The 280,164-nt window shown below is 43.5% G+C and overlaps 2 protein-coding genes across 2 annotated transcripts; one reads left to right on the top strand and one right to left on the bottom strand.

Annotated features, from left to right (window-relative positions):
• The first annotated feature begins 69,193 nt into the window (after positions 1-69,193).
• On the top strand, positions 69,194-236,302 carry avl9 (AVL9 homolog (S. cerevisiase)). The gene is made up of 16 exons (XM_080194003.1): positions 69,194-69,343; positions 77,450-77,570; positions 82,044-82,129; positions 87,132-87,203; positions 93,141-93,230; positions 112,488-112,554; positions 135,806-135,846; positions 147,858-147,896; positions 165,387-165,456; positions 166,852-167,396; positions 169,062-169,196; positions 194,768-194,987; positions 197,948-198,065; positions 220,978-221,031; positions 233,920-234,008; positions 235,285-236,302. Exons 1-16 carry the CDS (start codon positions 69,197-69,199, stop codon positions 235,398-235,400), a joined length of 2,010 nt encoding a protein of 669 aa, XP_080050129.1. The 5' UTR covers positions 69,194-69,196; the 3' UTR covers positions 235,401-236,302.
• Positions 236,303-239,629: 3,327 nt separating this feature from the next.
• On the bottom strand, positions 239,630-276,268 carry kbtbd2 (kelch repeat and BTB (POZ) domain containing 2). Its single transcript, XM_080194002.1, has 4 exons — positions 276,104-276,268; positions 265,051-265,553; positions 250,567-250,732; positions 239,630-242,140 (listed from the first exon to the last, which is right to left on the bottom strand). The coding sequence occupies exons 2-4, from the start codon at positions 265,218-265,220 to the stop codon at positions 240,602-240,604; spliced, it is 1,875 nt and encodes a 624-aa protein (XP_080050128.1). The 5' UTR covers positions 265,221-265,553; positions 276,104-276,268; the 3' UTR covers positions 239,630-240,601.
• Positions 276,269-280,164: the final 3,896 nt, after the last annotated feature.

Raw genomic sequence — 280,164 nt, 5'->3', positions numbered from 1 at the left:
TGCTCTCCCCTTTGGTGGGGGGAGGGGGGCACTGGTAGCGATTTAACTAGAGGATCATCACACCTCAGACGAGGGTAATGTTGGCTAGGCGGGCCTTCATGAACAACCACAGCCGGTATGAGAATTGAACCAATGCTGTTGGCATTGTTCATGGTATGTGATAATTGTGATACATGATGTTACATGATATTTGTGGTACACAATGGTACATGATAGTTGTGATATGATGTACATGATAGTTGTGATATATGATGTTACATGATATTTGTAGCACATAGTAATTGCAGCACATGATGATATATGATAGTTGTGGTACATGATAGTTGCGGCACATGATGGTACATGATTGTTGTGATACACGATGTTATATGATACTTGTATCAATTGCTTCCTGCAAGCAGGTCGGAGGAAGCCCATGTTACAGAGGGCAAAGAATACCACAGAGTGAACTGGTTTAAATCAAACAGAAAAAGATTCCAACTTTTGCTAGCCCTTTTTGCTCCAATCCCTTTCCATTCCTTCTAGCCTCTGCCTTTTTTTCATTTAATTTGATTGTTTTTCTATTTTCTATTTTGAGTATGTTTGTAACTGTTTTTAATGAACTGTATTTTCCTACTTTAACAAGTGAGTGCACTGTAAAAACTACTAAATTAGCTTTAATACATTTTGGGAAGCGCCAAGATTGTGAAAGGTGTTATATAAATGCAGGACTTCTTTATACTTTTTTTTCCCTTTTTCCTAACTTTAAAACCCTTTCAGTATCTTTTCTCTCTAGCTTTCTACTCTCACAATGGAAATGGAAGAAAAGTTTTCTTTTAGACTCTAAGGAATAAATTAGCATGAAAGGTTAAACAAATTTAAATTAGATTTCCTTGTGCAATAAAGGTTAAGAGTGATTTAGTCAAAGTGTTCAAAGGGGGAACATATGGGATACTCAGAGGGTAGTTATTGGCACTGGTTGGGTGATCTAGAACTGGGGACGTAAGTAGAAATTGGTGCTTCACCAGGAGTGAAGTGAGGAAACACCTGTACATAAAAAGGAGTATAATTTGGAACTTTCTTCTGCACATGAAAATTGATGCTAGATTAATAATTTTAAATATGAGATTGCTAGATTTTTGTTAAACAAAGGTATTAATAGTTATGTGGCATAATTAAGTTTATGAAGTTAGGTTACAGATAAATGGAGAACAAGCTTAAGAGGATAAATCTCCTATTCCTTTTCCAATTGGCTGTACTTTCCACTGAGTTTTGGCACTTTAACTTCAGGGCTACACGAAGTCCCATTTCAGTTACAATGGTCTCATCTTGCAGGCTGCAGCCTCCTCACTGGTTGTCTTCATGCTCATCACCCTGTTAAAGCTGATGAGTGGGTTCGAAGGCTGGAGGCACAATCAGAGGGCTGGCATCTTTGGAGCCTCAGCTGGCCATTGGGAAAAGTGGATGCTGTGGATGCAGGATAAGGATAGTCCACATCGAGAGGCTGCATTGAAGACTCCTGAAGCCAGCAGGGGCGTCAGGATGGAGGGAAAACCCCTCTGCGGGACTGGACTGGACGCAGCTGCAAATGTGCCCTTTCATCACTGGGGCATTTTGATGCCCATAACAGGGAGGCTGCCTTGCTTGTCTGGCAGTCTCACCTGCACGTGGTGGAGGGCTGCTCAGCTGGCGGGGGAGGTTTTGGTGATGCTGAAAAATTGCCCCTCATTGAGACCTTAAGCACCCTGACTGGCTACTCATCTCCATTTGAGGTGAATTTACAATGAAATACAGCATGCCTAGACACAAGACCCTGACCAATGGGAGGCCCTGTGCCAGCTAGTGTGTTGGACATCCAATCAGAGACTGATGGCAACACAGAGCAAAATCAGATTTGGATTGGTGAGTCTAAAGAGCGGGAAAACACTGGACTGAACTGTACTAATGGATTGACTTGAAACGTACGTGAACGAGGAATGAAGGGAAGGAATAGGCGAGGAAGGAAAGACTGAAGCTGCTGAGGTTTTACTGTTTTTGCAAAAGGCAAACAGATTTGTGACTCGATCCAGGGCAGGTGAACAACAGTGATGCACGAGGCACTAAAAGCCCTCCTGGACAGCCAGTAAGTGAGGGGAGCAAGTGAGGCAAGTGGGCAGGGTAAGGCATGAAGCGCCAAAAGCCAATACGAGGTGAGGTGATCCTCCGAGCAGGTGAGGTGAGCAGGTTCAAGACTCGACCCAGCGCAGGCCAGCAACAGGGGGGCATGAGGCATGAGCCCTGAATCAAACCTCAGCCATGACGAAATGGAGACAGGGTTAGAGGGCTGTCCTGAAGACTCCAGGCAATCAGGGTACGAGGTTTGGGAGTGTGGGGGAAAGAGTGTGATTGTGTGGAAGGAGGGGAGTGTGTGAGGGGGTTAGCTTGGGTTGCTGACTTGCAGGGAAGGAGAACATGTGAGAGCTGGGTTTTATTTTGGAGGGAGGGATAGATTGTGATGGGGTTGGCGATCCATAGGGAGGGAGAGTTTGTGAGAGAGGGAATGTACAGGAGAAGAGTAGAGTGAGGGTTGTTTGAAATCAGAATCACAGCTTCATAGTTAAAAGATCAAAATTCAAAATTTATTTATTACTGTCACAAGTAAGCTTACATTAACACTACAATGAAGTTACTGTGAAAATCCTCTAGTCACCACACTCCAGCACCTATTTGGGTTCACTGAGGGAGAGTTTAGTATGGCAAATGCTCCTAACCAGCGCGTCATTTGGACTGTGGGAGGAAACCGGAGCACCCTTGCAGACACAAGGAGAATGGGGTAACACAGACAGTGACCTGAGCCAGGAATTGAACCTGGATCCCTGGCACTGTGAGGCAGCAGTGCTAACCACTGTGCCACCCCTTGTATCCTATTTTTGCCAAACTGATTGAAACTGATAGGCATTGGATTAACTGTGCAAACGCCTGCTCTTTCAGACATTTCATTAAAATCCAAATCAGTTTCTTTAACAATATGAAGCGACATTATCAACCTGGCAGAGAAAAATGCAGAAAGTTGAAGACAAGGCAAGAGGATGAAGCTGGGCAAAAAGACAGTTTGTCATTTTACTTTAAAAAGTTCAAAGTATTGAACAGTGTGCAAACTACACATTCATTCTCATCCAAATGTATCGGTGAACTATCTGACAATGTAGATTTGCTGGTTTCCAGAGATACCACAGCTCCTGAAAAAGTTGAACAAGAAGTGGACTCTGATATGACATGCGTGTTTTTACAAGTTAAAAAGCAGCGATCAATTTGCATATTTTTGCGGCTTTGCGGCCTTTGTGCATGTGGTGGATGGGGCTGGGAAGGGCATGAAGTTGCGGGGAGAAGAGCAGCAGTGAAGGTGAGTGTGGTGTCCCATGAACTGTAAGTCATCTCTGCCTCCATGGTAACAGGAAGCTAATTCTATTACCAACCTGACCCTCATCGAGTTCCATGTTGGCAGTAATGTATTGTTCCAACATGACTCATCCTTATTTTCCAACCTCCCATCCCTTCAAATTCCATCTCCACAGTGTCTGGGAAAATCCAATCCTGTCTCCCAATAACTGAAAACTGACTTTAATGGCTGAAAGCAACTCAAAAGCTTACATTTACAGGTTCAATCATGGTGGTCCTTGATGTGAAAAGACACTTTGATATGGTGAGCTTGCCACACTTGAGATGCACATTTACTGACTGATTCAAAACTGGACCATTTTCAGATGAGTAATTTCATCTGTGAAGGGAATTTAAAAGGGTAAAGATGCAGCACCATTGTTAACCTTGTTGGAACTATTTCTGGGAGATATTTAATATTTTCTCTGCATCTTTTGTGCTCTGTGTACGGTGCCATTGCCTGCCAGGGATTTATTGGAAGTTCTGCCCTCAGGTTTGTTATCCCCATTGGAATGGGTTCATCTCTGGTTGCATCAATATACAAGCGATAGTGGGAAGACCTTTTCTGGTAAATAAACTCACCCAGCTTATGAATTAAGAAATATCAGGACTGAGGATTGAATACTTCTACCAAGCCGATGTCAACGTCAATTAAACCCAGGTTAATACAGCATTGGTCACATTCAAAACAGCTTCCAGATAATGCACCTTAATGTTAGCTTCAGGAAAGTAATCCCTAATGAACCTCGGAGTGAGAGATTTTCTTCCCCACTCATCTGAATGGCTATTCCTGTGACCTCTCTGAGGGCTGATGAATACCAAATCCTGAGGAATATTGTATTGCGTTTTTACAATCACTACAAATTAAGTTAAAATTGATCATATTCATTGTAAGTTTGTAATGTTTTTACAAATGCCATCAAATTGTGCTGCAGTAAAGCCTGGATCCCAGAAGCAGGGCTTTGTGTTTGACCATTCAGCCACCAAATTATCAGAGATTCATGCAGTAGCTTACATAAGAACATAAGAACATAAGAAATAGGAGCAGGAGTAGGCCATCCAGCCCTTCGAGCCTGCCCCGCCATTCAATAAGATCATGGCTGATCTGTCGCTGCTCAGTTCCACTTTCCCGCCCTCTCCCCATAACCCTTAATCCCCTCTCCTATCAAAAACCCATCAACCCGTGTCTTAAAAATATTTAGCGAGGCAGCCTCCACCACTTCAACGGGCAGAGAATTCCAGAGATTCACCACCCTTTGAGTGAAGAAGTTCCTCCTCAACTCCGTTCTAAACCGCCCCCCTTTTATCTTGAGGCTGTGCCCCCTAGTCCTATTGTCTTTTTTGAGCGGGAAGAGTCTTTCCACCTCTATCCTATCCATCCCATTCATCATCTTATACGTCTCAATGAGATCTCCTCTCATTCTTCTAAACTCTAACGAGTACAAGCCCAGTTTATTCAGCCTCTCCTCATAGCTCAATCCCCTCAACTCCGGTATCAGCCTAGTAAACCTCCTCTGCACTCCCTCCAAGGCCAAAATATCTTTGCGCAGGTGCGGCACCCAAAAATGCACACAGTACTCCAGTTGCGGCCTCACCAATGCCCTATACAGCTGCAGCAAGACCTCCCTACTTTTATATTCAATCCCCTTCGCTATGAAGGCCAGCATCCCATTCGCCTTCCTGACCACCTGCTGCACCTACAAGCTGGGTTTTTGCGACTCATGCACAAGGACCCCGAGGTCCCTCTGCACCGTCGCCTGCTGCAGTTTTTCACCTCGTAAGTAATAGTCCTTCCTACCATTTTTCCTACCAAAGTGGACCACCTCACACTTGCCAACATTAAATTCCATTTGCCATTTCCTGGCCCATTCGCCCAGCCTATCTAGATCCTTCTGCAGACTCTCCACACCCTCCGCACAATTTGCCGTTCCCCCAATCTTGGTGTCATCAGCAAATTTCGACACTCTACACTCGGTTCCCTCCTCCAGATCATCTATATAAATGGTAAAAAGCTGAGGCCCCAGCACCGACCCCTGGGGCACTCCACTAGTCACCATCCGCCAATCCGAATAGCACCCGTTGACCCCCACTCTCTGCCTCCTATTTGACAACCAATCCTCTATCCACGCTAACACCCTACCCCCAACTCCATGTCCCTCGACCTTCTGCAATAACCTCTTGTGAGGCACTTTGTCAAACGCTTTCTGAAAATCTAGAAAGACCACATCCACCGGCTCTCCTCTATCCACCGCCCTAGACACATCCTCATAGAACTCCAGTAAATTTGTCAGACACGACTTCCCTTTAATGAAACCGTGCTGCGTCTGCTCTATCAAGCAATTCCCTTCAAGATGCCTCGCAATTTCCTCCTTAATGACAGATTCTAACATTTTACCTACCACAGATGTTAAACTAACCGGCCTATAATTCCCCGCCTTTTGCCTGGCACCCTTCTTAAACAACGGCGTAACATTAGCCGTTTTCCAATCATCCGGCACTTCCCCAGAATCCAGCGACGTTTGGAAAATAACCACCAAGGCATCCACTATCACCTCCGCCATTTCTTTCAGAACCCTCGGATGCATTCCATCCGGTCCTGGGGACTTGTCCACAATCAGCCCCTCCAGTCTGTCGAGCACCGCCTTTCTAGTAACAGTAATGTCATTAAGACCCTCCAGTCCTACCACCTTTCCATCGCTAACACCCGGCAAATTATTCACGTCCTCCTCCGTGAAGACAGAAACAAAAAAGTTATTCAATACCTTAGCCATATCCCCATCCCCTACCACTAGGTCCCCTTTCTCATCCTCTAAAGGACCAACATTCACCCTAGCCAGCCTCTTCCTTTTTATATATTTATAAAAACTCTTGCTATCCTTTTTTATATTAAGCACTAGCCCAGCTTCATAGTTTCTCCTACCCTTCCTTATCAACTTCTTTGTCAATCTTTGTTGACATTTAAACCTCTCCCAATCCTCTTCTCGCCCACTACTCTTAGCTACTCTAAATTCCTCCGCTTTTAGTTTAACACTTTCCTTCACCTCCTTTGTTATCCACGGCTTATTACCTCTCTTCCTACTATCCTTTTTGACCATCGGAATAAATTTCTGCTGAGCACCAAGAAAGATCTCCTTAAAGATCCTCCACTGCTCCTTACCGTGTGGGGAATTGATGCAGGGGGCTAATTACTTTCTTACTCCATCATACAGTAGAACTTCAAATGCTTCACTGATATATTTACCAAAAAGATGATCATATTTTAACCCATACAGCAGGTAATGTGTGAAATTTGAAAGGAGCTGGTGGTTATAGGTTTGGAGGTGAGGGGCCTGGTAAATTGGTTGGAGAATATGTCAAAGCAGATTCTGGACCTTTCCCTGCTGCCGGTCATAATTCCCACGGATGGTTGAGAGCAGGATTGGGGCGTTGCAGGCCAGTGTTGGGCATCCAGTTGAACATGTTAAGCAATTGAATGACCACAACTTTCGACTTAGTAAACTCTGAGGGTACAAAGTTCCCGAGGAGTGTCTATGACTCATCTGCTCAGAGGAGTCGAGATCTCAGAAGCGTGTGAATGGTCAGCTGAAATCAGCAGCAATTTTTAAGCTGGCAGAATCAAGTCAGTGAGAATTGATGGGTGGCACGGTGGCACAGCGTTTAGCACTGAACCCTCACAGCGCGAAGGACATGGGTTTGATTCTAGCCTTGGGTGATTGCCTGGGTGGAATTTGCATGTTCTCCTGTATTTGCGCAGGTTTCCTCTGCGGGCTTTGGTTGCCTCCCACAGTCCAAAGATGCTCAGGTTAGATGGATTGGCCATGGTAAATGCATGGGGTTATGGGGATGGGGGTTGGTCTGGGTAAGGTGATCTTTTGGAGAGTTGGTGCAGACTCGATGGGCTGAATAGCTTCTTTTTGCCCTGTCAGGTTTCTACGGAAGGCTAAGAGGGATTGCTATGTGGAAGGCCAGTATGGATGGCTGTGAGTGGAAAAGTTTCTTCCAGGTCTTCTGCACTGAGTACAACCAAAGCAAAGGGCTAAGAGCCATTGCTGTGTGAAGGCTCCAAAGTTAAAAGGCTGTTCTACATTCAGAGTTTTATTTCCTTAGTGAAGGAGAGAGATACTACATCAGCCATGTGGAGATGGGCAACAGCAGTAGAGGGGCAGCAGTGACATAAATCTGCAATGGCACATGGAAAAGGGAGCGAGCATGGGGCAGTAATGTAGATACACATTTGAAGAAGGCAATACTGAGTTAAGAGGGTGGATAGGTAAAGGCTAATCATCATGGAGTTGTCAGAAGACTTCTGTCAAGGTAGATTTTTGCTGGCCTGTGTACCATGCTGGAGGAAGAGTTGGGGTCACTGGAATGCAGTGGAGTCATTGCCTGTGACAGTAAGGTGAGTCACCTAAGTGGACTCCCTTGTGCAACTAAAATGTGTTCTCCTTTTTCCATTACTTCTACCCTGGTGGAAGGTGAATCTGGAGCTCAGCATTGTCACTTCAGGCTTATTCCAGAGATTGTCTAAAGACTTTCATTGGATCTCTTAGCCAACACTGCATTATAGCAGCTATGAATGCCTTGTCCCAGATGCCTTTTCAGATGAGTAAATTCATCTGTGAAGGGAATTTAAAGGGGTAAAGATACAGCAGTATTGTTATCCTTGGCGCTAATTCTGGGAGATACTTAGTATTTTCTCTGCATCTTTTGTGCTCTGTGTACAGTGCCGTTGCCTGCCAGGGATACACCAGCTTTCATACCGATCAGTCAGGCTGAGAGGGTGACTGTATTCATTACCATGGCAGCGTTCCCTCAGGTCTGGAGGCTTATGGACTGCTTACATGTGTCCACCATCACTCCCTTAGAGTAGAGCGGTGCATTTATTAAATGGAAGGGGTTCTACTTACCCCATGTTTAAATTTCCTGTGACCACCACAAAAAGATCTCCCAAGATTGTATAAGATGGTCAGAAAGCTGGAATGGCTTATTCATCCTGATGGAGCCGCAGCTGTTCTCTCCAATGAAACATGCATGGCCCTGGGATGACAAGAAGTATTCACTTAAAACATGACTGTTCACATCAGTCCAGAACCCTGACACTGAGACTATTGGCATGTGTTTACATGGGTGACTTTCAAACAGGCAATTGAGTTGTAAAAATATGGTTCAGATGCTTCCTTTGGGAAATGCTGCAGCATGCCCCATCAGGGATCTCCCGTGCCATGGTGGTGTGCTATGCTCTGAACAACATAGCACAGCAGATAGAAGTTAAATTGGAGACCGAGGAATATATTGAGTGAGATATGGATGCCCATCTCCAGGCAGGGAAAACAGAGACTGACTGGGATTTTCTAGTTGGCCTCCATTACATGAACTTAACAAGATTATTTGTGAATCTAATTGTCTGCTTCAAGTGGGCAGTTGGCCTTGCTGGGCCCTGAACCGCCTTGGCCAAAGTGGTTGACACTAGGAATGGGATTAGAAAACCAGCGCACCAGCCAATGCCAGTATTTTTGAGTCACCTTTCTTTCCATTCCTGACTGGTTTTTGATTCTGGGATAAATGTAGAAACAGAAGCTGAATCTTAGGATGTGCTAAAGGTCAACAATGGCAGATGTTCAGGGAGATATTGAATATGTCTCAATTAAAGTATTTTCATGAGATGAAGAGGAATCGTAAAAGGAAGGAAAATGTTACAAGGTTAGACAAGGAAGTCAAAGAGGACATAAAGGCAAAAACTAGGCCATACAAAACTGCAAAAAGCTTGCAGTAAACTGGAGGACTGGGAGAACTTTAAGGTTCAGCAAAAGGCTATTAAAAATAGAATCAAAAGAGCTGAGATGAACTACAAAAAGAAACTAGCAGAAAACATAAACACAGATACCAAAAGTTTCTGTAAGTATATAAAGAGGAAGAGAATAGCTAAAGTAAATATTGGCCCTTTAGAGGACAATGCTAGTGAGGTAATTATGGGGAACACAGAGATGGCAATGGCACTAAGCCAAGATTTTGCCTCTGTCTTCATGATAGAGAATAATGAAGATTTTCCAGAAACTGTTGTTAATGCAGAGGAACTTGGTGCAATAACCATCACTAGCGAATAAATGAATAGGATTAAAGGCAGATAAGTCTCTGGGATCTGATGGTCTATACCCTAGGGTATTAAAGGAAATAGTGGATGCATTGGTTGTGATACTTCAAAATTCCTTTCATTCTAGTAAGATCCTGATAGATTGGAAACACTCTAATGTGACACCCTTATTCAAAAAGGGAGAGAGACAAAAAGTAGGAAACTATAGCCAGTTAGCTTGACCCCTGTGATCAGAAAGTTGCTGGAATCAATGACTAAGGAAGAAATGAATGAGCGTTTAGAAAGGCAAAGCTCAGTCCATCATTGTCAACATGATTTTATGAAGGGTAAGTCATGCTTGACAAACTTACTTCAGTTCTTTGAGGATTGTGGGGAACCTGTGGACATGATATATCTGGACAGGGTGCCATATAAAAGACTGATCCAGAAGGTGAGATCACAGGGGACTGGGGATAGAGTACTGGATTAGAATGAGGATTGGTTGTCTGATAGAAAGCAGAGGATCGGAAAAAATGGATTCTTCTCTGGCTGGTGAGATGTAACTAGTGGGGCACCGCAGGGTGAATCTTCGGACCTCAACCGTTCATAACCTATATAAATTATCTGCAGACAGAGGCAGAGTGTAACATAGCAAAATTTGTAGATGATACTAAAATAAGTGGGGAAAGTAGGCAGTGGAGAGGATATAAAGATAGTATAGATAGGCGATAAGAAAGCAGGCCAAAACTTGGCAGATGGAGTTTAATGTAGATAAATGTGAGGTTATCCATTTTGGCAGAAAAAATAGAAAGCAAATTCAAAATGTTTCCAGACAGAGGCATCTGGGCATGTATGTTTATGAATAGCAGAAAATGAGTATGCAGATGCAGCATTTAATAAAAAAGGCAAATGGAATGTTAGCATTTATTGTGAAGGGAGTGGAGTATAAAAGTAGAGAAGTGTTGTTGCAGCTGTATAGGCTGTTGGTGAGACCACATCTGGAGTACTGTGTCCAATTTTGGTCTCCTTATTTGAGGAAGGATGTAGTGACATTGGAGGTGCTTCAGCGGAAGTCACCAGATTGATTCCAGGGATGAAGGGTTGGTATATGAGGGGAGATTAAACAGTTTGGGCTTGTAATCACTGGAATTCAGAAGGATGAGAGGGGATCTGATCAAGGTATCTAAAATTTTAAAAGGGGTTGATAAAGTAAATGTTGACCAAATGTTTCCTCTTTATGGGGCAATCTAGAACAAGAGGTTACAGGTATAGATTGAGTGGTGGTTTGATAGATTTAAAACTGAGATGAGGAGAAACTACTTCTTGCAGAGGATGGTGAATTTGTGGAACTCACTACCCCATACCGTGATGGAGCCTGAATTGTTGAAGGAGATAGACACACTTCTAATAAAAAAGGGATAAGGGAAAATGGGGAACAGGTGGCGAGGTGGATTTGAGATGAGGCAGAGATCCACCACGATTTGTTTGAATGGCAGAGCAGGCTCGAAGGGCTGAATTTGCCTCCTTCTGCTCCGAATTCCTGTGTTTCTAAAAACGATGCGCTGTTAGAACCATGGACAAGTTGTGGGTAGAACAAGGCCGTTTAGCACATTGTGTCTGCACTGGCCAAAAGAACAGAAAAAGGAAACTAGCTGTTTATTTCAACCCCACTTTCCAGCACCTGGTAGCCTTGCAGTAACAGCACTTTCGAATGAGTTGAACATTTCAGACACCAACTTAGGCAGTGAATTCAAGACATCCACCACCCTCGGGGTGTCCCCTCCAATGTCAGCTGGTAATTGACCCCTCTCTTCCTCAAGCTTCTGTTGAGCTTCATTGTAGAAGTATACGAAGTAGAAGCTGGTGAGGTCAGAGTAGAAGTGGAACGGGGAATTAAAATGGCAAATGGCTGGAAGCTCCTTGACATTGTTTGCAGATTGACCTTAAAAATAAAGCCAGGCCATTCAGAGTACTGTCAGGAACAACATCTTTACATGAAAGGCGGTGGAAATTTGCAACTCTCTTCCCAAAAAGCTTTTGAGGCTAGTTCAACTGAAATTTTGAACCCGGATGATAAATTTTTGCTAGTTAAACGTACTCAGAGTTACACACCCAAGCTGGATACATGGGGTTACGTATCAACTATGACTTAATTTAGTGGTGGAATTGGCTCAAGAGGTTACAGAGGAACTTGAAAAGGTAGAAATATAGGAAATAGAAGCTGGAATAAGCCATTTGGTCCCTCGAGCCTGCTTCGCAATTCAGCTATACCTCATCAATGCTATTGTCCTGCATTATCTCCGTATCCCTTTAATATCGAGAGTCTATCCATCTGTGTCTTAATGCTGAATGCTTTCCATCTGTTCCTATGGTACTATTTTCACATGCTGCTATTAAAACCCAGATGAATGAATGTTTTAGAGTAAGTTAAGCACTTGTCTGCTAATGTTGCAAACAGCGATTTCAAATCAATTATTACCTAAGTAGCTAAGTACAGGTGACATTCAAACAGCTCACGGTTGCCATCTACAGTATAAACATTAACACATGTCTCTTTTGATCCTTTGTAATATTACATTTATTTTCAAACTGGCTGGACTGAAATTTTGCAGTGATCCTTATGGGTGACTTCAGCAAGAGATTGGTAGAACCACCATACAAACACACATTTTCTGACATTTCTAATTTATGCCCCATTGTTTTGTTGATCTCCCACTGGTGACCTTGCCTTGGGTGGTACGGTGGCACGGTGATTAGCTCTGCTGCCTCAGCATCAGAGACCCAGGTTCAATTTCAGCCTCAGGTCCCTGTCTGTGTGGAGTTTGCACGTTGTCCCTGTATCTGCATGGGTTTCCTCCCACACTCCAAAGTTGTGTGGGTTAGGTTAATTGGCATTGCTAAATTGTCCCTTAGTGTCAGGGGACTTGCAGTGTAAATATGTGGGGTTATGAGGATAGGACGTGGGTGAGATTTTGGTCAGTGAAGACTCAATGAGTCGAATGGCCTCCTTCCTCACTATAGGGATTCTACGATACTTGGAGGACCTGCTTGTGTTGGAAGATACATGTTCATTTTTTAGGCTGACATAGCTAATTTTTTCCTTATCTCAGAGGCAGATGCTGTTAGAGTAACTGTTGTTTTAATAACCATCACTTACTGAGGTCACGAATATTTCAAGATTGGGTATTCTGTAATCATTAGTACAACATCCCAGAGATTTGTGAGATTCCTTATCAATTAGGCCAACCGCAATAAAAAAAACAATTGTGAATACACAAATCCTAATATGAAATCCATTCATTCCACTACTGCCATGCTTTCTGCTTCAGAGGGCTTCTAAATGACATCAGGTAAAAATATTAAAAAAAAGGTAAAACAAAAGGCACCATATCAGAATCAGCAAAATCTTTGGAACAAATAGATGAATTATTAATACGGAGAGAAATTAAGGGGTTTGATCTAATTGTCATTAAAGGAACAGGGTTACAAAGTGACAAAGTTGGCAAGTAAATATTTCAGGATACTTGACTTTTAGAAGAGAATGGAGAAGTAGTGGTGGACTATGGGTTAGAACTGCTAATGAAAGGTAGAATAAAGGCAAACGCAAAAGATTATCTCAGATAATCAAGATGTCAGGTAGTTTGCGTGGAGCTAATAAAAAATGAAGAGCAAACAATGCTGGTAAAGGGAGATTATAAACTCCCTAACAATAGTTGCAGTATCAGGTAGAGTATGAATCTGAAAGTTAGAGGTGCCAGTAACAAGAGTAATGCAGAAATCATGGAGCACTTTAATTTTGACATAGGCTGTGCAAACCAAATTTTCGGTAATACTGTGGAGGAGACAATGTGCCCAAGGTAGTTTTCTACCTCAATATGTTGAGGAACAACCTATTTTGGATCTAGTATTGTATAATGAGAAAGTATTAATTAATAAATGTGTAGTAAAGGAGCCTCTTGGCAATAATAATCATAATATGATAGAATTTTGTGTTACATTTGATGGTGATCCCACAAAGACCAAAACTAAGGAATTGAACCTTAACAAAAAATTTTGGTTGTGACATGCAGTTGGCAAATGTAGGTTAAGAAAATAAATTAAAAGATATGATACTCAGTAAGAATGACAAAAGTATAAAGAATTAGTTTACAATTTGCAACAAAAGTGTATTCCCTTAAAAATAAAAATCTGTGGGAAAAGTGGACTGTCAGGTTTAGATAGGGTAGATGCTCCCTGTGGTGGGGATGTCCAGAACTGGGAGTCATAGTTTGAGGATAAGGGGTAAACCTTTTAGAACTGAGGTGAGGAGAAGTTTTATCATCCAGAGGGTGGTGAATGTGTGGAATTCACTTCCACAGAATGTAATTGAGGCCAAAACATTGTCTGATTTCAAGAAGGAATTAGATAAAGTTCTTGGGGCTAAAGGGATCAAGGGATATGGGGGATGGTGGGATCAGGACATTGAACTTGATGATCAGCCATAATCAAAATAAATCATGGAGCAGGCTCGAAGGGCTGAATCGCCAACTCCTGCTTCTAGTTTTTATGTTTCTGTGTTTAACAAGAGAAGTTAAAGGTAGTGTAAGATTAAACGAAGAAGTTGTGGTGTTGTCAAAGCGAATAGCAAGCTTGAAAATGAAAGGATTTTAGGATTCAGGAAAGGATAAGAAGAAATTGACAAAGAGAAAAGAGAACATGGTTAGATATTCAAGCGACTTAAAAACAGATTGTAAAATCTTCTATAGGTAAGTAAATATGAAGAGATTAGCAAAAGTAAGTATGTGCCTTTTTAGTGGTAGAGCTAGGAGAAATTATATTGTAATATCTGGAACTAAGAATCTATTAATGACCATGAAATCATTGTCGATTGTCAGAAAAACCCATCTGGTTCACTAACGTCCTTTAGGGAAGGAAATCTGCCGTCATTACCTGGTCTGACCTACATGTGACTCCAGAACCACAGCAGTGTGGTTGACTCTTAACTGCCCTTGGGCAACTAGGGATGGGCAATAAATGCTGGCCAGCCAGCAACACTCCTGTCCCACAAATAAATAATATAAAATGAAATGGCAGAGACATTAAACAAATCAATCACGTGAGAAGAAACATAAAATATTTCAGAAATAATAGCAAGACAGCACCCAAGGAGAGGTCTTTCTGTTAGTTGGGGTATCTGGATGTTAGGTCTGAGTCCTGAGTGCCAGGGTGTGATGGTGCTGTGGTGCAGTGAGCAGAGTGAGGGAGAGTGTGAGATGCATTCAGTCATTTTGACCATCTGTGTGAGATGATTATGATTTTTTTCTGCATTGCTGCCACGTCCATGAGACCCGACACTGGATATTAATGTCCCTGGTGAAATTACCCAAATCTCTTCAAGCTGAGCCTTGTAAGCTTCTTTTTCATTCTGGGGAAATATTGCTTCCGTCCTGGAGCCCACCTCAGTGACCAGTGCCTCATATGTCTTATCTCAAATCAGGAAACACTCTTTCTGTCACTGCTGAGACATCCTTCCATTCTAAAAAAAAGATTTTTATCAGGCATAAATGCAGTTCCACCTTAGTAGAATAGAAGCATAGAATCCTTACTGTGCACAAGGAGGCCTTTCGGCCCATCGGTGAGTCTGCACCCACCACAATCACAATCTCCCTATTCCCGTAACCCCACAAATTTACTTTGCTAATCTCCCTGACACAAGGGTCAATTTATCATGGCCAATCAACCTAGCCCACACATCTTTGGACTGTGGGGGAAAACCCACACAGGCAGTGTGGGTTTGAATGTTCAAACTCCACACAGACAGTGACCTGAGGCCAGAATTGAACCCGGGACCCTGGTGCTGTGAGGCAAGGGCAGTAATCACTACCTTTTGAGATCCTACTTCAACTTACTTCCTAATTCCCCATATTCAACTCCTAGGGCCCCATCCCTTTTTTTAACTATGTTGTACCAATGTGTACCATGATCACTGGCTGCTCACCCTCCCCTGCCAGAATGCCCTGTAGTCATTCTGACTCTAGCACCAGGGAGGAAACATCTTCCTGGATCTTTTTGTGGCCACAGAAATGTCTATCTATTCTCTTTACAACTGAATCCCCAATAACTATTGCACTTCCACAGACTTTCTGTGCAGCAGAATCAACCCTGGTGCAACAAATTTGGCTGTTACTGCTTTCCCCTGAGAGGCTATTCCCTCCCAAACGGTATCCAAATGGTATATCTGTTCTCCAGGAGAATGGCCACATTGGTTTCCTGCTGTGTCTGCCTAGTCCTCTTGCTCAGCCTAGTGATCACCCATTCTTTCCCTGGGAAATCTTAGCCTGTGGTATGAGCACTTCTCTATGTGTGCTATCTACGATGCTCTCAGCTTTGCAGATGTTCCAGGAAGATGTTTCCTCCTTGGTGCTAGAGTTCCCACTCATTGTTCTAGCTCCAAAACCCTTGGTTTCAGGAGCTGTAGCTGGAGACACTTGCTGCACACACGCTGGTCCCAGGAACTGGAAATGTTCGTGACTTCCCACATGGAGCCTGAGGAGCACACCATTGTTTTGAACACTCCTGCCCCTTTAAATTAAACTTTTAAATCAATTACTCCAGGGCCCTTCTTTCCTGAACCTCTACTGGAGGGTGCTGCACCTTGAGTTGTACTCAACCTAGCACATAAGCTGAGCATCGAGGATCAGTGGCCAAGAGGAATTCTGAAGCAGCAGCAGAAAATGTGTAAGTTTTGCCAGCCTTTCCATGGGGCACTGTGTGCCCTTGGAGAGAGATTAGAAAACCCGTCTCCTGCATATTTTGGGCAGCACGGTGTAACAGTGATTAGCACAGCTGCCTCACAGCATCAGGGACCAGGATTCAATTCCAGCCTCAGGTGACTGTCCATGTGGAGTTTGCACATTCTTCCTGTGCCTTCGGTTTCGTCTCACATTCCAAAGATGTGCGGGTTAGGTTGATTCACCATGCTAAATTGTGCCTAAGTGCCAAGGGATTATTAGGGTAAATACATGGGGTTACGGGGATAGGGCCTGGCTGGTGTCAGCACAGGCCCAGTGGGCCGAATGGTCCTATGATTCATATGTCTCACTGTGTCTTTGTGTTGTCACCCACCTCCATGGAAGAAGTGGCCACCTATGTGGGACATTAGATATGGCAGGTAACTGAGTGCATGGTGGCCCTCAGCAAGGACCTGCATATTCAGTGTGTCAGTTTAACTGGAATGGAAAGCCTTGTTTTGTCTCCTCAGTATCCCACTGAAATGCAGTGAAGTGAAGTGCTCTCCAGCTCTTGGCTATCAGGAAAGTGCGGGTGTCCCATGAGTGAGAAGGTGGAGACTCTGCTTAAAGTGCTTCCACTTTCCCTCCTTTCTACCTTCCCCTCCTCAAAGGTTGCACATCTTGCTTCCTGTCCTGACCCTCTGCGTCTGCACAAGTGAAGATGCGGCAATCTTTGGAGATGATCTTAAGGACTCCAGAATGGAGAGAAATTGGCCACAATCATATTGGCAGTCAGGGCTGGGGAACAAGCAGACTGCCCAGAGTTCTGCTGAAGCCACAGGTGCAGCAACATGTCAAAGTCATAGAAAAATCAAAAGAAAGTTTTGGAGTAGGATCGAGGAGCTAAGTAGTTTGTTCATTTTCCTATGTTCATGCAGGAACTTGCTTGGGTTTCAAAATAATCATGAATGTTTATTCACTATAAACCTTACTTCAGCTTTTCATTGACCAAAATCTTCATCCTGCCTCTCAGCTGCCAAGTGAGCTTCAAGATGAAATGTAGTTGTCAGTAAAATGGAAGGATTATTGACTGTGGGAATTCTTTGGGGTGAATTTTCTTGGCCCCACTGAGGTGGATTTAGTGTGTGGGGAGTGGTTAACAGAGGGCAGTAGAAATTAGTTTCTTAGAAATTTCTTCCACAGCAGTGAAAGTTCGCTGTCAGAACAAGCTCTTTGAGCAGGAATCATTCGCCTAGGCAAAGAAGCAGCTAGCCTGGTTCATTACTTAAAGACTTTTCAGCTATCAATTTTACTGTGGCAGCATGCCCCTTTAACGGGGTGTTCATTCCATGAAAGCCACATGATCAGGCTGGACCCAATGGAGTGTCGAGGCATGAAGCAGAGCCAAATGGGTACAAGGGCATCTATCCTGGTTTGGGGACAACCTTCAGTTGGAGTCAGGGAGGAGTATTGTGTAGTCACATAGTCAATTCTGACCCTTTGTTATAAATAACTATTTATCAATGACAGTAAATCCTTTGTTACTTTGAGTGATGCCAAGTCATCCTTGATTTATTATATCTACAGTCCTGCTGTTGACACCAAAAAGTTTTAAGGAGCCTGGGAAACCCATGCACTGGCAGTTAAGGCCGGATGCAAGGTTAAAGTTTTGGATAAGAACAAAGAACAAAGAAAATTACAGCACAGGAACAGGCTCTTTGGCCCTCCAAGCCAGCATTGACCATGCTGTCGACTTAACTAAAATCCCATATGCCTCAAATACCATCTCATTCATGTACTTGTCAAGACGCTCCTTGAAAGTCACTACCGTATCCGATTCCACTGCCTCTGCCGGCAACGAGTTCCAGACACCCACTACTCTCTGTGTAAAATATCTGCCTCGTACATCTCCTTTAAACCTTGCCCCTCGCACCTCAAACCAATAAGCCCTAGTAATTGACTCTTCCACCCTGGGAAAAAGCTTCTGACTATCTACTCTGTCCATGCCTCTCATAATCTTGTAGACTTATATCAAGTCTCCCCTCAACCTCTGTCGCTCCAGTGAGAACAAACCAAGTTTCTCCAACCCCTCCTCATAGCTAATGCCCTCCATATCTGGCAACATCCTGGTAAATCTTTTCTGTACCCTCTCTAAAGCCTCCACATCCTTCTGGTAGTGTGGCGACCAGAATTGAACACTATATTGTGGCCTAACTAAGGTTCTATAAAGCTGCAACCTGACTTGCCAAATTTTACACTCAGTAACCTGACCGATGAAGGCAAGCATGCCATATGCCTTCTTGACTACCTTGTTCACCTGCATTGCCACTTTCAGTGACCTGTGTACCTGTGCATCCAGATCCCTTTGCCTATCAATACTCTTAAGAGTTCTGCCATTTACTGTATATTTCCTATCTATATTAGAGATCCAAAATGCATTATCTCACATTTGTCCGGATTAAAGTCCATCTGCCATCTCTCTGCCCCAAGTCTCCAATTGATCTATATCTTCCTGTGTCCTCTGATAGGTCCTAGAGTCATAGAGGTTTACAGCATGGAAACAGGCCCTTTGGCCTAATTTGTCCATGTTGCCCTTTTTTTTCCTAAACCCCTAAGCTAATCCCAATTACCCGTATTTGGCCCATATCCTTCTAAATCCATTTTACCCATGTAACTATCTAAATGCTTTTTAAAAGATAAAATTGCACCTGCCTCTACTACTATCTCTGGCAGCTTGTTCCAGACAGTCACCACCCTCTGTGTGAAAAAATTGCCCCTCTGGACACTTTTTGTCTCCCTCCTCTCACCTTAAACCTATGCCCTCTAGTTTTATAATCTCCTACCTTTGGGAAAAGATATTGACTATCTACCTTGCCAATGCCCCTCATTATTTTATAGACCTCTATAAGGTCACTCCTCAGCCTCTTACGCTCCAGAGAGAAAAGTCCCAGTCTATTCAGTGTCTCCTTATAACTCAATCCATCAAGTGCCTGTTAGCATCCTAGTAAATCACTTCTGCGTTCTTTCTGGTTTAATAATATCCTTTCTATAATAGGGTGACCAGAATTGCAGACAGCATTCCAACTCTGGCCTTACCAATGTCTTGTCCAACTTCAAGAAGACGTCCCAACTTCTGTATTCAATGTTCTGACCGATGAAACCAAGCATGCCGAATGCCTTCTTCATCACTCTGTCCACCTGTGACTCCACTTTCAAGGAGCTATGAACATGTACCCCTAAATCTCTCTGTTCTGTAACTCTCCCCAACACCCTACCATTAACTGAGTAAGTCCTGCCCTGGTTCAATCTACCAAAATGCATCACCTCGCATTTGTCCAAATTAAACTTCAACTGCCATTCATCAGCCCACTGGCCCAATTGATCAAAATCCCATTGCAGTTGGAGATAACTTTCTTCACTGTCCACTGTGCCACCAATCTTGGTCTCATCTGCAAACTGACTAACCATGACTCCTATATTCTCATCCAAATCATTAATATAAATGACAGATAACAGTGGGCCCAGCAATGATCCCTGAGGCACACCGCTGATCACAAGTCCTCATTGCTATCTGCAAATCCACCAACCTTTATGTCATCCGCAAACTTACTAATCAATCCAGTTACATTTTCCTCCAAATCATTTATATATTATAAACAGCAAAAGTCCCACCTCTGATCCCTGAGGAACACCACTTATCACAGTCCTCCATTCAGAAACGCACCCTCCCACTGCTACCCTCTGTCTTCTTTGACCAAAACGGTTTTGTATCCATCTTGCCAGCTCACCTCTGATCGTATGCAACTTCACCTTGAGGGATCTTGTCAAAGGCCTTACTGAAGTCCATGTAGACAACATCCACTGCCCTACCCTCATCAATCATCTTCGTCACTTCCTCGAAAAAATCAAATTCGTGAGACATGACCTCCCCTTCACAAAACCATGTTGCCTCTCGCTAATACATCCACTTATTTCCAAGTGGGAACAAAGCCTGTCTCAAAGAATCCCCTCCAATAATTTCCCTACCACTGGCCTGTAATTACCTGGATTATTCTTGCTATGGTTCTTAAAGAAAGGAAGAACATTGGCTATTCTCCAATCCTCTGGGACTTTCCCTGGAGCCAGTGAGGATACAACAATTTCTCTCAAGGCCCAGCAAATTCCTCCCTTGCCTCTCTCAGTATTCTGGGGTATATCCCATCAGGCCCTGGTGACTTGTCTACCTTGATGTTTCTCAAGAACCCCAATAACTCCTTTTTGACAACATGTCTCAAACTATCTACACATCCTTTCCCAGACTCATCATCCACCAAGTCCTTCTCTTTGGTGAATACTGACGCATAGTACTCATTTAATACCTTGCCCATGTCCTCTGGCTCCATGCATAGCTTCCCTCCCTTGTCCTTGAGTGGGCCAACCCTCTCCCTGGCTACCCTCTTGCTCTTTATAGATGTGTAATAAGCCTTGGGATTTTCCTTAATCCTGCTGGCCATTGCTTTTTCATGACCCGTTTTAGCCCTTCTTACTCCTTGCTTAAGTTTCTTTCTACTTTCCCTGTATTCCACATTGACTTCGTGCATTCCCAGCCTCGTAGCTTTGACAAATGCTTTTTTTTTCTCTTTGACTAGGCTCACAATATCTCTCGTCATCTAAGGTTCCCAAAACTTGCCATACTTATCCTTCATCCTTACAGGACTGTGAAGGTTCTGAATCCCTATCAACTTAGATTTGAAAGCCTCCCACATGCTAGATGTTGATTTGCCCTCAGACATCAGCCCTGAAACAACATTCTTCATTTTCTGCCTGATATTGTTGTGATTAGCCTTCCCCCAATTTAGCACCTTAACTTGAGAACTACACTTATCTTTATCCATCAGAACCTTAAAGCTTACTGAATTGTGGTCACTGTTCCCGAACTGCTCCCCTACTGAAACATCGACCAGCTGGCCATGCTCATTCCCCAATACCAGGTCCAGTATGGCCCCTTCCCTAGTTGGACTGTCTACATATTGTTTCAGGAAGCCATCCTAGGTGTTCCTTACAAACTCTGCCCCATCCACACCCCCAGCACTAAGTGAGTCCCAGTCAAAGCAGGGAAAATTAAAATCTCCCAGTGCAACAATCCTGTTACTTTTACACTTTGCCAAAATCTGACTACATATCTGTTCCTCAATCTCCCATTGGCAGTTTGGTGACCTATAGTAAACCCCCAACATTGTGACAACAACTTTCCCATTCCTGAACCCTAACCATATTGCCTCACTGTATGAGCCCTCCGAGGTGTACTCCCGGAGTACAGCTGTGATATTCTCCTTAACCAGTAGTGCAACTCCCCCAACACTTTTATGTCCCCCTCTACCCTGCCTGAAACATCTGTATCCTGGAATGTTAAGCTGCCGATCCTGTCCTTCCCTTAACCAAGTCTCTGTAATGGCAACAACATCATAGTTCCTAGTATTAATCCGAGCTCTAAGTTCATCTGCCTTACCTGTTACACTTCTTGCATTGAAACAAATGTACTTCAGTTCACTACACCCTCTCTGATTAGCAACCCCACCCTGCCTGCTGTTTCTCCGAGTCTTACTGGCCCTACTCTCTGGTTCCCCTTCTGCTAATTCACCTTTGCTTTGGTTCCCACCCCCTGCCAAACTAGTTTAAATCCTCCCGTGTGACACGAGCACACCTCCTGACCAGAATATTTGTGCCTTTCCAGTTTACATGCAACCCGTCCTTCTTGTACAGGTTCCATCTGCTCCAGAAGAGAACCCAATGGTCCAGCTATCTGAAACCCTCCCTCCTACACGAATTGTTTAGCCATCTGTTGAACTGCACTATCTTCCTATTCCAGCCTCACTAGCACATGGCACAGGGTGTAATCCTGAAATTACAAACCTAGAGGTCCTCCTGCTTTTTAACTTTTTAACTAACTCCCTAAACTGCTGCTGCAGGATCTCATCACTCTTCCTGCCTATGTCGTTAGTACCAATATGTACCATGATCTCTGGCTGTTCACCCTCTCCCTTCAGAATGCTTTCTGTCCATTCATAGATATCTTGGACTCTGGCATCAGGGAGGTAACATACCATCCTGGAGTCTTTTTCACATCCACAGAACTGCCTATCTGCACTCCTAACTATAGAATCCCCTATAACTATTGCTCTCGTCCTCTTTGTCCCTCCCTGCTTAACAACAGAGCCAGCCGTGGTACCACTGCTTTGGTTGCTGCTGCTGGTATCCCCTGATAGCTCATCTCCCCCAACATTAACCAACACAGTATACTTGTTAGAGAGGGGGATGACCATAGGGGATTCCTGCACTGACTGCCTGCCCCTTCTGGTGGCCACCCATCTATTTGCCTGCACCTTCAGCGTGACCACGTCTCTGAATCTCCTATCCATGAAGCCTTCTGCCTCCTTTATGCTCCTAAGTGCATCCAGCTACTGCTCCAGCCTATCCATGCAGTTTGTAAGGAGCTGCAATTGGGTGTACTTCCTGCAGACATAGTCATGCGAGACGCTGGAAGTGTCACAGATCTCCCACATCTCACAAGTGCAGCACTTAAGCGCACTGACTGACATTTTGAGCACCAATTAAATTATTTGAGAAAATTTATAAAACTCTTACCTTCGCTTTTTACTGTCTCACAGTGGCCTGTAATTTCCATTTTACATACTTTGCAGAACTTTTTCTCTGATATGGGTTTTCAACAGACCATGAAATATGCTTTGATTTGATTTGATTTATTATTGTCACATGTATTGGTATACAGTGAAAAATATTCTTTCTTGCATGCTATACAGACAAAGCATACTACTCATAGAGCACATAGGGGAGAAGGAAATGAGGAGGCACAGAATGTAGTTTTACAGTCACAGCTAGGGTGAGGAGAAAGATCAACTTAAAATAAGATAGATTCATTCAAAGTCTGTCGGTAGCAGGGAAGAAGCTGTTCTTGAGTCAGTTGGAATGTGACCTCAAACTTTTGTATCTTTTACCTGATGGAAGAAGGTTGAAGAGGGTATGTCCAGGGTGTGTGGAGTCCTTGATTATGCTGACTGCTTTTCCACGCAGTGGGAATCTAGACAGAGTCAGTGGATGAGAGGCTAGTTTGCATGATGGTCTGGACTACGTTCACAACCCTTTGTAGTTTCTTGTAATAAGTTGACAGGCTCATATTGGATTCCTGATACACTGGCATTTTTTTCATTTTTTATGTGCCCTCATCACACCCTGCAGGTTAAAATTCCACCCAGTTGTTAGTTATAACTTTCACGTTTTTTAAAAGTAGATTTTATAGTAAACTGTATTAAAAACATACCCATAAATAAATTGCAATAAAACATGGGACTGAATTATCATAAGAAGACTAATTGCCTGTGGTCAACTACAAACAGAAAAATATAGGATACGTAGAAGTATCAGTCCCTTACGGTATTAATATTTTCAAAAGACTTTATTCATTGACAATGATATTAGCCAGAAATATTCTAATAATAACTGGTTCTTGCTCTTGTGAAACATTTATGGTTTTTAATGACAATAAATAAACCATAAAGTAACAGTGGTGAGTGCTGGCACATTCGTGAATCGTGAAACACAGTAAATAATTGTGAAAGTGCTAATTTGGCCAATTAATCTTTCTGGCCATCTGGATGATATCAGTTAAATGTTTCTCTTCATTACAGTCATGGTAGTTTGATCCAAAGTGGTAATTTGTTAGGATGGGTGAGTGAACAAATTAAAACTGTAGCTATAACACTAACAGATATTTCAATTCTTCAGCATTTAGTTTTATGTAAATATTACACAGAAGTTACAGCACAGAAACAGGCCACCCAACAAGACTATGCCAACAGTTTCACTTCCAGAAAGGCCTTCTTTCACTCTATCTCACCCATCCAGACTTGCTTTCAGGTTTATCTTCTGTTCTGTCCAATCCGCACATACATAATAAAGATGGAGGGCGCAATCTTACTAGTCAATCACGCCATGCTCTCGCTGCAGCGAGATTGGAGAATTTGGCAGCCAGCAGGATGGGAAAATCCTGCCAGCGAACGGCTATAACATTACAGCCAGTGTATCAATGCAAACATAAATGTAACTGATGGAAAAGATTGAATTTATCACATAAGGGTGATCTGGTTAATAGAAATGTGTAAAAAAAACACATTGATCGCTATATGTCCTTCAATTACTCTCAGGAGGTTATTTCAAATTCTTAAATGGATGGGACAAGCTTCCTGTCAGTAAAACAAAGCACTTATAGATTTTAAAAGAACTGAAAATACGAATCCTCAGCAACAGAAATTATATAATGCACACTCAGAAAACAAATAATAAAGGGGCCAATTTCACTGTCCAGCTCGACATGGGAATCAGAGCAAGCAAAGGGTAGACTATGTACAAGTCCATTGAACTCGGGTGGGATTTTCCAGTTCCGAGGCAAGTGAAGCTGGAAGATCAGTTGGGAAGTGAGATCCAGTTCATTGTAATTGTCATATTTAATAAATCTCCACCACCTCAGCCAGTCGGAATCATATCAAGGCTGTTGTATGAGATTGGGAAATGAGAACAAGGAACAAACAAATAACAAAGAAAATTACAGCACAGGAACAGGCCCTTTGGCTCTCCAAGTCTGCACTGACCATGCTGCCTGACTGAACTAAAACTAAATCCCCTACCCTTTTGAGGACCATATCCCTCTATTCCCATCCTATTCATGTATTTTCCCAGGCGCCGCTTAAAAGTCACTGTCATATCCAATTCTACTACCTCCCTCAGCAACAAGTTCCAGACACCTACCACCCTCTGTGTAAAACTTGTCTCAGAGATGTCCTTTAAAACTTGCCCCTCGCACCTTAAACCTATGCCCCATAGTAATTAATTCTTCAACCCTGGGAAAAAGCTTTGACGATCCACTCTGTCCATGCCTTCCATAATCTTGTAGACTTCTATCAGATCGCCCCTCAATCTCCATCATTCCAGTGAGAACAAACTAAGTTTCTGCAATCTCTCCTCATAGCTAATGCCCTCCATACCAGGTAACATCATGATAAATCTTTTGTGTACTTTCTCCAAAGCCTCCACATCCTTCTGGTAGTATAGCGACCAGAATTGAACACTATATTCCAAGTGTGGCCTAACTAAGGTTCTGTAAAGCTGCAACATGACTTGTCAATTTTTAAACTCAGTGCCCTGGCCAATGAAGGCAAGCATGCTGTATGCCTTCTTGACTACCTTCTCCACCTGTGTTGCCACTTTGTACTTGTACATCCTCTGCCTATCAATACTCTTAAGGGTCCTGCCATTTACTGTATATTTCCTATCTTTATTAGACTTTCCAAAATGCATAACCTTACATTTGTCCGGATGAAACTCCATCCACCCAAGTCTCCAACTATCTGTATCCTGCTGCATCCTCTGACGGTCCTCATCACTATCCACAAATCCACCAACCTTTATGTCATCTGCAAACTTACTAATCAAACCAGTTACATTTTCCTTCAAATCATTTATATATATTACAAACAGCAAAGGTCCCAGCACTGATTCCTGAGGAATGCCATTTGTCATAGCCCTCCATTCAGAAGTGCACTCATTCATTGCTATCCTCTGTCTTTTATGACTGAGTAAGAAGTCTCACAACACTAGGTTAAAGTCCAACAGGTTTGTTTGATAGTAAACCCACAAGCTTTCGGAACACTGTTCCTTCGTCAGGTGTGTGGAAGGTTCTGATCAGAGAAGGGCATATAAAGGCACACACAGTTTACGGAATACTGATTAGAATGTGAGTCTTTACAGCTAATCTGCTATTCAAGTCTTAAAGGTGCAGACAATGTGAGTGGAGATAGCATTAAGCGTAGGTTAAAGAGATGTGTATTGTCTCCAGACAGGACAGTTAAGTGAGATGTTGCAAGTTCAGGCAAGTCATGGGGGTTACAGATAGTGTGACATGAACCCAAGATCCCAGTTGAGGCCATCCTCATGTGTGCAGAACTTGGCTATCAGTCTCTGCTCAGCGACTCTGCGCTGTCGTGTGTCGTGAAAGCCACCTTGGAGAATGTTTACCCGAAGATCAGAGGCCGAATGCCCGTGACCACTGAAGTGTTCGCCAACAGGAAGGGAACAGTCTTGCCTGGTGATTGTCGAGCAGTGTTCATTCATCCATTGTTGTAGCGTCTGCATGGTCTTCCCAATGTACCATGCTTAGGGACATCCTTTCCTGCAGCGTATTAGGTAGACAGCGTTGGCCGAGTTGCAACAGTATTTACCGTGTACCTGGTGGATGGTGTTCTCACGTGAGATGATGTCATCCATGTCGATGATCCGGCATGTCTTGCAGAGGTTGCTGTGGCAGGGTTGTGTGGTATTGTGGTCACTGTTCTCCTGAAGGCTGGGTAGTTTGCTGTGAACAATGGTCTGTTTGAGGTTGTGCGGTTGTCTGAAGGCAAGATGTGAGGGTGTGGGGATGGCCCTGGCGAGATGTTCGTCATCATCAATGACATGTTGAAGACTCCGGAGAAGATGTTGTAGCCTCTCCGCTCCGGGGAAGTACTGGATGACGAAGAGTACTCTGTCCACTGTGTCCTGTGCTTGTCTTCTGAGGAGGTCGGTGCGGTTTTTCACTGTGGTGCATCGGAACTGTTGATCGATGAATCGAGCGCCACATCCAGTTCTTATGAGGGCATCTTTCAGCGTCTGGAGGTGTCTGTCACGATCATCCTCATCTGAGCAGATCCTGTGTATACAGAGGGCTTGTCCATAGGGAATGGCTTCTTTAACATGTTTCAAGTGGAAGCTGGAGAAGTGGAGTATCTTGAGGTTATCCACAGGCTTGTGGTACAGTAAAGTGCTGAGGTGACGGCCCATGGTGAGTCTGATGGTGTGATGGAACTTGTTGATATCATCATATAGCTGTTTCAGTGATTGTTCACCATGAGTCCAAAGGAAGAAAATGTCATCGATGTATCTAGTGTATAGCATTGGTTGAAGGTCCTGTGCAGTGAAGAAGTCTTGTTCGAGCCTGTGCATGAAGATGTTGGCATATTGAGGTGTGAATTTGGTCCTCATGGCTGTTCCGTGTGTCTGGATGAAGAACTGATTGTTGAAGGTGAAGACATTGTGATCCAGGATGAAGCAGATGAGTTGTAAAATTGCATCTGGAAACTGGCAGTTGTCGGTGTTGAGTACCGAAGCAGTTGCAGCAATGCCATCGTCGTGGGAGATGCTGGTGTAGAGTGCCGAGACATCTATTGTGATGAGGAATGCTCCCGGTTCAACTGCTCCATGTGTGCTGAGTTTCTGTAGGAAGTCCATAGTGTCATGTCAAAAGCTGGGGGTTCTTTGTACAATGGGTTTCAGGATGCTGTTGATGTTGCCGGAGAGTTTTCACACAGGGTCCCATTGCCCGACACAATGGGATGGCCAGGTGTGTTTGCCTTGTGTATCTTTGGGACGCAGTAGAGATCTCCAACGCAGGGACTATGTGGGATGAGAGCACGGAGGGTGCTCTGAAAGTCCGGATCAAAGGTCTTGATCAGAATGTTGAGTTGACAGGTGTGTTCTTTGGTCGGATCTGCGGGTAACTATAGTGTTCCTCGTTGTTCAGTTGTTGGTACACTTCTTTGCAGTAATCCATTCTGTTTGGTATGACGATGGCCCCTCCTTTGTCTGCTGGTTTGGTGACAATGCATTTGGTCTTGAGAGCGTGGATGGCGTTGTGTTGTGCTTGCGTGATGTTCGGGGCTGTCTTGTGAGTGCGATTGATGAATCTGGTGTTGACGCACCTCCTGATGGCTTGGGCATACATGTCCAGTCGAGGGCAGCGGCCTTCCGGAGGAGTCCAATTGGACTCTTACCTCTTCGGTTGCTGCACTGCGGATCTCTCTGTTCTGGTTCATTGGCTGCTTCATTGTGTTCACAGTTGGTCTCTTGGGGTTTGTGGAAGAACTCCTGCAGCCTCATCCACCTGATGAATTACTCTGTGTCCGCTGTGAGACTGATGGGGTCCATTTTGGTGGTGGGGCAGAAATTGAGCCCTCGGCTGAGAATTTCAACTTCATCTGGTTGAAGTGTGTAGTCCGACAAGTTGACAGTAGGCTTCCCTGCAGTGGCACTGTTTTCTACTGGGGTGCCGGGAGAGGCTTGCTTGTTGCTGGTGGTGATGCCAAGTTTCTCAAGTTTCCTGTTCTTGGTGTGCATGTAGATGGTGTAGAATCTTTGTCGCATCTGCTTGGCAGAGTTTCGCAACTGGTCTGCATCCTGAGTGCAAGTTAAGAATATGAATTCTACCTTGGTTTCCAGGATGCGGCGTTTGCTGTGGAGCTGGTGTATGAGGTGGTTGAGGAGTGTGAGAGAGGTGCAACGGTAAAGTCTCTCAGCATAGTTTGTGTTATAGGTTGACCTGAGTGGGTTTGTGATCTGTAGTCCTTTTGGTATCTTGTCTGCTTTCTTGCATCTTTGTAGGAACTTGATGTCTATGTCAATATGTACCATCTTCTTGGAGATCCTCTCCACTTGGAGCTGGCCATTTGCAGTGTCTATGGTAGTCATGATGTGAAGATGACGGCGTTGGACTGGGGTAAACACAGCAAGAAGTCTCACAACACCAGGTTGAAGTCCAACAAGTTTATTTAATAGTAAACCCACAAGTTTTCAGAACACGCTGTTCCTTCGTCAGGTAAGCGGAAAGTGGAAGTAAGACCTCTAACTGTGTTTACCCCTGTCCAACATCGGCATCTCCACATCACTTTTATGACTGAGCCAGTTCTGTATCCATCTTGCCAGCTGACCTCTGATCACATGTGACTTCATTTTCTGTACCAGTCTGTCATGAGGAACCTTGTCAATGGCCTTATTGAAATCCATGTAGACAACATCCACTGCCCTACATTCATCAATCATCTTTGTCACTGCCTCGAAAAGTTCTCAAAACCATGTTGCCTCTCACTAATATGTTCATTTATTTCCAAATGGGAATAAACTCTGTCCTGTAGAACCTCCTCCAATAATTTCCCTACCGCTAACGTTAGGCTCACTGGCCTGTAATTACCTGGATTATTCTTGCTACCCTTCTTAAACAAAGGAATAGCATTGGCTATTCTCCAATTCTCTGGGACCTCCCCTGTAGCCAGTGAGGATACAAAGATTTCTGTTAAGGCCCTAGCAATTTCCTCCCTCGCCTCTCTCAGTATTCTGGGGCATATCCCATCAGGCCCTGGGGACTTGTCTATCTTAATGTTTCTCATGAGTTTGGTGTTCATACCACCAGAGACCTGACATAAGTTATCCGCTGCTGTGGAGCAATGCAGCATTCGTGTCAGTAGGAGGAGAACAAGAGATAACAGCAGGGAAGTGTTGGGAGGTATGAAATGTAATGGTATAATAATAGAATATAAGGTGATTCATCTTTGCTGTTATCATAATGGAATGGAATAGACCTGCTGCTTTTATTGGAACTGTCGTAACTGACATGGCTTGGTTGTATCACTTGTGCTGCTTGAAACAGAAGTTTGCGATTTCAAATCCCACGTCAGAGACCTAGACTGATGTTCCTGTGCAGCACTAAAGGACTACTACAGTCAGTGATGCTGGTTTTAAAATGAAATAATAGTGACTGCACTTCAAAAGAAACATAATTGCCTAGAAAGTGCATTTGAACATCCTGAGGTTGTGAAAGGTGTTGGATAATTTTCCTTTAAATTTGTTCTTAAGATATGGGTTTTGCTAGCTTGGCCAGCATTAATTGCCCTTCTGTAATTGCCCTTGAGAAGGTGGTGGTGAGCTTCAAGTCTTTTAATTTGTTTGATATTTTTCTGTTTAGGTGAATTTTATTGTGATTATATTGTATGAACAATATGCTAGGCAATCTTACATCTGTATTACATTGGCTTTTAAAATGCACTTTGTGGTCTGGAATAAGATCAAAAACAAACTAGAAATATATCAGCCTCCAAATCCACACCTTTGTAAGTGTTATTCATGATCATGTCTGCTTATAATTACACTATGGCAAACAAAATTATCTACAAATATTCATTAATGATGGGTGTGACTTTCACCCTCAAGTCAGACAGAGACAGTACATGGGAGAGGTTAACATTGTCAGAGTCACTCCATTCATGGCATTTTATCTTTTCCAACTTTTAAGTTGGTTAAGACTCCTGGTAGAGGCAGGGGGAATGCAATTAAAATGTAAGATCATTGAAAAAAGCTGTGATTCATTGATGCCATTAGAGTTGCAGTGGTATTTCTGCTGGAACTCAGCGGGAGATGAGTCAGCTTTCATTATTTATTGCTAGACAAAATGAGTCACAGCCCCTGGTAAACACTCTCAGCCAGAGGTCATCTCTCACCAGGACAGGGGAGTTTGAAAGCAGCTGGTACGAAGACCCATCAGAACAAAAAGGCAAGCTGTTGAAATGAAAACAAACTCCAAAAGCCTGCTGTGGTTCTCTTCACACTTTATAGTTGAAAAGCAGTACTTTGTCATCTCTTTAAACAAAAATTGCTGAGCTGCCAATTGCCATACTATTATCATGTCACATTGTGGAGGAAGCCTGTTCCACAACAAGATAAGCAGGAAATAATGGGCAACAGATGGATGTGAGTATTTCTTTAACAATAAAAAAAGTGGGCAGAGTCAGGTTTTAAATGAAGCTACCTAGCTTCCCATCTTTTTAAATGTCATTTATTTGCATGTTACAGGAGCATCATATTACAGTGGTTTGCTTTGAGTTGATTTATTATTGTCATATGTATTAGTATACAGTGAAAAGTATTGTTTCTTGCGCACTACACAGACAAAGCACAACGTTCATAGAGAAGGAAATGACAGAGTGCAGAATGTAGCGTTACAATCATTGCTAGGGTGTAGCGAAAGATCAACTTAATGCAAGGTAAGTCCATTTAAATGTCTGACAGCAGCAGGGAAGAAGCTGTTCTGAGCCGGTTAGTACTTTTGTATCTTTTTCCTGATGTAAGAAGATGGAAGAGAGAATGTCCGGGTTACGTGGGGTTCTTAATTATGCTGGCTACTTTGCCAAGGCAGCAGGAAGTGCAGACAGAGTCAATGGATGGGAGACTGGTTTGCGTGATGGATTGGGCTATATTCACGACCTTTTGAAGTTCCTTACGGTCTTGGTCAGAGCAGGAGCCATACCAAGCTGTGATACAACCAGAAAGAATGCTTTCCTATGGTACATCTGTAAAAGTTGGTGAGAGTCGTAGCTGACATGCCAAATTTTCTTAGTCTTCTGAGAAAGTAGAGGTGTTGGTGGACTTCCTTAATTATGGTATCGGCATGGGGGGACCAGGATAAGTTGGTGATCTGGACACCTAAAAACTTGAAGCTCTCGACCCTTTCTAGTGGTGACTAGTCTTTTGTGCTCCTGGAACAGGAGAAAGCTTTGGACTTTCATCGAAGAAAAGTAATCTTTTAGTTGCCAAATTTAAAACCTCACAGTGTAAACCTCAATGTTTGAATCCAAGCAAACTACATAGAGAGAAACAAAATCTGTTATTTAAAACCCTGACATAAGTAGAAGCACAGTAATTCAAATACAGTTTAAAGACAAGACATTGCCATCTATCTCCTTGTACAAAGGTGAATATCTTACATAACCACACAAGCGTTTAAATGGTGGCATCCTTCTGCGTATAGTGTAATGGGACTGGAAAATGAACTTGGATTTATATAGCTTCTGTTCAATTTCTCAGGATGCTCCCAAGAGGTTCAGAAACAATGGCATTGGAAATATTGGAAACGTAGCAAAATGTGGCAAGCAATTAGTTCACATCAAAAGTTGATGTAAATAACTAGTAATTAACATTTTTATGGCTATTTTAACATGAAGACAGAGTTTGAGATCCCATCTGAAAGAGTATTCCCTTTGTAGCACTCAGTTATGGCAACGGCTTCTGTGTTTAAGTTTATTTATTAGTGTCACAAGTAGGCTTACATTAACACTGCAATGAAGTTACTCTGGCACTAGTTTGGGTACACTGACCGAGAATTTAGCACGGCCAAAGCACCAAACAGCATCTCTTTCAGACTGTGGGAGAAAACCGGAGCACCCAGAGGGCACCCACGCAAGCACAGGTAGAATGTTGAAACTCCACACAGACAGTGATCCAACGCTGGAATTGAATCCTGGCGCTGTGAGGCAGCAATGCTAGCCACTGTGCCACCATGCCACCCCGGTAACAACATAACTCAATACATCCACTGACAAAATGCAATGATGACTCAATGCCCATAATTTAGATGTCAAAACATTTTAATGGAAAATACTTCTGACTGATCAAAAATCAATTTTATCTTAAGACAGAAGAATTGGAATTATTCTGATCACTGTGCACAACAATCACTTACATGTGCTTTTTAAATATTGTATTGAATCTGTTGCAATTTTTATTATTCATATTTATATTCTTTATGCACACATACATTATGCATTTTATTTGGGCATTTATGGAAATCTAAAATAGTTAACATCTATGTCTAAAATTGTTATCACATATAAATGGGGGCAATAAATCCCAGTATTCCATTTGCCTTCTGTGGTAATGTGGCCTCTTGAAGGGACCATTCTTTGCGGGCCACGTGATCGAGCCAGACCCTATGGAACGGATGTGTGGGAAGTCGGGTCAATCTGGAGTGAGGGTGCGCATGCCGAGACTGGACGGAGCTCAGTTGGAACCGGGAGGAGAAGAGAGCCGACCTGTGCAATGTTTCTGTCAGACTCCATAGTGTAAATAGTTATCATAATTAAATAAACCTGTTTACTGTTGGCAGCACATCAACTTGCCTTCAGTTATTATGCCTCCCTAATCACTTGCTGAACCTGCATACTAACTATTTGTGATTCACGTACCAGGGCACCCAAATCCTTCTGTACGACGATTTCTGCAATCTCTCGCCATTTAACTCTCTTTCCTATTTTTGCTACCAAAATGGTCAAGTTCACATTATACGCCATCTGCCAAAGTTTCTGCCAACAGGAGAGCTGAAATTAATTGAGTGTGGAGGATAGGCAGTTTAAAAAATTCTTTCATGGGATGTGGGCACTGCTGGTGAAGCCAGCATTTGTTGCCTATGCCAAATTGCCCTTGAACTGAATGGCTTGCTAGGCCATTTCAGAAGACAGCTAAGAGTCAACCAGTTACTATTGATATGGAATTCCATGTAGGCCAGGTAAGGTATGGACAGTGAATTTCCTTCCCTAAAGGCAACTAATGAATCAGATGGGGCCTTTTTTATGACAATTGTCACCACTTTTAGTTTCAGATTTTAATTTAATTCTAATTTCACATCTGCCACAGTGTGATTCAAACCTGGGTCATCAGAGCATTATATTGAGTCTCTGGATTACTAGTTCACTGACAACACCACTCCACCACATCTCCCCTAGATGGGAAGAGCATTGGATTTGGTGGCAAGTGAAGTTTTTGACAGCAGCTGGGCTGAGGCAAAGACAGAGGTTGGGAGTGTGACAGAGCTGGAAGAAGGTAGTCTTTGTAACAGAGTGGATATGGAATTAGGAGCTGAATCTGAGCTCAAAAAGAATACTCAAGTTACAAACTGTTATGTTTGAATGTGGGGCAGTGATGTGGGAGGAGGATGGAATCAGTGACGATAGATTGGCAATTCTGGGGCAAAGAGGGACCAAAATAATGCCGTTCATCTTCCTAATTTTACATGAAGGAAATTGCAACTCATCTGGAACTAGATATCAGACTAGCTGGCTGACTAGATAATGACATTGGAAGATTCACAGGAGATGTAGGAGAGGAATAGGTAAATGTTGTACAGCATTCATGCAGAATCTGGCACATGGGCTGTGATTGTCCAGTCCCACCCCAGGAGAGACGGAGACCTGGCAAAATGCCCCTCGACTTTCAATGGGAATGGGGCCAGAAACTTCCAGCCATGATGTCTTTGGAAAAGGCCATCATTGGGCAATATGTAAACAAAAATAAGTGGGGGTCAAGAATCTACCTTTGAGGAACTCCAGAGTAATGGTGCTTGGGTGGGAAGAGAAATCTTTGTTGGAGATGTCCTGGCTACAATTGGGTAAGAGTGGAACCTGGTAGTGTTCCTTCTAACTGACAAGACTGTGCAACAACCCAGATATTCTCAAGCACTAGTTATCTTTAAGTTATCCTGAATGCTGAACAAAATAAAGGGATCCCATACTTAAACTAATCAGTTGCACTGTTAAAAATGAATTAGAAAACAAAGGGGAACCAACTGGTAGCAGCATCACCAAGCAGACCACAGAGAAGAGCTATTGGAGGAAGATGTTGTAAGCGACCATTTTGAAAACGGCATAAAATTGAGAAGGACAAAGATTAGCAGTGCAATACATTGAAAATGTCATTTGTGACTTTGACTAGGGCTCTGACAGGGGTGGAAACCTGATTTGAGAGAGTCAAACATAGAGCTATATCAAAGATAGACACAACACATTCTAGATCTGTGGAGGAGAAAGTGAGGTCAAAAATGTGGGGCAATTTACAAGATGAGAGGGTTTGAGGATGGGCTATTTGAGAAGGGGTAATGATGGCCATTTGAAAAAGGAGAGGGACCTGTTGAAGGGGAACAATTTATAAAGTGAGTTACTGGTCAGGAAGGGAAGTTGCAGAATGGGGCTGAGAGTTTTATGAAGATGATTTGATGTACAGCTAGACTGTTATGCAATCATAGCTCTCAAATGATTTAGTGCAGTCCAACCAGTTTAATAATATTTTGGTACATTTAAACATGTTTAAAAGTGCCTATGTGTCTGTCAATCAAAATATAGAAGATTGGAACAATATTTTTAATGTAAAGACCCAGGCCAGAGAGTCCAAAGTGTTTTGTTAAATTAGCCTAGACCCTGAGTTTTACATTTGATTTTGGCATTGGTGAGCATAAGGTGTTTCACTCCAGGTATGATTCAAGTGACCCACTTTTATCAAACAAAATTTATTTAAGAATACAATTAGAATATAACAAAAGGAATTAGCATAACTTTTACCAGTTATAAGACTTAAACATGACACAGTATAACTCTTAGCAGCTAAATATGTCTGTTGTTCCAATTTAAAACAATATCCCATAGATATACATCCATCTTCAGAATTAATTAGCACAAACACAAGTACACTTGTGATGCTGGATTTCCAGCTTTGTAACACCTATAGATGGAAATCCAACCCAGCAGTTTTCACAAAAGGATATATCCTCAAAACAGCAAAGCCTCAGCGGGGCAAACAGTCTCTGGCAGCTTCCAGACTCCAGACTTCAGAGAGGGGAAAAGAGGGAGACTGCTCTCCCTTAACTTAAAAGCAGCATCTAAAACAACAACACAGATAGCAAAACTCCAATTCCAAAGAGAGGGAAAAACACTGCTGTTTCTCTCAGTTCCAAGCAGCTTCTAAAAAATGAAACTAAAACCTACCCTTCTGAGAAAGTAGCTGTCCATAGTCATATGATCTGACTTGTTAATCACCCCCCAATCAAACTCTATTCTGCCAGTTCTTGCAGGCTGAACCAAGTAAACAAACTTAAATTACATTCGGACAAAGAAAAAGGGGGCGGCTCCCCAAAAGGAGGGGGAATGGCCCAAACAGAAACAAAAAGTACAAAGGAAACTTAAGACAAGTCAAATCAAAATGTGATTATCGGGGTCTATAAGGCACCTCAGCCCCTGCGGTGCCCAACGGGCACGGAAGGCAACTCTATTCTGCCATCCCAGGGGAACACTGAAACGACAGAACACTTCATTAGTTTAGATTAAACCAACATGATGTCAATTGTACAGCTTCAGTAACAATAAAGGAATCTGGCTACAGACAACCATCTCTGACAAGATCTCAGGGATGTTAAAACATCCTTTAAAGAAACACAATTGAAGTACACTTCTTAAAGGCAGAATATTGTCACATTAGACAGACTGCAGCAATGTTGCTCCCTGGTGGTATACTGTAGAACTTCATGGATTCATGTAACACATGAACTGAACAATGGTCTGAATTCTACACCTGTTGGGCATGTACAGTTGGTAGGCCTGGAAGTGGGCACAAACCCTGCTTCTAGCTGCAATTGGCCCCAGAATGTGATTTCACACTGGCTAGCCGATTTATCAGACAGCCAGTGTGAAACATACACTGAGAAATGCTCACTGCTGCTGGTGAGAGTGGGCACCAAGGAAAGGGAGGGTGCAGACTGGCACTTCTAATGGGCTCGCTCAAGAGGGCAGCCAGTGTGGAGCTGTCTTAGAAAACCACCAGTTATCAATGGTAAAACGCCGCAAAGAGTATCTGGGCAGCACATTTAAAAAAAAGCCTCATTCCTTTTACAAATTTTCTTTCAACCCTCAACCTTGGCTTTTCAGCCCACTGTGGATTGAGGTTGCAGCTAAAATGTAAAGGCTGCTATTGTTTCAATCAGCCCCTTAACGGGCAGAATTGTCTGCTTGACTGTTGGTGGATGCGCTAATGACTCTTGCATGCACCCACTGATTGAAATATCATGCAAATGAATGATGATGTCAGGGCTCACGCCCAAAGTCTTCTTGAGCAATTTCATGTGCTTCCAGGTTGGGCGTGAGTCCGTCCCAGCAACATAAAATTTTGAGGCATGCTTTAGTTCCTCAATAAAAAGCATTCAAATCTGTAGATGTATTTACCCATAAGTGAGGTGCACTGAGTAATTGATAAGTACAATTTACTTTGGTACACTGTAATCTTAGAAAATATTAGAAATCTATAGAAGATCAGTCAAAAGTTTAAAGAAAAATATAGCTGACCAATTCGAATGGACTTTTAATTAGATTTTCATTAGAGTTATGGATCCATGCTGCATTCTATATCCCAAATTTCAGTTTATTAACTTTGTTTTGATATGTTCATAAGTAATTTAGTTTTTTTAGAATATGTTGTCATAATGATTGAGTCAGCATGTCCTGAAGAACAGGAAGTAGTTGGTGTGGGACTTGTATACTAGTTGAGTAGCATATCAAAAGAGATTGGAGTATAAAAAGAGACAATTGTTGTGAATGTGAAGGTGGTACGTGTAAATTGTGAAGTAACAAATCCTAATAATGGCAAAATGCTCTGTGATCCCTGAAATCAGTAAAAAGTCTGACAACACCAGGTTTTAGTCCAACCGATTTATTTGATAGTAAACTCACAAGCTTTCGAGGGGACTCCCCTTGAAAGCTTGTGAGTTTACTATCAAATAAATCGGTTGGACTAAAACCTGGTGTTGTCAGACTTTTTACTTGTTTACCCCAGTCCAACGCTGGCACATCCACATCATCCCTGAAATCTGCAGGCCCCAACATTCCTGTTATGACCGTACCTGTTGCTGACTAGAGTGAACTTCCCGAGGCCTGGGGCGGTTCACTGTTTAGTCTGCAACTGGAAAGTGTCCGAAACATAAGCATATCTGAGGCATTTATTAAATGCTGGAACATGCTGTCCCTATAAATAAGAAGTATTGTTACTCCCATGCTTTACAATCCCAGTAACTGTAATTTAGCAGTCACTTGATTGAACTAGTAAGTTACTGCTGTGGGTTGATAATCCATTGACAATGTGTTCAATTTCAACCACTGAAAGTTTAAATCCACTTTTAAAAAGCTTTAAAATGTATCACTAAGTGACCATAAAGTTGTTGTGAAGACTGAACTTTCATGACCTTTAGGAAAACCTTTAAACAATCAAGCATTTTTGCGACTCCAATCAAATATTAATGTGGAGGAAGTGAAATTGGCCTCAGTAGGAACTGTTTTCTGGTCCCTTGGAGTTCCAAAATGACATCCAGAGCCATGTGCACATTTGTATCATGAAATGTACTGGACATCATTTTGGTAAAAGGAGTTAGTGTGTGTATACCTAATAACCACTGGATCCAAACAGGGCAGACAGATCATAGTCAATTAGCATGCAGTTGATTTCATGCCAACATTGCCATTTGGACTTCAGTGCATCAATTTGTGTCCCCTCTTGTCTTTTCAGAATGGAACTTGGCATTAAGCAATGTGAATGACTCCCCATCAGTGTTATTTAAATGATAATCAATTGACCATAAGTAATTGCCTGTTGGTTTATTTTGGCTGTCGTAACATTTCTGTACACTTTTGGCACTTTCCATAGTTCCAAATCTCAGGGATCTACACAGGATGGTGGGGCAGGTCGGCCCGGGTGATATTTTTCTGTAACCATTCCGAGAAGCAGCGTTTTCAGAAGGAAAATTATGTAAACTAAACAATGCTTCTCTGGCCTAAATATTACTTACAGGATATAATATTTTTCAGTGAGATCTGTTTTGCTGAAAATATATTCATGCAAACATAGCCAACTAAAAATAGATCTGGGAATGTTTCACTGAATATCTAGAGGAAAATGTTTCGGCATCTTTGTGAAGCATGTTGATCATTTGTTATGGACTGGTACTGAGAATTGTGCCATTAATAAGATTAGAGTATTTGTGAGTGGAAGATCATGTCTTACGAATTTGGTTGAGTTGTCTGAAGAGGTAACCAAGAAAATAGGTGAGAGTAGTGTAGTCAAGTTATCTACATGGACTTTAGCAAGGCCGTTGACAAGGTACTGATGGTGGGTTGTTGCATAACATTAAATATCATGGGATCCAGGGTGAGGTAGCCAATTGGATACAAAACTGGCTTGATGACAGAAGATAGAGGGTGGTTATGGAGGGTTGTTTTTCAAACTGGAGGCTTGTGACCAGTGGTGTGCCTTGGGGATCGGTGTTGGGTTCACTGTTATTTTTCATTTATATTAATGATTTGGATGAGAATTTAGGAGGCACGGTTAGTAAGTTTGCAGATGACACTAAGATTGATGGCAGGCCCCTCAACCTCCGCTATAGATCCTGGGGAGACACCTAGACATAGTGGTGGATAAGGAAAGGGTAAGAACTCTCACAATACCAGATTAAAACCCAAAAGGATTTATTTGGAATTTCAGAGCACTGCGCTTTCATCAGGTGACTGGAGAGTTGGGTTCACAAACAGGGCAAATATACACAGAGACTCCACTGTAAAGTAATGGTTAGAATGCGAGTCTTTACAGGTACAGAGTTAGTAGGACTTCGCGAGCCTGGGCCAAATGGGGGGTTCTTGATTAGTAAGAGGATCATGGGTTATGGGGAAAAGACAGAAGAATGGGGATGAGAAAAAAAATCAGCCATGATTGAATGGCAGAGCAGACTCGATGGGCTGAGTGGCCTAATTCTGTTCCTATATCTTAAGGTCTACATGTAGTGTGACATGACCCCAAGATCCCGATTGAGACTATCATGTGTGTGGTGCTTGGCTATCAGTTTCTGTTCGGCGATTCTGTGTTGTTGTGTATCTTGAAGGCTGCCTTGGAGAACAATTACCCGATGATCAGAGGCTTAATGCCGTTGACTGCTGAAGTGTTCCCCAACAGGGTGGGAACACTCTTGCCTAGTGATTATCAAGCAGTGTCCATTCATCCATTGCCGTACTGTCTGCATGGTCTAGCTGATGTACCATGCCTTGGGACATCCGTTCCTGCAGATTATCAGGTAAACAACATTGGCCGAGTTGCGTGAATGTGTACCTGGTGGATGGTGTTCTCATGTATGATGATGATATCCATGTCGATGTTCCAGCACATCTTGCAGGGGTTGCCTTGGCAGGGTTGTGTGGTATCGTGGTCACTGTTCTCCTGAAGGCTGGGTAGCTTGCTGTGAACAATGGTCTGTTTGAGGTTGCGCGGTTGTTTGAAGGTAAGTCGTGGGATTTTGGGGATGGCTTTGGTGCGATGTTCATCTTCATCGTGTGAGAGAATTTGCTCTGAAACTTGTAATTAAAATTTGTACGATGAGATGGGGTTAAAATGTGAGATGTGATGAGACCAGCATGATTAATCAAATCAATGTATGCTACCTAATGTAATTAGTATAGTAATCAGACCAGCATGATCAATCAAATCAATGTTTGTTACCTAATGTAATCAGCTATACAATGATTGTTGTTTAGTAACTACAACTCCATGTGATTATGGCTGAAAGGAAAGAGTAAAGTAAATATGTTCTCTTTACTATTCGGTCTAAGCCAGTTAAGCCATGATTATTGCATAAGCAGAACTGTCTGGGTGACTAAAAAGATCAACCTTGAAAGTAAGATAAGGATCTCAGGGTATGGAGTTGTAGTGAGCATAAAAAGACTGTAAGCGAACAGTTCGTCGGATTGTTCTGGACATCCCGGCTTTATTGTCTTGTGCTGGAAAATAAAGTCTACTGCTTGGAGGATTAAGACTCAGACTCTCTGTTCCAATCGGCTAAAATCAGTTGTCGTCCTGGGGAACCACAACAATCGATGACATATTGAAGGTTCCAAAGGAGATGTCGTAGTATCTCCGCTCCAGGAAAGTACTGGACGATGAATGGTACTCTGTCGATCACGTCCCGTATGTCTTGAAAGCCGCCTTGGATACCGAATAAATCTGTTGAACTTTAACCTCATGTTGTGAGACTTTTTACTGTCCCCACCCCAGTCCAATGCCGACATCTTCACATCTTAAGATATTATATCACAGCGTAGATGCAGGTGAGTTTAAGCATGAGTGGAGATTAGTCACCAATGTTAGCACCATTATGTGTATTAAAAATCAGGTTGTACACCCTAAAAATGACTCCCTGTTCTCATTTCATTGAAGCATGCAGAGTCAACGCCAACATTTAGGCTGGAAGCATATCACTGGTACATACTCAATCACCTTCCAGAGAGACTGGCAGCTCAATGGTCGTTCCCCACTCCCACTGTAACAACACAATCATGCTGATAAAATCCTGGTCATGCGACCATCCACCACTGTTCCCTCTGCAGCGAGGATCTCGCTTCCAGACTCTTGAGAGATTTTGGGCCCATGTGGCCATTCATACTGATGGCTGATGTGGACTCTAAACTCCACCCATTAAATCTACAGAAGAGATAGAGCAATTGCAAAGCTTGATTGGTTAGTTGATTGTTGGGCAATCAGACTAGACCAGATGCTGATTAACTCTATTTGCTAAATGTGAGAATGTTTTAAGGACAAATACATCATTTTTAAAAATGGAAGAAATGTATGCTTAACTTCCTATCCATATGTGACCCAAAGAACATGAAACTAGTCATTTTCAGTGAAGTTTCACATACTAATATCCCTAATGGATATTTGAGTGCAGTTTGTTAGCCAATATTTCTTATGGGTAAGAATGGGAAATATTGTCTGAAAGCTTGGAGAGCTAAAATGAGCAGCACAGTGATTAGCACTGTTGCCTCACAGTGCCAGGGACCCAAGTTTAATTCCTGGCTTGGATCACTGTCTGTGTGGAGTTTGCACGTTCTCCCTGTGTCAGCACGGGTTTCCTGCAGGTGCTCTGGCTTCCTTCCACAATTTGAAAGAAGCTAGGTACATTGACCCAAACAGGCACTGCACTGTGGTGACCAGGGGAATTTCACAGTAATTTCAGTGCAGTGTTGATGTAAGCCTTACTTTTGATTAATAAAGAAACTTTACTTTAACTTTAAACATAAAAAAGACTTGTTAAAAGTACTTTAGTTGCTGAAACTCACTCTCTGAAGACAGTGGATCTGAGATTCTACTTGACATAAATTTTAACTGAGATTCTGTATGGTGGGTTTACTAACAATTGTTTATCCATTGAATTTTATGTGGATAATCATTCATTGTAGAGTAATTTGCACTCTATAGATTTACTTTGCTGTCTTGAAGCAAATACTGCCCACAAAGGAAATTACTAAAATTGAATGGGTGGACCCAAGTCATCAATCTCCTACATGGGTTTGGCAATGCAATACATTGCATAGAATAGGGAGCATTTAGTTTGGTTTGAAATTCTTATTCTAAATTCTAATCTTTATTTGCGAGAGAAGAGAATATGTTAATTTGATATTAATTGTGTTTAATTGTGTGCAGATGGTTGGAATTAACTAGGAATTTACATTAGTGTCATAAATAGTTACAGATTGAAACGATAGTTATTGGGTTTGGAGGTGTGTGCTAGTAATGTGTCTGTATATATTTAAATACTTAAGAGAAGTGTGCAAAGATTGGCTCCTGTTCTATCTTCACCAGCTGGCTTGCTAGAGTATAACAGCAAGGTTGGGAATTGCCTTTCTGGGACCTGGTTACCTGCTTGGGTAGCATGGAGGAGTAAATTTGGCTCTCTTCTGGTGAAGAAAGTTCAGAAGTATAGGAACTCACATCTCTGCACTGCATTGAGCTCAGCTGGTGTCATAAGCAGCGTGCAATGGCAACCCAAATATGGAATGCCTTCAGGATGGATGGGTTGAGAATTCTCAGGTGTCCATCTGCCATGCCCACCTCCTAGAGTGCTTTTCTTCTCTTGCACATTGTGAGCGCACTTGCCCTGCAAATACAAGAATAAATGTACGTGAGGTTTACAGTTCACAGAATTACTGTGTGAGAGATGCCAGAGTCAGTTTGGCAGCTTGTTTGAGGGTTGCGATATTTGCAGGTAATATTTGCAATACAATTGATTTGGGTGGTTGATGTTCTCTGAGACTGTTTTCTCTCTTTTGCCTGCTGCTACTTGACTGTCTTTATTATGTCATCTCCTCATCTTTAAAACCTCTCTCTACCTGTCCAATGGAGATTAAAAGGGTTGTCCACCACTGTGGTGCCAGTTAAAAGTTGTCTTGACATGATGAGATAAAGTGAAGCTGAGTAAACACATATAGTGATACACACCTTCCAACCATTATTTGGGGCCTGCATGGAAAACAACTGTCCACTTTGCATATTAAATACCTGTCCCTGTCGGTACAGTTCAGCAGAAAACACTTTAATACAGAGGTGGCTCAGAGTACATTTTCATTGTTTAAATTTACTCTCTGGATAAAGGAACAATGCTGAATTTGCCAACTCCAGGCAAGTCATTTAATTACTATTCAGAGGGTCCAAGGGTTCTTGGTGTCTGCACTGCTTCAGTGATGGTGTTTCTAAGATTATTATATTTTAGGACCATAGCTTTTAGTGAAGGCAAATGTGATTTGTTTCGCAGTATGCCTGATAGCAAACCTGGGTGGCTTAATTGTTAGAGATCAAATGAAGATTCAGATGGTTTTCTGGGTAGAATGTGCAAGGTATTTCCACTTAGAGCCAATGGCAGCAGTTTCTGATTCATCGTGAGTAGTCTTTGAGGGCGGAATCTTCCTGTCCCACCTGCCATGGGAATCGTAGTGGGTAGGATACTGACCATGCAGTTGATCTCGAATGGGACTTACCGGTCTTGGAGTGAGTGTGGCCGCAAAATCTTGCGTTGGGTCTCTCAAAGCCCCAGAAAGGTAATGTGTCTATCAGCTGCTGCTGGCAGCTGTGCTGTAAATTATCCATTTACTTCCAAAGTGCAGGAACCTCTGAGCAACTGTGGATTGTTTGCTTAGAGGACTGTAATTCTAAGGAGAGTGCAATGGATGATCAGTATACAAGAAGAATATTCATTTCTGCTGTTAAAGTATAAGTTACAGATGAGAAAGAAAATAATGTTTAGTCAACAGAGTTTTTTGAAATATTTTACAGTAAACATTTTAAAATATGAAATCTTGTTGAGTCCTTCTTTCAGCTATTAATTGGAAGCTCAAACTTCTTTTTAAACTTTATCGGACAGAACTTGAAGCAATTGAGAGGCAGTGCTACCTTCCTCCAGGTAACTTACCTAAATTAATAGGATGCGTAGCCTTACAGCACCCTTCCCTACTTGATCTTTTCCAAGATGCCCCGATAACCTCCCTCCAAGAAATTTCTGGCCCTCTTCTTGTCTTCTTTCTCCTCAGTGTACCTTTTTGTGAAAAGCCTTTTAGGTACATAAGAACATAAGAAATAGAAGCAGGAGTAGGCCATCTAGCCCTTCGAGCCTGCCCCGCCATTCAATAAGATCATGGCTGATCTGAAGTGGATCAGTTCCACTTTGCCGGTACTGCAAAAAACAAGTATTTTTCTTAAAGAGAAAGAGATTCAGTAGGGTAAATTGCATTGCATATTCCTACAACACCCAAGCAGCACTTTGAGGAATCACTTTTATCCTGACCCTTCTGCACATCTGGCGACATGTCCTGAGAGCTGCCTGGGTTTGTGATTTTAAACCGGTTTATGCTGATATATGTAAATGAACCTTTTCAGGAAATGGTAGCAAAATCATTGGCGAGATCAGCGTGGAAACTATTTTAATATTAATTGCCGATTGTGTCAATCCAGGTATTTCCGAACATTTAGAATAATGCTGACTGAATATTATGCTATTCTGCTAAATTTGCACCAGGGGACATGTTTCTTCATTATAGTTTCAAATTTCAAAGTTTAATAAGGAGTAAGACGGTAAGTACATTACTGCTAATTATCGGACAATTATTGAAATTGTCTTGAGCTCTTAGCTCTTATTTTTCTGTGTTTGATATCTGAGTCTTCTGCACTGCCTCCTCTTGCTTTTTCACCTCCATCATCAGTAGTTCCATTCTGCAGAGGGGAACATGATAATCAACCAAAAATTACAATGTGCAAGATCAAAGCAATGTTTGCTACTTATTACAAACATAAAGAGTTGGCACTTCGCCTTTTTTTAAAAGTGATTTTAAATTTGAGCTTCAAGGGTTTGGTTTGACATAGAGTCAAGGCCTTCACCTCAAACAGTAGAGGTATGTCAACAGTGTGGGCACAGTAAGAAGTCTGACAACACCAGGTTTAAGTCCAACTGATTTATTTGACAGTAAACTCACAAGCTTTCAAGGTTTCCCTCTTCGTCAGGTGAGTTTACTGTCAAATAAATCAGTTGGACTTAAACCTGGTGTTGTCAGACTTCTTACTGTGTTTACCACAGTCAAACGCCGGCATCTCCACAGTGTGGGCCTGCAGGGTGCTGGCTGTGCTCAGAATGCTTCACTGCTTTGTAATTTAGATAAGAAACAGGAGAAACCCAGCCAGTTCCAGGCAAGTGAACTCAAATGTTAATTAAGTCTGCAATTTGAACTTGTGTTCCTCTGGCCTTGGGAGATGTGCTTCGTTGCTGGAGCTTGTATTGATCAGGAATTGTAATTACACTAACGACTGCAGTTTTCTATAGACAAGTGCAGGTTGATTTAAAAGAATCACAAGAATTCACTATCATTATGAAGAAATATTCCGATTTCAGAGCAGTTTTAAAGATACAAATCACATCTTCGAGAATAGCGAGAGTTCATCTACGCTTTGTAGAATTTGCAGGTTCATTTCCAATGTCTGTTCTCACTGTCTAATTATCCGAGTAAAAGGGTAGCAGTGTTCATATGACATGGTGAATTCCTGGACCAGGAAAAACACTTTCAACTTCTGCATTAAACCTGCAGAATAAAAAATATAAATGACAAGTACATAACAATTATATATATGGAGTAATTTATCCAATCAAGCAGTGATAAACAGGTAATATGTCATGCAGAGTTTTAGATATCAAAATGAACAGACTGATTTTATGAAGGAACTCTCCAAGTTGCAAGTTTGACTTGAAATTTTGTGGATGAGGTCAACACACAGGTTCTGCTGCAGAGGGCTCAGATTAGGGACAAAGTTTTCTAGCTGTCCCTGCCAGTGGGATCATCTGTTCCCACAGATGGTGATCTGCTGCGCTGGATACTCCAGCAGCGGAAGGTTCGAACAGTGTGAAGACCCTTTGACAGTGGCAAGATCAAAAAATCCCACTGCCTCAAATGGTGGGTGGTATCCTCCACCACAAAACACGCCACGGTGAGAGTGGGCGGAGGGGCAGGGGCAGATATACACAGTGAAATATTGATGCATTTGATAGACCGGGTCGAAAGCCTGCAATCAAGGTCAAGCAGCAAGGAGTGGTCCAACACCAACCTGACATAACCTGGCACAAAGCTTTTCACAGAACCTGGAGCACATTCTTTCCAATTTGCAAGCTGTGGCAGGAGTGTACTTGCAAACCCAAACATTATGCAGTGCTTGCTGGCCAATGTGGTAGCTTCCATTGACAATCAGCCAGTCCTTGTGCTGGTTATTGTCAGGTATTCTGCTTTATTAGTGCCTGAATGCTGCAGTCTGAAACCTGACTTTCTAGGGTCAGAGCTGCTTAAAGCCAGCCTACACGGCTACCACCAGTCACATTCACTGGTATTGCAGGCCGATGAGTCCATTATTGACTGTCCAGCTAGAAAGGGACTGTGTTGGTTGCTTCCCTCCTTCCTCCTCTTCCAGTTAAGCTGGTCACCACGTGGCTGGTGGGAAGGATGGTGCTACCATGTACAGAATGTAGCAGGCCATTACCAATCTTGGCATGTGCACTGTCAAGTTTTTTGCAGAGCTACTGCACAGCAATCCAGGTGGTAGAAGTGCTGTTTAAGAACCACATTGTGTGCAAGCATGGCTTTTGTTATATTTTCTGTTAGGATGCTAGACCCAAACTCCATTTTATGAAGCCAGACTAGACCCCAACAATTTTTCTATTTTGGCATTAATGTGAAAAAAGAATGCTTTACTTTAGGACTAATTTCACTGACAAATTCTAGAATCCCTACAGTGCAGGAGAAAGCATCTGGACCACTGAGACTGCACTGACTCTCTTACAGCATCTTATCCAGGCTCACCCCTTTCCCTATCCCCATAATCCCATCCATTTACCCCGCTAATCCCCCTAACCTATACATCTTGAGATACTAATGGGCTATTTAACATGGCCAATCCACTTAATCTGCACATCTTTGGACAGTGGGAGAAAACAGGAGCACCCAGAGCAAACCCATGCAGACACATGGAGAAAGTGCAAACTCTATGCAGTCACTGAAGACCAGATTTGAACCTGGGTCCCTGGCACTGTAAGGCACCAGTAGTAACCACTGTGTTGCCCTTTTATCAAAACAATCTTCATTTATAACACAGTTTAAGTATAACTCTAACAAAATGAAACAGTTTAACTCTTAAACATTGAACAGATGTTAAACATGAAAATAAACTATTTTTAACTTTTAACTTATCACTATTTCAGTTCCAAGTAAGCATCAGTCTTTTCATGGACTTAAACCCCACTTTAAATAGTTACCAAATTCGGGATACTTGCTTTAAATTATGTTAACAACCGCGATGGTTCCAGAGAGACTTTTCAGAGAGAGAGAAAGAGCACTTTGTAGGCTTCTATCTTTGAATACAGAAAAAATGTTTTTTTCCTGCTACAAATCTAGCTTCTGCCATTTCTGTTAACACATGACTCTATGTCCCTGAATACCTAACTCACCTTCAATTATTTTAATTAAAAAGAAACAGGGATCCTTTCCTTATAAACAAAAAACAATTAGCTTCATTCTAATAAAACACAATTGGGTTAAAATGAGAGTAATTTTCTGTTTTACAGCATTTGCTGCATTCTACTCAGACACATCAACTGCTTTGCAAAATAGAAACACAACTTTAAACATGCAACAGAAATATAAAATATATCACTATCACAGTATCATCAGTCTGTATGCTGTCCTTGTGTGCACTGATTGAGCGCCAATGTCACAAGCCACGTCAGTGAATAGACCTTGGCAGCAAGAAGCAACGTTGTAGTTTTTGTGGTGGCTCAAATACAGACGACACAGTGGGTAGCTGCAGAATGAACAAATACATCAGGACCATTACTGTGATACCAGACATTGACTAGCAGAGTGTACTGCCCACAGCACTGGATTTTCAGTTGTGGTACATCGTAGACTGAACGTGCAATGCCCATAAGGCAATGTGCATGCGGTCAATGTTGCCTTGCATTATTCGGATCCCTGCAATCCTATCAAGTCGTGTGTACTTGCTCTGCTTACTTCTCTGGAGGTTTCATGATCCCCTTCCTCCCATTCTCCTCTCCTCTGGTAATTCAATATGTTCATCCTTATGGCACACCACTTTCCCACAACTGGAAAACAAACAGGCTCTTCCTGACTCCACTGGATGATTCAGAACTTTCAAACAGCTCGTTTTCTCAATTCTTATGTTGTTATCAGTAACAGACAAAAGTGTTCAGAGACAACAAAAAAAAGGCATAATGTATTTTAAAAATAATCCTATGACTCCTCCTGGGTTGCTTGCAGTGGTATTCTGGAAACTCTGTGGGAAAATCTAGTGGAGCTAGCAACCTCACTTGACTGGAGTAGTCAAATTGGCATGGATAGCCATTGAGTGTGTTCGAGATTGTTTTTTGGAGCAATATGTTGTGGACCCAATGAGGGGGCAGACAATTCTGGTTTTGGTATTGTGTAACCAACAGGGATTAATGACTTAACTCATAATTAAGGATCTTCTAGGGAAGAGTGATCATTGTATGATAGAATTCAAATTTCGGTTTGAGGGAGAGAAACTGAAGTCCCACACTGGCATCCTGGAATGAAATAAAGGTACGAGGATGTTAGCGCAAGTGGGCGAAACGACTACTACGGACTCAGGGTGAAGTTCAATAATGGCACAGCTTTATTTTCTTTACGTCGACAGAGAAGCACAGTCAGGACCTACAATCGACTGTCCCAAAAGTGCTCTGCCCATCCCTCGCAGCAAGCTATAGTTATACCTGAACTTCGGTGCAGTATGCGATTCAAATGCTAATACTTTATTTACAGTATTTGACCTTAGCCATCCTGTCTCGATGTTGCCAAGTGTTGAGGAAATTGTTTTAGGTGTGTGTTAATTGTTTTGTCTGATTGGTTATTTAATAGTCTAGAATCTCCGGGGTTTGAACCATAGGTGTGTCATTGATCTCAAAAGAGGTTTTGAGGGGCCAGGAATGTTTCCATAACTATGCTAATTTTAGGTGTCTCCATGGGTTGTTTGACTGTTTTAAGGGTGCTGATTTTGATGGGGTGGAGAATTAGTTCCTGTAGGTGCCATCCTGTCCAGCTTCCCTTATGTGCTAGCCCTCATTTGCATTCTAAAAGCATGCTCTTGCCTACTGATTGGTGTCTGTTACTTTGAGATTCTTAGTGGAGAGCTCTGAGGGTAACTTTAGTCTGCTTCCATTTTGTGTGCCTAATTTCATAAAATTTGATGTCCGATAACAAGGGCATACCTGGCCCAGGTAGGACAGTTGATGATCACTTGCAGTTGTTTAGTTGGGAGGAATTGAATATCTCCTTAAAGTAGATTCCACAGAGGAAGAAAGATTGTAAGAGGGGTAAAGAATCCGTGGTTCTGCAAGGAAGTTAAGGAGAACATAGAGAAAAAACTATGGCATCCAAATTGCAAAGGCCAATGGCAGGCTTTTTATAATTTTATTAACCCTTTGATTTTTAAAAGAGCAAAAGTGAATTATGAAATAAAACTAGCACAAAATATAAAAAGGGTAGCACTTAAAATTCTTCTAAACTTTCTAGATGAGATCTAATTCATGTGTACAAAATGATCAGGGAGATTGACAAAGTAGACTTGAACAAAGAACAAAGAAAATTACAGCACAGGAACATGCCCTTTGGCCCTCCAAGCCTGCACCGACCATACTGCCTGATTGAACTAAAACTCCCTACCCTTCCGGTGACCATATCCCTCTATTCCCATATTTGTCCTGATGCCCCTTAAAAGTCACTACCGTATCCACTTCCACTATCTCCCCTGGCAACGAGTTCCAGGCACCCAGCAGAATTGAACACTATATTCCAAGTGCGGCCTAACTAAGGTTCTATAAAGCTGCAACGTGACTTGCCAATTTTTAAACTCAATGCCCCATCTGATAAGGCAAGCATGCGTATGCCTTCTTGACTACCTTCTCCATCTGCATTGCCACTTTCAGTGACCTGTGTACCTGTTCACCCAGATCCCTTTGCCTATCAATACTCTTAAGGGTTCTGCTATTTACTGTTTATTTCCTATCTGTATTAGACCTTCCAAAATGCATTACCTCACGTTTGTCCACAGAATGTTTCCTCTTGTAGAGCAATCTAGAGCAAGAAACCTGTGGAAACCAGATTATTGAGCAGATTACAAAAGCAGGGAGGTCATGATGGAGTTGTATAGAACTTTTGTGAGGCCACAGCTGGAGTACTGTGTGCTGTTCTGGTCACCACATTATAGGAAGGATGTGATTACGCTTGAGAGGCTGCAGAGGAGATTCACCAGAATGCTGCCTGGGATGAAACTTTTAAATTATGAAGAGAGATTGGGTAGACATGGGTTGTTTTCATTGGAGCAGAGAAGACTGAAGGGCAACCTGTTTGAGATGTACAAGATTATGAGGGACATTTACAGAGTGGGTAAGGTGCAGCTATTCCCCTTAGCTGAAGTGCCAGTCACAAAGGGGACACGGTCAAGGTGAGGCGCAGGAGGCTTAGGGGGGATTTGAGGAAAAATGTTTTTACTGAGGGTGGTGACGGTCTGGAATGTGCTGCCTGGGAGGGTGGTGGAGGCGGGATGCCTCAGATCCTTTAAAAAGTACCTGGATGAGTACTTGGCACATCATAACATTCAGTGCTATGGGCCAGGTGCTGGCAAGTGGGATTTTAGGTGTTTCAAATGTTTGGGTGCAGACTGGATGAGCCGAAGGGCCTCTTATACACGGTATGATTCAATGATTATTAGAATATTTTATGGATTAAAAATCCGTAAGAACTGTCATCATCAAAAGAGGGTTTAGCCCTGATTTGAATGAAGCCAAACTCTTTCAGGGAGGCTGGGTGACCACTTTGCAGTACACCTTGGCTCAGTCTTCAAGTGTGACCCCCCAACCTTCCTGTCACTTGCTGGTTCAATACAGCTCCTTGTTCTTGGTCCACCTTTGGCCTGCTACAATGTTAATGTGAAGCCCAGCACAATCTTCCAGTTGGGTGCATTGCAGCCCTGGCAGCTTGACGTTGAGTTAGCCAACTTTCGATTCTAATTTTCGCCTCCAATATAGACCCTTAGGAGCAGAATTAGGACATTTGGCCCATCGAGTCTGCTCCACCATTTAATCATGGCTGATACATTTCTAAACCCCATCCTCCTTATCTTTCCCGATATCCCCTTGATCCCCTTACCAAAAGCATGAACTCTCTCTGATGAAGCCATGCTGACTATCCCTGTTCAAGCTTTGTCTCTCCAAATGGAGAAAGATACTGTCCTTCAGAAGTTTCTCCAATAGCTTCCCTACCACTGACATGAGACTCACTGGTCTGGGAAAATCTCACACGACTTCCCCTCTTTTAGGGCGACAGTGGAGTTTAGAAATCTTGGCTACAGCACACAGTGCCTTTGCCAAGCTCCCTCAGACACACCCTTCACTCTCACTTTACCGAATTTTTTCTATCGACCTTTTACTCTATTGTTTCAATAGCCCTTTAAAAGTTCCTCTTCCCAGAATGGATTAACTTTTTAATAATTACTTTATGGCTACTACATTTATAAAGTAAACTTACCAAATTTACGATGTCCTGATTATATATCTAACAGTAAGCTTTTAAATCACTTTGCTTATCTGCCTAATCCACTTCCTATTCAAGCTGTATCCCTGACCCTCTGTTCATTACCACTGTCACCACTAACAATGCATGGGAACACACAATGAATGGTAAGAGGGGTCTTGGGGAGGCATGACCAAAGGTACTTGAAGGCAACAACGCAGGTAGACAAGGTGGTCAATGGGATCATCTGGATGGAATTTAACCCTGAAACATGTTAGGTGATAAACTTTGGAAGGAATAATTTGACAATGAAGTGTTTAATGAATGGTAGGAGACTAAGAAGTTTGGTGGAACAAAGGGACCTTGGCATATTTGCCCCCTGATCTCTGAAGGCAGAAGGGCATGTTCGTAGGGTGGTCAAAAAGGCACATGGCACACTTACCTTTATCAATTGAGGCATAAATGACAAAAGTAGGGAAGTTATGAAGCAGTTTAATAGAACTTTAGTGAGGCCACAGCTAGAATACTGTGTGCAGATCTGGTGGCTGCATTACAAGAAGAATGTTTTTTCACTGAAGGCAGCGCAGACAAGATTCACCAGAATGCTCCCTGGGCTCCTTGGGCTGAAGGGTCTTTTCTGAACTGTATGATTCTATGAGCTGCCTGTATTAGCTGAGGCATAGAGGAGGAAGGATCAGATGGATCTGTATAAGATGCTGGTTGGGCCACCGCAAGAGTACTGTGTGTTGTTCTGGTCACCACACTGCAGGAAGGAGTGATTGTACTAGAGGGGGCGAAGGAGATTCACCAGGATGTTGCCTGGGCTGGAGTGTTTCAGTTATGAAGAGAGGCTGGTTAGGCTGGGGTTGTTTTCCTTAGAGCAGAGAAGGGACCTGATAAAGAACCTGGATTGGGTAGAATGGAAGGAGCATTTCCCTTTAGCAGAGAGGCTAGAAGTTTGGAGAGGATTTGAGGAAAAAACCTTTCCACTCACAGGGAAATGGGAGTCTGGACACACTGCCTAGAGTCATAGAAGTTTATAGCATGGAAACATACCCTTTTTTTTTAAACCGCTAAGTTAATCCCAATTGTCTGCATTTGGCCCCTATCCCTCTGTACCCATCTTGCCCATGTAACTGTCTAAATGTTTTTTAAAAGATAAAATTGTACCCACCTCTACTACTACCTCTAGCAGCTTGTTCCAGACTCCACCCTCTGTGTGAAAAAATTGCCCCTCTGGACTTCTGTATATCTCCCCTCTCACCTTAAACCTAAGCCCTCTAGTTTTAGACTCCCTTTGGGAAAAGATATTGACTATCAACTGATCTGTGCCCTTCATTATTTTATAGACCTCTGTAAGATCACCCCTAAGCTGCAGAGAAAAAAAGTCCCAGCCTATCCAGTCTCTCCTTATAACTCAAACCATCAAGTCCTGGTGGCATCCTTGTAAGTCTCTTCTGCATTCTTTCTAGTTTAATAATATCCTTTCTATAAAAGGGTGACCAGAATTGCACACAGTATTCCAAATGGCCTTACCAATGTCTTGTACAACTTCAATAAGATGTCCCAACTCCTGTATTCAATGTTCTGGCCGATGGAACCAAGCACGTTGAATGCCTTCTTCATCACTCTGTCCACCTGTGACTCCACTTTCAAGGAGCTATGAACATGTACTCCTAGATCTCTTTGTTGTGTAACTCTCCCCAAAGCCCTACCGTTAACCGTCTGAAAGGGTGTTAGAGGCAGGAACCCTCATAACATTGAACTATCATTTAGATGAATTGAAACAGTGGAGTATACAAGGCTACAGATCAAACGTTGGAAAATGGGATTTGAATTGATAGATGTTTGATGGCTGGCGCAGACATGATGGGCCAAAGGGCCTCATTCTGTGCTGTCAGTTTCTATGACTATGAAATCTCTTATTAATGCATTGCTCCACGCTTCTAACTGTGTTCAGTTCAGTGCAAGCAGTCATCGTTGTACTCACACAGATAAGCTTGTTTCCCAATCACAGAATCCTACAGTGCAGAATGAGGCCATTTGGCCCATTAAGTCTGCACCAACCAGAAACCCACCCAGGCCCTATTCCCATTACTCCATGCGCCCAACCTAGCTAGTCTCCCTGACATTAAGGGGCAATGTAGTATGGCCAATCCACCTAACCCGCACATCTTTGTATGATGGGAGGAAACCGGAGCACCCGGAGGAAACCCGCGCAGACATGGGGAGAATGTGCAAATTCCACACAAACAGTGACCCAAGCCAGGAATTGAACCTAGGTCCCTGGCGCTATGAGGTAACAGTGCTAATCAAGGATAGTAATATTGCCCAAAACATTAAGAGCTCTCATTTTCCTTATGGGGCATTGAACTTGCTATTTGTTCGGGCTAAATTTCTCCTGAAAGACAAGCAGATGTTGCTGGTTCCCAGGATCCCTAAAATGTAGGAAGTTCCAGGCATGATTCCCAAGGTCTGGAGTTAAAAGGTTAAATCTCACACATAGTGGTGTCGATGTTGGAGCCAGTCCTCAGAACAGCAACCCAAAGACTTGGAGAGAAATTGATTTTGATTTGAGTTATTATTGCCACGTGTATTAGTATCAATGAAAAGTATTGTTTCTTGTGCACAATTGAGACAGAGCATATCGTTCATAGAGAAGGAAAGGAGAGGGTACAGAATGTAGTATTACAGTCAGACCTAGGATGTAGATAATGATCAACTTAATATAGGGTAGGTCGATTCAAAAGTCAAAAGGAAGCAGTGAAGAAACTGTTCTTGAGTCGGTTGGTACGTGACCTCAGAATTTTGTCTCTTTTTCCCAAAGGAGAAAAGTAGAAGCGAGAACGTCCAGGGTGTATGGGGTCCTTAATTATGCTAGCTGCTTTGCTGAGGCAGCAGTAAGTATAGACAGAGTCAATGGATGGGAGGCTGGTTTGTGTGATGGATTGGGTTACATTCACGACCCTTTGTAGTTTCTTATGAACTTGCACAGGGCAGGAGCTATAGCAAGCTGAGATACAGCCAGAAAGAATGCTTTGTACAGAACATCTGTAAAAGTCGGTGAGAGTCGGAATAGACATGCCGAATTTCCTTAGTCTCCTGAGAAAGTAGAGGCATTGGTGAGCTTTCTTAACTATAGTGTCAGCGCAGAGGGGCCAGGACAGGTTGTTGGTGATCTGGACACCTAGAAGCTTGAAGGTCTCGACTATTTCAACTTCATCCCCATTGACATGGACAGGGGCGTGTCCTCCACTACGCTTCCTGAAGTCGATGACTATCTCCTTTGTTTTACTGACATTGCGAGGGGGATTATTGTCATTGCACCAGTTCACCAGATTCTCTATCTGATCACTGCTTGTCTTTTATTCAGAATGGGATAAAAGCCCAGAACGTCACTAAAATGCAGACACAGAAAAAAATGAGCAAAATTCAAAGCGTTTGGGCCTGAAAGGAAAAGTTAACTCAGCGCAGGAGGCCATTTGGCCTATCATGTTTGTATGAGCAACAAGCATGTTGCAGATGAGTCAAAATGGGACACTGAGTGAATTCTGCAGCAAGGATAGTCACAATGCAAAAGCTTGTTGGGCTAGACCAGCTTCCCCATAGAAGAATATTCAAAAAAAGAATTTCACTACCTTCAAGACGGACAAGTTTTACAAAAATAATTTACAACATGGAAGAAAATGTCCAGAAAAATAATGAAGAGCTTCAGTTGAACATCTTATCCATACAGAGTAAATCACAGATCCTAGGAGATTCTGAAGTTAGGTGGACAACATATTAGGAGGCAGGTTGATACTGGTGCTGTTATATCTTTTAATTTCTGAGACTAAATACCAACAAAAGCTGAAGCATCTTCCTTAAAACCCAGCTGATGTGACTTTGAGCACATTCACAAAAAAGATTGTGCCATTAAAAGGGAACATCATAATCAACGTAGAGTTGAGTGGACAAACAGTGGAGTTGTCTCCGAGTGGTGCATGGTCATTGTCAGCTCTATCATGGAGATCATGGTTGGAGAAGATAAAGCTCAAATGGAGTGCTGGCAACACATTGGTCAATGTCAAAACAGACCCTACAGCCCCTTCTGGATAAATACAAAAGTATATTCAGAGACACTTGGCTCAAGTGAAACTCAAGCTAAAGCCTAATAGTCAATCAAAAAGTCTCAAAGCAAGAGCTGTGCCATGTGTAATTTGTCCCAAGGTTGAAGAAGAATGAGTATGACACTAATGCGTTAGAGCCAGTTGCAATGACTGTCTGGGCTATTCTCATCAAATGCATCATGAAACTCGATAGAAGTCAGCATAGAATCCCAACAGTGCAGGGGAAGCCATTCGGCCCATCAAGTCTGCAACAACTCTGACAGACCATCGTACCCAGGACCTTTCCTCATCCTATCCACGATACTAAGGAACACCTGCACATTTTTAGACTGTGGGAGGAAACCAGATCTGGGAACCAGAATCAGTTCAGTTCATATTTGTGATGATTTTAAAACAACTATAGAATCATAGAATCTCTGCATTGCAGAAGGTGGCCATTTGGTCAACTGAGTCTGCACTGATTCTCCAACAGAGCATCCCACTATCCCTGTAGCCCCACGTATTTACCCCATTAATCTCCTTCACCTGCACATCTTGGGACACTAAGGGACAATTTAGCATGGCCAATCCACCTAACCAGCACATCTTTGGACTGTGGGAGGAAACCGGAGCACCCAGAGAAAACCCATGCAGACATAACAACGTAAGAACTAGGAGGAGTAGGCCATCTCGCCCCTCAAACCTGCTCCATCATTCGAGAAGATCATGGCTGATGCATTATCATGCTTATCTTTACCTAGTGAGCAGATGCCACCAAATAGTTTTGCCGATATTCTTTATTGTTTCATTTGCCTGTGACGGTTTCTCAAGTTTGGAAACATACCAGAAATGATCCTGTGACGGGGAAGCTGATGGATATGGTGTTGAAAGGAACAAGAGCTTGAATGCATCATACAAATCCTGACTTAAAACTCATGTATGTCAAGAAAGTTTGAGTTGACCATCCAGGATGGCTGTCTGTTGCGGGGAATCCAAGTGCATCATACCTCCCAGTTTGTGGGGAAGAGTTATTGAACAACTACTTGGAGGACATCCTGGTATAGTCCAATGAAGGAATGAGTAATTTTTGGTGGCCTGGATGCTCAGATTGGAAAAAAAGGGACAATGTCAATCTTGTGCATGAATTGAGAAATATGCCACCATTGTCTCCTTCAGAGTGGTCTAAAATGCTACAACAAACATGACGTAATGCATTTTAGAAGGTCTAATATGGATAGGAAATATACAGTAAATGGCAAAACCCTTAAGTGTATTTATAGGCAGAGGGATCTGGCTGTACAGGTACACAGATCACTGAAAGTGACAACGCAGGTGGAGAAGGTAGTCAAGAAGGCATACGGCATGCTTGCCTTCATCGGTTGGGGTATTGAAAATAAGCAGGTCATGTTACAGCTTTACAGAATCTTAGTTAGGCTGCACTTGGCATATAGTGTTTAATTTTAGTCGCCACACTATCAGAAGGATGTGGAGGCTTTGGAGAGGGCACAGAAAAGATCTACCAGGATGTTGCCTGGTATGGAGGGCATTAGCTATGAGGAGAGGTCAGAGAAACTTGGTTTGTTCTCATTGGAGCGACAGAGGTGGAGGGGTGACCTTATAGAAATCTACAAGATTATGAGAGGCATGGACAGAGTGGATAGGCAGAAGCTTTTTCCCAGGGTGGAAGAGGCAATTATGTAGGTTTAAGGTGCGAGGTTTAAAGGAGATGTATGAGGCAGATTTTTTTTTAAACACAGAGTGGTGGGTGCCTGGAACTTGTTGCTGGGGGAGGTAGTGGAAGCGGATATAGTAGTGACTTTTAAGGAGCGTCTTGACAAATACATGAATGGGATGGAAATAGAGGATACGTTCCCCAGAAGGGTAGGGGGTTTTAGTTAAGTCAGGTAGATGGTCGGTTCAGGCTTAGAGGGCCGAAGGGCCTGTTCCGATGTTGTAATTTTCTTTGTTCTTTTGACAACAATTGCACGGAGATTTTGCTGGTCAACTTGACGGTTACATGTTCTTAGTCATGATTAATGTACACTCAAAACGGCCAAATGATCTACTACATTTGAACAAAGCATTGAGAAGCTTGAGAAATTTGTTGCAAAATTTGGTAAACCAGAACATATCGTTCACGAAAATGGTTCACAGTTGACTTCACAAGAGTTTGAGGACTATCTCAAAGTAAATGGCACTCAGCGTACAAATTCCACATCTTATCTATCAACCAATGGACTAGCTGAAAGATTCATAATCCTTGAAGCATAAGAACATAAGAAATAGGAGCAGGAGTAGCCCTTCGAGCCTGCCCCGCCATTCAATAAGATCATGGCTGATCTGTCGTGGCTCAGTTCCACTTTCCCGCCCTCTCCCCATAACCCTTAATCCCCTCTCTTATCAAGAACCCATCAACCCGCTTCTTAAAAATATTTAGCGAGGCAGCCTCCACCACTTCAACGGGCAGAGAATTCCAGAGATTCACCACCCTTTGAGTGAAGAAGTTCCTCCTCAACTCCGTTCTAAACCGCCTCCCCTTTATCTTGAGGCTGTGCCCCCTAGTCCTACTGTCTTTTTTGAGCGGGAAGAGTCTCTCCACCTCTATCCTATCCATCCCATTCATCATCTTATACGTCTCAAAGAGATCTCCCCTCATTCTTCTAAACTCTAACGAGTACAAGCCTAGTTTATTCAGCCTCTCCTCATAGCTCAATCCCCTCAACTCCGGTATCAGCCTAGTAAACCTCCTCTGCACTCCCTCCAGGGCCAAAATATCCTTGCGCAGGTGCGGCGCCCAAAACTGCACACAGTACTCCAGCTGCGGCCTCACCAATGCCCTATACAGCTGCAGCAAGACCTCCCTACTTTTATATTCAATCCCCCTCGCTATGAAGGCCAGCATCCCATTCGCCTTCCTGACCACCTGCTGCACCTGCAAGCTGGGTTTTTGCGACTCATGCACAAGGACCCCGAGGTCCCTCTGCACCGTCGCCTGCTGCAGTTTTTCGCCACGTAAGTAATAGTCCTTCCTACCATTCTTCCTACCAAAGTGGACCACCTCACACTTGCCAACATTAAATTCCATTTGCCATTTCCTGGCCCATTCGCCCAGCCTATCTAGATCCTTCTGCAGACTCTCCACACCCTCCGCACAATTTGCCTTTCCCCCAATCTTGGTGTCATCAGCAAATTTCGACACCCTGCACTCGGTTCCCTCCTCCAGATCATCTATATAAATGGTAAATAGCTGAGGCCCCAGCACCGACCCCTGGGGCACCCCATTAGTCACCAACCGCCAATCCGAATAGCACCCATTGACCCCCACTCTCTGCCTCCTATTTGACAACCAATCCTCTATCCACGCTAACACCCTACCCCCAACTCCATGTCCCCTGACCTTCTGCAATAACCTCTTGTGAGGTACCTTGTCAAACGCCTTCTGAAAATCCAGAAAGACCACATCCACCGGCTCTCCTCTATCCACTGCCCTAGACACATCCTCATAGAACTCCAGTAAATTTGTCAGACACGACTTCCCTTTAATGAAACCGTGTTGCGTCCGCCCTATCAAGCAATTCCCTTCAAGATGCCTCGCAATTTCCTCCTTAATGACGGATTCTAACATTTTACCTACCACAGACGTTAAACTAACCGGCCTATAATTCCCCGCCTTTTGCCTGGCACCCTTCTTAAACAACGGCGTAACATTAGCCGTTTTCCAATCTTCCGGCACTTCCCCGGAATCCAGCGACGTCTGGAAAATAACCACCAAGGCATCCACTATCACCTCCGCCATTTCTTTCAGAACCCTCGGATGCATTCCATCCGGTCCTGGGGACTTGTCCACAATCAGCCCCTCCAGTCTGTCGAGCACCACCTCTCTAGTAACAGTAATGTCATTAAGACCCTCCATTCCTACCACCTTTCCATCGCTAACACCCGGCAAATTATTCACGTCCTCCTCCGTGAAGACAGAAACAAAAAAGTTATTCAAGACCTTAGCCATATCCCCATCCCCTACCACTAGCTCCCCTTTCTCATCCTCTAAAGGACCAACGTTCACCCTAGCCAGCCTCTTCCTTTTTATATATTTATAAAAACTCTTGCTATCCTTTTTTATATTAAGTGCTAGCCCAGCCTCATAGCTTCTCCTACCCTCCTTTATCAACTTCTTTGTCAATCTTTGTTGACATTTAAACCTTTCCCAATCCTCTTCTCGCCCACTGCTCTTAGCTACTCTAAATTCCTCCGCTTTTAATTTAACACTTTCCTTCACCTCCTTCGTTATCCACGGCTTATTACCTCTCTTCCTACTGTCCTTTTTAACCATCGGAATAAATTTCTGCTGAGCACCAAGAAAGATCTCCTTAAAGATCCTCCACTGCTCCTCAGCAGACCTACCTTCCAACGCACTCCCCCAGTCCACATTCGCCAATTCTTCTCTCATCCTACCATACTCCCCTCTATTCAAACAAAGGACGCGTGTCCGGGAACCCACTTTCTCCTCCTCCATCTGCACCAGAAACTCCACCATACAATGATCACTCTCTCCAAGAGGATCCTTCACCGCAAGGTCCCTAATTCTACCCGCCTCATTACATAGCACCAGATCCAAGATAGCTCGCTCCCTCGTCGGCTCCAACACACACTGTTCAAGGAAATTATCCCGGCAGCATTCCAAGAACTCCTCCTCGAGCCCACACTTTAAAAGCTTCATGACAGTAAGGTTCGTTATCAGGTCATGTGAATAACTTTTTGGTATCTTATAGAAGCACGACTACTCATGCAACTATCCAATGTTCACCTGTATCACCACTCAGAGAGAAAGTTGCAAAGTACACTTGATTTATTACCTCCACAAGCTTCAGAGACAGTAGGGCATCGACAAGAGGCAAGGCCGGGGGAAGTAAAACCAGAAAGTGTTCAGATTTGAAACACAACGTTCAAGGTTGAAAATGTACAGGAAAGTCTTTAATGAAGCAAACTCTTTGAGATCTGAATAAATCTCTCAGACGTTGCTATGATACCAGGAGTAAATTGCAACTCTCAATTCCATAGTCGGCAAATCGAAGCGGGAGTTGGGAAAACACAGCCAGGCAAAGCAGCAGAAAAAGTACAGAAAGTTGTGGCCTTGAAAGACATTACCCTGGAAAAACATGAGTAATTTTTTAAAAATTTGATGTTACTTGAGAAAAAGCTGTGTTGGAACGGTCAGCAATGACGTGTAATACAAATGGGTTCTGATTTATGGGGCACTGGCACCATAGAATCAGACAGTGCAGCAGAGGCCCTATAGTCCACTGAGTCTGCTCTGACAACTGTACACATCTGACCCCGCACCTAATCCCATTTATCAGCATTCAGCCCATAGCTTTCAATTTTATGATATGCCAAGTCCTCATCCAGGTTCTTTTCAAAGGATGTGAGGCAACTCAACGCTGTATCTCTTGTACAGTATCGTACAAGAGATCAACTCCCTGTTTCCGCGGTTTGCCTTAGGGCTGTGGAACCATCTGGTGGATGTTGCTCTGATTACTTTCAGAAGTGCACAACACTGTCGATGAGCAACATTAAAACTTATCACTCCCTAACCCGAACACCAACCCTAACCCGAACACCAACCCTAACCCGAACACCAACCCTAACCCGAACACCAACCCTAACCCGAACACCAACCCTAACCCGAACACCAACCCTAACCCCGAACACTAACCCAAACTCTAACCCTAAATCCTAACACTAACACTAACTTTAACCCTAAACCCTAACCGTAACCCCTAACCCTAACCATAACCTACCCCAACCCCAACCCCAACCCTAACCTGACCCCTAACCCTATCCCAACCCTAATCCTAACATTAACCCAACCCTAACCCTAAACCCTAACTCTAAATTAGCCCAACCTCAACCCTAACTCCTAACCCTATCCCAACACTAACCCTAACCCTAGCCCTAACTAACCCTAACCCTAACTAACCCTAACCCTAATTAACCCTAACACATATACCTAACCCTAAACTTAGCCCTTACCCTAAACCTAACGCAACCCTAACCCTAATCCTAACGCCTAAACCCTAATCCTAACCCTCACCCTCAACCACACACACACCCTCATCGTCACCCTAACCCTCACCCTAATTCTAACCCTAACCCTAAACATAGCCCTAGCACTAACCCTAACACTAACCCTAACTGCTAACCCCTAAACATAAGCCTAACCCTAACTCTAGCCCCCAACCCTTACCCTAACCCTAACTCCAACCACAACCATAACCCCAACCCCAAAGCAAACCCTAACCTTAATCCAGCCCTAAACCAAACCATAACTCCTAAACCTAACCCTACCCCAAAGCTAAAACTAACCCGAATCCGAACCCTGTCATCAACCCTTACACTTAAACCTACCCCTATCCCCAACCCCAACTCCAACCCTAACCCTAAGCCCTAACCCAACAAGAAACATACCTCTATCCCTAACCCCAACCCCAACACAAACCCTAACCCAAATCCCTATCACTATTGCTAAGCATAACCCTAACCCCAATTACACTAGCCCTAATGACCCTAACCATAGCCCTCACCACCACACTCATGCTCACCCTAACCCTAACGCCAGCCCTAACACTAACCCCAACCCTAACCCTAAACCCGAACACGAACCCAAACTCTAACCCTAAATCCTAACACTAACTCTAACCCTAAACTCTAACCATAACCCCAGTCCTAACCCCAACCCCGAACCCAATCCCAACCCGATCCCCAACCCTAACCCTTATACTTAACCTTAAACCTAGCCCTAACCCAACCTTAACCCTAATCCTAACACCTAAGTCCTAACCTTAAATCTCACACACATCCTCATTGTCACCCTAATCCTCACCCTCAACTTAACCCTACACGTAACACTAACCCTAATCCTAACCCTTGCCCTCACTCTCAACCTTACTCTAACCCTGACCCTAACCCGAACCCTAACCCCTCACCCTAACCCTAAACGTAGCCCTAAACAAAACCCCAACCCTAACCCCAACTCTAACCGTAACCTCACTGTCACTCTCAACCTCACCCTAACACTAACCCTAACCTACCCTAACCCTATCCCCTAACCGTAACGCTAAACCAAGTCCTAAACCAAACCCCCAAACCTAATGCTAACCCTAACCCAACCCTAACCCTAAATCCGAACCCTAACCCTAAATCCGAACCCTAACCCTAAGCCTAACCCTCACCCTCACTCTCAACCTCACCCTAACCCTAAACAGAACCCTAATCCTAAACCTAGCCCGAAACCAAACCCCAATCCTAACCCTAACCCCAACTCTAGCCCTAAAACTCACTCTCAACCTCACCCTAACACTAATCCTAACCTACCCTAACCCTAACACTAATCGTAACCCTAAACCGAACCCTAACCCCTAACCCTAAACCCAACCCTAATGCTAACTCCAATCCCTAACCCAATCCTAACCTGAAATCTAACCCTAAATCCTAACACTAACCCAAATCCGAACCGTAATACAAACCCTAACTTCTAACCATAACCCTAACCCTAACCTTAACCGTAACCCTAATCCTAACCCTAATCTTAACTTTAACCCTCACCCAAACCCTAACACCTTAACCCTAATCCAAACCTAACACTAACCCAACTCTAACCCTAACACCAACCCCAACCCCAACCCTAATCCTAGCCCTAACCCAAATCTCAATCCCTAACTCTAACCATCACACTCACGCTCGCCCTAACCCTAGCCCTAATACTAACCCGAACCCCTAACCATATCTGTAACCCCAACACCAACCCGAACTACAACCCCAATCATAACCCTTAATCCCTAACCCCAATCATAACCCTTAATCCCTAACCCCAATCATAACCCTTAATCCCTAACCCCAATCATAACCCTAACCCTTACTCGAACACTTACCCTAACCCTAAACCGAACCCCTAACCCTAACCCCAACTCTAACCCTAAACCTCACCCTCATTCTCAACCTCACCCTAACACTAACCCTAATCTACCCTAACCCTAACCCGAACCCTAACCCTAACCTTAGCCCTAAACCAACCCCTAACTCTAATGCTAACCCTAATCCCTAACCCTAAATCCAAACCCTAACCCTAACACTAATCCAAACCCTAACCCCTAACCCTAGCCCTAACCCTAATGCAAAGCTGAGCCCTAACCCTCATCCTAAATGTTTCCCTAACTCCAACCCAAACCTCAACCGCATCCCCATCCCTAACCCTAACCTTAATTCTAACCATTAACCCTAAACTATCCCTAAAACTAACCCTAACCCTAACACTGCCTAACCCAACCCCAACCCTAACTCCAATCCTAGAGGCAGAAAAGAATCTTTAACAGCTAAAGTAAGTTTACAAAAAGCCTTTCCAGATTTTTTAAAATCTACAGAAAGTTAACAGCATTGAACCTTGTGTCACAAGATAGAACTACATTTGGACAGATCCAAACAGGTTCCACCACCAAAACTGATTTTTATATTTTTACATGACTCAGAACAAATCGTTTTAGCATGAGAATTAACCAGTAGAGACAAATTTATGACAGACAGAAGCATGGAATAAAATGAGCCTAGACTCAGTGGCTAAAATCAGCAGTATAATACACAGGAATACTATTAGGCAGATGCACATTAATAAAATCAAACTGAAGGAGGACATTTACACAGCTGAAGGTGTTTAACTCTGAGCAACTCATTTTACCAATAGAAACAACCCAGAGATCTACAGCTGCTGTTATTCAAGTGAAGAAGTCCCGAGCAGTGCTTGAAAAATCATACAGTCCAATAGGTTAGGAAAAACTATCCCAGTGCCAAGCAGCGGAATACTAGCTTTATGTTTCACTTTCTTTGCAAGGTTGCAACACCAGGGTTATGGTTAGGGTTCAAGTTAGGGTTAGGGTTCTAGTTCGGGTTAGGGTTAGGGTTCTGGTTCGGGTTAGGGTAAGTGTTAGACTAAGGGTTAGGGTTACGATTGGGGTTAGGGATTAGGGGTTAGGTTGGGAAATCACAAACTTTTGGAGCGCTGCACCTTTATCAGTTTATTCTCTTCACAATTAACTGGAAATGATTTTGCCTCCACCAAAAACTCTGGCTGTAGATTTCAAACCCTAATGAATTGAGTTATTTAGTTTGATAGACGCTCAAACACAAAGAAAGCGTGATGTGAAGATGCTGATTTAACTGGGGTGAATAAGATCAGGTCACCCTGCTAACACTCAGGGTTAGAATGACCACAAAGATATAATGTCTAAACATTTAGATAATCTCCAACTAACATTTCTATCACATCGATAGCCAAATAATTTTAAATAATCTTCATTTAATTTCTTGACAACATTTTCTGATCAATTGTCTGATATGTGGAGAGACAGACTGTACCCACCCCTACTTACTGCTTAAAGGGACCATTCCTTTGTACTGCCCTTCATCTCTGAGGCTTTATACTGTCCCATACCTCCTGAGGCTTTTACAGCACCGTCCTGTACTGCCCCATATCTCTGAGGCTTTTACAGCACCATCCTGTACCATTTACTTCCGAGATTTTTACAGCACCATCCTGTACTGTCCCTTACTCCAAGGTTTTTACAGCACCGTCTTGTACCTGTTCGCTCTTTATGGGGATATTTAATGCCCGACTGCCAGTTCTGTTATGGCGTAATTACATCTTTAGTTACATTGCCCTGAAACCCATCAAGACATTTTGAACCAAGCCTGTGCAGCCTATACAGTTTTATAAATCCATTGTGTGTTGAATCACTCCAGATAGGGGTACATCCCTGCACTGCCCCTAATCCTAACCCTGCCTTACACTCCACTCTCTAACCCTATGGGATGCATCACTCTTTTAGTACTGAAACAATTTACAAATACAAAAATACATTACACTTTCAAAATGCCATCTCACAGTACCAAATTATAAAGATAACACCTGATAATGATATCAAAAATAAACATGCCATTTCAAACACAATAGTACAGACAACATAGCACAGTACCAGATAGCTAGTATACATTGCAAGTTATTCACAACCAGCCTTCCAAGGTTGCAAACAAATCACAACAGCGGTAAACCAGCATGTTGTGTTATATAAGCAGCACCGACAGCTAACTCTGACCCCCAACAAATAATAATCAACTTCCTTACAACAAGAAAGGGTTCACTATAAGATATCTATAACTTTCCAGAGCGTGCCCTCCGTAGTTTCCCCTTCCGAGAGTTCTGCTCTTGGGTCTGCTCTTCCGAGGCTGACCCTACAGGAGTTACATCATACAATAACAAACATCTCTTTCATAATAAAATGACCATTGTGAATCATCTGCAACCTTCTTGGGAATTACCCTCCATATTTTCTCACTTCCCGGATTTTCACCTGCCTAATTACCTTCCTCACTGCTAACCGGGGGTTGATCTGTCCGGGGGTTACTTTATCCGAGGGACACACCGTCCGGACTACAGGCAATCCACAATGATAGATTATAAAGTAACAACTAACATTAACACAATAATATTACAAACAACTCTATTATACTGGAAATCAACATTATAATTAACCTCGCCTCCTGAATTTTTCCCCTAATGGGGAGGGGACAACCCTCTGGAGGTACTTTTGATCAGGGATTACACTTTACGGATTTTTGACTTGAGGGGGGAACGGAATACTGCGAGTTTTATCTTACAATGGACTCTATTGTTAATTACAATGGACTCTTGTTGTAAATGGATAATCTGTTATTGTATTATTAGACCTTGATATGGTATTAGCATGTTGGTTTATTATTTTTCCATTTTATGCACTATTTGTGGTCTAGAGGGTGCTTCGCCCATCCCCACCCCCCTCCCCCTAGATAGATTAACCCCGGGGGGGGGGGGGGGGTAACCTCCTCCAGTAAGGGAGAGATCCGGAAGGTGATGCCATGGAGGGTCCCCATTATCTGAGGGAAATTCCGCAAGGGTGTGTCTTGACAGAGCACCCCAGGGAGCCCCCGCCCACCCCCCATCTCCCTCACCCCCTATCTCCCTCACCCCCTATCTCCCTTCTCCCTTCTCCCTCACCCCCCATCTCCCTTCTCCCTCACCCCCCATCTCCCTGGCCCCAGCTGACCTCAATGGCCTGAATAAAATTATTACACCGTCCGACCACAAAAAAAACCACAATGCTGAATATCAGTTCGAGACTGTTATATTTCCAGAGGATTTCTGCACTGTCTATCTCTTTTAACATGCCAAATGACCACTTACTTTCTATATGTAAAAAAGTAGTGCAGGAGTAGGCCATCTGACCCCTTGCACCTGCTCCACTATTCAATAAGATCATGGCTGATCTTTTCATGGACACAGCTCCACTTACCTGCCCGCTCACTATAACCCTTAATTCCTTTACTGTTCAGAAGTTTATCTATCCTTGCCTTAAAAACATTCAGTGAGAAAGCCTCAACTGCTTCTCTAAGCAGGGAATTCCACAGATTTACAATCCTTTGAGTGAAGCCATTTCTTTTAGTACCGTGGGACTAGTACCATGATTCCATCAGGGCCAGGAGACTTGTCTATCTTTAGCCCCATTAATTTGCCCACCACTACCTCTTTAGCAATAATGATCGTTTCTAGGTCCTCACCTGCTATAGCCTCCTTGTCAATTTCTGGCATGTTATTACCTATTCTGAACTCTGGAGGAGTGAATTCCTCAACCAGTAAAGCTGCATACCTGCAGAGAATCCAGATATAACCAAAATTTTTGGCTGATGTTTTGTGATCTAATCCAGCTCTTCCTCTGGTCCTGACTTCCTGTAAAAAGCCTCGGCCTGTTTGGCTGATTGGGTTACATGACCCAGTGTCTCACCTTTGTGGCATTATGATCAGGAAGTCAGGATGTGGGTATGCTGGCGTTGGACTTGCGTAAACACAGTAAAAAGTCTGACAACACCAGGTTTTAGTCCAACCGATTTATTTGATAATACTCACAAGCTTTCGGGGTTAGTCCCTTCGTCAGGTGAATGGAGAGTTCTAGCCTCAGACAGAGCATATAAAGCACAGTTTAGAGATTACTGATTAGAATGCGAATCCTTACACCTAATCTGCTGTTCAAGACCTGAAGTGGCTGACAACGTGAGTGGAAGGAGCACTAATCACAGGTTAAAGAGATGTGTATTGTCTCCAGACAGTACAGTAAGTGAGGTTTTGCAAACCCAGGCAAGTCACGGGGGTTACAGATAGTGCGACATGAACCCAAGATCCCTGTTGAGACCGTCCTCATGTGTGCGGAACTTGGCTATCAGTCTCTGTTCAGCGACTCTGCGCTGTCGTGTGTCGTGAAAGAATGACACACGACAGCGCAGAGTCGCTGAACAGAGACTGATAGCCAAGTTCCGCACACATGAGGACGGTCTCAACAGGGATCTTGGGTTCATGTCGCACTATCTGTAACCCCCGTGACTTGCCTGGGTTTGCAAAACCTCACTTACTGTACTGTCTGGAGACAATACACATCTCTTTAACCTGTGATTAGTGCTCCTTCCACTCCCATTGTCAGCCACTTCAGGTCTTGAACAGCAGATTAGGTGTAAGGATTCGCATTCTAATCAGTAATCTCTAAACTGTCTGTGCTTTATATGCTCTGTCTGAGGCCAGAACTCTCCATTCACCTGACGAAGGGACTAACCCCGAAAGCTTGTGAGTCTATTATCAAATAAATCGATTGGACTAAAACCTGGTGTTGTCAGACTTTTTACTGTGTTTACGCCAGTCCAACGCCGGCATACCCACATCCTGACTTCCTGATCATAATGCCACAAAGGTGAGACACTGTTTGGGTCATGTAACCCAATCAGCCAACCAGGCCGAGGCGCAGGATACCTGTTAGTCTGAGACTGGAGTTGAAGTAATTCCATAAAATGGAGGAGCACAATTAGGCAATTCGTCCCATCGACTCTGCTCCATCATTTGATCATAACCCCACTCTCCCCCTTTTTCCTATAACCTTTGATCCCATTACCAATTAAGATCCTAGTCAGTAGCACATTCTTTGCACTCTATACATAATTTAACAATAAATAGATTGTCTAGGTACTAAACTCAATGTTTTGATACCACCCTCCCCAATCCAAAGCAGCATGGTGGCACACTGGTTGGCACTAATGCCTCACTGTGCCAGGGACCCTGGTTCAATTCCCTACTTGGGTCACTGTACATGTGGAGTTTGCACATTCTCCTCGTTTCTGCATGGGTTTCCCCGTTTCCTCACACAGTCTGAAAGACGCGCTGGTTAGGTAGATTGGCCATGCTAAATTCTCCCTCAGCATCAGGGGGTTTGCAGGGTGAATATCTGGGTCAGGGGGGGTAGGGCCTGGGTGGGATTGCTTTCGGTGCAAGTTCCATTGGCTGAATGGCCTCCTGCACTGCGCAGTTTCTGTGAGCACACGCCAGCCAAACTCGCTCGGCGCATGCGCCATCTGCCGGCGGTATTAACGTCAATGCGCGATGACATAACCGCGCAGTCGCTGTTTGGGCTTGAGGCGGAAATGCACGCGTGCGCAGCCGCTCGAGCCGCGGATCTGAGTCACTCCCGGGGGTCGCTTCCGATGGAGGCGGGGGCTCGGATGGAGCCGGAGGCCGGGGTAGTGCTGCACATCGTGGTGGTCGGCTTCCACCACAAGAAGGGCTGTCAGGTGAGTGCGGCCTGTCAGGATCGCATAGGAGGCAATTGCTAGGGTGGCGTCAGTCTGGGAGAGCTGTGAGGAGGGGGTTAGGTCAGTCCCTCTGGGGTCGGGCCCTGTGGAGAGGAAGGTGTATGGTGAGTTAGGGGGTGGGGTCAGGCCTTGGGGGGGCTCTGGGGTGGTGGTCAGGCCCTGAGTCGTTGGGCATGGGGTGGGGGTTGATCAGGCCCTGGGGTGTGGGTTGGGGTAGGGGAAATGTCAGGCCTTGGGGGACTGTGGTGGGGGTCAGGTCGTGGGTGGTTGGGCATGGGGTGGGGGTCAGGCCCGAGGGGCTTGGGGTGGGGGTCAGGCCCGAGGGGCATGGGGTGGGGGTCAGGCCCGAGGGGCATGGGGTGGGGGTCAGGCCCGAGGGGCATGGGGTGGGGGTCAGGCCCGAGGGGCATGGGGTGGGGGTCAGGCCCGAGGGGCATGGGGTGGGGGTCAGGCCCGGTCTGGGAGGAGGGGAGTTTGGGTGGGGATGGAGGAGTGGCATTCCATCCCTGGGGATGGGGGGGTATTGGGGATCAGGCCCTGAGGTGGAGAGGGGAGGGGGAATTGGGGTTCAGGCCCTGCAGAGGAGGGTGGGGAGTGGAGAATGGTTGCGGGGGGGGGGGGGGGGTCAGGCCCCGGGATAGGGTGGAGAATGGTTGCGGGGGGGGGGGGGGGGGGGTCAGGCCCCGGGATAGGGTGGAGAATGGTTGCGGGGGGGGGGGTCAGGCCCCTGGATAGGGTGGAGAATGGTTGCGGGGGGGGGGGGGGTCAGGCCCCGGGATAGGGTGGAGAATGGTTGCGGGGGGGGGGGGGGGTCAGGCCCCGGGATAGGGTGGAGAATGGTTGCGGGGGGGGGGGGGTCAGGCCCCGGGATAGGGTGGAGAATGGTTGCGGGGGGGGGGTCAGGCCCCGGGATAGGGTGGAGAATGGTTGCGGGGGGGGCGGGGGGGGTGCAGGTCAGGCCTTGGGGGAGAGGGTAGAGGGGTGTCAGGGTGTGGGAGGGTGGGGGTGCAGGTCAGGCCTTGGGGGAGAGGGTAGAGGGTGGTAGTCAGGCCCCAGATTTGGTGGGGGGTGGGGTGGTTGCCAGGAGATGGGGTGGTGGGGGTGGTTGGTCAGGCCCTTGGAGTGGGGGGCGGGGGGGCGGTGGTGGTGGTTGGTCAGGCCCTTGGGGGGGGTGGCGGTGGTCAGGCCCTTGGAGGGGGGGTCGGAAGTGGGTGGTCAGGCCCTTGGAGGGGGGGTTGGTAGTGGGAGTTATGTTCAGGCCCTTTTTTGGGAGGGGGCAGGGGGTGGGTGTTGGTCAGGCCCTGGGATGGGGGTTGGGTGGGGGGAGGTGTCAGAGTCTTGGAGGGGGTCAGGGCCTTGGATGGGAGAGAGGAGGAGGTGGGTCAGGCCCTGGATGGGAGTTCGGAGGGTGCTGAGGGCCTTGGATGTGGGGGGAGGAGGAGGGGTGTCAGGCCCTGGGATGGGGGTGGGACTGGTGCAGGCTTTGGGATGGGGAAGTGTGTTCAGTATGGGGGGTGGTGGTCAGTCTCTGGAATGGGGGGAAGGTGACATTTTGAGCTTTGCAATATCTTCATTTTAGTTGTGAGATGTCAGTAATTATCACCTGTTGTGTTCACATTATCAATTTGATCCTGAGATGTGCTTTCAATCTCTCATTTTTTCCAACTGTAACTTGCTTGACTTTGCCTCTGTCTCAGTTCATCTGCGACTCAAACCCTGATAATTTTCTCTGGACTTGGCTATTCCAATGCATTCCTGTCTGGTCATTTACATTTTATATAAATTTGAGGTTACCCTAAACTCTGCTGCTTGTGTAGTAACCCCTGGCAAGTCTTATTGTAGCTAGTTTTGTTTTATAATGTTCTTCTTAAGTGCTTTGAGATATTTCATTGCTTTAAATGTACTAGATTGTTGTCTACCACAAATTGTTTCACATGAGTTTTGTTTTGGCTACTTATTTAACCAAATGATACAAGATGTTTAACTTTCAGCTTGACACTTATGCTTCCTTGATTTTTCAGAGCTTGAGGAGGCCATTCAGCCCTTTGAGCCTGCTCTGCCATTCATTATGATCATAGCTGATCATTCAACTCAATAGCTTGATCCTTTCAGCAGATCTGGCAGCATCTGTAAGGTGAAAAAAGAGCTGACATCTTGAGTTCAGATGCCCTTTGTCAAGGTTCATTTGAATTTTAAACACCGGCTCTTTTCTCTCCTTACTGATGCTGCCAGACCTGCTAAGATCTTCCAGCAGTTTTTCTTTTGGTTTCAGATTCCAGCATTTGCAGTAATTTGGTTTTATTTTAGCTTGATCCTTTGACTCACTTCATCTTGAGTGTTACATCTAACTGCTTCTTGAAAACATATTACGTTTTAGCCTTGACTACTTTGTGGTCACGAATTCCACAAGCTGACCACTCTTTGGGTGAAGAAATGTCTCCTCATCTCTGTTAAAAAGAGTCTACCCTGTATCCTCAGACTCTGACCCCTACTTCTGGACACCCACACCATTGGGAACGTCCTTCTTGCATCTGGAAAATCTCAGCATGTCTGGCAGTATCTGTAAGGAGAGAAAAGAGCTGATGTTTCGAGTCCAGGTGACCCTGTCTAGGCCTCTTAAAATTTTGCTGTTTCTATGTAATTCTTCTATGATTCCTCTGAACTCCAGCCAATACAATCCTAACCAACTCAATCTCTCCTCATGTCAGTCCTGCCATCACAGGAATCAATCTGGAAAAGTTATCTCTCCATCGAGAGCAAGAACGTCCTTCCTCAGATCGGGAGACCAAAACAGCAGACAGTATTCCAGGTGTGACCTCACCAAGGCCCTGTATAATTGCATCAAGAAATCCCTACTCCTGTCCTCAAAGCCTCTCATTATGAAGGCCAAAATACCATTGTCTTTTTTTACTGCCTGCTGCACTTGCATGTTTCCCACCAGTGACTGGTGTACAAGGACACCCAGGTATTGTTGCGCATTCTCCTAATTTATGGCCATTCAGATAGTAATCTGCTTTCAGTTGCACATTGCTTGTTACCTCCTCAAATTATTCTGAGAGATTTGGTAGGCATGATTTCCCCTTGATGAAACCATGCTGACTTTACCCTATTTTACCATGCACTTCCAAATATTCCAAAATCTCAACCTTAATAATGAACTCTAAAATCTTACCAATGACCAAGATCAAGCTAACCAGCCAGTGATTTTCCTTCTTTTGCCTCCCTCCCTTCTTAAACAGGAGTGTTACATTAGCAATTTTCCAGTTCTCTGGGACCCTCCTGATGTGGAGATACCACCATTGCTTTGTGGTAAGCACAGTAAGAAATCTCGCAACACCAGGTTAAAATCCAACAGGTTTATTTGGCAGCATTTTGTGAATACAAGTCCTCACCCTCCTGAAGGAGGAGCTTGAGGCTCCGAAAGCAAGTGCTGCCAAATAAATCTGTTGGACTTTAACTTGGTGTTGTGAGTGCCAGAAGATTGGAAAACGGCTAATGTTATGCCATTGTTTAAGAAGGGTGGCAGGCAAAAGGCGGGGAATTATAGGCTGGTTAGTTTAACGTCTGTTGTAGGAAAAGTGCTAGAATCCGCGATCAAGGAGAAAATAGCGAGGCATCTTGAGGAGAATTGTTTGGTAGAGCAGACGCAGCACGGTTTCATTAAGGGGAAGTGACTAGTGGAGTGCCCCAGGGGTTGGTGCTGGGGCCTCAGCTTTTTACCATTTATATAGATGATCTGGAGGAGGGAACCGAGTGTAGGGTGTCGAAATTTGCTGATGACACCAAGATTGGGGGAACGGCAAATTGTGCGGAGGGTGTGGAGAGTCTGCAGAAGGATCTAGATAGGCTGGGCGAATGGGCCAGGAAATGGCAAATGGAATTTAATGTTGGCAAGTGTGAGGTGGTCCACTTTGGTAGGAAGGACTATTACTTACGTGGCAAAAAACTGCAGCAGGCGACGGTGCAGAGGGACCTCGGGGTCCTTGTGCATGAGTCGCAAAAACCCAGCTTGCAGGTGCAGCAGGTGGTCAGGAAGGTGAATGGGATGCTGGCCTTCATAGCGAGGGGGATTGAATATAAAAGTAGGGAGGTCTTGCTGCAGCTGTATAGGGCATTGGTGAGGCCGCAGCTGGAGTACTGTGTGCAGTTTTGGGCGCCGCACCTGCGCAAAGATATTTTGGCCTTGGAGGGAGTGCAGAGGAGGTTTACTAGGCTGATACTGGGGTTGAGCTATGAGGAGAGGCTGAATAAACTAGGCTTGTACTCGTTAGAGTTTAGAAGAATGAGGGGAGATCTCATTGAGACGTATAAGATGATGAATGGGATGGATAGGATTGGGGTGGAGAGACTCTTCCCACTCAAAAAAGACAGTAGGACTAGGGGGCACAGCCTCAAGATAAAGGGGGGGCGGTTTAGAACGGAGTTGAGGAGGAACTTCTTCACTCAAAGGGTGGTGAATCTCTGGAATTCTCTGCCCGTTGAAGTGGTGGAGGCTGCCTCGCTAAATATTTTTAAGACGCGGGTTGATGGGTTTTTGATAAGAGAGGGGATTAAGGGTTGTGGGGAGAGGGCGGGAAAGTGGAACTGAGCCACGACAGATCAGCCATGATCTTATTGAATGGCGGGGCAGGCTCGAAGGGCTAGATGGCCTACTCCTGCTCCTATTTCTTATGTTCTTATGAATTTATTGGAGTTCTATGAAGATGTGTCTAGGGCGGTGGATAGAGGAGAGCCGGTGGATGTGGTGTTTCTTGATTTTCAGAAGGCGTTTGACAAGGTGCCTCAAGAGGTTATTACAGAAGGTCAGGTGGCATGGAGTTGGGGGTAGGGTGTTAGCGTGGATAGAAGATTGGCTATCAAATAGGAGGCAAAAAGTGGGGGTCAGTGGGTGCTATTCGGATTGGCGGTTGGTGACTAGTGGAGTCCCCCAGGGGTCGGTGCTGGGGCCTCAGCTATTCACCATTTATATAGATGATCTGGAGGAGGGAACCAAGTGTATGGTGTCGAAATTTGCTGATGACATCAAGATTGGTGGAACGGCAAATTGTGCGGAGGGTGTGGAGAGTCTGCAGAAGGATCTAGATAGGCTGGGCGAATGGGCCAGGAACTGGCAAATGGAATTTAATGTTGGCAAATGTGAGGTTGTCCACTTTGGTAGGAATAATGGTAGGAAGGACTATTACTTACATGGCAAAAAACTGCAGCATGCAACGGTGCAGAGGGACCTTGGGGTCCTTGTGCATGAGTCGCAAAAACCCAGCCTGCAGGTGCAGCAGGTGGTCAGGAAGGCGAATGGGATGCTGGCCTTCATAGCGAGGGAGATTGAATATAAAAGTAGGGAGGTCTTGCTGCAGCTGTATAGGGCACTGGTGAGGCCGCAGCTGGAGTACTGTGTGCAGTTTTGGTCGCCGCACTTATGCAAGGATATTTTGGCCTTGGAGGGAGTGCAGAGGAGGTTTACTAGGCTGATTCCGGAGTTGAGGGGGTTGAACTACGAGGAGAGGCTGAATAAACTAGGCTTGTACTCGTTAGAGTTTAGAAGAATGAGGGGTGATCTCATTGAGACGTATAAGATGTTGAATGGGATGGATAGGATAGAGGTGGAGAGGCTCTTCCTGCTCAGAAAGGACAGTAGGACTAGAGGGCACAGCCTCAAGATAAAGGGGGGGTGGTTTAGAACGGAGTTGAGGAGGAACTTCTTCACTCAAAGGGTGGTGAATCTCTGGAATTCTCTGCCCGTTGAAGTGGTGGAGGCTGCCTCGCAGAATATTTTTAAGACGCGGGTTGATAGGTTTTTGATAGGCAAGGGGATTAAGGGTTATGGGGAGAGGGTGGGAATGTGGAACTGAGCCACGACAGATCAACCATGATCTTATTGAATGGCGGGGCAGGCTCGAAGGGCTAAATGGCCTACTCCTGCTCCTATTTATGTTCTTAGTACTTTATCTTCCTGACTCCAGAGATTCCTGAAAGAATCATAGAATCCCAACAGTGCAGAAGGAGGCCATTCAGCCCATCAAGCCTGCACCAACAACAATTCCACCCAGGCTCTATCTCTGTAATGCCACGTGTTTACCCTGCTAATTCCCCTAACACTAAGGGCTGATTTAGCATGGCCGATCCACCTAACCCGTACTTCAGTGGAGTGAGAGGGGAAACCGGAGCGCTCAGAGAAAACCCACGCAGACTTGGGGGATGTGCAAACTTCATACACAGTCACCCAAGGCTGGAATCGAACCCAGGTCCCTGCCACTGTGAGGCAGCACTGCTAACCACTGTGCCATCCAAGATCACCACTAATGCCACAAGTTGAAAGTTCTTTGCAATGGATTCTGTGACAGAAGTCATAAGATAATCAATGAGATGCTCCATATGGTCTTAGCCGATGAAGCAATTGCAAGTTATTGTTGTGGTACAAGCAGTCCATGCAAATAATTTGCTTCAGACAGCTGGAGGCTATAGTCCCCATCAATTGATCCATGGAAGGAATCCCAAAATAACTTTGCTGTGTGATACTCCCTCCACCCTAGTAGAGACTATAATGGTTTCTTTTTTTCTGCACACTCAAATGCTTTAAATAGAAACATAGAAAATAGGAGCAATAGGAGACCATTCGGAACAGGCTCATGGAGTGACTTAGCCTCCATAGTCTTGTGGTAGAGAATTCCACAGGGTTCACCACTCCCTTAAGTAAAGAGGTTTATCTTAATCTTGTCCTAAATGGTTTATGATGCTTGTTTTAGACCATAGGGGGAAAAAATCATCTAATGCTGACACTATAGTTAAGAAAGTCCACCAACACCTCTCCTTTCTCGGAAGACTTAGGAAATTTGGCATGTCAGCTATGACTCTCGCCAACTTTTACATATACACCATAGAAAGCATTCTTTCTAGTTGTATCTCAGCTTGGTTTGACTCCTGCTTAACCCAAGACTGCAGGAAACCAGGAAAGGTTGTGAATGTAGCCCAATCCATCTCACAAACCAGCCTCCCATCCAATGACTCTGTCTACACTTCTCGCTGCTTTGGCAAAGCAGCCAGAATAATTAAGGATCCCACGCATCCCGGACATTCTCTCTTCCACCTCCTTCCGTCGGGAAAAAGATACAAAAGTATGAGGTCATGTATCAACTGACGCAAGAACAACTCTTTCCCTCCTGCCATCAGACTTTTGAGTGGACTTGCGTTGATCTTTCTCTACACCCTAGCTATGACTGTAGCATTACATTCTGCACTCTCGTATCCTTTTCTATGAACAGCATGTTTTGTCTGTATAGTGCGCAAGCAACAATACTTTTCACTGTATGTTAATACATGTGACCATAATAAATCAAATCTTCTCTGCACCCAGTTTGTTCTGCCCCTACCATTCTTCTAAACTCCTGCTTGATTCAATCTCTTCTCATGTGACAATTCCACCACCTGAGGGATCAGTCTAGTGAACCTTGCTGCACTTCCTTTCTGGCAAGTATATCTTTTCTTGGATAACATAATAAAGAGACTAAAATGGCATATAATACTCCAGGCAACTTGAGACACTAAAGGCTCTGTGCAGCTGCAATAAGATGTCCTTGCTACTATACTCAAATCCTCTTGCTATGAGGGCCAACATAACCATTTGTCTTCCTAACGCTGTGAAATTCTAGATAATCTTTTGTACACAACTTGTTCAGGTTAACTAACACTGAACAAAATAAAGCAGTTGAAACAAGTAGAAGACTAGATCTACTTGTGGGAAATCATTCTGGAACATTTACATGAGGACCAAGTCTGAAGGAAAGCCTGAACTCGGTTGGACTAGTTTCAAACTTAAATGTCTGTTCAACAGGTATATAAATTTGGTCACCTCAGAACCAAATATTATAATACATGTAAAATCTGGAGTATTGATTGTAAATACAGTAATAAACTAAATGGATCAAAATGTTTCAAAAATATTTGAGCTTTTATATTTTCAAAATTCACTTTGGGTTGCCTTTTTCCAGTCACTGTGGTTTCTTCACTAGCTGGCATTATGTATTCTATCAAACTTTTTTTTGTGGACCATTGTGTTGCTCATTATAACTCTATTCTGGAACAATACAGGTTGAATTTTCATATCCACCATTGATTCCAGAAGAAGGGCATGATGGTCAGAGCTTGCCTGAGGAATGGAAATACCTTCCATTTCTGGCCCTACCTGATGGAGCGCACAACTACCAGGAAGGTAAGATAAACGAAGAAAACGTGCTGTTATAATTACTACATTAAGATAACTTTGCATATAGTTAGCCCTCCTACTTGAGTCCATGGCCATATTTACAAGTCATACTACAGGACCCAGGATACTGCAAACATTCCAATGTCAGACGGATGATTTTTAGAGAAGGATTTGTGTCCTCCCAGTTTGCTGGCTGCGTTTTTCCAGCAACATTAGGGAAACAACACAACTCTTCATGTTCTTCTCTTTGTAGATGTGATTTTTGTTGTGTACATAATTGTTACCACGTTTGTGTGCATTATAGCCAGGATGTTTTAAGTAATCATCGTGCCATTTGAAGTCATCCTAGGGATGTAATCAGGTTCTAAGTTAATGCAAGTCAGTCTTTTACTTCCTTCCTCACCCATGCCCATCCCCACAGAAATTCGCATCACTTAGAGCACTACAATGCAGAAGGAGGCCATTCGGCCCATCAAGTCTGCACAGATAACAGTCCCACCCAAGTAAAATCCCTCATATTTATCCCACTAATCCCTCTAGCCTATACGTTCCGGGACAGTAAGGGGCAATTTAGCACGGCCAATGCACCTAACCTGCACAACTTTGGACTGTGGGAGGAAACCCATGTAGACACTGGGAGAATGCGCAAACTCCACATACTGACCCAAGCTGGGAATCGAGCCCGGGTCCCTGGTGCTGTGAGGTGGCAGTGCTAAACATGTGCTACCATGCTGACTCTTCTGCAGACTACTAGCTTCAATAAGTTGGCACTGCCTCAGAATACCAGGCTTCCAGCTGTGTCAAGTTATAAATGGCTCCCAGACTTTCTACTGGTAGCATGGTGGCAGTGCTAGCACTGTTGCCTCACAGTACCCGGGCAGGATCCAATTCCTGACTTGGGTTACTGTGCTTGTGGAGTCCGCACATTCACCCCGTGTCTGCCTCGGTTTCCTCCGGGTGCTCCGGTTTCCTCCCATAGTCCAAAAGATGTGCTGGTTAGATGCACTGCCCATGCTAAATTCTTCCTCAGTGTACCCGAACAGGCGCTAGAATCTGGCAACTAAGGGGTTTTCACAGCAACTTCATCGCAATGTTAACGTAAGCCTACTTGAGACATTAATACATAAATAGCATCCTCCAGCATAGAACCTATGACTTAACAGCACCACCACAACACAGATCTTATTGAATGGTGGAGCAGGTTCAAAGGGCCAGGTGGCCTACTCCTGCTCCTAGTTCTTATCTTATGTTCCTATTCTCATCACCTCATGATTTCTCTGAGCCTTAACTACCGAGAGCCTGCTATCAGCTTCCAGAACTTCTCTGAGCTGTGAACAACGCAAAGGCCAAATTGCAACCAACAGTCCATCAATGGTTCCCAAACTGTCTGGAGCTTGCTAATAGCAGCACCCTTTCAGTATCCTCTTCCCCTGTTGCAGAACACCCAATTAAATGAAACCAGAAAGCCTTTTCAACTCTTCCCATCTCAAGGATGATGTAGCCGTTCAGGATTCCCTGAATGTGTTTAAGTGAATTTTTTGGAAACAAAACACCCGTCTGAACGTCAATTTTTTCCAACAGTCCAGATACCACATGCTCAAACCTCCACCCCCCCCACCCCCAGCTAAATCAGCCCAGCTGCTATTGTAGAATCTATGTTTCTAGCCGTTAACTCTCAATTCAACAAGGCCCCAACCTTTTAAGTGTAATAGACTCCAAGCTGCTTTAGTTATATTTATCCTATATTGCACAATTAAAATTTAATCTTCCCAGAACTGAACATCGCCTTTAAAATATAAACATGAACCACGAACTTGGCAGTTTAACATTCCAGGATGTAAGGGGACTTGCAAGGGGATGTAAAAGGGGAAGGGGAGTTGCACTACTGTTTGAGGAGAATATCACAGCTGTACTGGGGGAGGACACCTCAGAGGGCTCATACAGCGAGGCAATATAGGTAGAGCTCAGGAACAGAGAGGGTGTAGTCACAATGTTGGGAGTTTACTATAGGCCACCCAACAGCCAGTGGGAGATAAAGGAACAGATATGTAGCAGATTTTGGAAAGGTGTAAAAGTAACAGGGTTGTTGTGGTGGGAGATTTTAACTTCCCCTATGTTGACTGGGACTCACTTAGTGCTAGGGGCGTGGATAGGGCCGAGTTTGTAAGGAGCAAACAGGAGGGCTTGAAATAGTATGTAGACAGTCCAACTAGGGAAGGGGCCATACTAGACCTGGTATTGGGAAATGAGCCTGACCAGGTGGTCAGCGTTTCAATAGGGGAACAGTTCAGGAACAGTGACCACAATTCAGTAAGCTTTAAGGTACTGATGGATAAAGGTAAGTGTAATCCTCAAGTTAAGGTGCTAAACTGGGGGAAGGTTAATTACAACACTATTAGGCAGAAACTAAAGAATGTAGAATGGGGACAGATGTTTGAGGGCAAATCAACATCTGGCATGTGGGAGGTTTTCAAGTTTAAGTTGATAAGGATTCAGGACTGGCACATTCCTGTAAGGATGAAGGACAAGTATGGCAAGTTTTGGGAACCTTGGATAAAAAGAGAAAAAGGAAGCATTTGTCAAGGTTAGGAGACTGAGAACACAAAGCAAGTGTGGAATACAGGGAAAGTAGAAAAACTTAAGCAAGGAGTAAGGAGGGTTAAAAGGGGTCATGAAAAGTCAATGGCCAGCAGTATTAAGGAAAATCCCAAGGCTTTTTATATATAACATATATAGAGCAAGAGGGTGGCCAGGGAGATGGTTGGGATGGAACCTAGGTATGAAGTCAGAGGAAATGGGTGAGATATTAAATGAGTACTTTGTGCCAGTTTTCACCAAAGAGAAGGACTTGGTGGATGATGAATCTGGGAAAGGGTGTGTAGGTAGTTTGAATCATGTTGAGATCAAAAAGGAGGTAGTATTGGGGTTCTTGAGAAACATTAAGGTAGACAAGTCCCCAGGAGGGATATACCCCAGAAAACTGAGGCAAGAGAAGAAATTGCTGGGGCCTTGAGAAATCTTTGTATCCTCACTGGCTACAGAGGAGATACTGTAATACAGTCCATTGTCAACTTCTCAGACTACGCATCTCCACATACAGGGGAGGTCCCAGAGGATTGGAGCGTAGCCAATGTTGTTCCTTTGTTTAAGAAGGGTAGCAAGAATAATCCAGGTATTTACAAGCTGGTGACCCTTATGTCAGTGGTAGGGAAATTATTGGAGAGGACTCTGAGACAGGATTTACTCCCATTTGCTAATAAGTGGATGTATTAGTGAAAGGCAACATGGATTTGTGAAGGGGAGTCATGTTTCACTAACTTGATCAAGTTTTTTGAGGAACTGATGAAGATGATTGAGGGTAGGGCAGTGGATGTTGTCTACATGAACTTCAGTAAGGCCTTTGACAAGGTCCCCGATGGCAGACTTGTGCAAAAGGTGAAGTTGCATGGGATCAGAGGTGGGCTGGTGAGGCAGATACAGAACTGTCTCGGTCATTGAAGACAGAGGGTAGCAGTGGACGGGTGTGTTTCTGAATGAGGGTTGTGACAAGTGGCGTTCCTCAGGGATCAGTGCAGGACCTTTGCTGTTCGTAATGCATAGAAATGATTTGGAGGAAAATGTAACTGGTTTAATTAGTAAGTTTGTGGATGACACACAGGTTGGTGAATTTGAAGATAGTGATGAGGACTATCAGAGGATATAGCAGTATATAGATTAGTTGGAGGCTTGGGCGGAGAGATGGCAGGTGGAGTTTAATCTGGACAAACATGAGGTAATGCATTTTGGAAGGTGTAATAAAGATAGGAAACACTTGAGAGTATTGATAAGCAGAGGGGTCTAGGTGTGGAGGTACACAGGCTACAAAGTGGTAATGCAGTTGGAGAAGGTAGTCAAGGCATACTGCATGCTTGCCTTCATCGGCCGGGCATTGAGTTTAAAATTTGGCAAGTCATTTTACAGCTTTGTAAAATGTTAGTTAGGCTCCACTTGGAATATGGTGTTCAATTCTGGTTGCCGTACTACCAGAAGGATATGGAGGCTTTGTAGAAGGCACAAAAAAATTTACCAGGATGTTGCCTGGCATGGAAGGCATTAGCTGAGAGGGGAGGTTGGAGAAACTTGTTTGTCACTGGAACGATGGAGGTTGAGGGGCGACCTAATAGAAGTCTACAGGATTATGAGGGGCGTGGACAGAGTGCCGTAACATTCTATGTTTGACCTTCTGTTTGGCTAAGTAGATACCACTAGTAAAGAAAACTGTTAATAAAAGTAATATCTCATTATGCTGTTGTCACCTATTTGAATATTTGTGCTCTCAAATTATTTACTTATTATTTCAACTTCAGGTCAAAGCACCAGATTACCAACCATTTTATTAAAGTACTTTATTAGGAATTCTCATGACATTACTGAGGAATATTTTCAGTTTGATCTGAAATTCATCCTTTCCCATGATTTTTTGATTTTCTCTCTCCTTAGATACCGTTTACTTTCATTTACCTCCAAGGAGTGGGAATCGAAAGACGGTTTATGGTGTTTCCTGCTATCGACAGATTGAAGCTAAGGTTCGTTTTCCTTAATTAAAATGTAGATTTAATTATTGACTTTCACAGTTGAAAAAGTGAAACACGGCACTTTGGAAGGGAAGACTAAAACTGTTAATGAAACTTTATTCCATGTATACTTCCATATAAGGGCAATAGAGATGTATGTGAAAATCTTGTGCTTCCACATAAGGCCAATAAGAATACATTATGTTGTTCTGAACTCATTTTGTTTGATGCTTAATCAGTTACTTAACCACAATATTAGAGTTTTTCTGGAGTTGCTGCCTGTACCTGCAAGGAATCCATTTAATGCCTGGCAATTCTTTTGCTGAACCTGTTGTAAAAGTCCTGTCCAAATGTGACTGTTATTCTGTACCATTTAAAGTTGATCTTTTTAAAATTTTTATTTGTGGCTTACATTAACACTGCAATGAAGTTACTGTGAAAATCCCCTAGTCACCACACTCTGGTGTGTGTTCAGGTACATGGAGGAAGAATTTAGAATGGCTACTGCACCTGACCTGTGTCTCTTTTGGACTGTGGGAGGAAACCCACACAAACACTAGGAGAATGTGCAAACTCCACACAAATAGTGACCCAAGCTGGGAATTGAACCTTATCCCTGGCGCTGTGAGCCAGCAATGTTAACTACTGTACCTCCATGTCTCCCCTTTTACCTTTTATCTTTAAAAGACAATTCATGCCCTAGGAAATAGAAAAAAAAAAGAAAAACTACAGCACAAACAGGCCCTTCGGCCCACAAGTTGCACCGATGATATCCATACCTACTAGACTTATCTATAACCCTCAATTCTATTAAGTTCCATGTACTCATCCAGAAGTCTCTTGAAAGACCCTATCGAATTTGCCTCCACCACCACTGACGGCAGCCAATTCCACTCACCCACCACCCTCTGAGTGAAAAAGATACCCCTGATATCTCCTCTGTACCTACTCCCCAGCACCTTAAACCTGTGTCCTCTCGTAGCAACCATTCCAGCCCTCGGAAAATGCCTCTGAGAATCCACCCGATCTATACCCCTCAACATCTTATACACTTCTATCAGGTCACCTCTCATCCTTCGTCTCTCTAAGGAGAAAAGACCGAGCTCCCTCAACCTATCCTCATAAGGCATGCTACCCAATCCAGGCAACATCCTGTGCACCCTTTCAATAGCTTCCACATCCTTCCTGTAATGAGATGACCAGAACTGAGCACGGTATTCCAAGAGAGGTCTGACTGGGGTCTTATAAAGCTGCAACATTATCTCCCGACTCCTAAACTCAGTCCCTTGATTGATGAAGACCAGTACACCATAAGCCACTGTAACCACATCCTCTACCTGTGAGGCTGAGTTAAGAGTCCTGTGGACCTGGACCCCAAGGTCCTTCTGATCCTCTACACTGCTAAGAGTCTTACTCTTGATGTTATACTACTTCATCCCATTTGACCTGCCAAAATGGACCACTACACATTTATCCGGGTCGAATCCGTCTGTCACTTCTCCGCCCAGCCTTGCATCCTATCTATGTCACGCTGCAACCTCTGACATCCCTCCAAACTATCTACAACACCACCAACCTTTGTGTTGTTAGCAAACTTGCCAACCCATCCCTCCACTTCCTTATCCAGATCATTTATGAAAATTCCAAACAAGGGGCCCAGAACAGATCCCTGGGGCACGTCTTTGGTGACTGACCTCCATGCAGAAAAAGACCCATCTACAACTACTCTCTGCCTTCTGTGGGCAAGCCAGTTGTGGATCCACAAGGCAACAGCCCCTTGCATCCCTTGGATCTCAAGAAGTCTTGCATGGGGGACCTTATCGAACACCTTGCTGAAGTCCATATAAATCACATCTACCCCTCTTCGTCAATGTATTTAGTCACATTTTCAAAGAACTCTAACCAGGCTTGTAAGGAATGATCTGCCTTTGACAAAGCCATGCTGACTACTATTGAGCATACTAAACTTCTCTAAATGTTCATAAATCCTGTCCCTCAGAATCTTCTCCATCAACTTACCAATCACTGAGGTTAGACTCACTGGTCGGTAATTTCCTGAGCTACCCCTATTCCCTTTCTTGAATATAGGAACCACATTCGCAATCCTCGAATCCTCCAGAACCTCTCCCGTCTCTATTGACGAAGCAAAGATCATCACCAGAGGTTCTGCAATGAGGTACATCCCATATGGTCCCGGCAATTTATCTATCTTGATGCTATTCAAAACTTCCAACACATCCTCTTAATGTCCACATGCTCAAATCTTTTCAGTCCGCTGCAAGCCTGCAGTACAACCATCCAGATCTTTTTCAACCGTGAATACCGAGGTAAAGTGTTCATTAAGCACCTCTGCTATTTCTACCAGTTCTGTACAAACTTTCCCACCTTCACATTTTATAGTTCCTATTACTTCACATCTCATCTTTTTACTCTTCAATATTTGTAGAACACCTTACCTGCCAAGGACTTCTCATGACCCTTTCTGGCTCTCCTAATTTCCTTCTTAAGTTCCTTCCTATAAGCCGTATACTCCTCTAGATCCCTAACATCTCCTAGCTCTCTGAACCTTTTGTACGCTTTACTTTTCTTTTTGACTGGGTTCATTACAAATTTCATGCACCACGGTTCCCGTAACCTACCAAAACTTCCCTGTCTCATCGGAATGTTGTTGTGCTGAACTGTAGACAAACATTCCTTGAAAATTTGCCACCTTACTTCGGTACTTTTTCTGAGAACACCACCTTCCAATTTACTTGTCTAATTTCCTTCCTGATGGCTTCATATTTCCCCTTACTCCAGATAAATACTTTCCTAACTTACCTGATCCTGTCTCTTTCCAACGCTAGCGTAAAGGAGATAGTTATGATCACCATCCCGAAGATGTTCACCCACTAAGGGATCCAACATCTGTCCAAGTTCATTAGCTAGTACCAGATCGAGTACAGCTTCTCCTCTTGTAGGCTTGTCCATATGCTGTGTCAGGAAACACTCCTGAACACACCTAACAAACTCCTCCCCATCCAAACCCCTTACCCTAGGGATATTCCAATCGATGTTTGGGAAATTAAAGTCTCCCATCACGACAATTGTTATTACTACATCTCTCCAGGATCTGTTTCCCTTTCTGCTCCTCAACATCCCTGTTACTATTGGGTGGCCCTTTCCTGTTCCGAACTTCCACCCACAGAGACTCTGTAGACAATCCCTCCACGGTGTCCACCTTCTCTACAGCCGTGACACTATCCCTGATCCGTAGTGGGCCCCCCCCGCTCCCCTTCTCCATCAGCTGTCTGTCCTCCCTCTTACACTGTCTACAATTCTTCTCTATTTGCAAGCTAACCTCATCGTTCCCAGTCACCTCATCTCAATTCCCTCCCAACCTTTCCAGTTTAAAGTCTCCCCAGTAGCCTGAGCTAACCTTCCCGCCAGGATATTGGTCCCCTTGCGATTCAAGTGCCACCTGTCTTTTTTGTACAGTTCATGCCTGTCCCAGTGATCCAAGAACCTGAAGCCCTGCCACCTGCTTCAGTCCCTCAGCCACGCATTCATCCTCCACCTCATTCCATTCTTGTTTTCACTTTCCCGTGGCACAGGCAGCAATCCTGAGATTACTACCTTTGCGTTCCTCCTCAACTATCTACCTAACTCCCTACATTCTCTTTTCATGACCCTTTCCCCCCTCCTACCTATGTCAGCGGTACCAATATGTACGACTACCTCTGGCTCCTCTCCCTCACACCTCAGGATTTCTGGACGGACCAGAGACATCCTGAATCCCGGCACCAGGGAGGGAAACTATTCGAGACTCCCATCTGCCTCCGCAAAATCGCCTGTCCGATCCCCTCACTGTAGAGTCCCCAATTAATACTGCCTTCCTCCTCCTTTCCTTAGCCCTCTGAGTTACAGGGCCGGAATCTGCTCCAGAGACACGGCCATTGCTGGTTCCCCCAGGTGACTTGTCCCCTCCAGCAGTACTCAAACAGGAGTACTTATTGTGAAGGTGCACATCCACTAGGATGCTCTCTATCACCCGAGCTTCCCCTTCCTGACCATTACCCACTTGTCTGCCTCCCGCGGCCTTGGTGTGACCACCTGCCGGTAGCTTCTGTCTATCACCACCTCATTTTCCCTAACCAGACAAAGATCCTTGAGCTGCAGTTCCAGTTCTCTAACGTGGTCCCTTAGGAACCGTAGCTCGACACACCCAGCACACCCCTCATACATAATTTCCCTTTTTTAAGGAACACAGAAAAAAGTAATTAAGAATTAAACTTATACTGCCTCCCCCTTTTTGCCTAAGCCTGATGAGTCAAAGCCCTTAACTCTCTCTCTGCTCCCAGCTCACTCCGCGCCTGCTCTCAACACTGCCCGCTGTATAGAGTGGCCTGCTGTTTAAACCTCCCGCTCACCACCGGCTGACATCAGACGCCTGTACAGCCTTGAGAGAAAAAAAGCTCAATCTCCCAGAATCCCCTGCGGTCAACTTCCGCTTCCTTTTTTTTAAAAGGAAAAACCCGCGAAAAAAAGGAATATAAAAAACGCCAGTACTATGGGTACTCTCAGCACTCCTGCTAAGAATCTCTCCCTCTCTGTCCTGCTCCAGTTGAATAAATGGATGGCTATATTCTCTAAAAAGGGAAGCAGATACAGGTTACGCCAGATTTGTGGACAGGATGACTGCTGTAATATTTGCAAGGCTCAACAACTACTCAGCAGGTGGAAGTAACAAAATTGTTTATTCAAACCCAACTTTATACAAGAGAGGGTGACAAAGACCATTCTTGCTCCCACCACAGAACTTTGTTCCAGATGGGAGAATTTTGCCCATAGTCTTGAATCTGTAGTATAAAGATTAGTTTGTTTACAAATTTACTATTACATTGTGTTAATATGGTATTGGTTTTTGCCATTGTTAAACTAATCTTTTGTTCTGTGGAATACATTGTGTTCAGAAAGCTATGCCGCTATGTTTCCATAAAGGCTCTAATTTTAACAAACTTGTCCTTAACTTCAGGCTCTAAAGGTTAGGCAGGCCGACATCACAAGAGAAACTGTTCAGAAGAGTGTGTGTGTACTGAGTAGATTGGTAAGTGGGATAAATGTTTGTTTTTCAAATATATTTTAAAATTAGCAGCCTACTTCTGATTTGAATTTTGAAAATATAGCTTCCTAGATTTTGAGCAATTCCATTTTTACTGCATTTTTATTATGAAATATTATTGCTTTCCTTTAGCACACATTAAGTTGCTGGGGAAGTAGCTGCTAGGCCTACGGGAATGCTGTTCTCAGTTGAACAAATGATGGACATGTGTAATGAATTGTCTGTTCCATATCTCCTCTTCCCTGTCGCCAATCCACATCAAATTAATGGTATAGAGTTGTGATTGGAAATCTACATCTTTGGCAAAATATGAATACAAACATATATTTCCTGCCCAATCTTTGAAGCCAGTAAGTACTTTCAACTTTTATAGTGACAACAGGGATATACCAGTTTTGGACAGCTGTGGGCTATATTTGGACATGAGGGTGGGTTACAAGTAAGTCTATACTTTTGAATAAAAGGAATTAAATTTTGAAAAAACATTAAAATTAGCCACTTGACTAATTGAACACTCTTTTTCAGTCGTGACCTTATTGAAATACAGAGCAGGCTAAAGGCTGTCTCATACTCCTGTTTCTAATATTCTTAAATCTTGATGTGTCTAGATAGAAAATTAACAAGCAGGATCTCAAATATTGTAATCTCTGGATCATCCCAGTGCAGTCTGCCCTGACCACAATCCCACCCAGGCTGTATCCCTATAACAGCGTGCCTTTACCCTAGCTGGCCCCCCTGACACTAAGGGGCAATTTAGCACGGGCAATCCATCTAACCTGCACATCTTTGGAGTGCGGAAGGAAACCGGAGCACCCGGAGGAAACCCACGCAGGCATAGGAAGAATGTGCAAACCCCACACAGACAATGACCCAAGTCGGGAATCGAATGCGGGTCCCCGGTGCTGTGAAGCAGCAGTGCTAACCACTGTGCCACCGTGCTGGCTGTCCTCATAGTCAGTGCTCTTGAGACTAAGCAAAATCCTGGTGAAACTTCTTTGCACTCTCCAAAGCTTCCATGTCCTTCTCGTTCTGGTAGTTGGTGACCAGAACTGCACGTAACACTCCCAGTGCAGCCTAACCAAGGTTTGATATAGTTGCAACATGGCTTCCTGACTGATGAAGACAAACATGCCATATGCTTTATTAATCACCTTGGCCACCTGTGTGGCTACTTTAGTGGAATTGTGGAGTTGCATGCCCAAATCCCTCTGTTATTGCTTGTGTTGTGATTCCAGAAATAAACTTCCAGTTAGTACTTAAAAAGTTTAATGTAAGAAGATCTAATGTTTTAAGATTTTGATTGTAACAAATGGTTCAACAGCGATTGACTAAATATTATTTTCAAATTAGAGCAAGGAACTTTCCTTTTTTTTAATACTTATTATACCTAACAGTCACCATAGAATGATAACCTTTTTGCAAATAGTCCAAAGTTACTTCAAGCTTCCAGTGAGTTCATGCTTTCCATTTTACCCAATAGTATCAGTCTCTGGACATTTCCGTTAGTTTTCAGAGTTTTTGTAAATTCATCATCAGCAGTAAAGCCTGTCCTGATGATTTTTCCTTTTTTCTTTCATTCGGGGGGGACAAGGGTGTCACTGGCTGGCCAGCATTTATTGCACATCACTAGTTACCTTTGGAGGGCAGTTGAGAATCAACCACTTTGCTGTGGCTCTGAAGTCACATGTAGGCCAGACCGAGTAAGGGCAGCAGATTTCCTTCCCTAAAGGGCATTGGTGAACCAGATGGGGTTTTTCAGACAATCAACAATGATTTCATGATCGTCAGTAATTCTTAATTCCAGATTTTTTTATTGGTTCCAGATTTCACCATCTGCCATGAAGGGAGATGGCAGATCAAACCCAGGCCGCCAGAACATAAGCAGAGTTTCTGGATTAATAGTCTAGTGATAATACCACTAGGCTATCGCACCTCCATCGGCTACTGTCCCAGGATGAATCTTCCAGAATCCTTAGATGGTTGCAGGATGTGTCTCTTTGACTAGAAATCATGTCCTTCCCTTACCCGGGTGTAGCCATTCATAATGCCAATCAGCTACTGCTCTCTGTTGATCATAGTAAACTACTACCTAGGCAATATTCATTAACCTGTAGGGAATCCAGTAACCAAATTCCAAAAATGGCTTCCTCTGCACTCTTCTCCATGGCAATATAAATTACCTTAACTTTACATCCAGGTAGAAATACTCATTACCTACTCTTGATCGCAACTTTCTTTCATCTTCAGAAGTAAATGGGCACATACAACACAATACTTTCATCACCATTCCAATAGTCCAAGGGACTCGAGTCTGTCCATTGTTAACTCAGAGACTGCGGCTATTGTCTCCAAACATGCACACCCTCCACCGTTGCCCCACTAACACAATCTGGGCCTTTCTATTTCCTTGAATTCCCTCAAGCCTGTTGTCAAGTAACCTTCAATTTGGGAAGCACACCCTTTGGCCCAATGTGTCCCTGCAGCCCAGTTTTTACCACTAAGCTAGTCTCAATTGCCTGCATTTGGCCCATATACCCTAATATACCCATCTTACCCATGTAACTGTCTAATTTTTTTTAAAGACACAGTTGTACCTGTGTCTGCTACTACTTCTGGCAGTTTGTTCCTGACACTCAGCACCCTCTGTGTGAAAAGATTGCCCCCTCTGGACCCTTTTGGATCTCTCCCCTCTCACCTTAAACTTACGTTCTCTAGTTTTATACTCCCCTACCTTTGGGAAATTTATTGACTATCTAGCTGATCTGTGCCCCTCATTATTTTGTAGACCTCTTTAAGGTCACCCTAAGCGTCCTGCGCTTCCGGGGGGGGAAAAAATCCCAATCTATCCGGCCTCTCCTCATAACTCAAACCATCAAGTCCTGGTAGCATCCTAGTCAATCTTTTCTGTATTCTTTAAAGTTTAATATCCTTTCTATAATAGAGTGACAAGAACTGTACATAATATTCCAAGTGTGGCCTTACTTATGTCTTGTACAACTTCAATAAGATGCCCCAACTCTTGTTTTCAAGGTTCTGACCAATGAAACCAAGTATACAAAATGCTGCCTTCACCGCCCTGTCCACCTGTGTCTCCACTTTCAAGGAGCTATGAACCTGTACTCGTAGATCTCTTGGATCTAGAACTTCCCAACGCCCTACCATTAACTAAGTAGATCCTGCCCTGACTCGATCTAACAAAATGCATCACCTCACATTTATCTAAATTAAACTCCATCAGAAATTCATCGGCCCAAAAACCCTTTGCAGTTCTAGATAACCTTGTCCGATCTTGGTGTCATCTCCAAACTTATTAACCATGCCTCCTAAGTTCTCATCCAAACCATGAATATAAATAACAGTGGACCCAGCACTGATCCTTGAGGCACACCACTGGTCACAGGCCTCCAGTTTGTAAAACAATCCTCTACAACTACTGTCTTCTGTCGTCAAGCCAATTTTGTACCAAATTGGCTACCCTGGATCCTGTGAGATTTAACCTTATACAAAAACCGACCTTGTCAAAGTAAGAAGTCTCACAACAGGTCAAAGTCCAATAGATTTATTTGGAGTCATGAGCTTTCAGGCTGCTGCTGCTTCATCAGGTGCCCATCCTAGCCCAAAGCCGGCATCTCCACATCATGGTTACCTTATCAAAGACCTTGCTCAAGTCCATATAGAAAATGCCAACTGCAGTGCCGTCATTTACCTTCTTGGTTCCCCTTCAAAAAAACTCAATTGAATTTGTGAGATGCAATTTTCCACTCAAAGCCACGCTGACTGTCCCTCATCAGTCCTTGCCTCTCTAAATACCTTTAGATTCTGTCTCGCAGAGTACCTTCTAACAACTAACTCACTACAGATGTTACGCTCAGCAGTCTGTGGTTCTCAGGCTTATCCCTGCAACCCTTCTTAAACAAAGACACAACATTTGCTACCCTCCAATCTTCAGGCACCTCACTTCTGGCTGTCAGTGATTCAAATGTTTCTTCTAGGGGACCTGCAATTTCCTCCCTAGCCTCCCCCAGTGTCCTGGGATACATTCATCAGAATCCAGAGACTTATCTATCTCGATGCGCTTTAAGACTTCCAGCACCACCAGCTCTGTTGTATGTACGCTGCTGAAGACATCACTGTTTCCTCAAGTTCCCTAACATTCATGCCTTTCTCAACAGCAAATACTGATGATAAATATTCATTTAGGATCTCACCATCCACACACAGATGACCTTATTGACCCTTAAGAGGCCCTGTTCTCTCCCTAGTTACTTTTTTGTCCTTTATGATTTGTAGAAGCTCTTTGGATTCTCCTTTGCTTTATCTGCCAAAGCAACCTCATGCCCCCTTTTTGTCTGCCTGATTTCTCTCTCAACGCTACTCTGACACCCTCTATGCTCTTCAAGGGATCCACTTGATCCCAGCTACCTATGCATGTCATGTGCCTCCTCCTTTTTGATCAGGGCCTCAATATCTCGAATCATCCAGTGTTCCATACTTCTACCAGCTTTGTCCTTCACTCTAAAAGCAATGTGCTTACCATGAAGCTTGGTTAACACACTTTCGAAAGCCTTTCACTTATCAGCTCTCCCTTTGCCTGTCAACGGATACCCCCAATCAACTTTTGAAAGTTCCTGTCGAATACCGTCAAAATTGGTCTTGCCCCAATTTAGAATTTTATCTTTTGGGCCAGATCTTTCATTCTCCGTAGCTATCTTAAAACTAATGGAATTATGGTCACTGGTCCCAAAGTGATCCCTCACTAACACTTCTGTCATCTGTCCTTCCTTATTTCGAAGAGGAGGTCAAGTTTCCCTTTCTCTCGTTGGGCCATCTAGTTAAAGTATAAGTTTATTAGTCACAAGTAAGACTTACATTAATACTGCAACACAGTTACTCTGAAATTCCAAGTTCTGCTGCAATTCCCCGAATTACACATACTGAATGAGAAATTCCTTCTGATTACAGTCAACAAATTTCTCTCCATCCAAGCCTCTATTGCTGTTCCAGTCAATGTTAGGAAAGTTGAAGTCCCCTACTACTACCACTCTACTTTTCTTGGAGCTATCTGTAATCTCCTTGCATATTTGCTCCTTGTACACAAAAATTGGTGCTGAGCTTTAAGATGATTTTGTCAATCTGCGTCATCTAGATAAGAGATTGAAAGGGGCAAAAGATGGATCCTTTGAGCATTAGAGGTAAGGCAGCAGTAATAGAAAGTGCAGCCTACTCTGGGCACAATTAGAAATGAAAGCAGGTGAGAGGGACTCCACCCAAATAGATGACAGTGGAGGGGACGGTATGTTCAACTGTCAAAGGCTGTTGACAGGTTGAGAGGTGTATTGAAGCATACTTCAACTTTGTCATAGTCACTTGAGTCCTGGGAAAGAAAGAAAACTGCATTGCAAACCAGGGGGGAGATTAGAAGATCTATATCAATGTGCTTTTGACATTTTTATTATGGAAAAATGAAATCTGGGAACACAAGTGAACCCTTCTCTCCAAATTGAACATTGTTTGACTCTCCTCTTTGTATCCTTTTCTGGTATAACTGAGAGCCAGAATTGTTGTGTGGATGTGTTTGTAACCCTGTGACCCACCACTTCATGGCATTGCTACATTTTAACTTTTCCTTCTGGAAACTCAAAGTGCAATTTAGATTCTATTTGGGATAATGTTACCGTTTTATTTAGCTCAAGTTAATTTTTGTGCCAAATTTGGTGAAAATAGAATGTGCTAAATCTGCTGTCTGTAGAATGTGGAGACCTAACGCCATGGGCTATCTAAAGCTTCAGTGAACTCTGGCTGACGTTTAGCATTTGTGTATATTTTAGACATTGCTTGCATAACTGCTGTTTTGATTGTTGAGTTACTAGTTTATACTAAACTGCTGACACTGCAATGATGTTTGTCATTTCTTCTCACCAGCCACTTTATGGGTTGCTTCAAGCAAAATTGCAGCTCATCACACATGCTTACTTTGAGGAGAAAGATTTTTCACAGATTTCCATCCTAAAGGTGAGGATTATTGTGCTGCTATTTACACAGACCTTAATGAAAATGTTAAAATAAATTGCATCTTCATTTGCATCTCCCCAACCTACTTTCCATTCCCCTCGCCAAACGTTTGGGTTCTGTCACAAATCAACAATGATGTGGAGATGCCGATGTTGGACTAGGGTAAACACAATAAGAAGTCTCGCAACACCAGGTTAAAGTCCAACAGGTTTATTTGGTAGCACAAGCCACTAGCCACAAACTGAATAAAACTCCCACTCACCTGATGAAGGAACAGCGCTTCAAAAACTAGTGACTTGAGCTACATAATCTGTTGGACTTCAACCTGGTGTTGTGAGATTTCTTACAGATCAACAATCTCTGCTTCCTACATGTTTCCCACCAAAACTTCCATTCATTATTCAACAAGATTTACAATCTCATTGTGGATGATCGCTTGGCTTTAGTAGAAACTTGGCTCAACATGCTCCTTACTAAAATCTATCTGCCATACTGTATTTCCCATATTCCATTTCTCCCACCCAAACTGCCATAAGGATGGATTGGCTCTATTACCAAATCACAACCCCACCCAAGTTTCCAAGTAAGGCAGGCATTTCAATTTCTCAAATTTTGGTGTGCTGGGGGGGCAATGAGCAAATTTGGGAAGTATGTTTGACCCAATATTAAACATTAACTTTTTTAAAAAAGTGCACTTGCACCGCACACTCTCTCTCTCTCTCTCTCTATCTCACCCCCCGCCCCACCTTCTATACACACACACGCCCAGCCCCTTCCCCAACCCCCTCTCCCCAGAAGACAACGATTGCCCCTCAGTCTTTCTTCACAGCTGCAATTTTCTTGTCCTGGCAACATTGTCCCAAATCTCCTCTGTATCCTCTCCAGTGCAGTTATATCCATTGTGTGATGAGGTGACCAGAACTGCACATATTCAAGTTGTAGCTTAACTTGTGTTTTATACAGCTACAGCATAACCTCCCTGATCTTATATTTTATGCTTTGGCTAATAAAGGAGAGTGTTCCATATGCCTCCTTAAGCTACCCTGCTACGAACAAGCAACAAAGAAAAATACAGCACAGGAACACGTCCTGCAGCCCTTCAAGCCTGTGCCAGTCATGATCAAAGAATCTACAGTGCAGAAGGAGGCCATCTGCCCCACTGAGCCCGCACTGACAACAATCCCACCCAGGTCTGTAACCCCACATATTTAGTGTCCCAATCCACTGACAAGGGGAAATTTATCATGGCCACTCATCCTAACTCGCACATCTTTGGACTGTGGGAGGAAACGTGAGCACCTGGAGGAAACCCACAAAGACACGAGGAAAATGTATCCCACAAAGGGAGTCACCCGAGGCTGGAATTGAACCTGGATCCCGACGCTGTGAGGCAGCAGTGCTGAGCACTGTCACCGAGCTGTCCCCTTACTAAACTTAAAAAAAACCTTCTGCCCTTACTCAGTCCATATCCCTCTATTCCCTCCCTATTCATGTACCCATCCAAATGCCTCTTAAATGTTTCTAATATGCCTGCTTCCACCACCACCTCTGGCAACGCATTCCAGGCACCCATCACACTCTTCATGAAAAATGTCCTCCGCACATCTTCCTTAAACTTTCCCCCTCCCACCTTGAACTTATGTCCCCTTGCAATTAACACTTCCACCCTCAGAAACAGCCTCTAACTATCCACCCTGTCTATGCCTCTCGTAATTTTATAGACCTTTATTAGGTCTCTCCTCGGCTTCTGTCTTTCCAGTGAAAACAATCCTAGTTTATTCAATCTCTCTTCATAGTCAACACCCTCGAGACCAGGCAACATCCTAGTGAACCTTCCTTGCAGTCTCTTTAAAGCTTTCTCATCCTTCTGATACTGTGGTGACCAAAACTGCATGGAATACTTCAAATGCTGCTTAGCCAATATTTGATTTATTATTGCCACATGTATTAACATACAGTGAAAAGTATTGTTTCTTGCACACTATATGGATAAAAACATACCATTCATAGAGAAGGAAATGAGAGAGTGCAGAATGTACTGTTACGGTCATAGTTAGGGTGTAGAGAAAGATCAACTTAATGCAAGGTATGTCCATTCAAAAGTCTGACAGCAGCAGGGAAGAAGCTGTTCTTGAATCGGTTGGTACGTGATCTCAGACTTTTGTATCGTTCTCTCGAAGGAAGAAGGTGGAAGAGAGGACATCCGGGGTGCGTGGGGTCCTTAATTATGCTGGCTGCTTGGCCGAGGCAGCGTGAAGTCTAGACAGAATCAATGAATGGGAGGTTGGTTTGCATGATGGATTGGGCTACATACACGACCTTTTGTAGTGCCTTGCAGTCTTGGGTAGAACAGAAGCCATATCAAGCTGTGATACAACCAGCACATGGTGCATCTGTAAAAGCTGGTGAGAGTTGTAGCTGACATGCCAAATTTCCTTAGTCTTCTGAGAAAGTAGACGCACTGGTGGGCTTTCTTTACTGTAGTGTCGGCATGGGGGATCAGGACAGGTTGCTGGTGATCTGGACACCTTAAAAACTTGAAGCTCTCGATCCTTTCTGCTTTGTCCCCATTGATGTAGACAGGGGCATGTTCTCCTTTACGCTTCTTGAAGTCGATGACGATCTCCTTTGTTTTGTTGACATTGAGGGAGAGATTATTGTCGCTGTATTATATAGAGCTACAACATAATTTCCCAACTCTTATACTCGTTGAACTGGCTGAAGGCAAGCATGCCATATGCTTAGTTAATTTGGCCATCTGTTGCCATTTTAAGGAAACTGTTGCCCAAGTCCTTCTGTATGTTAATATTCCTAAGGGTTCTGAGATTTACAGTACAATTCACACCGAATGTTGATCCTCCAAAATGCATCACCTCACATTTGTCTGGATTAAACCCCATCTGCCATTTCTGTACCCAGTCTTCAATCTATCTATATCTTGTTCTATCTGTGCCTTGTAATCTTCAATCTGTCTATACCTCTGACAATCCCCAGCACTAGTAGCAACTCCACCAACGCCCCCATGCGAACCACTTTTCTCCAGATCATTTAGATATACTACAAACAACAGAGCTTCCACCACTAGTCTCTGTGGAACACCACTAGCTACAGATCTCTCTTCTGAAAAACACCACCCTTCCACTGCTACTGTCTCCTAAACTGAACCATTTTTGTATCTATCTTGCCAGCCCACCCCAAATCCCACATGATTTTAGTTTTAGTACCAGTTTGCCATGCCTTAAATACCTTGCCAAATGCCTTAAAGTCCATATACGTTATACCTACAGCCATTGCATCATCAATCACCTTTTAAAAAAATTCAATCAAATTGGGGATGTGTAGACATTTAAGGGAGACAGCATAGTGGTATTTTCGCTGGACTAGTAATCAGAGATCCAGGCTAATGTTCTGGGGACCTGGATTTGAATCCCAAGATAGCAGATAAAATTTGAAATTAATAACCATGAAAACTTTGTTGATTGTCATAAAAACCCACCTGGTTCATTAATGTCCATTAGGGAAGGAAATCTATTGTCCTTACCTGCCCTGACCTACATGTGACTCCCAATCCACAGCAATGTGGTTGACTCTTAAATGCCCTCAGTGATGGACCAGTAAATGTTGGCCCACATTCCGTGAACAATTTAAAAAAAAATGCACTTCAGGGTCCGTCGCTTCCTCATCACCTCTCAGTAACCTCCCATTACTTGTCTAATTCTTTACCATATTTGATCTCCCTACATGCATTACCCTACGTTTCTCTGGCTTGAATTCAATTTGCCACACTTCTGCCCACCTGATCAGTCCATTGATATACATAGAACTGTACAGTACAATACAGTACAGACCCTTCAGCCCTCGATGTTGTGCCGAACTATGTCCGAACCCAAGATCAAGCTATCCCATTCCCTATCATTCTGGCGTGTTCCATGTGTCTACCCGGTAACCGCTTGAAAGTTCCTAAAGTGTCCGATGCAACTACCACAGCAGGTATGCATTCCACACCCCAACAACTGAGTGAAGAATCTACTTCGGACATCCCTCCTATATCTCCCACCATGAACATTATAGTTATGCCCGCTAGTAACAGCTACGTTCACCCGAGGAAATAGCCTGTGCACGTCCACTCTATCTATCCCCCTCATCATCTTATAAACTTCTATTAAGTTGCCTCTCATCCTCCTGCACTCTAAAGAGAAAAGCCCCAGCTCCCTCAACCTTTCCTCATAAGACCTGCCCTCCAAACCAGGCAGCATCCTGGTAAATCTCCTCTGCACTCTCCCCAATGCTTCCACATATTTTTATAGTGAGGTGACTCGAACTGCACACAATATTCCAAATGTGGTCTCACCAAGGTCCTGTACAGTTGCAGCATAACCCCACGACTCTTAAACTCAAACCCCCTGTTAATAAATGCCAACACACTATAAGCCTTTTTCACGGCTTTATCCACTTGAGTGGCAACCTTCAGATCTGTGTATATGAACCCCAAGGTCTCTGTTCCTCCACATTCCTCAGAACCCTGCCGTTGACCCTGTAATCTGCATTCAAGTTTGTCCTACCAAAATGAATCACCTCGCGGTTATCAGAGTTAAACTCCATCTGCCACTTTTCAGCCCAACTCTACATCCTATCAATGCCTCTTTGCAGCCTACAAGAGCCCTTCTCATCCACTACTCCACCAATCTTGGTGTCATCAGCAAATTTACTGACCCACCCTTCAGCCCCCTTTTCCAAGTCATTGATAAAAATCACAAATAGCAGAGGACCCAGCACCGATTCCTGTAGTACACTGCTCGTAACTGGCCTCCAGTCTGAAAATTTTCCCTCCACCACCACCACCATTTGTCTTCTATGAGACAGCCAGTTACTTATCCAATTGGCCAAATTTCCTTCTATCCCACACCACCTTACCTTCTTCATGAGCCTATCATGGGGAACCTTATCAAATGCCTTACTAAAATCCATGTATACGACATCAACTGTTCTACTTTCATCTACACACTTAGTTACCACCTCAATGAATTCAGTCAAATTTGTGAGGCGGGACTTACCCCTCACAAAACCGTGCTGACTATCCCAAATTAAGCTGCACCTTTCCAAATGGTCATAAATCATATCCCTCAGGACCCTTTCCGTTAACTTACCAACCACCGAAGTAAGACTAACCGGCCTATAATTATCAGGGTCGTTCCTATTTCCTTTCTCGAAGAGAGGAACAACATTCGCCACTCTCCAGTCCTCTGGCACAATCCCTGTGGACAATGAGGACCCAAAGATCAAAGATAAAGGCTCAGCAATCTCGTCCCTTTCCTCCCAAAGTATCCTAGGATGTATCCCATCTGGCCCAGGGGACTTATTGACCCTCGGGTTTTTCAAAATTGCTAATACATCATCTTCCTTCAGAACATCTACTTCCTCCATCCTATCAGCCTGTATCTCTCACTCATCCTCAAAATATGGCCCCTCTCCTTAGTGAACACTGAAGAAAAGTATTCATTCAACACCTCACCTATCTCTTCTGATTCCATGTACAAGTTCCCTCTGCTATCCTTGACTGGCCCTAACCTCATCCTGGTCATTCTTTTATTACTCACAAGAGTAAAAAGCCTTGGGGTTTTCATTTATCTGACCCGCCAAGGACTTCTCATGCTCCTCCTAGCTCTCTTAATCCCTTTTTTAACTCATTTCTAGCAACCTTGTAACTCTCAAGGGACCCAACTGAACCTTGTTTTTTTTCATCCTTACATACACTTCTTCTTCCCTCTTGACAAGACATTCAACCTCCTTTGTGAACCATGATTCCCTCACTTGGCCATTTCCTCCCTGCGTGACAGGGACATACTTATCAAGGACTTGTAGTATTTGTTCCTTGAACAAGCTCTACTTTTCATATGTGCCCATACCTGACAGTTTCTATTCCCATCTTATTCTCCCAAATTCTTGCATAATCGCATCATAATTACCCCTGCCCCAATTATAAACTTTGCCCTGCCGTGTGATTCTATCCCCCTCTGTTGCAATAATGAAGGACACCAAATTGTGGCCACTATCTCAAATGCTGTCCCACAAACAAATCTAACACTTGGCCCGGTTCATTTCCCAGTACAAGTCCAATGTGGCCCCATCTCTTGTCGGCTTATCCACATATTGTGTCAGGAAGCCCTCTTGCACACACTGTACAAAAAGTGTCCCATCCAAACTATTTGACCTATAAAGATTCCAATCAATATTTGGAAAGTTAAAGTCACCCATGATAATTGTCCTGTGACCTCCACACCTATACATAATCTGCTTTGTCATTTTCTCCTCCACATCTCTATTACTATTTGGGGGCCTATAGAAAACTCCTAACAGCGTTACTGATCCTTTCCTATTTCTAACTTCAGCTCATATTACCTCAGTAGGCAGATCCCCTCAATGCCTTTCAACAGCCATTAAATTATTCTTGATTAACAATGCTGCTCCTACTCTTTTTGTTTAACCGCCTTTCCTACTCTTAATGAAATATCTATACCCCAGAACTTCCAACAACCATTCCTGTCCCTGTTCTAACCATGTTTCTATAATGGCTACAACAACATAGTCCCAAGTATGAATCCAAGCTCCAAGTTCACCTACCTTATTCTGGATGTTCCTTGTATTGAAGTAGATACACTTCAACCCACCATCCTGTCTGCCTATACACTCCTGTGACCTTGATACCTTCCTCAGTACCTCACGGCCCTCAACACTGGCTTTTGGACTATAGTTCATTTTTCCCATCCCCCTGATAAATTCTTCCAGAAGTGGACAGCTTCCCTGCTCTTTGAATCTCTCAGCCATTTTTTGTGTCATTGATCATGCTCCCAACATTCAAGTCCATATTATTAATATATACCACAAAAAACAGGGGCCCTGTAGAATCCCACTGATAACAGCCTTCCAGCTGCAAAACTAAACTTTTGTTTTCTGCTACTGAGCTACTTTGTGTCTAGCTTGTTACATTTCTCTGAATCCCAAGAGCTTTTAGTAACCAGTCTGCCATGTGGACCACATCAACTGTCTGACCTTTATCAAGCATCATTGTTACTTCCTCAAAAAATGCAATCAAGTTAGTCAGACACGAGATAAAAGCAAAATACATAAGAACCAGGAGCAGGAATAAGTCATCTAAGATCATGGCTGATCTTTTCATGGACTCAGCTCCACTTACCTGCCCGTTCACCATCCCTCTTGATTCCTTTATTCAAAAATCTATCTATCCTTGCCTTAAAAACCTTCAGTGAGGTAGCCTCAACTGCTTCACTGGGCAGGGAATTCCACAGATTCACAACCTTTGAATGTGAATTGAGTAAGAAGTTTCTCCTCAACTCAGCCCTAAATCTGCTCCTCCTTATTTTGAGGCCATGTTCCCTAGTTCTAGTTTCACCTGCCAGTGGAAAAATCCTCCCTGTCCTGTCTTATCTATATCTTTTATAATCTTATATAGATTTCTTGTGCAGAAATATAAGATTTCCCCTCATTCTTATGAATTGCAGTGAGTATAGTCTGTGTGCTGAGCCTGTCCTCATAACTCAACCCCCTCAACTCCGGAATCAACCCAGTGAATCTCCCCTGCACTCCCTTCAGTGCCAGTATATCCTTTCTCAAGTAAGGAGAGCAAAACTGTGCATAGTATTCCAGGTGTGGCCACACCAGCACCCTTTTACAGCTGCAACATAACCAAGCTGTTTTTAAACTCCATCCCTCTACAATGAATGACAAAATTCCATTTGCCTCCTTGATTACCTGCTGCATCTGCAAACCAACCTTTTGCGATTCACGCACAAGGACACCCAGGTCCCTCTATACAGCAGCATGCTGCAATTTTTTTATCATTGAAACAATAGTCCATTTTGCTGTTATTCCTACCAAAATGGATGACCTCACATTTACCAACTTTGTACTCCATCTGCTAGACTTTTGCCCACTCACTTCGACTATCTGTATCCCTTTGCAGACTTTGTGTCCTCTGCACTCATCTTAGTGTCATCTGCAAATTTTGATACATCACGCTTGGTCCCCAACTCCAAATTGTCTATGTAAGTTGTAAACAATTGTGGTCCCAACACTGATCTTTGAGGCACAACTACCAGTCACTGTCAACCAGAAAAATACCCATTTACCTCTTGGTTCCTGTTAGTTAATCAATCCTTTATCATGCTAATTTATTACCCATAAACACAGTGTACCATTATCTTATGTAGCAGCCTTTGGTGCGACGCTTGTCAACTGCCTTTTGTAAATCCAGATATACCACATTCACCGGTTCCCCATTGTCCACTGCGCACGTAATGTCCTTAAAAAATTCCACCAGAGTAGTCAAATATGACCTGTCCTTCATGAATCCATGCTGCATCTTCCCAATGGGACAATTTACATTGTTGTTTCGTTATTTCTTCCTGGGTAGATTCAAACATTTTCCCTACTACAGAAGTGAAGCTAGCCAACCTGTAGTTACCCTTTTTTTGTCTACCTCTTTTGTTTGAATAGTAGGACTCATTCGCTGTTTTCCACTCTGCAGGAACCACCCCAGAGTCCAGAAAATTTTGGTAAATCATCACTTGCATATTCACTATTTCCCCTGCCATCTCTTATGGTACCCTGGGATGCATTCCATCAGGGCCAGGAGACTTGTCTATCTTTAGCCCCATTACCTTGCCCAACATTTCCTTTTTAGTGGTAATAGTTTCTGGGTTCTCACCTGCCATAGTCGCCTTGTCATCAATTTTTGGCATGTTATTTGTGTCTCCCACTATGAAAACAGACACAAAATACCTGTTTGATGTTTGTCATTTTCTAATTTCCAATTATTACATCCTTCCTCCTCATCTTCTAAAGACGAATGTTTACCTAAGCTACTTTTTTTTAATCATCTTATATTTGTAGAAACTTTTGCTGTTTTAATATTGAGCTAGTTTATTCTCATAATCCACCTTACTTTTCTTTGTAGCTTTCTTCGTGGTTTTCTGTTGACTATGAAGATTTCACAATTCTCTAGTTTACCACTAATCTTTGCCACTTTGTATGCTTTTTCTTTCAATTTGATACCTTCTTTTATTCCCTTAGACATTAATGGCTGATTATCGCTTTTCCTACTTCCTTTCTTCCTTTTCCTTCTTTTCCTCATTCTTTTCCTTTCTTCCTTATCATAGTATATACTTTTTTGCTGAGCACAATGAAAAATTACTTTGAAAGTCCTCCACTGTTCCTCAGTTGTTTTTGCTCCCAGTATACCTTAGTCAACTCCTCCCTCATCCCATTGTAGTTTCCCTTGTTTAAGCACAAGGCACTGGTATTGGATTTTTACCTTCTCGTGCTCCATCTATATTTTAAATTCAACCATATTGTGATTGCTTCTTCCAAGAGGACCCTTAACTGTAAGATCATTAATTATTCCAGTTTCATTACACAGGACCAGATCTAGGATAGCTTGCTCCCTCGTAGGTTCCATTACATACTGTTCAAGGAAACTGTCGTGGATACATTCTATGAACTCCTCCCCAGGGTTGTCTTGACCGACCTGGTTTGACCAGTTGACATGTAGATTAAAATCCCCCATTATAATTGCTGTACCATTTTTACAAACATCATTTATCTCTTTCTTTATTGCTTGCCCATATTATTATCTGGTAGCCTATAGTCTAAACCTATCAGTGACTTTTTCCTCTTTACTATTTCTAATTCCCACCCATAGACCCTATATCATCTGTCAGTTACAGCTCTGATGTCACCCTTAAATATTAGAACCACACCACCTTCCTTACCTTCCTACCTGTCCTAATGAATGATACCCCTAGATATTAGGGTACACGGAGTTGGGGGTAAAGTGTTAGCGTGGATTGAGAATTGGTTATCTAACAGGAAGCAGAGAGTTGGAATCAACGGGTGCTTTTCTGGTTGGCAGTTGGCGACTAGTGGCGTGCTGCAGAGTTCGGTGCTGGGCCCTCAACTGTTTACCATATACATAAAACAATCTGGAGGAGGGGGCTGAGTGTAGGGTAACAAAATTTGCTGATGACACGAAGATGAGTGAAAAGCGAATTGCGTGGAGGACGCAGAAAGTCTGCAGAGAGATCTGGATAGGCTGAGTGAATGGGCGAGGACCTGGCAGATGAAGTATAATGTTAGCAAATGTGAGGTTATCCACTTTGGTAGAAATAATAGGAAGGAATATTATTTAAAGGGTGAAAAGTTGCAGCATGCTACCGTGCAGAGGGACCTGGGGGTCCTTGTGCACAAATTGCAAAAACTCAGTCTGCAGGTGCAGCAGGTGATCAAGAAGGCGAATGGAATGTTGGCCTTTATAGCGAGGGGGATAGAATATAAAAGTAGGAGATCTTGCTGCAACTGTACAAGGCACTGGTGAGGTCGTAACTGAAGTACTGTATGCAGTTTTGGTCCCCTTATTTGCGTAAGGATATATTGCCCTTGGAGGGAGTACAGAGAAGGTTCACCAGGCTGATACTGGAGATGAGGGGGTTAGCTTATGGGGAGAGATTAAATAGACTGGGCCTGTATTCGTTCGAGTTTAGAAGGCTGAGGGGGGATCTTATAGAGACTTACAAGATAATGAAGGGGCTAGATAGGGTAGAGGTAGAGATTCTTTCCACTTAAAAAGGAAACCAGAACTAGAGGGCACAGCCTCAAAATAAGGCTGGGGGAGCAGTTTAGGACAGAGTTGAGGAGGAACTTCTTCACTCAAAGGGTGGTGAATCTCTGGAATTCTCTGCCCATTGAAGTGGTGGAGGCTGCCTCGCTGAATATATTTAAGTCATGGGTAGATAGATTTCTGATAGACAAGGGAATTAAGGGTTATGGGGAGAAGGTGGAAAGTGGAACTGATCCACTTCAGATCAGCCATGATCTTGTTGAATGGCGGGGCAGGCTCGAAGGGCTAGATGGCTTACTCCTGCACCTATTTCTTATGTTCTTGTATTTAACTCCCAGTCAAAGATCAAAGAACAGTACAGTACAGGAACAGGCCTTTGGCTCTCCAAGCCTGCGCCGATCATGATGCCTGCCTAAGCTAAGCCATATGCTTTTAGGGAGTCCGTGTCCTTCCATTCCAAGCCCATTCATGTGTTTGTCTAGTTGCCCCTTAAATGCTACTATCGTACCTGTTCCCACCACCTCTCTGGGCAGCGCATTCCAGACATTCACCACCATCTGTAAAAAGAAACTCACTGCGGACATTTTCTCTAAACTTTTCCCCGTGCACCTTAAACCTGTGTCCCCGATACTTCTCTACCCTCGGAAAGAGCATCTGACTATCCACTCTGTCCATGCCACGCATAATCTTTGTAAACCTCTATCAGGTTCACCCCTCAACCTCCATCATTACAGTGAGAACAAACCAAGTTTATCCAAACCCTCCATCGTTAATACGCTCCAGACCAGGCAACGTATTGGTAAATCTCTTCTGTACCCTGTCCAAAGCATCCACATCCTTGTGGTGTGGCAACCAGAATTGTACACGTTATTCTAAATGAAGCCTCACTAAGGTTCTGCAACATTACTTGCGAATTTTTATACTCAGTGCCCTGACCGATGAAGGCAAGCATGCCATATGCTGTCTTGACTAACAACCACCTGTGTTGCCACTTTTATAATCAGTGGATATGTACACCAGATCTCTCTGCCTGTCAATACTCCTAAGGGTTATACCATTTACTGTATAATTCCTACGTGCATTGGATCTTCCAAGATACATTATCTCTCAATTGTCCGGATTAAACGCCATTTGACATTTCTCTGCCCAAGTCTCCAACCAATCTATATCTTGCTTTATTTTCTTGACAATCCTCTTCACTATCCACAACTCCACCAATCTGTGTCATCTGTGAACTTACTAATCAGAGTAGCTACATTTTCCTTCAAATCATTTATATATACTACAAACAACAAAGGTCCCAGAACTGATCCCTGTGGAACACCACTGGTCACAGTCTCCCATTCCGAAAAGCACCTCTCTACTGCTACCTTCTGTCTTCTATGTTGTGACCATCCTGCAACCATGTCTCTATAATGGCTACCAAATCATACTCGTTCACGATGATTTGTGCCATCAACTCATCTACCTTGTTGTGAATGCTGCGAACATTCAGATAAAGTGCCCTTTTGCTAATTTTTGTATCATCTTTTTGAATCCGAACATCTCCATTAATATCTCCCACGTTCTCCTTCCTTTTAACTTTTTTCCTAATTTTCAGTGTAGTTGAAATCTTCTCTCCACATGCTAACCTGCTGTTTGCTTTCCATTAACCGTGATACTTCCCATAGTAGAAGTCTTCCCTTCCACCCAACTTGTTAGTTTAAAGTCCTTGTGACTACCCTATTTATCCTATTTGCTGGAACACTGGTCCCAGATCGGGTCAGGTGAAGACCGTCCCAGTGGTACAGATCCCTCCTGTTCCAATACTGATACCAATGCCCCATGAAATGGAACCCCTCTTTTCCGCACCATTCCTTTAATCACATGTGGGACGGCAGTAGTTATGGGAGATTTCAATCTGCATATTGATTGGTCGACCCATGTTGGACGAGGTGGGCTCGAGGAGGAGTTCTTGGAATGCTGCTGGGATAATTTCCTTGAACAGTGTGTGTTGGAGCCGACGAGGGAGCGAGCTATCTTGGATCTGGTGCTATGTAATGAGGCGGGTAGAATTAGGGACCTTGCGGTGAAGGATCCTCTTGGAGAGAGTGATCATTGTATGGTGGAGTTTCTGTTGCAGATGGAGGAGGAGAAAGTGGGTTCCCGGACACGCGTCCTTTGTTTGAATAGAGGGGAGTATGGTAGGATGAGAGAAGAATTGGCGAATGTGGACTGGGGGAGTGCGTTGGAAGGTAGGTCTGCTGAGGAGCAGTGGAGGATCTTTAAGGAGATCTTTCTTGGTGCTCAGCAGAAATTTATTCCGATGGTTAAAAAGGACAGTAGGAAGAGAGGTAATAAGCCGTGGATAACGAAGGAGGTGAAGGAAAGTGTTAAATTAAAAGCGGAGGAATTTAGAGTAGCTAAGAGCAGTGGGCGAGAAGAGGATTGGGAAAGGTTTAAATGTCAACAAAGATTGACAAAGAAGTTGATAAAGGAGGGTAGGAGAAGCTATGAGGCTGGGCTAGCACTTAATATAAAAAAGGATAGCAAGAGTTTTTATAAATATATAAAAAGGAAGAGGCTGGCTAGGGTGAACGTTGGTCCTTTAGAGAATGAGAAAGGGGAGCTAGTGGTAGGGGATGGGGATATGGCTAAGGTCTTGAATAACTTTTTTGTTTCTGTCTTCACGGAAGAGGACGTGAATAATTTGCCGGGTGTTAGCGATGGAAAGGTGGTAGGAATGGAGGGTCTTAATGACATTACTGTTACTAGAGAGGAGGTGCTCGACAGACTGGAGGGGCTGATTGTGGACAAGTCCCCAGGACCGGATGGAATGCATCCGAGGGTTCTGAAAGAAATGGCGGAGGTGATAGTGGATGCCTTGGTGGTTATTTTCCAGACGTCGCTGGATTCCGGGGAAGTGCCGGAAGATTGGAAAACGGCTAATGTTACGCCGTTGTTTAAGAAGGGTGCCAGGCAAAAGGCGGGGAATTATAGGCCGGTTAGTTTAACGTCTGTGGTAGGTAAAATGTTAGAATCCGTCATTAAGGAGGAAATTGCGAGGCATCTTGAAGGGAATTGCTTGATAGGGCGGACGCAACACGGTTTCATTAAAGGGAAGTCGTGTCTGACAAATTTACTGGAGTTCTATGAGGATGTGTCTAGGGCAGTGGATAGAGGAGAGCCGGTGGATGTGGTCTTTCTGGATTTTCAGAAGGCGTTTGACAAGGTACCTCACAAGAGGTTATTGCAGAAGGTCAGGGGACATGGAGTTGTGGGTAGGGTGTTAGCGTGGATAGAGGATTGGTTGTCAAATAGGAGGCAGAGAGTGGGGGTCAATGGGTGCTATTCGGATTGGCGGTTGGTGACTAGTGGGGTGCCCCAGGGGTCGGTGCTGGGGCCTCAGCTATTTACCATTTATATAGATGATCTGGAGGAGGGAACCGAGTGCAGGGTGTCGAAATTTGCTGATGACACCAAGATTGGGGGAAAGGCAAATTGTGCGGAGGGTGTGGAGAGTCTGCAGAAGGATCTAGATAGGCTGGGCGAATGGGCCAGGAAATGGCAAATGGAATTTAATGTTGGCAAGTGTGAGGTGGTCCACTTTGGTAGGAAGAATGGTAGGAAGGACTATTACTTACGTGGCGAAAAACTGCAGCAGGCGACGGTGCAGAGGGACCTCGGGGTCCTTGTGCATGAGTCGCAAAAACCCAGCTTGCAGGTGCAGCAGGTGGTCAGGAAGGCGAATGGGATGCTGGCCTTCATAGCGAGGGGGATTGAATATAAAAGTAGGGAGGTCTTGCTGCAGCTGTATAGGGCATTGGTGAGGCCGCAGCTGGAGTACTGTGTGCAGTTTTGGGCGCCGCACCTGCGCAAAGATATTTTGGCCTTGGAGAGAGTGCAGAGGAGGTTTACTAGGCTGATACCGGAGTTGAGGGGGTTGAGCTATGAGGAGAGGCTGAATAAACTAGGCTTGTACTCGCTAGAGTTTAGAAGAATGAGGGGAGATCTCATTGAGACGTATAAGATGATGAATGGGATGGATAGGATAGAGGTGGAGAGACTCTTCCCGCTCAAAAAAGACAGTAGGACTAGGGGGCACAGCCTCAAGATAAAGGGGAGGCGGTTTAGAACGGAGTTGAGGAGGAACTTCTTCACTCAAAGGGTGGTGAATCTCTGGAATTCTCTGCCCGTTGAAGTGGTGGAGGCTGCCTCGCTAAATATTTTTAAGAAGCGGGTTGATGGGTTTTTGATAAGAGAGGGGATTAAGGGTTATGGGGAGAGGGCGGGAAAGTGGAACTGAGCCACAACAGATCAGCCATGATCTTATTGAATGGCGGGGCAGGCTCGAAGGGCTAGATGGCCTACTCCTGCTCCTATTTCTTATGTTCTTATGTTAACTTCCCTAATTTTCTCAACTCTGTGCCGATTTGCATGTGGCTTGGGTAGTAATCCAAAGACTACAACCTTGAGGACCTGTTCTTTAATTTGGCCTCCAGGGCTTGAAAGTCCCCAAACAGGTCCTCTTTCCTAGTCTTGCCTCTGTTTGTCCCAGCATGGACCACAACAATTGGACCCTCCCCCTCCCACTCTGATATACTTTCAGGCCAGTCAGAGATGTCCCTCACCCTGGCACTGAGCATCAACCTATCATGCAGGACTCATGATCTGGTTTACAAAGAGTGCTATCTGTTCCCCTAATTATAGAATCCCCTACAACTACCATTTGTCTTTTTGCTTCTCTTTTGAATGGCCTCTTGTATCACAGTGCAGCGATCAACCAGTTCATTCTCCCTACAGCCCTTTTCCTCATCCACATGGACCAATATCTCATGTCTGTTGGACAAAGTCAAGAGCTGAGGCTCCTCACTTCCTGAATTCAGAATCCCCATACGTGCCTCACTTGCAGTCTCACCCTGCTGTCCCTGACTACTGACTAAAGGTACCTCTTCTACTGGGTGTGACCGCCTCCTGAAACCAAGTGTCCAGGAAACTTCCCCCTCCCGGATGTGCCACAGCATCTGAAGCTCGGATTCCAGCTAATCAATTCTGAGCCCAAATTATTTGAACAACCAACACTTGCTGCAGATATGGTAACTGCAGTTCGCAATGGGATCTGTTAGCTCCCACATGATACAACTACAGCACATCACCTATCCAGCCAGCTCTACTTAGTTAATGAACTTAATTAGTTTTGGTTTCTTTAGTTTTGCACTGTTCTCTTTCAAATTTAGCACAGATTTCTGGCCAGCCAATCAGGTCACATCTTTTCTGTGACATCACTTTTCAGGGTATTTCCCCAAGAATTTAGATTGATATTCTCAGCAGCTGCTGCTCCGCCCTCTGACCTCCTCCCTGGAGGCTAGGCTGCAGATCCCTGAGGTAAGTTAGATTTATACTCGCAGTGCTGCTGCTGCTGTGCCCCCTGCCTGCTCTCTGGAGACTAGGCACTGCGGATGCTGGAATCTGAAACAAAAACAGAAAATGCTGGAAAATCTCAATAGGTCTGACTGTATCAGTGGAGAGAGAATAGAAGCAATGTGTCGACTCTGGATAATCCTTCGTCAGAGCTAAGAGCAAAGGAAATTCAAGTATTATACCATGATGGTTGGAGGCAGGTGCTGTAATATGATGAAGGGAATGTAAATGAGGATGAAGAAGGCTGGGAGAGGCGCTAAAAGTGTCCATTAAGTGTTTAGAACGGATGAATGGCAGAATAGAGGTACAGATGGTCAAGGCAGTTGCTGTGGAGGGGGTGGGCAGAGACAGAGAATGGGAGTAGAGAAGTGGAAAAATAGAAGTGAGAAAGAAGGATGATAAAAATAGATGAATGAGCTGAAAGAAAGAAACAAAATGAAATAAAGTAAATGGAAGTGGGGTGGGGGGGGCATGTGGGGAGAGGTGGAGTGGAGGAACTGAATGTGGAGTTTAACAACTTCGAGCAGAACATTTTTATAGTACACTCCCAGTAGTGACTGCCTTTTTTTGCTCTTTAGCTCAAAGTATATGGCCCCAATTGATGATCCTTTTGACATCATCCCTCCTCACAGCAGTAATTGTATCTTTAACTAGAACTGCCATCTTCCTCTCCATTATTATCTGCCTTCATATCTCACCTGAAAATCCTGTAGGTAGGAATGTTGATTGCCATTCCTGGCTCTCTTTTAACCATATCTCTGTAATAGTTTTAGTATCATACTGCCATGTTTCTATCTGTGCCCTCAACTTGTCTGTTTTATTTGCTGTACTCGTTACGTATATGTCCTTGAGTATTATCATTTTCTAACCTTTGTTTCCTCTGCCTTTCTGCCCAATTCACCAATTTTCTGCCTTCCATCTCAATTTCTGAGTTCACTCTCGGTTTCTATCCTCATGTCAAATCATTTTAATCCCTGCCCAACAGAATTAGCAAACTTCCTGGCAAGGATATTTGTCCTGCCTCTGTGGAGGTGCAAACCGTCTAACTTGTACAATTCTCAGCATCTCCAGAAATGGTCTAATGCACTGAAATCTAAAGCCTTCGCCACTGCACTGTCTTCCTGCCGAGTATTGTCTGCACTAGCCTCCTGTTTCAATGTTCACTAGCACGTAGCACTGAGTAGTCCATAGATTATTACTGTAACATCCTGCTTGTTAATGTCTTAATTAACTCCTTAAATTCTGCCCATAGGATCGAAACCCTTTTTTACCCAAATTGTTAGTACTGATATGGACCATGGCCTTTGGCTTACTCACACTCTTCTTCCAGAATGTTCTGCAGCCGCTCAATGAGGTCTGACGCGGGAGGGTAAAATACCATCCTGTATTCACATCTGCAGCTGCAAAACCACTTCCTGAACTGTAGAATCATCTGTCATTTATTGCTCTTCCATTCTTGCTTGTACCCCTATACAGCTCAGCCACCTGTGGTTCCAAGGCTTTGGATGCATTTACCAGGAGAATAGTTATCCTGGTTAGTATTCAGAATGGAATACTGTTTGAGAAGTGGGATGCACTTGGGAAACCCCTTGTCCTAACTGCCTTGTCCTTTTTGGCTATCCAGCCTCTGCCACTGCATATTCTTAAATTACAGTGTGACCAAACCTATAACTGTGCTAACCATGAAGCTCTCAACCTCACGGATATGATGCCACTGCTGCTTAAGTTCAAAAAACCCAGAGCTTCTACAACTTGTGCAAATGGTTATCTAGGATATTGGGGTTCCCACATAGTACAAGATGTACAGTCTCAAGACTGGAGCAGCCCTGCCATTTCTTAATTTATCAATGAACAATCTTGTTGCTATTAAAATATACTACTGGTTGCAAACCTTGCCAATATTAAAAAAGCTTTATCAACGATATTAAACTACAATTAATAAACCATACCAATACTGATATAACCTACTAATATTTAATGCACGTTATACAGTTGGTTTAGTCATCCATCAGCAGATCTGGTTGTACTGCATCAAGTGCTATCAGTTCTCATTTTCTTTTACTAAAATTGCTCACTGGTCCTGGAGTAAATGTGAAATGAAAAATAATCATAAAATGTTGCTTTTCCCTACCACTCAGCTTCTCATACCTGTCTGCCTTGCCTCTTTCACCCCTCACTCCACCAAAAAGTGTGAAATTTCTTTGTCACTGATATCAAGACCATTTATCCAGCTACTTATGCTGCGTTGCCTCCTTTTGGTCCCCAGCTCATGCAAGCTACTCTCTTCGCAGTATTCAATCCTCCTCTTCAATATGGCCTCTCTGTGCTTATCTGAACTACTAGATAAAACTCCTGCTTCCTTGATCTCCATCTCACTAAGCTGCTGATCTTCAAACCTCCCTTTCTAAATATTAACATTGTAGATGGCTCCCTCTTCTCCAGTATTATCCCTCCTTTGTTTCAAAGCTACTAGAAAAGGCACTGTTAACTGTACTTGCAAACTACAGTGCCATCTCTGCATTTTCCTCCTTTCCCTTGAATATGTTGTCACCTCCTGAATCTTTTGATGGATTCTAATGACTCGTGGAGACTGAAAATAATAAACATATGTTTATCCAATGAATAGTTTCATCTTCTGTCCTTGAATGAAAATAACGCTCTTATTCAACCCAAGCAATTTCTGTTTTCCATTTCCACTTCTAGGCAATAACCATACCAATTTAGTTTTGCTTATGCTGACTTTTGGATAAAAATTCCAGAAGAGTCCTGAAAAGCTCTTATTTTTACAATATTGTATCAGTGCTGGAAGTATATTTTCATTTTTAATTGTTCTTGTGTTTTATTTCCTCTGGTAATCTTGGCTTTTTTCAGGAAAAATGTTTGGTTAATTTTTCTTTAATTTTACTTTTTAAACACAGCAAAGTTTGTTATTGCACTAACTTTCTTAATATTGTGTAGATTTTTAAAATTGAAGTATCCTTCAAAAATGCAATGAAATATGCAAGATTGCACAGACATGTAATATCGGATATAACACGTTCAGTGATGGATTTTCATCATGCACTTATGTAATAATGGTAGTACATTTTTTTTTGTGCAGTGTTTAAAAGTGTTAAATATTAAGTCAATCTGTTTTTACTTGGATTAAGTGGAACGTTTATCTTGTGTAGTGGTTAGATGTCTTCAGTATGTAAAATGTTTACCATTTTTAATGATTAAACTAGGAACTTTATGAACACATGAACAGTTCTTTAGGAGGAAATGCATTAGAAGGGTCCCAGGCTTCCTTGGGTAAGTGAATTAAAATCACCTTATGTTTTGGAGAAACAAGCTTGTAAGCAGAAGCAGTCTATTTTCCATGTCTGATTTCACATTCACAGGGCAAAAAACAGAGCTCCTTAAATAACCACAATGTTGATAACCATGATGAATTTATGTGGCATTTACTCAGTCAGATGTTGAAACCGATGGAAAACCAGTTCCATTTACTGGACAGTTAAAATAAGCTACCAATCAATAACCAGCAACCATTTCAAAATTGACTGACCGATTTATTTCAAACCTACTATTCATATCGCACAAATGAATTGCATGATTAAGTTTTCAAGTTCTTGAATAACGGTGCTGTTTCCTTCGTGGGTGGCTTCGTCTCCATGGGTAGCATGGTGGGACAGTGGTTGACCCACAGCAACATTCTTGGGGTTACCATTGACCAGAAACTCAACTGGACTCGCCACATAAACACACTGGATACAAGAACAGGTCAGAGGCTAGGAATACTGCAGCGAGTAACTTACTTCCTGACTCCCCAAAACCTATTGACCATCTACAAGGCACAAGTCAGGAGTGTGATGGAATACTCCCCACTTGCCTGGATAAGTGCAGCTCCAACAACACTTAAGAAGCTTGACACCATCCAGGACACAGCAGCCTGCTTGATTGGCACCACATCTACAAAAATGCACTCCCTCTACCAACCATACTCATTAGTAGCAATGTGTGCTATCTACAAATGCACTGCAGCAATTCACCAAAGATTCTTAGACAGTACCTTCCAAACCCAGGTCCACTTCCATCTAGAAGGACAAGGGCAGCGGATAAATTGGAACACCATACTTGCAAGTTCCCCTCCAATCCACTCAACACCTTGACTTGGAAATATATTGCTATTCCTTTGCGGTCACCGGGTCAAATCCTGGAATTCCCTCCCTAACAACATTGAGATTCAACCCACGGAACATGGGCTGCAGCGATTCAAGAAGGCAACTCACCACCACCACCTCGAGGGCAACTAGGGATGGGCAGTAAATGTTCACCAGCTTGTGACGCCCACGTCCCACAAATAAAAGATGACTAATACTACATTCTGCACTCTTCTTCTCTATAAACAGTATGCTTTGTCTGTATAGCGCACAAGAAACAATACTTTTCACTGTATCCCAATACATGTGATAGTAATAAATCAAATCAAAGATCTTATGCAAATTCTTCCCTTGTATTTGGTTTATTAATGACCAAGTGAAGGCCTGTTCTGGCAGGCATGACTTTGACCAGCTCAGTCAGTTCTGAATGGCCAAAACAGTACGTTTACTGTCCTTTGTTCTGTCACTGTTTCCTTAAATATTGTGCACCATGGTGTAAATTAAGCAGGAAAAGTAGATTGCAATTCAGATGCTTCCTTATTATTTCACGTGAAAACCTAAAATAACATTTTTCTTGTTACAATATCTGTAGGTGATTTAGTTTAAAATATATTTCATAACCTTTTCTATATTAATTAAATATGCTACAACCGTCATGATTAAACCTGGGTTTACAGTGTTATCAACACTTGCACATATTTTCTTGTTAAATACAATGGGTCAGCATTGAATCACCCATGCTTTGTCACTTCATCTCACCTTTTTTGTTAAGTGCTGCAATAAGGGTATGGCTGGAAATAAGAATGGCATATACCTTGTGAATGTAATCCTAATTATTTCTGGGAGTACAGAAGTAATTAAGTTATGATGGGTGTGAGTGGATTTCTGATAGCTGCAAGCACGCTATCGGAATTAACAATGATTAAGTACTTCGCTGTTACATGACATACACAAGCTTCAAGTTATTTTTTACAATTCATTTAAGGGATGGATATTGGCTTGGTGGCTAGGCCAGTGGGAGTAAGACAAGGCTGGAGGGCCTCTACTTTAATCCCAGGAGTATTAAAGGTAAAATGAGTGAGTTAAGGGTGAGGATTGAGACGTGTAATTATGATATAGCCATCACAGAGGTGTGGCTCAATGAAGGGCAAGATTTGCAGCTTAACGTTCCAGGATATAGAATCTTCAGGTGAGACAGAGGAAGGGGTAAAGAGGAGGAGGCATTGCATTATTAGTTAAGGAGGCAGTTACTTCAGGAAGGAGAGATGATATCTTGGAGGAGGCATCATATAAAGAGCTTAGTAACATAGCTGTCCCCTTTTTATTCCTAAGTGTTTATTATAGACCCACAGATAGTAGGAAATTGAAGAGCAAATATGTGCAATTCACGAAGGGATGTAAATGTAATGCGGGTAATTATGTAAGGTGATTTCCATTTTCCCAACATTAATTGGGATAGCCAACATGTTAAGGGTTGAGATGGAGTAGAGTTCTTAAAATGAATATAGGAAAATGTTTTAAGTCAATATGCAGAAGATCCAACAAGGGGTGGCATAGTGCTGGACCTAATTCTGGCGAATGAAGCTGGACAGGTGATTGATCTGTCGTGGGGAGCATTTTGGTGATAGCGACCACAACATGGTTCAATTCAAATTTGTTATGAACAAAGAAATTGACAAGTTGGAGGAAAAGGTTTTGGATTGGGGAAAAATAGATTTTAACAAAATAAGGCAGGATCTGGAACGAGTTACTTGTGGGGAAATATACAGAAGAGCATTGGGAGGCGTTAAGAGATGAAATGGGGAGGGCACAGGCCCAACGTATTCCCTCTAGAGTAATAGAAGGATGTAACAAATTCAGAGAATCATGGATGACAGACATTCAGGATACAATGAGAAGGAAAAGAGAAACTTGAAACAAGTATAAGGGGAGTAAGTCTGCGGAGTCATTAGTGGAATGCAGAAAGTGCAGCATGGAGTTTCAGAAACCAATTAGGAAAGCAAAGAGAGGGTATGAGAGTGTTCTGGCTGATAAAAGTAGGGAAAATCCTAGGATATTCTATAAGTTCTATAAGTGTATCAGTGGGAAGAAGATAACCAGGGAAAAAGTAGGGCCAATAAAGAAGCAAGGAGAAAATCTGTGGGTGGAGGCAGAGGACATTGATAGTGTTAAATGAATATTTCACACCTGTCTTCACCCATGAGAACGAGGAGGTAGTTATGGAACTCGGGGTGGGGTGGTGTGCTGGGAGATTCTAGAGCCAATTGTCATAGGAAGTGGCAGTTATTGGCAGGCTTAAAAGTGGACAAACCTCCAGGTCTGGATGAATTGTATCTCAAGCTGTTGTGGGAGGTGAGGAGGAAATTGCAGGGGCTCTGACCCAAATTTTTAATTTCTCTCTGGCCGCCAGGGATTTGCCAGAGGATTGGAGAACAGAAAACGTGGCCCCGTTATTTAAGAAAGGTTGTAGAGACAAGCTAGGGAACTACAGACCAGTGAGTCTCTCCTCTGTGATTGGGAAACTACTGGAGAAGATACTGAAGGAAAGAATCTATCTCCATTTAGAGAGGCTAGGTTTGATCAGGGATAATCAGAGGGAGGTCATGCTTAACAAATTTGATGTAACTTTTTGTGCATGTAACCTGTGTGTGTGAATGAGAATCATGCGGTTGATGTAGTTTACGTGGATTGTAGCAAAGCCTTTGACAAAGTCCCACATGGGATGCAGAGTCATCTGACGAGGTGGATTCATAATTGGTTTAGCGGTAGGAGATAGGTGTTGACAGATGTCTGCTTTAGTGACTGGAGACCAGTGACCAGTGGTGTACCACAGGAATCAGTGCTGGTCCCCCTATTGTTCGTCATTTATATAAATGACATGGGTGACTTGAGGGGGGGAGGTTGGTTGGTTGGGGGGAGAGGCTGGGATTAGTAAGTTTGCCAATGACACAAAGATTGACCAGGTGGTTAATAGTGAGTTTGGGTGTCTTAAATTACAGAAAGACATAGACAAGATGGTCAAATGGGCAAATTAATGGAAGAGGTGATGCACTTTGGAAGGAGTAATTTGACAAGGAAGTGTACTATGATAGGGCTGGCACTGGGAAGTTCCTAAGAACAAAGGGACCTTGCCATGTTTGTCCATAGATCTCTGAAGGTGGAAAGGGTGGTGAAAAAGGCACACGGCACGCTCACCTTTATCAACTGGAGTATAGATTACAAATCCAGAAAGGTCATGATGTAGTTGTACAGAACTTTGGTGAGGCCACAGCTAGAGTACTATGTGTCGTTCTGGTCGCCACATTGTAGGAAAGATGTGAATATACAGGGTGGGATGCAAGCGAGATTCACCAGGATATTGCCTGGGATGCAACATCTTAGTTATAAAGAGAGGTTGGATAGGCTTAGGCTGTTTTCTCTGGAGCAGAGAAGACTGAGGTGCTCAAGATTGCAGGTGTGGGCAGGGTGGATAAGGAGCAGCTGTTCCCCTTAGTTGAAGAGTCAGTTACAAGGGGACGCAAGTTAAAAGTGAGGGGTTGGGAGGTTTGAGGGGATTTGAGGAAAAATTTTACCCAGAGGGTGGTGACAGTCTGGAATACGTTGCCTGGGAGGATTGTCGAGCTGGGATGCCTTGCATAGAAACTAGAAGCAAGAGTAGCCATTTGGCCCTCTGATTCTGCTCCACCCTTCATCCTGATCATGGCTTATCATTGAATTTAATACCCTGATCCTGCTTTCCCCCATATCCTTTTAGCCCCAAGAGCTGTATCAACTTTCTTCTTGAAATCGGACAATGTTTTGGCCTCAACTATGTTCGGTGGTAATGAATTCCACACATTCATCACCCTCTGGGTGAAGAAATTTCTCCTCACTTCATTTCCTTTAAAAAGTACCAGGATGAGTACTTGGCATGCCCTAACATCCAAGGCTATGGGCCAGGTGCTGGCAAGTGGGATTAGGTGGGCAGGTCAGGGTCTTTCATGCGATAGTGCAGACACGATGGGTCAAAGGGCTTCGATGCATCGACAGCTTTTGCACTGTAGTATTCTGTCATTCTGAGATTCATTTATTGCCCTTGAAGAGGTTGTTGTGAGCTGCCTTAACCGTTGCGGTTCCTGAGGTGTAGAATCATACAGTGCTGTTCAGGGTACATCCAGAGCACTGCCATACCACTCACTGAGGGGGTATATTTAACAGAATGAAGAATAGCTTTTTTGCTGTTATTCATGAATTTTATGAGCTGCTGCAGAATATTGTAGTAATTTTTGTTCTTGGTGTAAACATGGAGACATGGTTTAAGTGCTCAAAGGTTCTTGTGCTATTCTGTTGGTATGCTGACAAAAGGAAAATGCTTTGTCATACTTCATACATCCATTAGTTTGTATAGTTTTGCAGTAAGAAGTCTCAACAGGTTAAAGTCCAACAGGTTTATTTGGTAGTACAAGCTTTCAGTGTTGTTCCTTCAGGTGAGTGAGGAGTTGTGTTGGCAAACAGGGCATATACAGACACAAACTCAAATTACAAGGTAATGGTTGGAATGTGAGTCTTTACAGGTAACCAAGCCTTAAAGGTACAGACAATGTGATAGTGGACACTTTAGGAACTTTCATGTGGTTATTGGATAGGCACATGGAGCACACCAGAATTATAGGGAGTGGGATAGCTTGATCTTGGGATTAGACATAGCTTGGCACAACATTGATGGCCGAAGAGCCTCTACTGTGCTGTAATGTTCTATGTTTCTGTGTGGAGAGTGGGTTTAGCACAGGTTAAAGATATGTATTGTCTCCAGCCAGGACAGTTAGTGAGAGTTCGCAAGTCATGAGGGTTACAGATAGTGCGACATGAACCAAGGTCCCAGTTGAGGCCATCCTTGTGTGTTGAACTTGGCTATCAGTTTCTGCTCAGTGATTCTGCATTGTCGTGTGTTACGAAGGCTGCCTTGGGGAACACTTACCTGAAGATCAGATGCTGAATGCCTGTGACTGCTGAAGTGTTCCCCGACAGGAAGAGGACATTCCTGCCTGGTGATTATCAAGCAGTGTCATTCATCTGTTGTCGTAACATCTGCATAGTCTCCCCAATGTACCATGCCTCAGGACATCCTTTCCTGCAGCGTGTCAAGTTGGCCGAGTCGCATGAGTATGTACCGTTTACCTGGTGGGTGGTGTTTTCGTGAGATGATGGCATCCGTGTCGATGATCCAGCACGTCTTGCAGAGGTTGCTGTGACAGAGTTGAGTGGTGTCGTGATCACTGTCCTCCTGAAGGATGGGTAGTTTGTTGCGGACAATGGACTGTTTGAGGTTGTGTGGTTGTTTGAAGGCAAGAATTGACATGTTGAAGACTCCAGAGAGGATGCTGTAGCTTCTCCACTCTAGGGAAGTACTGGACGACAAAGGGTACTCTGTCTGCCATGTCCCGTGTTCCTCTTCTGAGGAGGTCGGTGTGGTTTTGTTTTGCTGTGGTGCGTCGGAACTGTCAATTGATGAGTCAAGCGCCATATCCTGCTTTTATGAGGGTGTTTTTCAGCATCTGTAGGTGTCTGTTGCGATCTTCCTCATCTGAGCAGATCCTGTGTATAGGGAGCAGAATTGCTGAGCAGAAACTGAAAGCCAAGTTCCGCACACGAAGACGGCCTCAACCGGTATCTTGGGTTCATGTCACTCTATCTGTAATCCCCACGACTTGCCTGGGCTTGCAACACCTCACTAACTGTCCTGGCTGGAGACAATACACATCTTTAATCTGTGCTTACCCCCCTCTCCAATTACATTGACTGTATCTTTAAAACTTGATTACCTGTAAAGACTCGCATTCTAGCCATTATCTTGTAAATTGAGTTTGTGTCTTTATATACCCTGCTTGTGAACACAACTCCTCACTCACCTGAAGAAGGAGCAACACTCCAAAAGTTTGTGCTACCAAATAAACCTGTTGGACTTTAACCTGGTGTTGTGAGACTTCTTACTGTGCTTACCCCAGTCCAACGCTGGCATCTTCTCATCATAGTTTTGCAGACCAGGATAAGTAGTTTCCTGGAATTTTCAGTAACCTTTCACTGAATGCATATAGATTTTGTTGAACACTAACAAGCTTTCTTAATGATAGGTATTTTTCAAAGGTGATACTAACCCAAAAAACCAAATACTTTGCAATAAAATCAATAACTTCTGTGAATGAGGGCTCAGAAGATGAGGGGGCAAGAGGCAGGAAGCACTTGGGTGTCTTTGTTCATGACTCAGTGAAAGCTAACGTCCAGGAACAGCAAGAAATTAAGGCAGCAAATGATATGTTGGATTTATGGTGCATTTATATAGAGCCTTGGTGAGACCACCTTGAGTATTGTGCAGTTTTCATTTCCTTCATAGAATCCCTGCATAGAAGGTAGGAGGAGGCCGTTTGGCCCTTCGAGCCTGCTCCATCATTCATCACGGTCATGGCCGATCATCCAACTCAATAGCCTCATCCTGCTTTCTCCCCATAACCTTTGATCCCGTTTGTCCCAAGTTCTATATCTAGCCGTCTCTTGAATACATTCAGTGTTTTGGCATTGACTACATTTCTGTGGTAACGAATTCCACAGGCCCACCACTCTTTGGGTGAAGAAATGTCTCCATCCTACATGGTCTACCCTGAATTCTTAGACCTGGTTCTGGACATACTCAGCTTTGGGAACATTCTTCCTGCATCTACCCTGTCTATTCCTGTTAGAATTTTATAAGCCTCTACGTGAGTCCATTCATCCAACCTGTTCAGATCATTCTGAAGGATCTCTCCATCCACGTCATATTCACCCTTCCATCCAATTTGGTATCATCTGCAAACTTTGCAATGTTACATTTTGTTCCCTCATCCAAATCATTAATATACTATTGCGAATAGCTGAGGTTCCAGCGCTGATCCCTGTTGCACGCCGCTAGTTACTGCCTGCCAATTTGAAAAGGATCCGTTAATTCCTAATTTTTCTTCACTGCCATCCCCCGTTTTTTATCCATCTCAATACATTTCCTCCAATCCTATGTGCTTTAATCTTGCACAATAATCTCTTATTCAGGACTTTGTCAAATGCTTTCTGAAAGTCCAAATATACCACTTCAACTGGCTCCCCCTTGTCAACTTTGTCAATTACATCTTCAAAGAATTCTAATAGATTTGTCAAGCACGATTTCCCCTTCATTAAATCTATGTTGACTCTCTTTGATCCTGCCACTGCTTTCTAAACGTTCTGCTATTAAGTCCTTGATAATGGATTCGTGGATTTCCCCACTACCCATGTTAGGCTTACTGGTCTATAAATTTTTTTCTCTATCTCACTTTTTTTGAATATTGGAGTGACATTAGCTTACCCTCCAATCTGCAGGGACTGTTCCAGAGTCTATAGAATCCTGGAAGGTGACCACCAATGCATCCACTATTTCTAGAGCCACTTCCTTACGTACTTTGGGATGTAGCTTATCAGGAGATTTATCCACCTTCAGTCCCATCAATTTTCTAGGCACCATTTCTCTACTAGTGTTTATCTTCCTCCGTTCTTCCCCCTCTCTAAATCTTGCATTCTCCAACATTTCTGGCATTTGATTTGCCGTCTCTTTTGTGAAGACAGAACCAAACTATTCAGTTACTCAGCCATTTCTTTGTCCCCTATTATACATTCCCCTGTTTCTATCTGTAGAGGACCAACAGTTGTCTTCACAACCTCTTTCTCATTACGTATCTATTAGAAACTTTTAGTGTCAGTCTTTATGTTCTTTGCAAGCTTACTTTTGTACTGTATTCTCCCCTTCTTAATCCATCCCTTGGTCCTTCTTTGATTTGATTAATTATTGTCACATGTATTAAGATGCAGTGAAAAGTATTGTTTCTTGTGCCCTATACAGACAAACCATGTAATTCATAGAGAAGGAAACGAGAGAGTGCAGAATGTAGTGTTACTGCTATAGCTAGGGTGCAGAGAAAGATCAACTTAATGCAAGGTAAGTCCATTCAAAAGTCTGACAGCAGCAGGGAGGAAGCTGTTCTTGAGTCATGACCTCAGACATTTGTATCTTTTTCCCGACAGGTGGAGGAGAGAATGTCTGGGGTGCATAGGGTCCTTAATTATGCTGGCTGCTTGCCGAGGCAATGGAAAATGTAGACAGAGTCAGTAGACAAGAGGATAGTTTACTTGATGGATTGGGCTACATTCACGACCTTTTGTAGTTTTTTGCTGTCTTGGGCAGAACAGGAGCCATTCATGCCAAGCTGTGATACAACCAAAAGAATGCTGCTTATGGTGCATCTGTAAAAATTGGTGAGAGTCGTAGCTGACATGCAAATTTCCTTGGCCTTCTGAGGAAGTAGAGGCATTGGTGGGCTTTCTTAACTATAGTGTCGGCATGGGGGGGACCAGGGCAGGTTGTTGATCTGGATGCCTAAAAACTTGAAGCCGTCGACACTTTCTGCTTTGTCCCCCTTGATGTACGCAAGGGCATGTTCTCCTTTACGCTTCCTGAAGTCGATGACGATCATCTTTGTTTTGTTGACATTGAGAGAGAGATTATTGTTGCTGCACCAGCTCACCAGATTCTCTATCTCATTCTTTTACTCTGTCTCATCATTGTTTGAGATCCGACCCACGGGTGATGTTGTCAGCAAATTTGGAAATCGAATTGGAGGGGAATTTGGCCACGTAGTCAAAGATGTATAAGGAGCATAGTAGGGGGCCGAGAACACAGCCTTGTGGGGCAGTGGTGTTGAGAATGAACGTGGAGGAGGTCTTGCTACCTATCCTTACTGACTGTGGTCTGTGAGGTGGAAGTTCAGGATCCAGCCACAGAGGGAGGTGCTGAGGCCCAGGTTATGGAGTTTGGAGATGTTTTGTGGGAATAATGTTGAAGGCTGAGCTATAGTCAATAAATAGGAGTCTGACATAAGTGTCCTTGTTATCTGGGTGTGCCAGGGTTGAGTGCAGGGTCAGGAAGATGGTGTCTGCTGTGGACCTGTTGCAGCGGTAGGTGAACTGTAGTGAATCCAAATAGTCCAGGAGGCTGGAGTTGATTCGTGCCATGACTAGCCTTTCGAAGCACTTCATAATAATTGATGTCAGAGCCACCGCCTATAGTCATAAGGCTTTTTCTTAGGTATTGGGATGATGGCTGTCGTCTTGAAGCAGATAGGGATCTCAGATTGTTGTAAAGAGAGGTTGACGATGCCAGTGAATACCCCGCCATCTGATCAGCTCAGGATCTTTGTGCTCGTCCGGGTACTCCATCTGGGTCAGTTCTTTGCTGAATTCTAAACTGCTCCCATTCCTCAGACCTATTATTTTTCTTGGTCAATCTGGATGCTTCCTTAGATTGGATACTCTCTCTAATTTCCTTTGTAAGGCCATGGATTGGTCCCCTTACCCATTTTGCTTTTGTGCCAGACAGGAATAAACAGTTGCAGTTCTCCCATGTGCTCCTTGAATGTTTGCCTTACCCTATCCACCGTCATCCCTTTAAGTAACTCTCCCCAATCTATCAAGACTAACTGACGCCTCGTATCCTCATAGTTTTCTTTATTAAGATTCAGCACCCTAGTTTCTGAATCAACTACTTCACACTCCATCTTGATAAAAAAAAATGCTATCATATTATGGTCACTCTTCCCCAAAGGGACTCGTACAGCTAGATTGGCAATGATGCCCTTCTCATTACGCATTATCCAGTCTAAGATGGCATACTCTCTAGTTGGTTCCTCCACGTATTGGTCAAGAAAACCATCCCGTATACACTCCAGGAATTCCTCCTCTACAGCATTGTGGCTAATTTGATTTGCCCAATCTACGTGCAGATTAAAATTAGCCATGATAACAGATATTCCCTTATCACATGCATCTCAAATTTCATGTTTAATGCCATTTCCAATATCACCGCTGCAGTTTTATATATGACATCCACTAAAGTTTCTTTGCCCCTTGGCCTTTCTCAACCTTACCCATACAGACTCAGTCAGAGGTTTACAGCACGGAAACAGGCCCTTCGGCCCAACTTGTCTATGCTGCTCTTTTTAAAACCCTTAAGCTAATCCCAATTGCCTGCATTTGGCCCATGTCCCACTACATCGTACCCATGTAACTATCTAAATGCTTTTTAAAAAAAACAATTGTACCTGCCTCTACTACTACCTCTGGCGGCTTGTTCCAGACACTCATCACCCTCTGAAAAAATTGCCCCTCTGGACACTTTTGTATCTCCCTTCTCACCTTAAACCTACGCCTTCTAATTTTAGTTTCCTCTACCTTTGGGAAGAGTTATTGGTTTTCTAGCTGATCTGTGCCCCTCATTTTATAGACCTCTAAGATCACCCCTCAGCTTCCTATGCTTCAGAGAAGAAAGTTCCAGTCTATCCAGCCTCTCCTTACAACTCAATCCATCAAGTCCTGGTAGCATCCTAATAAGTCTTTTCGGCACTCTTTCTGATTTAATAGTATCCTTTCTATAATAGGGTGACCAGAATTGCACAGAGTATTCCAAGTGAGGCCTCACCAATGTTTTGTGCAACTTCAACAAGATGTCTCAACTTCTGTATTCGATGTTCTGACTGATGAAACCAAGCATGCCGAATGCTGCCTTCACCACTCTGTCCACCTGTGACTCCACTTTCAAGGAGCTATGAATATGTACCCCTAGATCTCTCTGTTCTATAGCTCTCCCCAACTCCCTCCCATTAACTGAGTAAGTCCTGCCCTGGTTCAGTCTACCAAAATGCATCACCTTGCATTTTTCTAAATTAAACTCCATCTGCCATTCGTCAGCCCACTGACCCAATTGATCAAGATCCCATTGCCATGGGAGACAACTTTCCACTATGCCACCAATCTTAGTGTCATTTGCAAACTTGCTAACAATGCCTCCTATATTCTCATCCAAATCATTAAATGACAAATAACAGTGGACCCAGCACTCATGTGAGGCATACCACTGGTCACAGGCCTCCAGTTTGAAAAACAACTCTCTACAACTACCCTTGTATCCATTTAAATACCTCACCCTGGATACCATGAGATTTAACCTTAGGCAGCAACCTACCATGCAGTGTCTTGTCAAAGGCCTTGCTAAAGTCCATGTAGACAACATCAACGGCAATGCCCTCATCTACCTTCTTGATTACTCCTTCAAAAAATTTGATCAAATTTGTGAGACATGATTTTGCACTCAAAAAGCTATGCTGACTGTCCTAATCAGTCTTTGTGTCTCTAAATGCCTGCAGATCCTGTCTGTCAAAATATCTTCCAACAATTTATCCACCACAGATGTGAGGCTCACTGGCCTGTAGTTCCCAGGCTTTTCCCTTCAGCACTTTTTAAACAAAGACACAACATTTGCCACTCTCAATTTCTGGCACCTCATCTGTGACAATGATATCTCAGCTATGGGACCCGCAATTTCTTCCCTAGCCTGCCACAATATTGAAGTAGGAAGGTGTCTTCCAGAAACTCCTCATTGTCAGAGCTAATATCCTCTCTCACTATTGTGTTAATTTCCTCTTTAGCCAGTAGTGCCACCATTGCCTTTTCCTTTATGCCTGTTATTCTTAAATACTGAATACCCTGGGGTATTCATTCTGCAGCCATATCTCCATAATCCCAATTATATCGCACCTGTTTATATCTATTTACAGTGCGGAAGGAGGCCATTCGGTCCATCAAGTCTGCACCGACAACAATCCCACCCACGCCCATCTCCACAACTTCATATATTTATCCAATTAATTCTGCTGACATTAAGGATCAATAGCCAATCCATTTAATTTTTGGACTGTGGGAGGAAATCCAGGCAGACATGGGTAGAATGTGCAAACTCCACACAGCCATCCAAGCTGGGAATCAAACCCAAGTTCCTGGCATCTGTGAGGCAGCAGTGCGAGCCACCATGTCACCCTTACCTGAGGAAGGATATACTAGCCATGGAGGAAACATAGAAACTAAAAGCGGGAGTAGGCCATCTGGGAACTCTGGGTCTGTACTCATTGGAGCTTAGAAGGATGAGGAGGGATCTTATTGAAATTTACAGGATACTTTGAGGCCTAGATAGTGGATGTGGAATGGATGTTTCCACTAGTAGGAAAAACTAGAACCAGAGGGCACAACATTTTGGTAGATCTAATGTAGGGGGGAGCTATACAATAAATGGCAGAACCATCAGGAGTATAGACACACAGAGGGACCCAGGTGTGCAAGTCCACAGATCCTTGAAGGTGGCAGCATAGGTGGAGAGAGTGGTGAAGAAGGCATATGGCATGCTTGCCTTTATTGGACGGGGCATAGAGTATAAAATTTGGCATGTGATGTTGCAGCTATATAGAACATTGGTTAGGCCACATTTGGAAAAGTGCGTTCAGTTCAGCTACACTACCAGAAGGATGTGGAGGCTTTGGAGAGAGTACAGAAAAGATTTACCAGGATGTTGTCTGGTATGGAGGGTCTTAGCTATGAGGAGAGATTGGGTAAATTGGGGTTGTTCTCCCTGGAAAGACGGAGGATGAGGGGCGACCTAATAGAGGTGTATAAAATTATGAAGGCCATAGATAGGGTGAACAGTGGGAAGCTTTTTCTACCGAAATGCATCACTTCGCATTTATCTGGATTAAATTCCATCTGCCATTTCTCTGCCCAATTTTCCAGCCTATCTATATCCTGCTGAATTCTCTGACATGTTCATCACTATGCAACTCCAGTAATCTTTGTTGTCCGCAAACTTCCTGGTCACACCAGTTACATCTTCTTAAACAGCAGAGGTCCCAGTACAGAGCCCTGTGGAACACGACTAGGAGGTGACAAATGCAAGGGGTCACAAGTTCAAGGTGAGGGGGACAAGGTTCAACACAGATGTCAGGGGGACGTATTTTACACAGAGGGTGGTGGGGGTCTGGAATGCACTGCCAAGCAAGGTGGTTGAGGTGGACATGCAGGAATCATTTAAGACTTGTCTGGATAGCCACATGAACAGACTGGAAATAGAGGGACACAAACAAATGAAGATGTGCAGATGAAGTGCGTTGGCTATGCTAAATTGTCCCTCAGCGTACCCAAACAGGCACTGGAATGTGGCGCAGTAATTTCATTACAGTGTTAATATAAGGTTAATTGTGACTAATAAATAAACTTTACTTCACCTTATGATAAGGAAGAAGTGTGCTTATTGATGGGTATCAGGTTAAAACAAAATGGATAACCAAGCAAATACAGAAGGTTTAAAAGAGAGGTGAAGAAACTACATTAGAGAAACAGAGGGATTGTGAGAAATGACTGGCAGCCAACATAAAGGAGAATCCCAAAGTCTCCTATATACATTTAAATAGTAAAAGTTTGGTAATAGGATGAGTAGATCAATTAGGAACCAAAGCTAATCAGGGATCAAAAAGGGGATTTACACATGGAGGATGGGGGCATGACTGAAGTATTAATTGAATACTTAGCATCTGTCTTTATCAAGGAGGTAGGTGCTGCCCAGGACATGGAGACAGATAAGGAAACTGTCTCCTAGAAGGGCTCAGAATGTTGAGGAGGAAGTCTTAAATACATTGTTAATACTTAAATTGGCAAGGTGTCAGGACTGAAAGATGTGCATGTAAGGATGTTGAAGGAAGTGAGAACAGAAATTGCAGGGGCGTTGGCCATAATCTTTCAGTCCTGTTTAGACTCAGGGGAGGTGCCAGAGGATTGGAGAGTTGCAAATATTATGTACTTGTTCAAAAAAGGGATAGCTCCAGCAATTACAGGCTAGTTAGTTTAACATCAATAGTGGCTAAATTTTAGAAACAATTATTTGGGATAGAATTAATAGTCACATAGAACATTGTGGGTTTGATTAGGATGAACCAACATGGATTTCTAAGAAGGAAATTGTGTTTAATTAACTTGCTGGAGTTGAGGTAAGAGGTCCAAAGTAATAGGGTAATGCTGTTGATTTGGTGCACTTAGACTTTCAGAAGGCATTTGATATAAAGCCACACAATAGACTTGTGAGAAAAGTTATAGCTCATTGAATTAAAAGGACAGGAACAATGGGGATCCAAAGTTGGCTGAATAATAGGAAGCAGAGTAGTGGCCAATGGATATTTTTTTGGGCAGTTGGAAATGTTTGCAGTGGTGTTCTCCGGTGGTATGTATTAGGGCCCTTGCTTTTCCTGATATATTAACGATCTAGATCTCGGAATGCAGGGGACAGTTTCAAAGGTTGTAGATGACGCAAAACTTGGCAGTATTGTAAACTATGAAGAGGAGAATGTCGAACTTCAAAAGGACATAGAGAAATTGGTGGAGTTGGCAGACAGGTGAACAGATGGGTGGCAGGTGAAGTTCAATGTAGAAAAGTGTGATGATGCATTTTGGTAGGGAAAAACATGGAGAGACAGTATAAAATAAAGGGTAAAATTCTAAAAGGGGTGCATAAGCGGAGGGTTCGGGGTATATATGTGCATAGAATACTGAAGGTGGCAGCACAGGTGGAGAGAGCAGTTAATAAAGCATATATAGGATTCTGGGTTTTATTAATAGAGGCATAGAGTACAGGGGCAAGGAGGTTATGCTGAACTTGTGCAAAATGCTAGTTAGACCTCAGCTGGAATATTGTGTACAGTTCTGGGTGCCACACTACAAGAAGGATGTGAACTCATTGAAAGAGTGCAGAAGAGATTTACAAGAACGGTCAAGGGTTGGGAAAATTCAATTTTGAGAACAGATTGGAGAGGTTGGAGCTGTTGTCCTTGGAGATGACGATGAAGAGGACATTTTGTAGAGGTGGTTAAAATCATGAGGCTGGACAGACTTGTCAGGGAGAAACTGTTGTACCTCAAAAGAGTCAAGAACGAAAGAGCACAGATTTAAGGTGATTTGCAAAAGAAGCAAATATTATGTGGGAACAAAGTTTCTTTGGTTCAGACCTGGTTGCACTGCCTCGAAGTGTAGTTACAGGCACATTCATAGACAAACACAGAAAATAGAAGCAGGAGTAGGCCATTTGGTTCTTCGAGCCTGCTGTGTTATTCGTTATGATCATGGTTGATCATCAAATTCAATACTTTGATCCCCCCTTCTTTCCCTCGATCCCTTTATCCCCAAGAGCTATATTTATTTCCTTCTGGAAAACTCAATGTTTTGGCCTTAGCTACTTTCTGTGGTAGTGAATTCCATACATTCACCATTCTATGGGTGAAGAAATTTCTCCTCTGCTCAGTCCTTTAAGACTTACCCCTGTCTTCAAACTAGGACCCCTAGTTCAGGATACCACAACCATCAGGGACATCCTTTCTGAATCTACCCTGTCTAATCCTGTTAGAATTTTAAAAGTTTCTGAGAGTCAGTTGAGGCGTTCAAGGACATTAGATGAATATTTAATTAGAAACGGCAGCATGGTGGCATAGTGGTTAGCACTCCTGCCTCACAGCGCCAGGGACCCGGCTGCAGGTGACTGTCTGTGTGGGTTTCCTCCAGATGCTCCAGTTTCCTCCCACATGCCAAAGATGTCAAAGTTAGGTTGATTAGCCATGCTAAATTTCCCTTAAGGTAAATATGTCAGACTAGGGGGATAGGGCTTGGGTGGGATTGTTGTCAGTGCAGGCCCAATGGATCGAATGGTGGCTTTCTGCACTGTAGGGATTCTATGATATGTAAGGATATGGGGAAAAGGCAGGGAATAAAATCAGACCGTGCCGAAGAGGCCCTTTGAGTCTGCACTGACGCATGAGAAACACCTGAAGTCCCATCTAATCCTATTTACCAGCGCTTGGCTCATAGCCCTAAATGTTATGACATGCCAGATGTTCATCCAGGTACTTAAAGGATATGAGGCAACCTGCCTCTACTACCCTCCCAGGTAGCATCACCACCTTCTGGGTACAAAAGGTTTTCCCTCATTCCCTCCAAACCACCTGCCCCTCATCTTGAACCCTCGTGACTGATCCTTCAGTTAAGTGGAATAGCTGCTCCTTACCTCTGTCAATACCCCTCATAATCCTATATACTTTGATCAGGTCACTCCTCAGTCTTCTCTGCTCCAACAAAAATAACCCAACCTATCCAACCTCTCTTCATAACTTAAATGTTCCATCCCAGGCAGAATTCTGGTGAATTTCATCTGCACCCCCTCCAGTGCAACCAATGTTTCCTATAACGTGGCAACCAGAACACTACACAGTACTCCAGCGCACTACACAGTACTCCAGCGCACTACACAGTACTCCAGCGCACTACACAGTACTCCAGCTGTAGCCTTACCAACTCCACCATGACTTCCCTGTTTTTGTAATCTACACCTCAATTGATAAAGGCGAGTGTGCCATATGAGTTTTTCCCTACCTTACTAACTTGCCCTTCTGCCTTCAAAGATCTATGAACAAACACTCCAAAGTCCCTTTGTTCCATAGAGCTTCCTAGTGTCGTACCATTCATTGAGTACTTCCTAGTCAAAATGACCCTTCCAAAGTGTATCACCTCACACTTTTCAGGGTTCAATTCCATCTACCACTTATTTGACCATCTATATCATCTTGTCATCCATGATGCCAATCTTTGCATCATCAGCAAACTTACTCATCCAAACCCTCACATAGTTGTTTTTATAAATGATGAATAATAGGGGACCTAGCACAGATCCTTGTGATATGCCAATGGCCGGCTTCCAGTCACTAAGGCAGCCTCTGTCATCACCCTGTGTCTCCTATAACTGAGCCAATTTTGAATCCACTTTGTCAAATTGCCATGTGTCCTGTGTTTTTGCTTTCTTTATAAGTCTGCTATGTGAGATCTTGTCAAAGGATTTGCTGAAATCCGTATAAACAACATCAACTGCACTACCCTCATCTACACACCTGATTGAATTTTTTTTTTTGAAATGATAATCAGATTTGTTAGGCATGACTCCCTCTGATGAAGCCATGCTGACTATCTCTGATCAAACCTTGCATCTCCCAGTGGAGATGGATGCTGTCCTTCAGAATTTTCTCCAATAGTTTCCCTACCACTGATGAGACTCATTGGTCTGTAGTTCCTGGCTTACCTCTCCAACTTTCCTTAAATAGCAGAACCACATTAGCTGCTCTCCAGTCCTGAGACACCTCCCCCAAAGTGAGTGAAGAATTTAAAATCTGTCAGATCCCCTGCAGTCTCCTCCCTTGCCTCCCACAGTAGCTAAGGTCATAATTAATCTGGACCTGGAGATTTGCTCACTTGTAAACCTGCGATCACATCTAATACCTTGTCTTTCCCTATGCCAATTTGCTCAAGAACCTCTCAGTCTCTCCCCCTGACTTTCACACCTTCATCCTCATTCTCTTGGGTGAAGACTGATGTGAAGTATTTGTTCAGCACTCTACCAAGATCCCCTAGCTCCGCCCACAGATTGCCCCCTTGGTCCCTAATGGACCCTACTCTTTCCCTGGTTATCCTCTTTCCATAAGACTGTATGTGTAGAATATCTTGGGGTTTTCCTCTGTTTACCAGCCAGAGTTTTCTCACATCCCCCTTTGCTTTCTTAATTGCTTTCTTAAGTTCTACTGTGCACTTTCTGTGCTTCATTAATGCCTTTGCTCACCTTGTGGTTCTAAAAGCCTTTCTTTTTCTTCTCATTGTATCCTGGATATCTCCGGTCATCCATGATTCTTTGAGCTTGTTACTCCTTTCCATCACCCTGGAGGAGACATGCTGGGCTGGTACCTTCTCCATTTCCTTTTTGAACTTGCCCACTGCTCTTCTGTTTGTTTCCCCTCTAGTAACTGTCTAGTAAAAAAACTTTGGCCAGATCCTGCCTTATTTTGCTAATCTCCAGTCTCCCCCAGTCCAATACTACTTTTTTTTTTATAACTTGTCTATTTCCTTGCCCATAAAAAAATTCAATTATACTACTTTGTAATTACTATCATTAAAATGCTCCCCACCATCATCTCAACCACCTGTCTGGCTTCATTCCCCAGAATTAGGTCCAGTATAGCTCCTTCCCTTGTTGGACCCTCTCTATATTGGCCTTAAAAGTTCTCCTGTACGCATATCAAGAAATCTACTTCAATCACATTTAACTTTGTCTATCCCAGTTAATGTTTTAAAAGTTGAAATCATAAGAACATAAGAAATAGGAGCAGGAGTAGGCCATCTGGCCCTTCGAGCCTGCCCCGCCATTCAATAAGATCATGGCTGATCTGTCGTGGCTCAGTTCCACTTTCCCGCCCTCTCCCCATAACCCTTAATCCCCTCTCTTATCAAAAACCCATCAACCCGCTTCTTAAAAATATTTAGCGAGGCAGCCTCCACCACTTCAACGGGCAGAGAATTCCAGAGATTCACCACCCTTTGAGTGAAGAAGTTCCTCCTCAACTCCGTTCTGAACCGCCCCCCCTTTATCTTGAGGCTGTGCCCCCTAGTCCTACTGTCTTTTTTGAGCGGGAAGAGTCTTTCCACCTCTATCCTATCCATCCCATTCATCATCTTATACGTCTCAATGAGATCTCCCCTCATTCTTCTAAACTCTAACGAGTACAAGCCTAGTTTATTCAGCCTCTCCTCATAGCTCAACCCCCTCAACTCCGGTATCAGCCTAGTAAACCTCCTCTGCACTCCCTCCAGGGCCAAAATATCCTTGCGCAGGTGCGGCGCCCAAAACTGCACACAGTACTCCAGCTGCGGCCTCACCAATGCCCTATACAGCTGCAGCAAGACCTCCCTACTTTTATATTCAATCCCCCTCGCTATGAAGGCCAGCATCCCATTCGCCTTCCTGACCACCTGCTGCACTTGCAGGCTGGGTTTTTGCGACTCATGCACAAGGACCCCGAGGTCCCTCTGCACCGTCGCCTGCTGCAGTTTTTCGCCACGTAAGTAATAGTCCTTCCTACCATTCTTCCTACCAAAGTGGACCACCTCACACTTGCCAACATTAAATTCCATTTGCCATTTCCTGGCCCATTCGCCCAGCCTATCTAGATCCTTCTGCAGACTCTCCACACCCTCCGCACAATTTGCCTTTCCCCCAATCTTGGTGTCATCAGCAAATTTCGACACCCTACACTCGGTTCCCTCCTCCAGATCATCTATATAAATGGTAAATAGCTGATGGTAAATCATCTACTATAATTATGCCATCATTAGCTTTACACACTTTCGCAAATTGTGGGCATATTTGTCCCTCAATTTCCCACTGACTGTGTTGGGGGAAGCTTATAATAAATGCCTAGCAGTGTCGCTGTCCCTTTTTATTTCTAAGCTATACTCTCAAAGCTTCATTCGATGTCCCCTCCAAGATAACAAAGGCAATTCTCCCAAAAATATTCGAAGTGTCGAATTCATGTAAAAACTGGAGAGAATTCTGCCGTTTTTTAAGCAGGAGTTTCAAAATGAATCTTCCGCACTCTGTGCACTACAGAGTGCGCTAGTGTGAATGAAATTCTGAGAATGGGACCTATTCCCGCAGGAGAGGCTGGCAGCATAGCATTGAGCAGGCCACTGCACTGCACATGCACTGATCTGTCTGTGTGGAGATTGGCATATGCACTGTGACCCCGCACTGTTGATCTCCTGATTGCTGGCCAGCTTGACTGCTGGCTGTGCAACTCCCACCCCACCACCCGATTGTTGACCCCCAGACATGTCCAGGCAGTCTCAAGCCCATCCCTGACCTCAGGCCCACCTTGATTATTTCCTCCTTTGCCCCACGCAGCCCCCATCTCGCAATTTCTCACAAGCAGCCCCAACCCCATCCCACAACCTGCTGGCCAGCCCCGATTGCTGGTTTCCCTCCCACTGTCACCGATTTTGAGTGCAGAGGGAACCCACAGATCACAGAGGTCGCATCCCATCAGGCCCTGTCCCCTTGGCACTGCCTGATGTTAGGGTGGCCACTGCCAAGGTGCCTCTTGGGCATTGGCACTTTGCCCCTTGAGCAGTGCCAGGGGCCCAGGCTGGCTACCAAAGTGGCGGTGCCTGGTGGCACCCCTCCAGTGTCTCAATGGCCTCCCCTTCTCTCCCGCAGGGTTGGGCTGCCAGCAAGTGGGGAGCTATAGCAATCCCTGTTGGAGTGAAACAATACTGTAGGGAGGGGAGAGGCTAGTGAGCCTTGAGATTTCAGTCCCAGGCTTGCAAATGATATGTTTTGATTTGACATTATTGTCACATGTATTGGTATGTAGTGAAAAGTATTGTTTCTTGCATACTATGTAAACAAAGCATACCGTTCATAGAGGAGAGGGGAGAGTGCAGAATGTAGTATTAGTCATAACTAGGCTGTAGAGGTAGGGCCATTCGTAAGTTTGATGGCAGCAGGGAAGAAGCTGTTCTTGAGTCAGTTGGCATGTCTTCAGACTTTTGTACCCTTTTCCTGATGGAAGAGAAAATGTCTGGGATGGGTGGGATCTTTCAATATGCTGGCTGCTCTTGTGAGGCAGTGGGAAGTGTAGATAGAGTCAATGGGTGGGAGGCTGGTTTGAGTGATGGACTTGTTCACAACCTTTTGTAGTTTCTTACGGTCTTGGGCAGAGCAGGAGCCAAGCAGCAATACAACCAGAAAGAATGCTTTCCATGGTGCATCTGTAAAAGTTGGTGAGAGTTGCAAATTTCCTTAGCCCTCTGAGAAAGCGGAAGCATTGGTGGGCTTTCTTAACTGGAGTGTTGGCATGGGGGGCACCAGGACAGGTTAAACATATTAAAATACTCGTTTACATAATGTATTCAACTCTGCACCAGTTTCTGGCATGGAGAGTGCCGGAAATCAGCTGCCAGAAACGCATGGAGATTGTAACATCCAGCGGGAAGCCAGAAACAGTGCAGTGAGCTGGAAGAATCACCCCCAACATCGCGCCTTACTGCAGTAACTGACCATTTAAATAATAATGTGTGCCTCCTCCTCTTACCTCCTCTGTCTAACCTGACCTATATTGCAGAATGTTGAGTTGCCAATCTTGCTCCTTCCCGCAACCATGCCTTTGTGATGGCTACTATATCACAATTCAACATGTCAGTCATTGTCTTTAGCTCATCCATTTTACCTGCAATATACCTGGAATTAAAATAGATGCCGTCCAGCCTTGCCTTACTCCCTTTGCACACCTTCTGACTTGATTGCTTTGCTGATTTTTGTGCCCTTATTCTGGTAACAAATTGTACCCCCTTCCCTGCCACATCAGTTTAAACTCTTCCCATCAATACAAGCAAATGTCCCTTGAAGGATGTTACTCCTGCTCTGGTTCATATTTATGCCTTCCCGCTTCATTCCACCTTCCCCAGAAATGGTCTCAGTGATCCAAGAATCTAAAACCCTCCCTCCTGCACCAACTCCTAAGCCATGCTGCATTCATCTGCGCTATTCTCCTATTTCTGTGCTCACTAGCATGTAATACTGGCAATAATCCAAAGATTACAACGTGCAAAGTCCTGCTTTTTAGTCCACTGCCTAGCTCTCTGAATTTTTGATGCAGGACTCTATCCATCTTTCTACCTATGTCATTAGTACCCTGCCGTTAGTGCCGGAAATCGGCTGCCAGAAACGCACGGAGGCAGTAACATCCTTGGAGGGCGTGCAGAGGAGGTTTACTAGGCTGATGCTGGAGTTGAGGGGGGGGGGCGCGGTTTAGAACGGAGTTGAGGAGGAACTTCTTCACTCAAAGGGTGGTGAATCTCTGGAATTCTCTGCCCGTTGAATTGGTGGAGGCTACCTCACTAAATATTTTTAAGACGTGGGTTGATGGGTTTTTGATAAGAGAGGGGATTAAGGGTTATGGGGAGAGGGCGGGAATGTGGAACTGAGCCACGACAGATCAGCCATGATCTTATTGAATGGCAGGGCAGACTCGAAGGGCTAGTTGGCCTACTCCTGCTCCTATTTCTTATGTTCTTATGTTCATCCAGCGGGAAGCCAGAAACAGTGCGATGAGCTGGGAGAATCACCCCCAACATTGCTCCTTACTGCAATAACTGACTACTTAAGTAATAATGTGTGCCACCGCCTCTTTTACCACCTCCTCTATCTAACCTGACCTATTCGACAGCCATTTGGTGACATCCCAGATCCTAGCATTTGGAAGGCAATGCACATCCTGGAGTCACGTTGATGGCCACAATAGTGCTCATCTGTTCCCCTGACTATAGAATAAGCCATGTACCTCTTTAGAAAGCAGGTGCAGACACAAAAGGCTGAATGGCCACTTCCAGAGCTGTAACAATTCTGGATTTAAAAACATTGGTTGAATGGCTTGCTTCTGTGTTGTATCATTTTATGATTCTACAACAAATCTAGTGCTTGTTGAAGGAAGGTGATAACAAGTCTCCTGCCTGCTTGAGGAATAGGATGAGAAATAGTGAGTTTAGTACCTGTCAATCTTTTGCAATTCCGTTCTTTAAGGAGGCTTAATACTTTTATTGTAATCACATATAAATTGAGACTTTTTTTTTAGGTCTGTCTCCACGGGACCTGGTTCTCCATTTCAGACACAAGGTACAGTAGCCAATATAAACAATTTCTCCACTGGGTTTGATTTCAGTTTGCTGCAGAGAATATAAAGTTTATTTATTTATTAGTCACAAGTAAGGCTTCCATTAACACTGCAATGAAGTTATTGTGAAATTCCCCTAGGTGCCATCCTCCGGTGCCTGTTCAGGTCAATGCACCTAACCAGCATGTCTTTCAGATTGTGGCAGGAAACTGGAGCACATGGAGGAAACCAACGAACATGGAGAACGTGCAAACTCCACATAGACAGTGTGATCGAATCCAGGTCCCTGGTGCTGTGAGGCAGTAGCGCTAACCACTGCTACCATGCCACCCATTTTGTTTTAATCTTGACAAAGAAAATGTGGTAATATCCAGTTAATTTTGATACAAGTTATAATTAATCGTCAATGTGTTAATTATGCGTTTCTGATATGTCCAAAAATGTATGTTCTTGCTTTGAAGCATTTTACTTTGCAGCATTCCATATGAACTGCACAGGCCAACCAAGCAGTGGTGTTCTGGGCAGCATGGTAGCACAGTGGTTAGCACAGCTGCCTTGCAGCTCCAGGGACCTGGGTTCAATTCCCAGTTTGGGTCACTGTCTGTGCAGGACTTGCACATTCTCCCCATGTGTGCATAGGTTTCTTCCAGCTGCTCTGGTTTCCTCCCACAATCTGAAAGACGTGCAGGTCAGGTGCGTTGGCCATGCTAAATTTTCCTTCAGTGTATCTGAACAGGTTCTGGAGTGTGGCAACTATGGGATTTTCACAATAACTTCATTGCAGTGTTAATGTAAGGCTACTTGTGATGCTAATAAATAAACTTGAAACATTTTTAAACTCTTGGGGAAAAGTTGCAACTCACGACTTTACTTTTAAGATGTTTTGACACAATGTCTGAAATGTTAGACATCTCCCAGTCTCTCAGTTTTTATGTGTGCCATCTCTAATTCAGCCAAAAATTTGCACAACATAACGTGCAGAAAGAGGCCATTTGCCCCATCAAGTCTGCACTGACCACAATCCCACCCAGGCCCTACCTCCATATCCCTACATATTTACCCGCTAATCCCTCTAACCGATGCATCTCAAGACACTAACTGGCGATTTTAGCATGGCCAATCAACCTAACCCGCACATCTTTGAACTGTGGGAGGAAACAGGAGCACCTGGAGGAAACCCACACAGACATGAGGAGAATGTGCAAACTCCACACAAACAATGACCCAAGGCGGGAATTGAACCCAGGTCCCTGGAGCTGTGAAGCAGCAGTGCTAACCACTGTGCTACTATACCACCCTGTTCTTGCAACCCTGACTTTGGATTGTCACCTTGGAAATGCTCATCCTAACATAAACCTCACAATGCCACACTTCATTGTGATTCTCCCCATACTGTGTCCCGGTATTCTTGTCCTAGGCTTCCAAATGGTCCCCTACTTCTCTTCTACGATTGGTACCAGCTGCAGCCAATCTCTGGAATGCTTTTCCTAAATTTTTCCATCTTGCTTTCTTCCCCTCTCCTCAGAAAGCTCCTCAATACTTACCATTTCTTCCCTGGTTTTGACCACCTCACCTAATCCTCTCTTTGCTTAGATTTCTCAAATTACTCATAGAATCCTTACAGTGCAGAAGGAAGCCATTCGGCCCATTTGAGTCTGCACTGACCAGAATCCCACCTGGGCTCTATTCCTGCAAACCAACACATTTACCCTGTCAATCCCCTGACACTAGATTCAATTTAGTATGGCTAATTAACCTAATCCAGACATTTTTGGACTATGGGAGAAAACCAGAATCCTGAAAGAAACCTTCACAGACACGGGAAGAATATGCAAACTTCACACAGACAGTGACCCAAGGCTGGAATTGAACCCAGGTCCCTGGGTCACCATGTTGCCCTATGCCTATTTTTTGGTTACATGAGTGCCATAACTTGATGTTGAAGATAAGGCATGACCCACTATCAGTCCACTTGTCAGGCAAGATATTCTGTGTCAGCTGTCTAGCTGCTGGAAGCCAGAAACACATTTCTAAATTGCTGTTTGATAAGAATTAGTTTGCTGAATAAAGTTTGGACACTATTTGTAGCACTTATTTTTCCTAAACTTGTCGTAAAGAAGAAGCAATCAATTTGCAAAAAATGCACTTTACTTTTAATATTTATTGTTCCAAAAGCATGGATCTTCAAACCATGTCCTGTTTTCTAGCTGGGTGAGGTTGTCTAATCCTGGGTTGGCTCTTGCATACTCCATCCTAGCTAGTGTACGTTCTTTCCATTCCTGCAGTGTTACTACTGGAGTTCCATAAGGATCTATCATCAGTTTCCTATTGGTTCTCAGTTTTACCTCATTATCATTTAAGTTGATGTCCTCTACAGTCTGCATGTTGTTAGACTGCTCATCCAGTCCTAAATGAGTTTGAATTTTTTTCAGTTGAATGTTAGGAACATGGATGAAGGGACTAACTGTGTGGTTGCTAAATTTGCTGGTGGCACAAAGTTGATAAGGAAGTAAGTTAAGAGGACATAAAGCATTCACAAAGGAATTTAGGTATGCTAAATCAGCGGGAAAAATTTAGCAGATGGAGTATGATGTGGAAAAATGTGAACTTGTTTGTTTTGGCAGGATGAATAGAAAAACAATATATGATATAAATTGAGACACTGCAGAACTGTGTGGTACAGAAGGATCTGAATGCCCTGGTACATATCAAAAAGTTGAAATGCAGATACAGCAAGTGATTAGGAAAATAAATGGAATGTTGCCTTTTATTGTAAGGGACCGAGTATAAAATGGGCTAAGTGTTGCTAAAGTTGTGCAGGACAAGGCATTGGTTGGACAACATCTTGAGTACTCCTGAGGATATAATTGCATTAGAAACAGTTCAGTGAAGGTTCACTCGTCTGATCCCTGTAAAGGTTGAACAGCGTGAGTTTATACCTCTTATTTAGAAGAATAAGAGGTGATCTTATTGGAACGTATATGATCCTAAAGGTACTTGACCGGGTGGATGCTGAGTGGATGTTTCTACATGCAGTGGAATCTAGAACTATGGGGATCCAGTTCAAAAGAAAACTGATGAATTTTTTTCTCTGAGGGACTTTAGTCTATGGAATTCTTTACCCCAAGAGTAGTGGAGTCTGGGTAGTTGAACATACTCAAGATTGAATTAGATTTTTGAGCAATGAAGGAATTCTGTGGTTAAGGATGACAGATAGGAAAGTGAAGTCGATGCCAGAATCAGATCAGCTATGTTTTTACTGAATGACTGAGCAGACTTAATGACTGAATATCCTACTTCTCCTAATTTGTATTCTTGTGGAAAGGCAAAGCCATTGGCCAGAATTCTCCAGCCATTCGTGCTCTGCCGTTGCTGACAGCAAGAATGGAGAATTTGGTGCTCAGCCAAATCTCCATTCACTGCAGTAGGATTGGAAAAGCCCATCCATTGTCTATGTCTGAGGCTGAATCAGTGTGTTTGACTTTGTTTGATCCTGAGCTGGACTTCTGTGCCCATATTCCTCAATCAACAGGAATGTTTTCTCTTACCTTTTTGTAACGTTGCCTATATCCACACTTTCCTTAGTTCGTCTGTCTCTGAAATGCTCATCATTTGGAACTATTCCAATGCTTTCCTCACTTGGCTCTCATCTGCTTTATTCCATCAGCTTGAATGTATCCAAAGCTCAATTGCAGATATTCATCTGTACTAAGTTCTGCTTATTCATCACTTCTATTCTCACTGACTTAAATTAGCCACTAGTTCATGACACCTGAATTTTTCATCCTTGTATTTGAACCTTTCCTGAGCTTTGCTTCTCCCCATCATATTTGTTTGGTCCAACATTGGTAGTTATGCTTTCAATTGCTATGGCCTAAAATTTTGAACACCCCCCCCCCCCCCACCCCCCCCCAAACACTATTATTCACCGATTTTACAAGAGACAGAGAATGAGGCTTTTTGACCCATCCTGCCTGTACTGACTCTTTGAAAGAGCAATCCAATTAGTCTCACTTCCCTCCTTTTGCCCATTATCCTGCAAATTCTTGCTTTTGAAGCATTTATCCAGTTCTCTTTTGTAAGTTGTTGTAGAATCTTCTTTTGTTACCATTCAGGTCATGTGCTCAGATTGCCATAACTTGCTGGGTTTATTTTAAAAATCCATCCCCTCTCTGGTTCTTTTGCCAATTACGTTAGACCTTTTCTGGTTATCAGCTGCCACTGAAAGTAGTTTCTTATTTAATCTATCAAAATCCATCATAACTTTGGACAGTCTCTTAACTCTGATGCTCATCTGTAATGTAAGAAGATTACCCTCAGCTTATAAAATCCTAAGAATTAAGAGCAAGAGTCAGCCATTTGGCATCTAGACCTCACTCCTAATCAGTAAGATTGCAACTGATCTGATTATAGCCTTAACTCCACGTTTCTGCCTACCCTTCCATATTCCTGGACTGCCTTGTCAGTTAAAATTCTGTTTATCTCAGCCTTGAATTACTCAATGACTCAGTCCTTGATACATAGAACATAGAACATAGAACATTACAGCGCAGAACAGGCCCTTCGGCCCACGATGTTGCGCCGACCAGTTACAAAAACAATGACCCACTAGCCTATACCAATCCCTTTTCGTCCATAAACCTATCCAGAGATCTCTTAAACGCCCCCAAACTAGACGCATTTACAACTGCAGCAGGCAGGGCATTCCAATCCTTCACCACCCGCTGGGTAAAGAACCTACCCCTGACATCCGTCCTGTAGCTACCCCCCCTTAATTTAAAGCCATGCCCCCTCGTGCTAGCTTTCTCCATCCGAGGAAAAAGGCCATCACTATCCACCCTATCTAAACCTCTAATCATCTTATATGTTTCAATAAGATCCCCTCTTAGCCGCCTTCTTTCCAACGAAAACAACCCTAAATCCCTCAGTCTCTCCTCATAGGACCTCCCCACCATACCAGGCACCATCCTAGTAAACCTCCTCTGCACCCTCTCCAACGCCTCCACATCCTTCTTGTAATGCGGGGACCAGAACTGCACACAGTACTCCAAGTGCGGCCGCACTAGAGTAGTGTACAGTTGCAACATTACACTGCGACTCCTAAATTCAATCCCCCTACCAATAAACGCCAAGACACCGTACGCCTTCTTAACAACCTTATCTACTTGATTCCCAACTTTCAGGGATCTATGTACACACACACCTAGATCCCTCTGTTCATCCACACTATTCAAAGTCCTCCCGTTAGCCCTATACTCGACACATCTGTTGCTCCTACCAAAGTGAATTACCTCACACTTCTCCGCATTAAATTCCATCCGCCACCTCTCAGCCCAGCTCTGCAACCTATCTAAGTCTCCCTGCAGACTATGACACCCTTCCTCACAATCTACCACACCTCCAATTTTGGTGTCATCAGCAAATTTACTAATCCACCCAACTATACCCTCATCCAGATCATTAATAAAAATTACAAACAACAGTGGCCCCAAAACAGATCCCTGAGGCACACCACTCGTAACTGTACTCCATGATGAATATTTACCATCCACCACCACCCTCTGTCTCCTATCTGATAGCCAATTCCTGATCCAACTTCCTAGATTACCCACAATCCCATACATCTGCATTTTCTGCAGAAGCCTACCATGGTGAACCTTATCGAACGCCTTACTAAAATCCATGTATACCACGTCAACTGCCTTGCCCCCATCCACCTCTTTGGTCACCTTCTCAAAAAACTCAATAAGGTTAGTAAGGCACGACCTACCCGCTACAAAACCATGTTGACTATTTCTAATCAATTCATTACACTCCAAATAACTATAAATCCTATCCCTAATAATTTTTTCTAAAACCTTGCCCACAACAGAAGTAAGACTCACCGGTCTATAATTCCCGGCAAAGTCTCTGTTCCCCTTCTTAAACAATGGGACAACATTCGCTATCCTCCAATCCTCCGGGACTACACCAGAGACCAATGACGACCTGAAGATCTGAGCCAGAGGCTCTGCAATCACCTCTCTAGCCTCCCAGAGAATCCTAGGGTAGATCCCATCCGGACCAGGGGACTTATCTATTTTCAGCCCCTCAAGAATTTCCAGCACATCCAAGCACATCTTGGCCAACAACATTTCAAAGTGTAATGACGTTCTTGATAGAAAAATACATTCCCATCTCTATCTTAAATGGGAGACCCCTTACTTTTAAACTTTGCTGTCTAGTTCTAGACTCCTGCACAAGGGAAGCCATCCTCTAAATGTTGGGCCCTTTCTGAATCTTGCGTTTCAATAAGATCGCCTCCAAGTCATCCAAAATGCTGACTTTCTTTCCTCATTAGATAGTCCTTTCATCCCAGAAATCAACTGAGCAAATCTTCTGAGCTGTTTCTAATGCAATTATACCCCTCCTTATTAAGGAGACCAAAACTACATAGTACTCCAGATCTGGTCTCACTAAAGCTCAGTTGAGCTGTATCAACTCATCCTTAGTTCTCTACCCCAATCCCCTTGCACTAAAGATTCGCAGTCAGTTGCCTTCCCAATTACTTACCGTACCTGCATTTTGTGATTCATGTCAACCGTCTTAATTATTCTCAAAGCTTTCCTTGTATCTTTAGACACACATCCCTGGTACCATTCATAAATTTCCCCAGTACCCTTTCTGAGGCCTTTGGAAAAATTGACACAATGCTCTAGCAGTTATAAAAGTTTAATATGACTTCTTTGCCTTTGCACTCTTTGCTTCTATTTATAAAGCCAAACATATCTGCTTCTTTAACAACCTTTTCAGCTTGTCTTGCCACCTTCAAATATTTTGTGTACTTTCCATTCTAGTATCTATCTCTGTGACCCCTTTAAAGATTTGCCTCTTAACTTATATTGCCTCTCTTCATTCTCCCTACCACAATGCAGAACTTTGCATTTTTCTGTTAATTTGATCTGCCAAATGCCTGCTCATTTCACCAGTCTGGCTACGTCCTCCTGATGTTTGTTGCAATCCCTATTTTTCAGACTGGAGGGAAGTGGTGCCCTGTAGGGGCTAGTATTCAGAAGAGTTTTTGATCTGGGATTGGGGGTGCAGAGCATAATTTCAAAGTTTGCAAATGAATCACAAAATTATAGTAATGATGGTGTTCCTTATACTGAACTCTGGATGGCACTATTTCCCTACAAAAGCAGCCATTCACCAACTACTTGCGAATGCTGAAATATGAAACAAAAACAGAAATGTTGGAAAATCTCGCAGATCTGATGGCATCTGTGGAGAGAATAGATTAAGAAGTCTCAACACCAGGTTAAAGTCCAACAGGTTTATTTGGTAGCAAAAACCACTAGCTTTCGGAATGCTGTTCCTTCATCAGCTAAGTGGGAGTTCTGTTCACAAACAGGGTATATAAAGACAAACTCAATTTACAAAATAATGGTTGGAATGTGAGTCTTTACAGGTAATCAAGCTTTAGAGATACAGATAGTGTGAGTGGAGAGAGGATGAAGCACAGGTTAAAGAGATATGTATTGTCTCCAGCCAGGACAGTTAGTGAGATTTTGCAAGTCCAGGCAAGTCATGGGGTTTACAGATAGTGTGACATGAGCCCAAGATCCTGGTGGAGACTATCCTCGTGTGCAGGACTTGGCTATTAGTTTCTGCTCAGTGATTCTGCTCTGTCATATGTCATGAAGGTCGCCTTGGAGAGCGCTTACCTGAAGATCAGAGGTCAAATGCCTGTGACTTGCCGAAGTGTTCCCCAATAGGAAGAGAACATTCTTGCCTGGTGACTGTCGAGCGGTGTTCATTCATCCGTTGTCGTAGCGTCTGCACGGTCTCCCCAGTGTACCATGCCTCGGGACATCCTTTCCTGCAGTCTATCAGGTAGACAACGTTGGCCGAGTTGCAAGAGTATGTACCATTACCTGTTGGATGGTGTTCTCACGTGAGATGATGGCATCCATTTCGATGATCTGGCATGCCTTGCAGAGGTTGCTGTGGCAGGGTTGTCTGGTGTCGTGGTCACTGTTATCCTGAAGGCTGGGTAGTTTGCTGCAGACAGTGGTCTGTTTGAGTTGATTGATGAAGACAAACATCACGCCAAGGCCATCTGCACACCCCCACTTGCCTTCAAACAACCGCACAACCTCAAACAGACCATTGTCCGTAGCAAACTACCCAGCCTTGAGAACAGTGACCACAACCCTGCCACAGCAACCTCTGAAAGACGTTCCAGATCATCGACAGGGATGCCATTATCTCACGTGACAGCACCATCCACCAGCTCCATGGTACATACACTTGCAACTCGGCCAACGTTGTCTTCCTGATACGCTGCAGGAAAGGATGTCCTGAGGCATGGTTCATTGGGGAGACCATGCAGACACTATGACAACGGATGAATGAACACCGCTCGATAATCACCAGGTAAGAGTGTTCTCTTCCTGTTGGGGGACACGTCAGTGGTCACGGGCATTTGGCCTCAGATCTTTGGGTTCTCCAAGGCGGCCTTCATGACAACGCAGAGTCACTGAGCAGAGACTGATAGCCAAGTTCTGCACACATGAGGACGGCCTCAACTGGGATCTTGAGTTCATGTCACACTATCTGTAACCCCACGACTTGTCTAGGCTTGCAAAATCTCACTTACTGTCCTGGCTGGAGACAATACACATCTCTTTTAACCCTCTCTCCACTCAGATTGTCTGTACCTTTTGACATTTCATTACCTGTAAAGACTCACGTTCCAATCATCATTTTGTAAATTGAGTTTGTGTCTTTATATGCCCTGTTTGTGAACAGAACTCCCACTCACCTGACAAAGGAGCAGCGCTCCAAAAAGCTAGTGGCTTTTGCTACCAAATAAACCTGTTAGACTTTAATCTGGTGTTGAGACTTCTAACATGCATTTACCCCAGTCGGATGTTTTGAGTCTAGATGATCCATTGTCAGAGTTGATGAGATGCATTGTAGGTGCACTGCACCTGTATTCTCTTTACCTCTCTCTCTGTCTTTCTCCACAGGCGCTGTCTGACATGCTGAGATTTTTCAGCATTTTTTGATTTTATTTCACCAGCTACTTTTTGCTTTGTTTCTTAGCCAATGTCATTGCAAAGTTCCAACTGATCCCTTGATCCTGTGGCTTCAATTTTGCAATCAGATTCGTTGTGTGGTACTTTATCAAACACCTTCTGAAAGTCCATGTTCACAACATCAGCTGCATTACCTACATCAACCCTTTCTATAACTTTATCAATGAACTCAATCGAGTTAGTGAAACCTGATTTCCCTGTAGTAAGGCATGCTGGCTTTAGTTTAACTTTTTTTCAACTGAATATTTTCTCAGATTAAGGTCTCCAACATTAGCCTGCCTGGCCTGGCATTGCCAGTTTGGTCTCTTCCTCTTGAGCAATAGTAGACCATTTCGAGCCCTCCAGTTCTCTGGCACAGCTGTTGTATCCAAGGTTTGGGGGAATTCTGGTTAGACCCTCTACAATTTCTATCCTTGCTTCCCTCCATGACCAAGGATGGATCCCATCTGGCACCACTACGTTGGGTGCTGTCAATCTTCTCTAAGCACCGCCTCTAACTGCTTTTATTTTATCCAGTTGCCCTAATACTCTTCCTTTTCCGTGACATTGACAGTGTTCTCTTCATCAGTGAACAGTTTGGTATCATATAGGTTATCTTACTGAACTAGTAATCTAGAGGCCTAGACTAATGATCCAGAGACATAAGTTCAAATACCATCATGGCAGCTGGGATACTGATGACCAAATTGTTGTAAAAGCTCTTGAGAGAAGGAATTTTGGCACCTTTACCTGATCGGACCAATAAGTGGCTCTGGGCGTGACTCTTAACTGCCCTTTGAAATGACCTAAGAAGTCATTTCAGTTGTATTCAAGAATGTGATTTACCCCAATCTTCTCAAGGGAAGTTAAAGATGGGCCACAAATACTTAGCTTGCCAGCAACAAATACATCCTGCGAATTAATAATAATGTATGCATGGTAATTCTTCACTTTGACTCGATCCACCCTGTTTCATTATAATGCTGCTGTTGAAATGTGGAATGTGTCTCCTCTTAACATTGCAACATTCTCTATAATATGGTTTGCCAGAGAGTTCCTATTCTACAACCTGCACATCCTATGTGCTTACAATGCATCTGCAAATGCAAATCCCAATTTTGTGATTTTTCACTGGCCCATTCTCCTTGCTGTCCCTTGACCAAGGTGCTTTTCGCAGATTCTTCCCTCCACAGCTCAGCTTTTCACCTGCTGTTGACCCAGAGAAGATTGAGGTTCTGTTCCTTCAGCTGTTTCTCTACCCCACTCCCTTCACTCCATCCATTCTCATAATTAACATTTCTGGTGTCTGTCACCATTGTCACCCAGAACTCCTTCAGGTTTTCCAGCACCAAAGCTATACTCTGCCACTAGATGAAGCTTGGCCATTTTGAAATGAGGCGACTAGTGGGTGGTGTTGTGTCTTGGAGAATTAATGCTAGGAGGATTAAAAATAACGGAACTTTTTTTTTTACAGGGTTGTGTTCACTTACATGGCTGCATTGGTAATGAGGCAGGTATAATAAACAATGAGTAAAAGATCCCCTAGGAAGGACTGACTGTAACATAGTACAGTTTAGCATTCAGTTTGAGTGAGAGAAACATGGGTCAGAAATAACTGTGTCACGCTTAACGGTAATTATATAGGAATGAGGACAGAATTGTCCGGAGTGGACTGAGAAATGAGGTTAGCAGGAAAGATGGTTGATCAGCAATGATGTTTCTGAAAATAGTTCATGATCACAACAAAGGTATATCCCAGTAAAGAAATAGGGTTCTAGGAAGGGAATAAATCAATAATGCTTAACTGCAGAAATTAAGGATCATATTAAATTGAAAGAAAAAGCATATAATGTGGCAAATATTTTGTGGTAAATCAAAGGATTGGAAAAGATTTAAAAACCAACAGATAATGACCAAAAATAAACAGATAATACATTTTGGAAATAGTAATTTGACAAGGAAATATTAAATGAATGACATGACACTAGGACACTGTGTGTGGAACAAAAGGACCAACAAAGAAAAATACAGCGTGGAGACAGATCTTTCAGCCCTCCAAGCCTGCACTGATCATGATGTTCTAACTAAATTAGAAGAAAATGTTTTGCCCTTATTCAGTCCATATCCCCCTCTTCCCTCTTTATTCATGTACCCATATAAAATTATGAGAGAGAGGGTACGTAGAAGTTTTTTCCCAGGCCATAAGTGTTAATTACAAGGGGGCACAGGTTCAAGGAAACGGGGAAAATTTAAGGGAGATGTTCGGGGGAGGTTTTCCATTCAGAGAACGGTGGGTACCTGGAACGTGCTGCCAGAGGAGGTGGTGGAAGCAGGCACATTAGCAATATTTAAGTGGCATCTGGATTGGTACATGAATAGGGACAGATCAGCACAGGCTTGGGAGCCCAAAGGGCCTGTTCCAAACCTGTACTTTTCTTTGTATAATCCCTGTACCATGTAGGAGTTCCTGTGTGCTTCATGCAAAAATGTTCAGATTATTTATTTTCTTTATCTATAATGTGTGCACATCAATGTTTGTGTATGCATTTATTTACATGGTTTAATAGCCCATTCACTCCTATCCAGTTAAATGTGAAGATAAGTAAGGTACAGCTTCTAATCTTGTCTCCTTTCTGTATCAGGGCATTTTTTTCTTAATGCCCTTGTTTTTGTTAAAGATGTTTTATTGTATTCCCAAATTGCACTCCTTTTAAGATTTGCCACAAATCCAATATCTTTGACCAATCTCTAGGTCACCTGTCCTAATGTGTCCTCCTTTGGCTCAAGGTCTAATTACACTTCTGAGAAGTGTGTTGGAATTGTTTATTAGCTAAAATTGCTATGCAAATGGAAATTACTGTTTGTGATTGTCATTATTCTTGCAAAACCAGCATTTCAAATCTTAGTATTCATCCTGTAAGCACTGTTGAATATGCTTTTTTTTTGTTTTGCAGACGATTATTCTCTTCAAGTTGATTCTTTTGGAGAAAAAGGCAAGTAACCCTGCTGACTCTTAATCAGCAAAGTGTCAGAAGTTATGCTCAAATTTCAATATTTATATAAACAACAGAGTTATAGACGCCGCCTTTTTTAAAATCCTGAAGCTAGTCCCAATTGCCTGCATTTTGCCCATATCCCTCTATATCCATCTTACCCATGTAACTGTTTAAATGCTTCTTAAAAGACAAAATTGTACCTGCCTCTACTACTACCTCTGGGAGCTTGTTCCAGACACTCAACATCCTCTGTGAAACAATTGCCTCTCTGGACACTTTTGTATCTCTCCCCTCACCTTAAACCTATGCCCTCTAGTTTTAGACTCCCCTACCTTTGGGAAAAGATATTGACTACCTAGCTGATCGGTGCCCCTCATTATTTTATAGTCCTCCTCTATAAGATCACCCCTCAGCCTCCTACGCTCCAGAGGAAAATGTCACCATCTTCCTAGCTTCCCCTTACAACTCAATCCATCAAGTCCTGGTAACATCCTAGTAAATCTTTTCTGCACTCTTCCTAGTTTAAGTAATATATTTGTTCCCTCTAGAAAGATTCTCTGTATGCTTCACTTAACACTCCAGTAATAAAACAATGCATGTTCACATGTATTCGGATTTGGGATGGTTGTGCCACATATTGTTTATTTGTCGCAATTAGTTAAACAATGACCATTTCCAAAAAGAAGAGTATAACCATCTCCCCTTGGTGTTTAAGAGTGCTGTCATCACTGAATCTTTAGCATCAACATTCTGGACTGAAGAGAAACTGAACTGGTCCCGAATATAAATGCTGTGACTGATAGAGCAGGCCAGAGGTTTGCTGTTACGTTTAATGTTTTTTGTTTAAAGTTTATTAATGTCACAAGTAGGCATAAGTTCACACTGCAATGAAGTTGCTGTGACAATCCCTTAGTCGCCACACTCCAGCAGCTGTCTGGCTACACTGAGGAAGAATTTGGCATGACTAATGCCTCTAACCAGCACGTTTTTCAGACTGGAAGAAACTGGAGCACGTGGAGGAAACCCAAGCTCTACACAGACAGTGACCCAAGCTGGAAATCAAATCTGGATCCCTGGTGCTGAGAGGCAGCAGTGCCAACCGCTGTGCCACTGAGCTGCCCTGTTGCAATTATGTTGCAAGTGGCTCCCATGTTGATACCCAAAAGCTTCTCTACTACCTAAAAAGTATCAGTCAGGGATGTGGTGGAATTCTTTTCACTTAACTGGATAAGTGTCCAATAACACTTCAAAAGCTTAACACCATTGAGGATATAGTCTGCTTGATTGGTACCCCACTCACCACCTAAACCATACACTGCATGGATGGTGGTTGCAGTCTGCATTACCTACAAGGATTCTCTGTAGCAACCCACTCAAATTTCTTTAAACTCCTGATTCTGAAACTTCCATCAGCCAGAAGACCAAGAGCAATAGGAGCCACCACCTCCAAGTTCTCCTCTTAAGCCCTACACAAATCTGATGTGGACACGTGTCGTCATTACTGCATTCATGAGGTTAAAATCCTGGAACTTCCTATTTAACAGCACTGGGGCACCTATCCCACATAGTCGGTGCTTCAAGATGATGCTATTCCACCATCATCTCTGGGAAACAAAGGATGGAATAAATGCTGGTTGCCAGCAACATCCAATTTTAAAAGTACATTCTTGGCATTGTCATGTGATGTTACATGAGTGATATAGATTTGTAATTTTTCCGGTTGACTAAACGTATAACAAACTGTTTAAAAAAAAAAAATCAGGAAAAGACACAACTAATGATAGCTACCATAAGTCATCTGATGTCTGGTATTGCCATTGACCAGTTTCTGAAAAGATCAAATGTGGAATACAATTCTGACTTCCCACAACATTTTGCTATGAAATTTTGCATCTGAGAATGTTGGGGACTACTTCAAATATATTGGACATAATGTTTACATTCCTTTTAAGTCTACATTTCCAGCAGAGACATGGTCTGCTAGGACAATAGTTATATGAAAGATATTTTATTATTTTATCAATGTGGAAAATTCATTCAGGTGTTTAGTGACTGGGACACAACAGAACCTGATCATCCAGGCCCTGAAACAAAAGCAACAGTCAGTTTTAATAATAAATTGCAGCAGGATCTTGATCAGCTGGGGAAGTGGGCTGAAAAATGGCATATGGAGTTCAATACCAATAAGTGTGAGGTATTGCATTTTGGAAAGTCAAATCAAGGTAGGACTTTAATGGTGAATGGTAGGACCTTAGGGAATATCATGGAACGAAGTTCAGGTGTACAGTTCTCTAAAGGTCGAGTCACGGGTAGATAAGGCAGTAAATAAGGCTTTTGGCATGCTGGCCTTTATCATTGAGGCCATTGAGTATAGAAGTTGGGAAGTTATGTTGCAGTTATACAGGACATTGGTGAGGCTACACTGCACCAGTGTTCAGTTTTGGTTGCCTTGCTATAGGAAAGATGTTATTAAATTGGAGAGAGTGCAGAAGGAATTTACACTGATACTGCCAGAACTCAAGGGACTGAATTATAGGGAGAGATTGAACAGGCTAGGACATTTTTCTTTGGAACATAGGCGACTGGGAGGTGATCTTGTTGAGGTGTATAAAATCATGAGAGGCATGAATAAGATGAATGCCATCAGTGTTTTTCCCAGGATTGGGGAATCAAGAACTAGAGAGCATAGATTTAAGTTAAGAGGAGAGAGAATTAGTGGGATCCTGAGGAGCAGCTTTTTTTGTAGGGGGTGGAGCATATGTGGAATGAGCTGCCTGAGCAAATGGTTCAGGCAGGGACATTGACATTTGGACAGATACATGGATAGAAAAGGTTTAGAGCAATATGGGCCAAATGCTGACTTAGATGAGCAGTTTGATAGGCATGGACCCCAGAGTGGGCCGAAGGGCCTGTCTCCATGCTGTTGACTCTATGATCAGATAGATAAATGCCCCCTGAAACCATTAGTGGGAGAGAGAGGCCATGCGACTAAGTAAATGTTTTGAAATCTGCTTAATATAAACACTTAAGGACAGAGCAGTCAGTCCTCTAAAAAATCAGTTCATAGAACGCTAAGGAATACCCTCTCTCCACTTTTATAAATTAAAAAGTCGAGCGCAGAGATTGTGCATTTTCCATTGACAGGGTGCAAAACTCACTTAATTGTGGAAGAGAAGGATTACAAATTAAAAAGAAATCGTCTCCAGCAATTGCAGTTACATGAGCTTCAGCTCAGCTCCTGGAATCCAAAGGAAGTTGGAAAAATTTCTGCCACCACCATAGTGACCAGCCAAAAATTCAAACAGCGAGCTCTTAATTTTTATCTTTCAACATTGGACTTTAATTTGGCTGAGGAAGTAACTACTTACAATGTAACTTGTAAATTTTGCAGGCGTGTGTGTCTTTTATTCTTCTCGTGGGATGTGGATGTTGCTGGCAAGGCCAGCATTTATTGCCCAGCCCTGGTTACCCTTCAGAAGGTTCTGGTGAGCTGCCTTCTTGAACGCTGCCATCCCTGAGCTTTAGGTGCACGTCAGTGTTAGGAACACTGAAGGAACAAAAATACATTTCCAAGTCAGGATGGTGAGTGAACATAGAAAAACTACAGCACGAACAGGCCCTTCAGCCCACAACTCGAACATATTCCTACCTACTATGCTTACCTATAACCCTCTATCTTATTAAGTCCCATGTACTCATCCAAAAGACTCTGAAAAGACACTATCAAATCTGCCTCCACCACTGCCGGCAGCCAATTCCACGCACCCACCACCCTTAGTGAAAAACTTACCCCTGACATCTCCTCTGTACCTACTCCCCAGCACCCCAAACCTGTGTCCTCTTGTGGCAGCCATTTCAGCCCTGGTAAAAAGCCTCTGAGAATCCACTTGATCAATACCTCTCAACAGCTTATACACCTCTATCAAGTCACCTTTCATCCTTCGTCTCTCTAAGGAGAAAAGACCGAGCGCTCTCAACCTATCCTCATAAGGCATGCCACCCTATCGAGGCAACATCCTTGTAAATCTCCTTTGCACCCTTTCGATGGCTTCCACATCCTACCTGTAATGAGGCAACCAGAACTGAGCAGAGTACTCTAAATGGGGTCTGACCAGGGTCTTATACAGCTGCAGCATTATCTCCGGACTCCTAAACTCAGTTCCTCGATTGAAGGCCAGTACACCATAAGCCGCCTTAACTATATCCTCTACCTGCAAAGCTGTTTTGAGAGTCATATGAACCCAGACCCCAAGATCCTTCTGATCTTCCAAGTGCCTTGGAGGGGAAGCTCCATTTGGTGGTGTTTCCAGGTATCTGCTGTTTTTGTCCTTCTAGATGGTTGTGGTCATTGGAAGGTGATATCTTAGGAACTTTGAGTTCCTGCAGGGTATCTTGCTTGTCTATATGTGGTTGCTATTTGCTGGTAATGGAGGGATTTAAAGTTTATGGAAATATTAGCAATCAAGTGGGCTGTGTTGTCCTGTATGGTGGTGTTTCTTCCGTGTTGGAGCTGCACTCACCCAGGAAAGTGGAGAGTATTCCATCACACTCTTGATTTGTGCCTTGCAAATTGTGGACAGGCTTTTCCTTCTAAATTCACAAGAAAACCCTGTTATAGTCAGATTTGGAGTGGTATCACGGGAGTCATAGAATCCCTACAGTGCAAAAAGAGGCCATTTGGTCCATCGAGCCTGTACCAACAGCAATTCCGTGTGCGCCCTATCGCCATGACCACATGCATTCTGTCTGACACCAAGAAGCAATTTGGTATGGCCAAGCAACCTAACCCATACATCTTTGAAGTGTGGGAGGAAACCAGAGCACCCAGAAGAAACCCACGCAGGCATGGAGAGAACATGCTGCTCTACACACAGTCATCCAAGGCCAGAATTGAACCAGGTCCCTGGTGCCGCGAGGCAGCATTTTTAATCACTGTGGCATCCGCTGCCCCATATTGTCCTATCTCGTGGCCATAACCGTATCTTTTACCCAAAGCCTCAGCTCTCTAAAGTATTAAAACACATAAGCAACTGTAAATTTTTAAAAACTTTCAGTGAATCACATGGTCAGCATGATAGCACAGTGGTTAGCACTGCTGCTTCACAGTGCCAAGGACTCGGGTTCGATTCATAAGAACATAACATAAGAAATAGGAGCAGGAGTAGGCCATCTAGCCCTTCGAGCCTGTCCCGCCATTCAATAAGATCATGGCTGATCTGTTGTAGCTCAGTTCCACTTTCCCGCCCTCTCCCCATAACCCTTAATCCCCTCTCTTATCAAGAACCCATCAACCCGCTTCTTAAAAATATTTAGCGAGACAGCCTCCACCACTTCAACAGGCAGAGAATTCCAGAGATTCACCACCCTTTGAGTGAAGAAGTTCCTCCTCAACTCCGTTCTAAACCGCCTCCCCTTTATCTTGAGGCTGTGCCCCCTAGTCCTACTGTCTTTTTTGAGCGGGAAGAGTCTCTCCACCTCTATCCTATCCATCCCATTCATCATCTTATACGTCTCAATGAGATCTCCCCTCATTCTTCTAAACTCTAACGAGTACAAGCCTAGTTTATTCAGCCTCTCCTCATAGCTCAATCCCCTCAACTCCGGTATCAGCCTAGTAAACCTCCTCTGCACTCCCTCCAGGGCCAAAATATCCTTGCGCAGGTGCGGCGCCCTTGGGTCACTGTCTGTGTAGAGTTTGCACATTACCCCCGTGTCTGTGTGAGTTTTCTCCGGGTGCTCCAGTTTCCTCCCACATTCTGAAAGATGTGCTGGTTAGATGCATTGACCTGATCAGGTGTGTTGGACTGTGGCATCTCGGGAATTTCACAGTAATTTCATTGCAGTGTTAATATAAGCCTTACTTGTGACTGATAAGTAAACTTTACTTTAAAATGATTGGAATGGAGTAAGATGTCGCTGAAGACAGCTCCTATGATTTTCTAAAAATGACTGACGTAACGTTAAAGTTCAGCTTTTTGACTATCGGGAGGAATTTTTCCATCCTGCCTGCCATTGGAATTGTAACAGGGTTGCAGGGGGTGAGAGGCTAGGGGGAAATTTTCCAGTTGGGATAAGCTCGGACAAAAAAATCCCACCTTCAGTGTTTTGGTTTTATTCTGATGCTCCGCATATATGAAATGTTTAAACTCAGAGGCAAACACAATGACAATGAAACCAGGCCTGATGCTTCATTGACTGTAGGGTCCAATACTGCTGGTAACAACACAGCAGTTTCCTGCACTGAATTTAACTGTCAGCACGCTCACTGACTTACAGAGCACTATTCTTGCTGAATTTGTTGGACTCCATTCAGAACGGTGCTCTTTTGTTGTTACTCTGCAGGCATTTGGAAAGCAATGTACAGCGCTGGTCTCTATATTTATATAATTCTGTTGAAATCAGTACAGAAAAGGTTGACACGACTGATCTTGGGATGAGGTTAAACAGGGTTGTCCTTTACCTATTGGAGATTGGGAGAATGAGGAGTGACCTTGTTGAAATGTATTAAATCCTGAGGAGATTTTAATAGGGTAGATACTAGGAGGGTGATTCCATTAATGGAGAGATGAGAACTAGTGTACACAGTTTAAGAATAAGAGATCTACTGTTTAGGGCAAAGATGCTTTTTTTTCTTTTGAAGCTTTAGCAGTATGTGGAATTCTCTTCCTCTGAAAGTATTGGAGACTGGATAATTGAATTTGTTCAAGGTTGAGTTTGACACATTTCTGATAGACAAGGGAGTCAGGGATACTGTGGGCAAACAGCAAAGTGGAGACCATAACTTAAATCAACCATGATCCTGTTGAACCATGGAGCAGGCTGAATGGCCTACTCCTGCTGCTAAGCTCCTGTTTCTTGTGAATTTGAGATTTTTAAATAAGGGAATCTTGTAAATGATCTTTCTGCCATACAAACTTGCATTATTTTGTACTGTTTGTATATTGTTCATACCTGCAAAGGGCACCTTATTACAAAGCCCTCAGAATATGTTGGGATCACAGAAGTGTATCAATTAGTGCATGGTTGACTTTAATAGTACAGAATCATAGAATCTCTATGATTCTATGCAGTAGGAAGCCATACATCATATTGAGGCTGTACCCAGTGTCCAACAGAGCATCCCACCCAGGTGATAGCCCCATAACCTCATATCTTTACCTGACTAATCTCCCTAATTTACACATTTTAGGACACTAAAGGGCAATTTAGATTAGGAAACCCGTGCAAACATGGGGAGAATGTGCAAACTCCCAAGGCTGGAATTGAACCCAGGTCCCTGGTGCTCAGAGACAACAGTGCTGAGATCAAAAGTTATGGGTAAAAGCAGGATTGGGCTATTGAGTTGGATGATCAGGCATGATCGTAATGAATGGCTGAGCAGGCTCGAAGGGCCAATGGTCACCACCTGCTCCTGTTTTCTGTGTTTCTAACCATTGTGAAACTGTGCTGTCCCAGTATAAAATAAATTTTCCATGTAATGTCGAGAAATGATACCACAGCACAATTTGCCAGATAAATGTTGTTAGATGTATGAGTCCTTGATTTATGAAAATGTTTAAATATCAAATGTAGAATTCTAAACTGATTTAGAATTACAAGAAGTTTTCAGAAAGGTTGGTTGACCACGTTTTTATAAGTTTAGTAGTTTAAACATCAAAATAGGCAACTCCCAAGCATATAATAGTATAAAAAATATATTCCCTTCAGAGTTCTGATGAAATAATATGGATAATGTGAAATGAATATCAAAAGGTAGCATAGTTCTTAATCTCAGGTGGCGGCATGAAATTTGTCTGCCCCTCAAACATTTCATTCCACTGATTCTGTACCTAAAATAGGAAACATGATTGTAAAAGGTTATGGAGATTAGGCACAGATTAAAGCAAATAATGTGTGGGTAGGCAAGTGATTATGTAATTAATCTAACAACCATGAAATTCAATTTTTGCAATTGCAAGCAACTTGGTTATAAATTCAGCCTTGCCAGTGCTGCTCACAAAGGATTAAGTAAATTAAATTATTATTGAAACAGACAAAAATTGCATAAATACAAAAATTAGTTGCTGGACTGCAAAAGGGCAGTTAAAAAGATATGCACATCACAGCATCAGAGAAAAATATGGTAACAATTGAAAGAAATATAACCCTTCCAATTATGTAAAGATGAATTTGTTTGAATAAACTAAATTTCTGCACAAGTCGGGTAAATGCTGATCACGCAAGAATCCACATGGTCCAGCGCTTCCCTTCTTTCACCTCTCTTATCTTCACTTTCAGAGACAGACTGACTGCTAATATTCATTGCAAGCCCACTGACTTCCACAGCTACCTCAACTACAGCTCCTCACATCCTGTTTCCTGTAAAGTCTCCATCCCATATTCCAATTCTCCATCTCCATATCTGAATGTAGTCCAGATGTTTCGCTTTGTGGAGCAATCTAGAATAAGTGGTCACAGATATAGTTTGAGAGGCAGTTGATTTGAAACAGATGAGGAAATATTTCTCTGAGGGTAATGAATTTATAGAATTTGATGCCCCATAGCACGGTGGAGTCTGAATCATTAAATAGTTTTAAGAAGGAGATATATTTCTGATTTTTCTAAAAAAAATCAGGTTAAAGGGAAGAGGTAGGTGAATTTCAAAAAATAGGAGGAAATTGCTGGAGCCTTGAGAGAATTCTTTGTACACTCACTGACTACAGGGTAGGTCCTAGAGGGTTGGAGAATAGCCAATGTTGTTGCTTTGTTTAAGAAGGGTTGCAAGGATAATCCAGGTAATTACAGGCCGCTTTGTCAGCGATAGGGAAATTATTGGAGAAGATTCTTCGAGACAGGATTTATTCCCACTTGGAAATAAGTGGATGTAATAGCAGGAGGCAACATAGTTTTGTGAAGGGGAGATCATGTCTCACTAACTTGATCGAGTTTTTTGAGGAAGTGACAAAGACGATTGATGAGGATAGGGCAGTGGATGTTTATATGGACTTCAGTAAGGCCTTTGACAAGGTCCCTCATGGCAGACTGGTACAAAACGTGAAGTCACATGGGATCAGAGGCAAGATGGATGTTTGGCTCGGTCATAGAATACAGAGGGTAGCAAAGGAAAGGTGTGTTTCTGAATGGAGGGTTGTGACCGTGGTGTTCCTCAGGAATCAGTGCTGGGACCTTTGCTGTTTATAATATATGTAAATGATATGGAGGAAAATGTAACTGGTTTGATTAGTAAGTTTGCCAATGTCAAAGGTTGGTGGATTTGCAGATAGCGATGAGGACCATCAGAGGATACAGCAGGATATAGATCGTTGGAGGCTTGGACAGAGAGATGGCAGGTGGAGTTTAATCCGGACACGTGCGGTAATGCATTTTGGAAGGCCTAATAAAGATAGGAAATATATAGTGAATGGCAGAACCCTTAAAAGTATTGAAAGGCACAGAGATCTGGGTGTACAGGTACACAGGTCACCGAAAGTGGCAATGCAGGTGGAAAAGGTAGTCAAGAAGGCATATGGCATTCTTGCTTTCATCGGCTGGTGCATTCAGTTTAAAATTTGGCAAGTCATATTGCAGCTTTATAGAAGGCCATACTTTGAATATAGTGTTCAATTCTGGTCACCACACTACCAGAAGGATGTGGAGGCTTTGGAGAGGGTACAGAAAAGATTTACTCAGATGTTGCCTGGTATGGAGGGCATTAGCGATGAGGTGAGGTTGAAGAAACTTGGTTTATTCTCACTGGATAGATGGAGGTTGAGGGGCGAACTGCTGGAAGTCTACAAGATTGAGGGGCATGGACAGAGTGGATAGTCAGAAGCTTTTTCCCCAGATTGAAACAGTCAATTATGGGGGGGGCATAAGTTTAAGGTGCAAGAGGTAAGGTTTAAAGGAGATGTACGAGGCTGGTTTTTTGCACAGGATAGTGAGTGCCTGGAACTCACTGCCAGGGGAGGTAGTGGAAGCAGCTGCAATAGTGACTTTTAAGAGCCCTCTGGAAAAATATATGAATAAAATGGGAATAGATGGATATGGTCTCTGGAAACTAGGGGGTTTTAGTTCAGTTGGGCAGCATGGTCGGTGCAGTCTTGGAGGGCTGAAGGGCCTGTTCCTGTGCTATAATTTGCTTTGTTCTTTGTGTATTTGAGACCCAGAAGAGATCAGCCATGATCTGATTGAATGGCGGAACAAGCTCGAAGAGCGAATTGCCTACTTCTCCCAATTTCTGTGTTCGTATCTGCCATCTTCTATAATCAAGGTGTACCTTCCACTGTAATTGACAGGGTATTCAACCTGGTTCCGTTCATTTTCCACACCTCTGCCCTGCCCCCCAACCCCCTCTCCTGAACTATGATCGGGTCCTCCTTCCTCCTTGTCCTTATTTTCTGTCCACCTGCCTCTGCATTCAAAGGATCACCTCTGCCATTTGCACTAACACAGTAATAAGTCTCACAACACCAGATTAAAGTCCAACAAGTTTATTTGATAGTAAACACCCAAGCTTTCAGAACGCTATTCCTTCATCAGGTGAGTGGAAAATTCTGATCAGAGAAGGGCATATAAAGGCACACACAGTTTACAGAATACTGATTTAGAATGCGAGTCTTTACAGCTAATCTGCTATTCAAGTCTTAAGGGTGCAGACAATGTGAGTGGAGATAGCATTAAGCATAGGTTAAAGATATGTGTATTGTCTCCAGACAGGACAGTAAGTGAGATGTTGCAAGTTCGGGCAAGTCATATGGGGGGGGCTTATAGATGGTGTGAACTTCAAGTTCCGCACACATGAGGATAGCCCCAACCAGGATCTTGGGTTCATGTCGCACTGTCTGTGACTTGCCTGAACTTACAATGACTTGCCTGAACTTACAACTTCTGACTTGTTGACCTGTCTGGAGACAATAGACATAGAACTATAGAACCCTACAGTGCAGAAAGAGGTCCTTCGACCCATCGAGTCTGCACTGGCCACAATCCCACCCAAGCTGTACCCCCATATCCCTACATATTTTACCTGCTAATCCCTCTAACCCAAGACACTAATCCCAGGACACTAAGGGGCAATTCTTTTTTATAGCATGACCAATCAACCTAACCCACACATTTTTGGACTGTGGGAGGAAACCAGAGCACCCAGAGGAAACCCACGCAGACACGAGGAGAATGTGCAAACTCTACACACAGTGACCCGAGCCGGGAATCGAACTCAGGCCTCTGGAGCTGTGAAGCAGCAGCGCTAACCATTGTGCTACCGTGCCACCCATGTCTTTAACTTATGCTTAATGCTATCTCCACTCGCATTGTCTGCACTCTTAAGACTTGAATAGCAGACTAGCTGTAAAGACTCGCATTCTAATCAGTATTCTGTAAACTGTGTGTGCCTTTATATGCCCTTCTGTGATCAGAATTCTCCACTCACCTGTACGAAGGAACAGTGTTCTGAAAGCTTGTGTGTTTACTATCAAATAAGCTTGTTAGACTTTAACCTGGTGTTGTGAGACTTCTTACTGTTTTACCCCAGTCCAACGCCGGCATCTCCACATCATGATTTCCACCAACTCCAGCATGATACTACCATGAAACACACCTCTGTCCCCCGGTCAGCCTAATGCTGGGACTACTCCCTCTGTGACTCCTCCATCCCTGATTCCTTGCCCCTTTCCTGTGGCACTTTCCCTTTCAATCACAGAAGGTACAACACCTGCCCCTTTACCTCCTCCCTTATTACCACTCAAGACCCAAATACTCCATTCAGGTGAAGCAACATCTTGCACTTTCTTCAATTTGGCCCAGTGTATTCACCTCCAATGCAGTTTCCTCGACATTAGCAAGCTAAATGCAGACTCAGTGACTGCTTTGCGGAACAACTTCTCTCAGTCCGAAGCATGACCCCAACTTCCCTGCCACTTCAACTCAGCATTTTGATCTCGTATCGACATGTTGATTGTTGGTCTGCCGCAGTGATCCAGTGATGCCCAACATGAACTGATAGAGTAGACCTCATCTTTCAAATCAGCATGTTACAGCTCATAGGAGTAAACATTGAGTACAACAACTTAAGACTGTGACCTTTCTCCTCTAACTTGACCTTCTTACATCCAAAACATTTTGTACCAATGCCAACACCACCCTCCTTCCCCCAACCACTTCCCCTTCCTCTACTGGGCCATCTGTCACTTGTTTAGTTTCACTCATTCAGGTGGCAAAGTTGGGTAATTACATCGAGCATAGAACACTACAGCACAAACAGGCCCTTCAGCCCACAAGTTGCACCGATCACATCAATACCTACCAATCCATAGACCTATCTATAACCCCAAATCCCATATACTCATCCAGAAGTCTTTTAAAAGACCCCAGCGAGTTCACCTCCACCACCACTGACGGCAGCCGATTCCATTCACTCACCACCCTCTGAGTGAAAAACTTACCCCTAACATCACCCCTGTACTTGCCTCCCCGTACCTTAAATCTGTGTCCTCTCGTAGCAACCATTTCAACCCGGGGAAATAGCCTCTGAGAATCCACCCTATCTATTCCTCTCAACATTTTATAAACCTCTATCAGGTTGCCTCTCAACCTTCGTCTCTCCAGGGAGAAGAGTCCTAGCTCCCTCAACCTATCTTCTTAAGGCATGCCTCCCAATCCAGGCAACATCCTTGTAAATCTCCTCTGTACCCTTTCAATAGCTTCTACGTCCTTCCTATAGTGAGGCGACCAGAACTGCGCACAGTACTCCAAGTGGGGCCTGACAAGGGTCTTATAAAGTTGCAGCATTACCTCCCGACTCCGAAACTCAATCCCTCGATTAATGAAGGCCAGTACACCACACGCCGCCTTGACCACATCCTCCACCTGCGAGGCCGATTTAAGAGTCCTGTGGACCCGGACCCCAAGATCCTCCTGCTCTTCAACACTGCTAAGACTCCTGCCCTTGATAGTGTACTCGTTCATCCCGTTGGTCCTGCCAAAATGGACCACTACACGTTTATCCGCGTTGAAGTCCATCTGCCACTTCTCCGCCCAGTCCTGCATCCTATTTATGTCCTGCTGCAACTTCTGACATCCTTCCAGACTTTCCACCACAACACCGACCTTCGTGTCATCGGCGAACTTATTAGCCCATCCCTCCACTTCCTCATCTAGGTCATTTATGAAAATGACAAACAGCAAGGGTCCTAGAACAGATCCCTGGGGCACTCCACTGGTGACTGACCTCCATGCAGAAAAAGACCCATCCACAACCACTGTCTGCCTTCTGCAGGCAAGCCAGTTCTGGATCCACAAGGCCAAAGCCCCTTGGATCCCATGCCCTCTCACCTTCTCAAGAAGTCTTGCATGGGGGACCTTATCAAACGCCTTGCTGAAGTCCATGTACACTACGTCCACTGCTCTTCCTTTGTCAATGTGTTCAGTCACATTTTCGAAGAACTCAACTAGGCTCGTAAGGGCTTGACAAAACCATGCAGACTATTTCTGATCATGCTAAACCTCTCCAAATGCTCATAAATCTTGTCCCTCAGAAGCCTCTCCATCAGCTTACCAACTGCTGAGGTCAGACTCACCGGTCAGTAATTTCCCGGGCTATCTCTTCCCTTTCTTGAAAATAGGAACCACATCCGCAATCCTCCGGAACCTCTCCCGTCTCCATTGACGACGCAAAGATCATTGCCAGGGGCTCTGCAATCACCTCCCTCGCCTCCCACAGTAACCTGGGATACATCCCATCTGGTCCCGGCGACTTATCTATCTTGATAGAATTCAAAAGTTCTAACACATCCTCTTCCTTAATATCCACATACTCAATCTTTTCCATTTGCTGCAAACCTGTAGCAAAATCTCCCAGATCAGTTTCCACCGTGAATACTGAGGCAAAGTACTCATTAAGCACCTCTGCCATTTCTTCTGGTTCCACACAGACCTTTCCCCCTTCACCTTTTATAGGTCCTATCCCTTCTCTTCTCATCCTTTTACTTTTCACATATTTATAGAAGGCCTTGGGATTCTCCTTAATCTTACCCACCAAGGCCTTCTCATGACCCCTTCTGGCTCTCCTAATTTCCCTTTTAAGCTCCTTTCTACAATCCTTATACTCCTCTAGATCCTTAACATCTCCTAGCTCCCTGAATCTTTTGTACACCTTCCTTTTCCTCCTGACTAGGTTCACCACAGCCTTCGTGCACCACGGTTCCCGCGACCTACCAAAACCTCCTTGTCTCATCGGAACGTTGTCGTTCAGAGCTCCAGACAAACACTCCTTGAATATCCGCCACCTTCCTTCTGTACTTTTCCCCAAGAATGCCTCCTTCCAGTTTATTTGTCCAATTAACTTCCTGACGTCTTCGTATTTCCCCTTACTCCAGACAAACACCTTCCTAGCCTGCCTGATCCTATCTCGTTCCAATGCAGTTGTGAAGGAGATAGAATTATGATCACCATGCCCAAGATGCTCCCCTACCGAGAGATCCGTCACCTGTCCTGGTTCATTCGCCAGTACCAGGTCAAGTACAGCCTCTCCTCTCGTAGGCTTATCCACGTACTGTCAGGAAACTTTCCTGAACACACCTAACAAACTCCTCCCCATCCAAACCCCTTACCCTTGGGATAGTCCAATCGATGTTTGGGAAATTGAAGTCTCCCATCACGACAACTCTGTTATTAATACATCATTGTAGTAATTGTAGATTGTTTGTAAAATACTAAGAACAAAAAGCATTGCATGGTCCCTTTAAAAGCTGGTGTTGTTTCTGTGCTTAAAGTTAAAAAATGCAAGGGCACATGGGGTCCCAGACTGAAGCATTTATATCGAAGGCCAAGCGACAGTTTTACCAAGACACCAAACAGGCTTTTGCATTTAGCCAATCAAATTTAAATCAGGTACTTATTTACCAGGAATCTAGTAAATTTAAATTTGATAGTGTTGCCAACCTAGGACCAATTATATTGTGGGAAATATTGGTATACCATAAGTAAAGAAGGGAGGCACTGGCACAGAGAAATTGCTGCTTGCCAGAGTAACAGCTTAGTTCAGCTCAGAGAAAGAGAACTGATGGCGCTCTCATGGCCTAGTTTATGCTGTAGGGCAAAGTGTCATCTCGATAGAAAAGGTATCAAAGAAGAAAGAAGTTCCATAGAGAAGAATTAACAAAAAGGTCCAGAATATTCTGGAAGATGCCAAACCTGTTCGTAATTTAGAATGTGAATGAGTGAGAATTGTATTTATCTAAACAGCATTCCATTAGAAGTGTTTCACATTCGGTTTGTTAATTGTTTAGTTAACTTGTTCACTGTTTATTATATAAATAGATTGACTTTAGAGTGTGTCAGGTAATTATTTTGATTTAACCGCTAGAAGTGATTGAGGAGCAGCTCGTACACTTCCCACACACTTTTAACAGATTATGAGGTGAGGTACTCTGAGTGGTTAGGTGTTAGTTCTCAGGGGGGATCCACCTCTGCTTCATAACACTCAGCGCCGACTTTTGTTCTTCAATTAACATTCTGATATTTTAGCTTTCTGCCATTGTGAGCAGCTTCATGCTGCCGTTAGCACTTCCTCTGTCTTGTGCCCTACACATCTTTGTTGCAATCCCTCCCTGCTTCCACCTATCACTGACCTTCTATTCTGCTGTCGTTGCTGCACCCCCTCTGACAATGTATACATTCTGTCACGTTTCTGCCTCTCTTTAGATCTGAAGAATAGTCATATGCATTCGCGGTGTTAACACTCTCTCTCTCTCTCTCCACACCTGCTGCCAGACCCACTGAGCTTTTTGAGCATTTTCTATCTGTTTCAAATTTCCAGCATCTGGAGTGTTTTGTTTATTTAAAAACCCTTTATGTTCCGTTTACTAAGTTCTCAACTTGCTTTAGGTCAACATCTGTTTGCAGTGTTGATAAGTAAACCAACATATCAAAAGCACAAGTTTCATTAACACAACCAAATTGTCCCTGCTTCAAGCAACTTAGTTTTGCATTGTTTATTTTTGAATATATGAAAATATTCCCATCTTTTTGGATTTCCCTAATTTTCCCCTGCCTTTACTGTTTTCCTGACACAAGCCGTATTGTGTTTTATATTAATAGCTGTGGCAATTTATTAATCCAGACCATAAATATACAGAAACAAATACTGCAGATGGTGGAAATCTAAACTAAGCAGGAAATACTCAATAGGTCAGGCAGCGACTGGAGAGAAAAATAGTTGTTGGGTAGGATCTTGAGCCTCTGCTCATCGTCCATGGGCGTGCCAATGGGGCATCAAGATCCGATGAGACCCGGCCCCTCAGCAGCAATGCCATCATGGGCGTGAACCTGACACAAACACGTTATCTATATTTACATATAAATAAAGAACCCCCGCAGGTCATATATTGAACCCTCTCTATTTACAACAGGTTCTCCCGAACATGAATCTGTCAGGGGGATCTTCCTGGGAGCACAGGGCATGGTGTGGCACAGGTTGAACCTCAGTGGAAGATTCATGAGGGAGGGGAGGAATTCATTTACATCTGGCAGTGGGCAGGAACGGACATTGGAACAGGGGATTCTGTTGTTGGGTAGGTTGGGATGGAGGAAAGGGTCCAGTGATGTTCAGGGGAAGGTGGGGGTGCCAGCGGTAACTGCTGGAGGGGTAGGGAGGAAGGGGTCTGATCTTTTGGGGAAGGGAGAGGGCTGTTGGAACTGACTGCTGGAGGAGGGGAACAATGGTCCAATGTTCAGAGGGGTCTGATGTTCAGGGAGGGCGTGTTGGCACTCCTTGCTGGAGGGTGGAAAATACAGGGTCTGATCAGAGGAGGGTGGGGTGTGGGGGAGTGAGGAGAGATATTGGCACCAGTCAGAGTGAGGGAGAAATGCCGCCTCTGATTGGGGGCCTCGAGACCTCCATGGAGGGGAGGTTAATTTTTGCTTTGATCAGGGTGCCCTTTAAATATGGCACCCCATCTCAATTATGCCGGGCTTTGCCATTGTGCTGTGCTCTGCCACTTTACATGAAGGTGCGAAACATGCCCAGCTATTTGTCTGTGACAGTTTGGTATAATCTGAAGTGAAAAACTGCCACTTTTTCTGGAGAAATACACACTGTTTCTCACGCTGCTGTTTTTTGGTAAGATTCCCTGCAGTGTTTCAGGTCAAACATTTTCATCAGAGCTTCAGTTGACCAGTTCTAATGCAAGACCATTAACCTGCAGTGTTAACTGTCTCTCCACAAATGTTGTCTGAGCTAATTATTTTTTAGCATTTTCTACTTCTAATTTGTAAATATTAAGAATTTTTCACAACTGAATATTAAGGGTTAGAAATTGTATCACATCAGGAATTATAGCCTTGAATTAATTTACTTTTTAGTAGGCCATTTGTGCAGACTTTGTGCAGAGGGGAGAGTCACTGGTTTCAATTGGTGATAAGCGCTCAAACTTAAATATTGGATTGATAGCTTTTTAAAATTATTATCTGTATCATGCATATAATAATAAATGACAACTGTCTTTACAGGTTCTATTTTATTTGTCACCAGTAAATCGTCTGGTTGGAAACCTGATGACTGTTCTATCGCTTTTTCCAGGTAGGCACAGACATGCTTGTATCACTGACGAGTTTTTTCACTCAAAATATTCCAAAATACAACCAATGAAATGCTTTTGAAATGAGGCCACTGTTTGCTGCAACTTACAAAAACATGGTAACTAGTTTGCACACAGCAATTTGGCACAACTTGTAGTATAGTTCTCCTGAATGTATAAAGCGATGTTAGTTTAGGAACCAGGAGAACTTCTATGTTGCTGTTCAAGTAGTGACGTGACATTTATCCAGCTGAGAGGGCCAATTAAAGCTTGGTTTAACATCTCTCGAAGATGGCACTTCTGACAATGTAGCATTTGTTCAGTACTGCGTTGAAGTGTCAGTCCTGGTGGTCAGTTAACACTGCTGCTTCATAGTGACAGGGACCTGGATTTGATTCCAGCCTCAGATAACTGTGGAATTTGCATTTTCCCTGCATCTGTGTGGGTTTTCTCCAGGTGCTCTGGTTTCCTCCCAAAATCCGAAGATGTGCAGTTAGGTGGATTGACCATGCCAAATTGCCCCTTGGTGTCCAGGGATAAGCAGGTTAGCTAATTCTGTACTAATGTCTCTGGAATGAGTTTACAATTTTCTGACTCCATGAAAGGAGTGTTGCTTTTTTATGTGGCAGCTGAATAAATAAGCATAGATGAATCACTATAACAAATAATTAGCTGACTTGTAGTATAGTTCTTCTGGAGTCAGATGTACAGCACAGAAAAAGACCATTCAGCCCTCCACATTTGCGCTTGTTAAAGACAAACTACCTAACTGTTCTAATCCCATTATTAGTACTTGACTTGTAGCCGTGTGCACTTTAGCATTGCAAGTGCACATCTAATTACTAAAAATGTTATGAGGGTCTCTGTCTCCATGACCCTTAGGTCGTGAGTTCCAGACTGTCTCCACCTTTTGGCTGAAAATGTTATTCCTCACATCCCCTTTAAATCTCCTGCCCCTTAGCTTAAATCTATGCCCCTTTGTCTTTGATCCCTCCGCCACGGGGAAAAAGTTTCTTCCTGTCTGCTTTATCAATGCGCCTCATAATTTTGTGCATCTCTATCGTATTCCCCCTCAGTCTTCCCTGTTCTAAGAAAAACAAACCCAGTCTTTCCGATCTCTTCATAATTAAAACACCAACTCAGACAACATCTTGGTAAATCTCTGCACTCTTTGCAATGCTTTCACATCCCCCATGAAATGTGAATTCCATGTTCCATGTACAAAAGCTTTTCCAGGTTCTCTGATTTGGATCCATTTGGAGCTTCTGATTTTACTAACATTTTCTTTAAAGGAGATCTTGTTTTGCAACAAGTCCTGTTGAAAAAATTCCTTAAACATGGGTAAGTTGGACTATGTTTAACTAATAATCTATAACTTATTTTTATGATTGCTGTAGGAATGGTAGAACATGGTTTAGCAGATTCATCACAATACAAACCACGAAAAAGCACCTCTGAGGAAGTTTCTTTCCAGGAACATGGTTTGAATACTGAAGAATATGTTTCCATTTCTGTGTCAGAAATTTCAAACCCTACTTCAGAATTAAGTGTAAAGACAAAATATCCAGGAGGAGATCATCAAATGAAGATTACAGCAAAGATGGTAACCTTTTCAGATGTACAAAAACCTGAACAGGCAGATAGTAAACTTCAGCAGCCACTACGACCTCCACATTGCACTTCACCTAACTCATCAGAGAGTGATTGGGAAACTTTGGATCCAAGCATCCTTGATGCTGATAATGGGATAAAAGAAGATGCGTTGAATGAAAAGGATTATTCTGATCAAAAAGAAGTGTTTACATCAGATTCCTTGATTTCCCAATCTTTACCAATCACAGTGCAACCACAGGCTAACACAGGCCAGACAGTGACAGTTCCAGGATTAATTTCTGGTCTAGAGGAAGATCAATATGGAATGCCCTTAGCTATTTTCACTAAGGTAACTTCTATAAATATTGCATTTTGACTTTGATTTGAATTCTGGTAGATATTTTGTATATTGTCATCTTTATATGAAACAAAATTACATTAAAGGCTTAAACATCAAAATGGTGTTTAAGGAAGGTTGTTATTGTGAGTCTTGAATCCAAAAGTGCAATTTAATTGACCTAGAAATCAAAAATTATCTAGTACTATCTATAAAATGGTTTGTGTTCTAAGTAAATGGAGCCATCTAGCAGTTTTGTGCCAAAATACTGTAAAATTACAGCCAACTTGTTGCTCCCAAATTGTACTTTCATTATCCAATTTTAAGAATGACAATATTTTAGGTGCTAATTTTTTTGGAAAATTCTAATGTCAGGTTCTGACTGAAAAACTGTTTCTCCCCAGAGACAGCATCGGGGCTTGGAGTTCCACCCACCGCCCACCCAAACCCTATACAGTACTCCAGATATGGTCTGACCGAGGCCTTATACACCTGGAACAAAACCTTACCTACTTTTATAAGGCAACATTACATTTGCCTTCCTAATCAATTTCTGTACCTGCATACTAACTTCTTCTGAGTCACATCCCAAGACACCCAGATCCCTCTGTGCTGCAATCGAACTCAATTTAAATAATTTGCTGCTTTCCTATTCTCTTCTTTAAAGTTCACATTTTCTCACATTATATCCCATCTGCCATTTTTTCCCGCTCATTTAACCTATTTAAATCCCTTTGTAGACCCTTTATATCCCCATGACCTACCTATCATTCTGTGATCGGCAATCTTAACAACTGTTAGGTTCCTTCATCGAAATCATTGATGTAGATTATAAATAGTTGAAGCACAGCACTGATTCCTGTGGCACGCCATTAGTTGCAGCTTGCCAACCCAAACATAACCCAATGCTAAATTTACACACCTTAAGGTTTTAGTGTAATTTTGTGGCACCTTTTCAAATGCCTTTCAGAAATACATGCACACAGCTATAAGTTCCCTTGCATCCAAGTTGCTTGTTACTTCCTCAAAAACTCTGAATTAGTCAGACATGATTTCAGGTTCACAAAACCATATTGACTTATTAAGATTTTCTAAGTGCCCAGCTACACCCTTCTTAATACATTCTACAGTTTTCCTTATGTCAGATGTTAGGCTAACTGGCTTGTATTTTCCTAGTTTCAGTCTGGATTCTTGAATAGAGAAATTACATTCACTATTTTCCAATCTGATGAGACTTTTTCAGAATCTTGGAAGCCTCCTAACCTGCAAATCTTGGGACACTAAAGGACAATTTAGCACAGCCAATTCACCTAACCTGCACATCTTATCCCAAGCACCTGGAAGAAACTCCCCACAGTCACCCAAGGCTGGAGTGGAACCCAGGTCCCTTGTGTTGTGCAGTAGCAGTGCTAACCACTTTGTCCCACCATGCCATTCCCTTATTCTTTAAAATCCAGCGATTATAACCCTAACCAACTCAAACTCAATTTGTGTGTCAGTCCTGCCATCTCAAGAATCAGACTAGTAAACCTTTTGTTTATTTTTAATCTTAAATCCAATCTTCTCCCATTTAAACTATGGTCCTTTTATTTGTTTTCTGTTACTTTTATTGGTCAATATCTGAAAATTAATTTGTAAAGAATATTTATGACTAATTCAAAATATTTTTTCTGACAGGGCTATCTTTGTTTGCCGTACATGGCTTTGCAGCAGCATCATCTTCTGTCTGATGTCACCGTACGAGGGTTTGTTGCTGGGGCAACAAATATCCTTTTTCGCCAACAGAAGCACTTGAGTGATGCAGTTATTGATGTAAGTGCACAACTCTGGAATGTCATTTGGTTTATGGAGTTAAGTGCAGCAATTAAAATTCTGGCACAATATCTGGCTAACAGTATGACAATAAAAATTTCCCTAAACAGTTTATCATTTTGGTTGGAAAAGGTTTAAATTAACATGGCAAGGGATAGGAATCTATCTAAGGGTTCAGAGCAGGAGAAATCAAGAACAAGACAAAACAGCAAGGAGAATAAGAAAAGTGACAGGCAGAGAAATCAAGGGCCAGAATTACAAGGACACAGTTTAAACAAAAAAGTAGGAATGAGACAACTAACATTAAAAGACTAAAAAGCCTCAAGGTTTTGCGCTTGAATACTCAGCATTTAAAATAAAATGGATGAACTGGTTGCGCAAATAGATGAAAATGGGTATGATATAGTTGGGACTACGGAGACATGGCTCCGAGGTGACCCAGGATGGGAACTAAACATTGAGGGCTATTCAGTGTTTAGGGAGGACAGACAGAAAGGAAAAGATTATGGAGTTTTATTGATTAAAGAAGATATCGATACAATGTTGTGGAAAGAAATTAGTACAGACAATGTGGAATCTATGGCTCGAGTTGAGAAACGTAAAGGGGCTAAAAAAGTTAGTGGGTTGGTATATAGAGCGCCAAACTGTAATACTAATATTGGGAAAAGCATTAGACAGGAAATCAGAGATGCATGTAATAAAGGAACATCTGTGATTATGGGTGACTTTAATCTGCATATAGATTGAATCAAATTAGTCACAGTACAATAGAAGAAGAATTTCTGGAGTGCACATGGGATGGTTTTGTGGACCAATAAGTGGAGGAACAACAAGGGAACAGACCATTTTGCCTGGGTATTGTGCTATGAGAAAGAATTAGTTGGCAATCTAGTTGAGAAAGAACGCTTGGGGATGTGCGACCATAATACGGTAGAAACCCTTGTCAAGGTGGATAGGGAGATAGTTGATTCTAAGACCAGGGTCCCGAATCTCAATAAAGGCAACTATGATGGTATGAGTGATAAGTTGGCTATGATGGTCTGAGAAACATTACTGAAGTGAACAAAAGTAGACAGACAATGGCAAGCATTAATGATTGAATAGGTGAAATCCAAAAGTTGTTTATTTCTATTGGCATGTAAGGGCAAAGGGAACTGTGGCCAAACCATGACTTACAAGGGAAATTAGAGATAATTTTAGAGTCAAAGAAGAAACATACAAACTGGTAAGAAAGAGCAATAGACCTGAAGATTGAACGTAGAACATTACAGTGCAGTACAAGTCCTTCGGCTAAAGGGATCAAAGGATATGGAGGGGGGAGCAGGGTATTGAATTTGATGATCATCCACAATCATAATGAATGGTGGAGCAGACTTGAAGGGCCAACTGGCCTTCTATTTTTAATCTTTGCATAAGGGTAGAGTTGATTACAAAGAAAGATAAACTTTGACACATCAGCAGTAATCTGCAAATTGTATAATTCTAAGCTTTGGATGAAACCCTTTGTTTTTGTGTCTTTCTAAATTATTCCATGTTATTTAATATATGGCAAATACTACTTTCTGGTTTAAATAAAATGTAGCTTAATTAGTTTCACTGGTCATTGATCAGCAACTTAACACATAGTCCTGGCTTTTAAATGTGTCAAATTTTAAACAAAATCTCTACAATTTCATAGTCATTTCTTGTTGATGTTACAACAAATAGTTGGCCTCAGCCAGTGCCATGGTGCAACAATTAATTTCCATCTGTATAAAATATCTGCCTTTCCATCTGTATAAAATATATAAACTGAAAAACCTCCAAGTCTGTTTGTACCAAGCAACTTGGAATCTTAAAATTACTGGTTTTCTCATTTATACATCCTTGACATCCATATACATGTTTCACTATTAGCCTAGGAAGAAAACGTGTGGCAAAACTGCTCCTTTGAGATATGTGCTGCCAGGTGGTATTCTGTCAATCATTCTAATGTTGCTATTAACTAGTCTTTTATAAGAAGTAGGGACAGGAGACCATGGGCAAAATTTTAGTCATGTTCATCCCAAAACTTAAAATTCCACTTGAGGTCAACGGGTATCCCATGCTCTGCCCCTCACCTGCTCCGATTCCTGTGGTGGGTGATCCAGTAAATTTCCAGCCCATATGTTCCCTCATCATTCAGCTTGATCATGGTTGATCAGCCAGTTTTCTGCTCAATGCCCATTGTTGAGTTTTTCACTTAGATGGCAAAACGCTTGACTTTACATAAGACCCTCCAAATCCTCAGTGTCTCTAATTACTTTCCCCTTGGAAAGAGGGGGATGAGGTCTTGAAAGCAGATTTCAGTGTGTTAGGAAGGAAATTAGAAAGCAGCACCTGAAAAGCAGTAATCTCAGGATTACTCTTAGCTGCTAGTGAGCATAAGAGTAGGAAGATTGATCAATTAAATATGTGGCTTGAGAAATATTGTAGGAGGGAGGGCATCTGAATTCTGAGGCATTTGGAACTGGCTCTGGGGCAGATAGGACCTGTACAAAATGGGCGGCTTGCATCTTAACAGGATTGCAACTGATATACTTGCAGGGAGATTTGTTAGTGCTGTTGTGGTGCCTTTAAACTGGCTTGTCATGGGAACCAGAGTTGTGGCCTAAATCCCAAGGATGTAAAGTTAGTAAGATGACATAGTGATGGGACTAGAAAGCAGGGGGGAAAAAAAAAGCAAAGTCCGAAAGACGTGCTGGTTAGGTTAAATCTAACAGGATCCAGGGTGAAGTAGCCAATGCATCCCGTTGCATTGGTCATGCCAAATTCTCCCTCTGTGTACCCGAACAGACACGAGTGTGGTGACTAAGGGATTTTCACAGCAACTTCGCTGCAGTGTTAATGTAAGCCTACTTGTGACACAAATAAATAAACTTTAAATTTAAAACTTTAGATGGTGGGTGTGTCCAGAACTAGAGTCGTAGTAAGAGGTTTACAGCGTGGAAACAGGCCCTTCGGCCCAACTTGTTTATGCCATCCCTTTTTGTAAGCCCTAAATTAGTCCCAATTGACTGCTTTTGGCCCATATCCCCCATACCCATTTTACCCATGTAACTGTCTAAACGCTTTTTAAAAGACAAAATTGTACCCACTTCTACTGCTACCTCTGGCAGCTTGTTCCAGACACTCACCACCCTCTGTGAAAATGTTGCCTGTCTGGATCCTTGTATATATCTCACCTCTCACCTTAAACCTTAAATACAGTATTCTAAGCATGGCCTTAGCAATGTCTCGTACAACTTCAACAAGATGTCCCAACTGCTGTATTCAATGTTCTGACCAATGAAACCAAATATGCCGATGCTGTCTTCACCATTCTGTCCACTTGTGACTCCACTTTCGGGGAGCTATGAGCCTGTCCCCCTAGATCTCTTTGTTCTGTAACTCTCTCCAGTGCTCAACCATTAATTGAATAAGTCCTGCCCTGGTTCGATCTACCAAAATCACCTCGCATTTATCTAAATTAAACTGCATCTGCTTTCATCAGCCCACTAGCCCAATTGATCAAGATGCCGTTGCAATCCGAGATAACCTTCTTCACTGTCCACGATGCCACCAATCTCGGTGTCATCTGCAAACTTACTAATTCTCACCCCAATCAAAGTGCTCACCCCAATCATTAATATAATTGACAAATAACTGTGAACCCCGCAGCAATCCCTGATCACTGGTCACAGGCCTCCAGTTTAAAAAAAAACCCTCTACAACCACCCTATGTCTTCTGTCTTCATGCCAATTTTGTATCCATTTGGCTACCTCACCCTGGATCCTGTTAGATTTAACCTTAGGTACCAGCCTACCATGTGGTAACTTGTCAAAGGCCTTGCTAAAATCCATGTAGACAATATCAACTGCACTAGCCTCATCTATCTCCTTAGTTACGCCTTCAAAAAACTCAGTCAAATCTGTGAGACATGATTTTCCACTCAAAGCCATGCTGACTGTCCCTAATCAATCCTTGCGTCTCTAAAAACTTGTAGATCCTGTCTCTCAAAATACCTTCTAACAGCTTATCCACTACAGATGTGAGGCCCACCAGCTTGTAGTTGCCAAGCTTTTCCCTGCAGCCCTTAAACAAAGGCACAACATTTGTCACCCTCCAATCTTCAGGCACCTTACCTGTGACTACCGATGATTCAAATATCTCTACTAGGAGATCCGCGTGTCTCCCACAATGTCCTGGGAAACACTTCATCGGATCCTGGGGATTTATCTACCTTGATGCACTTTGACTTCCAGCACCACCACCTCTGTTTTATGTACACACTGAAGACATCACTATTTATTTTCCCAAGTTCTGTAACATCCATGCTTTTCGCAACAGTAAATACTGATGAGAAATATTCATTTAGGATCTGGGGGTCATGGTTTGAGGATAAAGGGTAAACCTTTAAGAACTGAGCAGAGGAGAAATTTCTTCACCCAGAGGGTGGTGAATGTGTGGAATTCACTACCACAGAAAGTAGTTGAGGTCAAAATGCTGTCTGATTTCAAGAAGAAATTGGATATAGCTCTTGGGGCTAAACACATCAAGGTATTTGGGGGAAAGGGGGGATCAGGATATTTAATTCAATGACCAGCCTTAATCAAAATGAATAGCGAAGCAGGCTGAAAGGGTTGAATGGCCTACTCCTGCTTCTAGTTTGTGTTTCTGAAGAAAAAGAGGTGGAGTTGTACTAATAGAGGATAGGATCAGTGCAGTAGCAAGGCTGGATCTCAGATCAGAAAAATAATGTAGAATCTGTTTGGATGGAGCTAGGCAGAAAAAGGCAGTAGACATTTGTTGGAGTTGTTTATAGGCCATCTCATAGTAATGGTATTAATCAGGAGATGAGGGAGGCACGGGCAATACAGTCATCATGGGTGACTTCAATCTGCACATGAGTACCAGTGATGTGGAAGACATGTTTCTGAAGTGACTAAGGGATGGGTTTTCATCCCTTCAGTATGTTGAGGACCCAACTAGAGGACAAGTTATTCTAGATCTAGTACTATGTAATGAAAAAAGAATAGTTAATTTAGTTGTAAAAGAACCTTTAGGGATGAGTGACCACAATATTATAGAAATTTACATTGTTTGAAAGTGAGCAAGTTCAATTTGAAGGTAGGGTGTTAAAGTTGAATGAGGAAACTATGAAGGCATGAAGGGCCCATGGGGCTAAGGTAAATTGGGAAAAGCATTAGAAGTATAATTGTGCATAGGCTATGTACAGTCTTCAAAAAATTATTACTTTGCTATAGCATCAACACCACTAAGTGGGTCACGATGCAAACAGGCACCCCCTCCCTAAAAAAAAAAACCCAATCAACCATGGCTGATAAAGGAAGTTAAGGATTGTATAAAATCTAAAGAAAATGCTTATAAAGTTGATAGAACTGGTAGTAACCACAGCAATTGGGAGATCTTTACAATACAACAAAGGGAGAACAGAATATGAATGCAATCCAACAAAAACAGACTATTAAAGCTTCTGTATGTATGTTAAAAGGAAGCGTTTGGCTAAGACAGAGGTGGTTCCATTCCAAGCAGAGTCAGAAGAATTCATAATGGGGAATAGAGAAGTGGTAGAGAAGCTAAATGATTACTTTGTTTTCACTAAGGAAGATACAGAAAATCTCCCAGATTTGGACTCCCAAATAATAACTTTGAGGTGGGGCGGGCTATAAACAAACAAATAACAGATACATGTAAAAATGGAACAGCAATAATCATGGGGGATTTTAACCTCCGTATTGATTGGTCAACTCAAGCCAGATGCTGTGGACTTGAAGAGTTCTTAGAATGCTGCCAAGATAGTTTCCTTGAACAGTATGTTACAAAAGCTATGAGGGAGCACGCTATCTTGGATCTGGTCCTGTGTAATGAGACAGGTAAAATTAATGATCTCATTGTGAAGAATCCTCTTGGAATGAGTGATCACAATATGGTTGAATTTCTAATACAAATGGAGGGTGGGAAGGTAGGGTCCGAAACAGTGTCCTCTGCTTGAACAAGGGGAGTACAATAGGATGAGGGCAGAGTTGGCGAATGTAGACTGGGAACACAGACTAGTTGGTGGGACACTTGAGGAACAGTGGAGGATTTTTAAGGAGATTTTTCTCAGTACTCAGCAAAAATATATTCCGGTGAAAAAGAAGGAATGTAAGGAAAGGGATAACCAGCCATGGATAACTAAGGAAATAAAGGAGAGTATCAAATTAAAAACCAATGCATACAGAGTGGCCAAAATTAGTGAGGAACTAAAAGATTGGGAAAGCTTTAAAAAAAAAACGAAGAACTACTAAGAAAGCAAAAAAGAATGGAAAGATAGATCACGAAAGTAAACGAGCACAAAATATAGAAACTGATAGTAAAAGTTTTTACAAATATATAAAACGGAAAAGAGTGGCTAAAGTAAATGTTCGTCCTTCAGAAGATGAGAAGGGGGATTTAATAATGGGAAACGAGGAAATGGCCGAGGCCTTAAACAAGTTTTTTGTCAGTTCTCACAGTGAAGGACACAAATAGCATAGCAATAATTGACGGTCATGGGGCTGTAGGGGGTGAAGACCTTAAAACGATCGCTGTTACTAAAGAGGTAGTGTCGGGTAGGTTAATGGGACTAAAGATAGACAAGTCCCATGGTCCAGATGGAATGCATCCCAGGGTACTAAACGAAACAGCAGAAGAAATAGTAAATGCTTTAGTTGTAATTTATCAAAATTCGCTGGACTCTGGGGAGGTGCCAGCTGATTGGAAAACAGCTAATGTAACGCTGCTGTTTAAAAAAGGAGGTAGACAAAAGGCAGGTAACTACAGGCCGGTTAGCTTAACATCTGTTGTTGGGAAATTGCTGGAATTTATCATTAAGGAAGAAATAGCAGGACACCTGGAAAAGAATGGTTCAATTAAGCAGACACAGCATGGATTCATGAAGAGAAAGTCATGTTTGACGAATTTACTGGAATTTTATGAAGATATAACAAGTGCGGTTGTCAGAGGGGAACAGGTGGATGTGGTGTATTTAGTTTTCCAGAAGGCATTCAATAAGGCACTGCATAAGAGTTGGGGGTAAAGTGTTAGCATAGATTGAGGATTGGCTATCTAATAGAAAGCAGAGAGTCGGAATAAATGGGTGCTTTTCCGGTTGGCAGTCAGTGGCGTGCCACAGGGATCGGTGCTGGGACCTCAACTGTTTACCATATGCCTTGACGATCTGGAGGAAGGGACTGAGTGTAGGGTAACATAGTTTGCAGATGACACAAAGACGAGTGGGAAAGCAAATTGCGTGGACGACGAAGTCTGCAGGGAAATTTGGATAGGCTAACTGAGTGGGTAAGGATCTGGCAGATGGAATATAACATTGGTAAATGCAAGGTTATCCACTTTGAAAAGAATAATATTAAAATGGACTATTATTTAAACGGTGAAAAATTACAACATGCTACTGTGCAGAGGGACCTGGGGGTCCTTGTGCATGAACCACAAAAACTCAGTTTGCAGGTGATCAAGAAGGCAAATGGAATGTTGGCCTTTATCGAGAGAGGGATGGAGTATAAAAGCAGGGAGGTCTTGCTGCAATTGTACAAGGTAACTAGTGAAGCAGCACCTAGAGTACTGTGTACAATTTTGGTCCCCTTATTTAAGAAAGGATATATTAGCTTTGGAGGGACTATAGAGAAGGTTCACCAGGTTGATTGCAGAGATGAGGGGGTTAGCTTATGAAGAGAGATTGAGTAGACTGGGCCTGTACTCGTTAGAGTTTAGAAGGTTGAGGGGAGATCTTAGAGACATTTAAGACAATGAAGGGGCTAGACAGGGTAGAAGTAGCAAGGTTATTTCCACTTAGAATAGAAACAAGAACAAGGGGGCACAGCCTCAAAGTACAGGGGAGTCAATTTAGAACAGAGTTGAGGAGGAACTTCTTCTCACAGAGGGTAGTGAATCTTTGGAATTCTGTGCCCATTGAAGCAGTAGCGGCTACCTTGTTAAATGTGTTTAAGTCACAGATTTTTGACCAATAAGAGAATTAAGAGTTATGGGGAGCAGGCAGGTAACTGGAACTGAACCACCATCAGAACAGCCATGATCTTATTGAATGGCAGAGCGGGCTCGAGGGGCTAGATGGCTTACTCCTCCTATTTATGTACTTACTTTCAGATGTAGCGATCCAAGGGATGAGGGACAATTTGGGGTTGAAGGAAATTAGTATAAGTAAGCAAGTTATATTGGGAGAAATTAATGGTACTTAAACTTCCCAGGACCTGTATTTCAAAGTCCCAGAGTGTTGAAAGGTGTTGCTATAAAAATAGTAGATGCATTGGTGATCATCTTCCAAAATGCTGTAGATTCTGGAATGCTTCCTGAAGATTGAAAGGCAGCAAATGTCAACATACTATTTAAGAATGGAGGGAGAGAGGAAGCATGGAATTATGGACCAGTAGGCCTTGCACTAGTAGTAGGGAGAATGCTAGAATATATTATAAAAGAGAGTCATGATCTGGGCAAAATCAGCATGCATTTATGAATGGGAAATCATGTTAGACAAACTTGTTGGAGTTTATTGAGGATTGACAAAGGAGAGCTGATGGACATAGTGGGTGGAATTTTACAACCTCATCACTCCCGTTTTGCAGCAGGAAAATGTTGTAAAATTGGACATGATGCAACTATTGGGAATGGTGCCTGTTTTTGTGCCCATTCGCATTTTATTAAAAAAATCGGTGCAATCAGGACCCTGCCCAAAACGAGCAAAATGTAGATTTGCATTTTTTGCATTCATCACATTGTAATTAGCAAGCTTCACTCCCAATCATCCCAGTGCACCTGCCTTAACCTGCATAGACCTTCTGAAAATGTGGTTCAGGTGCCTGGACTGCTCTCGGGAGCTATGGCAGGGGCTGTCTCAGCAGTGGTAAAAACACCACTGGACATTTGCAAAACACTGCTAAACACGCAGGAATCCCAGGCTCTAAACTCCCTCAATATCAGTGGACATCTTTCTGAAATGGCAAATGCCTTCAGGACGGTTTACCAGCTGGGTGGTATCCCAGCATATTTTATGGGGGTTCAGGCCAGAGCTATCTATCAGATGCCATCTACAGCTATTGCTTGGTCTGTGTATGAGTTTTTCAAGTACTTCATTAGCAAACATCACCGTGAAAGGTCAACTTACTGAAGTTCATCGAGCCAGCATTGATGCCATAGAAACTTACTTGGACTGCATTACTCCTATCTTTGTTGTTGCACCCTTTTTAATGGCCTCATTTGCTACAGCTGGATCAGGCAGAAAAACACCTCATATAAAAGTCACACCCATGCGCTTGAGCAGAGAGGCTGAGTGAGGAGATAAGTCTGTGCTTTCAAACTGCTGTGTTGTGCTTGGGGGTGAGTTGGTTGGTATTCTTCACGGGGTCCGACTTCAGTCTCTCAGGACAGACCTGGCTCAGAGTACTGACCTTGCTCGGGTCTAAGCACTCTGGGTCCTTATGCTGGTGGGGGAATGGGTTGGAAACTCTTTTTGAAGTGGCAGTGCTGCAGCCTCAGGACTTGTCAAGCAACATGTCTGTGGCCACTACTGCACGGGTTCTGGGTGTCTGTTTGTGAGTGTGGGGGGATAGGGGGAGCCGTGTTGCCATTCTGAGAGATTTGGTGGAGGGGGTATATGGAGTGTGTGACAAGATGGTTTCTGCAATGCAACCCATTGATTTTGCTGTTCTTTTGGTTGCTGCTGGAGATGAGGCGGAGCAGGAGAATGAATTGTGAGCAGAGGAGGCCCAGGCTTTGCCACTTCCAGGAGTACAGAAGAAGCGGAGACCCTGGCAGTTCCGCATGCGAGTGTCCTTCAAGAAAAGAGACAGTGTGACACCTGTTCCATTTGTTGCAGGACCTGGCACCCACTCCCGGTGGCCAAGAAAGTGGCAGCATTCTTCAACTTCTACGCCACCAGGTCCTTCCAGACCGCCAGTGCAGACATTTGTGGCATTTCCCAGCCATCTGTCCACTAGTGTGTCAAGGAGGTCACAGATGCCCTGAATGTCCAGGCTGGCCAGAATATTAAATTTGACCTGGACCAGGCCCATCAAGTCCAGGCTGCAAGATTCGCAGCCATCGCGAGGATGCCGAATGTGCAGGGGGCATTGACTGCACCCTCATTACCCTCAAGGCCCAGGAGGAGAATCCAGTAAGATTCATGAACAGAAAGGACTTCCATTTGATAAATCTGCAGTTGGTGGGTGACCATCAGTGAATATTATGAACGTCTGCGCCAGACATCCCAGCAGCGTGCATGACAGTTTCCTGTTGAGGAGTTCAGACATACTGGAGGCCTTTGTGAAAGGGCCCAGGGTACAGGGATGGCTCTTGGGGGACATGGGGTACCAGCTTCAGACTTGGCTGATAACGCCTGTGCAGAGGCCTGGGACTGATGCGGAGACCCAATGTAATCAGGCCTGTGTAGCCACCTGTTCAATAGTGGGGTGATGTACAGGCCTTCTGAAAATGCAGTTCGGGTGCCTGGACTGCTCTGGTGGGGGCTTCCAGTGTAGCCCCCTGATATTGTCCTGCATTGTGGTTGTGTGCTCTGTGCCCTACACAACTGGCATAGCAATGAGGAGACCTTTTGGAGGACGACATGGAGGCCGATCAGCCAGGCATTGCTAAGGAGGAGACTACCAGCAGAACAAGGAGAAAAGCGGCAATGAGGAGCAACACCAGCCAGGTGCCGGAGGGCTGACAGCAGCAAAGATCAGGCATGCGAGGGAGGCCCTGAATGCCACACGCTTTGGTCACTAGGGGGCTGTGTGTTGCTGCACATGGGTTCCATTCCCACCCCTACTCGCCATCCCCCACCTTGGAGTCCTACAATCTCCTGCAACATTGGGACACCAGTATGGTGGACCTGGGTGCATTGTGTTAGCGAGTTTCTGTTTCTGGCAGGACTCACTGTGCGCTAGTGTGATGATGCTTTTGATGTACATAAGAACATAAGAAATAGGAGCAGGAGTAGGCCATCTAGCCCTTCGAGCCTGCCCCGCCATTCAATAAGATCATGGCTGATCTGTCGTGGCTCAGTTCCACTTTCCCGCCCTCTCCCCATAACCCTTAATCCCCTCTCTTATCAAGAACCCATCAACCCGCTTCTTAAAAATATTTAGCGAGGCAGCCTCCACCACTTAAACGGGCAGAGAATTCCAGAGATTCACCACCCTTTGAGTGAAGAAGTTCCTCCTCAACTCCGTTCTAAACCGCCTCCCCTTTATCTTGAGGCTGTGCCCCCTAGTCCTACTGTCTTTTTTGAGCGGGAAGAGTCTCTCCACCTCTATCCTATCCATCCCATTCATCATCTTATACGTCTCAATGAGATCTCCCCTCATTCTTCTAAACTCTAACGAGTACAAGCCTAGTTTATTCAGCCTCTCCTCATAGCTTAATCCCCTCAACTCCGGTATCAGCCTAGTAAACCTCCTCTGCACTCCCTCCAGGGCCAAAATATCCTTGCGCAGGTGCGGCGCCCAAAACTGCACACAGTACTCCAGCTGCGGCCTCACCAATGCCCTATACAGCTGCAGCAAGACCTCCCTACTTTTATATTCAATCCCCCTCGCTATGAAGGCCAGCATCCCATTCGCCTTCCTGACCACCTGCTGCACCTGCAAGCTGGGTTTTTGCGACTCATGCACAAGGACCCCGAGGTCCCTCTGCACCGTCGCCTGCTGCAGTTTTTCGCCACGTAAGTAATAGTTCTTCCTACCAAAGTGGACCACCTCACACTTGCCAACATTAAATTCCATTTGCCATTTCCTGGCCCATTCGCCCAGCCTATCTAGATCCTTCTGCAGACTCTCCACACCCTCCGCACAATTTGCCTTTCCCCCAATCTTGGTGTCATCAGCAAATTTCGACACCCTACACTCGGTTCCCTCCTCCAGATCATCTATATAAATGGTAAATAGCTGAGGCCCCAGCACCGACCCCTGGGGCACCCCACTAGTCACCAACCGCCAATCCGAATAGCACCCATTGACCCCCACTCTCTGCCTCCTATTTGACAACCAATCCTCTATCCACGCTAACACCCTACCCACAACTCCATGTCCCCTGACCTTCTGCAATAACCTCTTGTGAGGTACCTTGTCAAACGCCTTCTGAAAATCCAGAAAGACCACATCCACCGGCTCTCCTCTATCCACTGCCCTAGACACATCCTCATAGAACTCCAGTAAATTTGTCAGACACGACTTCCCTTTAATGAAACCGTGTTGCGTCCGCCCTATCAAGCAATTCCCTTCAAGATGCCTCGCAATTTCCTCCTTAATGACGGATTCTAACATTTTACCTACCACAGACGTTAAACTAACCGGCCTATAATTCCCCGCCTTTTGCCTGGCACCCTTCTTAAACAATGGCGTAACATTAGCCGTTTTCCAATCTTCCGGCACTTCCCCGGAATCCAGCGACGTCTGGAAAATAACCACCAAGGCATCCACTATAACCTCCGCCATTTCTTTCAGAACCCTCGGATGCATTCCATCCGGTCCTGGGGACTTGTCCACAATCAGCCCCTCATAAACTAGTCTAACTTCAATCTGAGTTCCGCATGCCCGCCAGCACTTGGGCCCATGTATGGGTGATGGGTAAGGGAGCACCAAAGCCCCATGCAGGCCCCCAGAGGAGGTGGGATGAGGAGAGAGGGGGGAGATATCTCTCGTGGGTTCTGGGGATGCCATGGCAGATGCTGTAAGATGCTGCCAATGCGTGCCACCCACTGTGGCCAGTGACTTATTTGAGTGCCTTGATTTTCCCAGTAGCAGTGCGTTGAGGGGTTTTCCCCACTGACATCAACATGCAGGGTCCCTCCGGTGACCATTGGAGTAAATACATTCCTGTAGTAGCTAATTAGAGACAAGTTAGTCACAGGTGTGGAGTGAAATAAGATTTATTGTTGCCAATAAAAGTGCTTTCAAAATAGGGGATAATATAGAAATATGTGAAGGTGAGACTTAAGTGCCCAAATATTCTATCTACCTAGTGTTCCCCTACCTTAGTGCTGCTATGACTTCCTAACCTTACATGGCCTACCACGATGTCTCAGTGTCTATCGGAAGTGGAGGAGGCCAGCTGCCTACCACACCCCATGGCCTGTGATGCCCTTGGCAATTGTCCTCTGCAGGGCCTGGATCCTGAGAGCTCTGGCCAGCTTCAAGATGTCAGGGATGTATCCAAGTCACCCTCTTCATCCGGATGCCCTGATGTCAGGAAGGGGGAGGTCAGAAGGCAAGGCCACAGTCTCCTGGCTGGAAGGACCTGGCATGGGCTCAAGCCCTTCTTCCTCCCTCAGAGTTCCTGTGGGCCTTGGGTCAGTCCATGGGACAGCGGTACTTCTGCACTGAGGTCCAGAAGCTCCAGTGTCTCTTGACTCTGCCAGTCTTGGAGGACTACTTGTGTTCTTGCCATGGAGGATGAGCCCTCTGCGATGGTCCTATGAATTGGAGGCCACCTGTCAATGGCAACAGCAAGTGCCCTCTGAGACTGGGCCACGCTCTGCAGCCCCTCAGCCAAGACCATCTGTGACTGGGCAATGTTCTCGAGGGCTGCAGCCATAGCCCGCTGTGTGTCAACGCTGTTCCAATGGATCTCCTGCAAGCTCTCGAGCCCTCACCAGGGGCCGCAAACTCCAGAAGCTTGTTCAGTCCCTCAGCTGTGGCCTGCTGTGACTCGGCCATGGCCCATTTGGGATTCCGTTGTGGCCTGCTGTGACTTGGTCATCGTTTAGACCCTGCCACTCATGGTGAGGATTTCCTGACCCAGGCTTTCCATTGTAGACATCAGTGTTGGTTTGGGAACTATGCAAGATGTACAATAGCTGATCTGCATGAAAGCTTTGGGACACTTCCCAGCAGCATCGCAGTTGATCCAGTGTGGCCGTCAGCCCCTCCTGCATTCCCTGGCTCTGTTGCTTCATTTCCAGCAGCTGAGGTGAGGGCGAAGTGATCTGAGGCCAGCTGAGTCCTCACATCCAGCAGGCCCCTACGTGTCAGAGACCTCAAATGTTCTCTCCTCCACCCAATGTACATTATCAGATGTGTTGTGCTCACCAGAGAGTGACCCAGAAGCCTCATCACTAACTTGACCCACTGAGGTGAGTGTCTGTAGGATGGTGAACTGAGGTGGAAGCTGAAGCATAACTGGTGTTGGCCTCAGAGTTCCCTTCATCAGCTTTTCCAGGGAGTCTTCCAAGCTGTTAGGTGCAGGATGGGTGGGAGCAGCAGTGGGGGCCACGATGCCAGATGGCCTGGGCGCATTGGGGCCTCTTCCTGCAACACACGGCTCGAGGTTAAGTGCAAGAGTGGGAAGAGAATCAGGGCTGCATGCAATTTACTTGAGATTTCTCTAACAAGTGGAGGATCGGCAAGTGCTTACTCCTATGGTCCCAACATTGACTGGGACAGCCACAGTATTAGAGGGTTGGATGGAGAGAAATTTGTTGAGTGTATTCAGGAGGAATTTCTCAATCAGTATGTGAATGGCCTAACTAGAGAGGGGGCAAAACTTGACCTTTGGGAAATAAGGAAGGGCAGGTGACAGAACAGTTAGTGAGGGATCACTTTGGGACCAGTGACCATAATTCTGTTGGTTTCAAGATAGTTATGGAGATTGATAGGCCTGACTCAAAAGTTAAAATTCTAAATTGAGGCAAGGCCAATTTACATGGTATCAGGCAGGAACTTTCAAAAGTTAATTGGAGGAGTCTGTGGGAAGGAAAAGGAATGTCTGGTAAGTGGCATGCTTTCAAAAGTGTGTTAACCAGGGTTCAGGGTAAACACATTCCTCTTAGAGTGAAGGGTGAGGCTGGCAGAAGTCAGAGACCCTGGATGATGGCTCAGGATATTAGGCCCTGGCCAAGAAGAAGGAAGAGGCACATTGCACGCATAGGCACCTGGGATCAAGTGACAGTACAGCACAGGAAACAGGCCCTTTGGCCCTCCAAGCCCATGCCGCTCATTGATCCAACTAGACCATTCGTTTGTATCCTTCCATTCCCAGTCTGCTTATGTGACTATCCAGGTAAGTCTTAAACAATGCCAGCGTGTCTGCCTCCACCACCCTACTTGGCAGTGCATTCCAGGCCCCCCACCACCCTCTGTAAAAAAAAAAAAGTCCCTCTGACATCGAGTTATACCTCACCCCTCACCTTGAGCCCGTGACCCCTCATGATCGTCACCTGGGAGAAAGCTTCCCACTGTTCACCCTACCTATACACTTCATAATTTTGTACACCTCTATTAGGTTCCCCTCATTCTCTGTCTTTTCAGGGAGAACAACCCCAGTTTACTCAATCTCTCCTCATAGCTAAGACCCTCCATACCAGGCAACATCCTGGTAAACCATCTCTGCGCTCCCTCTAAAGCCTCCACGTCCTTCTGGTAGTGCGGCGACCAGTACTGACGCAGTACTCCAAATGTGGCTTAACCAGCGTTCTATACAGCTGCAACATCAGACTCCAGCTTTTATACTCTATACCCTGTCCTGTAAAGGCAAGCATGCCATTTCTGAGACTTGGATAGAGCAGGGTCAGGAATGGATGTTGCAGGTTCCGGGGTACAAATGCTTTAGTCGGAGTAGAGAAGAAGGTAGAAGGGGGGGTGGGGTAGCATTGCTAGTCAAGGACTGTATCACAGTGTCGGAGAGAAAGTTTGATGAGGACTTGTCAGTTGAGGTAGTATGGGCGGAGATTAGAAATAGGAGAGGAGAGGTCACCCTGTTGGGAGTCTTTTATAGACCTCCTAAAAGTTCTAGAGAGGTTGAGGAAAGGATTGCGGAGACAATCCTGGTTAGGAGTGAAAGTAATAGGGTAATTGTTATGGGGGACTTTAACTTTACGAATATTGATTGGAGTTGCTATAGTTCTAGCTCGCTAGAGGGGTCAGTGTTTGTACAAAGCGTGCAGGAAGGTTTTTTGTCTCAGTATGTAGACAGGCCAACTAGAGGTGAGGCTATATTGGATTTGGTGCTGGGAAATGAGCCAGACCAGGTGCTAGACTTGGAAGTTGGTGTGCATTTTGGTGATAGTGACCACAATTCGGTTACGTTCACCTTAGTGATGGGAAGAGATAGGCGTGAACCTCGGGTCAGCAATTTTAGCTGGGGTAAGGGCGATTATGAGGCTATCAGGAGTGAATTAGGAAGCATGGATTGGATTAGGGGATTACAGGGACTGGGAACATCTGAAATGTGGAATTTTTTCAAGGAGCAGCTACTGCGAGTCCTTGATAGGTATGTCCCTGTCAGGCATGGTGGATTTGGTAGATCTAGGGAACCGTGGTGCACTAAAAGAGTTGAGTCGATGGTTAAAAAGAAAAAGGAGGCTTATGTTCGGATGAGATTGGAGGGCTCAGATAGTGCACTAGAAAGCTTTAGATTGGCTAGGAGGGAGTTGAAGAGTGAGTTGAGAAGGGCTAAAAGAGGACATGAGAAGACTTTGGCTGATAGGATTAAGGAGAATCCTAAGGCGTTCTATAAGTATGTCAAGAACAGAAGGTTGGTCAGGGCAAGATTAGGGCCAGTTACAGACAGCAGGGGGAAGTTGTGTGTGGAACCGGAGGAGATTGGAGAAGTATTGAACCAATATTTCTCTTCGGTGTTCACGCAGGGGGACATGAATATAGCTGAGGAGGACATTGGGTTGCAGGGGTGTAAAATAGACAGTATTACGGTTGATAAAGAGGATGTGCTGGAAATTCTTGAGGGGCTGAAAATAGATAAGTCCCCTGGTCCGGATGGGATCTACCCTAGGATTCTCTGGGAGGCTAGAGAGGTGATTGCAGAGCCTCTGGCTCAGATCTTCAGGTCGTCATTGGTCTCTGGTGTAGTCCCGGAGGATTGGAGGATAGCGAATGTTGTCCCATTGTTTAAGAAGGGGAACAGAGACTTTGCCGGGAATTATAGACCGGTGAGTCTTACTTCTGTTGTGGGCAAGGTTTTAGAAAAAATTATTAGGGATAGGATTTATAGTTATTTGGAGTGTAATGAATTGATTAGAAATAGTCAGCATGGTTTTGTAGCGGGTAGGTCGTGCCTTACTAACCTTATTGAGTTTTTTGAGAAGGTGACCAAAGAGGTGGATGGGGGTAAGGCAGTTGACGTGGTATACATGGATTTTAGTAAGGCGTTCGATAAGGTTCACCATGGTAGGCTTCTGCAGAAAATGCAGATGTATGGGATTGTGGGTAATCTAGGAAGTTGGATCAGGAATTGGCTATCAGATAGGAGACAGAGGGTGGTGGTGGATGGTAAATATTCATCATGGAGTGCAGTTACGAGTGGTGTGCCTCAGGGATCTGTTTTGGGGCCACTGTTGTTTGTAATTTTTATTAATGATCTGGATGAGGGTATAGTTGGGTGGATTAGTAAATTTGCTGATGACACCAAAGTTGGAGGTGTGGTAGATAGTGAGGAAGGGTGTCATAGTCTGCAGGGAGACTTAGATAGGTTGCAGAGCTGGGCCGAGAGGTGGCGGATGGAATTTAATGCGGAGAAGTGTGAGGTAATTCACTTTGGTAGGAGCAACAGATGTGTCGAGTATAGGGCTAACGGGAGGACTTTGAATAGTGTGGATGAACAGAGGGATCTAGGTGTGTGTGTACATAGATCCCTGAAAGTTGGGAATCAAGTAGATAAGGTTGTCAAGAAGGCGTACGGTGTCTTGGCGTTTATTGGTAGGGGGATTGAATTTAGGAGTCGCAGTGTAATGTTGCAACTGTACACTACTCTAGTGCGGCCGCACTTGGAGTACTGTGTGCAGTTCTGGTCCCCGCATTACAAGAAGGATGTGGAGGCGTTGGAGAGGGTGCAGAGGAGGTTTACTAGGATGTTGCCTGGTATGGTGGGGAGGTCCTATGAGGAGAGACTGAGGGATCTAGGGTTGTTTTCGTTGGGAAGAAGGCGGCTAAGAGGGGATCTTATTGAAACATATAAGATGATTAGAGGTTTAGATAGGGTGGATAGTGATAGCCTTTTTCCTCGGATGGAGAAAGCTAGCACGAGGGGGCATGACTTTAAATTAAGGGGGGGTAGCTACAGGACGGATGTCAGGGGTAGGTTCTTTACCCAGCGGGTGGTGAGGGATTGGAATGCCCTGCCTGCTGCAGTTGTAGATGCGTCTAGTTTGGGGGCGTTTAAGAGATCTCTGGATAGGTTTATGGACGAAAAGGGATTGGTATAGGCTAGTGGGTCATTGTTTTTGTAACTGGTCGGCGCAACATCGTGGGCCGAAGGGCCTGTTCTGCGCTGTAATGTTCTATGTTCTATGTTCTATATGCCGCCTTCACCACCACCTCCACCTGTGCTGCCACCTTCAAGGATTTGTGGACTTGCACACCCAGGTCCCTCTGTGTTCCTATACTCTTGATGGCTTTGCCATTTATTGTATAGCTCCCCCCTACATTAGTTCTTTCAAAATGCATCACTTCGCATTTATCTGGATTAAGTTCCATCTGCCATTTCTCTGCCCAATTTTCCAGCCTATCTATATCCTGCTGTATTGTCCAACAGTGTTTATTGCTATCTGCAAGTCCAGCCATCTTCGTGTCATCCGCAAACTTGCTGATAACACCGTTTACACCTTCTTCCAAATCATTTACATATATCACAAATAGCAGAGGTCCCAGTACAGAGCCCTGCGGAACACCACTGGTCACAGACCTCCAGCCGGACAAAAGACCCTTCAACTGCTATCTCCTGTGGCCAAGCCAATTCTCTACCCATCTAGCCACCTCTCCTTGTATCCCATGAGCCTTAATGTTCTTAACCAACTTGCCATGAGGGACTTTGTCAAACGTCTTATTGAAATCCATATAGGTGACATCCACGGCCTTTCCTTCGTCAACCGTTTTCTGTCACCTCAAAATACTTCACCAAATTTGTAAGGCATGACTTCCCTCTTACAAAACTGTTTGTCACTAATGAGATTGTTCCCTTCTAAATGCACATACATCCTATCTCTAAGAATCCTCTCCAACAACTTCCCTACCACAGACATCAAGCTCACTGGCCTGTAATTACCCGGGTTATCCCTACTACCCTTCTTAAATAACGGTACCCCATTTGCTATTCTCCAATCCCCGGAACTCACCTGTGCCCAGAGTATAGGGGGTGTAGGAGTAGAGTTAGGAGAGAAATCAGGAGGGCAAAAAGGGGACATGAAATTGTTTTGGCAGATAAGGCAAAGGAGAATACAAAGAGCTTCAACAAATGCATGAAGGGCAGAAGAGTAATAAGGGAGAGAGTAGGGCTCTTAAGGATCAACAAGGTCATCTATGTGCAAATCCACGAGATGGATGAGATCCGAAATGAATATTTCTCATCAGTATTTACTGTTGAGAAAAGCATGGATGTTAGGGAACTTGGGGAAATAGTGATGTCTTGAGGAGTGCACATATTACAGGGAAGGTGGTGCTGGAAGTCTTGAAGCACATCAAGGTACATAAATCCCTGGGACCTGATGCAGTCTATCCCAGGACGTTGTGGGAGGCTAGGGAGGAAACTGTGGGTTCCCTAGCTGAGATATTTGAATCATAGTCATGGGTGAGGCGCTTGAAGATTGGAAAATGACAAATGTTGTGCCTCTGTTTAAAAAGAGCTGCATGGAAAAGCCTGGGAACGACAGGCCAGTGAGCTTCATATCTGTGGTGGGTAAATTGTTGGAAGGTGTTTTGCGAGACAGGATCTGCGGAAATTTAGAGATGCAAGGACTGATTAGGGATTTGTGAGTGAAAAATCATGTCTGTCAAATTTGACTGAATTTTTTGAAGGAGTAACCTAGAAGGTAGATGAGGGAAGTGCAGTTGATGTTGTCTACATGCACTTTAGCAAGGACCTTGACAAGGTACTGCATGGTAGGTTGTTGCATAAAGTTAAATCTCACGGGATCCAGGGTGTGGTATCTAAATGGATACAAAATTGGCTTCTTGACAGAAGCCAAAGGGTAGTTGTAGAGAGTTGTTTTTCAAACTGGAGGTCTGTGACCAGCGGTGTGCCTCATGGATCTGCTGGGCCCACTCTTTTTGTCATTTATATTAATGATTTGAATGAGAATATCGGGGGCATGGTTTGCAGATGACACCAAGATTGGTAGCATAGTGGACAGTGAAGAAAGTTATCTCCAATGGCAACAGGATTTTGATCAATTGGGCCAGTGGGCTGACAGTTGATAGATGGAGTTTAATTTAGACAAATGCGAGGTGATGCATTTTGGTAGATTGAAACAGGGCAGGACTTAGTTAACGGTACGGCACTGGGGAGAGATACAACAGAGATCTAGGAGTACATGTCCATAGCTCCTTGAAAGTAGAGTCATAGGTGGACAGAATGGCGAAGAAGGCATTCGGTGTGCTTGGTTTTATCAGTCAGAACATTGAATACAAGAATTGAGACGTCTTGTCAAAGTTGTACAAGACATTGGTAAGGCCATACTTGGAATACTGTGTGCAATTCTGGTCACCCTATTATAGAAAGGATATTATTAAACCAGAAAGAGCGCAGAAAAGATTTACTAGGATGCTACCAAGACTTGATGCATTGAGTTATGAGGAGAGGCTGAATAGACTGGGACTTTTTTCTCTAGCGCGTAGGAGGCTGAAGAGTGATCTTATAGAGGTCTATAAAATAATGAGGGGCATAGACAAGTCAATATCTTTTCCCAAGGTAGGGGAGTCTAAAACTAGAGGGCGTAGGTTTAAGGTGAAAAGGGAGAGATACAAAAGTGTCCAGAGTGGCAATTTTTCACACAGAATGATGAGTGTCTGGAACAAGCTGCCAAGGTAGTAGTAGAGATGGGTACAATTTCATTTTTTAAAAAGCATTTAGATAGTTACAGGGGTATGATGGGTATAGAGGGATATGGGCCAAATGCAAGCAATTGGGATAGGCTTAGGGGTTTTTAAAAAAAGGGCGGCATGGACAAGTTGGGCCAAATGACCTGTTTCCATGCTGTAAACCTCTGATCCAGCCCGACCATGCTGTTGCTAATGATCCTCATCTCCGCCTCTGCTGCAAGCTTCAGTGCTTGCTGCTCAAAGAGGGTGAGGACCCAGATTTCAGGCACACCACCCCCCTGTCTTTGCCCTCTCCTGGCAATTATGGGCATTCTTCTGCTGTGGAGACAGAAGGAGCCCTGAAAAATCTGATGGCACGACTTCTGCAGGGCTTCAGAGTGGTTGTCAGAAAGCAAGAGTTGTGATACTCTTGCGGGGATGGGGGGGAGAAGGGAGGTGCCTTGGAGACGGGTTGCAAGCATGCAGAAGATGGGGAATCTGGCAGTCATTTACGGGGAAAATGCTACCCATACTCACCCTTGCTGCCCAGATGAGATCATTCAATTTCTTGTGACACTGCTTTCCAGTTCTCCAGGTCAGTGCCCTAACACTAACGCATGCTACCACTGCCTGCCAGGCTGTTTCCATCCCTTCCTCTGGGGTGGGGGGAAGAGGGTGTCCCGTCTTGCCTCCACTGCTTCCAGCAACGTGGCCTGTTCTGCATTCAAAAAATGGGGAGCTTTCTTCCTGGACGCCATTTTTTCCTGCACTGCCTGCCTGTTTGTCCACCCATAGGAGTTTTTATTGGAGCTGTCCCTTGTTCGGGCAGATTAGTTGTCCCGAACAAGGAACAGCAGGCAGTTGCTCATTGTCACGAGTCACGTGCTCATTGAAGCATTCCAGTGAATTTAATGCAATTTGGCTTGTTAGCATGGGAGGGGGAAGCCAAGTCACCACTTGGTGTGCTGATTGCGGAAGAAAGTGAGGGGAGGGAGCGGGGGGGCGGCGGAGAATTTGTGCCTGTGATGAATCTGTGATGATTGGGGCAGGGAGGAGAGAGAGAGGGTTATGCCAGTCAGTCATCAGAGCTGGGGGGGTTGATGAGGGGGCCTTATGCAAGGGGAGCTGGCGGCGGTGGTGGTCAGTAATGTTGAGGGGTCTCTGATGTCCGTATAGAGGAGGAGGGGGGTGTTCTGCCCAGAGAGCTGCTTTTTTCTGCTTTTCCTACGCGTGTGCAATTTGCGGCTCCAATCTAAGCTGCTGGTTATCTGGCGAATTATGCACCGCCCTCTGCCTCTAGCAGCTAGCAATGGTCTAGCTCACTTTCTCAAAGAATGAGTGCATTTGATTGGGTGTGAAAACTTGCTCGAAAAATTGGATCAGGAACTCTCTCCCATTTTCAAGCAAGCTGGACACAAAATATCAAAATTCCACCCGGTATATTTGGATTTTTAGAAGGCTTTTAATAAAGTCTACCACAAGAGATTGGTTACCAAAATAAAAGCATGTGGGACAGAAAGTGATATAAGGCATGGATTAAGGACTAGATAACAGGCAGAAAAAAGAGTTGGGTCATTCTCTCACTGGCAGGCAGTGAATTACCACAAGGATCAGTATTTGGGCCCCAGTTGTTCACAATAGATATCAATGATTTAGATGTGGGGACCAAAATATAATATAAAATTTGCAGCTGATATGAAGCTCGGCAGTAATGTGTACTGTGAAGATGATGTAAAGTGGCTACTTTGGACAGGCATGGCGAGTAAGAGATGGAAAAGTGGTAGGACTGGAGGGTCTTGATGACATTACTGTTACTAGAGAGGCGGTGCTCGACAGACTGGAGGGAATGATTGTGGACCAGTCGCCAGGACCGGATGGAATGCGTCCGAGGGTTCTGAAAGAAATGGCGGAGGTGGTAGTGGATGCCTTGGTGGTTATTTTCCAGACATCGCTGGATTCCGGGGAAGTGCCGTAAGATTGGAAAACGGCTAATGTTACGCCGTTGTTTAAGAAGGGTGCCAGGCAAAAGGCAGGGAATTATAGGCCGGTTAGTTTAACGTCTGTTGTAGGTAAAATGTTAGAATCCGTCATCAAGGAGGAAATAGCGAGGCATCTTGAGGGGAATTGCTTGATAGAGCAGACGCAGCACGGTTTCGTTAAAGGGAAGTCGTGTCTGACCAATTTACTGGAGTTCTATGAGGATGTGTCTAGGGCGGTGGATAGAGGAGAGCCGGTGGATGTGGTCTTTCTTGATTCTCAGAAGGCGTTTGACAAGGTACCTCAAGGGGTTATTGCAGAAGGTTGGGGACATGGAGTTGGGGGTAGGGTGTTAGCGTGGATAGAGGATTGGTTGTCAAATAGGAGGCAGAGAGTGGGGGTCAACGGGTGCTATTCGGATTGGCGGATGGTGACTAGTGGAGTGCCCCAGGGGTCGGTGCTGGGGCCTCAGCTATTTACCATTTATATAGATGATCTGGAGGAGGGAACCAAGTGTATGGTATCGAAATTTGCTGATGACACCAAGATTGGTGGAACGGCAAATTGTGTGGAGGGTGTGGAGAGTCTACAGAAGGATCTAGACAGGCTGAGCGAATGGGCCAGGAACTGGCAAATGGAATTTAATGTTGGCAAGTGCGAGGTGGTCCACTTTGGTAGGAATAATGGTAGGAAGGATTATTACTTACGTGGTGAAAAACTGCAGCAGGCGACGGTGCAGAGGGACCTTGGGGTCCTTGCGCTTGAGTCGCAAAAACCCAGCTTGCAGGTGCAGCAGGTGGTCAGGAAGGCGAATGGGATGCTGGCCTTCACAGCGAGGGGGATTGAATATAAAAGTAGGGAGGTTTTGCTGCAGCTGTATAGGGCATTGGTGAGGCCACAGCTGGAGTACTGTTTTGGGCGCCGTACTTACGCAAGGATATTTTGGCCTTGGAGGGAGTGCAGAGGAGGTTTACTAGGCTGATGCCGGAGTTGAGGGGGTTGAGCTATGAGGAGAGGCTGAATAAACTAGGCTTGAACTCGTTAGAGTTTGGAAGAATGAGGGGAGATCTCATTGAGACGTATAAGATGATGAATGGGATGGATAGGATAGAGGTGGAGAGACTCTTCCCGCTCAGAAAGGATAGTAGGACTAGGGGGCACAGCCTCAAGATAAAGGGGGGGCGGTTTAGAACGGAGTTGAGGAGGAACTTCTTCACTCAAAGGGTGGTGAATCTCTGGAATTCTCTGCCTGTTGAAGTGGTGGAGGCTGCCTCGCTAAATATTTTTAAGACGCGGGTTGATGGGTTTTTGATAAGAGAGGGGATTAAGGGTTATGGGGAGAGGGCGGGAAAGTGGAACTGAGCCACGACAGATCAGCCATGATCTTATTGAATGGCGGGGCAGGCTCGAAGGGCTAGATGGCCTACTCCTGCTCCTATTTCTTATGTTCTTATGTGAGCAAGAACATGGCAGATGGAATATGCTGTGGAAAATGTGAAATAATCTACTTTGGTAGAAGGAACAGATGTGCATAGTATTTCCTAAATGGTAAGAAATTAGAAAATAAAAATGTACAGAGAGACCTGGGTGTCCTTGTTCATGAGTCACGAGACCAATGTGCAGATGCAACAAGCTATTAGGAAGGCTAATGGAATGTTAGCCTTTATCGCAAGAGGATTTGAGTACAGGAATAGTGCATGAAAGCTTGGTTACGCTGTACCTTAGTGTCTAAAGATGTGTGGGTTGGGTGATTAGCCATAGTAAATGGCAGTATTACAAGGATAAGGACTGGGGATGGGCTGGGCCTGGATAAGATGCTCTTTCGAAGGGTCAGTGCAGATGCAATGGCCCAAATAGCCGCCTTCTGCACTGTTGAGTATCTTTGGTTCTGTGTGCAGTTTTGGTCCCTTCACATCAGAAAGGATATTATTGCCATAGAGGGAGTGCAATCAAGATTCACCAGACTTGTTCCAGGGGTGGCAGGATTGTTTTATGTAGAGTTTGGGCAAACTAGAACTGTGTTCTCCAGAGTTTCGGAGCATGAGAGGTGATCTCATTGCAACCTACAAAATAAGGAATAGACAGAGTAGATGCAGGTAAGATGTTTCCTAATGTTGGGAAGTCAAGAACCAGGGGCACAATTTCAAAATGGGTAATGCCACTTAGAACGAAATGAGGAGAAATTTCTTTACGGTTGTGAATCTTTGGAATTCTATACCCCAAAGGGCTGTGAAAGCTCAGTCATTGAGTATGTTTAAGGTAGGGATTGATAGCTTTCTCATAACAATGTAAAGGTTTATGGGGATAGTATGTGTAAACGACATTGAGAGGTGGCGCAGACACAGTGGGCAGAATGGCCTATTCCTGTTCCTAAATGTAGTAACTGTTTAATGTAGACAAATGCAGCAGCAGTTTGCATATAGCAAAGTCCTGTAAGAACTACTGAGGTGGTCAGTTGGTTAAAACAGTACTATTAGTTGTGGGATTTTATTTTGTTGGGTCATCAGAAAAAATTCCATCTTTTGAATTTTCCAATAGAGCGTCAGAGTAGCCATTTATATATTTAAAGAAGTCTGGTGAATATCTACGTTTACAATTTTGTCAAGGAGAAATCAGTTTTCAGAAAAGAGCAACGTCCCTTCACTCATCATGTTTGCATCAAGCATGAAGGCAAATGACTTCTTTTCAATCGTTTGTTAAAAGCATAATTTGTAGATTTCCACAAAGGGAGGTGAATCAAAAATATGGCAGCTCTTTTAAATCATATGTCTTTACAGATTGAGGAAGCTGCAATACAGATACATGACCCGGAGCTACGCAAACTGTTGAACCTTACCACCGCAGACCTACGTTTTGCAGATTTTTTGGTGAAGCATGTAACTGAAAATAGGGATGATATCTTTCTCGATGGGACAGGTTGGGAAGGAGGAGATGAATGGATCAGAGCCCAGTTTGCACTGTATATCCATTCCCTTCTTGCCACTACTTTGCAGCCAGGTGAGATATAATGTTTTTATACAGCAAAATCAGTTTATGAACACAGCAAAATAGTAAAATAAAAATGTGCATTTCCAAAGTATATTTGACTCGGCTTAATTCATGGATGTCAAAATTAGCCTAAGCCCTTAAAGACCAAGTAACTTGTCCTATTTGCAATTAGATTTAAGAGCAAAGAACAAACCCTTCAGCCCTCCACGTTTGTACTGACCATGTTGCCCGACTTAACTAAAACCACCTACCTTTCCGTGAACCGTACCCCTCTACTCCCATCCTATTCATATATTTGTCAAGATGCCCCTTAAAAGTCACTAGCATATTCGCTTCCATTACCTACCCTGGCAATGAGTTCCAGGCTTCCACCATCCTTTGTGTAAAGCATCTTTCTCGTACATCTCCTTCAAACCTTGCCCCTCTCATCTTAAACCTGTGCCCCCTACTAATTGACTCTTCCATCCTGGGAAAAAGCTTCTGACTATCCACTTTGTCCATGCCTCTCATAATCTTGTAGACTTCAGTCAGGTCGCCCCTCAACCTCTGTCGTTCCAGTGAGAACAAACTAAGTTTCTCCAACCTCCTCTCATAGCTAATGCCCTCCATACCAGGCAATATCCTTTTCTGTACCCTCTCCAAAGCCTCCACATCCTTCTGGTAGTGTGGTGACCAGAATTGAACACTAGATTCCAAGTGCGGCCTAACTAAGCTTCTACAAAGCTGCAACATGACTTGCCAATTTTTAAACTCAGTGCCCCGGCCAATTGAAGGCAAGCATGCCGTATGTCTTCTTGACTACCTTTTCCACCTGTGTTGCCACTTTCAGTGACGTGTGTACTTGTACATCCAGATCCCTTTGCCTATCAGTACTCTTAAGGGTTCACCATTCACTATATATTTCCTATTCATATTAGTCCTTCCAAAATGCATTACTGTTTAGTGCTGTTGTTTAATTGATGTGTGAATCTTAATTCAGAACTGCAACATTTTACTTGAAATACCTGAAAATCCAATCATGGAGGCAAACTTTTTTATATGATGATGTAAAAATAGGGATTTAGACAAATGATGAGGAGAATTGTAAAATACGTAATATTGGTGAAATCAGCATATGGGTGGCAAGGCCATTTAATTTTGAGAAATGTGATGTAATACATCTGGGGAAGAGGGAAAGAACAAATACATATAATGGAAGGACATTCAAGGGTGAACATGACTCCCAAGGATTCAAATATTAAATGACCATTAGAAAAGTGGTCATTTTGAAATGCCAGTAGCATTTTGAAAATTGAATTGGACTACTGACTCGCCTGGATGACAACAGGGATACCATATGACCTGAGACTAGCTCCACTGGTGGAGAAAAGACTATTTGGAGATTGAACACTGGTCTTTTTTGTAAATCGGGGTGGCCTTTGATTAAGTGAATGGGACAGAGCTATTACTTTTGTTTGGAGAGTCAGTGCTGTAACTATTCACTAAGGTTGAGAAAGAGAAATCTGGATAAATTTCCCTTGGAATGTAGGAGCATGGAAGGCTTCCCCATGAAGTGGAAGTTACCATTGGTTACTTTGGGGGAAAATTGTACAAATATTTGAAGCTGAGGAAGAAACAGAGCTGTGGGGAGAGCATTGGGAGTTGGCATTGTTTTTTTTTTGGTTGGTCCAATAGAGAGTTACTCAAGTACTGAATGGTCTCCAGTGCTGTAAAATTCTATGCTCAAATTTCTATGATCTATGAAAAAACTTCATTGGACTCTTATACATGCAAGTAATTCAGTAACATGCTTGTGAAGTGACTGCATCCTTTAAATTAGATCATGGCTATGTTGCAGTTCAGTTGTTTTGCTTACAATATATTTTGGGATAAAGTTGTTAATTCCCTAACGTAATTACATAATGACTGCAATTTCTAGTTAGGACAACCATTGTTATTTATGGTGAGCCAGAGATGCCCAAAACGTCAATACCAATTAGCCGGTTGAAAGGGAACACATTTCCAGTCAACTGTGCACATTCTGCTCACTCAGTGCATGCTGGATACTGCATGCACTGTCTGCGCATGTGCAGAACCAGTGCATGCCAGCTTTTTGCATGCACTTTCTCAGTGGAAAAGGTAAGAGTAAACTTTATATGATGGTACAATACAAACTAAATTAGATACTTGCTGTACCCAAGCTGATGAAGTGATACTCAGCTACCCCTCTTGATTGCAAAAGCCTTGTACAGTACAAGCAGCCTTTACTTCATTATTGTAGGTTTTACCCTTGGGTCTGAATCCAATTACTAATGGGCAAGGATCTATAGCATAAATCTGTCCTCTTCTACATTCATGTTGAAGTAAAAGGCATTGTGGACCCATAGAATAAATGCTTACTGAATATTGAACAACATTAAACTTTGGCTACTTTGGGCAAAGAAACTAATGCTGTGTAACAGAATTTGTAATCCAGAGAGCTGGATTAATGATATGGAGGGTGAGGGCTTAAATTCCATCATGCAATTGGAGAATTTAAATTCAATGAGTTAAACTCAGTCAAAATTATGGAACCGTTGAGTACAGAAGTACCAGATTGTTGTAAAATCCATCTGCTTCACTGCCCTTTAGAGGAGGAAAGCTTTTCTAAATAATGTGTAAGAGTGTTCTTGAGGCATTTTTATTTTTATCCTTAGTATGTGGCTTACGTTGAATGTGCCCTGGGGCAGTGTGATATGATGGTGCTGTATATCGTATTAGGATGACTTTTGGAAAGTAAATTTCAAGTCACCCCTGATGTGAGCTTTCTGAAGTAGATTTTGGACATCATTTAAGTCGGGGTTTGGATGTCCAGAAGCTGCATTATTTCAAAATTTGGATTGCCATTTAAGTAATTTTGAACATTTGTGCAAATACTAATTGAATGGAACATTGTCTTATCATGTACTGTTCCAATCGGCAACATCAGTATGTTTTTTACTCTGCTTCAGATAATGACAAAATGTTAGCAGACTATGGCATTTTGTTTATCTCTGCATGGAAGAATACTCACAACTTCAGAGTGTGGAATAGCAACAAACACCCTGCTGTCACTGAAGTCAATCCTGGGTAGGATGATATTTATTTCATTATTTTTTCGATTCAATTACTGCTGGATATTATGGGAATGGAGATGACTCTTGATTTTGACTTTTTTTAACAGATTATAAATCCCAAAATACAGTATGCATATCTGTAATATTTAAAAACTTGTATTTGCATCACAGAGTACAGTTTTTAAATTTTGATCTCATTTGAAAAAAGATAACTGGGTTAGCAGTCCAGAGAAAGTTTATTTGACTTGTCATTGGGAAAAAGCGCTTATTCTATGAAGAGAGGTTGAATAGGTTGAGCCTATATCCATCGGAGTTTTAGAAGATTGAAAGGTGATCTTACATGATAAGATTTTGAAGGAACTTCATAGGATCAATACCTGAAAAATGATTTCTCACATGGGAGAGAATAAAACTAGGGATATAATTTAAGAATAAAAGGTTCATCATTTAAGACTGAGATGAGGGGAAAATATTTGAGGGACGTTTCTTTGGAATTGTCTTCCCAGAAAGTAGTGGAGGCGGCATCTTCAAATTTATTCAAGGTAGAGCTAGATAGATTTTTGATAGACAAGCGACTAAACTTTAATAAAGATTGAGCGGAGATCATAATCAGATCAACAATTATATTGAATGGCGGTGCAGGCTCGAAGTGCAAATGGCTTACTCCAAAGCCCTATGTGTTGCATCCTAGAGGTGTTGCTTTCCTCACCATGTCTGTTGGTATCAGAGTTGTAGGAAGATTTGGGCCAGGACTTTGTACAGTTGAACCTGGATTCTCATCAGCTTATGATTCCAGCAGATAAATTCTTCCTGAGAACTGCAGGTCCATGTGTCTCCTCCAGCAGATGACATCCCTGATCTTGATGGTATCAGATAGGTCCAGTCTGTGCAAGGAGTAGGCAGGGATCAGTTTCTCCCCTCGTTGGAATTATTCCAAGTCAAAACTCCTTGTCCTTGATGGAAGACTATGCTTTGCTTTGCTTTTGTTTCCCTGCTGCGCATTTGTCCTTGCTGTTGTACTATTTCTTTGGTTTTTGGAAGTTGCAAGAAGTCAAATGTCGAACATAGTTATTTTTCGTTCATTTGTGGGACATGGGTGCCTGACCAGCGTTTATTGCCCATCCCTCGTTGCCCTTCAAACTGGCTTGCTAGGCCATTACGCAGGGCAGTTGAGAGTCAACCACATTGTTTGATTATTAATAATGCAGGAGAAATCTTGGTTGTAGAATGGGTGGTATTCCTATGCATTAGTAGGAATTAGCTAAGATGTTTGACGAGAGAATTTTGTTCCCTGATTTCTCTCAATGTATTTTTCATGGTTTGACCAAAATGTTCTGCCAGTTCATTCATAACAGGATAGAGTCATAGAAGTTTACAGCATGGAAACAGGCACTTCCATGTCAGGTACAAGATTGTACCTGCCTCTACTATTACCTCTGGCAGCTTGTTCCAGTCATGCACCACCCTCTGTGTGGAGAAAATTGCCCCTCTGGACGCTTTTGTATCTCTTTCCTCTCACCTTAAACCTATGCCCTCTAATTTTAGACTCCACTACCTTTGAGAAAAGATGTTGGCTATCTGTCATATCTATCTATGCCCTTCATTATTTTATGGACCTCTATAAGATCACCACTAAGTCTCCTATGCCCCAGGGAAAAAAGTCCCCATCTATTCAGCCTCTCCTTACAACCCAAGTCCAGGTAGCATCCTTATAAATCTTTTCTGCACTCTTTTTCGAGTTTAATATTCTTTCTATAATGGGGTGACCAGAATTGCACACATTCTTCCAAGTTTGGCCTTATTAATGTTTTGTGCAACTTCAACAAGACTTTCCAACTTCTGTATTCAATGTTCTGACCAATGAAACCAAGCATGCTGAATGCAGCCTTCACCACTGTGTCCACCTGTGATTCCACTTTCAAGGAGCTGTGAACCTATGCCCCTGGATCTTTTTGTTCAATAACTCTCCCCAGAGGCCTACTGTTAACTGAGTAAGTCCTGCCCTGGTTCAGTCTACCAAAATGCATCACCTCACATTTATCTAAATTAAACTCCATCTGCCATTCATCAGCCCACTAGCCCAATTGATCAAGATCCCATTGCAATCCTAGATAACTTTCACTGTTCACCATGCCACCAATCTTGGTATCATCTTCTAACTTACATAAATAAGAACATAAGAAATAGGAGCAGGAGTAGGCCATCTAGCCCCTCGAGCCTGCCCCGCCATTCAGTAAGATCATGGCTGATCTGTCGTGGCTCAGTTCCACATTCCTGCCCTCTCCCCATAACCCTTAATCCCCTTGCCTATCAAAAACCTATCAACCCACGTCTTAAAAATATTGAGCGAGGCAGCCTCCACCACTTCAACGGGCAGAGAATTCCAGAGATTCACCACCCTTTGAGTGAAGAAGTTCCTCCTCAACTCCGTTCTAAACTGCCCCCCCCCCCTTTATCTTGAGGCTGTGCCCTCTAGTCCTACTGTCCTTTCTGAGCAGGAAGAGCCTCTCCACCTCTATCCTATCCATCCCACTCAACATCTTATATGTCTCAATGAGATCTCCCCTCATTCTTCTAAACTCCAACTAGTACAAGCCCAGTCTATTCAGCCTCTGCTCATAGTTCAACCCCCTCAACTCCGGAATCAGCCTAGTAAACCTCCTCTGCACTCCCTCCAAGGCCAAAATATCCTTGCGTAAGTGCGGCGACCAAAACTGCACACAGTACTCCAGCTGCGGCCTCACCAGTGCCCTATACAGCTGCAGCAAGACCTCCCTACTTTTATATTCAATCCCCCTCGCTATGAAGGCCAGCATCCCATTTGCCTTCCTGACCACCTGCTGCACCTGCAGGCTGGGTTTTTGTGACTCATGCACAAGGACCCCGAGGTCCCTCTGCACCGTCGCCTGCTGCAGTTTTTCGCCATGTAAGTAATAGTCCTTCCTACCATTATTCCTACCAAAGTGGACAACCTCACATTTGCCAACATTAAATTCCATTTGCCAGTTCCTGGCCGATTTGTCCAGCCTATCTAGATCCTTCTGCAGACTCTCCACACCCTCCGCACAATTTGCCGTTCCACCAATCTTGGTGTCATCAGCAAATTTTGACACCATACACTCGGTTCCCTCCTCCAGATCATCTATATAAATGGTGAATAGCTGAGGCCCCAGCACCGACCCCTGGGGCACTCCACTAGTCTAACCATGCCTCCTAAATTCTCATCCAAATCATTAATATAAATGACAAATAACACTGGATCCAGCACTGAACCCTGAGGCATACCGCTGGTCATAGTCTCCAGTTTGGAAAACAACCCTCTCGCTATAACCACCCTTTGTCTTATGTCATCAAGCCAATTTTGTATCATTTGGCCACCTTGCCCTGGATCCCTTGAGATTTAATCTCATGCAACAGCCTACCTTGCAGTACCTTGCAAAGGCCTTGCTAAAGTCCATGTAGACAACATCAAGTGCACTGCTCTTATCTTCTTGGTTACTCCTTAAAAACCTTAAGTCAAATTCATGAGTCATGATTTTCCACTCAGAAAGCCATGCTGACTGACGCTCATCAGTTCTTGCTGTCTAAATGCCTGTAGATCCTGTCTCAGATGACCTAACAACTTATCCACTACAGATGTGAGGCTCACTAGCCTGTAATTCCCAAGCTTTTCCCTGCAACCCTTCTTAAACAAAGGCACATTTACCATCCTCTAGTCTTCAGGCACCTCACCTGTGGCTGTCGATGATTGAAATATCTCTGCTAGGGGACTCATAGATTTCTCCCTCGTCTCCCACAATGTCCTGGGATACACTTCATCAGGTTCCAGGGATTTATCTATCTTGATGCATTTTAAAACTACCAGCACCATCACCTCTGTAATGTATGCCCTCGTCAAGAAATCATTATTTGTTTCCCCAAATTCCCTAACATCCATGCGTTTTTCAATAAATACTGATGAGAAATATTCATTTAGGATCTCACCCATCTCTTGTGGATCTTGCTATGGGAAAATCACCACTTGGAGTCACATCTAAGATTCAACACTCAGTTTTATCGGACAAAGCTTTGGGAGAAACGTTGGGCTCTCTGCAATGCACATACCTTCTCAACTTTAAAATGGCAGTTGAGCATGTTTTATATGTTTTCAAATAATGGACAAGTACGGACATTAGCCGTTCACACATTGTTACATATAGAGTAGATAAGTACGGACATTGGCAGTTAACACGTCATTATATATAAAGAAGATACATTTATGCCCCCTCATCAATGACTGATCTCGTGAACTGAAACTCATTGTTTTGGCTCTGCTTTATCTCAAGTTAAGGTGCCTCAAGATCTGATCTATTTCCTGCACTGATGCAGGCACTAACAGGCTTTAACTCTTTGGGCAATGTCTGTGCCCAAGTCAGTACATCTTAATGCCTTTTCCCAGAGTCCATTTTGTACCAGGTAACCATCTTGTATCCTTTAATTTTGATTTTACTCCAACAATTTGCACATAACTTTTGGTCCTTAAGAGATCCTACTCTCTCCCTAGTTATTCTTTTGTCCTTTATGTATTTGTAGAAGCTCTTTGGATTCTTCTGTGCCTGATCTGCCAAAGCAATCTCGTCCCTTTTTTGCCCTTTTGATTTCTCTCTCAACTCTACTATACCCTCTATACTCTTCAAGGAATCCACTTGATCCCAGCTGCCTATGCATGTCACGTGACTCCTTAACCAGGGCCTTAATATGCCCAGTCATCTAGTGTTCTGTACTTTCACTCTGAAAGGAATGTGCTTCCCCTGAACCCTGGTTAACACACTTTTGAAAGCCTCCTACTTACCAGCTGTCCCTTTGCCTGCTGACAGATTCCTCCAGTCAACTTTTGAAAGTTCTTGTCTAATACCATCAAAATTGGCCTGGCCCAATTTACAATTTTAACTTCTGGGCCAGACCTATCATTCTCCATGGTGTCTTAAAACCAATAGCATTATGGTCACTGGTTCCAAAGGGATCCCTCACTAACACTTCTGCCACCTGCCCTTCCTTACTTCCCAAGAAGTGGTAACATAAGAACATAAGAAATAGGAGCAGGAGTAGGCCATCTAGCCCCTCAAGCCTGCCCCACCACTCAATAAGATCATGGCTGATCTGTCGTGTCTCAGTTCCACATTCCCGCCCTCTCCCCATAACCCTTAATCCCCTTGCCTATCAAAAACCTATCAACCCGCATCTTAAATATATTTAGCGAGGCAGCCTCCACCACTTCAACGGGCAGAGAATTCCAGAGATTCACCACCCTTTGAGTGAAGAAGTTCCTCCTCAACTCTGTTCTAAACCGCCCCCCCTTTATCTTGAGGCTGTTCCCTCCAGTCCTACTGTCCTTTCTGAGCAGGAAGAGCCTCTCCACCTCTATCCTATCCATCCCATTCATCATCTTATACGTCTCAATGAGATCTCCCCTCATTCTTCTAAACTCTAATGAGTACAAGCCTAGTTTATTCAGCCTCTCCTCATAGTTCAACCCCCTCAACTCCGGTATCAGTCTAGTAAACCTCCTCTGCACTCCCTCCAAGGCCAAAATATCCTTGTGTAAGTGCAGCGACCAAAAGTTAAGTTTTGCCCCCTCTCTAATCGGGCCATTCACATGCTGAATGAGAAATTCCTCCTGAATACACTCAACAAATTTCTCTCCATCCAAGCTATCCCAGCCAATGTTGGGAAAGTTCAAGTCCCCTACTATTACCATCCTATTTTTCTTGGAGCTATCTGTTACTTGCTTATGTTATTTGCTCCTCAATTTTCTGCTGACTATTTGAGGGCCTGTAGTACAATCTTATCAAAGTGATTTTCCCCTTAGTTCTCAGTTCTACTCACATAGCCGCAGTGGCTGACCCTCAGAAATATCCTCTCTCAGTATTGTCATTGACGTTTTCCTTAATGAAAAGTGCATCTCCCCCTCCTCTCTTACCTCCTATCGTTTTTTTTTCCATAGCATCTGTACCCTGGAACATTGAGCTGCCAGTTCTGTCCCCCACAAGCCATGTTTCAGTAAAAGCTATAATACCCCAGTCCCATGTAGCTACCCATGCCCTAAGTTCAACTGCCTTGTCCATCAGCCTCTTGCATTGAAATCAGTGCAGTTTAATCTGGACTTCTCTTGTTCTCTGTGCCCTGCTTTTGCCTGATCTGCCTAGAACTAGGATTATAGACACTGACGTTTTTATTTAATGTGCTCTCTTTAACTTGTGCTGTCCTCAACTTCTCTTCTGTCTACTTATTGCTTTGGGCCCCATCCCCCTGCCAAACTAGTTTAAACTCTCTTGAGCGGCTCTAGCCAATCTCTCTGCCAGGATGTTAGTCCTCCTCCTGTTCAGATGTAACCTGTCCCTCTTGTACAGATCACCCTGGCTCCCGAAGAGATTCCAGTGATCCACAAATCTAAATCCCTGCCTCCTGCACCAACTCTCGAGCCATGCATTCATTGGCCTAATCTTCCTATTCCTACTCACTAGCACATGGCAAAGGCAGTAGCATGGAAATTACTATCCTCGAGGTCCTGCACATTAGCCTTCTGCCTAACACTCTGTTCACGTTTCAGGACCCCATCCCTTTTCCTAACTATGTCGTTGGTACCAATATGTACAATGACCTCTGGCTGCTCACCCTTCCCCTTAAGAATGTCTTGCAATCGCTCAGAGATGTCCTTGACCCTGGCACCAGGGAGGCAACACACCATCTTGAAGTCTCAATTGCGGCCACAGAAACGCCTGTCCTTGCCTTTAACTTGCGAGTCTCCTATTAGTACTGCTCACTTGCTCTTTGCCCAACCCTGCTGTACAGCAGAGCCAGATCTGGTTTCACAGACCTGGCTGCTGCTGGTCTCTTTCCCCTGGGAAGCTGTTCCCCCGCAATAGTATCCAAAACAGTATACCTGTTTGAAAGGGGAATAACCACAGGAGACTCCTGCACTCCCTGCCTGTCTCTCTGGCAGTCACCTATCTACCTGTCTGAACCTGTGGTATGACAACCTCGCTGTAACTAGTGTCTATCTCACAGTTTGCCCCCTATATGCTCCACAGTGTGTCCAGCTGCCATTCCAACCGAACAATGCAGTCTGTGAGGAGCCTAAGCTGGACACGTTTCTCGCAGATAAAGTTGTTAGTGTGACTAAATTGCTCCCTAATTTCCCAGATCTAGCAGGAGGAGCATGTCACTGCCATATTGTCCCTTAACAACAGCTCCTCTGCAAACCACCTGCTGGAAGCAGTGTCTGCGCCGATGCAAATCTTTCCCACGACAACTGATCAGCATTGCTGCTCTGCTGGATGCTTGTTTTCACCTTGAACAGGATGGGTGTCTTCCTGAGGCCCACCTTCTGGAAGCGTTAACTGCACCGATGCAAATCTTCACCGTGACAGCCAATCAGCATCAATGTTCTGCTGCCCTCTGGACGCTCGTCTTCACTTGAACACGAAGGGTGTCTTCCTGAGGTCCACCTTCTGGGAGCAGTGACAGCACCAATCTTCTCCACAACAGTCAATCTCTATCACCACGCTACTGGACGGTGCAGAACCAATATGTTGAAAACAATCCTCTGGCAAGAAATTTTCAAATTCTTGAGATGCATTGAGGTCCATTGTTGCTTACCAGATGTTCAGGGAATCCAAACCTGCTAAATAGTTCTCCTAGCCTCTCAATAGTCATCTCCAAGAGTAGATTTCATACAAGATCTCTGGCCACTTTGAGTAAACATCGACCGTTAACAAAAATATGTCTTTCAAAAGATCCGGCAAAGCCCACGTTGCCAAGCCTCTTAAGAACATTCCCATGGATGTAACGATGCTCTGGGTTTCTTACCTTCATACAGGAAGAACATTTTCTGGTTTCCCTTCAATTTCTGTGTCCCGTCCAGGCCACCAGAAATAACTTCTCATTACTTCCTTCATGCATACAATTCCGGAATGTAACTCCTCTAATACTCGCTTTCTCAATGATGTCTGAGGGGTATGTAAATCCTCTAGAGCAAATCATTACGAGGGAGGAAGTGTTAGGTGTTTTTGAAAAGCATTAAGGTAGACTTGTCTCCAGAGCCAGATGGCACCTATCCCAGATTACTGAGGGAGACGAGGAAATTGCTGGGCCTCTAATGGAAATCTTTGTTATTCCGTTGACCACAGGTGAGGTCCCTGACGATAGCCAATGTTGTCTCGTTATTTAAGAAGGGTAGCAAGGATAACCCAGGTAATTATAGGACAGTGAGTTTGATGTCAGTGACAGTTAAATTGTTGAAGATCCTTAGGGATAGGATTGATATGCATTTGGAACTGAATGGTCTTGTTAGCAACAGACAGCATGGTTTTGTACAAGGGAGGTCATTTCTCACTAATTTGAGTTTTTTGAGGAGGTGATGAAAATGATTGACAAGGGAAGGGTCATGGATGTCTACATGGACTTTACTAAATCATTGACAAGACCTCTCATGGTGCAAAAAATTAAATCTGACAGGAACTAGTGAGTTGGATTCAGAACTGGCTTGGCCATAGAAGACAGAGGGTAGCAGTGGAAGGGTGTTTTTCTGAAAGGAGGTCTGTAACTAGTGGTGTTCCGCAGGATCAGTGCTGGGACCTCTTTGTAAATAAAAAAATGACTTGGAAGAAAACGTAGCTGGTCTGAGTAGCAAGTTTGCAGATGATACTAAGATTGGCGAGTTGCGGATAGTGATGAAGATTGTCAGAGAATACAGCAGGATATAGATAGGGTGGAAAATTGGGAGGATGGAATTTAATGAGGACAAACACGACGTGACTCATTTTGATAGATCCAATTCAGGTAGGAGCTACAAGATAGATGGCAGAACCATCAGGAGTATAGAGACACATCTGGGAGTACAGGTCCACAGACCTTTAAAAGTGGCAGCACAGGTAGAAAATGTGGTGAAGAAAGCATATGGCATGCTTGCCTTCATTAGCTGGGCATCAAGTATAAAAGTTATATAAAACGTTGATTTGGCCACATTTGGAATACTTTGTCCAATTCTGGTCACCACACTACCAGAAGGACGTGGAGGCTTTGGAGAGAGTACAGACAACGTTTACTAGGATGTTGCCTGGTATGGAAGGTATTAGCTATGAGGAGAGATTGAGTGAACTGGGATTGTTCTCCCCGGAAAGATGGAGGCTGAGGGGCGATGTGATAAAAAATTTATAAAATTGAGGGGCATAGATAAGGTGAACAGTTGGAAGCTTTTTTCCCTTGGCAGAAATGGCTACAAGGAGGCACAAGTTCAAGGTAAGGGAGGAAAGTAGAGATGTGTGTGGGAAGTTTTTTACACAGGTTGGTGGGGGGTCTGAAATGCACTGCCATGTAAGGTTGTCCAGGCAGACACATTAACGACATTTAAGACATATCTGGATCGACACATGAACAGGTGGGGGTGCAGGCAGTTGGTCTAGTTTGGATAAAAACTGTGACCCCATATAGGAGATGTCCTGACTGTACTAATAGCTCAATCTTCTGGAGTAGTACAGCTTAAAGTTAGGTGTTTTGAGGTCTTCCCTCGTAATACCATATTCATCACTTGGGAGAATATAGGATTACTCCAAGTGTACATCCTCTTGCATCTAGAAGTGACTGGTGTATTGTCTAATTCAAAGTAGAAGATAGTCCCACTTGAATAGTTTGACAAACTACTTGGTACTGGTGATTTTTTAAAGTTCATCCGCGTTACCGTGTAGACTTGACTGTCAGTACTTTTTGGTATAAGTATGTGCTGATGAAAGCAATATCCCTCTCTGTATTCGTTTTGCTGCAAGTGATGGAATTTCCATGTGTGGTCCAAAAATGGCCATTAATAGGCGACGATCCCTTTAAAAGATAAATTCTGTCCTGTACAGGAATTGATGGAATTTCTTTACTTCAAAGATGATCCCTAATGTTTCCCTTCCAAAGTGTGCATAATCACTTTCAGCTTTGCTCAAGGTTTAGGATGCAAAAGCATGGATATTTCATCAACTAATGGCATGATGTGACTTCTACACCATAAGGAGATTCATCACAAGCTAATTATAGGGGTAGAGTAGGATCAAAATGTATCAGAACTTCAGATTTGGCTTGTACAAAAGCATTATTGCAATGATCCGACAACTGGGGGGTGGGGGGGGTCATTGTTTACAGGTATAATTCAGTAATCATTTAAATTATTTGTACATCTACATATCTTTACTTATTTTTAAACAAAACTTGTGCAATTTGAGAAATGGAGTTGTTTGAAAAATTGACATTTCACACAGGAGGATCCTTGCTGGCCCCCTATTGTTTGTCATTTATATAAATGACATCGATGTCTATGTGAGGGGTAGCATTGGTCAATTGGCAGACAACACAAAGATTGAACTGGTAGTTAAGTGAGACTGTGTGTCTTGGGCTACAAGAAGATAAAGACAATGGTAGAAAAGTGACAGATGGAATTTAACCCTGAAAAGTGTGACGTGATACACTTTGGAAGGAGTAATTTGACAAGAATGAACGATAGGACACTAGGAAGCCCTTTGGAACAAAGGGACCTTGGCATGTTGGTCTACAGATCCCTAAGTGGACGGGCATGTTAGTAGGGTGGTTAAAAAAGGCATATGGGACACTTGCCATTATCAATTGAGGCATAGGTTACAAAAGCAGGGAAGTCATGTTGGAGTTGTATAGAACTTTGGTGCGGCCGTAGTTAGAGTTTTGTGTGCAGTTCTGGTCACTATTATCAGAAGGATGTGATTGCACTGGAAGGGGTGCAGAGGAGATTCACCAGGACACTGCCTGGATGGAACATTTAAGCTATGAAGAGTTTGGATAGGCTTGGGTTGTTTTTGTTGGAGCAGAGAAGACTGAGGAGCGACCTGATCAAGATGTACAAGATTATGGGAGACATGGACAGAGTGGATAAGGAGCAGCTGTTTCTGTTAGTTGAATGGTCAGTCACAAGGAGAATAGGCTCAAGATGAGGGGCAGGAGTTTTAGGGGGTTGAGGGAAAAACTGTTTTACCCAGAGGGTGGTGACGGTCTGGAATGCGCTGAGTGGGAGAGTGGTGGAGGCAGGTTACCTCGCATCCTTTAAGAAGTATCTGGATGAACACTTGGCACATTATAACATTCAGGGCTGTGGGCCAAGTGCCGGAAGATGAGATTAGGTGGGAGTTCAGATGTTTCTAATGTCCTTCTTCTGCACTGTATGGCTGTATGATTCTCCAGACAGTACTTGGGAGCTAAGAGATACAATCTGGGGTGCTTCAGTGCCACTGGACTAAGGCTCTAGGTCCTGATAACATACTGAAGCCTTGCTCTCCAGAATGAGCAAGCTGTTCCAGCACAGCTACAATGCAGGCATCTACGTGCCAGGTATGCCATTTCTGCAAAAAAGCAGGACAAATCTAACCCAACTAATTACCACCATATTAGTTCACACTCGATCACAATAAAGTGATGGATGGTGTTTCCAACCATACCATGAAGCAATACTTACTCAGCAATAACATGCCTGCTGACATTTAGTCTGGGTTCCATCGCATTCTGTCAGCTCCTGACCTCATTGCTGCCTTGGTTTAGACATGGACAAAAGAACTGAACTCGAGTTGAGGTGAGAGTGACTGCTCTTGACATCAAGGTAGCACATAACTGAGTGTGGCATCAAAGAACTGAATCTTGAGCGGAGGGGTTTCTGTACAGGTTAGTCATATCGAGCACGACACAAAATGGTTGTGGTTGTTCGAATATGTCAGTGTCAAATATCTCAGTTCCAGGACACACTGCAAGAGTTCCTCAGGGTAATGTCATAGGCCCAATCATCTTCAGCTGCCCCATCAAGGGGAGAGGCAGTGGTGTAGAGGTCTTGTCACTGGACCAGTAACCCAGAGAACTAAGGTAATGCTTTGGGGATCTGCATTGAAACCCATCATGGCAGAGAGTGGAATTTAAATTCAATATAAAACCTGGAATGAAAAGTTGAATGATGACCATTGCTGAAAGTCATAAAAACCCACCTCGTTCATTAATATTCTTCAGGGAAAAATATCTGCACCCCATCAACAGCACTTTACAAACCTTTATCACCTAGAAGGACAAGGGCAGCTGAAGCATGAGAACACTGCAACCTGCAGGTTGCCCTCCATGCCATACACCACCCTCACGTGGAACTCTATTGCTGATTGTTCACTGTCACTGGATGAAAATCCCAAAATTCCCTCCCTAACTGCATTGTGAGTATACTGCCTGTACTGCAGTGGTTCAAGAAGATAGCTGACTACCTCTTTCTGGAGGTCAGTTAGGAATGAGCAATAAATGCTGGCCTAGCCAGCAACAGCCAGATACCATAAATGAATATAAACAAATCAATAGCCTTCTCTCCATTGGAAGAAGAAAAGTGGGGATCTTTGTTGATGATTACACAATGTTCTGTGCCATTCACAAGTTCACAGATATGGAAATAGCTCCAGTCCATATGCAACAAGACATTCAGTCTTGGGATATAATTAAGAGGTAGATTTCACACCACACAAGTGGCAAGCAGTGGACATCTCCAACAAGAGAGAATGTAACCATATCCCAGTGATATTCAATGGTGTTTCCATCACTGAATCCACCATTATCAACAGTGTGGAAGTTACCATTGAGCAAAAACTGAACAAAACCCACTATATAAATAGTCTGGCTGCATGAGCATATCAAGCATTAGGAATTCTGTGGTGAATAACTCACCAACTGACTTCACAAAGTCTGTCCAGCATTTAAAAATCACAAGAATATCTTGGAATGTTCTCTGCTTAATAGCAGATTGGATATCCATTACTTCAAGCGTTCACTCACTCACCACCCTCGCACATTGGCTACAGTGTGTAGCATTTGCAAAATACATGGCCTAGCACTCTGCTCCTCCCTCTGCCACTAGATCTTCACCTTCCTAACCCGTAGACCACAGTCAGTAAAGATAGGTAACAGTACCACCTCCAAGATTATCCTCAACGCAGGTGCCCTACAAGGCTGTATTTCTCACCAGTTTTTTTACAGATGCACCGTAGAAACCATCCTATCAGGATGTATCACAGCTTGGTTTGGCTCTTGTCCTGACCAAGACCAAGAAATTACAAAGGGTTGTGAACATAGCCCAGTCCGTCACACAAACCAGCCTCCCATTCATTGATTCCATCTGCATTTCCTGCTGCCTCGGAAAAGCAGCCAGCATAATCAAGGTCACCATACCTTTTCTGTGGGGAAACAAATACAAAAGTCTGAAAATGCACATCAACAGACTCAAGGACAACTTCTTTCTGTTGCCATCTGACTTTTGAATGGTCCTATCGTACATTAAGCTGATCTTTCTTTTCACTCTATCTGTAACTGCAACACTATTCTGCACCCTATCCTTCTCCCTTATATATTCTATGAACAGTATGTTTTACCTGTACAGCATGCAAGAAACAATACTTTTCACTATCTTAATACATTTGATAAATCAAATCAAAAACATCTTATCAAGGCTCTTTCAACAACATCTTTCAAACCTGCAACTTCTACCTCCAAGAAGGACAAGGGCAGTGGATGCATGAGAACATTAGAACCTGCAATTTCTCCTCCATCCCAACTTGAAATTATTCTGCCATTCCTTCATGATTGGGTCAAAATCCTGGAGCTAACACACTGTGGGTATATCTACACCACCTGAACTGCAGCAGTTCAAGACTTTGTCTTACCACCACCTTCTCAGGGGCAGTCAAGGGTGAGCAATAAATCCTGGCCTAATCAGCAACACCCACGCCCTGTAAAATAATTTTTTAGGATGTCACGATTACTCACATTAGGACTTCTCAGCTCTTGGTCTGCCACATTCTGTTCCTTTGGACCTTCGTCACAAAACTCGTGAGTTTTTGAGGCATAAAGCACCTTGCTTAATTTTATTAGCCACTGAGTCTGAAATGTTATAATTAATTCCCATTTTCCATTCTCCATGATACTTTATAATACTTTAATTCTGCTGAATTAAACTGTCTGAGATGGTTCAGTGCAATGCCTCAGTGCTATCCAAACTTTCCCCAGGAGATCAGGCCAGATGCAAGCCTGCCTGTGCATGTAAAACATTTAAATGTTTAGGAAATAATTAACTAATTGTGATACCTCTGAGAACAAGAGGACTGTTGCACAGAACAGAAGACAACTTGGAGATTCTCCTGTAGGCAAATTGAGTACTATATTATCCAGCTATCTGGAGGGAGTTCTTTACACAAACCTCCCATTCCATGGGGCCTGTCAACTTGCAAACTGGTTGATCAGTAACTCCTTTCACACAGTCCACTAAGTAAAGGACTGTGGTATTCATGATATGGTGTTTGTTTTCTCATGTCTCCAAACTCATCATTGGTAAATTCCATTCCATTACAGGTATCTGGCAGGAGCTTTGGTGTTGCAAATCCAGTCCCTTTCCATTTTTCCATGACTTTAATGCTTAGTATTAAATATTGTAGAAGGATTAAATCTGATCACAAGATCTATTAAATGTACAATGAACATATTTATACCTTAGTCCCAACCACTTAGATCCATGGTAGCTACATCATTAAAGTCATGCAAGAATAAGAAACTTCTGCCATTTAGATGTTTATTGACATTGGCATTTTGGAAATCTGCCATTTTAAATACATGTTCCAACTGCATCCAAAGTATGAGGCTTCAAAAAGAAACACAACTCTTCTGTCAGTGAGCGTGGGAACTGACTGCAGAGTTGTGATTGGATAGCAGCAAATTTGGGAGAGACAGCTCCTTCTCCAAATAAAGTGAAATCCCAAGGCTTTTTACTCTTATGAGAGAAATAAAAGAATGACCCAAGGTGAGATTAGGGCCAGTCAAGGATAGTAGTGGGAATTTGTGCATGGAATCAGAAGAGATAGGTGAGGTGTTGAATGAATATTTTTCTTCTGAGCTCACTAAGGAGAGGGGCCATGTTTTTGAGGCTGTGTGAGAGACACAGGCTGATAGGATGGAGGAGGTAGATGTTCTGAGAGAAGATGTATTAGCAATTTTGAAAATCCTGAGGTCACTAAGTCCCCTGGGCAAGATGGTATACATCCTAGGATACTTTGAGAGGAAAGGGATGAGATTGTGGAGGCTTTAGCTTTGATCTTTGGGTCCTCACTGTCCACAGGGATTGTGCCAGAGGACTAGAGAGTGGCGAATGTTGTTCCTCTGTTCAAGAAAGGAAATAGGAATGACCCTGGTAATTATAGGCCAGATAGTCTTACTTCGGTGGTCGCTAAGTTAATGGAAAGGGTCCTGAGAGATGGGATTTATGACCATTTGGAAAAATGCAGTTTAATCCGGGATAGTCAGCATGGTTTTGTGAGGGGTAAGTCCTGCCTCTCAAATTTGATTGAATTCTATGAGGAGGTAACTAAGTGTGTAGATGAAGGTAGAGCAGCTGATGTCGTATACTTGGATTTTAGTAAGGCGTTTGGTAAGGTTCCCATGATAGGCTCATGAAGAAAGTAAGGAGGTGTGGGATAGAAGGAAATTTGGCCGATTGGATAAGTAACTGGCTGTCTCATAGAAGACAGATGGTGGTGGTGGAGAGAAAATTTTCAGACTGGAGGCCAGTTATCAGCAGTATACTACAGGGGTCAGTCCTGGGTCCTCCGCTATTTGTGATTTTTATCAATGACTTGGAAGAGGGGGCTGAAGGGTGGGTCAGTAAATTTGCTGATGACACCAAGATTGGTGGAGTAGTGGATGAGGTGGAGGGCTCTTGTAGGCTGCAAAGAGACATTGATAGGTTGCAGAGCTGGGCAGAAAAGTGGCAGATGGAGTTTAACCCTGATAAGTGCAAGGTGATTCATTTTGGTAAGACAAACTTGAATGTGGATTACGGGGTCAGCGGCAGGGTTCTGAGGAATGTGGAGGAGCAGAGATATCTTGGGGTTCATATCCACAGATCTCTGAAGGTTGCCACTTAAGTGGATAGAACCATGAAAAAGGTTTATAGTGTGTTAGCGTTTATTAACAGGGGTTTAAGTTTGAGTTGTGGGTATTATGCTGCAACTATACTGGGCCTTGGTGAAACTGCATTTGGAATATTGTGTGCAGTTCTGGTCACCTCACTATAAGAAAGATGCGGAAGCATTGGAGAGAGTGCGGAGGAGATTTACCAGGATGCTGCCTGGTTTGGAGCGTAGGTCTTATGAGGAAAGGTTGAGGGAGCTGGGGCTTTTCTCTTTAGAGCGCAGGAAGATAAGAGGCGACTCAGTAGAGGTTTATAAGATGATGAGGGGGATAAATAGAGTGGACGTGCAGAGACTATTTCCTCAGGTGGATGTAGCTGTTACTAGGGGACATCATGGTGAGAGATATAGGAGGGATGTCGAGCTAGATTCTTTATTCAGAGTGGTTGGGGTGTGGAATGCACTGCTTGCTGTGATAGTGGAGTCAGACACTTTAGGAACTTTCAAGCGGTTATTGGATAGGCACGTGGAGCTCACCAGAATGATAGGGAGTGGGATAGCTTGATCTTGGGTTTGGACATAGCTCAGCACAACATCGAGGGCCAAAGGGCCTGTACTGTTCTATGTTCTAAAGATTCTGGCTGCTCCAGCTCCTCCAATCGCAGGTTCCCCCGCCCCCCCCCCGCCAATCTCTCCTTCCCACTCTTGTTGCTCCTCCAATCTTAGATTTTGTCTCTAGAGGAGCAACAAGAGTGGGGAGAGAACCTGTGATTGGAGGTCAGGGATGCAGTCATTCTGGCCAGTCCTACAAGTGAGACTTTCAGCTGCATCCTCATCAATAAGCTGCTAGATAACGAGATTAAGGAGATGCAGAAATGGGAGGAGTGAACCTCAAAGCATGGACATTTTCGCCAAATAGAGAAGCTTGGAACAGCCCCCGGGAATTAACACTTGGCTTTGTGGCAATCTGGACCTGTCTGGAGTCTCTCATCCTGCTTGTACCCTCCCTTGACTCCCACATGTATTCTCTTCCCTCTGTGGACACACTGATGAGAAACATCATATTTTGAGGTGAAACAATAACAACCTGATTGGGTAAACTGCAGATTAACTGACTTTTGAAATATAATAGTCATATCTTCTCTTCCTCTGTTGAATTTTATTTATGCTATTTTCACACTTAACAGCACAGATTAGTGGTTCCCAACCTGTGGTGTGTGAGGGTACTGTAAGTGGCCCATGGAAAAGAAAATACAATTACCTGTACCTCATGTAACACTGATGATGGTACATGATTATTCGTAATGGGATTTATTGGTCAAAATGTGCAGGAGTAATCACAGATGGGGCCTGTGCAATGTTAGGCTGACATAGTAGCATTATTACATGTGAGATTAGTGCCTCCGCTAGAAATATCCATTCACTGCAGCATCCATGTGTAAGCGTTAACTGCAAAGGAAATGCTTCCTAATCTCATGACCATTTTGGAGGAAGTGGTTCAAACAATTAATTTTATCAAGGCCCGTTCACTGAATTTGCAAATGTTTGCAGCTCTATGATAAGATGGACAGTGATATCATCAACTGCTTTTGCACCCTGAGATCCACTGGCTTACTGGAGGAAAGGTACTCATGTCTATTTGAGTTGCATGACAAAATGAGAATTTTTTACTTGATTCAAGTAAAAAAGTTTTAACACTTAACGCTTCAATGATTTTCAGTGGCTTGCCAAATTGGCACATATGATAGATATTTTCGACACTTAAAACCAACCTTTTATATGTCATGACACATCTCTATACTATAAAATATTTTGAGAGACACCTCCTATTTCTGTCTCCTTCCCGTACTTGGAACTTTGTTTTTAACTTCTTCCTGTCTTTGCACCGGTTTTTTTAACCTTTCCCTGTCTCTCTCCCTCATGGTTTTTGTGCTCTTTTTGAGTTTGTTTTGTATTCAGCTCCAAGTCCTGTTGATTATGTGCATAGGCCTAAACAAAATAAAAAATAAAAAGCATGCATGTGCCGCTCTTCCCCAGCCAGCTCGTGTGCGGGAAGACCAAGATTCATCAGGTCTCAGAGATTCAACCACAGAGCTGAAGATGAAGATTAATTTTAGTTTAATTACATGACTTTTAAATCATTTTGGGTCTTTTTTTGCAGCACATTTGGGCGTCTTCATGGCACAGTAATGAGGAACCACTGACTCAAATGGTCTCAATTTGAGACTTCAGTGAAAATGCAGCATAATATAGAAACAATGATCAAGAAAACAGATGTGGGTCAAACAACTTAAGCAGTCAAATTACAACTCATTTGCAAACCTCTCAGACTTTTTGGCCATGGCAGAAATGCCACTTCCAAACTATGTGAAACATGACATCAGAGAACAGCTTCAAAATTTGAAAACACAGCTATGCGAGCACTTCCCTGTTCCTGATACAAAGTTCAACTGGATACAAAATCCCTTTGTGAGCCTTGGTGATGACATCCTTGCAAGCCTGGCCTTGAGAGAGCAAGTAAAAAGTCTGACAACACCAGGTTTAAGTCCAACCGATTTATTTGATAGTAAACTCACTAGCTTTCGAGGTTACCCCCTTCGTCACCTGACGAAGGGGGTAACCTCGAAAGCTAGTGAGTTTACTATCAAATAAATCGGTTGGACTTAAACCTGGTGTTGTCAGACTTTTTACTGTGTTTACCCCAGTCCAACGCCAGCATATCCGCATCTTGAGAGAGCAAGGACAGCCTTGTGGAACTGTCCTGTGACATAAGAACATAAGAACATAAGAAATAGGAGCAGGAGTAGGCCATCTGGCCCTTCGAGCCTGCCCCGCCATTCAATAAGATCATGGCTGATCTGTCGTGGCTCAGTTCCACTTTCCCGCCCTCTCCCCATAACCCTTAATCCCCTCTCTTATCAAAAACCCATCAACCCGCTTCTTAAAAATATTTAGCGAGGCAGCCTCCACCACTTCAACGGGCAGAGAATTCCAGAGATTCACCACCCTTTGAGTGAAGAAGTTCCTCCTCAACTCCGTTCTGAACCGCCCCCCCTTTATCTTGAGGCTGTGCCCCCTAGTCCTACTGTCTTTTTTGAGCGGGAAGAGTCTTTCCACCTCTATCCTATCCATCCCATTCATCATCTTATACGTCTCAATGAGATCTCCCCTCATTCTTCTAAACTCTAACGAGTACAAGCCTAGTTTATTCAGCCTCTCCTCATAGCTCAACCCCCTCAACTCCGGTATCAGCCTAGTAAACCTCCTCTGCACTCCCTCCAGGGCCAAAATATCCTTGCGCAGGTGCGGCGCCCAAAACTGCACACAGTACTCCAGCTGCGGCCTCACCAATGCCCTATACAGCTGCAGCAAGACCTCCCTACTTTTATATTCAATCCCCCTCGCTATGAAGGCCAGCATCCCATTCGCCTTCCTGACCACCTGCTGCACCTGCAGGCTGGGTTTTTGCGACTCATGCACAAGGACCCCGAGGTCCCTCTGCACCGTCGCCTGCTGCAGTTTTTCGCCACGTAAGTAATAGTCCTTCCTACCATTCTTCCTACCAAAGTGGACCACCTCACACTTGCCAACATTAAATTCCATTTGCCATTTCCTGGCCCATTCGCCCAGCCTATCTAGATCCTTCTGCAGACTCTCCACACCCTCCGCACAATTTGCCTTTCCCCCAATCTTGGTGTCATCAGCAAATTTCGACACCCTACACTCGGTTCCCTCCTCCAGATCATCTATATAAATGGTAAATAGCTGAGGCCCCAGCACCGACCCCTGGGGCACCCCACTAGTCACCAACCGCCAATCCGAATAGCACCCATTGACCCCCACTCTCTGCCTCCTATTTGACAACCAATCCTCTATCCACGCTAACACCCTACCCCCAACTCCATGTCCTCTGACCTTCTGCAGTAACCTCTTGTGAGGTACCTTATCAAACGCCTTCTGAAAATCCAGAAAGACCACATCCACCGGCTCTCCTCTATCCACCGCCCTAGACACATCCTCATAGAACTCCAGTAAATTTGTCAGACACGACTTCCCTTTAATGAAACCGTGTTGCGTCTGCCCTATCAAGCAATTCCCTTCAAGATGCCTCGCAATTTCCTCCTTAATGACGGATTCTAACATTTTACCTACCACAGACGTTAAACTAACCGGCCTGTAATTCCCCGCCTTTTGCCTGGCACCCTTCTTAAACAACGGCGTAACATTAGCCGTTTTCCAATCCTCCGGCACTTCCCCGGAATCCAGCGACGTCTGGAAAATAACCACCAAGGCATCCACTATCACCTCCGCCATTTCTAAAGCTGTATTTTTACAGAACTACCTAACTGACCTTTAGCTTAAAGTTACTTTGGAATGCCCAGAACTGTCTGACAAGGCAGGACAGTTTTCTGATGCCTTTTCTTATAACCCTACTTTTGTGAAACTAGATTTTCAGGGCTTGTCACATTGAAGCTCAAATATCAGAATAAATTTGACATTGAACAGATTTCTGATTGAGGCCGTCATTCCTGGAACCTTACATGCAGCCTTTGACAACTGCAAAATAACATCAGCCTTCTCATTAGGTAAACATTATCTGTTTCCACTGGTAGGCCTCCTGCAGGTAATGTGCGCTATCATAAGCGCGATGTATTTACAAGTGTGTATCATGAACTATTAGAAATAGCTGCGTTTTTAATACCAGTTGATGTATACAGGTTTGACTCCTGTCAAATAACATTGGCTATTTTTTTACGAAGTTTAGAACGGCTTGCGATCATTGTGGTCCACAAAAACTTTTGATAATTTAGTGGCCTGCAAAAAGAAAAATATTGGGAACCGCTAGCATAGATACTACCTTGCTTCTTATAAAATGGATGACTCTAGCTATGTTACATGGAATTACAACTGTCTTTAATGATCTGAATGTGTTTCCGTCACCAGGCTAAAGCAAGTACTTCTATATTCTTCAACCTTTTGTCAATCTTCAGCACATTGCGAACCAAACTAACATTTTTACTAATTTGTCTTGCATACTTCAAAGTACAATCTCTGTATTTTACTGAACAGATTTTTTAATTAATTCGTGGGACGTGGGTGTCGCTGGCTAGCCAGCATTTATTGCTGATCCCTGGCTACCTGAGTCAACCACATTGTCTGTGACTGCATGAGTTTCCTCCCACAGTCTGAAAGACATGCTGGTTAGAGTTCATTGGCCGTGCTAAATTCACTGTGTACCCGAACAGGCACCAGAATATGGGGACTAAGGGATTTTCACAGTAACTGCATTGCTGTGTTAATGTAAGTTTACCTATGACACTTGTGCCCCTTGTCTTTGTCAGGCCACCAAATCACAATTGCCTCTCCTTACATTCTACACACCTCCCCGCCCCCCCGCCTCAGAATCAAACCTCAGACCTTTGCTGCAGGGGCTACATGAGTCCCACTGCACACAGACAGACAATGGTGTGTGGCACCAGGGAGGTTGGAGACCCCTGTACTGAACCAAGACAGTGACACACAAGGATCCATGGGTCCAGCAGCACAATGCTGCCCATGAAACCAGCTCTGCATGGAGTTGGAAGCAGGAACTGGTTTGTCCCAGCAGAGTGATGAACAGTGCATCAGAAGCAGTGTGGTGTTGCATTCATCTTGAAGCCAGTAAACTGAGGACCTTCTTGTGCCTGCCACCCTTCAATAATTGGGTTTGACACCAAAGTGATTTGTCCCTGATGTGGCGCAAGATTGGAAAGTCTGACAGGATACTGGCAGGCAGCTGTTTTAATGAGCATTAATGAAATGCAAATGGCAGTTGCACCACTTGTTATTGGGATGACTGACCCTAAACCATTGGGAGAATTGCAATGCAGTTTTACACAGGCTAGTTTCCAACTTTTCGACTTTTGCTAGGTTCTCTGTACCCACTCGCCACCAAACCGAGAGGATTGGGAAAATTCCACATGTTGTGTCTCTGCATCTACTCTGTCAAAAACTTCTATAATTTTTAAAGACCCCAACTATGTAACTACTTAGTTGTTTTTCGAGAGAAAACAACCACCTGTAGACCTGATCTAATAGTTACGCTGTAACCTAACGTTTCTTGTATCATTCTTGTATGTTAGTACCCTCTTGAGCACATCCAAATACTTTAAATATTATTTGCACATCAGCAAAATGTTAGGTATACATTTTAGGTATTGCCAGGCAACATTTCGTCAGGTTAAAACTTGTTGCATCAGAAAGTCCCCCCTTATTGAAAACCTATAATGAAATAGCTTAGACTTATGACTGCAAAAAATGGTTTCAGTTTAGTAGCAGTGTACATGAGTGGCATGGTAGCACAGTAGTTAGCACTGCTGTTCTTAATGCCAAGGACCCGTGTTCGTTTCCACCCTTGGGTCATTGTCTGAATGGAGTTTGCACATATTCCCCGTGGGTTTCCTCCAGGTGCTCCAGTTTCCTCCCACAGTCCAAAGACATGCAGGTTAGGTTGATCGGCTGTGTTAAATTGACCCTTAGTGTCAGGGGGATTAGCAGGGTAAATATGTGGGGGCTATGGGGATAGGGCCTAGGTGGGATTGTTATCAGTGTATACCCGATGGGCCGAATGGTGGCTGCCTGCACTTTAGGGATTCTATGATTCTGTGTATGAATGTGATAACTTTGTTAGCCACATCCAAATATATTTGTTCAGAATACTTAACAAGTAAATAAGATGTATGTCATTTGCTGGAACCATCTAAATTGCCCTAATAATATTATTCAGTTAGGGATATGTGGAGGGTTGATAAAAATCTGATTTTACTTCTATAAGTGCAAGTCTCTTTTCCTTCTCCAAACAGACCATTGGAAGGGATATTTAAAGTAGTTTTAATTTAAAGCTCAGTGCTTAAGTTAAATGTTTATTCGTTGTTAATCAGGAAATAAATATTGAGAGAATTTTTAACATGTTTTTTCCTTTTTCAGGCATCCATTCCAGGGGCAGTACAATGTTTCGGATGTCAAGCTAAGATTGTCACAGTGAGTACTGTGGAAATTTGGATACATATCTTCAAAATTATAAATTTTAGTTATGAAGAAAGAAAATACTTTCTCATTTGTTCACAAGCCTCACATAAAATAGGGTATTGTTCAAACCATTGTGGGGAAGGCAGAAGGACCATTTGAAACATTCATTCTACACAACACTTTTGTATAAGAAAGAATGAAAAAAACAAAGAACAGGACAGCACAGGAACAGACCCTTTGGCCTCCAAACCCACACTGATCATGATGCCCTCACTAACCTTTAAAACAAACCTTCTGCCCTTACGTGGTCCATATCCCTGTATTCCCTCCCTATTCATGTATCCATACAGAAGCTGCTTGAATGTTGCTAATGTGCCTGCTTCCACCCCCACCTCTGGCAGTGTGTTCCAGGCATCCACCATTCTCTGCATGAAAAGCTTCAACCGTACAGTTCCCTTAAAGTTTCCTCCTCTTACCTTGAACCTATGCCCCCTTGTAATTGACTCTTCCACCCTGGAAAAAAGCCTCTGACTATCCACCCTGTTTATGCCCCTCATACTTTTGCAGACCTCTATCAGATCTCCTATTATTCTTGAGCATTTCACCAATGTAGAAGGTTTAAACTACATATGACATCTCGCATAAACAATTCGACAGCACTATCCAAAGCAAAATTTGGACCGTCTATATGTACCTGGGTGACATTTATTCTTCATCAAACATGCATAAAATATTATGTTGCCATTTATCATTTTTCATTGGACCTTTGCATAAACTAATAATCACATTTTCTCTATTATACAATGGTGGCTACACTCCAAAATTACTTGATTGGCCATGAAATTCTTTGAGATGTCATGTGACAGTCATAAAATAATGCAAACTTGGTCTTCCAGTGCTTTTTTCCCCCCTATAATCAGCCAGTGCTTTCGCGCAGTAGAAGTTTAATCATTTCATTTAGATATCCTACACTTGGTCCTAATTTAACCAACAGACAGAATATTAATGTCTGAAAAGTATTGGAAGGATGAGGCTAAAGGGATATAGCAATATTGTTATAAGACACACAAGATGCCTTTAGATGGTATTTCTACACATCCCCTTGACTTAAGGATGTTAGAAGGGAAGTCCATTTTGGATTCTCCTATCATGATTTATCTGGGCTACAATGTTTTTAGTACGTGTAATTAAAAAATTATCCTAAGATACTTCAGAGACAAGTCGGGGAGAAAAAATAGATCATGAACCAAGTAAAAGATAGAATAATGGCTAACATATTTCTAAAAGAATATATTTTAAGGAAAATTTAAAACGAGTGGAAGAGCGGGTTGGAGAGGTGCAGTGAAGCTAATTATAAAGAATGGGGCTAGGTGGCTGAAGGCATAAACAAATGGATAAAAATTGTCTGTTTCATTCAGTCTTTCGCAATTGTGATACCTTAGGCCAAATCTTCTGGTCTCCAGTTTGTTAGAGATTGGGCATATATTGAAATGCAAGTCAGGACCCTCTGGAAATCACAATCTGTGGGCCTATGTGCGAATTTCCCAGGAAATTTCACCTTCTGATGAATGATTTTCCTGCTCCCTCAAGTTCTCAGAATATCTGAGACACAGTAAGAAGTCTCACAACACCAGGTTAAAGTCCAACAGGTTTATTTGGTGGCAAGTGGCTTTTGCTACCAAATAAACCTGTTGGACTTTAACCTGGTGTTGTGAGACGACTTACTGTGTTTACCCAGTCCAACGCTGGCACTTTCACATCAATATCTGAGAGTTGGAGATTCAAGAAAGATCTGATGTACTTACCTGGATGGTTAGCCAGAAGATGTTAGACAGATTAAAGCCTGGTGTAACTGCTGGGTAATTCCAAAATAACCCCCAGTTGCTTATTTGATCCCCCAGCTGCCTCAGCTAGCTCTTAACAGCCCTTCCCACTAACTCTAACCCCCAGACCATCCCTCTTGATTATCTCAATCCCATCCCCCACCTCCAACATCCCAACTAGACCTCCCAAACATCAGGGTGTCTTTTCGACCTTACTATCCAAATCAGCTATCTCACCACCCCAACTCTGTCTCACCCACCTTGCCTGTTTACCCATCTCACCCATCTATTCACCTTACCCACCTATTCACCCATGATGATCTGGGAGATGCAGAAAAACAAAAACTCTGTTAAGGAATGGCATATATTAGGTCAGAAATTGAGTATTTTGGGGAGGCAGGTGTAATACTGCAGAGGTTACATGGATAGGAGGGGTAAGGCTACAGTCATTCATAGTTTGAGAGTTTGGAAGCCATTGAGATTTACGGTAAAGGGTGAGTCTTGGTTGGCAATAGGTACAGCGATACATGTGGAAACTGATCCCGTATCTATTAATACTGTTCTCAGTGGGCAATATGTATTTGAAGAGGAGGAGCAAGTCATATATGGATTCTTGGGTGTTGCTTAGTTGACCTTGGAATGGTTGGCAGGAGTGGAATCAAGCAAAGATAAGTTCACTAAAAAGGGCAAGGGAGAGATGTCGTAGGAGAGCCTAAGGAAACAAAAAGAGTAAAGTATCATTTACTTTAGTAAAGGTTATTTTGGTGTTATGGGAGGTGCTTGATTGGTGGGATTCAGGTGGCTTTTTCAATGAAATGAGCCAAATTCTGGGATGCTTTAGGGATTTTACAAGTATTCAAACATACAAATTCGGAGAAAGAGTAGGCCATTTGACCCTCAAAGCTTCTCTGCAATTTAATAAGATCATTATTAATCTAATTCTGCCCTCTATACCCTTTGATTCTTTTGTCAGTCAAGAATTTACCTCAACATTAAAAATATTCAATGACCTTACCTGCTCCACTACTCTGTAGGGAAGAGACTTCCACGGTAAAATGATCTCCAAGGGAAAATATACACTTGCCTCTGTTTTTTCTGGGAGACCCTTATTTTTAAACTTTGTCTCCTTAGTAGTACCCCTCAGTGGTAGGACACTGAAGAGTGCAGTAGAACAGAGGGATTTGGGAATAAAGATACATAATTCCCTAAAAGTGTTGTCACAGGTAGTTAGGGTTGTAAAGAGTACTTTTGATACATTGGCCTTTAAATCAAAGTATTGAGTATTGGAATGTTATGGTGAGGTTGTATAAGACATTGGTGAGGCCAAATTTAGTGTGCAGTTTTGGTCACCTAATTACAGGAAGGATATTAGTAAGGTTGAAAGAGTGCAGAGAAGGTTTACAAGGATGTTGCTGGGGCTTGAGAAACTAAGTTACAGAGAAAGGGTTGAATAGGTTAGGACTTTATTCCCTGGCACGTAGAAGAATGAGGGGAGATTTGATAGAGGTGTGTAAAATTATGGGTATAGATAAAGTGAATGCAAGCAGGCTTTTTCTACTGAGGCTAGGGGAGAAAAAAAACTAGAGGACATGGATTAAAGGTGAAGGGGAAAAAATCTAAAGGGAATCTTAGAGAGGGCTTCTTCTCACAGTGGTGGGAGTGTGAATGAGCTGCCAGATGAAGTGGTAAATGCGGGCTCACCTTTAACATTCAAGAGAAACGTACGGGTACATGGATGAGAGGGGTGTGGAGGGATATAGTCCAGCTGCAGGTCATTGGGACTAGGCAGAAAAATAATTTGGCACAGCCAAGAAGGGCCAAAAGGCCTGTTTCTGTGCTGTAAAGTTCTGTGGTTCTATTCTAGTCTCCTCTATAAGAGAAAACATCATTTCACATTCACCCTGTCAAGTCCCCTCAGGATCTTGTTCTTCTAAATGCCAATGGATACAATTCCAACCTTTCCCCACAAGATAACCCCTTCATTCTGGGAATCAGCCAAATGAACCTGCTGTGCACTACTAATGCAATGATATTTCTTAAATAAGGAAGTCAAAATTGTGTACAGTAATTCAGTGTGATTTCACAACACCCTGTACAACTGTAGCAAAACCTCCTTTTGTGTTTCATTCCCGCACAAAAAATGACAGCATTCCATTTGCCTTTCTAATCACTTGTACTTGCACGTTAATTATTTTGTGATTCACACACCAGGACACCCGGATCCTTCTACCCCAAAGTTTGGTGACCTTTCTCTTTAAATGACATTCTGCCTTTAACTGTGAAAAGTGTGAGGTGATACACTTTGCAGAAGTAATTTGACAAGGAAGTACTCAGTGAATGGTAGGACACTAGGAAGCTCTGTGGAACAAAGGGACCTTGGTGCGTTTGTCCATAGATTACTGAAAGCGGAAGGGTGTGTTAGTAGGATGGTGAAAAAGGCATATGGGACACTTGTCTTTATCAATTAACGGCATAGATTACAAAAGCAGAGAAGTCATGTTGGAGTTGTATAGAACTTTGGTGAGGCCACAGCTAGAGGACTGTGTGCAGTTCATGTCACAACATTATTGGAAGGATGTGCTTGCACTGGAGGGGGTGCATAGGAGATTCACCAGGATGCTGCCTGGGATGAAACATTCTAAGTTAAGAAGAGAGATTGAATAGGCTTGGGTTGTTTTCATTGGAACAGAGAAGACTGAGAGACAACCTGCTCGAGGTGCTCAAGATTGAGGGACATGGACAAAGCAGATAAGGAGCAGCTCTCCCCTTAGTTGAAGAGTCAGGTACAGGAGGACTTAGGTTCAAGGTGAGGGGCAGGAAATTTAGTGGGAATGTGAGGAAAAATATTTTCACCCAGAGGGTGGTGACAGTCTGGAATGTGCTGCCTGGGAGGATGGTGGTGGCAGGTCAATATTTAATGGGAATTTAGGAGATGTGTCCTGTTTAAGGACAAACTCAGAGACAGCACAGGAAGAGACATGAGAGAAATCAGGTAGTGATGGGTTTAGAACTTGGGTAGGGTTATCGAGTCATTTATCTCATCTTGACATCTTGCTATGTACAAAATTATGGTGTTTGCTGAAATAACTGTTACTGTATGTAACAGTAATTCACTCTATACCTGCCTCTGTTTGAAGTTTTAAGTGTCTGTTGTGATATATAAGACATGATTGTCTAAGACATGCTACATAGACCAGTTGCCACTTTCCATCTGATATTTTCATCTATTGGCATGCGTTTTAGATATTTGACAGTCAGGATAATGCATTGAATAAAGGCGCGTTTTTATTTTTCACAAGCATCACTCAAAAGCCCAAAAACCTTTTTTTCAAGTGGAAAAGCCCTTTCATAGTTAAACTGAAAAGTCCCAAGTCAGCCCTTCAAACTCTGGTCAGTTTAGTTGTTTAGCCAACAACATGGATATTAATCAGCAAACTAATATGTAAGGTAGAATATTTTTGTATTTTTGGCAGTAGTTTTGACAGAGCGGGTGGAAAAAACTGAGTGGAAGCTGCCAGCCCCACGGGCAGCTTCCTCCACCATATTTTTAGAAACATACAAAAGTAGAATTAAGGTGCCGATATCAAGACGTCATGCTGGCGGGGCCACAACCATGGAACTCCCCCTCTACGGAACACAGTCCTGGCATGGCCGTTCTGTGAAACACATTCATCTGTGCAACTCCATGTTTTGCTCGCCAGGTGCACGTCATGAGGGACTTTTTGTAATGGGCACACCAATGTGAATGGATAATTTAACGGGGAGGATTATCAGGTGTAAAGGCCTGGTTATATTTAGTATATATATTCAAATAGGGATCCTAGAGTTGAATGTCAGGATGCCTGTTATGTCATTGGCAGTTGGTGGCAGACAATCTCAACACAAAATTCCATTGGCATAAAACACGTTTTGGGACCCCCACGGGATTTTCCACTCCCACCACCAATTCTGAGCCCAAAAATTGAAGCAAAAAATCCCCCAGTAATTTGTGATTTATTTTCCCATTTATCAAAAAGGAGATGGTATCGGGCATCTTAAAAAGCATTAAAGTAAATAAGTCTCCAGAGCCTGATGGGATCTACCCCAGAATATTGAGGGAGGCAAGGGTGGAAATTGCTGGGGCCTTGACAGAAATCTTTGTATACGCATTGGCTACAGGTGATGTTCCAGAGGTCTGGAGGCTAGCCAATGTCGTTCCTTTGTTTAACAAGGGCAGCAGGGATAATCCAGGAAATTATAGGCTGGTGATCTTTATGTCAGTGGTGGGGAAATTATTGGAAAAGATTCTTAGAGTCAGGATTTACTTGCATTTGGAGACAAATGGACTTATCAGTGAGCATGGTTTTGTCAAGAGGATGTCAGGCTTCAATAACCTGATCGACTTTTTCGAGGAAGTGACAAAGATGATAGCTGAGGGAAAATCAGTGGATGTTGTCTACATGGACTTCAGTAAAGCCTTTGATAGGGTACCTCGTGGTAGACTGGTACAAAAGGTGAAGTCACGTGAGATCAGGAGAGCTGGCAAGACGGATACAGAACTGGCTTGGCCATAGAGTAGCAGTAGAGGGTGCTTTTCTGATTGGAAGGCTGTGACTCAGTGTTCCACAGGGATCAGTTCTGGGATCTTTGTTCGTATAAATGATTTGGAAGAAAATGTAGCTGGTCTGATTAGCAGATGACAAAAATTGGTGGAGTTGCAGATAATGAAGAGGATTGTCAAGAGGATGCAGCAAGATATAAATCGGTTGGACACTTGCGTGGAGAAATGGCATATGGAGTTTAATCCAGACAATGTGTGATAATGCATTTTGGAAGGTCCAATGCATGTAGGAATTACACAGTAAATATTACAAACCTTAAGTGTATTGACAGGCAGAGAGATCTGGGTGTACAATCACTGCAAGTGGCATTAGGTAAGGTAGTCAAGAAGATGTACAACATGCTTGCCTTCATCGGTTGGGGCATTGAGTATAAAAATTGGCAGATTGTTAAGACTCATTTAGAATATTGGGTACAATTCTGGTCGCCACATTACCAGAAGGATGTGAATGCTTTGGAGAGGGTGCAGAAGAGGTTTACCAGACTGTTATCTGGTCTGGCAGGTATTAGCTATGAGGAGAGGTTGGATAAACTTGGTTTGTTTGCACTGGAACAACAGAGTTTGAGAGGTGACTTGATAGAGGTTTGCAAGATTGTGAGAGGCATGGACAGAGTGGATTGGCAGATGTTTTTTCCTAGAGTAGGAAAGTCAAGTACTAGGGGACGTAGGTTTAAGGTGTATGGGGGAAAGTTTAGAGGACATGTGCAACACAAGTTTGTTTTTTTTTAACACACAGGGTGGTGAATGTCTGGAACGTACTGCCTGGGGAGGTGGTGGGAGCAGGTACGAAAAGTAGCATTTAAGGGGCAACTAGATGAATACACGAATAGGATGGGAGTGGAAGGATATGGTTTTAGTTTAGGCAAGCATGATTGGTGCAGATTTGGAGGGCTGAAGGGCCTGTTCCTGTGCTGCACTTTTTTTGTTCTTTGTTCATAGAATCATAGAAACTCTGCAGTGTAGAAAGAAGCCATTTGGCCGATTGAGCCTACACAGACGACAGTCCCACCCAGGCCCTATCCCCATAACCCCATGCATATACCCTAGCTAGTCCCTCTAACATTAAAAGGCAATTTACCATGGCCAATCAACTTAATCTGCACATCTTTGGCATGTGGGAGGAAACCCATGCAGACCTGGGGAGAACATGCAAGTGACCCAAGGCTGGAGTTGAACCTGTGGGTCCCTGGTGCTGTGAGGCAGCAATGCCAACCACTGTGCCACCATGTTGCCATTTGTTCCTAATTTTACTGTGTGCAAATAAATCTCTCAACTTTGGAAATTCCACATTTTTAAAATTAATTCATGGGATGTGGACGCCATTGGCTAAGCCAGCATTTGTGGTCCATCCATAATTGTGCTAAAGATGGTAGTGAATTGCCGCCTTGAATCACAGTAGTCCATGTAATGAAGAGGGCAGATTATGCCCATAAATTACATTATAACCATGTGATTAAATAATTTCAGGACAAGTAATTTTATTTGATTTGACTAATCCCATTTTCCTGCACTTGTCCCATGTTCATGAATGTTATATTTCAAGTGCTCATCCAAGTTTTTTTTTAAAGGTTGTAAGGTTTCCAGCTTCCACCACCTTCCCAGGTAGTGCACTCCAGATTCCCACCATCCTGAGTGAAAAGGTTTTCCTCAAATCCCCTCTGAATCTTGTGTCCCTTACCTTAAAACTATGCCCCCTTCATGATTGACCCCTCAACCAAGGGGAACAGCTGCTCCCAAATCACCCTGTCTGACCTCATAATCTTGTACACCTCAATCATGTTCCCACTCAGTCTTCTCTACTCTGATGAAAACAATCCAAGCCTAACCATATATAGCTCAAATGCTCCATCCGAGGCAACTTCCTGTGAACCTCCTCTGTACCCCCTCTAGTGCAATCACATCCGTCCTACAGTGAGGTGACCAGAACTGCACACAGTACTCCAGCTGTGGCCTAACCAACGCTCTGTATAACTCCAACATTCTCTCCTTGTTCTTGTACTCTATACCTGATGAAAGCAAGTGTCCAATTTGCCGCCTTAACTATCCGATTCACGTGCTCACTCACATGAGGGACTCTCTCTTTGCTGATGACTGCACTCTGTATACTGGCTCAGAGCCAGAGATGCAAGTCAGTATGGACAAATTTTTCATGGCTTGTGACAACTTTGGACCCACCATCAACATTAAAAAGACTGAAGTCATGTACCAGCCTGCTCCTCATGCACTGTACACGGAACCCATAATCAAAAGGCAGGAACTACAGGCAGTGGATCAGTTCACTTATCTTGGCAGCACCCTCTCCCAAGCAGTGACTATTGATACAGAAGTTAACTGCAGAACAGCAAAGGCAAGTTCTGCTTTCGGTAGACTGCGGTCCACTGTATGGGAACGTCGAGGAATCAGCCCAGCAACAAAACTGAAGGTCTACTGTGCTGTGGTACTCACTACCCTCCTGTATGCCTGTGAAATGTGGACTGTGTATCGAAGGCATGCAAGACAGCTCCATCATTTCCACATGACTTGTCTTCACAGAATATTATGCATCAGGTGGCAAGACAAAGTACCAGACACTGAAGTTCTCTCTGGAGCAAGTCTACCATCAGTCCACACGCTGTTGATGAGAGCGCAGACCTGGTGGGCAGGACATGTCATCCATATGCCAGACAAACGCATACCCGAGCAGCTCCTTTTTGGGGAACTCTCTGCTGGAAGATGCTGAGGGGAGGGGAGAAGAAATGGTACAAAAACACACTCAAGGCCTCCCTGAAGTCGCTTGACATAGACACGACCACCTGGGAAACGCTGGCACAAAACCGCCCTATCTGGCACTGCCTCATCCACAAGGGCTGTCAAGCTTACGAAGCAAGATGCATTGCTGAACTTGAGCGCAAGATGCGCAATACCAGAGCCGCCAGCGCAACAACTACAGCACCTACGCAAGTCTGTCCAATATGTGCCAGGGCATTCCGTGCCCGAATCGGCCTGATCAGTCATCTTTGGACACATCGCAGCCAGCTTCAAAATGACTAATGGTGTCGTGGTCCTCATCGACGATGATGGAGAACAACAACATTCATGTGCTCTGCTGCCTTGAGGAGTCTGTGAATAATTACTATAAGATCAATCTGTTCCACTGAGCCTATCCAGTGTCCTGCTATTTATTAAGGATAGGCAACAACATCTCCGTGATCATCCTCAACACTGGTGCCCCACAAGGCTGTGCTCTCAGCCTTTTAGGATACTCCTTATACACCTATGACTGGCCAAATTTTCCTCCAGTTCGATTTCCAAGTTTGCTGATGACACCACCATAGTGACTCTGATGTCAAACAATGACGAGACAGAGTACAGGAATGAGATAGAGAATCTGGTGAACTGGTGTGACAACAATAATCTCTCCCTCAGTGCCGATAAAACCGAGGAGACAGTCATCAACTTCAGGAAGCAGAGTACAGGACATATCCCTGTCTACATTAATAGGACGAAGTAGAAATGGTCGAGAACTTCACGTTTTTAGGTGTCCAGATCACCGACAACCTACGTTGGGCCTTTCATGCTGCCACTATAATTAAGAAAGCCCACCAATGCCTCTATTCCTCAGGAATATTTCCTAAGGAAATTTAGCATGTCCAGTACAACTCTCACCAACTTTTACAGATGCACCAAAAAAAGCATTCTTTCTGGTCATACTACAGCTTAGTATGGCTCCTGTTCTTCCAAGACCGCAAGAAACTACAAAGGATCGTGAATGAAGCCCCATCCATCACTCAAACCAGCCTACCAGCCACTGACTCTGTCTACACTTCCCGCTGCCTTGGAAAAGCAGCCAACATAATTAACGATCTCGCGCATCCTGAACATTCTCTCTTCCGCCACCTTCTGTCGAGAAAAAGATACAAAAGTCTGAGGATACGTACCACCTGACTCAAGAACAGCTTCTTCCCTGCTGCCATCAGACTTTTGAATGGACCTATCTCGCATTAAGTTGATCTTTACACCCTAACTATGACTAACACTACATTCTGCACTCTCTTTTATGTATGGTAATACTTTGTCTGTACACTGCACAAGAAACAATACTTTTCACTGTATACTAATACATGTGACAATACTAAATCTTGTTTCTTCTTCCAAAATGTATCACCTCACACTTAGGGTTAAATACTGTCTGCCATTGCTCTGCCCATCAGACAACTGACCAACACATCTATATCTTCCCCTAACTTACAACCATCATCTTCACTACTAACCACCTGATCAATCTTGGTGTCATCTGCAAACTTGATTAATGTCCCTCCCACATTTTCATCTATATCTTTTCTACATAACAAGCAATAAGGATCCCTGTACTATCTCATGGTGCACTGTTGGACACCAACCTCCAGTCACTCGGATAGCCTTCTACCACTACCCTTGTGTCCATTACTAAGTCAGTTTCTGATCCATCTTGCCAAGTTCCCTGAGTTCCATATGCTTTAATCTTCATTGCAAAAGGATTTGAGTATAGGAATAGGGATGTTATATGCAATAGTACAAGGTATTGGTAAGGCCACAGAGTATTGTGTGCAGTTTTAGTGTCCTTATCTGAGGAAGGACGTCCTTGCTATAGAGGGAGTGCAGCAGAGGTTTACCAGGCTGATTCCTGGGATGGCAGATCTATCATATGAGGAGAGACTAAGTTGGTTAGGATTGTATTAATTGGAGTTTAGAGGAATGAGAGGAGATCTCATAGAAACTTAGAAAATTTGAACAGGATTAGTCAGGGTAGATTCAGAAAGAATGTTCCTAATGGTGAGGGAGTTCAGAACTAGGGGTTATAATTTGAGGATAAGGGATAAATGTTTCAGTACTTAAGTGAGGAGAAATTTCTTCACCCAGAGTGGTGAATATGTGGAATTCACTGCCACAGAAAGTAGTTGAGACTAAAATGTTGTGATTTCAAGAAGAAATTACAGCTCTTAGGGCTCAAGGGATGTGGGGGTGGAGAAGGTAGAACCAGGATGTTTAGTTTGATAATTAGCCATAATCAAAATGAATGATGGCGCAGGCTTGTAGGGCCAAATGGTCTACTCCTGTGTGGAACCTTATCACAAGCTTTGCTAAAATCTTTGAAATAAACTACATCAACTGAACTTCCCTCATCTACGCACAATCACATTTTCGATGAATTCTCTTTTAAATGGGCAACATATTAATAATGAAAATCAAGGAAATAGCAGATACTTGAAATAAGGATTTTGTGTTTGTATTCACAGTAGAAGACACACAAAGCATCCCAAAACTAAGGGGAAAAAATCCAAGAAGCCAAAGAAAGAGAAAAACTTAGTGATCATGGACACTAGAGAAAAAGTACTAGTAAAATTAATAGGACAGAACACTGACTTGTCCCCCTGCATCCTCAGGACTTGAAGGATGTTGCTCCAGAGATAATGGATATTGTGGTTGCAATCTTCCAAAATTCCAGATTCTGGAAAGGTCCCAGCAAATTGGAAAATTGCAAATGTATTCGAGAAAGAAGGGAAACTGAAGCCAAGAAACTATAGGTAATTGGGATAGGGCTGTCATTTGGAAAATACTAGAATCAATTATTGAGGAGGTAGTAGAACATTTGGAAAATCATAATGCAATCTCAGTCACTCTGATTTTGTGGAAGAGAATTTTGTTTGACAAATTTATTAGCTCTTTGAGGATGTAACAGGGTGGATAAAGAGAGCCAGTGGCTGTTGTCATGGTTGCCAAGCGTAGAATTTTTTTGAAGACAGCCCCTTAATGAAAAGGAAGCAATTCAATTTTTTTTTCAGTTTTTAGAGAAACCAAAATTTCTGGGCAGACTGAAACATGGTCCATCTATGTAAAGGGAAGCAGTGACTTAAGTGGATTCAAGACATTTAACTATTTCTCTCTGCATTGATGCTGCCAGACAGACCTGCTGAAATCTTCCAACATTTGTGGTTTTTATTTCAGATTTTCAGCATTCCCAGTATTTTTAAGGCAACTTGCTCATATCATTATGGAAACAAAATGAGCAGTTTTAATAAATGTAATATTTAATATTTTAAAAGGGCAGTGTCTACAAGAGGTTTCTGATTATTCTTTAGAGGTGCAACAGAATCATTTTATATTTGGAGATTAGTTTAATAAAGGAAAATAAAATGCTGATATTGTGGGATATTCATACTTAGAATGGATGATCGGAGCAATTTAATTTCTGTACTTTGATTTGCAGCAATATTTTTTTCTGGAATCCTTGAGACATAATCCTATCTAAAATTGTAAGTGCACTAATACAACTTTTAATGGTTGCTGTATTGAAATTTGAGAACCAATGTTGAAAGTAGGTCTGAAAATGATGCTGTCTGAGTAATAGTCATAATTCCTGTATGCCATTACAAACCCTGACAACGTTCCATTAAGCTCAAGGTTGCAATCACTTAGTAATAGACAATGAAGGTCCCTCACTGTGTCTCTTTGCTTCAGCTCTGTGCAGAATAGTGAACGTGGGAAGAAACTTGGCAATGCAATGATCTCCACGAGCCGCAGTATGGTACAGACAGGAAAAGCAGTCGGTAAGATAAAGCACTGCTTGTGGTATGCTAACTGCTGACTATCCAACTTCCTTTCCTGGTCCTCATTGCTATTTTTATGTTGTATATATTCACTCAAACCGACAAATGGAGTGTTGATCACTGGCCTCCCAAGCAGACGCAGTTTTTTTGTAGTTATTAAAATATAATTGTGTTCTTCATTTATCTTTAATTTAAACTTTTTCAGCAGCTTCACAGCAGGTACTTCCACCCTGTATCCTACTGCTTTAGGGTTATGGCATCAAATACATGACCATTTTATGCTGCTGTTTAGGAACTTATTTAGTGCCCAATGGCCACCACTCATGCCAAAAGACAAAAAAACATAGAAAATAAAGCACTGAATCCCTTTCAGTAGACAGTTGGAGTTTTAACTGCTTTATAAAGACACGGGTTGTCAAGTGTTCTCCAATTTCCCATCTATAACGCTCCCTTTTCTAACTAAAACAAGTTGAATATTTTGTCAGTAACAAGAAAAGAGGCGTACAACTAAATATAGCTCAGCTTTTCCTAACTTGGTTTTGATGGTTAACTATACAATACCATAGATATATAACTGCAAGATCAGCTTTCATTAGTTCTTGTATTTATTTGTAAAATAAAAAGTAAACAACAGATGTTTAATGTATGCAGCTGGTCTGTGACAACTGTATACAAGGTTGCAATCTTTTGGCTATGCGCTTTTTGTTAGAACTAAGTGGTGATGTCATGTTTTTTCTCTCAATATTGATTCACTTCCTGTGCATTTACAATTTTTTTAATTCTTGCACATTTAAGTACAACAAATATTTACATGTGCATAATTGGCTTAAAAGACATTAGCAAATCACATGTCGAGTACGTGATTTGGTAAGATCAGATAGAATGAAGAAAATTACAGCACAGGAATAGGCCCTTTGGCCTGTCAAGGCTGCACCAACCATGCTACCCGACTGAACTAAAGCCCTCAATCTTCCAGGAACCATATTACTCTGTTCCCATCCAATTCATGTATTTGTCAAGATGCCCCTTAAAAGCCATTATTGTATCCACTTCCACTACCTCCCACAGCAGCGAATTCCAGGCACCTGTCACCCTCTGTTTAAAAAAAATCTGCCTCCTTCATCTCCTTTAAACCTATGCCCCCTAGTAATTGACTGATCCACCCTGGGGAAAAAATTTCTGACTATCCACTCTGTCCATGCCTCTCAACCTCCATCATTCCGGTGAGATCTGCCAAAACTGTTTTCTCAATCCTTTTTATTGCTTCTTATTACAGGTCAGTCTGTAGGAGGGGCACTCACAAGCGCCAAATCTGCTATGACTTCTTGGTTTTCTACCTTCAATCAACAGCCCACAATGACGTACTCTGAGAGACAAACTGGGAAACACTGATCACATCAGAAGTTTACTGCATGCACTGGCTATTCCAAATATTGTGTAGTGAGCTGGAACTCATCAATAACCATTCCTTTAATTAATAAATCAAACTCTGTATCCGATTTCCAGTGCTGGATAATGATGAGACAGATCAATGTTTATGCATCTCATGTATATAGTTCCAAAATGAAACCAACTGAGTTTTCACTATTGAATGCTTGCTGATTAAATGTTAGAATGTGTTTGTGTATTTTGGGGCATGCTCAATTGTTTCACTGCAACCAACACCTATTTGTTACAGTAGTCATATCTTTTCCTTAGGTTTTATATCAAAACAATAGTGGGCCATGGATGAGTGTACAAACTAAACTAAATTCTTCCCCCTCCAAGTTCAAAATTAATATTTCAACATGAAACAGTAAACTGTTTACATTTTTCAACTTTGGAATAAACTATTGGTAGCCTCTACCAATTATGGTTTAATAACCATAATGACTAAAATGAGTATTAGCTCATTTTAATTAGAACATTGCCTTTATCTGTCTCAATTTTTAAGCAAATAATATTCCAATAAGGAATAACTATGCTTCACATTGTTTCAATATGAACAGGTTGCGTTAAAAGACTCTTACCCAACCCAGGAAATGCACCATTAAAATCATGAAAACTGAACACTAATATTTTTAATCCTTGTGTTTGTAATGTTCATTGACTAGTCATAAACTTTAGCAAATCAAATGAATGTGCAATAGCTTGTAACATTCTCATTTTAAAATGCTGTATTCATTAAGAATTGTAATAAGCTTTCCAAAAGTCATGTTCCAGGAATTTTTGTTGTAAGCCATTCTGAGCATGTTATTTTCCTGTATCTAATGTGAAGTTGGTTGGCAACTGTGAAATAAAATCTTTAAATATAATGTACATTCTATTCTGATACCAGAAAAGCAAATTTGGATGGTGCTACTTTGTCAATTAAAATACTCACAGGAAGGCCCTTTATTAAAAGCTACTTAAATTAGTAAAATACAGAGTTTTATTGGTGGTTGTCCATTTTCCACCTTTAATAAATAACTGAAGTTAAATTATTTCTTAGCCAAGTTCTGATGATTTTTTTTGGAGGTGAAGGGGTACAAAGAAAATTATACAGCACTGTCTTTAAAGTCATGTTTTCAAGTATGCAATTTAAAAATTTCAGAAAAGTATATATCTTTAGATCCAATTGAGACCAGTTATAATCTCCAAACCCATTACTTAATCACGTCCTTGGGGTAGCTTTTCATTTTCTGATATAAAACATGAACTACATTCCATCCAAATACTTTTTCAATGTAAAATCAAATTGTAACCAGATAATAGAATGTCAAAATTGATTCATAAAAGATCTTTGTAATGGATTTATCCCATAGACAAATATTTTATTCAAATATTTAAATTTTGTGAAACTGCTGAGATGTATACTATAGTTTTGATGTGCTCTATAGAAATTATAGCTTTGCAGATGTTTTATCATTATATTTCTATTCACTCTGAAACAATGAACTTTGATATAAACATCCTACTTACCAAAGAAATCAGTCTGTCTTGTAATTATGTCATTAGGAATGTTTTAGCTGTTTCTGGGATTTTGCACAGTTTTAAAGTTGCATGTTAAACTTAGAATTCTATGAAACTGATTTCTCCAACTACAGAAGAGAGTTTAATGCTTTGCCTAATGCAGCCTGAAAAAAATCTTTTATCCCATTTAGAACAACATGTTTACAACTTTGCATTTCACTGCCAATTAATTACTTTTTGAACTGTAATATAGAAAAGTGTCATAACTAATTTGAATATAACAAAGTACTTTCTATTTGGCCAGATAATTTGTGTGAGAAAGAGATTAAATGAAATGCTGGTCAGAAACAAGGAATTCCTTTACTCTTTGAATAGTGTTTGAAAGGGTCCTCATTTAAGATGGGAACAAGTAGGGAGGTCATGGAACCTATACAGATTAAAGGGGAGGAGGTGCTTGCTGTCTTGAGGCAATTCAGAGTAGCTAAACTCTGCAGGACTGGACAGGGTATTCCCTTAGACCTTGAAGGAGACTAGTGTTGAAATTGCAGGGCGCAGGGCCCCTGGCAGATATAGTTAAAATGTTGATATCTGTGGGTGAGGTGCTGGATGATTGGCAGATAGCTCATATTCTGTTGCTTTAAAAAGGCTCAAGAAAATCACAGGCCAGTAAGCTTGACATCAGTAGTAGGTAAATTAGTGGAAGGTGTACCAAGATAGAGGATCTACAAATACTTGGATAGACAGGGACTTATTAGGGAGAGTCAACATGGCTTTGTGTGTGGTAGGTCATGTTTAACTAATTTAAGTTTTTTGAGGCGGTTACCAGAAAAGTGGATGAAGGGAAGGCAGTGGGTGTTGTCTACATGAACTTCAGTAAGGCCTTTGACAAGATCCTGCATGGGAAGATCCTGCATGGGAGGTCAGTTAGGAAGGTTCATGGAGAGGTAGTAAATTGGATTAGACGTTGGCTCAATGGAAGAAGCCAGTGAGTCGTAATGGAGGATTGCTTCTCTGCATGGAGGCCTGTGCCTAGTGGTATGCCACAGGGATCAGTGCTGGGTCCACTGTTGTTTGTCATCTGTATCAATAATCTGGATGATAAATTGGATCAGCAAATTTGCTGATGATACAAAGATTAGAGGTGTAGTGGACAGTGGGGAAGGTTTTCAAAGCTTGCAGAGAGATTTGGACCAGCTAGAAAAATGGGCTGAAAAAAATGGCAGATGGAGTTTAATGCAGACAAGTGAGGTATTGCACTTTGGAAGAACAAACCAAGGTAGAACATACATGGTAAATGGAAGAACACTGAAGAGTGGTAGTAGAACAGAGGGCTCTGGGAATACATAATTCCCTAAAAGTGGTGTCACAGGTAGATAGCATTGTAAAGAGTGCTTTTGGTACATTGGCCTTTACAACTCTTTTATACTCAATACTTTGATTTATAATGTTATGGTGAGGTTGTATATGACATTGGTGAGGCCAAATTTAGAGTATTGTATTTTTTTGAACACTAATTACAGGAAGGATATTAAGATTGAAAGAGTGCAGAAAAGGTTTACAAGGATATTGCCAGGACTTGAGAAACTGAGTTACACAGAAAGGTTGAATAGGTTAGGACTTCATACCCATTATAATTTTATACACCTCTATCAAATTTCCCCTCATGCTCCAGGGACTAGATAGATAGAGTGAATGCGAGCAGGCTTTTTCCACTGAGGCTAGGGGAGGAAAAAAACTAGAGGATGTGGGTGAAGGGGGAACAGTTGTTATAAAGGGAATATTTGGGGGGGGGGGGGGCTTCTTCGCACAGAGTGTGGCATGAGCTGCCAGATAAAAGTGAGCCTGCATTTACCAATTTAACATTTAAGAAAAACTTGGACAGGTGCATGGATGAGAAGGGTGCAGAGGGATATGGTCCAGGTGCAGGTCAGTGGGACTAGGCAGAAAAATGGTTTGGTACAGCTAAGAATGGCCAAAAGACCTGTTTGCGTGCTGTAGTGTTCTATGGATATGGGCCCTGGAAGGGTAGGGGGTTTTAGTTAAGCAGCATGGTCAGTACAGGGCCTGGTCTTGTGCTCTAATTGTTTTTTGGACCATCTATTAAACAAAGAATCTTGAAAATGGTCTGTTATGCGTGTTAAATGTTACTTCAAAACTTTTGTTTTATATCAAACTTAACACAAAACCTGATTGAAAGAATGCCATTTGACATTTACTGGAAGAGATGTGCAGTAGATTTATATGAATAAAATGTCAAGTTAGACAGATTTGAAACACACACAAACAGCAATAGTTTGTGAAAACGTGTAAAATGTTTCAGGACTTGGAGAGCAAAGTTGTTTTAAAAATCTTGCCATTTCCTGCAAAACAATCATGTTGGTCTAGGAAATGCATTGATTTAAGCCTGCAATTGAACAACAAAATCAATGTACCACTTTACAGCTGCATTGATAATATAGACATGGCTTAAGCCTTATCCTACAGCTACTAAACTGATTTTAATTTCAGTTAGAGCTGGAGAAGTTATTCCTAGAAATTCTGCATCCCAAAAAGCCACTATCAGGTAAATGTGTTACAGCACATGGTGAACTTCAGCATAAAATGTAAGGAACACATTACTGGTTGATTTATCCATCCAGCTAGGGTACTTTTCCAAAAATCTGCAGGAGTTAAATTTATACAGATATTCTCCAGGTTCTGCATTACAAAAGCAAAACAAACATTTACTTGTGAAGGTTTTTAATAAATTAATTTAATTCAAAATACAGTGCCAAAGGAACACAATGCAGCTGAACATGCGAGTAGGGATTTCATGAAGCACCTGTGCTCATGTTAGAATGGACAACAACTGCTAGTGGTTCCTCGGAGTTCTGCCAGAGCAGTGCTGGGTCCATTCTGTTCTCCTGCACGCAGGATACAGTTCATTCTGGAAACATTTCACTCAAACCAACTGTATTAAAAACCTAAGGGCTAGGATACCTATACACAATCACACTACAGTAACAGTTGCCTTAAATTAATGAAATACAAAATAAAAACCTGGTTGTTACTAAAACTTGTGTCTCAAATGAAAATTCAGCAGCAGGAAGATGTAATATGGACGAGCCTGTTACTTGCAACGTGGAAGGCCATTAAATGATTGAAGCTCCATATAGACCCGCACAATAAGAGGCTGACAGTCACTGCATAGCCCCCACTAATGAACCTGGTAAACTACCAGCTGCTTGGTAGGCCTGCAACCTGGAATAAATGGGAATATTTTATGGAAACTGAAGAATGTGTATCATACAAATACAACCTTTGACTGAACCTGCAGTCAGCCACCTTACTCAGCCGATCTTTACTGGGAAGATCTACATGATTTTGTATCTTCATGGTCAAATCTGGGGATAATTATGCAAGTAAAACAATGTTTCTTTTGTAAATTAGTCACATTGTAATAATACAATAATCTCTTTAGCAGAACACATGGTATCTAGTAGATGATAAAACACAACTGTATTCTTGGTTATTTACACAATACTATGCAAACTTAGTGACATGCTGTGCTGAACACAGTTACTGCTTAATCTTAAACCCCATCATGATCTGGAAGGTTATGACATACATAGCGCTGTGCTTTGCATGTCTTAGGAATCCATAGCATCTGTGCCCATATCTGACTAACTATTCAATGGCAAAGTAACCATCTCTCCATCCAACTCAAACTCATCTGCTCCATCTTGTGAGAATAGAGAAGGTGGAGGCTTCCATAGAGATTCTTCCAGACACGAGGGATAAAGTTTCCCCATAGTGCACCGAAAATCTTTGCCAAGGTCCCAAAGGACTCGTTCTGAAATAGACTGACGCAGGATCCACTGGTCCAGCTCCATGTTGTACTGATAGATTGCATACTTGGGTTTCTCATTCATGTGAGTATCTCTCATGAACACACACAGACAGTTCAAGACCACCACTGCTCTTACACAGGGATCAGAGTAGCGCTTTGCAGGGATATTAGTTGCTATCTTCCACTCATTTTTGATCACATCATATACTTCGACAGTTACAGAGGAACCATCAACAGTGCTTGAAGGTATTCGGATGCCTGAGTTATTTCCAATATGCAAACCACCAATGTAGAAGATTTTGTCTCCAAAAGCTGCAGCTGAGGCAAAACACCTACTTGTTTGACGTGCAGCCATTTCAACCCATGAGTCAGTACGTGGACAGTAGCAAAATGTTAGATTGTGTGCCATAACATAAATGTAGTCTTCTACCGCTACTGCTGCATTCCACTGCCAAGCACAAGGCAAAGGATTCACTAAAGTCCATTCATCTGTTTCACAATCATACCTTTCCACGGTCCGTTTGTTCATTTCCCCACCAACGTTGTCCCCTCCAATTGCATAGATATATCCTTCACAGCAAACCAATGAAGGTCGGTTGCGAGCGCATAACATTGGAGTCTTTGGAACCCATGTGTTCTGTTGAGCATCAAACAGGTAGAAACAATTCACAGGTCTATATGCAGCTTGAAGCTTACTTGCCTTACTATTATTGGTGATAGAAGTTTTTAAAGGTACCTGCCCACCTGCAATGTAAATATCATTGTCAGGAGTAACAAGTGTCCCTACTCTCTGCAAATCTCCGGGTGGGTTACAGAGTTTATACACTTTCTCTGCCTGAGGGCTGTAGCAAACAGCACAAAAGGAAGAACGAGGACTTTCACTGGATGCTTCAGTGAATATTAACATCTCTTCTTTAGTCATACCAAGTCTAGGTTTGAAAAATTTTGGCATAGATTTGTACAGACCTTGCACCACCACAGACTTATCGTTAGGTGGTAAGCCTTGAAACCAAGCCCTCTGTGTGACCTCAGAAAGTGCATCAATTCTTATTTGGCCAAGGACTGAAGATAGATACTGAGACCGTGATTCAGTGTCATATTCAAGCCACACCATAGCAGCTTCACGTACTGTCTCTTCCTTCTCCACATTTAAATTGTCACTGCTGAGGATATCTATCAGAAGGTCATGTGAAAGCTGCAAAAAAGCATCTTGATGGTAAACAGCAGTAAATTTGTGCTCCACCATTCGTTTTGCACTTATTTTCAGCTCTTCACAGCTGTACAAGTCCGCAAAGCTCAGTAATCGGACGCAGTTCTCAGCATTAATTTTCTTTATTAAATATTCTCGACAGCGCTGAGATACGTTTTCCACCTGCAGCAAGAGGGAGATGATTTAAATCACAGATTTTAACTCCACATCAAATTTTATAGAATATGACTGCACAGAATAAGTTCAAGAGTCCAGCAGGCAAATTAAGGTAATGGGATAGAATACACTTTTAAACCCTACATATGAATTCCAAATCAGACTTCCTTAGACTTTCCTAGTACAGGGTTTCCCAAATTTTTCTTGTCAAAGAGCCCTTTTGACTTGCCAAGAGTACTGATGGAAGCCCTGAAAAACATACTTATTATGTTGAAGAGTCAAACTACAAAAAATTACCAATTTTATCAAACAAATATTGTAAAGCAAACTTATTGAAGTCTCCTTTTTTTATGTACACATTCATTATAATTACAAAGTTCTCTTATTCAACAAAGTAAAAGGTCTTACTTTTTTTGCATTTGTAATGGGAGAAGCTTTACTGCTTCTTTTGCTCAAAAGTTTGTTTAATATTAGGAATGTGGAGGAAAGCTGGATTCTCACATTCGACAAAGACAGACACCTTTCTCCCTCTCCCAACATCAACCTGTCGCACGCTCCCTGTCGCACGCTCCTGCTGTCGCACTCTCCCTGTCGCACGCTCCTGCTATCGCATTCTCCCTGTCGCACGCTCCTGCTATCGCACTCTCCCTCTCGCACGCTCCTGCTATCGCACTCACCCTCTCGCACGCTCCTGCTATCGCACTCACCCTCTCGCACTCTCCCTCTCCCGCTATCGCACGCTCCTGCTATTACTCGCTCCCGCTATCTCACTGTCTGCTGCTGTCACTCCCTCACGCTCTCCCTCGCATGCTCCCGCTATCTCATTCTCCCTCGCACACTCCTGCTATCCGCTCTCCCTCACACACCCTTGCATTCAGAAACCCTCCCCCTCGCGTGCTCCGGCTATGACACTCTTTCTCCCCCACTATCACACACTCCCTCTAGCATCCTCACGCTGTCACACACTCTTCCCCCTCCCTCGCTGCCGCTATCGCCCTCTCACTCGCACGCTCTTGCTACACTCCCCCCTCACTCACACATTCACGCGCACTTCTCCCCCCTCACTCACATTCACGCGCACTTCTCCCCCCTCACACACATTCACGCGCACTTCCCCCCCCTCACACACACACTCCCCCCTCCCTCACACATGCATGCACACTCCCCCCCTCCCTCACGCACACCCCCTCCCGCACGCACACCCCCCCTCCCCCTCACGCACACCCCCCCTCCCTCACGCACGCACACTCCCCCCCTCCCTGACGCACGCACACTCCCCCCCCCCCTCACGCACGCACACTCCCCCCCCTCCCTGACGCACGCACACTCCCCCCCTCCCTCGCACGCACACTCCCCCCCTCCCTCACGCACGCACGCACACTCCCCCCCCCGCGCGCGCACACTGCCCCCCCCCCGCGCGCGCACACTCCCCCCTTCCCTCGCGCGCGCACACTGCCCCCTCCCTCGCCGCGCGCATACTGCCCCCTCCTCGCGCGCGCACACTGCCCCCTCCTCGCGCGCGCACACTGCCCCCTCCCTCGCGCGCGCACACTGCCCCCTCCCTCGCGCGCGCACACTGCCCCCTCCCTCGCGCGCGCACACTGCCCCCTCCCTCGCGCGCGCACACTGCCCCTCCCTCGCGCGCGCACACTGCCCCCTCCTCGCGCGCGCACACTGCCCCCTCCCTCGCGCGCGCACACTGCCCCCTCCCTCGCGCGCGCACACTGCCCCCTCCCTCGCGCACGCACACTGCCCCCTCCCTCGCACGCACACTGCCCCCTCCCTCGCACGCACACTGCCCCTCCCTCGCACGCACACTGCCCCCTCCCTCGCACGCACACTGCCCCTTCCCTCACACACACACGCACTCCCCCCTCCGCCTATCATACTCTCCCTCTCGCACACTCCTGCCATCACTCTCTCTCTTGCACAATCCTGCTATCACTCTCTATCCCTCACATACCCTTCTATGACACACCTCACACCCCACCACACTCACTTAGGTATAATATTCATTTGGAGGACATATATGGAGTGGTTAGGCCGAACAAGATTTTTTTCCATATGCAGTGGCAAACACTTATGGGGATATTTCAGAATACATATATACATTCCAGCAAGAAAAATCCAAAGGATGGATACCATCATCTGCGGCTAACTAGAAAGGCTGACGATAGTACCAAAGTTAAAGAAAAATACAATTGTGAAAAAACAGGTGGAAGGTCAGAAGATTGATCAGAATGCAAGGAACAGCAAAGGATGACTAAAATATGACTATAAGGGAAAAATTAGAGTACAACAGAAAGCTGGTCAGATTTAAAACAGCTACAGTAAACAGAACAGAAAAAATTTTCACCTCTGTCTTAAGTAAGAGACCTGTTATTTTTAAACAGTGACCCCATTTCCAGATTCTCAAGCAAGAGGATACATCCTCCTTACCCTTTCAATACCCCTCAGCATCTTCAAGGTTTTGATCAAGTCATCTCTTACTTTTCTAATTTCTAGTGCATACAAGCCTAATCTCTCCAAATATTCCTCATTGGACAACACAGCCATTCCTGATATTAGGCTGGTAAACCTTTTATCAACTGCTTCCAACACATTTATATCTTATTTTAAGAAAGGAAACCAACACTGTACATAATACATTGCTATCAACAACGTCCTGCAAAACTGAAGCAGAAACTCCCCACTTTTGTAATCAATTCTCCTGACTATAAATGATAATATGTCAGTGTCCCTAATTTCTTGTTGTATTTGCACAGTGCCTGTGATTCATGCTCCAGAACACCCAGATCCCTCTGCACCGCAGAGCTTTGCAATCTCTCACCGTTAGATAATAAGCTTTTGTATTCCTCTTGCCAAGTTTTGCCCAGTCACTTAACCCATGTCCCTTTGTAGCCACCTTACATCCTCATCACAATTTTCCATCAGTCTTCACTATCAAGCACACAAGCATCACTGAGCAGCAGCTAAAAATCAGAAAATGGAAGAGAAGACGGAATGAGGATAAATTATAATCACCTGAAAAGTGATACTGAATAAATTGTTCCTTACTCAGCTGACCTATTCTGTGTATGCCAAATTATCCCTTTAAATGTTTGCCACTGCATCTCTACTGTCCTAACTTTTAACCTAATTTGCCACTCCAAGTGTACTAAGAAAACGGATGAAGACACTGGATACTGCAAAGACTTTGAGCCCTGACATCTGCAAGGTGATTGAAAGTGTTGTCAACATGCTTACAAGTGGAATTTAAACTGCAATAAGTTACTCAGTTTGGGTTCTGCCTGACTTCATTGCAGCACTGGTCCAAACATGGACAAACAACTGAACCAAAGAGGTAAGGTGAGTGTGACTACCCTTGGCATCAAGGCAGCATTTGACCGAATGGCATCAAGGAGCCCCAGCAAAATTGAAGTCAATGACAAATCAGGAGAACAATGCTCTACTAGTTGGGAGTCATACCCAGAAGGAAAATAGGATGTGGTTGTTAGAGGTCATGCATTACAGCTCCAGAATGCAACAGTTCTTTAAGATTGTGTCCTGGATCGAACCATCTTCAGCTTCTTCATCTAGGATCTTCCCTCCAACATAAAGTCAAAAGGTTGGTGGTGGTGGTGGAGGTGGGGGGTAGGGGGAAGGAAATACTCACTCATGATTTGTGAAAAATTCAGTACCATTCGGAACTCCTCAGTTACTGAGAAATCTGTGTCCCCGTGAACAACACCTGGACTTCAGACTTGGCAGGTAACATCTTTGCCTCTCAACAGTCAGGTAATGATCATCTTCACTAAGACAGAAACTAACCATTGCCCCTTGACATTCATCGGCAATACCATTGCTGAATCCCCCACTATTAACATGCTGGGGGCTCAAGCATTGACCAGAAACTGAACGGAACAAGCCAAGTGAATAATGTCGCTACAAAAGTAGGTCACAAGCTGGGAATTCTGAAACAAGTAATTCACCCCCTGATTCCCTAAAGCCTTTCCACCATCTATAAGGCACAATGCAGCTCCAACATTGCTAAAGAAACTCAACACCAAGGAGAGCAAAGCAAACCATTTAACTGGCATCCATCCACCAACCTAATCATTCACTCTCTCCACTACTGACACAGTGGCAACAGTATTTACTAGCTACAACATGTACAGCAGCAACTTTCCAAGGCTCTTTCAACAGCACCTTTTAAGCATGTGACCTCTACTGCCTAGCAGGTTAAGAGCAACAGGCACATGGGAATCCCAAGGTCCTTGACCTTCTCCCTAAAGTGTGATATTCAGTATTAGAAACATAGAAAATTGGAGTAGGCCATATGCCCTTCGAGCCTACTCCACCAATCATGATCATGGCTGATATCAAATTCAGTATCCTGGTCCCCCCCCTGCCCCATATCCCTTGATCTCTTTAGCCCCAAGAGCGAAATCTAATTTCGTCTTGAAATCACGCAATGTTGTGGCCTCAACTACTTTCTGTCGTAGTGAATTCCATAGATTCACCACACTCAATGAAGAAATTGAAAAATTTTCTCCTCACTTCAGTCCTAAAAGGTCCACCCCCTTATCCTCAAAAATACAACCCCTATTTCTGGACTCCCCCACCAATGGAAACATTCTTTCTGAATCTACCTTATCTTATCCTGTTACAAAAAATTAAGTTTCTATGGGATTGCCTCTCACTTTTCTAAACTCCAATCAATACACCCCTGGCCAACAGTCTCTCCTCATATGACAGACCTGCGATCCCAGGAATCAGTCTGGTAAACCTTCGCTGTTCTCCCTCTGTAGCAAGGGCATCCTTTCTCAGATAAGGACGCCAAAACTGCATACAATACTCCAGGTATGGCCTCACCAACACGCTGTACAATTGTAGTACAACATCCCCGTTCCTGTACTCAAATACGCAATGAAGGCCAACATAGCATTTCACTTCTTTATTGCCTGCTGTTCCTCTATGCTCAATTTGAGTGACTATATACAAGGTCATCAAGATCTTGCTGAGTATCCACCTCTCTCAATTTACACCCATTCAAATAATGTCTTCCTATTATTGTTGCGGCGTAGGTAACCTCACATTTATCCACATTAAACTGCATCTGCCATGCATATGTCCACACTCTGCCTAACCAAATCACGCTGAAGCATCTCTGCATCCTCCTCACAGTTCACTCTCCCACCCAACTTTGTATTATCTGCAAATTTGGAGACAATACGTTTAATTCCCTCTTCCAAATCATTAATATATAACGTGAACAGTTGTAATCCTAGCACAGATCCTGTGGTACCCCACCGGTTACTGCCTGCCAATCGGAAAAGGACCCACTTATGCCAATTCTTTGCTTCCTATCTGCTAACTAACTTTCTATCTATCTCAAGACATTACTCGCAATCCCATGTACTTTAACTTTAAATAGTCTGCTATGCGAGACCTTGTTGACAGCCTTCTGAAAGTCTAACTAAAACACATCCACCGGTTCTCCTTGGCCAGCTCCAATAGTTACATCTGAAAGATTCGTCAAGTATGACTTCCCATTTGTAAATCCATGCTGACTTTGTCTGATTATACCACTGCTTTCCAAATGCTGAGTTATGAAATCCTTGATAATAGACTCAAACAGCTTCCCCAGTACTGATACTAGGCTCACTGGTCTATAGTTCCATTTTCTCTCTACCTCCCTTCTTGACCATAGGCTTACATCAGCTACCTGCCAATCTGTAGGAACTAGTCCAGAGTCAAAGAATTTTGGAAAATTACCAACAATGGATCTACTATTTCCAGGGCCATTTCCTTAAGTATCCTGGGATAAGGATATTCAGGCCTGAAATTTATCCAGTTTCAATCCTATCAATTTATCTATTAATACTGAGTTCCTTCAGCTCTTCACTAAAACTTACCTTTGTTTCCCTTTCTGAAGACAGGAGCAAAGTACAAATTTAGTTCCTTAGCCATTTATTCATTCTGTTATGAATTCTCCAGTTTCTGACTGTAAGAGGCCATTTGTTTTTGTCAATTTTTTTTCTTTACGTACCTATAGAAACTTTTACAGTCAGTTTGTGTGTATATACCCCAGTTGCCTGTTACTGCACTTCTTTAAAAAACATACCATTTTGTTTATGTTGTCTATCCTAATTCTTCCCAAAAGAATCATTTCACATCTACCACCTGCCGACCTATTTTGCTTGTTCATATACTCCTAAAGTCTGTTGATAGAACCATACAGTGCAGAAGCCCTTTAGCCCATCAAGTCCCCACTGACATTTAGAAACACCTGAACTCCCTCCTAATCCCATCTGCCAGCACTTGGCCCATAGCCCTGAATGTTATGATGTCCCAAGTGTTCATTCATCCAGAAACTTTTTAAAGAATGTGAGGCAACCCACCTCTACCACCCTCCCAGACAGTGCATTCCAGGCCGCCACCACCTTCTGGGTAAAATAGATTTTCCTCACATCCCCCCTAAACCTCCTGCCCCTCACCTTGAATCTATGCCCCCTTGTGACTGATCCTTCAACTAAGGGGAACAGCTGCTCCTTAGCCACTCTGTCCACGTCTCTCATAATCCTGTACACCTTGATCAGGTCACCCCTCAATCTTCTCTGCTTCAATGAAAACAACCCAAGCCTATCCAACCTCTCTTCATAACTTAAATGTTCCATCCCAGGCAGCATCCTGGTGAATCTCCTCTGCACCCTCTCCAGTGCAAACACATCCTTTCAATAATATGGCAACCAGAACTGCACACAGTACTCCAAAGTTCTATACAACTCCATCATGACTTCCCTGCTTTTGTAATCTATGTCTTGATTCATAAAGGCAAATGTCTTTTTCACCTCCCTACAAACATGACCTTCTGTTTTAGGAGATCTATAGGCAAACACACAAAGGTCGCTTTGTTCCACAGAACTTCCTAGTGTCCTACCATTCATTGAGTACTTTCTTGTCAAATTACTCTTTCCACCTCACACTTTTCACAGCTAAATTCCATCTGACACTTATCCACCCATGTGACCATTCTGTCTATATCTTCTTGTAGCCCAAGATACTCCACCTCACTATTAACCACCCATCCAGCCTTTGTGTCAGCCACAAACTTACTAATCCTAATATAATCATCAACGTCATTTATATAAATGACAAGTAATAAGGGGCCCAATACAGATTCCTGTGTTACGCCACTGGACACTGGTTTCCATTCACTAAAGCAGCCCTCTATTTCCAAGTCCAGATCATAAAGATATGAAAAAGAGCAGTACTGATGGAAACCCCTGAAAAATATCATCGCACACTTCCCTCCTGTCCGAAAAATAATCACTCCTTTATTAAACAATTCATTTATGAATGCGTCATTGACAAGGCCAGTATTTATCACCCAATCCAACTACCCTTAAAGTGATGTGCATTTCTTGAACTACTGTAGTCCATGTGGTGCAGGTACACCCAGAGTACTGTTAGTGAGGGAATTCCAGATTTTGACCCAAGGAGAGTGAAGGAGCAGTGATGTACTTTCAGGTCAGGATGGTGTGCAAGATGGAAGAGAATTTGAGGCTATAGATGTGGAAGTTGCTACTATGCATCTGACAGATAGTACACCCTGTTGTCACTATCCACAGACAGTGAACATTAAAGATGATGGATGGGATGCCAATCAAGTGAGTTACCTCATCCTGCATGGTGTCAAAATACCTGAGTATTGTGAAGCTACAGTCTTGTAGTTAAATGGGAAGTATTCCATCACATTCTTGACTTATGTCTTTTAGATACTGGTAGGAAATCAAAGTAAAGAAACCCAGCCTCTGACCTCCTAATGTATCACAGTAAATATGTGGCCAACCCTTACATAACAGCACTGACCAGTTTGTGAACAATAGTAGCTCCTAGGATGTCGTCAGTGGAAAATTCAGAAGTGGAAATACCATTGCACATCGGGAGATGATGGTTAAATTATTTCTTGTTGCAGATGGTCACTGTCTGGCACTTTTGCCACATGAAATGTTACTTTCCATTTATCAGCCCAAGCCTTAATACTGCCAAGTTCTTGCTGCACATGGCTACTGAACACTCATCATCAGCGAGCATTTCCATTTCTGATCTAATGTTGATGGGAGACATGGTCATTGATGAAACAGTTGAAGGAAGCTGGGCCTTCAACATACCCTGGGGAGTTCCTGAAACAGTATAACGTTCGATCTCCAACAATTCATGATCATCTTTCTTTGTGCTAGGTGTAACTTCAACCAGTCAAGGGCATTCATAGTTACCTCGCCTCTGAACCAAGGTTGCAATGATGCCTTGCTACTTCTTTTCCACATTTCTGTTTATATGTTTCAGTCACTTTGATGGTGCTCTGCATTCTCAAAATGTTCCTTCTAGTTCCACATTGTGAAAGGAATCAAATTTTAAACTGGCTTCATTTAATCTAATATTCTTACCTGCAGAAAGGATGACGTCTCATAGAGCTGTTCCACAGTGCTGTCATTTATTGCCAGGTTACCCGTGTATGCATATCTAATGATTATCTGAAGTGTAGGTGCATCCACATTCTGCAAGTGAACATGTGTCTGCTTGCTTTCACTCAATCCACTCATAAACATGGCCCTGAAGAAAGATCCAACATAAGTTACTAGCTTTAAGCCCTATGAGATACAGGGCAAATACCAAACCAACAGTAATACAATTTGTGTATTTTTTAAATTCAAAAACATTCCCTTCCTTGGCTTTTTCTTCATCTGTTCAAAATGGAAACTTGGTTTCTCAATTATTACTTCCAATGTACCATAACTTTTATTTTACTTCTCTTTAATCATAATGAATTCTGACACTTTGGATTTAAATTAGTTCATTTTCTTATTTAAAATAAATCCCAGTTACTGGTTTGGATTTTACACACTGGTGCAGAACTTAAATGGATGTGAATATATGCAGCCAAAAGCATTTCCTAATAATGTTCATTTGGTTTTAAAAATATGTCCAAATGCCCCTTCACACTTTGTCTCTTTCTCTCCTAAAGGAACCACACCAACATCCTAGTGTTTAGCTTTCGATCACCAGCTCATTCCCTTGATGAAAATAAACCCCTGCAGTTAATAAACACAGTTTGGGTGTCAGGTGGTATACGATGGGCATCTCTGATATCTCACCCAAATGGACATTAGCAAGGTACTCAAGTTACAAACCATGTAACAAGTGCATTTCCCAGAGGGAATCCTGGCAATTTTCCTCCATCTTCAGTCAAAATTTTCAGCTACCCTGACTGATATTGTCTAACTCTGGTCAGACTAAGAGAAGTAGGAACATTGGTAAAACCTAGTGGCACCCTATTTTAGCAATGGAACAACCAAGGAAAAAAGAGGAAAATTGGGCAAAATTGAGAGCTCTGAGGAGGATGCAAAAAGGCTTCAACGGGATTTAAAGTTGAGCAAGTGGGCAAACACATGGCAAATGCTAAATGTGGCTAAATGTTAGGTGTGAAAGACAGAAAGGAACATTATTATTTAAATGGTAACAAATTGGGAAGTCTGGATGTATCAGTCAATAAAAATGGAGAGGCAGGTGCAACAAACAATGAGGAAGGCAAATGTTATGTTGGCCTTTATTGCAAGAGGATTTAAGTTCATAAGTAGAGATGCCTTATGCAGTTATACAAGGCCTTGGTGAGACAATGCAGTTCTACTTTCCCTACTCAGGAAAGGCTATACTTGCCACAGAGGAAGTGCAGCAGAGGTTCGCTAGACTGTTACTGGGTTTGGCAGGACTGTCCGATGAGGAGAGATTGGTTTGACTGGCCCTATATTAGAAACATAGAAAACCTACAGCACAATACAGGCCCTTTGGCCCACAAAGTTTTGCCGAACATGTCCCTACCTTAGAGATTACTATAGAAACACAGAAAAGAAAAAGAAAAGAAACACTGATAGGATGCAGAACTGGGCCGAGAAGTGGCAGATGGAGTTTAACCCCGATAAGAGTGAGGTGATTCATTTTGGTAGGACAAACTTGAATGCAGATTACAGGGTCAATGGCAGGGTTCTAAGAAATATGGAGGAACAGAGAGATCTTGGGGTTCATATCCATAGATCTCTGAAGGTTGGCACTCAAGTAGATAGGGCCGTGAAAAAGGCTTATAGTGTGTTAGCGTTTATTAACAGGGGGTTTGAGTTTAAGAGCCATGAGATTATGCTGCAACTATACCGGACGCGGGTGAGACCAGATTTGAAATATTGTGCGCAGTTCTGGTCACCTCACTATAAGGAGGATGTGGAAGCATTGGAGAGAGTGCAGAGGAGATTTACCAGGATGCTGCCTGCTTTGGAGGGTAGGTCTTATGAGGAAAGGTTAAGGGAGTTGGGGCTTTTCTCTTTGGAGCAGAGGAGAATGAGAGGCAACTTAATAGAGGTTTATAAGATGATGAGAGGAATTGATAGAGTGGACATGCAGGGACTATTTCCGCGGGCGGATGTAGCTGTTACTAGGGGACATAACTATAACGTTCATGGTGAGAGATATAGGAGGGATGTCCAAGGTAGATTCTTTATTCAGAGTGTGGTTGGGGTGTGGGTTAGACTGCCTGCTGTGATAGTGGAGTGGGACACTTTAGGAACTTTCAAACGGTATTGGATAGGCACATGGAGCACTCCAGAATTATAGGAAAGGGATAGCTTGGTCTTGGGATTGGACACAGCCCAGTACAACACTGAGGGCCGAAGGGCCTGTACTGTGCTGTAATGTTCTATGTTCTAAAAAAAATTCACCAGTTTAGAAGAATGAAGGAGATCTGATTGAAACGTACAGAATTCTAACACAGCTGGACAAACTAAATGTAGGAGGTTTTCCCTGATTGGGGGATCTAGAGCTAAAGTTACAGGGGAAATCATTTACAATTGAGATAAGGAAAAACTTCTTCACTCAAAGGATGGTGAATCCGTGGAATTCTCTGCCGCAGAAGACTGTGGACACCAAGTCATTGTATTTATTGAAGAGAAATGCGATCAAGGTCTATGGGGGAGAAAGCAGGAATCCGGCATTAAAATAGAGATTCAGCCATGATCACATCAAATGATGGACCAGGTTCCAAGGGTCGAGTGGCCTTCTCCAGTTCCTAGTTTCGATATCCATATTGAGAAGGCGATTGTAGCCTCAGACACACAGCACTTTACTGCAACTTGAAAAAAATGGTCACCAAGATCCATACTTATCTAGTTACACATTTTAAAAATGAGTAATTTAAATTCCTGGGGACTGTGTGGAAGTTTAAATACCAAGCAAAAACTTTAAGCTACGGTCTTGTAATCTCCTTTCCCAAGGGTGTCACTTGATAAGTCCGACAGACATTCACAATTTAGTTGTTCCTCACACAAACTACTTGATAACACCTGAATGTGTCAAGACATAGGTTTAGGTAAATATATTGTTCTAACTGGAGTACAAGATAAATTACAGATGGCTACTAATAGATTCACTATAACACAACATAATTAACAATATTTAATTAACCTAGCTTCACCTGACAAAGTGCTCTAAAAATGTGTGATTTCAAATAAATCTTGTCCATCCCAGTCCAACACTAGCATTTCCACATTATGTCTCTTAAAGAAATACTTGCAATATTCACAAAGAAAACTGCGCCAAGCAAAGTGATAGTGCAGAGGTTTTGCAGCTTTGTAAGCAATCTCAATCAAAAGCATTGCAAATCTTATTTTATCCCCACATAAATCAAAGAAACCAAATAGTACAAAGATTGGCAGTAAACCTTTGAAGACCTGCATGTTTTAGTCAGGGTGTCATGTGATATTTCTATGGTTATTGTAAGCCCATGCCATGACGACACTAAGATGCTTTACCTTTGGCTTAGTATCTGAATCAATGTCCCCAAATTCTAGAATTCTCTGCCAAGGGAAACAATTTTTTCCTGTCTACGCCATCTATTCTCCTCATAATTTTGTACACCTCTTAAAGTTACTCCTCAGTTTTCTTTATTCCAAGGAAAATAACTCCAACCTATCCAATCTCTACTCACAGTTACACTTTTCTAGCCCCAGGAAAACATTCTTGTAAACCTCCTCTGCACTCTCTTCAGAACAATTACATCTTTCTGTAATGTAGTGACTAGAACTGCACACAATACTCCAGTTGTGGCCTCACCAGTGTTTTATATAATTCCAACATTATATAAGAATAGCAGGAGTAGGCCATCAGGCCCCTCGAGCCTGCTCCGCTATTCAATAAGATCATGGCTGATCTTTTTGTGGACTCAGGTCCACTTACCCACCCTCTCACCATAACCCTTAATTCCTTTTACTATTCAACAATTTATCTATCCCTGCCTTAAAAACATTCAATGAGGTAGCCTCAACTGCTTCACTGGACAGGGAATTCCACAGATTCACAACCCTTTGTGTGAAGAAGCTCCTCCTCAACTCAGTCCTAAATCTGTTTCCTCTTTTGAGGCTATGCCCCCTAGTTTTAGTTTCACCCGCCAGTGGAAACAACTTCCCTGCTTCTATCTTAACTATTCCCTTCATAATCTTATAAGATCTTCCCTCATTCTTCTGAATTCCAATGAGTACAGCCCCAGTCTATTCAGTCTCTCCTCATAAGCCAACCCTCTCAACTCTGGAATCAACCTAGTGAATCTCCTCTGCACCCCCTCCAGTGCCAATATATCCTTTCTCAAGTAAGGAGGCCAAAACTGTACACAGTACTCTAGGTGTGGTCTCACCAACATCTTGTACAGCTGCAACATAATCTTGTTTTTAAACTCCATCCCTCTAGCAATGAAGGACAAAATTCCATTTGCCTTAATTACCTTAATGTCCTTCATTGCAAACCAACCCCTTTAAATGCTTACACAAGGGCATCCAGGTCCCTCTGCAAAGCAGCATGCTGCAATTTTTTACCACTTGAATAATAATCTATTTTGCTGTTACTCCTACCAAAATAGATGACCTCACATTTACCAATACTGTACTCCATCTGCCTGAGCCTCACTTAGATTATCTATATCCCTTTGCAGACTTTCAGCACCCTCTGCACACTTTGCTCTTCCACCCATCTTAAGTGTCATCTGCGAATTTTGACACACTACACTTGGTCCCCAACTCCAAACCATCCATGTAAATTGTAAACAATTGCGGTCCCGACACTGATCCCTCCTGAAGCACACTACTAGTCACTGATGGCCAGCCAGAGAAACACCCATTTATCCCCACTCTTCACTTTTTGTTAGTTAACCAATCCTCTATCCATGCTAATACATTACCCATAACACTGCACCTTTATCTTATGTAGCAGTATTTGGTGCATCTCTTTGTCAAATGCCTTCTGGAAATCCAGACACACCACATCCACAGGTTCCCCATTGTCCACTCCACATGTAATGTTTTCAAAGAATTCCACCAAATTAGTCAAACATGACCCACTTTCATGAACCCATGCTGCGTTTTACCAATGGGACAATTTATATCCAGATGTCTCGCTATTTCTTCCTTGATGATAGGTTCAAGCATATTCCCTACTGCAGAAGTTAAGCTAATCAGCCTATAGTTACCTGTCTTTTGTCTACCTTCTTTTTTAAACAGTGGTGTCAATTTGCTGTTTTCCTATCTGCGGGAACCAACCAGAGTCCAGCGAATTTTGGTAAATTACCACTAGTGCATTTACTATTTCTCCTGCCATCTCTTTTAGTACCCCTAGGATGCATTCCATCAGGACCAAAAGACTTGTCTATCTTTAGCCTCATTAACTTGCCCAACACTACTTCTTTCGTGATAATGATAGTTTCCAAGTTCTGCCATAGCCTTCCTGTCATCAATTTTTGCCATGTTATTTGTGTCTTCCACTGTGAAGACCGACACAAAGTACCTGCTCAATGCCTCAGCCATTTTCTCATTTCCAGTTATTACATCCCCCTTCTTGTCCTCTAAAGGACCGATGTTTACTTTCGCCACTCTTTTTCGTTTTATATATTTGTAGGAACTTTTGCTATCTGTTTTTATATTCTGAACTAGTTTACTCTATAATCCACCTTACCTTTCTTTATAGCTTTTTTCATACCCTGTTTGTGAACATAGCTCTTCCCTCATCTGATGAAAGATCCTGAGGCTCCGAAAGCTAGTGCTGCCAAATAAACCTATTGGACTTTAACCTGGTGTTGTGAGACTTCTTACTGTGCTCACCACAGTCCAATGCTGGCATCTCCACATCAATGGAGAGTGCAGGAGGGCATGCCAGGAGCAGCAACAGACACACCTAAAAATCAGGACAGGACGTACTCACATCTGGAAGAGAAGAGGCTTATTAGCAATAGGCAGCGTGGTTTTGTGAAGGGGAGGTTGTGTCTCTCAAACTTGATTGAGTTCTTTGAGGAAGAGACAAGAAAAACTGACCAACGCAGGGTAGTGGATGCTGTATACATGGACTTTAATAAAACCTTCGATCGGGTTCCTCATGGCAGGCTGGTACAGAAGATGAAGTCATATGGGGTCCAAGGTGAGCTGGTAAGATGGACAGATAATTGGCTTGGGCATAGAAAGCAGAGAGTAGCAATGGAAGGGTACTTTTCTAACTGGAGGATTGTGATAAGTGGTGTTTGACAATGATAGGTGCTGGGGCCTCTGTTGTTTTTAACACAGAAATGATTTGGAGGAATACATAGATAGTCTGATTAATAAATTTGCAGATGATACAAAAATTGGGGGAGTAGCGGATAGCGACGAGGATTGTCAGAGGGTACAACAGGGTAAGTCAGTCAGAGACCTGGACTGAAAGACGGCAGATGGAATGTAATCTGGACAACCGTGAGGTGATGCAATATACAGTAAATGGTAGAGCCCTTAGAAATATTAGCATACAGAGGGAACTAGGCATGCAGATTCACAGTTCTCTGAAGGTGGCAACTCAGGTGGACAAGGTGGTGTATGGCATGCTGGCCTTCATCGGTCAGGGCACAGTGTATAAAAAAATGGAAAATCATGTTGTAACTGTGTAAGACTTTGGTTAGGCTGTATTTGGAGTATTGTGTACAATTCTGGTCGCCATAGAATTGGAAAGAGATTTACCAGGATGTTGCCTGGTTTAGAAGATATGGACTACAAAGATTGGACAAACTTGGATTGTTTTCATTGGAGCATCAGAAGATGAGGAGGACCTGATACGAGGTTTACAAGATTACGACAGACTTGGATAGAGTAAAAGGGTCAATTACTCAGGGGCATAGGTTGAAAATGAGAAGGGGAAAGTTTGAGAGATATGTAAGGAGCAGGTTTTTCACACAGAGGGTGATGAATGCCTGGAAGGCGCTGCCGGAGAAGGTGGAGGAAGCAGATTCGATAATAATATTCAAGAGGCATAGATACATGAATTGGCATTGAGTAGAGGAATATGGACCACATTGAGGCAAGAAAATATTGGCTTAGAGGGACATGTGTTGGCACAGACTTGGTGGCCAAAGAGTCTGTTCCTGTGTTGTACTATTCCCTGAAGTGTCAACCTGGTGAAGCTACCAAACAGGACTACTTGCATGCCAAACAGTATAAACAGCAAGTGACAGACAGAGCTAAATGTTCCCACAGCCAACTAATCACATCGAAACTCTGCAGCCCTGCCACACCCAGTCGTGAATGGTGGAGGGCAATTAAGCAACACACTGGGGGAGGAGACTCCAGAAATATTCCCATCTTCAACGATGGAGTCGTCCAGCACATCAGTGCAAAAAATAAGGCTGAGGCATTCACAGCAATCTTCAGCAGGAACTGTCCTTTGTCACAATGACAAAGTGCACAGAAGGGTGTGTTGTCTGCCTGGTGCTCGGGTACGGGATGTCGCAGCTGGGCTGCAGAGGAACCTGGAGTGGGAGGGTGAGAATCCGGTCGTTGTGGTACATGTGGGTGCCGGCGACGTAAGCAAAATGCGGACTGAGGATCTGGGGAGGGAGTATGAAAAGCTGGGAATGGAATTAAAAAGTAGAACCGACAAGGTGGTTATCTCTGGGCTACTGCCTGAACCGAGTGCAGACGGGCGTAGGGTTGACATGATTAAGGAAGTGAATGGGTGGCTCAGGGATTGGTGTGGGAGGAATGGGTTTGCATTTATGGGGCATTGGCACCAGTATTGGGGTAGGTGGGACCTGTTCGGGCGGGATGGGGTTGGTCTGAACCGTGCTGGGACCAGAGTGCTGGCGAATCGAGTAAAGAGGACTGGAGACAGGGCTTTAAGCTAATTGGGGGGGGGGGGGGGGGTGCGAGGGTAGGTGATGTTACGAGGTCTAAAGTTAAGGAGAGGGTACAGGTAAGGGAAGAGGCCGAGGATGTCCCAACAATAGAGGGAGTAGGGGGCGTGAGTATGGTTGGTGGCATTACGGCAAATAGGGTCCAGGTGAAGGCTGGGATGAAAGCGCTTTATCTGAATGCACGAAGCATTCGGAATAAAGTGGATGAGTTGGTGGCGCAGATCGACACAAATGGATACGATCTGGTGGCCATTACAGAGACGTGGCTGCAGGGTGACAGGGACTGGGAGCTGAATGTACAGGGCTATCAAGTGTTTAGGAAGGATAGGCAGGAGGGAAAAGGGGGGGCGTAGCTCTGCTGATTAAGGATAGCATCACAGTGGTAGCAAGGGATAATATTGGAGCCAAGGAGCAGAGGGTGGAATCGTTGTGGGTGGAGATTAGGAACAGCAAAGGGAGGAAGACGCTGGATGTGGTCTTTCTAGATTTTCAGAAGGCGTTTGACAAAGTACCTCACAAGAGGTTATTGCAGAAGGTCGAGGGACATGGAGTTGGGGGTAGGGTGTTAGCGTGGATAGAGGATTGGTTGTCAAATAGGAGGCAGAGAGTGGGGGTCAACGGGTGCTATTCGGATTGGTGGATGGTGACTAGTGGAGTGCCCCAGGGGTCGGTGCTGGGGCCTCAGCTTTTTACCATTTATACAGATGATCTGGAGGAGGGAACCGAGTGTAGGGTGTCGAAATTTGCTGATGACACCAAGATTGGGGGAACGGCAAATTGTGCGGAGGGTGTGGAGAGTCTGCAGAAGGATCTAGATAGGCTGGGCGAATGGGCCAGGAAATGGCAAATGGAATTTAATGTTGGCAAGTGTGAGGTGGTCCACTTTGGTAGGAAGAATGGTAGGAAGGTCTATTACTTACGGGGCGAAAAACTGCAGCAGGCGACGGTGCAGAGGGACCTCGGGGTCCTTGTGCATGAGTCGCAAAAACCCAGCTTGCAGGTGCAGCAGGTGGTCAGGAAGGCGAATGGGATGCTGGCCTTCATAGCAAGGGGGATTGAATATAAAAGTAGGGAGGTCTTGCTGCAGCTGTATAGGGCATTGGTGAGGCCGCAGCTGGAGTACTGTGTGCAGTTTTGGGCGCCGCACCTGCGCAAAGATATTTTGGCCTTGGAGGGAGTGCAGAGGAGGTTTACTAGGCTGATACCGGAGTTGAGGGGATTGAGCTATGAGGAGGAGCTGAATAAACTGGGCTTGTACTCGTTAGAGTTTAGAAGAATGAGGGGAGATCTCATTGAGACGTATAAGATGATGAATGGGATGGATAGGATAGAGGTGGAGAGACTCTTCCCGCTCAAAAAAGACAGCAGGACTAGGGGGCACAGCCTCAAGATAAAAGGGGGGCGGTTTAGAACGGAGTTGAGGAGGAACTTCTTCACTCAAAGGGTGGTGAATCTCTGGAATTCTCTGCCCGTTGAAGTGGTGGAGGCTGCCTCGCTAAATATTTTTAAGACGCGGGTTGATGGGTTTTTGATAAGCGAGGGGATTAAGGGTTATGGGGAGAGGGCGGGAATGTGGAACTGAGCCACGACAGATCAGCCATGATCTTATTGAATGGCGGGGCAGGCTCGAAGGGCTAGATGGCCTACTCCTGCTCCTATTTCTTATGTTCTTATGTTCTTAAGTGCCAAGTGGATGATCCATCTTGGTCTCTCCCAGCGGTCCCCATCTCCGATGGCAGTCTCCAGCCAATTCTATTTACTCTACGTGATATCAAATGGTTGGAGGCACTGGATATGGGGCACTGATAACATTCTGGCAACAGTACTGAAAACGTGTGCTCCAGAACTTGCCACTCCCTTAGCCAAGCTCCTCCAGTATAATTACAACACTGGCATCTACCCAACAATGGAGAAAATTGCCCAGGTATGTCCTGTACATGAAAAACAGGACGAATCCAGCCCGGCCAATTACTACCCAGTCTATTCTCGATCATCAGTGAAGTGATAGAAGAGGTCATCAACAGTGCTATCAAGCTGTACCTGCTCAGCAATGCCAAGTTCGGGTTTCACCAGGGTCACTCAGCTCCTGACCTCATTACAGCCTTGGCTCAAACATGAACGAAAGAGCTGAATTCCAGAGGTGAAGTGAGAGTGACATCCCTTGACATTAAGGCCACATTCAACTGAGTTGGTATCAAGGAGCCCTAGCAAAACTGGAATCAGTGGCTTTCAGGAGCAAACTCTCCACAGGGTGGAGTCATACCTGGTGCATAGGAAGATGGTTGTGGTTGTGGAGCGTCAGTCATCTCAGCTCCAGGTCATCTCTGCAGGAATTCCTCAAAGTATTGTCCTAGGCCCAACAATCTTCAGCTGCTTCATCAATGACCTTCCCTCCATCATAAGGTCAGAAGTGGGGATGTTTGCGGCTCCTCAGATACTGAAGCAGTGCATGTTCAAATGCAAAACAGTCTGGACAATACTGGAGGAGCTTGGCTAAGGGAGTGGCAAGTTCTGGAGCACACGTTTTCAGTACTGTTGCCAGAATGTTATCAGTGCCCCATATCCAGTGCCTCCAACCATTTGATATCACGTAGAGTAAATAGAATTGGCTGGAGACTGCCATCGGAGATGGGGACCACTGGAAGAGACCAAGATGGTCTTGGGCTGACAAGTGGAACGCAAATGCCAGTCAATGACCATCACCAGTAAGAAACACTCTAACCACTGCCATTTATACAGTAAATGGCAGACCCTTAGGAGTACTGATAGGCAAAAGGATCTGGGTGTAAGGTACACAGGTCACTGAAAGAAGCAATGCAGGTGGAGAAGGTAGTCAAGAAGGCATACTTGCCTTCATCAGCCAGGTATTGAGTTTAAAAATTGGCAAGTCATGTTGCAGCTTTATTGAAGCTTAGTTAGGCTGCACTTGGAATATAGTGTTCAATTCTGGTTGCCACACTACCAGAAAGATGTGGAGACTTGAGAGGAAAAGATTTACCAGGATGTTGCCTGGTATGGAGGGCATTAGCTATAAGGAGAGGTTGGAGAAACTTGGTTTGTTCTCACTGGAATGATAGAGGTTGAGGGGAGACCTGATAGAAGTCTACAAGATTATGACAGGTATGGACAGAACGGATAGTCAGAAGCTTTTTCCCAGGTTGGAAGAGTCAATTACTAGGGAGCATAGGTTTAAGGTGCAAGGGCCAAGTTTTAAAAGAGATGTACAAGGCAGATTTTTTAGAGAGAGAGTAGTGGGTGCCTGGAACTCGTTGCCGGGGGAGGTAGTGGAAGCAGATACGGCAATGACTTTTAAGGGGCATCTTGACAAGTACGTGAATGAGATAGGAATAGAGGGATATGGTTCCCGAAAGCATAAAGGATTTTAGTTAAGACGGGCATTACGGTCGGTGCAGACTTGGAGAGCCGAAGGGCCTGTTCCTGTGCTGTAATTTTCTTTCACGCTCACTCTCTGGAGTTCTGCTCTTTGGTCCATGTGAGTGCCAAGGTTATAATGAGGTCAGGAATTGAATGATCCTGGCAGAACCCAAACTGTGCAGCGAGCAGGTTATTGTTAAGTGCTGCCTGATTGCACTGATGATGACCTCTTGCATAATTTTATTGATGATCTTCACTAGGCTATAGGGTGATAATTAGCCAGGATGGCTTTATCCTGTTTTTTTGAGTACAGGACATACCTGGCCAATTTTCCATGTTGCCAGGTAGACGTTAGTATTGTAGTTACGTTTAAACAGCTTGGCTAGGGCTACATTAAATTCTGGAGCAGAAATCTTCAGGACTATTGCCAGGGCCTCTAGCCTTTGCAGTCTCCAGTGCCTTCAGCCATCTTGAAATGAATGTAATTGGCTGAAGACTGGCATCTATGATGCTGGCATTTCCAGAGGCGGCCATCCACTCAGCATTTCTGGCTGAAGACTGCTGTAAATGTTTCAGCTTTGTCTTTTGCACTGATGTGCTGAGCTCCCCCATCATTGAGGATGGGGATACCTGCAGAGCCTTCTCCTCCAGTGAGCTGTTTAATTGTCCACCACTGTTCATGACTGGATGTTGCAGGACTCCTGAGCATGTTGATTGTGGAATCAACTTGCTGCTTAGTTCACAAGTAGTCCTGTGTTGTAGCTTCACCAGATTACCACCTCAAGTTTGTAAGTATGCCCGGTGGTGCTCCTATCATGCCCTCCTGCACTTTTCAGTGAACCAGGGTTGGTCTCCTGGTGATATATATCGTATTGTGCCACAGGATCTTTTATGGCAAGCTATAGGGTCAGTTTGACATCTCAGCTGAATAACACTGGCTGTGCAACACTGAAGCATTTGATCTTGAAATAAGTCTCCAGTCTACAACCATCTAACTCAAATGGTGGGAGTTCTAACAATATGCCAAGGTCAAAAAACCAGAAACTAGGATTGCTTTAACCACAAGAGCATAAAAACACCATTCAATAAGCTTCCCTTTAAGTGCAGTACCAAATGTGATGCTTCTTGTACAATGGAAACATAGAAACCAGAAGGAGTAGGCCATTTGAGCCTGCTCCGCCATTCATCTTGCTCGTGGCTGATTCACCAAATTCAATATCCCGATTTCCACCCCCCCACCCGTTCCTCCCAAACCCCTTTAGCCCCAAGAGCTAAATCTAATTTCTTCTTCAAATCAGAAAACATTTCAGTCTCAACTACATTCAGTGCTAGTGAATTCCACATATTCACCCCTCTTTGGGTGAAGAAATTTCTAACCTCAGTTCTAAAAGGTTACTCCTTATCCTCAAACTATGGCCCCTAGTTCTGGACTCTCCCCCCCACCCCCTACCACTGGCAATATTCTTTTTGAATCTACCTGTCTAACCCTGTTAAAATTTTATAAATTTCAATGAGATCCCCTCAGTCTTCTAAACTTCAGTGAATATAATCCTAACTGACTTAATCTCCCCTCATATGACAGACCATCCCAGGATTCAGCCTGCTAAACCTTCACCGTATTCCCTCTTTTGCAGTAACAACCTCAGATAAGGACACCAAAACTGCACACAATAGTCCAGTTGGTGTAGCCTTACCAACACCCTATACATTTGCAATAAAACATCCCTACCCCTATATTCAAATCCTCTCACTATGAAGACCAGTATACTATTTGCCTTCTTTACTGCCTGATGTACATTGGTGACCTATGGTAGATTCGGCAAAATAGCATTTTGTTCCTTTCCCTAATAAAGGTAAGATAAGCAAAGCACACATAAAAGATAAAAGAAACGTTTCAGTGCAGCGAACTGACAAGGCAATCAAGTAAACTTCAACTTTGTCAATTGTACCCTCCAAATCCGAACAACCCAACTTCCATTGGGTTGTCAGAATATGCATTTTAGGAGGTCAGATCGCGTTACCACATCACAGAATATATAGATACATGGCAAACTGTGTGCGCTGAAAGTAAACAGACAGATTCATTTCACATAGATTGTCTATCACAAATGACAACACTGATATTCACTTTTTTAAATAAATTATGCAGAAATAAAATCCAAAAATGAGTTCATAGCCAGAGGATCATATCAAAACAAACTTTGCAAATGTTGTTCCAAATATCTGATTATCTTCAATATTAATATATTGAAGTCTAATTTTATGTTCCTAAAATGTTTGCAACCATTTTCTCGTGGAATGCTAATAGCTGCTACAGAAAAGCAGCCAAGAAGTTTTTGAAACTTCCAGAATGCTGCTTTATAAAGAATCAAAGGGAAGAAACTTAAATGCTACGTATGACAGCAAACTCAAAGAGAATAGCATTTCGATCTCACGTTCCTGAGATTGTGGGGAAGAGGAGATAGAAGGCAGATAAAATGGCCTATTTGTTTTCCAAAGTATTTTGAGTTTGAGGTTCAAAAGAGTGAGTTCCTTCAGTCCTGAATTTCATGGCCAAGCAAGATAGTTTTAAAGCATCATTTTCAATTTTTATCATTTTCAAAAGATGACTATCCTTGTGGTGCTTTAAATTTACATGGATCTATCTCCACGTTAATTCTGGTTTCTGCAATCGAAGATTTGCATATATGGACCACCACCATAGGTCCAATACAAATTTACAGTTTGAAAACCTAAAATCAAGCAGCCTTTCTATTCATGTTTTGAATAAAACCAATTGACAGCTTATAGCAATTTAAGCTAATACAGGATTTCTGTGCAATGAGTATTTACAGGTCTCAAGTTATTCAGAAACCAAAGATCACTGTGTAGATCATAAAATCATAGAATCTTACATTGCAGGAGGCCATTTGGCCCATCATGCCTGCACCAACCACATTCCCATCCAGGCCCTATCCCATTTACCTGAGCTAGTTTCCCCTGACACTAAGGGGCAATTTAGTATGGGTAATCCACTTTACCCGCAGTTTTTGGACCACAGGGGGAAACCGGAGGACCTGGAGGAAACCCATGCAGACTTGGGGAAAACGTGCAAACTCCACATAAACAGAGACCCGGGCCTGACTTGAACAGGGTCCCTAGCGCCATGAGGCAGCAGTGCTAACCACTGTGCCACCGTGCTGCCCTTTAAAGCAGGAGCAGAAGATATTTAAAAATAAAACTTGTAGATTTCAAAATTATCTTAACAGCTGATAAAACTCTCCATTGATGATTTTCCTTAATTAATAGGTAAGAAAATACATAGAATACTAATTACCTGAAATAGGAGCTACATGTAGCAAGAACCATCTTGTGACACGGGAATTCAGTGCTCTCTGCGATTAAAACTATGTCAGTCAACAGCTGCTGGTCATAGAAACATTTAAGCTGCTCCAACAAAGATACAGCATATTCAGTATTGATCTGCTTCTCTTCTTTACTGGACATGATTGCATTCCATCAATGAAAAGTTTCACCCAGTTTGATGAAAGATCTGATGAAAATTTATTTCTGTTAAAGTAAGTAATATGCACTGATTTATATACTACTGTTGAAAGTTGTAAAACAATCCTAATAGACTTCTGGCAGCAGAATATTCCACTTTGAAAAAGCCCTGGGTCATTTCATACAATCATATCAAACTTTGTACTCCAAATGACTTTTGTGCCAAGTTGCAGCATTTTCCGTTGAGACAAATTGTGTCACAGTACATGACTAACTTTGAGGTAGCATAGATTTTGTGGGCACACTAGTGATCCTGGTGTTAGACAGTATCACTGCCTAGAAAAAAAAAGAAATAAAAGATTAGAGATTGAATTACAGAGTTCAGTACACATCTTTGATTGTATACTGTCTATGTACAGAAAGTTGGCATTATTTAAGGTTTCCCCTCAGCACATATAAAGAGACATTTGTAAAAACAAATGGTGTGGTTGAGTCAAAAGGTGTATGCTTAAAACATTTAATTCTGAAGTACAACAGAATAAAGACTGACTATTATCCTTCACTAACTGGCTTTCTAGAATGAAACATTTGTTAGCTAATCTTCAAATACATCTAAGGTTCTTACATTATGCAAATTTTACATAGGAAAGTTGGAATCCATGCTACCATTGAGCCAAGTCAGGAATATCTCGACATACTGAAATTTTCAAACAGCATTACCATCACATACAAATTTCTACATCTCCATGATCATAGCTATTATGTTTATAAATACAATAAAATTATTCATATTTCACATAAACAAACTTCCAAGAATACAAGATCTGGAAATGTGGTAAATATAGTATGGACTGCCAAAAACAGATTTTTTTAAGGAACAGAGGACATAAGAGTAGGTCATCCGGTCCTTCAAGCCTGCTCCATCATTCTAAAAGAAAGTGGCTGATCTGATTGTGGTCTCAACTCCACTTTCCTGCCAAACTCCCAACAAACCTGCATCGACCACAATCCCACCCAGGCTCTATCCCCATAACTTCATGCACTTACCCTAGCTAATCCCCCTGACACGAAGGGGAAATTTAGCATGGTCAATCCACCTAACCTGCACATCTTTGGGCAGTGTGAGGAAGCTGAAGCAGCCAGAGGAAACCCACGCAGACACAGGGAGAATGTGCAATCTCCACACAGTCACCCTTGTCAACCAAAAATCTATCTAACTCAGCCATGAATATACGCAATGACCCAGCTTCACTATTCTACAGGGAAAAGAATTCCACAGGCACCCTCTGAGAAAAAAAATCTCACCTGTCTTAAAATACCTCATTTTTAAATTGTGTCCCCTCACTTTAGATTCATCACAAACATTCGGTATCAACCCTATTTGGTCCGTGCAGGATCATCTATGTTTCAACAAGATCACCTCTCATTCTTCTAAACTCTAATGGGTCTAGGCCCAATCAACTTATTTAATCTTTCTTCATAAGATAAGCTCTTTGTCCCGGGGTAAGTCAAGTGAACCTTCTCTGAACCGCTTCAAACACAATTAATTTTTTAATACTGAGCCCAAAACTTCTTTAGATGTGATCTTGCTGTGCAGGAGGCAGCCAGCCTGCCCATCGAGCATGCACCGACCAAAATCCCACCTAGGCTCTACCCCCAATACTCCATGCATTTACCCTAGCTAGTCCCCTGATACTAAGGGGAAATTTAGCATGGTCAATCCATCTGACCTGCACATCTTTGGGCAGTGAAAGGAAACTGAAGCACTCGGAGGAAATCCACATAGACACAGGGAGAATGTGCAAACTCCTCACATACAGTGACCCGAGGCCAGAATTGAACCCAGGATCCTGGCACTGAGAGGCAGCAGTGTTAATCACTGTGCCACCATGCTACATACAAGAATCAACCACATTGCTGTGGATCTGCAGTCACACATAGGCCAGACCAGATAAGAATGAAAGGGCATTTAATGAACTAGCTGGGTTTTTATGACAACAATTTCATGGTTGTTCGACTTTTAAGTCCAGAATTTTATTGAATTCAAATTTTACCTTCTGATGTGGTGGAATTCAAACACAGTGCACTACCCCTGGTCTCTACATTATTAGCACTACACCACTGCCTCCCTTGCATTGCCATTCTTTTTGCCAAATTAGACATGTATATTTTCCCACATTATATATCATCTGCCCTAGGAGGATCAAGGAACCAATCAAGCTTCGTCACATGCCCAAAGTGAAATGTTGTAGAATTAAGACACACATTGGTGAATCACCTGTCTGACCAGATGATGTGATGAAACCACAACTCCAAAAACAGATACGAAGATACCACTCGCCCACTGCCAATTTTCCCTTGGTGTTTGAAAATGAGTGCATATTTGAAATATGATAGCCTGTGCCAGCATTAATGTTCCACATCAACCTTTTCCTATTCCTTTTCATCTAAGCCTACCTGTTTATTCTTCTTTTCCTTTTGCCTTTTTAGTTTTCCCTTAAATATATCAACACTATTCACCTCAACTCTGATGCATTCAGGAGAATCAGTGTAATGTAAATATTATACACATGAAAGTTTTGTTGCAACCAAATGATGACATAACACATTGTAATAGTAAACCTGAACAGCAATCTGCATTGAATTTCAGAACTACTTCTACACACATCAGTGATCCCAAATATTTCAGCTTCATTGGCAATTTGAGCCACGAGAGAAAGCCACTGATTAGCTGGATCATTGACTACAAGATGATGCGGAAGCCCAAGCACATGCTACCTCCACAAATATTTTTGCCAATTGGGCAATGTAATCTGCAAAATGTGGGTCCGTGAAAGAATCATTTCCAATGGAAGGTCCGTTCATTGGAATCGGTCTTAATTCTACTGATTTTAAAACAATTTTAAGTAGGCTGTGGAAAGGCTCAAAATATTTCTGCTATATGAAGATGAGATATGAAGTAATAATTATTTCTATATTACTATATGATCTGAGTGCTAGAACGTGAATAGGTATGTGAGCAGAAATACTAACAGTAGTGCCAAGTCGGTTGAGATGAAAACTGGGACCATTCAGGTAACAATGAAACAAGATTGAGGATATCCCTTGGGCAAGTAAGAAAATTTAAGCAATGTGACCACAATAGTGGGAACACTTCCAGAATGGAGAACAGGCAAGTAGAGGCAAGTTCATGGCCCATACAAAGGTACATGGAGCAAAAAGCAAAGGAAGCACTGGGTGGATAATCAAGGGTGACTTGACACAAAAGGACAAAGGTGACTGAAATAGCCAGGGAAGCTCAACATCAACAACAATGGAATAAATTAATTTGGCCCCCTTCATCATGCTAAAAGTTAGAAATTTAGTAGCATAGCTACTCTAGGTTGGTGAGACAAGTTAAAATAAGAATCAGAATTAATGAAGGATTAAGACAGGGGGCAATCTCACTCATGATGATTCTTAGTTTGCAAGGACAACACTGATGATCAAGCAATGAGTTCTGCATCGCTCAAAGTCGCATGCCACACCTACTATTCCAGAGTTTTCAACCTTAGCTCTCTCATTTTCTATGCAAGAGGGACAATAGAAGCATTTCTTAAGTCATTAGTATTCAACAGAATTGTATATAAAGCCCAATTCCTCTATAGTAATTATTGTGATGAAGGACATTTAAGACCATAGGCAAATGACAATGCCACAATTATGACAGATGAAGTAGGAAGCATAAAAGGGAAGAAAGTGGCGATGATTTGATTAGACTTGCAACAAATTGCAAAGACATTAAAGAAATATAATTTTTATTCCCTCAGTGGAAGTCGTGCAAGAGACAAGATAAAAGTGTTTCTTATTTTGAAAGGGATTTTCAGTAGGTAGAGATGAAAGTACCAATCATTATCCGAGGATGACAAGTTAGAAAATGCTGTAAATGTGCACACTTTAAATTAGCATCTTTGAAGACTAGTTTTAAAAGACAAAAGCTTTTTACTATTGATAAGGAATTATCAATTCCATAAAACTATTAACAGATGAACACAATTTGGGTGCTTACTGAACGAATTAAAAATAAGATATTAGTAAAGTTGAGCAGGTTTTATGATGCTGAGTAAAAGGATGCAAACCTTTGGTTGAAGTTGTTTATAGACTATCAAACAGCATTGAAGAATTGGTGGGATACATAAACGTACATCAGAGAAACTTGTTGCAAAGGAATAATAATGAAAGAGACTCATTTTCACATAAATTAGTAAACAACTCAAGTTATAAAGGCAACAAGTTTTTGAATGTAGTCAAGGCCAACATGAAAACAATCCATCTCAGATTTAATGATGAGCAATGAGTCTGGATTAATCAATAACATAACAGGAAGAGAACATTGAGCTAAAACTAAGCATAACATGACTGAATTCAATATTAAGTTTGACAATGAGAAGGAGGAGTCAAGAACCAAGTTTTATATTTTGGCAAAACTGAGGCAGGAATTGACTAAAAACAGACTGGGTTTTACCATCAACAAATAAAATTACAGATGAACTGTAGGTGGTGTTTAAAAATGCTGTTTGCAAGTGATGTTCAAAAAATGTTACAGGACTTGTAAGTATTGACAAAGGGCAAAAGCGCTATATGCAATTAAATGGCCACAATCAACAAGGAAAGTGAGATAATATGAAACCAAAACGGCTTTTACAAAGGTAAAAAAAACAGTAAATCCCATGAACTGGGAATGAACAGCAAAAATTATAAAGTAAACATTTAGAGTTACAAAAACAAGAAAAAGACTGTGGAACATCAAGGAAAGCACTCAGGGTTTTTACAAATACATTAAGAGTGAGAGTAAACGTGCAGGGAACATAAAGCAGACCGGAAAAGTTTCTATATGTAGAAAGAAAGTAGTGAAGACAAACCCTTACAGCCCAGGACGGGAGAACTTATAATCGAGAACAAGGAAGTTGCAAAGCAATTCAAAATCACTTTCGTTCTGTCATCACAGAGGAAGGCAAAATGCTAGGGAGCCAAGAATATAGTGAACTAGAGGAATTTAAAGAAATTAGCATTACTAAAAAATAGTACTAATGGAGGTGGCCATGGAAATATTAGACACACTGGTTGTCACCTTCCAAAATTCTATAGATTCTACAACAGTCCCAGCAGATTGGAGAGTCCTATCTCCAAACGTAACCACACTATTTATTAGAGGGAGGGAGAAAACGGAATTACAGTCTGATTAGCCTAACACCAGTAAAAGGCAAATGCTAGAGTGCATAGGATATGATAACAGGAAACTTAGAAAATATAAGAACATAAGAAATAGGAGCAGGAGTAGGCCATCTAGCCCTTCGAGCCTGCCCCGCCATTCAATAAGATCATGTCGCTGCTCAGTTCCACTTTCCCACTTTCTCCCCATAACCCTTAATCCCCTCTCTTATCAAAAACCCATCAACCCGCGTCTTAAAAATATTTAGCGAGGCAGCCTCCACCACTTCAACAGGCTGAGAATTCCAGAGATTCACCACCCTTTGAGTGAAGAAGTTCCTCCTCAACTCCGTTCTAAACCGCCCCCCTTTTATCTTGAGGCTGTGCCCCCTAGTCCTACTGTCTTTTTTAAGCGGGAAGAGTCTCTCCACCTCTATCCTATCCATCCCATTCATCATCTTATACGTCTCAATGAGATCTCCCCTCATTCTTCTAAACTCTAACGAGTACAAGCCCAGTTTATTCAGCTTCTCCTCATAGCTCAACCCCCTCAACTCCGGTATCAGCCTAGTAAACCTCCTCTGCACTCCCTCCAAGGCCAAAATATCTTTGCGCAGGTGCGGCGCCCAAAACTGCACACAGTACTCCAGCTGCGGCCTCACCAATGCCCTATACAGCTGCAGCAAGACCTCCCTACTTTTATATTCAATCCCCTTCGCTATGAAGGCCAGCATCCCATTCGCCTTCCTGACCACCTGCTGAACCTGCAAGCTGGGTTTTTGCGACTCATGCACAAGGACCCCGAGGTCCCTCTGCACCGTCGCCTGCTGCAGTTTTTCGCCCCGTAAGTAACAGTCCTTCCTGCCATTCTTCCTACCAAAGTGGACCACCTCACACTTGCCAACATTAAATTCCATTTGCCATTTCCTGGCCCATTCGCCCAGCCTATCTAGATCCTTCTGCAGACTCTCCACACCCTCCGCACAATTTGCCGTTCCCCCAATCTTGGTGTCATCAGCAAATTTCGACACCCTACACTCGGTTCCCTCCTCCAGATCATCTATATAAATGGTAAAAAGCTGAGGCCCCAGCACCGACCCCTGGGGCACTCCACTAGTCACCATCCGCCAATCCGAATAGCACCCGTTGACCCCCACTCTCTGCCTCCTATTTGACAACCAATCCTCTATCCACGCTAACACCCTACCCCCAACTCCATGTCCCTCGACCTTCTGCAATAACCTCTTGTGAGGTACTTTGTCAAACGCCTTCTGAAAATCTAGAAAGACCACATCCACTGGCTCTCCTCTATCCACCGCCCTAGACACATCCTCATAGAACTCCAGCAAATTTGTCAGACACGACTTCCCTTTAATGAAACCGTGCTGCGTCTGCTCTATCAAGCAATTCCCTTCAAGATGCCTCGCAATTTCCTCCTTAATGACAGATTCTAACATTTTACCTACCACAGACGTTAAACTAACCGGCCTATAATTCCCCGCCTTTTGCCTAGCACCCTTCTTAAACAACGGCGTAACATTAGCCGTTTTCCAATCATCCGGCACTTCCCCGGAATCCAGTGACGTCTGGAAAATAACCACCAAGGCATCCACTATAACCTCCGCCATTTCTTTCAGAACCCTCGGATGCATTCCATCCGGTCCTGGGGACTTGTCCACAGTCAGCCCCTCCAGTCTGTCGAGCACCGCCTCTCTAGTAACAGTAATGTCATTAAGACCCTCCAGTCCTACCACCTTTCCATCGCTAACACCCGGCAAATTATTCACGTCCTCCTCCGTGAAGACAGAAACAAAAAAGTTATTCAATACCTTAGCCACATCCTCATCCCCTACCACTAGGTCCCCTTTCTCATCCTCTAAAGGACCAACATTCACCCTAACCAGCCTCTTCCTTTTTATATATTTATAAGAACTCTTGCTATCCTTTTTAATATTAAGCGCTAGCCCAGCTTCATAGTTTCTCCTACCCCTCTTCATCAACTTCTTTGTCAATCTTTGCTGACATTTAAACCTCTCCCAATCCTCTTCTCGCCCACTACTCTTAGCTACTCTAAATTCCTCCGCTTTTAATTTAACACTTTCCTTCACCTCCTTCGTTATCCATGGCTTATTACCTCTCTTCCTACTATCCTTTTTGACCATCGGAATAAATTTCCGCTGAGCACCAAAAAAGATCTCCTTAAAGATCCTCCACTGCTCCTCAACAGACCCTCCCTCCAACGCGCTCCCCCAGTCCACATTCGCCAATTCTTCTCTCATCCTACTGTACTCCCCTCTATTCAAACAGAGGACGCGTGTCCGGGAACCCACTTTCTCCTCCTCCATCTGCACCAGAAACTCCACCATACAATGATCACTCTCCCCAAGAGGATCCTTCACCACAAGGTCCCTAATTCTACCCGCCTCATCACATAGCACCAGATCCAAGATAGCTCGCTCCCTCGTCGGCTCCAACAGAATGAGACAAAGTCAACATGGATTCATGACAGAAAAATCAGGTTTGCCAAACGCATCAATTTTATTCGACATAAGTAGTAGAACAGTATGAACAAGTGGATGTGGTGTATTTAGATTTTCACAAATTTGGATTTTGACAAAGTCCTACATGAGAAAAGAGGTTAGCAAAATAAACCGCATGGGAGAGAATTGGTTATCTGACAGGAAACAGCAGGAATAAATGAGTCTTTTTCAAAGTGCAGATGGTGACTAGTGGTTCCATGAAGGGACTGGTGTTTGGCCCCAGATATTCATCAATATACATCAATGATGTGTATTAGTGAACCAGAAGTTATATTTCCAGGTTTCCCGATGACATGACATGAATGAAGGCATGTTTTTTTCCTAATTGATGGGCACACAAGAAAATATTTATTTTTGCTCGCTGGATTATAGCCAGTATTTTTCAAACATTGATCACGCTGTAGTTGTTTTACTAATTTCCAGAATGAAACACTGTCGTCGCCTAAATCAGAGACAGCTTACTGCCCCGACAGCAAAACAGCCCCGACTCCGGGTCAGTTGGTGCAGCATATCCCCCACACCCAGAGTCCCCCACGTACCCACCGCTCTCCCACACACACGCAGGCGCATCTGCTCTCACCACCCGTGCATACACCCCAACCTGCACGTGCGCACGCCTTCCTCCACCCAAGTGCGCCCTCCCCCAACACACGCCCCACCAGGCGACCCCCCACACGCACGCACACCCCCTCCCCACACGCGCACACACACCAAACCCCGCACACGCCCCCTACCCACCCACACAACCCCCGCGCGCAACCCTCTCACACACACACACCTTCCCCACACACACCCACCCAACCCCCCCTCCCCGCACGCGCACACACTCCCCCCCCCGCACGCGCACACACTCCCCCCCCCGCACGCGCACACACTCCCCCCCCCCCGCACGCGCACACACTCCCCCCCCGCACGCGCACACACTCCCCCCCCCGCACGCGCACACACTCCCCCCCCCCGCACGCGCACACACTCCCCCCCCCGCACGCGCACACACTCCCCCCCCGCACGCACACACACTCCCCCCCCCGCACACACACACTCCCCCCCCCGCACACACACACTCCCCCCCCCCACACACACACTCCCCCCCACACACACACACACACTCCCCCCCACACACACACACACACTCCCCCCCACACACACACACACACTCCCCCCCACACACACACACACACTCCCCCCCACACACACACACTCCCCCACACTCACACACACACTCCCCCCCCCACACACACACACACTCCCCCCACCCACACACACACACACTCCCCCCCACACACACACACACACACTCCCCCCCACACACACACACACACACTCCCCCCCACACACACACACACACTCCCCCCCCACACACACACTCCCCCCCCACACACACACACACACTCCCCCCCACACACACACACACACTCCCCCCCACACACACACTCCCCCACCACACACACACACACACACCCCCACACTCCCCCCCCACACACACACACACACACACACACCCCCACACTCCCCCCCACACACACACACACACTCCCCCCCCCACACACACACACACTCCCCCCCACACACACACACACACTCCCCCCCCACACACACACACACACTCCCCCCCCACACACACACACACACTCCCCCCCACACACACACACACACTCCCCCCCACACACACACACACACTCCCCCCCACACACACACACACACTCCCCCCCACACACACACACACACACTCCCCCCCACACACACACACACACTCCCCCCCACACACACACACACACTCCCCCCCACACACACACACACTCCCCCCCACACACACACACACACTCCCCCCCACACACACACACACACTCCCCCCCACACACACACACACTCCCCTTCCACACACACACACACTCCCCTTCCACACACACACACACACACTCCCCCCCCCCACACACACACACTCCCCCCCCCACACACACACACACACTCCCCCCCCCCACACACACACACACACTCCCCCCCCCACACACACACACACTCCCCCCCACACACACACACACACACACACACTCCCCCCACACACACACACACACACACACACTCCCCCCCACACACACACACACACACACACTCCCCCCCACACACACACACACACACACCCCCCCACACACACACACACACACTCCCCCCCACACACACACACACACTCCCCCCCACACACACACACACACTCCCCCCCACACACACACACACTCCCCCCCCCACACACACACACACACACACACACTCCCCCCCCCACACACACACACACTCCCCCCCCCACACACACACACACTCCCCCCCACACACACACTCCCCCCCACACACACACTCCCCCCCACACACACACACACACTCCCCCCCACACACACACACACACTCCCCCCCACACACACACACACTCCCCCCCCACACACACACACACACTCCCCCCCCACACACACACACACACTCCCCCCCACACACACACACACACACACACTCCCCCCCACACACACACACACACACACACTCCCCCCCCCACACACACACACACACACACTCCCCCCCACACACACACACACACACACACTCCCCCCCACACACACACACACACACACACTCCCCCCCACACACACACACACACTCCCCCCCACACACACACACACACACACACTCCCCCCCACACACACACACACACACACACACTCGCCCCCACACACACACACACACACACACTCCCCCCCCCACACACACACACACACACACTCCCCCCCACACACACACACACACACACACACTCCCCCCCACACACACACACACACACACTCCCCCCCACACACACACACACACTCCCCCCCCCCACACACACACACACCTCTCCCCCCCCCCCTTTCCGCTCAGCAGAAATCCCGCTTCAGAAATGCGGCAAATGGCCGCATCACGACTTCCTGCCGCGCGGTCCCCGGCCCCGAGTTCCCGTCCCCGTCCCGTTCACCGCTGATGCCTTATGGTTTTAGCCGCCAAGTGGCTCCGGAAGCGCCAGGGAGGGGACGGCCTCTGGCCCGGTGCTGACCGGCCCGGAGCTCGCCGCGCCGAGCTGCCTTTCTGGCAGCGAGCGCTGTGCCGCGGTCCGCGGGCCGACCATGGGCCTACCTGAGTACGAGACAAATGACAAACTTCCCCGCGATCTCCATGCAGCTCTCACTGCCTCTGATCCCGATCCCCGGCGAGCCCCACATTGAAGCTCAATCCCAGCAGACAAACCGGCACCAAGAGCCGCGGCCTCGCCGCCATCACAGGCCGCAGCGCGCCAACGGAGTGACGCCGCAGCTCCGCCCCCACCCCCGGGCCGGGGGCGCGCAAACCAGGCCGGGAGTGCGCTTCAGGGCGCGCGCAAAGACGGGAGCGCGCACGCTGCAGCCCACCAGCGCAGCACAGAAACAGACTGTCGGAAAGGTGGTGGCAGCTGTCCCCCCCCCACCTCCCCCACATACAGACATCCCCACACAACCCCCCTACACATACCCCACAAACACACATACACCCCCACCCCCTCATTCACATACCCCACACACACATCCCCACACACCCCACATACACACAAACATGCACATCCCCCCCCCCACACACATCCCCCACATGCACACCCACAGCCCCCCCCCCACACACATCCCCCACACGCACACCCACAGCCCCCCCCCCCCACACACACACATCCCCCACAGGCACATCCACAGCCCCCCCCCCCCACACACACACATCCCCCACAGGCACATCCACAGCCCCCCCCCAACACACACACACATCCCCCACAGGCACATCCACAGCCCCCCCCAACACACACACACATCCCCCACAGGCACATCCACATCCCCCCCCACACACACATCCCCCACAGGCACATCCACAGCCCCCCCCCCCACACACATCCCCCACACACACACACACACATCCCCCACACGCACATCCACAGCCCCCCCCACACACACATCCCCCACACGCACATCCACAGCCCCCCCCACACACACACACACATCCCCCACACGCACATCCACAGCCCCCCCCACACACACACACACATCCCCCACACGCACATCCACAGCCCCCCCCACACACACACACACATCCCCCACACGCACATCCACAGCCCCCCCCAACACACACACACATCCCCCACACGCACATCCACAGCCCCCCCCAACACACACACACATCCCCCACAGGCACATCCACAGCACCCCCACACACATCCCCCACAGGCACATCCACAGCCCCCCCCACACACATCCCCCACGGGCACATCCACAGCCCCCCCCAACACACACACACACATCCCCCACGGGCACATCCACAGCCCCCCCCAACACACACACACACATCCCCCACAGGCACATCCACAGCCCCCCCCACACACATCCCCCACAGGCACATCCACAGCCCCCCCCACACACATCCCTCACATGCACATCCACAGCCCCACCAACACACATCCCCCACATGCACATCCACAGCACCCCCACACACGCACATACACAGCCTCCCCCCACACATGCACACATCCCTCACACGCACATCCACAGCCCCCCCAACACACATCCCCCACATGCGCATCCACAGCCCCCTACATGCACATCCACAGCACCCCCCACACACATCCCACAAACGCACACATCCCCCACAGGCACATCCACAACCGCCCCCCACATATGTACACATTCCCCACACGCACATACACACCCCCCCTCCCCACACACGCACACATCCCCCGCACGCACATACACAGCCCCCCCCCCAACTCATGCACACATCTCCCACACGCACCGACGGCAGGTCTCCAGGATGTAGTCAGAAATTTAATAATAAAGACAGATTTAATAATGAATAAATACAGATTTAATAAAGAGGAAATACAGATTTAAATAATAAATATTGATTTAACAATTAATACAGATTTAATAAAGAGTAAACACAAATTTAATAATATAGATTTAATAAAGAGTAAGTACAGGTTTAATAATAAATACTGATTTAATGAAGAGTAAATACAGATTTAATAACAAATAGAGACTTAATAAAAAGTACAGATTTAATAATAAATACTGTTTAAATAAATACAGCTTTAATCATAGAGATTTAATAATGAATAAATACAGATTTAATAATAAATACAAATTTAGTAAAGAGTAAATACAAATTTAATGATACAGATTTAAGAGTAAATACAGGTTTAATAATAAATACAGATTTAATAAAGAGTAAATACAGATTTAATAATAAATACTGATTTAATAATAAATGGAGACTTAATAAATAGTATGTACAGATTTAATAATAAATACTGTTTTAATAAATACAGCTTTAATAATAAGGAGATTTAATAATGAATAAATACAGATTTAAGAAAGAGTAAATACAGATTTAATATATGCAGCTTTAGTAAATACTGATTTAATAATACAGATATATATAATATATACTGATTTAACAAAGAATATATACAGATTTAAGAATAAATACAGATTTAATAAAGAGGAAATACAGATTTAATAATAATTTAATAATAAACACAGATTTAATAAAGAGTAAATACAGATTTAATAAAAAACACAGATTTAATATAGAGTAAATACAGATTTAATAAAGAATAAATACAGGTGTAATAATAACTACAGATTTAAAGAACAAATATAGATTTAATAAAGAATAAACACAATTATTAATAAATATAGTTTTAATAAAGAATAATTACAGATTTAATAAATACAGATTTAATAATAAATAGATTTAATAATGAATAAATATAGATTTAATTAAGAGTAAATTTAGATTTAATAAAGAGTAAATACAGATTTAATAATACACACAGATTTAGTAAATACTGATTTAATAATAAATATAGACTTAATAATGAATAAATACAGATATATATAATATTTACTGATTTAATAAAGGATAGATACAGATTTAAGAATAGATACAGATTTAATATAGAGTAAATACAGTTTTAATAAAGAACAAATAGATTTAAAGAAGAGTAAATACACATGTAATAATAAATACAGATTTAAGAAAAGATAAATACAGATTTAATAATGGATACAGATTTAGTTAAGAATAGATATAGATTTAATAAAGAATAAATGCAGATTTAATAAAGAGTAAATACAGATTTAATAATAAATAGATTTTATAAAGAATAGACACAGATTTAATAATAAAGACAGATTTAATAAAAAATAAATGCAGATTTAATAATAAACACATTTAATATCGATAAGTACAGATTTAATAATAAATACAGATTTAGTAAAGAGTAAATACAGATTTTATAATAAACATCAATTTAATAAAGAGTACACACAGATTTAATAATAAATACAGATTTAATAAAGAATAAATACAGATTTAATAATAAATACTGTTTTAATAAATAATAAACACAGATTTATTATAGATAAATACAGATTTAATAATAAACACATATCCAGCATGGATAGAGGATTGGCTGACTGGCAGAAAGCAGAGCGTGGGGATAAAGGGATCTTTCTCAGAATGGCAGTGCTGTGCCTCAAGGATCAGTGCTGGGACCACAACTTTTCACGTCATATATTAACGATTTGGATGAAGGAACTGAAGACACAGTTGCTAAGTTGCAGATGATCCAAAGCTATGTAGAGGGACTGGTAGTATTGAGGAAGTTGTGGGGGTGGCGGCGGTGGGGTCCAATGCTGTAGAAGGACTTGGATGGGTTAGGAGAATGGGCAAAGAAGTGGCGGATGGAATACAATGTGGAAGAGTGTGAGGTTATGCACTTTGGAAGGAGAAATGGAGGCATAGACTATTTTCTCAATGGGAAAATGCTTAGGAAATCAGAAACACAAAGGGACTTGGAGTCATTATTCAAGATTCTCTTAAGGTTAATTGCAGATTCAGCCCGCAGTTAGGAAGGCAAATGCAACGTTAGCATTCATAGAAACCCTACAATACAAGAAGAGGCCATTCAGCACATCGAGTCTGCACCGACCACATGTGAAGCGGGTAGGATACAAGAGCAGGGATGTACTTCTGAGGCTGTTTACGGCTCTGGTCAGAGACAATTTGGAGCATTGTGAACAGTTTTTGGGACCATATCTAAGAAAGGATGTGCTGGCCTTGGAAAGGGCGCAGAGGAGGTTCACAAGAATGATCCCTGGAATAAAGAACTTGTCTTATGA

The sequence above is a fragment of the Carcharhinus amblyrhynchos genome, chromosome 8, assembly GCF_965287045.1.
Source record: "Carcharhinus amblyrhynchos chromosome 8, sCarAmb.v2.hapA, whole genome shotgun sequence".
NCBI classification, from domain to species: Eukaryota; Metazoa; Chordata; class Chondrichthyes; order Carcharhiniformes; family Carcharhinidae; genus Carcharhinus; species Carcharhinus amblyrhynchos.
This window is presented reverse-complemented; position numbering and strand designations above follow the sequence as displayed.

Excerpts from the sequence above, each read along its gene's own strand:
- avl9 (XM_080194003.1), top strand. The coding sequence starts at position 69,197 with ATGCACGCGTGCGCAGCCGCTCGAGCCGCGGATCTGAGTCACTCCCGG. Across the intron at positions 194,988-197,947 it reads TGCCACTACTTTGCAGCCAG|ATAATGACAAAATGTTAGCA; the intron begins GTGAGATATAAT and ends ACTCTGCTTCAG. Across the intron at positions 234,009-235,284 it reads ACAGACAGGAAAAGCAGTCG|GTCAGTCTGTAGGAGGGGCA; the intron begins GTAAGATAAAGC and ends TTCTTATTACAG.
- kbtbd2 (XM_080194002.1), bottom strand. The coding sequence starts at position 265,220 with ATGTCCAGTAAAGAAGAGAAGCAGATCAATACTGAATATGCTGTATCT. Across the intron at positions 250,733-265,050 it reads ACATGTAGCTCCTATTTCAG|GGCCATGTTTATGAGTGGAT; the intron begins GTAATTAGTATT and ends ATCTTTCTTCAG. Across the intron at positions 242,141-250,566 it reads AGACGTCATCCTTTCTGCAG|GTGGAAAACGTATCTCAGCG; the intron begins GTAAGAATATTA and ends CTCTTGCTGCAG.